The 243793-nt window shown below is 42.9% G+C and overlaps 6 protein-coding genes, 4 long non-coding RNA genes and 1 pseudogene across 59 annotated transcripts; 5 read left to right on the top strand and 6 right to left on the bottom strand.

Moving 5' to 3' along the window:
• Positions 1 to 11137: 11137 nt before the first annotated feature.
• NSL1 (NSL1 component of MIS12 kinetochore complex) lies at positions 11138 to 46838 on the bottom strand. Of its 3 annotated transcripts, none has more exons than XM_086342315.1 (6): positions 46623 to 46838; positions 40172 to 40250; positions 30283 to 30413; positions 28724 to 28778; positions 15153 to 15220; positions 11138 to 12628 (listed from the first exon to the last, which is right to left on the bottom strand). In XM_086342315.1, exons 1-6 carry the CDS (start codon positions 46836 to 46838, stop codon positions 12350 to 12352), a joined length of 828 nt encoding a protein of 275 aa, XP_086198441.1. In that variant the 3' UTR covers positions 11138 to 12349. The 3 variants fall into 3 exon arrangements, with proteins under 3 accessions (XP_086198441.1, XP_086198440.1, XP_086198442.1); XM_086342314.1 differs by having other exon boundaries at positions 46406 to 46657; XM_086342316.1 differs by lacking the exon at positions 11138 to 12628 and adding an exon at positions 13517 to 14983 and having other exon boundaries at positions 46406 to 46657.
• On the top strand, positions 46746 to 61478 carry TATDN3 (TatD DNase domain containing 3). Of its 28 annotated transcripts, XM_086342336.1 has the most exons (11): positions 46746 to 46862; positions 48457 to 48489; positions 49693 to 49766; positions 49970 to 50054; positions 52288 to 52350; positions 53276 to 53385; positions 53557 to 53612; positions 54863 to 54975; positions 55435 to 55437; positions 57468 to 57566; positions 60534 to 61478. In XM_086342336.1, exons 1-11 carry the CDS (start codon positions 46797 to 46799, stop codon positions 60675 to 60677), a joined length of 846 nt encoding a protein of 281 aa, XP_086198462.1. In that variant the 5' UTR covers positions 46746 to 46796; the 3' UTR covers positions 60678 to 61478. The 28 variants fall into 28 exon arrangements, 19 of the variants coding, with proteins under 19 accessions (XP_086198462.1, XP_086198451.1, XP_086198455.1 ...); XR_015142649.1 differs by lacking the exon at positions 55435 to 55437 and having other exon boundaries at positions 53276 to 53389; positions 57489 to 57566; XR_015142646.1 differs by lacking the exon at positions 55435 to 55437 and having other exon boundaries at positions 53276 to 53353; positions 57486 to 57566.
• A 14705-nt stretch (positions 61479 to 76183) lies between these two features.
• SPATA45 (spermatogenesis associated 45) lies at positions 76184 to 111204 on the bottom strand. 2 transcript variants are annotated; one of them, XM_086342338.1, is made up of 4 exons: positions 111095 to 111183; positions 92749 to 92874; positions 78366 to 78679; positions 76184 to 76446 (listed from the first exon to the last, which is right to left on the bottom strand). In XM_086342338.1, the coding sequence occupies exons 3-4, from the start codon at positions 78637 to 78639 to the stop codon at positions 76427 to 76429; spliced, it is 294 nt and encodes a 97-aa protein (XP_086198464.1). In that variant the 5' UTR covers positions 78640 to 78679; positions 92749 to 92874; positions 111095 to 111183; the 3' UTR covers positions 76184 to 76426. The 2 variants fall into 2 exon arrangements, with proteins under 2 accessions (XP_086198464.1, XP_086198463.1); XM_086342337.1 differs by lacking the exon at positions 92749 to 92874 and having other exon boundaries at positions 111095 to 111204.
• A 37-nt stretch (positions 111205 to 111241) lies between these two features.
• Positions 111242 to 140099, top strand: FLVCR1 (FLVCR choline and heme transporter 1). Of its 9 annotated transcripts, XR_015142640.1 has the most exons (12): positions 111258 to 112269; positions 117368 to 117512; positions 118041 to 118167; positions 123945 to 124085; positions 129384 to 129451; positions 129683 to 129751; positions 130122 to 130225; positions 131878 to 131988; positions 132507 to 132612; positions 132838 to 132949; positions 137150 to 137217; positions 137392 to 139983. XR_015142640.1 is itself a non-coding variant. In XM_086342312.1 (11 exons), exons 1-11 carry the CDS (start codon positions 111529 to 111531, stop codon positions 137464 to 137466), a joined length of 1866 nt encoding a protein of 621 aa, XP_086198438.1. In that variant the 5' UTR covers positions 111258 to 111528; the 3' UTR covers positions 137467 to 140090. The 9 variants fall into 9 exon arrangements, 4 of the variants coding, with proteins under 4 accessions (XP_086198436.1, XP_086198438.1, XP_086198439.1 ...); XR_015142641.1 differs by lacking the exon at positions 118041 to 118167 and having other exon boundaries at positions 111257 to 112269; positions 137392 to 140099; XR_015142642.1 differs by lacking the exon at positions 129683 to 129751 and having other exon boundaries at positions 117933 to 118167; positions 137392 to 140099.
• LOC147356156 (uncharacterized) lies at positions 133013 to 136008 on the bottom strand. Its single transcript, XR_015142654.1, has 2 exons — positions 135872 to 136008; positions 133013 to 133146 (listed from the first exon to the last, which is right to left on the bottom strand). It is a non-coding gene; the product is annotated as an uncharacterized LOC147356156 (long non-coding RNA).
• A 14860-nt stretch (positions 140100 to 154959) lies between the features above and the next one.
• LOC147356157 (large ribosomal subunit protein eL29 pseudogene) lies at positions 154960 to 155416 on the top strand (annotated as a pseudogene).
• Positions 155417 to 162498: 7082 nt separating this feature from the next.
• LOC147356158 (uncharacterized) lies at positions 162499 to 166548 on the bottom strand. Its single transcript, XR_015142656.1, has 3 exons — positions 165505 to 166548; positions 164571 to 164827; positions 162499 to 162657 (listed from the first exon to the last, which is right to left on the bottom strand). It is a non-coding gene; the product is annotated as an uncharacterized LOC147356158 (long non-coding RNA).
• A 5900-nt stretch (positions 166549 to 172448) lies between these two features.
• On the bottom strand, positions 172449 to 174649 carry LOC147356159 (uncharacterized). Its single transcript, XR_015142658.1, has 3 exons — positions 174399 to 174649; positions 173453 to 173531; positions 172449 to 173044 (listed from the first exon to the last, which is right to left on the bottom strand). It is a non-coding gene; the product is annotated as an uncharacterized LOC147356159 (long non-coding RNA).
• A 592-nt stretch (positions 174650 to 175241) lies between these two features.
• On the top strand, positions 175242 to 216220 carry VASH2 (vasohibin 2). Of its 2 annotated transcripts, none has more exons than XM_086342353.1 (8): positions 175242 to 175370; positions 176007 to 176445; positions 184794 to 184882; positions 189276 to 189332; positions 190369 to 191159; positions 197794 to 198186; positions 200237 to 200352; positions 213176 to 216220. In XM_086342353.1, exons 5-8 carry the CDS (start codon positions 191115 to 191117, stop codon positions 213243 to 213245), a joined length of 624 nt encoding a protein of 207 aa, XP_086198479.1. In that variant the 5' UTR covers positions 175242 to 175370; positions 176007 to 176445; positions 184794 to 184882; positions 189276 to 189332; positions 190369 to 191114; the 3' UTR covers positions 213246 to 216220. The 2 variants fall into 2 exon arrangements, with proteins under 2 accessions (XP_086198479.1, XP_086198478.1); XM_086342352.1 differs by having other exon boundaries at positions 190369 to 190443; positions 197805 to 198186.
• A 257-nt stretch (positions 216221 to 216477) lies between these two features.
• On the bottom strand, positions 216478 to 234881 carry ANGEL2 (angel homolog 2). 11 transcript variants are annotated; one of them, XM_086342344.1, is made up of 10 exons: positions 234487 to 234699; positions 232020 to 232345; positions 230294 to 230548; positions 226675 to 226931; positions 225819 to 225888; positions 224035 to 224456; positions 223010 to 223136; positions 222547 to 222604; positions 220493 to 220656; positions 216478 to 218886 (listed from the first exon to the last, which is right to left on the bottom strand). In XM_086342344.1, the coding sequence occupies exons 3-10, from the start codon at positions 230298 to 230300 to the stop codon at positions 218735 to 218737; spliced, it is 1257 nt and encodes a 418-aa protein (XP_086198470.1). In that variant the 5' UTR covers positions 230301 to 230548; positions 232020 to 232345; positions 234487 to 234699; the 3' UTR covers positions 216478 to 218734. The 11 variants fall into 11 exon arrangements, with proteins under 11 accessions (XP_086198470.1, XP_086198472.1, XP_086198471.1 ...); XM_086342346.1 differs by having other exon boundaries at positions 234528 to 234667; XM_086342345.1 differs by lacking the exon at positions 234487 to 234699 and adding an exon at positions 234315 to 234408.
• A 174-nt stretch (positions 234882 to 235055) lies between these two features.
• LOC147356162 (uncharacterized) lies at positions 235056 to 239399 on the top strand. Its single transcript, XR_015142657.1, has 3 exons — positions 235056 to 235358; positions 238036 to 238199; positions 238912 to 239399. It is a non-coding gene; the product is annotated as an uncharacterized LOC147356162 (long non-coding RNA).
• The last annotated feature ends 4394 nt before the right edge of the window (positions 239400 to 243793 follow it).

A 243793-nucleotide genomic window follows, 5' to 3' on the forward strand; every position in this document is an offset into this window, starting at 1 on the left:
AAAAGTGATTTTAAAATATTGTTTGGAATGTGATTGGGAAAGCTCACAAGGCTCTGGAAATGGAATGTGTGGGACCTGGCCCCGAGGTGTCCTACAAACTGGTCAGATGTTATTAATATTACTCTACCCACCATTCATTTTCTAATGTCCACACACACCCTCAAAAGATCAGAGGTTGGCAGACATATGTAGAGTATGATAAATCAAGAGAGAATGCATACCCATACTTATTTGAACCTTCTTCCCACCACGTTCTTTTCAACAGGGGAGGAAATGAAGCAAGATATACAAGTCAAAGCCTCCTTTCTACTCTTCTTTCCCACCTTCTCCTATGGTGGAGATGCTTAGGTGTTAAATGACTCAAAAGAAAAGGAGATTCAAATATAGGAACAGGGGACTTCCCCGGCGGTCCAGTGGTTAAGCACGTCCCCTTGCAATGCAGGGGACGCAGGTTCCATCCCTGGAGGGGGAACTAAGATCCCACGTGCCTCAGGGCAACTAGGTTCACACGTTACAACTAAAGAGTCCGTACACCCCAACGAAAAGGACCCTGCATGCCGCCACTAAGACCCCACACAGCCAAACAAATACATTAAATAAATATTTCTTCTTTAAATGTAGGAACAAAGGAAGTCTAACCCGGGAAAAGTCACTGTACCAGCTGGTGCTGCAAAGGGCAGGGATGGGAGAGCCCAGGGCTATTGGTATGATGTAGGCAGCAAGAGCCCTGAAGGGGTAGGGTAACCCCGGTTGCTTCTTGGAGGAACTAAACCTCAGAAGAGTCAGAAGGAACCAAAAGAATGAAATGTCCAAGTCTCAGATACTTACGGACTGGTGAAGGGGAGTCCCATCCAGGTAATGCAAGGCGCAGAGATGGGCAGTTAGCTCCAGTGCCATCATGGCAGATGTGGGCCACAGCACTACATATGTGGGCCACAGAGGAGTCCTAAAAATCCATGACTAGGTATGAGCCCAAAGCCATGGGAACCATTCTCTGAAATGAAGCTAGTCCAAGTGATAATACAGACAGCCTGAGCCTTCACTAGTGCAATATCAGCTGCAGCAAAGGACCCAGAGGAGCCAGGTTTTCTTACCCAGGCCACCTGGAAGTCAAAGGACTGTAGCCAAAGGAAAAGAGGACCAGAGGGCAAATATATCTGCTAAATTAAAAGACACTTGTTCCTTGGAAGGAAAGCCATGACAAACCTAGTCAGCGTATTAAAAAGCAGAGACCCAGGTCCATATAGTCACAACTATGGTTTTCCCAGTGCTCATGTATGGATGTGAGAGTTGGACCACAAAGAAGGCTGAGCGCCGAAGAATTGATGCTTTCGAACTGTGGTGTTGGAGAAGACTCTTGAGAGTCCCTTGGACTGCAAGGAGATCCAACCAGTCCATCCTAAAGGAGATCAGTCCTGAATATTCACTGGAAGGACTGATGCTGAAGCTGAAGCTCCATTACTTTGGCCACCTGATTCAAAGAACCAATTCACTGGAAAAGACCCTGATGCTGGGAAAGACTGAGGGCAGGAGGAGAATGGGCAACAGAGGATGAGATGGTTGGATGGCATCACCGACTCAATGGACGTGAGTCTGGGCAACCTTTGGGAGACAATGAAGGACGGGACACCGGGCATGCTGCAGTCCATGGGGTCACAGAGCATCAGACACGACTGAGCGGCTGGACAGCAAGCACCAGGGAGTGAGTCTGAGGGGTGTGAATGCCTTCCTCTGCTCTGGCACTCCCAGGGATACAGGGACCACACTTCAACAGTAGTAGCATGAAGACTCCAGAGTTCAAATTCAGAGGAGTTTCCCTGTGACTTGCCCTCAGGACTTTAAATTCCCCAGCCACCCACTGACTCCCCACCATACTCCTCTGCCTCCTGCGATAGTAAGACTATCTTTTAAAGTCATTTAAAAAAGAATATGAATACCACAAGTTATTAATGCCTGTGATTGTGATCTAGAGAAACTGACAAGTTAGAAATTTGCAGTGTGAAATCACTCATTCACTCAGCTAATAGTAGTAGAGGGCAACAGGCTACAAACAACTTAGAGATACAGCAATGAATTATAGGAGGACTCCTTGAACTTGAGGCTTCAAATGAATATAGTATTAATTTCCCCAAATCATTTCATGTAAAATACCCAGTAACCTTTTAGTGGTTATCTAGAAAGATTGTTTTTTTCTTCATTTTTGTACATAGAGACTTGATAATAGAATCTATTTGCAAAACAAATGGTCAGGGGAGAAAAAAAAAAAAAAAACTTCAAAGAAACCAAAACTAAAACTCTCAGCTAAAAACAGAATCTTATCTGAAATATACTGACATAATGGAACTGAAACAACTGAAAGAAACCCCTGAAGTACAATTTATTTCTTAATTTTCAATAATATGAAGAAGAGAAGATAGTGGCGAAGATAACTCATATTCACTTGCATTTGTGTTGCAGTTTTAAAATCATTTAAAAATCAAATATATTTTATGCAAGTATTAAATGCACATAATTTAAAGAATCAAATCTGCAAAACTTATACCAAAAAATATCAGTCCCTCGGCCCATTTTTCCAACCTAGATTCATCCACAAAGGTAACCGCTTTCCATTCTCTTAGCTGCGTTCTTCTGGCATTTACTGAATAATATCCATCTTGTATCTCTGGAGTCAGCTATTTCAGACACTTTGCATTTACTTTCAGTTGTGGCAAAGACTTCACTCTCCAACATTCCCACTTCGTGGTTGATATCCTGATGGTCAGAGTGGAAACTGTCTGAGTTGTTTCAATACTGCAAAGTACTCCTGGTATACTGGTTGGTACAGGAGTTTTCTCAGCATCCCATCCTTGTCACCCCGGATGCTCCAGTTCCTGTCCTGGGAAACCCTGGACTTCCCAGGACCCAGCAGCTGCGGGGGCCTCCAGAGTCCCTACGCTGGTGCTTTGACCACTGTCTGTTCTGACGTCCAGTACTTGTGCTGTACTTGTTATTAATTTCTAATCCTCTTGCCCTCCCAATATAATTGTCTCAATTGTTTACTTAATTCAGATTTGGGGTGCTCATTATTATGTCTTTGTAAGTGTCACTGTATAGCCAACTATGATTACATTTCTTTCCTTGTACATTTTTCTGCTTTTATTGTGGTGGATAATTTCCTGGTATTTTGACATGTTTCTTTGAACATCCAAATACTATAAAATATCTCCTCTATATAATTTTCCAAGCTGTCAGTTATATTTTCTCCTCCCAGTAGTGTCTCTTTTGGAGTCTTATGTGTTCATATTCCAACCTAACCTGACTGCACTTTTCTTCACATCTACTGAACTGGGTCCTGTGGAATTGAATTTGCCGCTATCTTGGAGCCTCTCTTTCCTAGACCCATGGGCTTTTTTGGTTATTCTTTGTAGTGCAGCACATGCTCTAGAAGTGTCCCGAAAAAAGATGCTTTGGAGATAATTTTTTTAAAAGATTTTGCATGTCTGAGAATGGTTTTTGGCTAACCTCACACTTGATTATTTGACTGGGTATGGATCCCTAGGTTTCAAATCATTTATACCAAGAATTTCCAAATTGTATTGCTTCAAGGACTTTTATTTAGTGATTTGATGCCATTCCAATTCCCTTTTCTTTATAGTTTTTTCCTCTCGTGGAAGCTTTTAGGAATTTCTCTTTATCCAGCATTTCTCAGTAATCTCCCATGGTAGAGATGAGTTTTTTTTTTTTTAATTCCTTGGGTTGAATACTCAGGTTTTATCTTCTGGAGTCTTGGGATGTGAAAATGGTGTTTTTTTGTTGTTGTTGTTTTTGCATTATTCTTCTTTCTTTACTGTCTTTTAAAATTGAGATATACTTCACAAGCCATACAATTCACCCACTTAAAGTGTACAGTTCAATGGGTTTTAGTATATTCACCAAAAAACCATCACCACGATCAATTTTAGAACATTGTCATCACCCCTGAGAGGAACCTCATACCCATTAGTGATCTCTCCCCATTCTTCCTACCCTCTCAATCTAGTCCTGGGCAACCACTAATCTATTTTCTGTTTCTACAGATTTGCCCGTTATGCCATTTCATATAAATGGGATCATACCAAAGACAATCTTATAAGTGACTTATCACTTAGCATGTTTTCAAATTTCATCCACGTTGTAACATGTACCGTACCTCTTATTGCCAAATAATATTCCATCAAGTGGATATACCACGTTTTATTTATTCATTTTTCAGTTGATAGACATTTGATTTGCTACTATAAACATTCATTCACACGTTATTACATAGACATGCCTTTCATTCTCTTAGGTTTTGACCTCAGAACTGAACTGCTGCATCATATGGTAACTGTATCATCTCTTTGATAATTTTAACTCCTTGGTTTTCTCTGCCCTTTCTTTCTGGAATGGCTATCAATTATCATACCATTCAGGTATGACCTAAATCAAATTCCTTATGATTATACAGTGGAAGTGAGAAATAGATTTAAGGGCCTAGATCTGATAGATAGAGTGCCTGATGAACTATGGACAGAGGTCCGTGATATTGTACAGGAGACAGGGATCAAGACCATCCCCATGGAAAAGAAATGCAAAAAAGCAAAATGGCTGTCTGGGGAGGCCTTACAAATAGCTGTGAAAAGAAGAGAAGCGAAAAGTAAAGGAGAAAAGGAAAGATATAAGCATCTGAATGCAGAGTTCCAAAGAATAGCAAGGAGAGATAAGAAAGCCTTCCTCACCAATCAATGCAAAGAAATAGAGGAAAACAACAGAATGGGAAAGACTAGAGATCTCTTCAAGAAAATTAGAGACACCAAGAGAATATTTCATGCAAAGATGGGCTTGATAAAGGACAGAAATGGTATGGACCTAACAGAAGCAGAAGATATTAAGAAGAGGTGGCAAGAATACACAGAAGAACTGTACAAAAAAGAGCTTCACGACCAAGATAATCACGATGGTGTGATCACTGACCTAGAGCCAGACATCCTGGAATGTGAAGTCAAGTGGGCCTTAGAAAGCATCACTACGAACAAAGCCAGTGGAGGTGATGGAATTCCAGTTGAGCTATTTCAAATCCTGAAAGATGATGCTGTGAAAGTGCTCAGTATGCCAGCAAATTTGGAAAACTCAGCAGTGGCCACAGGACTGGAAAAGGTCAGTTTTCATTCCAATCCCAAAGAAAGGCAATGCCAAAGAATGCTCAATCTACCACACAATTGCACTCATCTCACATGCTAGTAAAGTAATGCTCAAAATTTTCCAAGCCAGGCTTCAGCAATACAAGAATCGTGAACTTCCAGATGTTCAATCTGGTTTTAGAAAAGGCAGAGGAACCAGAGATCAAGTTGCAAACACCCACTGGATCATGGAAAAAGCAAGAGTTCCAGAAAAACATCTATTTCTGCTTTATTGACTATGCCAAAGCCTTTGACTGTGTGGATCACAATAAACTGTGGAAAATTTTGAAAGAGATAGGGATACCAGACCACCTGATCTGCCTTTTGAGAAACCTATATGCAGGTCAGGAACCAACAGTTAGAACTGGACATGGAACAACAGACTGGTTCCAAATAGGAAAAAGAGTATATCAAGGCTGTATATTGTCACCCTGCTTATTTAACTTCTATGCAGAGTACATCATGAGAAATGCTGGGCTGGAAGAAGCACAAGCTGGAATCAAGATTGCTGGGAGAAATATCAATAACCTCAGATATGCAGATGACACCACCCTTATGGCAGAAAGTGAAGAGGAACTAAAAAGCCTCTTGATGAAGGTGAAAGAGGAGAGTGAAAAAGTTGGCTTAAAGCTCAACATTCAGAAAACGAAGATCATGGCATCTGGTCCCATCACTTCATGGCAAATAGATGGGGAAACAGTGGAAACAGTGTCAGACTATTTTTTTGGGCTCCAAAATCACTGCAGATGATGACTGCAGCCATGAAATTAAAAGATGCTTACTCCTTGGAAGGAAAGTTATGACCAACCTAGATAGCATATTCAAAAGCAGACATTACTTTGCCAGCAAAGGTCCATCTAGTCAAGGCTATGGTTTTTCCAGTAGTCATGTATGGACGTGAGAGTTGGACTGTGAAGAAAGCTGAGCGCCAAAGAATTGATGCTTTTGAAAACAAACAAACAAACAAACAAGAATTGATGCTTTTGAAGTGTGGTGTTGGAGAAGACTCTTGAGAGTCCCTTGGACTGCAAGGAGATCCAACCAGTCCATCCTAAAGGAGATCAGTCCTGAGTGTTCTTTGAAAGGACTGATGCTAAAGCTGAAACTCCAATACTTTGGCCACCTCATGCGAAGAGCTGACTCATTGGAAAAGGCTCTGATGCTGGGAGGGATTGGGGGCAGGAGGAGAAGGGGACGACAGAGGATGAGATGGCTTGATGGCATCACCTACTCAATGGACATGAGTTTGAGTGAACTCCGGGAGTTGCTGATGGACAGGGAGGCCTGGCATGCTGCAATTCATGGGGTCGCAGAGTCAGACACGACTGAGTGACTGAACTGGACGAACCGATCAACTAGACATTGGCTCTCTGAATTTATTCTCTTTATTCTTACTTTTTCTTCCTAATTTGCTATCTCCTAGTCTTTTTGTTTTACTTTTGGGAAATACTCATATTATCTTACAGCCCTCATCCTGAATTTATTTCACCATTTACACTTCAACTTTTAACTTTTGAGAACTCTGTTGTTTACTAAATTCTTTACTGGAATTTTCTTAATGGAAGCAGTCTCTTCTCATCTCTGGGAAAGCAGTAATTATTTTGTAACTCTGCCATGTATTTGTCTGGGTTTGTTTGTTTGTTTGTTTGGGGATCCTAATTTCCCTTTGGTTTTTGTGTTCTTGTTTTCAGTTAACCAGTATGCACTGAGAAACCACCTTGTGCCCGCAGGCACTAGCTTTGGTACATCAGAACAAATGTTCCTGCCTCCGTGGGACCTACAGTCTTTTGGTCTCTGCATGTGGAGGCTTCCTTCACATGTCCGGTGAATTTCCACTTGTGTGCTTATTATTTTTTTAAATAAAACTTACATAAAATAAAATGAAGACATTTAAAGTGCATAGCTCAATGAAACTTTACGTATGTATACAGCAATACAAGCACCACTGAGATCAATGTACAGAACATTTCCATCACCCAAAAAGCTTGCCTGTGCTCATTCCCAGTTAGTGTCTCCTCTCTCCCCACAGGCAACCACCATAGATGCATTTCGCCTCTTCTGTAATTTCCACAAATGGCATGTACTCTTTCGAGCCTGGCTCCTTTCATTCAATATAATGTCTTTGGGATTTATCCATATTACAGTTGAGTCCCCTACATACGAACTTTCAAGGATGCAAACGTGTGTCCCATCAATGTCGAGTATGAGTGAAATTGAAGTTCACCCTCCACCTCTGCTGTTGTGGACCCTTCAGCTCCACCGTCTCCCACCTCTTCTCCCCCCTCCAGTTAGGGACTCTTCTTGCCTGTTCACTCGATGCCAGTCCCTATATGCCAGCCGTTATACTGTATGACTGGACTTTTCTAGGTACTGGAAGACTTAAAATGTTTTTTGTTTATTATGTATTTTTGGTATGAAAATATTATAAACCTACTACAGAATAGTACTTTATAACCAATTGCCTTAGTTGGGTACCAGGCTAACCTTGTTGGTCTTATGAACATATTGGACTTTCAAACGTGCTCTCAGAAGGGAACTTGTTCATGTGTAGGGGACTTACTGTACAAGTATCAGTAATTTCAGTTTAAAATCCCTGTGTATTTCATTATGTGTATATGCCACAACTTGTTTTTTGACTATTGATGGATATTTGGGTTGCTTCCTGTTCTTTTTCCACACTGCAGGTTGCGGGATCTTAGTTCCCCAACCAGGAATCAAACCCGGGTCCTGGCAGTGAAAAGTGTCAAGTCACAACCGCTGAACTGCAAGGGAACTCTATTCATTTCAGAGAGTAAAATATATACAAAAATGTTTCTGGAAGCCCTGTGTGGATGGGTCTTAAGAGACGAAATGACTCCACAGTAGAGCAATTGGACTGGTCAGCTGGAAATGTGGCTTGGGACCTGCAAATATCATTGTTTGGAGCTCTTTTCTCTGGGGGTTTTTCAGTTTCTCTAAAGAAGGCCCAGCTAAGATGTGTGAGGCTGCCAGTATTCTGGACCTTCAAGACTTACCATTCCAGTACGGAACTTCACTTTGCCCATTTTTTGTTCTGGGTTTCACTCTTCTCTCCAGGTCTTTATTTCAGTTTTTCAGAAGACAAACTCCTTTGGCATAATTACCAACAGTGAGTGAAGGGGATAAGTCACCACCTCATTTTCAGGCTCCTCCATCTCACCTGTCTCTGTGGTGTCCTCCATTCAACTGTCAAGTGATTCTGGGGGTGGGGGTGGGGCGGAATTGGGTTTCCCTTATCAATGTATCACTCTGCAGACAATTAGGTTTGATATCCCTCTGACTTGTTAATCCATTTCTCTTTCCTCCATACACTTTCCTTCTTCATCTGCTATGGTTTGGGGCAACCTACCTCCTGCTTTCCTCAAAAGATGAATCTGTTTCTTTCTTGTTCTTGCTATTTTGGGGTAAATGCCACAAAAGAGGGACCACAGATTCAATGGATTTTCCACTTCCTTGCCCCTCCTGTGTTGACACTAATGGCGCCTCACCACCAATTCTAAGGAGGACAAAATTCTTAAAAGTTGCTCCTGCTTCTCTCTTCAGGTTCGCCTGTAGTAAGCCTCTTTAGACAAGACCCACACAGAGAGACTTACCTGGGGGTCCTCCCGTGCACAGTGCTCCCTCTCAGCCACCTGCCCTGTTGAATTCTCTCACACTGCCGGAAATCTTCCTCCCTCAAGACTGCTCAAATGTCGCCTCCTCCACAAAGACTTCCATGGCTTCTCACCAAAGTTCCCCCACATACATCTATGATTTGCTGCATTGCATGATCATTGTTCTCCTCACTGGAATATGAGACTCTTGAAGTTTTATCCCTTGAGTGTTTTCACTTCCTTTTTTGACAAACCAAGTAATAATAACGCTTGTGGAATGCTCACTATGTATACTATGTGCCAAGTACTAAAGACTTTATATTATGAACTCACTTCTCATAACAACACTATAAGGTGGGTATTATTGTCATCCCCATGTTATATATGAGAACACTGTGATACAGAGGTATCCTGCTCAATTCTATATAGTAACAGTAGAACAGATATCTGAATCCAGGCGATCTGGCTCAGAAACTATGCTCTGAACCTGACTTTTGAACTAAGTAGTGACTACCAGGTATCTGTTGAGTGGCTTAGTAAATAAATGAAGGTATATAGGGGAAAACGAAGGCCTTCAACAGAAGTCAGACAAGCTCAGTTTTACAGACAGCTGCATTCTGAAGCGAAGTAAAAGTCTGATTTCATTGACTTTGTTCTCTACGCAGCCCAAGCCATGAAGGCCCAAGGAAAGAGGTAGAGGGAAAGATTTCTGTTGTCCAGTGTTATGGACCAAACGTTTGAGTCCCCTCAAAATCCGTATGTTGAAGCTCTAAAGTGAAAGTCGCTCAGTCATATCCGATTCTTTGCGACCCCATGGACGAATTCTCCAGGCCAGAATACTGGAGTGGGCAGCCGTTCCCTTTTCCAGGGGATCTTCCCAATCCAGGGACTGAACCCAGGTCTCCTGCATTGCAGGTGGATTCTTTACTGTCTGAACCACCAGGGAAGCCCATAATCCTGCCCCAAGTGTGGCTGTATTTGGAGACAGGACCTCTAAGGAAGTAATTAAGGTTAAATAAGGTCATAGGTGTAGCTTTCTAACAGGATTAATGTTCTTAAAAGAAAAGACACCAATACCGCCCCAACCACCAATGCATGCATGAAGGAACAGAAACTGAATTTGCCTTGATCGTGGGCTTCAAATCTCCAGAACCGTGAGAAATTAAATTTCTGTTGTTTAAGTCACCCAGTCTGTGGTATTCTGTTACAGCAACTCAAGCTGACTAATACAGTTTCTAATGCCTGATGTTTGGAAAACACAGATATTCCTTCAGTGTTTTCAGAAACCAGCTGCTTTAAATGTTCTCTGTCCCTTGAAACTGGATTTGACCTTCCTGTGTTTTGCTTCTTTGTCTGACTTTGGTTTTTGTTGAAAGGAAATTTAAAACTCCATCCAATCTGGCCTTCTTTTTACCATAGGTATGTCACTATTTGATTTTCTATTTTTTCCTTCAATATTTCTTGCAACTACAGACTTTTTGACTTTTCATCACCTTAGCTAGCTAGTTCTCAGTCTATGCAGAAATTCAATTTCTCTTTTTTTAAAACTATTTGGCTGCACCAGGTCTTAGTTGCAGCATGCTGGATCTTTTTAGTTTCAGCATGTGGGATCTAGCTCCCTGACCAGGGATCAAACCCCAGCCCCCTATACTGGGAGTACTTGAGTCTTAGCCACTGGACCACCAGGGAAGTCCCTCCATTTCTCTTCTTAAAAATACTTATCGAGAATAAATTACTGATATCAGCCATGTTTACCTTAGTTAATAATGCTAATATATTTTCTTTCCTAATGGTATTTCATTTGGAACTCTGCTATAACTGTGGAGTAACACTTAGAGCCCTCTAAAAGATTTCAAGTTTCAGCTGTTTGTCTGAGGGCTTTAAAAAGAACAAACTTTTTAATTATAAAAATTTCCAGACCCAGGAGTAGAAAGATTATAGTTTCACACAGATCCAACATTATCAAGATTTTTGCCATACTCACTTCATCTATTCCTCTCCTTTTTTCTTGGCTCACATATTGCAAACCTAAAACATCAAGTTATTAGACTCTATGTATCTCAATATGAATTTCTTAAAAAGAAGATTTTTTAACAAAAACACAATTCAGTTATCTAATCTAGGAGAATTAACAATAATGCTTTTGTTTGCATGCTTTTGAGTGAAACTATTCATAGACTTTTGTACTGATATTATGAAAAAGCACAACATTAGTATAGCAATATTCTGTAGACTCCAGTTTTACAGAGAAATTTAGTTATGTGCAAGGTGTTGACCTACCATCCAACCAAAGCTGAGCTCCAGAAGGCCTGAGACAAGTCTTAAAAATACACAGGATCAAGGCTGCAGTCTTTGTACATTATTTTAATAAAAACACACTATTGCATACAAATATACAGATCTCAAGTTTTAACACTCAAATTCAGAATGCAATAAAGTAGCTTTGTAAGTTTTCTTCACTGAGACAGACTTTCTTATTCATGATTATTAACATATAATGAACAAGAGAAGTACATTATTTTCCAACCTCGTGATTAGTAAATTCCTCTGTAAAGGAATGAAGGTATATAATCGTTTGTAAGAAAACAGCTGGCAAACTAGATGGCCCTGGCTACATTGTATTAATGTGAATAAGTGAAACAATAAGAGCTAGAGAAACTCTACTTAAATGTTTAGAAGTATAGGCAATACTGCTTTCTCAGACTTCTTTCTACCAATCATTATATACTTGATATGTAAACATTCTCAAATGTAAAATAGTTCAATATGATTGCATCTGTATTTCTTCCACAGTGACGTTTGTTTAATGTATTAATCTGATATATATTTTTGAACTGGATTCATCTACAAAAAATAATGAGAAATCCTGAAAAGAAATTATTAGTTCCAAGTCAACTTATGTTTAAAAGTTAATCTATGAAAGCAAAAGTGTGGGTAAGAAACGCCAGCTACATGGCAAGTTTTATTTCTAAGAGAAATTCTTACACAAATAATCATCTTCTTTGTCTTACAAAACAAAACCAAAAAAATTCTAAAATTAATCCCACAAATTCAAATTAGTGGAACTTAGTGTAACAAAGTCAAAGCCAGTCTTGTCATCTGCATGTTAATTTGATAAATCAAACTGCCTTGGGGGAAGGAATCCAAGAAAACAACTGTATCTGCTACTGTGCAGAAATGATGATGACTTTCAGCCCTTAAATAAAGATAACTGTTACAGCTCTTTTTTAAACAAAGACGTATATCTGGGAAATGCAGTGGAATATGTTACTTCTGAAATTCCACAAAAGCTGTAAGGCAGCCAAGTGCTGATGGTATTTAAGGACAGTAAAAGTTTGCACTCTTAATGACTATTGACAGGCTTTATGCCAATATTCAAACAATATGCTTTTCATGGACTACAGATGAAAATATTGTATCACACCCCAATATAGCGTTACTATATTTGTATTAAGGAATCACTAGTTATCTGCTGTTTAAACAAAGTCCTGTCCAGGCATTAGGCTGTAATCTAAATGTTGACAGTGCCTTACTTCACCTCTTAAGATGAATAAAAAGGGCTTATGTATCAAGATTAATTCTCTTTCGCCGCAACGGATACCATTTTCTCTGGGGGCAGTCTTTAGTTCGCTTTCTTCTCAGTACCAAGTCAGTAGCTGTCCTAGTAGAAGTCTCTGCTGGTGTGGTTTCTATTTGTGCTATAAAGCTCTCGGGTTTAACATCTGGTTTCCTACAGCAACTGGAAAAGACTTCCTGGTGGACTCTCTGGAGCTGGATAATAGGCTGCATCTTTAACACTTGGGAAAATCCATCTCCTTGTTCAATTAATGCAGGTAAGGACTTAAAAAACAAACAACAGTAATACTTAACATTAATCTCAGGCTGAAACACAAACACACAGAGATAAGTACAATACTCAAGTCTTTAAACTGTTCAGGTCAAGCCTTTTTCTAAAACCTTATTTTTAAGTCACAGATAATCGATATTACTTTAAAATACCAATTTTAGCCGAGGAATTTTAACAAAAAGCTAAAGCTAAAAAGATGTATTCTATTCCTATTTTATAATGCCTGGTAGTAAAATAAAACTCTAGTAAAACAGGAGGTAACAGGGACTTCCCTGGCAGTTCAGTGGTTAAGAGTTTGTCCTTCCAATGCAGGAGGTGCAGGTTCAATCCCTAGTAGGGGAACTAAGATCCCATATGCCTCACAGCAAGGTGAAAAGATTAAAACACACACACACACACACACACACCCACCCACCCACCCACCCACACACCCACAGAGGAGGTAACAGAATTTCAGAGTTAAAAAATCTAATGTCTGGAATTCTGTATTTTAGGATAGTACAATTTTAGAAATCTTAGAGGAGGGATCAGCACATTTTTCCTATAAAGGCCCATAGAATAAACATTTTAGGCTGTGAGGGCCTTTACATTTGTCACAATTATTCAACTCTCCTGTTCTAGTGTTAAGAGGCCACACATGCATACATGCTCAGTCACATCCCACTCTTTGCCACCCCTTGGACTGAAGCCCACCAGGTTCCTCTGTCCATGGAATTTTCTAGCCAAAAATACTGGAATGAGTTGCCATTTCCTACTCTAGGGATCTTCAGAACCAGGGATTGAACCCATGTCTCCTGCATTGGCAGGCAGATTCTTTACCACCATGCCACCTGGGAAGCCCCAAAGAGACCATAGACAATAAGCAGACGAAAGTACACGGCTCCGTTCCAAAACAATTTTATTTACAAAAACAGGTGGCAGGCCAGGTTTTAGCCTGGCCCACCCCAGTTTGCCAATGTCTGATTAAGAGCATGCTGGGAGAGAAGTGTGAGTACCAGAAAATCATGGGATCAATACACATCACAAAAGAAGGTTATAGAAACAGAGGAGATCTTGAAGGAGTTTAAAAATAATTTTCATGTACTAGAAATCCAAATGTTTTTGTTTGGGCAGAATACATGTCAAGAACATAGACACTTTTATTATTATAATATTAAAACTCCAAGTTGGATATGCAGTTGATGGAAGAAACTTTCACATACTGAGGTGTGCGGAAGTCACTCTGGTTTATACATGATCTAGTTTGAACCGTGTGCTAACTCCAACAGCCTGTCTTACGGCCTGTCAAGCATACCCGTACCTCTGCTTTCACCATGAAAGAAAAGAATGTGCTCATCACCCAGTTACACAAAGGGCGAAGGCACGACCCACTGCAGTCACCCAAGACAGCGAGCCCCGAGGGGAACTCAGGAAGGGAAAGCCAAGATGAAGCATTCTGTGCTTTGGATACACAGGCTCCCAGATAGTTAAGATGCACATTTAAGGACATATTTCAATGACCCCAGATTCCTGCACCTTCCCATACACAGAAAAAAACACTAAAATCATTAACTTGAGACATCTGTTCTTCGCGCTTAGCAGTAATTTTTTACCAAGTCGCAATCTTGACAACATTTTTTTCCCCAGCCAAAAAATTCATATAGACTGGCTCCTCCCCTACCCCTTTGGAGCAGTCCCATCAAAGCTACTGAGAAGCTCTTTCCTGGGCTATAGCCCTTGGTTTGACTCTAATAAACCTCTTCTGCTATTCTTATTATATATTATTTACTGATTATTTGCATCAATACAGTATAATACAGTGGTTAAGAGTACATGGTCTGGAGCTAAACATCCAGGGTTTAAATCCTGGCACAATTATCTGTTTGGGCAATCTACTTAGCCCCTCTAGTTTCCTTATCCGTAAAACAAGGAAGTAGCAGTACTTCTCTCAGAGGGAAAGAGTAAGGATAAAATGAGGTGACACAATATAGGTGAAACAGACGGGGCCTAATTCACAAATGCTGACTAAATGTTAGTGTTATTATCCAAAATTGTTTGATGGATTCCTAACTCTCAGAACTCAAAAAATATAGCCAACCTTTAAAGAAAGTTAAGTTAAAGTGTTAATCGTTCAGTCGTGTCCGACTCTTTACAACCCCATGGACTACAGCCTGCCAGGCTCCTCCGTCCATGGAATTCTCCAAGCAAAAATACTGCAGTAGCTAGCCATTCCCTTCTCCAGGGGATCTTCCCGATGCAGGGATGGAACCCAGGTCTCCTGCGTTGCAGGCAGATTCTTTATCATTTGGGTCACCAGGGAAGCCCAACCTTTAAAGAAGCCAGGTATAACACTGGCACACGGTAGGTACCTAAAAAATGGTAATTATTCTGAATGTTACAGTCATTTAATAACTTCATTAAAGATCTATTTAAAAGACTACTGAGAATTCCTATTACAACAGACTAAGACACATATGAATGCTAAAAGCAAATACCTAGCTACACATGTTATTCACTTATAATTTAGTAGGTAGTTACCTTCATGGCTTCACTGATCTCCTTAGCTACGGCTCCTCCTCTGCATCTCAAGTTTTCCAACCGAGGGGCTGCAAAGAAACCACCAAACAATATTTTAGGCTTTTTAATCTAATACCAAGTCATAAAAGACAAGCAGGTGATATCTGGACAATAATCTGTGAGGACTCTTCACCTTTATTTAACAAGAAAATCAGAGGTTATTCTATATAGAAAACAGAAGATCAGTGAAATAACATACTCTATTTATTTGAATATGATAAGAAGGGAGGAAATAATCTTAAAAGAGTGTGGATAATATACCAATACAAAGTACAGGATGTTGAAATGGTGAATATTAGGAAGCACAATGTATCTACAAATGAGATGGCCTTATTAAAAGTGTTACATCAAAATAATTCCCTACATTAAAACATTGGAAAGTGTAGGGATTAAATTCAATAGAAAATATTATCTCCCACTTTGAAATTCCACCATAATTCAGATTAGATTCAGTAGTTCAGTAATTACATCCACTTAAAAAGAATTCAGAGATCATACAGTCATACTGTTGAAAGGCGATGGGGAACATAGAATGGATAAGACAAAAACAGAAATATGAGAACTATGGAGAAAACGGCGTTTCCCAGGTGGCACAGTGGTAAAGAATCCAACTGCAGATGCAAGAGACGTGGGTTCAATTCCTGGGTCAGGAAGATCCCCTGGAGGAGACAATGGTAACCAACTCCAGTATTCTTGCCAAAGAATCCCATGGACAGAGGAGCCTGGCAAGCTACAGTCCATGGGGCTGCAAAAAGTCAGACACGACTCAGTGACTCAACAGACAGAAGATATGTGGTTGACCTTTGTGGATAGATTCAGAGTAAGAATCAGTGAAGTCTCTCAGTCGTGTCCGACTCTTTGTGACCCCATGGACAGTAGCCTGCACCAGGCTCCTCCGTCCATATGATTTTCTAGGCAAGAGTACTGGAGAGGGTTGCCATTTCCTTCTCCAGGGAATCTTCTCGACCTACGGATCAAACCCAGGTCTCCCACATTGTAGACAGAACGCTTTACTGCCTGAGCCACCAGGGAGTAAGAATAAAGACAAGCAATCTAATTAAAAATTTAATATTCACATAATTTCTTATCACTGTAAAAAAGTTTTTAATATACAGTGTGGCAATAATAGGAAGTATTTAAAAATAATTTTTATTAATAAAAATGAGATTCCTACATTTTGTGTGTGTGCTTCTGTTAATTTAGTAACATTTGGTCCTATTAAAAAGACAAATCTTCCATTACATATTTCCCATTAGCTTTGTTCTACACACTGTACCAAAATCCTTTGCAAGTAAAACTGTTGTTGAAAATTTCTAAGTAATTCATCTTTTGAAAAAAGGGAGTATGAAAGTTGTAAGTGGATCTAAAACATTTCATAATCAGATTGATAAAATGCAACTCTAGTTGCAATGACTTTTTAGTTCAATTTACCTTTCCTGCATATGTAAATTAACAGAGATAGAAAGAATATTTGAAGAAATATGATGATTAAGTCAGAATGGTGGCTACCTCTGAGAGCAGCAGAATATTGACCAGTAAGGAATATAAGGAAACTTTTTGGGGTACAGAGTGTCTGTAAAATTGGGAAGCAGAATAAATATGTGTTAGTTACATTTGCAAATAATATAGTCAATATCTTCTTTTTTAACTTCAAGTTACCTTTTCAAGTAAAATTTAAAGCAATGGATCTAACTGTTAAAATGTAAAAAATGAAATAAATAGGATATTTTCCTGATGTTTCCAGATTTTTGGACAGTGTGACTATATTTACTGTACATATGAAAACATAATGGGCACATTATTTGAAAAGGTACTATTTAAAAATAGGTTTATCCTATGTTAAAGAAGTTGTGGTACATATACACAATGGAATATTACTCAGCCATAAAAAAGAACACATTAGAGTCAATTCTAATGAGATGGATGAACCTAGAGCCTATTATACAGAGTGAATAAGTCAGAAAGAGAAAGATAAATATCGCATATTAATGTATACATATGGAATCTAGAAAAATGATACTACTGAAGAATTTATCTGCAGGGCAGCAGTGGAGAAACAGACAGAGAATAGACCTATGTACATGGGGAGAGGGGAGGAAAGGGTAAGAGGTATAGAGAAAGTAACATGGAAACTTACATAACCATATGTAAATAGATAGTGGGAATTTGCTGTATGTCTCAGGAAACTCAAACGGGGGCTCTGTATCAACCTAGAGGGGTGGAATGGGGAGGGAGATGGGAGGGAGGTTCAAGAGGGAGGGGATATATATATATACTGATGGCTGATTCAGGTTGAGGTTTGACAGAAAATGACAAAATTCTGTAAGCAATTATCCTTCAATTAAAAAATGAATAAATTTTAAAAAATAAATATATTTAAAAAACCATAAACACAGGTTTATCCTATGTTTCCCAACTCTGCAGACAGTATCTAGATCCAAGCAGCAGTTACATACTTTAATATGTATATATGTGTACAAGTTCATCAAGCTGTGCACTGTATATTATAGCTCAATATATACAAACATACACATAATATTGAACAAAATCTCTTTCTCAACATTTACTCTAGAAAAGTTGTATTCAGTTCAATCACTCAGCACGTAGTAACACATGCAACTTGACAAAAAATTTTCTTCTGCAAACACACGCTGATGGACAATAGCTGTTTTCCATCTGTTGCACAAGCAATAACAATGTAAAAAGTGCCAAGTAGTTTGGGATTGCATGTAAAATGGAGTTAGGTCCCAGGCTTGGATAACTACGAACAGATTTTCATACATGAATGTTTGGTGCTGGACTTAACTACGTTTAGTATTCTCGGCCCCTGACTATAAAACACCAGCTATGCCCTCCCAATAGTGCTATAAGTAAAAATTTCCCCCTATTTTTCAAAGGACGGCTAGGGGGCAGTACGGCCCCCGCAGTGAGAACCATAGTGTTCCTATTTTTCAGAATTTTCTTGGGAACAAGAACCTTATTCTCTTAGTCTTGGACTCCCTCCTGCTGAACACAGTGCCTGACTTGTAGAGTAGGTGCTTGAAAAGTATGATGGATGAAGGCTATGACAAAGTTTGCCATGGAGGCACAAAGGTGAGGTCAATCCAACAAGGGAATTGAAAGGCAAGTAAAAACTTCATAGATGTTATAAGAGCTATGTTATAACATAGATGTTATAGACTAAGAAGATTTCATACTGGGTGGCTGGGGGTGAGTGGAAATAGGAGGTGGGTGGTAGAGGATGTGCTATACCAAAACAAGAGAATAAATCAAGAAAGAAGAAAACACAGGAACCAGGAAACATGATCCAAAACAGAAGTAAAGGAAATTCCCAGGATGATGAGGAAAGAAACTGATGGAATGAAAGCTCTTCAGCAGGTCTAAATAGCAAACAGTCCAGATTTGAACAGGAAGACAAAAGGCTCCCAGAGGAAAACCTCCAAGAAAAAAGGAAAGGGTTTTAAAAGTGGATTTGATGCAAGTGTTTACTATATTGAGAGGAATTTTACTGTTCTATTGAAGTGTTTGGGAAAGAATCAGTGAAAGAAACATCAGCAAACAAAGCAAACAGAAAAATAAAGCATTCCAAAGTGGGGGGTAATAAGATGTTCAAGAAAGAAAATACACTCATTGTCTGATTACCTGACTCATACTGAAGAACATTTACATAGTCATAACAATATCAATGCTTAATACTACTGATGATTTTTGACAAAAATGAAAGTGAAGCTAATGGGTGTAGATTATTCTTTTGACAAACTTGGCTATGAAAATGAGAGTTCAGGTAAAAGAAACAAAAGGAAAGGAAGTTTTCCCTACACGTGATCTTCTGATAGTGCATTTCTGTAGTATTATGGGCTGTCATACAATGCCAATCAGCCCTATGTATTAACTTTAGCAACTCTGTGATGGAAGCAGGTTTCATCAGCCTCTTTTTTTTTCAGATGGGAAAAAAGAAGCTGTGAGAGCTGAGAAATGTATATGAACTAAATGAATAACTGAATAAACACTAAATAGAGTTAGAAACTCACAGCACACACTCTTCTATATTCTATACGTAACTTTCCAAACTACCACTTTGCCAGGAATTATACTATACTCATATGAATGTAAGTTAACAAACGGTCAAAAATTCTGCTACAATAAAAATCTCTTAAGATAAAAATGAAAATAAATTATGCCTAGCAAAGAATTTTAAAAAGTCTAGAGTTAAATTTGTTTCAACTATTAACATTTAAGTACTGTTTTGTTTTTAGTTAAGTAAATGAAATTCCTTCTTTGAAAACTAAGGAGCATCAATAATTTTAGGAATAAAACTAAACACACAAATATTTAAAAAAACCCAAAGAGGGGGGAAAAATAAACACAAAAATATGATCACTAAAAATGAAATACGTCATCTGTAAATGTATCAGAAAAGCATTCACCAACATTAACATCTACTCAGGAATTCAAAATACACAAACTTTTCAATTCCTCACTTAAGATTATTTTAAATGGATGCTCCACTTGTGTAACTAGTAAGAGCTTACAGGCACTCCTGATAAACAAACATCGGACTTAGGAATGTCTCACGTCCAGATGCCGGGTCCCTGCCACGCAGGAGATGGATGGGCTTCCTGCAGAAGCATTCTCAACGGCTCTCTCCATCACCTAATGGGAACACCTTCATGGCACCATTATTCATTGTCTCACCACAAACAAAGGTATCACTGAACCCAAATGATTACCTCCAAATTCTATGTAAATGTCACGCAGTAGAACTAATGTGCATCTGAAGTGTGATTCTCCTAATATTTTTCATCATAAATGTGTAGTATTTCAGCTACACTATGTTACATGGGGCTTCCCTGGTGGCTTAGCGGTAAAGAATTCTGCAATGCAGGAGACACGGGTTCAATCCCTGGGTTGGGAAGATTCCTCAGAGGAGGGCATGGCAACCCACTCCAGTATTCTTGCCTGGAGAATCCCATGGACAGAGGGCCCTGGTGGGCTAGAGTCCATAGGGTCGCAAAGAGTCGGACACAGCTGAGTGACCAAGCACATGTAGGTTTACATAGGTCTTTAAAGGGTAGCCAGAAAGTTATTTATTTATAATACCATTTGCACATTTTTTCAGGGGAGAAATACAGTTCAAATTTCAAAGTTCAGATTAAGTATAAATGTCTGAAATGTAACCATTTGTAAGTGGGTGACTACCTGTAAATATTCTAACAATGGCTTAAGCAAGCTGTCATTATTAGGAAAAAAGAGGAACTGTCTCTAAGTCCTTTGCCTGTAGGGTCAGCAAAAGAACTATCATAAAGTCTACTACAGAGAAGCTTAAAATAGATCTTTGTCATCACTACATGTTTAGTGAAGGACAGGAAATAATAAAAAGGGAGCCTCGTCAATTAATTTCAAATAACTTTTTTTTAAAGTTGATGATATGGAAAGAATGATTAGTTTCACGAATAGGATCACAAAAGGTTATAAATGACAAATGAAAACTCATCCTATTGGTAGGTAGTTAATTAGAAGACTGCTGCAAAGATATATATATAAAAGTTTGCTCTTAAAAATGTGGAAGTTAGGCACCCTTGAGTACACTGCCTTCCCTAGTCACTTGCTTTCTAAAACACAGGGAAATGAAAAAGTGGAAATGAAAGATTGAGTAATCAACCTTGTTTTGCTTTTAGGTCATTGCACTGACTAAACTAGGAAACATGAAATTCCAAAAGCCTGCACAAATTCAGAAATTCAGCAAGAAAAAAAAAAGCATTAACTGAGTGTTTCCTTTCCATTTCCACTGTATTTTATGAACATGTATGAGCAAGCATGCATAATATAGGATGTTTGGCTTATACTAGTTTCTAAAAAGGGTAACTAAAGGCATGAATAAGAACCATGAGTTAAAAAGTAGCATCCCTGGTGAAAAGGAAACCAAAAACTAAGCAGTGATTTATGACTTTCCGGAAGATAACACTTTGCCATAATTTTAACTCATCTGTTTAACACACGTGCTAGGATCCTTGGCATCTACTCACACCTGCACCTCACCAGCTCCTTCAGTACTCAAGAACTGCATCTGTCTTAAGGTACCACATATTTTCAAACTCTTAGCTTGTGTTATCTGGTCTCAGTCAAGACTCTAACCTTCTCCTGTAATGCTCTTCCCCTCTATTCCTTCCACTACAGCTCAGTAGTCTCTTGTTCTATGAATATTCAAGCTCATTCTTAGGAACCTTGTTCTAGCTCTTCTAACTGAAAAGTTCTTCCTCTTGATTGTCACAAGATAAATTCCTTCTTGTTACTTCCTCAGAAAAGTGTTTCCCATCACCTAAACACATCACCCTAGCACTGATGTTATTTATTTTTCTATTTGTTGCTACTTTCCTTCTCCCACTAGAACGTAAGCTCCACAGAGCAAGGACCCTGTCTGTATCGTTCACCATTACATCCTCCACAGTGAGAACAGTTCTGGCATACCGTAGACATTCAATAAATATGCTGAATGCATGGGTGAATAATAGTCATGAGGTAAGTATTTACTGAGCATGATGCTATATGCTGGTTTCATATAATGCAAACAAAAATGCAAAGTAAAAAACTCATGAAGCTTTCAGTTTTGTGAGAAACCATAAAGAAACAAACAAGCACATGTCATAACAAATGATATTATGGAAATAAACAAGTATTATGACAGAGAACTGGGGAGAGATTACTTTTACCAGGGTGAGTAGGAAAGATCTCTCTGTGGAGGTAGCATTTAAATGAGAAAAACTGAGAAGATGTCAACCTTAGAAGTGACTGGGGGAAGTAAACTCATACACTTAGGATCATTTTATCTATGACAAAGGAGGCAAAAAAATACACACTAAATAAAAGACAGTCTCTTCAACAAGTAGTGCTGGGAAAACTGGACAGCTCTACATGTAAAAGAATTAAATTAGAACATTCTCTAACACCATATACAAAAGCAAACTTTGCTAAAATGGATTAAAAATCTAAATGTAAGACTGGATACTATGAAACTCCCAGAGAAAAACAGGCAGAACACTCTGACACAAACCACAGCAGTATTTTTTTTGGATTTGTCTCCTAGAGTGATGGAAACAAAAACAAAAATCAATAAATGGGACGTAATTAAACTTAAAAGCTTTTGCACAGCAAAGGAGACCATCAGCAAAACAAAAAGACAACCTGAGGAAAAAATACTTGCAAACTATGTGACTGACAGGATTAATTTCCAAAATACACCATCAGCTCATATAGCTCAATAAATAAATAAATGGGCAGAATACCTAAATAGATATTCCTCCAAAGAAGACATACAGAAGGCCACCAGGCACATGAAAAGATGCTTAACACTGCTAATTATTCAAGAAATGCAAATCAAAACTACTATAAGGTATTACCTCATACCAGTCAGAATGGCCATCATCAAAAAGGCTACAAATGATAAACCCTGGAGAAGGGGTGGAGAAAAGGGAATCCTTCTACACTACTAATGGAAATGTAAATTGGTGCACCCACTATGGAGAATGGTATGGCAGTTCCTTGGGGATTCCCTGATAGCTCAGTTGGTAAAGAATCCGCCTGCAGTGCAGGAGACTCTGGTTCAATTCCTGGGTCGGGAAGATCCCCTGGAGAAGGGATAGGATACCCACTCCAGTATTCTTAGGCTTCCCTTGTGGCTCAGGTTGCAATGAATACACCTGCAATGAGGGAGACCTGGGTTCGATCCCTGGGTTGGGAAGATCCCCTGGAGAAGGGAAAGGCTACCCACTCCATTATTCTGGCCTGGAGAATTCCATGGACTGTATACTCATGGGGTTGTAAAGAGTTGGACACGACTGAGCAACTTTCACAGCAATTCTTTTAAAAACTAAAAACAGATCTCTCAGCAATTCCACTCCTGGGCATTTATCTGGAGAAAACTGTAATTCGAAAAGACATATAGCCAACACTATGTTCACAGCAGGACTATTTACAATAGCCAGTCAAGACATGGAAACAAACTAGGTGTTTACTGACAAATGAGTCAACAAAGATGATGTGGTACATACACACAATGGGACACTTCTCACCACAACAAAGAACGAGATGCCACTTGCAGCAACACTGATGGACCTAGAGATTATCATACTAAGTGAAGTCAGACAGAGACAAGTATCGCACAGTATTGCTTATATGCGGAGTCTTAAAAAATGATATAAATGAACTTACTGACAAAAGAGAAACAGACTCACAGCCATAGGAAACAAATTTATGGTTACCCAAGTGTAAGAGGGGTAAATCAGGAGTCTGAGATTAAAATATACACACTACTGTATATAAAATGGATAACCAACAAGGACCTCCTTACTATATATTAATAGCATAGGGAACTCTACTCAATATCTTGTAATAACCTACAATGGAAAAGAAACTAAAAAACAAATACCCACACACATAGCTGAACCACTTTGCTGAAAGAGAGGGTCTACAGAGGGCCAGAACAAAAAGGAAAGCTTTTGAAATGAATCTGGAAGGGCCAGGTCACATAAAGGAATGGTGAGAAGGTCGAAGTCTATTATTCTTTAAAATTGGAAGACTTTAGGATTTTAAGCAGAGAGGAATGAAAGTTGATTTGTGTTTTTAAGAGTATCCTAAATTTCTAGTCAAGCTGGTCTTGGAAGTTCATAAACTCCCCACTTTTGTCCAAAGTACCACTGGATAAATATAGAAAAATTTTAAAGACAAATTCAAAGCATGTACAAAGTAAATTTCTATGAACCAGAAAAAAGTAGAGGAGAAAAGCTGTTAAGTCAGGCTAAAGTTACAGATCCAATGGAGGGCAGACGGAAGATAGGCAGTAAGTAACCAGGAATTTGCTCCCCACAAGATAAAAAGGTATCAACATGCACCAGAGGGGCAGGGAATGGGGAGAGCTGGCCTCATACATGAAACCAAGGGTTCAAATGGAGTTTTCCTACCCTGAAAATGAGGCTGGGGGAAAAAAAACCAAACTGAGCTACTGAGCTGCAGCATACTTAAAGCTACACTAGATGATGGGAGAAAATGCCTCAAAGCCAGGGCCTATATTAAGCTGCCTGCTGACTTAGTGACTAGATCCACTATCACCAATATTACAGTGGAACAGGGGCCCTCCCAGTGTCAATTTAAGATGTGGTTCTTGCCTGGGACTGTTCAAGGGCCAGACAGAAGGCAACCACAAAACTACTAGACAGGAAGAGGGGAAAGCAGCAATAAGAAAGTAAGCACATGAAAAACTTGGTCAGGAAACACTTGCTAAGCAAAATTCTTAAATATATGAAGAAATCACAGCCATGAAAGACAGCCAATATAACCAATGTCAAGGAGAGGAATTTGCTGCAGATAAAATAAAAATAGAGCAATCTGAAAATGATTTTAAGGTTTCAGTTCAGTTCAGTCACGTCCAGTTCTTTGTGACCCCATGAATTGCAGCACGCCAGGCCTCCCTGTCCATCACCAACTCCTGGAGTTCACTCAAACTCATGTGCATCGAGTCGGTGATGCCATCCAGCCATCTCATCCTCTGTCGTCCCCTTTTCCTCCTGCCCCCAATCCCTCCCAGCATCAGGGTCTTTTCCAATGAGTCAACTCTTCACATGAGGTGGCCAAAGTATTGGAGTTTCAGCCTCAGCATCAGTTCTTCCAAAAAACACCCAGGACTGGACTCCTTTAGGATGGACTGGTTGGATCTCCTTGCTGTCCAAAGGACTCTCAAGAGTCTTCTCCAACACCACAATTCAAAAGCATCAATTCTTCGGCACTCAGCATTTTTCACAGTCCAACTCTCACATCCATACATGACCACTGGAAAACCACAGCCTTGACTAGATGGACCTTTGCTGGCAAAGTAGTATCTCTGCTTTTGAATATGCTATCCAGGTTGGTCATAACTTTCCTTCCAAGGAGTAAGCATCTTTTAATTTCATGGCTGCAATCACCATCTGCAGTGATTTTGGAGCCCCCCAACAAAAAGAGTCTGACACTGTTTCCCCATCTATTTGCCATGAAGTGATGGGACCAGATGCCATGATCTTCGTTTTCTGAATGTTGAGCTTTAAGCCAACTTTTTCACTTTCTTCTTTCACTTTCATCAAGAGGCTCTTTAGTTCCCTTTCACTTTCTGCCATAAGGGTGGTGTCATCTGCATATCTGAGGTTATTGATATTTCTCCCAGCAATCTTGATTCCAGCTTGTGCTTCTTCCAGCCCAGCGTTTCTCATGATGTATTCTGCATATAAGTTACATAAGCAGGGTGACAATATACAGCCTTGATGTACTCCTTTTCCTGTTTGGAACCAGTCTGTTGTTCCATGTCCAGTTCTAACTGTTGCTTCCTGACCTGCATATAGGTTTCTCAAGAGGCAGGTCAGGTGCTCTGGTATTCCCATTTCTTTCAGAATTTTCCACAGTTTGTTATGATCCACACAGTCAAAGGCTTTAGCATAGTCAATAAGGCAGAAATAGATGTTTTTCTGGAACTCTCTTGCTTTTTCTATGATCCAATGGATGTTGGCAATTTGATCTCTGGTTCCTCTGCCTTTTCTAAAACCAGCTTGAACATCTGGAAGTTCACAGTTCACATATTGCTGAAGCCTGGCTTGGAGAATTTTGAGCATTACTTTACTAGCATGTGAGATGAGTGCAGTTGTGTGGTAGTTTGAGCATTCTTTGGCATTGCCTAAAGGTTTAAGATCCTCCAATAGCTAAAGAAAGGCTTCCCAGGTGCTACTAGTAAAGAACCCACCTGCCAATGCAGGAAACTTAAGAGACATGGTTCCAATCCCAGGGTCAAGAAGATCTCCTGGAGGAGAGCATGACAACCCACTCCAGTATTCTTGCCTGGAGAATTTCATGGACAGAGGGGCCTGGTGAGCTACAGTCCAGAGAGTCACAAAAAGTCAGAAACAACTGAAGCAACTTAGCATGCATGCAATAGTAAAGGAAATCATAACAGACATTATAACAAGAATAGTACAAAACAAGAATAGTACAAAAACAGAAGAAATGATAAGCAAAGTTGAAAGATTAAGTTAAAGATTTTCTAGAAGATGAGAGTCCTCAGACAAATTATACATGGAGTTGTGAGTGGAAGATGAGAAGAGGAAGCAAGCAAAACAAATTAAAAAATCCTCCCTATCCAAAACCAAAAAAAAAAAAAGTGTATACTCTCTTTAAATAAAATTGTGTGCATGTGTACAAAAGCATAAAAAAATTACCAGTAAGAAGCACAGAGATGAACCATATGTTACATAGTTGAATGAAAAAAAAAAAAAAGAATAAAATATATTGTATATATATTAACAACTCAAAACTCCCTATGTCTATCTGCCCACATACAAATGTACTGATAAAGATCTAAGATTAGACATATCAAGCAGTTACAGTAATTGTCTATTTGAAGGTGTGTGACATCAGATATTTAGAAAAGGCAGAGGAACCAGAGATCAAATTGCAAACATCCTCTGGATCATTGAAAAAGCAAGAGAGTTGCAGAAAAACATCTATTTCTGCTTTATTGACTATGCCAAAGCCTTTGACTGTGTGGATCACAATAAACTGTGGAAATTTCTGAAAGAGATGGGAATACCAGACCACCTGACCTGCCTCTTAAGGAACCTGTATGCAGGTCAGGAAGCAACAGTTAGAATTGGACATGGAACAACAGACTGGTTCCTAATAGGAAAAGGAGTACATCAAGGCTGTATATTGTCACCCTGCTTATGTAACTTATATGCAGAATACATCATGAGAAATGCTGAGCTGGATAAAGCACAAGCTGGAATCAAGATTGCCAGGAGAAATATCAATAACCTCAAATATGCAGATGATACCACTATTATGGCAGAAAGTGAAGCACTAAAGAGCCTCTTGATGAAAGTGAAAGAGGTGAAAAAGTTGGCTTAAAGCTCAACATTCAGAAAACTAAGATCATGGCATCTGGTCCTATCACTTCTTGGCAGATAGATGGGGAAACAGTGGAAACAGTGAGAGACTTTATTTTGAGGGGCTCCAAAATCACTGCAGATGGTGACTGCAGCCATGAAATTAAAAGATGCTTGCTCCTTAGAAGGAAAGTTATGGCCAACCTAGACATAATATTAAAAAGCAGAGACATTACTTTACCGACAAAGGTCCATCTAGTCAAAGCTATGGTTTTTCCAGTAGTTATGACTGCATGTGAGATATGGACCATAAAGAAAGCTGAGCACTGAAGAATTGATGCTCTTGAACTGTGGTACTGGAGAAGATTCTTGAGAATCCCTTGGACTGCAAGGAGATCCAACCAGTCCATCCTAAAGGAAATCAGTCCTGAATATTCACTGGACGGACTGATGCTGAAGCTGAAGCTCCAAAACTCTGGCCACCTGATGCGAAGAACTGACTCATTGGAAAAGACCCTGATGCTGGGAAAGACTGAAGGCAGGAGGAGATGGGGACGACAGAGGATGAGATGGTTGGATGGCATCACTGACTCGATGGACATAAGTTTAAGCAAGCTCTGGGAATTGGTAATGGACAGGGAAGCCTGGCATGCTGCAGTCCATGGGGTCGCAAAGATTCAGACACAACTGAGTGAATGAACTGAACCAAACCAAACCGATAACAAAGTAAGTGTTACTAGGTTAATGTTTATTGTCAAACGCAGTGACTGTGATAATTTTAGCCAACTTCAGCCTGCATTTGCTTCCCCCTCTCAGTTTATCCCATTGGCTTGGGACACTTTGAAAGGGCAGGGGACATGTTAGAAGGTAAATCAGAATTCAACAAGGGTGAGGTATTCAAAGCCATAAGTATAGAAATCCCATACAAATAAATCAAGATCTTAACTGTTTTTACAAAGACTTCAAAATTGGTACTTTAGAGAGCCAAAGGCAAATTCCAAAATGTCTCTTAGGAAAATTGTTACACATTTTTCAAGGTAAGAATAGAGTTATTTAAAAATATGCATGATCCACATTTTTAGCAATGTTAGTTCTGTTGCTGGATTTACAAAGTTTATATTCTTTTTATTTCTTTGTGTTTTACAAGATGCACTTAAGTGGAAAACAGAACTGAATTCAAAGGTGTAACAAGTGTACATATCTCTTAAGTTCAATATTATATTTTTATTGGATTTTATTCTGTAAATGATGAAAAACCAATGATGGTTATCACAAGAAGAAAAGATACTATGAGTGCTTTAATAGTCACTTTGGCTGTAATGCAAAGAATGGATAATATAATAGTATTAAAGATGGGAGGGTATTATAGGAGAAGGTAGATGGAGAAGGTGTAATACTCTAGGTTAGGAGACTGCTTAACGGAAGTCCAGATTCCTGGGTCCTGACCCTGGAAATTCTGAGATGGTAGGTTTAGAGCTAGTTCTCATAAACCTAAGTGAGAAAAAGACCTGACTGGGAGTGAGAGCATCAAAGGGAAGATACCCCTGATGCTAAATCCTTTAAAGGAGTATCAGGAACTCCTAAAGTTACAAGCTCATGCTTCATTTTTACCACAAATGAATACTGGCTCACCTGGATCAGGGTCATATTTTAGGTCCAACAGATGTACAACAGGGTGGTACTGCTTCTAAACATAAAATAAAACAGATTTAAATTAACAACTAGGTGACTTACAGAAACATTTTCTTTGGCTAATATAAATAAATATTAGTTAGCAGTATCATTCTTTTGCCAAAAAAAACCCAAAACAAAACAAACGTCCAAATTAGATCCTGTAGGGAAGGGAGGAGAAAAGAACAGATCAAATTAAGCCTGATTTATACCTTTTAGAGTACTGCCACCTACTGCATACACTAAGAAGCAGCAACATAAAGAAGCATACAAGCAAATTAAAGGCATAGTGACAGAATCTTAAACTATAAGGTAGTTTTCAAACTATTAACGGACTGTTTTTCAAAAGTTCATTTTAAGACAAGTGGTTAGAACTTGAACTCATATTCACACAGAAATCTGTTTTTAAAAGTGTCAGCATACTAATGCCTACCTGTGATACACTGGGACTGCAGTAGCAGAACTCTAAGGACAGGATCCATAATTCAGGCAAAAAGGAAGTGGAAAATGTCCTTTCTCATGCCCAAAGCAGCAGGAGCCAAAAAAGTTTTTTGTTTGTTTGTTTTAAAGCTGTCTTTAGTATCCTCACCCCATTCATTTTTGCATCAATTTTTAAACTTCCACAGCAACACCCCATCTAGGTCAGCAAACTTTCTTTTATGTAATACTGACTACAGGTTTTTTGATGGAGAGGGTGGGAGCAGGGAGGAAGGGTAGTAATAGGGAGAAAGATACTGGAAAATAAATACATTTTGAATGTTTTTCCTGAGGAAACTTTAAAAGTAGATGAGGGAGATAGGAGCGGGGTATTTCTTGGAGAACTGACATTTCTATGGAAGAAATAAGAAAAATTTTGCTTATAACTATTTTTTCTCATAGAATGATAAGTAAAATATTTTAGATAAAGCACCTGCTTCACTCTCTGAAGCAATTCCTGAAAACTAAGCAACTGGAAAATTTATATGTGAGTATGCTAATTTCAAAAAGTAAGGACAAACCGTTAAGCAAAACTGAAAGCCACATTTATGTCTCACTCCATAGGCAATGCCATTCCAGCAAACCTCCTTCTGCCTCGTCATAATTTTTGGAGCAAAAGAAATTACACACAATTCATAAAGCAAATTTTGGCATTATAAACAGGTAGTCTCAATCTTCATCCCCAAAATACATAGCAAAGACAAGAGTCTCCCAAAATACGTAACTATATACAAATAATGTGCCAAATACAAATCACAAATAGAAGAGGCTTAAAAAATAAATTTCTTTCTCCTTCCTGGACTCAGAATTAAGTTATTGTCAGTCTTCCATCTTCAAATCCTACTTTATTATCAACAGTATTGAAAACCTAGAGTGACTTAGAAAGGGGAAGTTTTATAATAGACAAGCAGTAGTAATTCAGGCATGAAAAACAAAGAAACCGAAATATCATTTATCTCCACTTGATCTTATACTTTAACTTTTTTACTGTAGTAAAACAGACATTACATAAAATTTACTATTTTAAAGGTAAATCATCTTACCAGAATCTCTTGTTGTGCCTTTATGATTTTGATGACATATTCAAGGATCTTTCTGGGATACTGCTTACGTTTTGTGGCTAAATCAACTATGATTTCATCAAACTGGTCTTCAAGGACTTTGATATCAGAATCTATTTCAAGTGAAAAAATAATATAAAAAATTCCTTAAAACACAGTTTATATTCTATATGAAAATGTAACATAAATAAACAAAATTTAGAAAACACAAAATTTAAGGAAAACAAAAATGGCAAGTTAATGGATGCCTCACTTTGGTGACTGATTCATCTATTCATTTAAAAGTCAATTATTTATTGAGCCCCTGTGGGAATCCAAGCCCAAATCAGAGAAATACAAAGATGATTAAAAAAAAAAAAGACAAAATGAGGAAAAACTTACAGGACAAAGGAATTAGAAGAAAAGTTATCAAATAAAGTGTATAAAGCAAATGAACTAATCTCTAATATAAAGCATAGCATACTGACTGGCATTAAGACGAAATCCAACAATCTAATGCCTAAAGAAGACACACAAAAATATATGTGGGCGAAAATCTACAGAATAATTTAAAGCATGCAGTATCTGTGCAAATATAAAAATAAAAAAATGTAGAGTTTTCTATTATGGCAAAAAACTAAGACAAATTAATAATGTTATGATTATGTTAAATAAATTTTCATGAAGTCATATTAAATAAGAGACTATCTAACAATATTACATGTGTCAGTTCCAACCAATATAGTAATAATATATTCTGAAGAACTACTGATTAGAAATGAAAAGTATAGTTGTACCTGGAAGCCTTATCAGTTTATAATGTCAAGCTTAGTAAATATGAAATTAAAGATAAATACTAGTTTAAAATCTGTATCAAATAACAAATGACGTAAAACTAACCCTGTAATAGAAAATTTTAATGACAAGACAGAAAAATAACTTTAAAAAAAAAGAGAGAGAAATACAAAGATGAATATAACGCAACCCCTGTTCTCTAAAAGCACATGGTTCACTGGAAGAAACTACGGATAACTGCAAAACAACTTCACAAAAGCAGTGGAGGTGTGAACAAAATGCTACCAGGACAAAGGACAACCTGAACAGTACTATGCCTTGGGAATCTGAGACTTTAAAGAGAAAGTAACATTTGAATTGGATCTTGAAATACTGATATAAGTGTAAATAAATTGCATTAAAAAAAGGTAGGGAAAAATAATATGGAGAAGCACATGAAGCAGAGAAAACAGCATCAGCAAGATCAAGAGTCTTTAGGAAAAAGTTCTAAATGGCTGCAGGATAAAGTATAAGGAAAGAAGGATGATAATATAATGAAAGAACCACACTGAAAGCATTTAACATTTGATTTTAGTATTTCTTTGATTTGGCTAAAGCTATCTTATCAGCTGCTTTCCTGTGTTTTAAAATACAGTAGACCCTTGAACAATGTGGGAGTTATGGGCACCAACCCTTCACACCATCAAAAATCCAAACATAACTTTATAGTTTCCACATCTGTGTATTCAACCAACTACAAATCATGTAGTACTGTAGTATATATATGGTGAAAAAAAATTCCTATATAAGTGGATCCTTGCAGTTCAAATCTATGTTGTTCAAAAGTCAACTGTACTGATTCTCAAACTCCTAGAGAATGAATAATCACCTGGAGAACTTGTCAGAACTAAAAAACAGCTATACTGAGGTAAAACTGTCATACAGTGAACTGCACATATTTAAAATACACAATTTGGTAAGTTCTGACATGTGTATACCCTTGAAACCACCACCACAGTCAAGATAATGAATATAATCCTCACCCTAAAAGTTTCCTTATGTTCCCCTGTAATGTCCCCCTCCAGCTCCTTCCAAACTGCTCTCTATCCCAGGCAACCACTCACCAAATTTTCATCACTATATTCTAGTTTTCATTTCCTAGAATTTTATATAAGTGAAGTCATATAGTACACATTCTTTTGTAAGAAGGGGAGAAATTTTGATTCTCAACAGAGGTCTCTGGAATGAGGCCCAGAAATTAAGCACCTCAGATGAAATGAATGCAGGGAACACATTAACCTTATTTTGAAAATTATTTTCTATTTTTACTTATTTATTTGGCTGTATTGGATGGCATGGGGGCTCTCCAGTTGTGGCTTAGTTACCCCAGGGCATGTGGGATCTAAGTTTCTGACCAGGGAAGGAACCCTGGTCCCCTGCATTGCAAGCCGCATTCTTATCACTGGACCACCAGGGAAGTCCCTGGAAATTATTTTTTTAAAGTAGCAAACATTAAATAGTCAAAAATACTAAAAAGCTATGTCCTCGGCTTAACTGATTTTGCATCCTGTGTGTTCTGCTATGTCAAAGTCTATGGCAGAAATAGATCTATTTATCTTACTGAGTAGAGAGCTTCATTATGGAGACGTCTGAAACATGTTAAATACATACTGGGGAACATTTTGAGACACTACTGACATACATCAGCATAAACGTACATATCATGTAAAGATTAATGAGGTCACGTATGACCTTTCATTCATCAAAAAAATATTCACTAAGTCCAACTAAATTACTTCTTCTGAGAGCATTATGAGATATAGTCATTATTACTTTGAATATTCATTTAAATGAGCAGCCTTCCCTATATTTTAATTCATTATTTTAAAAGTTCAATCACTAGCCTGAAAGGAATATTGTTACTATTTCACAATCAGCTATCAAAAACAAGTCTCCCAGGTAAATCTTCTGTGTAGAGAAAATGGTTTCTTAGCGCCACCTAATGATAAAGCTAAAAACTGAAATGTATAAATTTAGTTCAGTGTCCAACTCTTTGTGACCCCATGGACCGCAGCACGTCAGGCCTCCCTGTCCATCACCAACTCCCAGAGTTTACTCAGACTCACGTCCATCGAGTCGGTGATGCCATCCAACTATCTCATCCTCTGTCATCCCCTTCTCCTCCTGCCTTCAGTCTTTCTCAGCACATCAAGTTCTTTCCCAAAGAGTCAGTTCTTTGCATCAGGTGGCCAAAGTATTGGAGTTTCAGCTTCACCATCAGTCCTTCCAATGAATATTCAAGACTGATTTCCTTTAGGATGGACTGGTTGGATCTCCTTGCAGTCCAAGGGACTCTTGAGTCTTCTCCAACACCACAGTTCAAAAGCATCAATTCTTCAGCACTCAGCTTTCTTTATAGTCCACCTCTCACATCCATACATGACTACTGGAAAAACCATAGCCTTGACTAGACAGACCTTTGTGGGCAAAGTAATGTCTCTGCTTTTTAATATTCTGTCTAGGTTGGTCATAACTTTTCTTCCAAGGAGCAAGTGTCTTTTAATTTCATGGCTGCAGTCACCATCTGCAGTGATTTTGGAGCCCCCAAAAATAAAGTCTGACACTGTTTCCATTGTTTCCCCATCTATTTGCCATAAAGTGATGGGATCGGATGCCGTGATCTTAGTTTTCTGAATATTGAGTTTTAACCAACTTTTTCACTCTCCTCTTTCACTTTCATCAAGAGGCTCTTTAGTTCTTCTTCACTTTCTGCCATAAGGGTGGTGTCACCTGCATATCTGAGGTTATTGATATTTCTCCTGGCAATCTTGATTCCAGCTTGTGCTTCTTCCAGCCCAGCATTTCTTATGATGTACTCTGCATGTAAGTTAAATATGCAGGGTGACAATATACAGCCTTGACATACTCCTTTCCTGATTTGGAACCAGACTGTTGCTGTCCAGTTCTAACTGTTGCTTCCTGACCTGCATACAGGTTTCTCAAGAGTCAGGTCAGGTGGTCTGGTATTCCCATCTCTTGAAGAATTTTTCAGTTTGTTGTGATCCCCAGAGTCAAAGGCTTTGGTATAGTCAACAAAGCAGAAATAGATGTTTTTTCTGGAACTCTCTTGCTTTTTCGATGATCCAACAGATGTTGGCAATTTGATCTCTGGTTCCTCTGTGTTTCTGAATCCAGCTTGAACATCTGGAAGTTCATGGTTCATGTACTGCTGAAGCCTGGTTTGGAGAATTTTGAGCATTACTTTGCTAGTGTGTGAGATGCATGCAATTGTGCAGTAGTTTGAGCATTCTTTGGCACTGCCTTTCTTTGGGATTGGAATGAAAACTGATCTTTTCCAGTGCTGTGGCCACTGCTGAGTTTTCCAAATTTGCTGACATAAATTTAAGCAGGGAAGAATTTGTCATTACTCTGGCATCCCCATTGGCTCAGGGGTAAGGAATTCACCTCAATGCAGGAGACGTGGGTTCAATCCCTGGGTCAGGAAGATCCCCTGGAGAAGGAAATGGCAACCCACTCCAGTATTCTTGCCTGGGAAATCCCATGGACAGAGGAACCTGGCAGGCTACAGTCTATGCTGCTGCTGCTGCTGCTAAGTCACTTCAGTCGTGTCCGACTCTGTGCGACCCCATAGACGGCAGCCCACTAGGCTCCTCTGTCCCTGGGATTCTCCAGGCGAGAACACTGGAGCAGGTTGCCATTTCCTTCTCCAATGCATGAAAGTGAAAAGTGAAAGTAAAGTTGCTCAGTCGTGCCCAACTCTTAGCAACCCTATGGACTGCAGCCTACCAGGCTCCTCCATCCATGGGATTTTCCAGGCAATAGTACTGGAGTGGGGTGCCACTGCCTTCTCCGGCTACAGTTTATAGGGTCATAAAAAGTTGGATACGACTTAGCGACTAAACAAATACGTACTGGGTTGGCCAAAAGGTTTGTTTGTTTTTTCCCGTAACTAGCTCTAGTAGTGCTTAATTGTCTTAAATTTCATTAACAATTTTGTTAAGAGTGTACTGTGACAGCTGTCATATCAGGGTGTATTTTAAAAAAAAGCTTATCAATTGGTGAATTTTTGAGTAGCCATTTTAATATTGATCATATTAGAAGAAAGCAACATTTTCAGCATATTATGCTTTATTATTTCAAGAAACATAAAAATACACCTGAAACACAAAAGAAAATTTTGTGCAGTGTATAGAGAAGATGCTGTGACCAACTGAACATGTCAAAAGTAGTTTGTGAAGTTTCATGCTGGAGTTTTCTAAAGGGACAATGCTCCATGGGTAGGTAGACCAACTGAAGTTATGAGCGATCAAATTGAGACATTAATCGAGAACAGTCAACATTACACCATGCAGAAGATAGTCAACATACTCAAAATATCCAAATCTAGCACTGAAAATCATTTGCACAGCCTGGTTATGTTCATCACTTGATGTTTAGGTTTCGCATAAGTTAAGCGAAAAAAACCTTCTTGAGCATATTTCCATATGTGATTCTCTAATGAAACATAATGAAAAATGTCCTGTTTTAAAGCAAATGTGACAGGAGATGAAAAGTGGATATTGTACAATAGTGTGGAACAGAAGAGATTATGAGGCAAGTGAAATGAACCACCACAAATCACACCAAAGGTTGGTCTTCATCCAAAGGTTATGTTGTATATATAGTGGGACTCAAAGGGAGTCCTCTATTATGAGCTCCTTCCAGAAAACCAAGCAATTCATTCCAACAAGTGCTGCTTCCAAGCAATAGGTGAAAAGTGTCTGGAATCAGTCAACAGAAAACACATCATCTTCCATCAAGATAACCCAAGACCACATGCTTCTTTGATGACCCGACAAAAACCATTACAGCCTGGCTGGGAAGTCCTGATTTCATTCACTATATTCACCAGACACTGCACCTTCAAGTGCCCATTTCAGTCTTTACAAAATTCTCTTAATGGAAAAAATTTCTGTTTCCTGGAAGACTGTAAAAGGAACCTGAACAGTTCTTTGCTTAAAAAGATAAAAAGTTTTGGGAAGATGGAATTATGAAGTTGCCTGAAAAATGGCAGAAGGTAGTGGAACAAAACAATGAATATGTTGTTCAGTGAAGTTCTTGATGAAAATGAAAGACTGTCTTATTTTTTACTTAAAAAACCAAAGGAACCTTTGGCCAACCATATACTATGTGCCAAGCCAAGTACTGAAAATATAGTGATGAGAAAAATATATATATTCCCTGCTCTCAAGGAACTTACTTTTTAATTCTTTTTTAAAAAATGTATTTATTTATTTGGCTACACCAGGGCACAGCTGCAGCATGTGTGATCTTTGATCTTCATTCGGGCACGGGGGATAGCCCTCTCAGAGTAGAGGGGCAAGGAGAAAGTTGGTCTCACTTGTATATTCATTCTTTCATTTGTTCACTCATATGCACAATAATCTCAGTGAACAAAACACAAAAGCCTCTGCCCTTGTGAAACTTACTAATTGATTCTATGTATTAGATCAAATACAAACCCTATTAATTCTATCTTCTGAACATCTCTCGAACCCATCTTTCTTTTCTCTTTCTTAGGGTGGTCTTCACCGTCTTTGGCTGTGTTACTGCAATAACTTCCTAAGGTCTGAGAGGTTCTCCCTTGAATTTCTCCCTTCTCCAATCTGTCCCGGACACAGTCAGCAGTTAGATTCTAAAACACACACTTTTTCTTGTTACAGTAGTGCACCCTTATCTGTGGTTTCACTTTCTGCAGTTTCAGTTACCCATGGTCAACCACAGTCTGAAAATATTAAATGAAAAATTTCAGAAATAAACAATTCCTAAGTATTAAATTGTGTGCCATTCTGAGTAGCATGATGAAATCTCAGGCTGTCCTGCTCCATCCCACCCAAGACATGAACCATCCCTTTGTCCAGTTTATCCTGCCCATCAGTCATTTGGCAGCCACCCTGATTATCAGATCCACTGTTGCAGTATCTCTGTGTCTGTGTTCAACCAACCCTATTTTACTTAATAATGGCCCCAAAGCACAAGAGTTGTGATGCTGGCAATTTAAACAGGGCAAAGAAGGGCTTCCCTGGTGGCTCAGTGGTAAAGAATCTGCCGGCCAATGCAGGTGACACAGATTTGATCCCTTGTCTGGGAAGATCCCACATGCTGCGGAGCAACTAAGCCCACAGCTAATTGAGCCTGTGCTCTAGAGCCCACGAGCCGCAGCTACTGAAGCCTGAGCCCTGAGCCCATGCTCTGCAACAAGGGAAGCCACCTCAAGGAGAAGCCCACACACCACAACTAGAGAGCAGCCCCTGCTCGCCACATCCATTAACAGAGAAAAACCCGTGGAGCATCAGAGACCCAACACAGCCAAAAACGATAAATGAATTTTTTAAAAAATAAAATACACCAAAGAGAAGCTGTAAGGTGCTTCCATTAAGTGAAAAGGCAGAAGTCTGCAACTTAATAAGGAAAAATATTGTAGGCTGAGATTGCTAAGATCTACGATAAGAATAAATCTTCTATCCATGAAATTGTGAAGAAGAAAAAAGAAATTTGTGTTAGCTTTGTTGTCATTCCTCAAACTGCAAAGGTTACAGCCACAGTGCATGGTAAGTCTTTAGTTCAGACAGAAAAGGCATTAAATTTATACAGTAAGATATTCTGAGAGTGAGGGAAAGAGACCACATTCACATAACTTTCATTACAGAATATTATTATAATCGTTCTATTTTATTATTAGTTATTGTTGTTAATCTCATTAAGCTTAATTTCTAAACTAAACTTTATCATAATTATATATAGGATGGATAAACAACAAAGGCCTACTAGCACTGGGAACTGTACTCAATATTCTGTGACAAACTATAATGGAAAAGAATATAATACATGTATATTATTGAGTCACTTTGCTGTACAGAAGAAGAGCAACATTGTAAACCATACTTCAATACAATTTTTTTTTAAATAGTATACACAGGGTTTGGTACTATCTGAGATTTTAGGCATCAACTGGACAATCTGGATACATCCCCTTAAGGTAAGAGGGGACTATGGGGAGGTGGTTTAGGGGCATTACATATACTGTGCACTTTACTTACATTATTATTACATCAGTTCCACCTCAGATCATCAGAGGTTGGGGACCCCTGATCTACAGGATAAAGTACATATTCCTCAGCATACTCTACTGGGCTTTATGGGATTTGGTCCCAACTTGGCCTCATCTATCTCAATTCACTTCTGACATTTTCCAAACATATCACTCCTTTGTGCCTTTAGGGCTTCCCTGATAGCTCAGCTGCAATGCAGACTCCACCTGCAGTGCAGGAGACCCCAGTTTGATTCCTGAGTTGGGAAGATCCGCTGGAGAAGGGACAGGCTACCCACTCCAGTATTCTGGCCTGGAGAATTCCAAGGACTGTATAGTCCATGGGGTGGCAAAGAGTTGGGCATGATTGAGCGACTTTCACTTTGTGCCTTGGACATGCTTTTTTCTTTGCTTCAAACGTCCTTCCAACCTCCTTTCTGTCTATACTTTTATTTATTAAATGCATTTAATAGCAACCTACTCTGTTATGTCTTCTCCCACTTTCTGAGGAGTAATGCGTTTTTGTCTATTTCCTTCCTTTAATGATGAGTTCCTAAATGCTAAGAGTCATATCTTTTCATTTATTTCCTGGAACTTGGTATGGTGTCTGACATTTATTAAGTGCCCATGAAAGAAGGTAAAACTGCAGTATTCTCAACTATTTCCCCTCAGAGTTATAAGGGGGGGAAAGGGACAGAGAACATCCAGGTTTCAGCCATCCACTCATGCTGTCAACCTGTCAGAAAATACACATGTTGATCTATAAACTGATGAATCATACACTAAAGGCAGTCTGGACCGAACAACATAGCAGTTCCAAACTGACTTCACAGAACAACAGTCACATAAACACCCAGTAAAGGCTGTCTAGTTTGAAAATACTCCTAGGTGATTCTGATATGCTGCCTTTCCCCACTAATTGGCAATCACTCTGATAACAGTTGAAAAATCTGATGTTGTTTTTTCCATTTTAACATGTAAACCACAAAGTGAACTCTGGGTGTCTTTGAAGAGGTAATTATAATGATGCCAAGGAGTAGAGAGTAAAGTCTTCTGAGCAAAGAATTATCTTAATGCTGAGAAGAAAAACTATAGCCATAGAGAATTACTTGACAGGGCTTGGAATAAGCTCAAAGGTTTAAGTGGTTAATCTTAACAGCTAGCAGAGACATCAGTCTACACTGGTCAGATCGCTGCACTATCACTGTGGCAACCAATAAGGTCGCCTGACAGTCCTCCTGTCAGGACAGCCCTTTTCCTGGACATTGCTGGAGAATTCAGTCTCTCTTCCCACGCTGATCATTCTTTTTCTACTACATTTTTTTCCTTCCTACACTGACCATTTTCTATTAAAACTTGAATTTCTTTAAATATGTCACCTTTATTAGGTAGGGTGCAATCTAGTCTGCCTGGACCAGCAAAATATTCTGTCTTTTTAAGGAGGTTTCTGCAAATATTAAACTCATTCTTTATATGGTACTTACACAGTCTAACTTCACATTTCTAAGAGTATTTCACTATCTACTCAAAGGATCAATTATAAAAATATAATTTGATTTATAAAGTATTAAGCATAGGAATATGCTTAATTCTGTGGGCCTGCTTCTTCATCTCACGATAGTTCTCTGGTATTGTATTTTCCAATAAGCTACTGACAAGGGTACTTTTGAAGACTGATCAGATGAAAGTCTTGTGGGAATGCCAGATAGCATATATAAAGGATCATGGTAACCACTATGTTTTTTGCCTCAGTGTATGACCTTAATAGTATTCTAGATTAATTTTCTCTTTTCTTCCAGTAAAGGAACTCTGCCAGTAAAGAGGTGACATTGAAAACAGGTAGGAATTCCCTGGTAGTCCAATGGTTAGGACTTCAAGCTTCCACTACAGGGGGCATGGGCTTGATCCCTGGTTGGGGAACTAAGATCCTAGAAGGAATCTTCCATGTGACATGGCAGGAAATAAAATGGAATGGCTACAAAAATAACTCAGAAATGAATGACAGAGGGACAAAGTGAAGTCACATACCCATAAAGCAATCGTCTGAAGCTTCCTGCCATGCTTGCCCATTAATGCTGACATTCTCTTGCACAGCCGATTCGAAAGTCTGCAATAAAGTCACAAAAATCAAGTCACTGAAAATAACTTTAAATACTGAATTCAAACATTTGGACAATTCAGATTTGTGATAGAGAATATAAAAAAAGTAGACGACTAGATTACTAGTATGCTTATGCTTTTCAATGAAGTGATATTCCATTTGAATCACTTATTCTACCTACATTTTAGTTCCAACAGCCATTAAGAGAATGAGAAAATGTGATGAAAAGTTTTACAATATTGGTGCAAACAAAAAGAATTTACTTACTAAATGAAAGGAAAGTGAAAGTGAAGTCGCTCAGTCGTGTCCAACTCTTTGTGACCCCATGGACTGTAGCCTACCAGGCTACTCTGTCCATGGGATTTTCCAGGCAGTAGTACTGGAGTGGATTGCCACTTCCTTCGCCAGGGGATCTTCCCAACCCAGGGATCGAACTCGGGTCTCCCGCATTGTAGACAGATGCTTTACCATCTGAGCCACCAGGGAAGTAAATGAAAGGAAAACAAGCTAACAAATTGGGCTCAAATGAATCTCAAGGTATAAGTAATACATTTGCTGCTGAATGAGGGTCAGTGTTAACAAGTGGGAAAATACACAGGCTTAAAACAAAGTGAAATTAATTTCTACTTTACAACGGACTGTATTTTGGGGGAAGGGGGGACTGCGTTGGGTCTTAGTTGCAGCACACGGGATTTTCATTGCATCACTGGGGATCTTTCACTACAGTAAATGGATTTACACACACTCTCTAGTTGTGGCACTTGGGATCAGTGTTTCAGTGCTTGGGCTTAGTTACTCTACAGCATGTGAGTTCTTCCCGCACTGGGGGTTGAACCCACATCCCTTGCACTGCAAGGCAGAGTCTTAACCACTGGACCAACCACCAGGAAAGTCCTAGGACTCTTTTTTTTTTTTTGAGATATACTTTGAAGTATGTAATGATAAAATGACATGAGAGATGCAATTTGCTTTAAAATAAGAAGTATAACATATTTTTGATAACTGCTAAATTTGGTGATGGACATATGGATGTTCACTGTGCTAGGCTATTTTTTGTAACTTTAAAAATGTTCGTAATACATTAAAAAGTAAAAAACTAAAGAAATTTGATGGTATCATCCAAATTTTAAACACACATTCCTTATAGCCCAACAATTTCACGTCTATCAATATAACCTAAAGGACCATTCTCATAAAAACATAAAGAAGATAAACTGAACATGCTTATTTCAGTTCTGTTTGAAATTATGAAATATTGAGGGAAAAATATCTAAATTCAAAATTAGGAGAATGGCTAAATATACAATATACCCATATCATACAATACTAAAAGAATGAAGTACATCTCTATATAACATTAACAAATAATAAAGACATATTCGGTTTTTTAAACAAAAAGCAGGATGTTAACAATTCATCAGCATGACACTATTAGTATTAAAAAAAAAAAAAGGAACACTTTTTAAAACAGAGAGATAGCTTTAAAGCCAAAAAAGAGAAGGATTATATCCTCCAAAATAGTAAGTTATTTCCAAGAAGGAAGAAGGATAGTGGAGAGGAATTCAAAGATTTTTGCTTTATGCTATTTTTCATAAAGAGAATACATTTTATATAATTAAAAATAAGCTTAAAATTATCCTTCAATTTAAAAATAAATTTTTAAGAAAGGAAAAAATAAGCTTAAATCAAATGATGACTGATAATTATGAGTTAGAGTATGTATTCTATACTTTAAAGATTTTTATAAAGTAAAATCCTTACTCTATCCAGTTGTATTCAAGAATTATCCAAATTGTCTTTTTAATATTCATTGTACAGTTGTATCCATTTTTTTAAATGTTACTTTATTAAGTATTAGAGAAATGCAAATCAAAACTAAAGTGAGGTATCACCGCACACCAGTCAGAATGGCCATCATTAAGAAATCTACAAAACAATAAATTCTGCAGAGAATGTACTACACTGTTGGTGGGAATGCAATATAGACACTGTGGAGAACAATACGGAGGCTCCTTAAAAAACTAGGAATAAAACTACCGTATGACCCAGCAACCCCACGACTGGGCACATGCTCTGAGTAAACCATAATTTGTACCTCAGTATTCACTGCAGCACTATTTACAATAGACAGGACATGGAAACAACCTAGGCGTCCATCAACAGACGAAAGGATAAAGAAGTTACAGTACGTATATACGATGGAATATTACTCAGCCATAAAACCAAACAAATTTGAGTCAACTGAACTGAGGTGGATGAACCTAGCGCCTGTTATACAAGTGAAGTGAGTCAGAAATGAAAAATAAATATCATATATTAATACATATATATGGAACGTTCCCTGGTGGCTCAGAGGTTAAAGACTCTGCCTGGAATGCGGGAGACTGGGGTTCGATCCCTGGGTCCAGAAGATCCCCTGGAGAAGGAAATGGCAACCCACTCCAGTACTCTTGCCTGGAGAATCCCATGGAGGGAGGAGCCTGGTAGGCTACACTCCATGGGGTCGCAAAGAGTCGGACATGACTGAGCGACTTCACGTTCGTATGGAATCTAGAAAAATGGTGCTGATGAATCTATCTGCAGGGCAGGAATGGAGACACACGTAGAGAATGGACATGTGGACACAGCAAGGGAAGGAGAGGGTGGGATGAACTGAGAGAGCAGCACTGACACACACACCCTCCCACATGTACAGCAGATGGCTGGCTTAGAATCGACCTGGCCAGTGCAGGGAACGTGGGTTCAATCCCCAGTCTGGGAAGATCTCACATGCCCTGGAAGCTGCTATATAACCCACAGAGTTCAGCCTGGTGCTCTGTGACTTCCGAGAGGGGTGGGAAGGCAGGGGTGTGGTATGGTGGGGTAGAGGGGTGGGAGAGAGATTCGAGAGGGAGGGGCTATATGTATACTTATGGCTGATTCACGTTGTTGTACAGCAAAAACCAACACCACATTGTTAGGCAATTATCCTCCAATTAAAAAAAAAATTGTGGTAGCTGAATAATGGCCCCCAGAGATGTCTGCATTCTAGTCCCCAGGACCTGTGAATATGTCATCTCATACAGAAAAAAGGGGGGATTTTGCTGGTTGTGATAAATAAAGGATCATGAGATGTGAAGAGTGTGCTTGATTATTCAGGTGGGCCCAATGTAATCACAAGGGTCCATACCAAAAAAAAAAAAAGGGCAGGAGTGTCAAAATCAGAGGGAAGGGATGTGTGAGCAGAAGTCAGAGCTCTGAAGATGAAGGAAGGAGCCATGAGTGCAGCCTCCAGGAGCTGGGAAAGGCAAGGGCAGGGATACACCCTAGAGCCGCCAGAAGAACTGCAGCCCTGCCAGCACCAACTTCAGGACTTCTGCCCTCCACAACTGTCAGATAATACCTTTGCATCACTGTAAGCCACTCAGTGTGGTAACTTGTTACATCAACAATAGGAAATGAATACGCTGTCCACACCCTCTATCTCTGTTGTTTTTGGATTGTTATTTTCAATCTCTGTCCCCAGCCCACTACCCACACCCATTATAAATAAATTAAAATATTAAAAGAAAAAAATACACAGGACTTTCCTAGTGGTCCAGTGGATAAGAATCCGCCTGCCAATTCAGGGGACACAGATTTGATTCCTGGTCTGGGAAGATTCCACATGCTGTGGGGTGACTAAGCCGGTGTACCTCGAGTCTGTGTTCTGCAACAAGAGAAGCCACTGCCACAAGAAACCCGCCTGCCTCTAGAAAGCCTGAGCACAGCAATGAAGACTCAGTGCAGCCAAAATTAACTAATTAATTTTTGAAAGCCTTAAATAAAAAGTCTACAGATTATAAATGCTACCCTCTTTCATGATTGGTGGGAATGTAAACTGATACACGCACTATGGCAAACAGTATGGAATTTCCTCAAAAAATTAAGAGTTGCCATATGATCTGCATCCTACTCCTGGGCATATCTATCTGGAGAAAAGTACTAAATAAAATTTGAGAAGATATGCAGGACTTCCCTGGTGGTCCAGTGGTTAAAAATCTGCCCACCATGCAAAGGGACATGACTTCAATCCCTGGTCTGGGAAGATCCCACATGCCATGAGGCAACTACAACTAAGTCCATGCACCACAGCTACTGAGCTTAGGCTCTCAAATCGAGGAACTTCGACTACTGAGCCCACATACCACAACTACTGGAGCCCGCATGCCCTAGAGCCAGTGCTCCACAGCAAGGGAAGTCACCACAAAGAGAGCTCCGAGCATAGCAACTAAAGAGCAGCCCCCACTAGCCGCAAGTAGAGAAAGTCCTCGCGCAGCGACGAAGATCCAGCCAAATACAAAAATAAATAACTGAAAAAAAAAAAAAAGATGCGCATCCCAGTGTTCACTGCAGCACTATTTACAATAGCCAAGACATGGAAACAACCTAAATGTCCATCGACAGATGAAGCATAAAGACGCGGCACATACACAATGGAATACTCCTCAACCGCAAAAAAGATGGAATAAAGCCATTTGCCACACATGGATGGACTTGGAGATTATCACATTAAAGTGAAGAAAGTCCGACAGACAAAGATATATGATATCATTTATATGCAGAATCTAAAATATGACACAGAAGAACGTGTCTATGAAACAAAGTCACAGACATAGAGAAGAGACTTGTGTGTACAAAGCAGGAGGTGGGTGGGAGAAGGATGGATTAGAAGTTTAAGATTAGCAGATGCAAACTTTTACGTGTAAAATGGATGAACAACAAAGTCCTGATGTACATCACAGAGAACTACATTCAATATTCTGTGATAAACCATAATGGAAAAGAAAGTATACATATGTATAACTGAATCATTTTGTTATACAGTAGAAATTAACACAACATTGTAAATCAACTACACTTCAATAAAATAAATTTTTAAAAAACTATCACAAAAAATGTTACTATATTATGCAGTTTTAGATAGAGATGTCAACATTCCTGAAGCCTCCACCTTTTATCTGTTTTCTTAATTAAAACACAAGTGAATTCCCTTGGTAGTTTAAGTCTTCACATCTTTTATCTTCTAATTTACTTTCTCATCCATTAATAAAGTATAATCGGTTAAGCAAGTTCCTCTTTTCCTGTAAGGAGAACTAATGTTCTAAGTACCTTAGCACTTCCTGGAAAGGGGTAAATGCTAAGATCATTACACAAGAAACAAGTCTTCTCCTGTGAAACTACTACTAAAAACGTCCTCAGGTATGTCTCTATCCTTCCCTTGCTAGCAAGGGGGGAATGATATAAAAGTCAGTGTATATAATACTGGAACAGAGAATCACAACCCAGGGAGTGTTCCAACATTCTTCATCCACTTAACTTTATTTCGTTTGCATTGTGGTCAGTAAAACTGTACTGCATTACAAACATTTTGACATTTTCCCCTGTATATAAATAGGTTGTGTGCTTTCTTCAGACTGGCACAAATCCCTCAATTTGTGTCTTCCCCCACGCCACCCCCCCCCAAAAAAAAAACAACTCATCTTCTACAGAGCTTTGCAAAATACTTGAGAAAGGAAGGGGAAACTGATTATAAGGGTGGGTGTGATCTTAGTGAAGTTTATAATGGGAAGCTTCCTTACCTACTTTAGACTCGTAGAGAAAATGTTTTCGCTCTCTTTACAAGATATTCTAAGAACAAGCAAAAAGACCAAAAGCTAGCCTGGTGACTGACTTCCCGGATTCTCCTTTCTGAGTCTCTGTCTACGCCGTCCAACAGGGGACAATCTAGCTACTTTGTGGCTGTTGAAGCCTTAAAATGTAGCTAGTGGAAAAGGACATCAGGTTTAAGACAGATGTGAAAAGCTTGGTATGAACCAAAGAATGTAAACTAGCTGTTCCTTTTTTTTTTAATTATTACAAGTTAAAATGGTATCTTGGACACGGTTAAATAAATATCATTAATTTCACCTATTTTCTTCCTTTTAATTTCAAGTGACATACATGGCTCGCCTTGAATTTTTCGGTCGGACAGCACTGGCCTAACTAACAACACCCAGCTGCCTCCAGCATCTATCTCGTTCCCTCGCGTTCCCGGGCACCGTTAAACTCTGCCAAAACCGGCCGTGGGCTCCTCCTGCCCACTAAGACCGGGGTGTGGAGAAAGCGGGTGAAAAGACAAGAGATGGCTACTGGGCCCGTACCCACTGCGCATCTCGCAGCGCGGGCTCCCGAATCTCCTCAGGCAGCGCGTCCCCGAGCTTTTGCACGAAGCTGCTGCACAGTTCTAGCATTTCCGTCACGGCCCGCTTCGAGGTGCAGCGCACACGGAAGTCTTTTCGGTAGGTGGCAGGGACCGAGGCCCTGTCTTCTGTCCCGGCCACTCTCCCCACGTCCCCCGAAGGGGAGCGAGCCACCGACCTGAGGGCCCGCTCCATACTTCCAACTTGAACTCTGGGCGGGAATTCTGAGGGCGGAAGGGCGGGTTTCCCGGGAGGAAGGAGCACACGTCCGGCCGGAAACTGAGCCCACCGCGGCACTAGCGTTCCGGCTGTGGCTCCGCCGGCGAGTCCAGGGGTTTCGGTGGCTGCTGTGATGGGGGCGGTGGGCGTAGGGCTGGTGGACTGTCACTGCCATCTCTCCGCCCCGGACTTTGACCACGTACGTGAGGGCGAGGTCGGGCCCGTGCGAGCGGGGCGGGCCCCGTCCTTTACCCTTCGAGTTATCCTCCCTTGGGGCGAAGTTCCACGCGTAATGTCAACGTGTTTTACCTGCTACATTGGAAACCAGAGGCTCGTATTAGAGAAAGAAGAGGCGGTTCTGTTTTGGGGGTAAACCTCTCAAGAGGTGACGCTTAAGTTGCGGAAGAAGGACAAAGCGGTGGGTGCATGGTGGTGAGGAAAGCAGGCGGGTTGCAGGCCCCTCGACAGGACAATATTTGGCCAAGATATCTAAAGCCTGGGTGGCGTCCAATGAGCTAAAAAAAGAGAAGCATAAAATCGGACTCAAGAAGTTTGCATAGGATAGGTGAGGCACGAATTCACATTTCATTAGAATCACAATGAAAGTGACAAGTGAAAGTGAAGTCGCTCAGTTGCGTCCGACTCTTTGCGACCCCATGGACTGTAGCCTACCAGGCTTCTCTGTCCATGGAATTTTCCAGGCAAGAATACTGGAATGGGTTGCCATTTCCTTCTCCAGGAGATATTCCCGACCCAGGGATTGAAGCCGGGTCTCCCACATTGTAGGCAGACGCTTTACCGTCTGAGCCATCAGAATCACAATGGGGATCCTGTAAAACTGTTGGTTGGGTGGGTGGGTGGGTGGTTGAAGGAGAGAGACATGATCTGATAATCCATTTAAAAACCTTTCTGCCGATGTGTGGTAAATGGATAGAGAAGAACAAGGGTTAGAAGTTAGAAAACCGGTTTGGAGGCTTTTGCAGTATTGAGACTGAAGATGATCCAGGTTGCAGGGGAGTTGTAAGCGAGAGAAGCAGATGGATTCAAGTTATATTTTGGAGATCGATTCTTAAGTACATACTGAGAGGAACTGGATGTGCAGAGAGAGGGAGAGGAAGAACTTGAGGATGCTGGAGAGAGATGGTGGTGCTGTTTACTGAGATGAGGGAAAACATTGGAGAAGGCAGGCAGAAGGAACAGATTTGTTGGGGAGAAAATAGTTATGCTTGGCACATGTTGAAACCTGATGTCCATCCAAGTGAAAATGTCATATGGTCATTTAAAAATTTGAATCTTGGGTTCAGAAGAGAATTACAGGCTGGAGATAAAAACTGGGGACTCACTAGCATAATGAGTATAGTAATGAGATCACTTAACGGGAAGTACACAAAGAGAAGCCTATGGTCCTGAAATCAGAGGAGAAAGAGCCAGTCGAGGAGACTTGATAAGTAGCCAACAGCTAGAGAGAAATATTTGCAGAAGCCAAGAGTAGAAAATATTTGGGGAAGGAAAGAGTAGAAAAGTGAGGAGTTTCTAATGCTGCTGAAGGGTAGAGTGGGAAAGAGAAGTGTCTTTTATATTTGACAATAACAGTTTCTGTTCCAGTAGAGTGGGAACATAAGCCAGAATTTACTGAGAGAGTAAATGGAAGGTGCGTCAGCTAGGCTCTTCTCACCACCCTGTTCCTGGCCATCATTGTCAGTCTTAATGTGCCTCAACTGCATTGGTATACACAAGCAAAGGATAGTTACTTATCCATCTAAAATGATCATGATTACTTATGTTTATTTTAGGATCTGGATGATGTGCTGAAGAAAGCCAAGGAAGTAAGCCAATAGCTATATTTGCTCTTTTTTGGTTGTTTTTATTTTCCTGCTAATTTTTATCTAAGATAGTTTGAAATTTTGGTATAATATGTTGATGTTGCTTCAGTAAAACATACATTAACAATAAGCAGCATCTATTGTTTGCTATGTGCCAGACAATGAACTTAAACCCGTTCTGTACATTATCTCATTTAATGTTTCTCAACAACCTTCTAAGGAAGCTACTATTTTATAGGCAGCCGTTACCTGTTTTATAGATGAGGAGGCTAAGGCCTAGATTGACTTGTCCAAAGATGTGTCACTAGTAAAGTGATACAGACAAGATAGTCTGAATCCAGAACACATGCCCACAGACACCAGGCATGCCAGCTGTATAGAACAGGTTGGTCCGTCTGTCAGTTCTTGCTGCTGCTGCTGCTGCTAAGTCGTTTCAGTCGTGTCTGACTCTGTGCCATCCCATAGATGGAAGCCAACCAGGCTCCCCCATCCCTGGGATTCTCCAGGCAAAAGTACTGGAGTAGGTTGCCATTTCCTTCTCCAATGCATGAAAGTGAAAAGTGAAAGTAAAGTTGCTCAGCCGTGTCCGACTCTTAACAACCCATGGACCGCAGCCTACCAGACTCCTCTGCCCATGGGATTTTCCAGGCAAGAGTACTGGAGTGGGGTGCCATTGCATTCTCCGCTGTTAGTTCTTAAATTAGCATTATTCTGAAGATCTTGGGAAAATTATAAAAGTTTTCTGAAACATTTTGGTTTGTTTGGAGGAAAATTGTTAATTTGGGGAAGCATTTATGAAATTCATTACAACTAGCATTTTGTGGTCTTCCTTGAAACTTATAGAAATGGTTGCCATTTTTATATATAGCCATCTTTCACTATTGCAGTTTAATTAGGAGTGTGGTATTTGGAGTAACACAGGCCTAATGATCTTGGACAGGTTATATGACTCCATCCAAATGTCTCTTGATCCATACCATGGATTACAGCAATGCCTATGTCAAAAGGGTGTGCAGATTAAATGGGGTAATATTTATACTCACTGAATATATGTCCAAAACGTAGTAGCTAATTAGTGATAGCCATTATATTGATGGAGTGTGAGTGAGCAAGGCTAACTAAAAGCACAGAAAACTTTAAATTTTTATTTAGTTGTATTGGATGTATATTGAGGCTATAACTAAATTCTATTCATTTTTGTTTCAGGCCAATGTCATGGCTCTTGTGGTGGTTGCTGAACATTCAGGAGAATTTGAAAAGATTATGCAGCTTTCACAAAGGTGCTACTTCTCATAAAGAAATAGAAAAGGATGCATTTATGGTGTCATGTTTATAATATCAAAGATCATCCATTTTTAAAGAGAATGAGTAGGAAAAAAATTACATTAACAGCCTTAAAAAAATTATTTCCTACTTGTTCTTCAGAGTAACATTGTCTCCTAGTGTAATAATCCTGCTTTCTTAATTCATTCTACATTTTTAGGTATAATGGGTTTGTCCTGCCATGCTTGGGTGTTCATCCAGTTCAAGGAGTTTCACCAGAAGACCAAAGAAGTGTCACATTAAAGGTAATAGTCTTATAAAACAGGAGCCATAAAAAATGGTATTACCCTTTGACTCAGTAATCTTCCTCTTTCTGATTTTTATTCTAAAGCAATAATCCAAAAGAAAAAAATTCTATCTTCTTTCACAAAGAGGTTTATTACAGCATTATTTGTAATAGAGAAAAAGAGGGAACAGCCTAGCAGTTCAAAAATAAATAGTTAACTTATACAGTGTTAAATATGATGCTACAAGGTTAAATATAATTTTATAGAAAATGTGGGTTATAAGGTATATGTGCATGAGTGCTAAGTCATTTCAATTGTGTTCAGCTACTTGTGACCTTATGGACTATAGCGCACCAGGCTCCTCTGTCCATGGGATTCTCCAAGCAAGAATCCTGGAGTGAGTTGCCATACCTTCCTCCAGGGGATCTTCCCCACCCAGGGATTGGACCCGCATCTTCTGCATCTCCTGCATTTTGGGCAGATTCTTTACCCATTGAGCCATACATTGGCTCCTGTCCCTACTTAACCCACTTCAGTCATTTCTGTTACAAGCCTGACCCCTGTTCTAAAGGTTCTAAAGACTAAATATTTTCTTTAATTAAAAAAAATTCTAATTATTTTAAATCAGTCAGAATAAATCTCTCCTCCCTCCCCTTTGCCCTTCCTTTCCTTCTCTCTACCTCATTTTTGAACAGCATAGTGGAAACATCATGAGCTTTGAAGTCAGAGAGACTTGGCCTGCTGCCTTCTGCGATCTATGGCACTTAACTTTGCCAGGTCTCAGTTTCCTCGTTTGTAAATGGTGCATAATTATTTGCAGTATTCCCAGTCATAGAGTATAAAGGTATAGAATATTTAAAACCCCACAATAGAACCACTAGCTCTTAAGGAACTTAAGACCTTATGGAGGAAGTAGGAATAGAGCTAAAGTCAGAAATAGACCTATGAATGTCCTTTGAAGTATTTTTACATCTATTAAAATGATAAAGACCACATATATTTATACACATTAGTGATATGAAGTAGTATTTCTATTAACAATTTACTATCCTTGACTTGCCAGAAACTTCCAAATTATTTCACAGGGAATTGAAATAATCTCATTGTAAGTTTGTTTTCCTTGTTTTTATAGATAATACATATACCCAGAAAGATTTTTTCCCTATATCTGGTCTTCATCCAAATGTGTAATTTCTTTGTCTTAAGGTTTTCTAAGTGTGCTACGTTTGCTGGGTAATCTCTCCAACTTCTGCAGTCCTTTGAGGTCCCAGAGACACAGATTAGAACATTTGATTCAGAAGATCCTTTCCTGACACTGACCTACTCAGCTATTGTCAGACACCTTCTCTGGTAACTAGGGTTATGTACTCTTAGCTCCTCTTGACAATGTTAATTCTTCTTCATTGAGTCTACTGGAATTATAAGGCCTGGATTTATCCTCCCCCATCTTCTTTTCTCTCTCTTCAGGCGTAATTATAACATCTTCTCCTGTTCCTCGACCATCCGTTTTTACCTCCCTTTTCTTAATTCTCCTTTTTCTGATTATTCTCACTAGAAGTACTTTGAATTTACATACTCCGAAATCCTCAAAGTAATTTAAAATACGTAGAAGCAAGTTTTCCATATATTTGTTTTTCTCTTACCTTACAAGGAAACCCTTGCAGGGGAAATTCTCTTTCAGTGGAAACAGTGATATGGAAACTAGCAGTACACAGTTACTTCAGTAGTTGACAAACAGCCATATGCGTGAAATTTAGTATTTATATTGTTGAAACTTTAGGACAAAAATAGGGTACGCAGAACTATAAAGATGAAATCAGTGAAAATAGTGCAAAAGATGTTTGGGATTATCACTATTAAAATTCACAAGTCATTCGTTTGTACCCTAAGAGGAGAATATAATAATGCGCTCCCAGACTCCCCAAGGTGAGTGGCTTTGTTCTTTCTTGCTCAGCTATTCGAGGAAATCCAAATGCCTCCTAAACAGAAGGAAGTGTTGAAGTGGGAATCTTCGTAAGAAGTAATGTTCTTATAACTAACTGGGTATAGGACATTTCTGCTCAAATTTCCAGCTAGAATTACTCACCATTATAGAAGGATTACCATTCCTAGTTCCTCAACTGGGTAAAGGATTTGTATGTAAAGGACCCAGCATAGCATAGTGCCTGGCATATAATAGGTGTTGATACAAAAGCTATGAAATTCCTCTCTCCTTCTGTTTGAATGAATTTACTCTTTTTTTTCATCCCAGGATTTGGATGTAGCTTTGCCCATTATCGAGAATTATAAGGATCAGTTATTGGCAATTGGAGAGGTAAATATCCACTAGCTGATCAAGTGATTTCTAATCCAGACCTCCATGTGATATATGAAAGCAGTCCTTAATTCAGTGTTGGTGATTATAACAAACGCAGATAATTATGTTCACCCTGCTCAACTGAATAACTCATCAGTACTTCCTCAGTAAGCAAAAGCACTTAGGGATAAAACAATAGAACGCCTCCCCATGGGCTTGCTAATGGAAGAAGACTGCTTTATTAACATTTCAATATACTTTGATTTTTTTCCTTTTGCTTAAATAAGGCCATCTCTCTGATTAGTTGAAATAGTATGTACAAGCATACTTTAAATATTAATAGGTTAGTTTATAATAAAAAACTTAATAATTTAAAGTTGTGAAGCATTTTATCACTTGGTAATTCCACTTGTAAAGATAAAAGATAGGAATAACACATTCAGAATATAGCATATAGCAGTGCATGCCAAAATAGTATCAAGGGAAGCAGTCGTTTATAATCATTACTGTCCAGCGTGGGGACCACATGCAGCTGTTGAGCACTGAACTGTGACTGGCCCAAACTGATGTGTGCTATCAGGATAAAATGCACAGAGGATTTCAAAGTCTCAGTACCTCAAAGAAAGAATGTAAAATAACTCAGTAATTTTACATTGATTATGTGTTAAGATAATAATGTGAATGACTGTAATAATATTGATAATGATTTAGGAATAGTGACTTAAAGTATATTATTAAAGTTAATTTCACTTGTTTCTTGTTAGTGTTTTTAATGTGGCTACTGGAAACTATAAAGTTGTGTATGTGACTTGTGTGTATGACTCGCATTATATTTCTCTTGGACAGTACTGCTGTCCAAGATCATCATCCAAAGATGATGAACATCTGCCTTTTGGGATTCATTAAACCATAAACGTGATTCTGTTTTATTTTTCTGTTATAGGTTGGACTGGATTTCTCCCCCAGATTTGCTGGCACTGATGAACAGAAGGAAGAGCAAAGACAAGTCCTAATCAGACAGGTCCAATTAGCCAAAAGACTAAATTTGCCTTTGTAGGTTAATTATCATCTTTCTATATTAATAGTTTTAAAGCACATTATTGATAAATAATGATTCTCCTGAAATGGAGCTCTACTTTTCTTTTTCTCTTAACTACTTTAATAGATCAAAAATAATATGTTCGTAGTAAATACTTAAAAGAAGGTTTTTTTGTTGTTAAACAGAAATGTTCACTCACGCTCAGCTGGAAGACCTACCATCAGCCTCTTAAATGAGCAAGGTATGTAGGTTCCTGAGAAAAATGTGCCTAATGTTTTGACAATTCTAGTCCATGTTCTCATAGAAAAAGACATCTTATTTGTTTTCTTAAAGGGAAGGGAAGGGGTCAAGCGTAGTGATGGAAATCAATTAAGATGGTTTTGCAAGTGAGCCTACTAATTATAAGGTTTTCAGTGTGATTGTAATGTCCATCAGACCAGGATAAAGCGAATGAAAAATTAGATCAAGTAAAATAAATAAGTTTTTTTTTTAAATTGGATCAAGTAGTCTTTAGTGCCTTCATTTAAAAATTAGCAGCTCAAATTTTTTCATCAGCTTAACCAGCTGATTAATGAGAAAGAGGAAAACACAAAGCAGAGAAGGGTGATCACATTGGCTTACTCTTTTGCCTGTTTTATAGCTGCTGCTTCAGAAAATGGTATTATTCAGATGGTGGCCATCATACATAAAATGCCCTGTCATCTTCACCAGTTGTTCCTAAAGGAAAAATACTTCTCATAGGATTATTTTTCAAATTTTTTAGTTGCCATCCACAGTAAGAAATGCAATTTATTTTGAAACTCGGTATATACTCATGTAGAAACTGACAGAAGTTTAAGAAGCAGTACATCTGTGTGTGTGCGTGTGTGTGATTATATTGACTGGCACACCCTGGCCAGTCATGACCCACTAAGTTGTTTCCGTAACTCACAGTTGTAACCCACTAAATGTCACACCTGCCATTTGAAAAAACAATATTAAATAGTGAGGTAAACATAATTGCCTACAACTTGAAAGCGTTGTGGTTCTCAGTGGTGAGTACTGAATCCCTTGGGATCACTGAGAGCATGATTTTTATGGAGGCTGAGTAGCCTTGCTTTGAGAACTGGAAGTAGTTTTTGGGAAACCTGCTCTGACTGTTGAATTTGTGAACTATTCAATTCCTCATTTCCACTAGCATCCTTCTCAAGGACAGTTTGACCATTTAAAAACCTGTTAGGAACAATAATTTGACACTGCACAAATTTCAAGAAGGTTTGGAATGGGAAGTTTAAATAATTGTTTAAAATTTGTTTCAATTGTATATAATTTATTCTGCAGATTAAGAATTTATTTTTATTCTACTGGTTGAACACTGCGTTTATCTACCCTTTAGAAACCTCAGAACCTTCTAGTGACCAACATTTACTTACAATCTGTGTTGTTCAATTTGATTAGTGGGAAAACCTTTCATTAAGGAAATAAAATGAACTCTGATTTACTTTTTGAGAGGTGCTGACAAAGTGTTGCTGCATGCATTTGACGGTCGGCCATCTGTAGCCATGGAAGGGGTAAAAGCTGGGTACTTCTTCTCAATTCCTCCTTCTATCATAAGAAGCGGGCAGGTAAAATCTTTCATTAAACTTCCTCTATGCTTTGTGACCTAACACTTTAAAATATGAACTTGCACTTCACTCTCGTGAACTTTTCCTGTTCAGTACTTTTTACGTTACTGTACTGTTGTGTACTGTTCTGGTTTCATTACAAAAATTAATCTTAGGTCCCTACCTCATACTTACATCAAGAGTAACTCATAAATGGATCAGAGACCTAAATGTAAGAGCTGAGATTACAAAACTTTTAGAAGAAAACAGATCCAAATCTTGATGACCATAGATTAGGTAGTGGTTTTCTTTGCCATGACACCAAAAGCACTAACAGCCAAAGAAAAAAAATAGATAAATTGGATCCACACACAAAAAAACTGGGCAGCTCATGCTCAAAAGATCTGAACTCCCCGATAGCTTTCAGAAAAGCATTTTTAAAGGCTGTATGAGGGAGGAGGCTGCAGGGCGTGTGATCAGCTTGTACTCAGTGCTCGAATGGGTTGACATCAAGATACAGTTTTAAGCATCATCAGTCAATCTGATTTCAAATGGTCTGAGATCTACATGCTTGAGGTCAGCAGTTTTCATCTGGTGACGGTCTGCTTCCTGTAAAAACAACTTAGGAATGTGTGTCAGACCTCTGCATGTATCTTTCAGGGAACTGGAAATTTGGTGAGTCTCCTATATGACTGATTTGTACCAGTTTTCCAACCCAACAGCTATTCATTACTTCTATATCTTCACGTTTCCTTAACTTTTAAACCAGCCTTTTAAGACTCAGGGGAGGCAGTAGTCCAAAATTATTATTTTATTTACCAATTTAGCATTTTAGTTTTGTTTTTTAATTTTTATTGAAGTTGATCCAAGATTATTTTTATTTTTCCTACTTTTATCATTCATGGAGAAATTTCTTAGTAGTACTTTTTAGCAGTGGTATCATTTCCTTTTCAAAACTAAAATGCTATTATTCTTTCTAAGTTTAAAGATAATATTTGTGCATTATAGAAAATTGAGACACTTCAGAAAAAGACAAATTTCCGGTCAACCCAACCCATCCTACCACTGAGACAATCATTGTTAACATCTGATTCATATAAAATATGAAGATATCATATTCTTTTTGTTTTGAGTTAGTTTCATGGATATTTTTTGTATCTATAAACATAGACCTATTTCTTCTTTAAAATAATTACGTACTATTTCACAATATGGATGCACCGTAATCTAGTTAAGGTTATGTTGTGTCTAGTTTTCACTGTTAACAAACAGCACTTCAGTGAATAGCGTTGTGCATCACAGTTGTTCACATAACTCTTGCAGTTACTGTGTATAAATGGAACCATTAAGAAAAAGGGTATGTATTTTTAAATATGTGGTTAAATCATCACATTTCCTTTGAGGAAGTTTATACCAGTTTAATTTTTGTCTGCCAGCAGTGCATGAGCATACATATTCCTGTGCTTTTGAAATTTTACTCTTTCTTTTTTGGCTGTGCTGGGTCCTCGTTGCTGTGCTGGCTTTTTTCTCGTTGTGAGCGGGGGACTTCTCTTTGCTACAGTGTGTGGGCTTCCCCTCGCAGTGGCTTGTCTTGTTGGGGAGCACAGGCTTTAGGGTGTGCGGGCTCAACGGTTGCAGTTCCCAGGCCCTGGAGCGCAGGCTCCTAGCTGCAGTGCTCGGGCTGAGTTGCTCCTCAGCATGTGGGATCCTACCGGACCAGGGATCGAACCATGTCTTCTGCGTTGGCAGGTGGTTCTTTACCACTGAGCCACCAAGGAAGCCCTGAAATTTTACTCTTAAAATAATTTATTTTATCATTGTTCTACTCTGCATCATCTATCTCCTTTCCATTTTTTATCTTAAAAAGTACAGTGGCAACAAGAGAATTGCTCTTGGTGTAAAACTCACTGAGTTAATTGAAGTCTTTATAATCCAGGCAAAATCATAAACAGAATATAAAACCATCTGTTTCCTAATATAAAATTCAAAATATGCACATGAACTTAAATTTATAAACATAAAACCTTGACTGACTCAAAGTGAATAGCAGGAAGAAACCCAGAGTATGGTAGTGGTGGAGAAACAATAGAAAACGATAGAAATCTCTCTGTGGATCTTTCAGTGAGCATGTGGTATCAGATGTTTGGTTTCTTGCTGGATGTACCTCATTTTTCGCTCTTGGTTGCTGCTCTTTTGAGTTCCTAGAGGCTTCAGATAATTTTTGGCAAAGAACGTTTTTTTTTTTCTGGCCACACTGCAGTGCTTGTGAGATCTTAGTTCTCCATCCGGGGATCAAACCTGGGCCCCCTGCAGTGGAAGCACAGAGTTCTAACTGGACCAGAGAATTCCCAAAAATGTTTCTTTTTAAATCTGTTAGTGTAGAATGATGAGAACATAGTGGACATTTATAAGTTGAATATTCAGGTATGAATTTTAAATTCCTGCCGAGTAGAATGCAGGTAGGTTTAATGCTCCTTATTTAATCTTTACTTCTCGTGTTTTAAACTTACTAGCTTTCTCTTTTCTCTAAGAAGCAGAAACTTGTGAAACAGTTGCCTTTAACTTCAATTTGTTTAGAAACGGATTCCCCTGCACTGGGACCAGAAAAACAGGTAAACGATTTTCCTATTTCTACATTATTTAGTGTATCTTTCATTTGAAATATTTTCAATTTAGCTGTGTTTCTCCTTACAGTGTAAATACAATGGAATCTTACTTTAGTGCTAGGTTGAAAGATTATATTGACTTAAATTTCATCAGGTCTTTTCCAAATATGGCTGTAGTGCCCCAAAGAATATGATTTGCTATGGGTCACAACCTAGTTTATGTGATATTGAAATCCAGACCAGTATAGTAGAAAAGCTTAGTGTCTACACCTGAAACTACCACAACATTGTTAATCAACTGTACTCCAATAAAAAAAAAAAAAAAAACCCAGTGTCTAGAGTCAGAAAGACCTGGATTCAGATCTGGTGTGTGATGGTACCCACTAGCTGTGTGACTTTGGTCAAGTTTCTTAATCTCTCTGAAACTATTTCTCATTTGTAAAATGTGGGTAAAATAATAGTAAAATACTTTGAAGTATTACAGTGGGGATTAAATGAAGTAATGTATATGAAAGTGCTTTGTGTGTCTGATATATAGTAGATGCTCAATAAATGTTCATTTTTCTGTTTTGAATTAGCATGCTGAAATTAGCCTCAATGTCTTGCAGTACATGTATGTATTGATATAGTCATAGATATATTTATGAAATTTCTGCTGTACATTTTGTTATTATAGGCCATAAAGAATCATACTTTAAATATTGCTAAGAATTCCCTGGTGGTCCAGTGGTTAGGACTTGGTGCTTTCACTGCCAAGGCCCAGGTTCAATTCCTGATCTAGGAACTAAGATCCCGCAAGCCTCGCAGCACAGCCTAAATAAATAAATAAATATTGCTACCATTATAAGTTATATTTACCTGAGGGGAAGACACAGTATCTGCTTTATTTGCTTATACAGTGCCTGTTGCAGTCACTTAGCACTAAATAACTTCCTGAGTGCCCCTGACTGCCCATCAGAGCTGTCTCCATGCCTCCCAGGTTCAGAGGATTGGCGCTTGAGAGTCAGGAGTTTGGAAACAGTAGTGATGAAATTGGTAACAAACTATGATTATTTGTGATTACATTATGATTATTGCTAAATAATGTCCAATTAGTTACATAATTTTATAAATCAGCTCTTATAAAAATACAGAAAAGGAATGAGAAAACAGGATCGTAACTGCAGATATTTTTTGTTTGAGTGTAAAGTAAAATAGTACAAAACTGCCTTCCTGACTAGTCGAAATAGGAGAAAAGGACCTAACTTTTTTACCCTAAAAATGAGTTTCAAATGCTATTGTAATTCAATTTCATATTTGTATTTTGATGATTTGATCAAAATTGTGTTTTTGGCATAATACCACGCACACAGTAGGTACTCAAAAATATTTATTGAATAAATGAATTTTAAAAGGGAATATGTTTTTTGTTGAGTAAAATGTGTTTATCTTAGACAAATAGAAAACACAGAAAATAATAAGAAAATAGAACCATCTACCACTGAAAGGTTACCACTATAGTATACTGGTTAAAAGTATATACTCTGATGTCAGATTGCTCAGGTTGAAACCTCAGTTGGGCTGTTTACTAGCTGTTTAGGATCCCTTCTTATCTGTAAAAAAGGATGGTAATAATAATACCACCTATCTCCTAGAGTTATTTTGAGGATTAAATGAGAAATTCCATGAAAAACTTAGAACAAAACCTTGCCTACGATAAGCACTAAATAAATGCAGGTTCTTATGTCCTTCCACACTTTTTTATATTCATATATGTACACATAATATGTTTTTCATAAAAACAGAATTAACCTTAACACATCATCTCATGACTTGCTTTTATGTGGTGAACATATGTGTTCGTCAGTAAATAAACACTTTTCCTCATCCTGGTTAATAACTGTATAAATTGTAGCGCATGAGTATATTTAACCGGATATTGCCATGTAGGTTGTTTGTTTCCAACATGGTACAGTTAACTCTTGAATAGCGAAGTGGTTAGGGGTACTGACACCTTCTCCACCCCTGCGCCACACCATGGAAAGTCCGCATCTATCTGCCCTCCGTGTCTTCAGTTTTACATCCCTGGATCCAGCCCTCATTCACATGGTTCTGCATTCACAGATTCAACCCAAGTTTGGATTGTGCGGTACTGTAATTTTTACTGAAAAAAATCTGTGTATAAGTGGACCCACACAGTTCAAACCATGTTGTTAACAGTATAACGAATGTCCCTGAACCTAAATCTGGGTGCACATTTTTCATTGTTTTCTTAGTAGCCTACATTCTCAAGGTTATTTTTTTTGCTCTTAACAGTTGTCGTATTCCTCTGAACATTATCATCCTGAGTAAATAATAACAACAGTAATATATTTCATCATATCTAAATGACTGAAGATGTACCACTATTTTGTGACCCTTAAGGAAAAAAACACTACCAATTATACTTTCACATGCCATTGAATGTCAGTAAAATATTTATCAGTTTCAGAGACGTTAAGATAGGGGAGAAATGCGTCTTAGAATCAGTAAAATATGGGTGCATAACCTATTTAGTCTTCAGACACACGATGGCATTACTTGAATCAAACTGCACTGCAGCCTGTGGGGTGTAGTGGCCACGCAGCAGAGCCCAGTCTTTACAAGCACTTGCTTGAGGAGCAGACCAAGGGGCAGTTAGTGCGTCGGTCAGGTCACCAAGTGTCCACTATGCAGACTGCTTCATGAGCTAGGTTCTGGGACCTCAGTTGTTAATTCCCTGCCCTAGGGTTTTGTGAGCCCTGTGTTTCAAGAGCAGCATAGACTCCATCAGTGTTGTAGCCTTAGCTTTCAGGCTGAAGTTCAGGGCCTTCTCCCCACCCCCTTTAAAAAAAAAAAGGAAAGAACCCATCAGTTGTTTTAGCCTACTCATTTTCATCTCTTTTATCCACAGTCTCCAAGGATTGCTTCTGTCAAGTGTCACGTTTGATTCCGTGTCTCTTTTTTCTGTTTCAGGTACGGAACGAGCCCCGGAACATTTCCATTTCAGCAGAATATATTGCCCAGGTGAAAGGGGTCTCAGTGGAAGAAGTTATAGAAGTGACAACACAGAACGCGTTGAAACTGTTTCCCAAGCTTCAGCGGCTGCTCCCCAAATAGCCTCTGAACAAAACCACCTGCAGAGGGCAGTGTTTGAGAAAAATAAGTGTCCTGACAAGTCTCAACTGCAGAAGCCACTGGAGAAGTATCAAGATAGAGATTATAATTAGAGACAAGTTTCTCTCAGAAGTAAAACTGTGCTTAGATCCTGAAACCCTAGGTTCAAATTCTACCTTGCACTGCTTTTCAGTTAATGAACTCATAGCAGGAGATTGGGAACACTGCTGCCTCTTACTTTGCCCGTTAAGAGCAACCACCAAATGAACTGAAACCGTTTCTTCTGGCGAGGGTGGCTCCCACAGATAAGAAATACGTGCTACTGTGATGGCATGGGACAGGCCACAGTTGGATTCTTTACCACCTCTTTGACTTCTTACAGGATTTATCCAGTGACAGAAGAGTATCTAGTTTCTTATCCTGTCAAAAGTCCTATCTTCTCTGGGTTTGTAAAACTGAACTTTGCATTTTGAATTCTCTCTCTCTTTAAGAGAAAAATGATCATGGTTTTTATGTTGATCTTAGATTCTGACTTGGGAAGCCAGTGGTTTGTACAATCATCATTAAACACCAAGCCCCAAAGTTTAGTTAATAATTGATTTTAAGTTCCAGTCTGAATTTTGTCACAGGTTTAAAATGTAAATAGCTTCATTAAAAATGTATCCGACATTTTTGCATACAGTAATATTTTACATTCTTAAGTTTTGAAAATCTCAGGAGAGAAGAGAGTCTTGTACCTAGTGGTGATGGTAGCACAACAATATGAATGCACTTAATGCCAATAAATTGTACTGGTAAACATTATTAAGATGGTAAATTTTGTTACGTGTACTTTACTACAATTTTTTTAAAAAAAATCTTAAATGTAGTTTACAAGGTATTGTGATTAATACCAAAACCTGAGTATTTAATTTTGTTAAATTTTATAAGCAGGAAATTTTATAAGCAGGAAAAAGTACCTGCCAGAGAAACAACTTCCTAAAAATCGAAGTGATTTTTACATAATCTTCAATATTTTGAAATGAATTCATTTATGGAGGAGTGGGGGTAGAGGGTCCCCAATCAAGTTAGACCATCTAAGAAGCAGAACAGGACCTCTTATGAGATATTCAGCCACTTATCATCATGATGACAGATGAAATTCCCACATTTAGTGGGAGGTTGTATTAAAACTAGATGTCTGAGTTCTCTTTTAACTCTATCTCTTTCGCCCGTTTCCTACCGCCATCTGCTCACAATCCCTTTATCAGACGTCTTCTCACCTTTAAATCCTCTAAGATCCAACTTACAGGACTTTAGCCTACACAGCCACCCCAGCCAGACATGATCTTTGCCCTCTAAACTGTGTAGCCATTTTCTTCATTTATTCATCAGTTTCTTTCTTTTGTTGTTCAAATAGTTAACTGAGCTCTTCCTACAGGTTGCCCACTAGTCTTAGGTCTGTAGGCTGGAGACAAAGACGGTACAGTTCTTGCCTTCAGCTCTCAGTTTAATAAAGAAGATCAACAAGTGGACAAATTGCAAAGCAATGTGAATAGTACTATAATAAAAGAAAAATGAAATGCTATGAAAACCAGCCTGATGACATTTAACACGTGACTCCTTTTTCCTAGGGTTACTTTGTTTTTCACCTCCAGAGATTGTAAACCTTTTGACGGCAAACTACTTTTTTTGGTTTTGCATCTTCTACGTGTCCTGAAGTAGTAATTAGAAGGGAGCCTGGGTCAGACCTCTCTGCTGACCTTGGAGAGCCTCCCAGAGAGGCAGGAGGCAACTGGAGCTCATTTTGGGGACACAGGAACTGCAGCAGCAGATTTTAGAGAGCTGCTTCTACCTGGTGGTCACTGGTACTGGCAAGTGCCAGTTTGGAATCCTCCTTCAAGTTTATTAGCACCAGGACCTGGTCCTGCCTACCAGCCTGTCAGCCCCAGTACCAGGACACCTCAGCTCTGAGAACCAGCTGGGGGGAGACAGAGCCCCACCCACCAGAAGGCCTGCTGTCTTAAGACCCCTGGAACCCACAGTTACCCTGGGACCCAGCCCTGCCCACCAGGACACCAACACCAGCCTCATCCACTGGTGGACAAGCACCAGCCTCATGATCACCTGGGCTGAAGCCCAGCCCTGTCCATCAGCAAACCATCTTACCAACCATGAGACCCCCCAGGGCCCTGCAGCCAGAGATCCCGGGACACAGCTCCGCTCAGCACTGGGCCAGCACCAGACCCAGGACCTGGCTTCACTCACCAGCAGGCAGACACAAGACCCTGGACCCCTGCAATCCCATAACCTGCCATGGCAGGATCCAGCCCACGCACTGCAGGCTGACACCAGCTCAGAGACATCTTGGGACCCCTCAGTCAGCCACTCCAAGATTTAGTCCCACTCACCAGCAGGTCAGCACCAGCTTTGGAACACGCTGGAACTCACAAGCAGGCATGTGGGTGGGTGGAAGCAGCCCCACCCACCAGCAGGCTGACACTAGATTGGGGAACCCCAGCCCCACCCCCAGCAATCCCAGAACCTGGCTTCACTGACCAGTGGGCCGATGCTAGCCCTGAGATCCCCCAGGACTCTGCAGCGAGCACCTCAGGGCCTGGTCCTGCTCACTAACGCCTAGTAGCCGCTACACAAGGCAGGGCTTGGCAGCCAACCAGACCAGGGGCCAGCCACACCTTACGGTAGCTTCCACAGTACTCAACTTCCCAGGACAGAAGGACGCACACAGTCCACATAGGGGGCACCCCTAGAGCACATAGCTCTGGTGACCAGAAGGGATTGAGCAGCAGCTATGAAAGGCCAATTTTCCAAAGTTAGAAAATGTAACCAATATACCAAATACACAGAAAAACAAACAGAGAGTTAGGCAAAAGGAGGTAACAGAGGAATATGTTCCAAAGGAGATGGAACATATTTCATCTTTCATCCAAAGATGAAACCCCGACAGAGCCAAGTGAAGTGGAGATGGGCAATCTACCTGATGAAAAGTTCAAGGTAATGATCATAAAGATGTTCAAAGAACTCAGGAGAGGATTGTAGGAACAGAAAGAGAGATTCAAGGTTTTTAACAAAGAGTTAGAAAATGTAACAAAGAATCAAACAGAGATGAAGAATACAATAACTGAGATGAAAATGCATTAGAAAGAATCAACAGTAGATTAAATGATATGGAGAAATGAATGAGTGAGCTAGAAGACAGAGTGGAAATCCCTGACACTGATCAGAAAAACAAATGAAATGAGGACAGTTTAAGAGACCACTGGGACCACATCAGGTGTACTAACAGTCACATTACAGGGCCCAGAGTGAGAAGAGAGGGAGTAAAGGTCATATTTGAAGACATAATAGCTAAAAACTTGCCTAACTTGAGAAAAGAAACACATAGCCAGGTCCAAGAAGCACAGAGTCTCAAACAAGATCAACCCAAACAGGACCACACTAAAACACACTGTGATTAAAATGACAAAAATTAAAAACAAAATATTAAAAGCAGCAAGGAAAAATCTACAAGTTGCATAATACAAGGGAATTCCCATAAAGATACCGGCTGACTTTTTACCAGAAACGTTTGATCCCTGGTTTGGGAAGATCCCCTCAAGAAGGGAATGGCTACCCACTCCAGTATTCTCGCCTGGAGAATCCCACGGACAGAGGAGCCTGGTAGGCTACAGTCCATGGGGTTGCGAAGAATCAGACATGACTGAGTAACTAACACTTCTGGAGGCCAGAAGGGAGTGGCATGATATATTCAAAAGAATGAAAGGGAAAATCGTATAACCAAGAAGACTCTACCTGGCAAGTGTTTCATTCAGATTTAATAGATCAAAAATTTTGCAGACAAGTGAAAGCTGAAAGAGTTCAGAAACACCAAAGCAGCTTTACAAGAAATGCTAAAGGGACTTCTCTAAGTGAAAAGAAAAGGCCTATAACTAGGAACACGAAATTTACAAGAGGAAAAAGCTCATTGGTAAAGGCAAGTATGCAGTAACCGTGGTAAATCAACCATGTATAAAGGACGACTAGAAGACAGAAGTAATAAAATTATCTATATATACAACAGTTAGTGAAGTGAAAGTGAAGTCGCTCAGTCGTGTTCGACTCTTTGCGACCCATGGACTGTAGACCACCAAGCTCCTCTGTCCATGGGATTCTCCAGGCAAGAATACTGTTGTGGGTTGCCATTGCCTCCTCCAACACAACAGTTAAGGGATACACAAAACAAAAAGATATAAAATATGATGTCAAAAACAGTAAACGTTGGGGGAGTGGCATTACAATTCTGGGTTGTAAAAATGAATTTGAACTTAAGAAATCCACAAATTACAACAATCACATTGACAGATTGCTATATATAAACCTTATCATAACCACAAACCAAAAATCTGTAATAGACACACAGCAAAAAAGAGAAAGAAAAACAGATAATAAAAAATAAGTAAAATAAAAAAGAAAATATTAAGAAAAGAGAAAGGAATCCAAACATAACACTAAAGGTAGTCATCAAGACACAAAGGAAGAAAGACTGCATAATTTCACTCTTATGTGGAATCTAAAAAAAAAAAATTAACAGACATAATAAAACAGAAACAGTTCTAGATACAGAGAACAAACAGGGGGTTTCCAGAAGGAAGGGGGTTGAGGGAGGAAAAAAATAAATTAGAGATATTGAAAGGTACAACTTCTAATTGCAAAATAAATGAGTCACGGGTATGAGATGTACAGTGTGGGGAATATAGTCAGTAACTATGTAATATCTTTGTATTGTGCCATATCATAACTAGACATCATGGTGAGCAGTTTGGAATGGATAGACGTCACTGTGTGTAAAAGGAACCAACATAGTGTTGGAGGTCAATTATACTTTAAAAACAAACAAACTCATAAAAAGAGATTGTATTTGTGCCCAGAGGTGGGTGTGGGGGAAGGCCGAAGTACAAAGTTCCAGTTGTAAGACCACTAAATACTAGGGATGTAAGGTACAAATGATAAATTTAATTAACACTATTGTGTGTTATTGGAGAAGGCAATGGCACCCCACTCCAGTACTCTTTCCTGGAAAATCCCATGGACGGAGGAGCCTGGTAGGCTGCAGTCCATGGGGTCGCTAAGAGTCAGACACGACTGAGCGACTTCACTTTCACTTTTCACTTTCATACACTGGAGAAGGAAATGGAAACCCACTCCAGTGTTCTTGCCTGGAGAATCCCAGGGATGGGGGAGCCTGGTGGGCTGCCGTCTCTGGGGTCGCTCAGAGTCGGACACGACTGAAGTGACTTAGCAGCAGCAGCGGCATTGTGTGTTATATACATGGTAGTCTTTTAGTAAATCCTAAAAGTTCTCATCACAAGAAAAAATGTTTTTCTATTTAATTTGTGTCTATGAGATGATGGATGTTCACTGAACTTACTGTGATAATCTTTTCACAATGTATGTAGCTCATTATGCTGTAACCTTCAACTTAGTGCTGTATGTCAATGGTATCTCAATAAAGCTGGAAGAAAATGAATAAATAAATAAGAGGAACGGAGGCAGTAAGTCCAACCGATGGCAGTTGAGAAGTCAATATTTTATCTTTCAATCTACTCTTTGAAATGGCTATTGAATATTAAATACCTCTTCAGTGGCTTAATTTTTAAAAATATGCTTATTTTTCTCCTCTAATCTATAAATGCATTAAGTGCTACTCAAAGATTTTTTAATGTTAAATCTTTTGAAAAATAGGAGTAAACTCTCTTGGTCTGGAAAGGCAAATCTTTGCTTTATCCAGGAGTTGTTCCCCAGTTGAAAGATAAAAAGAGCTTTTGCCCTCTATATATATGGTGACCTGCCATACTGGAGGAAACATTTCTTATTCCAGCTGTCATCTTTTTTTCTTCTAGTAAGAAACAGATAGAATAGCATCTTTCTTTAAATCAGGAAACTATCAGTCCTTTTCTTTCATTTTGATGCAACCAAGAGTCCGCATTATTGTCTGGAGCTCAGTCTCGCTCCTGCTCACCCGTCTGTCATAGTCCTCCTCTTTACTTGTGCTGTTGCATGTTTTCTTCCCCTCTCTCAGATCCCTCTTCTAAACTAAACATAAAGAAGAGTCTTGTATTTGCATGGTTGAGCTACAGTCACACTTCAAAGTTTAATTCTTGCTTTGCCCTTTCTTGCCCTTTTCATGCTTTTGATTGAATACTTCAAAGCAGCTTATTGTGAACTCACATTTCATTTACAAAATCTGAGTAACGACTGGTTCTATGCTTTTTAGAGCTTAGCTTTTCATGAATATGCAAATCTAACTGTCTTTTTTATTTTATTTATTTATTTAAATTTTTGACCATGCCATATGGCTTGCAAGATCTCAGTTCGCCATCAGGGACTGAACCTGAGCCAAGGCAGTGAAAGCCCAGAATCCTAACCATGGGCCACCAGGGAACTCCCTCAACTGTCCTTTTAAAACTATGACAAAATTTGTGCTAAGACTACAAAGTCAGTCAAAAATAGAGAATGGGAAAAGACTAGATAATTCAGGGATTATCAACGTTACAAGTTTAAACATGGAATGACTTCCATTCCAGTTCTTTTTTTCAAATATCACAAGAAAAACATCCTAATACTCCTTATCCCCCTTGTTGTTTAGTCTCTAAGCTGCCTCCAACTCTTCTGTGACCCCATGGACTGTAGTCTGCCAGGCTCCTCTGTCCATGGGATTTCCCAGGCAAGAATACTGGAGTGGGTTGCCATTTCCTTCTCCATGGGATTTTCCCGACTGAGAGGTCAAACCCATGTCTCCTGCACTGACAGGTGGATTCTTTACCACTGAGCCACCTGAGAAGCCCCTTTATCCCCCTTATCTTTGCCTAATTCCAAAACAAGCATATCTTTAAAAACAACGACAACAACAAAAAAAAGATGACTTCTTTGGTGAGCATCTCAGATCAAGTAATTCATGACTAACCTGAGTGGTATTTATACCTTGGGTGTTAAAAACGGTGTAAATTACTTCTCATTTCCCAGTTCAGTTACCTAATGTATTAGAGAACCATGCATAGCATGTAAGGACAGTAAGTGTTAGAAGTCCAATATCCGCAGTACAGGAATCTTCTGTGGATTACTTCTGAAGTCCAAGTAACTTAAATAAATTGTATAAATTCTTGCAGCTACTGTGTGACACATTTAGAATTAAAATCCCCTGACTTCAATTTTAGCACTTTCTTTCAAGTATCACAAAGCGTCTAGATCTGATGATGTCTGTTAGTTTGTGGCAACCCCATGGACTGTAGTCCACCAGGCTCCTCTGAACATGGGATTCTCCAGGCAAGAGTACTGGAGTGGGTTGCCATTCCCTCCTCCAGGGGTTCTTCCCAACCCAGGGATCAAGCCCACATTTCTTGCATCTCCTGCACTGGCAGGTAGGGGTTCTTAAGGTTAGCCATTATTATATATATATTTTTTGTATCCACCTTCAAATTTGGTCTTTTCATAGACACTAGTAAAACAGCTGTTTATAATGAGAGTTCTGTAAAAACTTACCAATTTAGAAGTTTCTCCAGTTTAAAGGATCCATTGTCTGGCCACTGACGAGCCGTATGTTAGCAACTCAAACCATAAAATTCAAGATGTGTCCCCACAAGAGAGTACAAAGGATGCGGCCTTCACAAGAGCCAGAAAGTTTGCTCGTCAAAATAGTTTAAGTAAAGACCTTCATTGTATCTGTTCAGTCGCTCAGTCGTGTCTGACTCTTTGCGACCACATTGTACAGACAGGCGCAACAAAGGCTGAGATGACAAAGCCCCTTATGGTCGGGGGCCATTTGTGACAAATTTGCTGGCACAGCCAAACCAAACAGCTGCTCAGAATCCCAGGCTGTTTGGCTGCCAAATGTATATCATATGTATATATTCTGAATGGCAGAGATCAAGCTCTCAAAGCGCAATAAAAATGCCTAAAATCAGGCAGAAAAATTTACATTTCAAAGGATCGGGGAGAGAAACGCAAGTTTCTCCTGGAAGGCCTTTTGTTTCTTTAAGGTCAAAATTCTGAAAATGTGTTTTATCCAATTGGCTTTCTCTAACAAGTTTTGGACAGAGTCCATTTTCAGGGTGAGATTTCCTTTAATTCTCAATTAAGCAATAACTTGTAAGTATAAATTCTGTATGTATATAAACCGTAGTAGTAGTAGTATTAGTCGTTCAGTTGTATCCCGCTCTTTGCGATCCCATAGACTGTAGCCTGCCACGCTCCTTTGTCCATGGGATTCTCCAGGCAAGAATAGTGGAGTGGACTGCCATTCCCTTCTACAGAGGATCTTCCTGACCCAGGGATAGAACCGGATCTCCTGCATTTGCAGGCAGATTCTGGGAAGACCCTATATAAACCAGCAGTTCAGTTCAGTCGCTCAGTCTGTCCGACTCTTTGCAATCCCGTGGACTGCAGCATGCCAGGCCTCCCTGTCCATCACCAACTCCCGGATTTTACTTAAACTCATATCCATCGAGTCGGTGATACCATCCAACCATCTCATTCTCTGTTGTCCCTTTCTCCTCCTGCCTTCAATCTTTCCCAGCATCAGGGTCTTTTCAAATGAGTCAGTTCTTTGCATCAGGTGGTCAGAGTATTAGAGTTTCAGCTTCAGCATCAGTCCTTCCAATGAATATTCAGGACTGATTTCCTTTAGGATGGACTGGTTGGATCTCCTTGCCATCCAAGGGACTCTCAAGAGTTTTCTCTAACATCTTCTTCAAAAGCATCAATTCTTCAGTGCTCAGCTTTCTTGATAGCCCAGCTCTCACAGTCATAAGTGACTACTGGAAAAATCATAGCTTTGACTAGACGGACCTTGGTTGACAAACCGTACTGGGGTATTATTAATAGTTTGGAGGTTGGCAACCTTTCACTCCTTTTTCTGTTATTTTGAAAGTTTTGTTGCCTATTCAGATATCAGTTTGCCCAGCTAAAACTGCTAATGACGATTTTAAGGTGAACCAATGCACTGCTTGTGAAGTTACCTTCTCTAGGTGTCGCTCTAGAGTCATCTCCACTCTGGTTTCTCAGTTCCTCCCTCTGGCAGTCTAAAACCACTGTGGTTGCTTGGATCACTGAGTGGCCAGCTCTCATATGTAGTCCCTGAATGAGGAAGTTTCCCCACTCCCCTTTTTTTTTCCCCCACACTGCTTGGCTTGCGGTATCTTAGTTCTCTGTCAGGGGATTGAACCCAGGCCTTTGGCAGTAAGAGGGCCGAGTCCTAACCAGTGGATGACCAGGGAATTCCCACATTTTTTAACTTAAATGAGTAAGCTTCCTATGGGATCATTACATAGCATATGAGGATATACCTACACCAGTCTTGTAAGTTTCTCAGTTGCCTGAGGAAGCCATTGCTGGCTGCAAGGAGATGTTTTCTTCTTCTTTGGAGCTGAAAGCGCTCATGCGATATTCTCACTTTCATTCTGACAAACTCTATTAAAATAGCCGATTCAGGGAAGAGTGACAGGCCAGTCTCTTACCAAGTCACTCAGCCGAATGAGTTTTATTTTTACTCAGTAAAATTGCCCCAGTGTTTTTCAACACAAGTAACGAAAGTATCTTTTTTTGAAACCAAGTTCAAGGAAATCATGTAGCATTTGTCTTTTCATGTGGGTTTTTTTCTTTTATTGATGTGGTGTGTCACAGTGACTGATTTTCATATGTTATAACATTCTTGTTACCCTGGAATTAATCCAACTTTATCATGGTGTGTGGTCTTCTTTATTGTTGGGCTCAGTTTACTAGTATTTTGTTTAGGAGTTTTACATCTCTATTGCGCCTGTAATTTTCTTCTGTTGTAGGTGTCTTTGTCTGGTTTTCCCTCAGGGTTGACCGAAGGGCAGCTGTAATGTGACAGGTTGATGGCTGCAACATTTTTTGTTTATTGTTACGGCAGGAAACATTTTTTCATTAACAAAGGAAAATGGGTGAGGAAGGGAAGGCGTCCCGAGGAAGATGGTATTTATTGATTGGCTGCATGGCATGCAAGAACTTGGTTCCTTGACCAAGGATCAAAGCCCACCACAGTGGAGGTGCAGTCTTAGTCACTGGACCACCAGGGAAGTCCCTGAAGGAGGTAGTATTTAACTACAGTAGTTCCCCCCTATCTACAGGGACAATGTACGAGACCCCATTGGATACTAAAACTGAGGACAGCATGCTGCTGCTGCTGCTAAGTCGCTTCAGTCGTGTCCGACTCTTAGCGACCCCATGGACTGCAGCCTACCAGGCTTCTCCATCCCTGGGATTCTCCAGGCAAGAACACTGGAGTGGCTTGCCATTTCCTCCTCCAATGCATGAAAGTGAAAAGTGAAAGTGAAGTCGCTCAGTCGTGTCCGACTCTTAGCGACCCCATGGACTGCAGCCTACCAGGCTTCTCCATCCCTGGGATTCTCCAGGCAAGAACACTGGAGTGGGTTGCCATTTCCTTCTCCAGTGCATGAAAGTGGAAAGTGAAAGTCAAGTCGCTCAGTCGTGTCCGACTCTTAGCGACCCCATGGACTGCAGCCTACCAGGCTCCTCCGTCCATGGGATTTTCCGGGCAACAGTACTGGAGTAGGGTGCCATTGTCTTCTCCTGAGGATAGCATAGAACCTTATATATACAATCTTCCTTATACATATCAGGGGAGCAAAATTTGCCACCCCAAAATGTCTCTTTGGCACACGAGTTAGGGGAAACACACTAACTGAAACGGTCCACCCTGGCCAGGCACCATACGACCGTTCGTGTGAGTGACTTTAGAACAGGAGGCCTTAGGAAGGAACATGGAACCACAAGTCACCATCAATCAGGAGAGTTCGGGAAAGATCAAAGGAGATGCCATGTGTCCTTCCACCTCCTAGAATCCTCCTCGCTGGCATCCATCTCAGTCAAGCAATGCATGTGCGGCCAGGAAGCTCCGAGTCAGAAAGATTGGTCAGAGACAACCTGGAAACTCATCCCGTCACCATAAAACCTGAGACTGTGAGCCACGTTACAGAGCAGTTCTCCTGGGTTCCCTCACCCTCCTGCCTTCCACCGGGTGACCTTTCCCAATAACGTCTCTTACTTTGCCAGCACATGTATCTCCTTGGACAATTCGTTTCTGAGTGTTAGACAAGAGCCCCTTTTCCAGCCCTGAAAGGGGTCCCCCTTCCTGCAACACATAGATTAATTCAAACTGAAAACAATCAATTTCCAGAGGACTCAAGTCCATTTGTCCTACCTGCCTAAAAGAATTTAGATAGAGGACACTTTTTCTCATCTTCATGTGAATTGCCTTCCTCCCAGTTGAAGTCCCAAACCGCTACCCCCCACATCCTCTTTAGTCTTTAGCTGAAGATGGTATTTAAGGTAAGGGTTTCAGCCATTCTGGAAAGTTACTGAAGTTTCCTGGTCATGTATACATGCTATTAAACTTTATTTGATTTTCTCCTGCTAATCTATCTCATGTCAGTTCTTAGGCCATCCAGAAAAGCCTAGAAGGGCAGAGTAAATTTTCTTCCTCCTTGACACGTACATACCTATGATAAAGTTTAATTTATAAATTAGGCACAGTAAGAGATTAACAATAGCTAATAATAAAATAGAACAATTATAACAGTATACTGTAATAAAAGTTATGTGAATGTGGACTCTCTCAAAATGTCTTATTGTACAAATTTAATACTTTTTCAACTTATCACATACTGTGGCTGTAATTTTCACAGTTTGAGGTGTGACAGCAAAGGTAGCACAATTTTTTTCCTTTTTCACAATTTCACAGATAGAAGATTCAATCTTACTGTAGATCTTAGCAACCCCAGCAAAGGATTTTTTTCTTTTCCTTATTAAGTCTAGAACTTTCACCTTTTCACTTAACGGAAGCACTTCTTGTGCTCTGGGGCCGTTATTAAATAAGGGTTACTTAAATATAAGCACTGCGATACTGAGATAGTTGGTCTGTTAGTTAAGTCAGCTACCAAGAGACCACTGGGCAGCATACGCTGGACAAAGGGATGAATGGTTCATGTCCAGGCAGGATGGAGCAAGACAGCATGAGGTTTCATCATGCTATTCAGAACAGTGCACATTTTTAAATGCATTATTAATTGCTTATTTCTGGAATTTTCTGTTTAATATTTTCAGGTTATGGTTGACCACAAGTAACTGAAACTACGGATAGTGAAACTGTGGGTTGGGGTGGGGGGCACTACTGTAAAGTTAAAGAGGCCAAGGGAACAGAATGTGTGGAAGGCGGGTGGTAACAGAATAAGGCAGAAAACCACAAGTAGCTGGAGAGGAGGTAGTGAGGACTGAAATGAGGTTAGAAAAGTTAAGTATATTGTACACAACCAGACACTCATTTACTATTTGTTTATCTCCTATGATTCATCTTCAGTTCAGTTCAGTTACTTGGTCATGTCCGACTCTTTGTGATCCAATGGACTGCAGCACGCCAGGCTTCCTTGTCTTTCACCATCTCCTGGAGTTTGCTCAAACTCATGTCCATCGAGTCAGTGATGCCATCCAACCATCTCATCCTCTGTCATCCACCTTCAATCCTTCCCAGAATCAGGGTCTTTTCCAAGGAGTCAGTTCTTCTCATTGGATGGCCAAAGTAATGGAGTTTCAGCTTCAGCATCAGTCCTTCCAATGAATATTCAGGACTGATTTCGTTTAGGATTTACTAGTTTGATCTCCTTGCAGTCCAAGGGACTCTCAAGAGTCTTCTCCAGCACCACAGTTCAAAAGCATCAATTCTTCAGTGCTCAGTTTTCTTTATGGTCCAACTCTCACATCCATACGTGACTACTGGAAAAATCTTAGGTTGAACCAAAAATAGATTGGCTCTGTATTTCTAGCCTTTACTTGGGCTGCCAGGTGTTGGGAGATCATTCCCCATACACAGGTCTCTCACATTTCCGCAGTTTTGTGCCAGAGGCACCGTTCCAGACTATCTCTTCAAGGGTGTTTGTATTACCATGGGTCTTGATAGACAGAGATCACATCCCCACTGAATCAAAGGGAGGGTTTATTTCCTGTCCAGTATAATAAAGAGAATGTCTTCCACCAGGCAAAGACTGGCTCTCTTGAACTTAGTGGTCTTTAGCTGTGAGGCAGATCCTTTCTGTGCGTGTCAGCTATCTGAACAGCTCCATATTGTTCTGTGGATTTTAGGAAAGGGAAGATGGAGGGGAGGGCAAGAGGAATCAACAGGTATGTTAGGTTTGTGCTACTTGCTGGGCTCCAGATAACAAGTCCTTTGCCTCAGAACTAGGAGTCTTATGTCTTCTGTCAATGCCCATGAAACTGTGGCAGGCTAACCCTTCACAGCTCCTGACACCAGGTGTTTGCCTTCTTGAAAAGCAAAAGCTTAGGTTTGGGTCTGTTTTCTTTTTTTACATGCCCTCAGATCTGATGGATCTTATTCATACTATGCCCTGGTGCAGTGTTAGCTGAGGTAGGGTTGTAGGCCAGTTGCCTGGTTCATCTCCCTTCAATAATAAAATCCTTTGGCTAATGAATCTGAGCTCCCTATGGAGGCAAAGGGCAGCCAAATAAAAGGTGGATATTTCACTAATATAAAGACAAATGCCAAGAAACAGCTGTGTTCCAGGCCAGGCAGTGCTCAGCTTGCCATATGAAATAGGCTCTTAATAGAAATCAAATAGCAATTAACTCAAACTACTATAAGGAACATAAGCCAGGATAAAATTTGAAAATTAGTCTGCTATCCAAGCATCAGTAAAAGATAGGCGACCCTAGCCAAATAGGATTTGACCACGAGATGATTCAAGCAATGCCCACTTGGCATGGGCAATGATACACAGACCACCTGTCTCCTGAGAAACCTGTATGCAGTTAAATCCAGACAAGGAACAACTGACTGGTTCAAAATTGGGAAAGGAGTACCACAAGGGTGTATATTGTTGCCCTCCTTATTTAACCCATATGCAGAGTGCATCATACGAAATGCTAGGCTGGATGAATTAAAAAATGAAATGAAGATTGCTGGGAGAAATATCAAGAACCTCAGATATATACCATTCTAATGGCAGACACTGAAAGGAAACTAAAGAGCCTCTTGATGAGGGCAAAAGAAGAGAATGAAAAAGCTGGCTTAAATCTCAACATTGAAAAAACTAAGATCATGGCATCTGGTCCCCTCACTTCATGGAAAAATAGAAGGGGAAAAAGCAGAAGCAGTGACAAATTTTATTTTCTTGGGCTCCAGAATCACTGTGGACAGTGACTTGCAGCCATGAAATTAAGAGACACTTGCTCCTTGGGGGGAAAGCTATGATAAACCTAGGCAGCATATTAAAAAGCAGAGGCATCATTTTGCTGACAAAAATCTGAACAGGCCAAGCTATGGCTTTCCAGGAGTCATGTACAGATGTGAGAGTTGGACCATAAAGAAGGCTGCGTGCCGAAGAATTGAGCTTTTGAACTGTGGTGCTGGAGAAGACTCTTAGAATCCCCTTGGAATCAAACCTAAAGGAAATCAACCCTGAATATTCATTGGAAGGACTGATGCTAAAGCTGAAGCTCCAATACTTTGGCTACCTGATGAGAAGAGATGACTCACTGGAAAAGATTCTGATGATGGGAAAGATTGAGGGCAGGAGTAGAAGGGGTTGACAGCGACTGAGATGGTTGGATAATATCACCAACTCAATGGACATGAATCTGAGCAAACCCCAGGAGATAGTAAAGGACAGGGAAGCCTGGAGTTGTGCAGTCCATGGGGTTGAAGAGTCAGACATGACTTAGCAGAAACTGAACAACTGCAATGATATACAACAAAAGCCTCTATAGGAATCTCCTATTACCTTCTCAAGTATGTACTTATTCAAATTACGAAAATCATTGCTCTAACAGAGTAAGGTAATATAAGTAATCAATAGAAGCAAATGTAAACTTTGGGAAACTTTAGCCTTCAACTTGATTTGTGTGGTTGGTCAACACATTCCACTGATTTACAAAAACAGTATAAACTCTGGGTGTGGGAAGAAGGATAAATTAGGGGCTGGAATTAACATATACACACTACTATTTATACTATGTATAAATATAAATAGATAACCAACAAGGACCTTCTGTATAACACAGTGAATTATACTCAATATTACATAATAACCTGTAAGGGAAAAGAATCTGAGAAAAGTGTGTGTGTGTGTGTGTGTGTGTATATATATATGTATATTTTATACATATATGTTTCAGTTGCTGTGCTGTACATCTGAAACTTATATAATATTATAAATCAGATATGTTGTTTGTTGTTTAGTCACTAAGTCGTGTCCGACATTTTCTCCGTCCCATGGACTGTAACCTGCCAGGCTCTCCTCTGTCCAGGGGATTTCCCAGACAAGAATACTGGAGTGGGTTGCCATTTCCTTCTAAATTAAAAAAACAAAAAAAAAAACCCTTTTTTTTTAAGAATTAATAAAACACTTGTAACTCTAAAAAAACGAATATAAACTATTTGAACATTTTAAATTAGTAAAGAGAAGATTGCTATGAAGTGAACATTTAGGTCATCCATCTCTGAAAGTATCTTTAATAACTCAAATCCTCTCTTCAAAACGTTTAAGTCTAAATGATGGAAGGCAGTGAAGATGTAATACGTTTTGTGTGGCTCAATGGTTTCTTGATGATCTAATGAATAGTTTTCTTTGGCTTCACTTATAATTAATATTTGTAAATAATTTAGACAGATATTGAAGAAGGATCAAAGAGATTGTGTTTCTATGTGTCTTTGTAGATGGACACATCTATCCAAATATGGCATTATCTGAAAAACAAAAGAATAAGTATCTATTACATATCTTATTATACATTTCATAGTTCCAGAATAACCCTGAAGGCAGAGAGAAGTACTGTTTCATAGATACAAGGAGTAAGGTTTAGAGACACTAAGTGACTAAAAGCATGAGCCTACTCAATGACAGAAGCAGAACGTGAACCCGAGTGCAGTGGGCTGAATGTTTGTGCTCCTCCAAATTCTTATGCTGAAACCCTAATCCCAACGGAATGGTCTTTGGAGGTGGGGCCTTTGGGAGGTAATTAAGTCATGAGAGTGGAGTCCTCATGAAAGGGATTCGTGCCTTTATAGGAAGAGCCCCCAAAACTAGCCAGCTGTTTCCATTGTGTAACAGTACGGCAAGAAATAGCTCTCTGAAAACTAGGAAGAGGGAACTCCAAGAACCCAATCATGCTGGCACCCTGATCTCCGACTTCCAGCCTCCAGAGCTGTGAGGAATAAAGTTAGTTGTTTAAGCCACTCAGTCTACAGTATTTGTTACAGCAGCCCAGACTGAGTAAGATACCAAGTCTTCCATTTTTAAGTCCTGGTTAAGTAAGACTCTCCCTCTTTTGACTGACATATCTCCAAACGAAAAATTAAAGAGAGAGCTTCAAAATACCTGTGAGTCTGTTTCTGCTCATTTGAGTTTTATTTTAGATTTCACACATAAGTGATGGCATATGGTATTTGTCTTTCTCTTTCTGACTTACTTTACTTAGTATAGTAATCTCTATGACCACCCATGTTGCTGCAAATGGTATTATTTCACTCTTTTTTGTGGTTGAGACTGTGTGGGTTTTCTTAGAATTGTGGTGGTTCAGTCACTAAGTCGTGTCTGACTCTTGAGATGCCGTGGACTGTAGCTAGCAAAGTGCCTCTGTCCACGGGATTTTCCTGGCAAGAACACTAGAGTGGGTTGCCATTTCCTTCTCCAGGGGATCTTCCTGACCCGGGGATAGAACCCTGATCTCCTGCGTTGCTGGCGGATTCTTTACCAACTGAGCTACCAGGGAAGCGGAATACTTCCTCCTTGTAAAATAGTTATTTTTTGAGCAAAGTTAAAATATGACTGTTACAGATCAACTTTAAAACACAACAGAGAATCTCAGGTTTCCAGGCCACACTCTAACACCCTCTCTGCCCTGCTTATGAAAGCGGTGGGTCAGGTGTATAGTCATAGCCTTGTCATCAAAGAAGTTACATTTCCAATATGGCAATTATTTTGTTTGTGACCTAACTTAATCATTTGTTGGTTATGTTTAACATAAATTATACTTTTTATTTTTTTCAAAATAAATGGAAAAAAAAAACTTGTCTTGACTTAGAAACAAGTATTTAACAATTAAAGTATTTACCAGCAGTTCTTCTTCCTCCTCCCCGCAAAATAATACCACCAACACCACACGCCACCTCACCCCAAACTTCCTCCACATTTTATTATTGTGTCTCAGGTCTTTTTGTCTGATATTTGTCATCAAAATCATTTCCACTGTATCTCAATTTTGCATATAACACTTTTGCAGACGTAACAGAAACTGATGGACAAGGAGGCCTCTGGATCCTTCTCCAAATATGGTTCTTAGGCCATCAGGCTCAGTGTCACCTCTGCCTGCCTGAGAATGCATATTCCAGGACCCAAACTAGAGCCTATTGAATGAGCCGGTGAGGAGATGATCCCTCAAATCCTGTAAACACGAGGAAACGAGGATCTCTGGTCTATAGTAGATCTTACCAGCCTAGTTTACATCAACTAGCCTAGTTTACTGATGCATTTAACTTCAAACAGATTGCCTTTTAACTATCCCAGAGCAATATGTATGAACCTCTTTCAATCCTAGAAATAACTCCTAAGTCTACTTATGCGTTCCTCCTGTCAACTGGGTAGGAATCCTACCGCAGCATCTTACTTTTTGGTGGAAAGTGCCTTTTCTCCTTGTGAACGAAGAGACTCAGTTTGACCCAGGAGCTCCTGTCACTGTCAGGAACAGGTTTTTTGACCTGGTCGTGAGTAAGGGACTTGTAGGCACCATGGAAATGCCTCTTTTGAACTCTCAATAAGCTGACTTGATTGCTTCTTTCCACCAGGCAGTTGGATTCTCGCCTTTCATTTATCTCCTCCAGGAGACGTTTGTCTGTTTTAAGTTTTTTAATTATTTCACTGTTTCTGTTTACAGATGCCATTATGCTGACAAACTATAATCATCAAGTGGGTCTTGCTGTCCTGCAAACAAATGCAGAAAAAAAAAATACTATCAATTGCTCGCTTGACTTCAAACCCAATATTCACAATCAGGTGTTCGCCAGCATCTCCAGTTACTTTATCAAGTGATTACCTCATGTCAGGTACTTCTCCTCCTACAGATACCACCACCACTGTGCCCCTCCCCCAACCTCCCTACATCTCTTACTACTGCTTTCTAAGGTCTTCATATTTCCTGAGGAGAAAGGAAAGACCAGAGAAAGAGGATACAGTGAAAGAATATATTTTGGTTTTTAAAGCGATACTATGCATTGATTTTTGCTTTTAGGAACTTTCATTGCTTATTCTGAATGTTAGGTAGTTAGAATAGGGAAAAGGAGTCCAAAATGGCGGTGGCTAAAAGACAAGAAAGAGAAAAGCCCGTGAAAATAGAAGGAAGGTCAAAGAAAGGTCCGAGGACCGGAATGAGGACTTCAGGTAGAAAAGCACTCCTTGCTGAGCCCAATTTGCATAGGGCAGGCCCAGGGGGAAGAAAACATATAAAAGGAGGAGCCAAGCACTCTCTCGCGCTCTCTGCCACCCACCCCACCCCACCCCACCCCACCCCACGCGATGGCACGCTCCTCCACTCTCTTCTCTTCTTCGAGAATGGTTTCTCCTGCTATCTTTTAAATAAAATAGATCTGTAACACTGATTTGTCTAAGAGCTATGACAGGGTTTGTTCAAGACTGGAGAGCTGTGACGCGCTGACGGCTTTAATGTCCATCGCTCCAAATCATTGTTGTGACGAGACAAGAACCGAGAAGCATACAGTTGCCAGACGTGATTATGAAGATAATATGAATTTATTATAGGAAATGAAGAAAACACAGCAAAGTATAAGGTAGAAAAGCTAAAATCACTTGTAATCCAGAGACAGCCAAATTAACATTTTGGATGTTTCTTTCCTAATAAATATCCAAAGATATTTCATTATAAAAAGTACGAGGGGTTCCCTGGCTGTCTAGTGGTCAGAACTCTGAGATTCCACTGGCGAGGCTGTGTTGATCCCTGCTAAGGGAAGTAAGATCCCTCAGGCTTAGTGCTACAGCCCTAAAATTAAAAAAAAAAAACAAATACAGAAGACATCAAACTGGTCATACTAAAACACAAATTTTAAACATTTGTTTTTAACTATTTAGGAAGAGTTTGCTTGTTAGGCCAGTAAATTTATCTTTTCATGGATTTGAAGCACTTAAAAATCAGATATGCTAAATTTACAAAGGAAATTTAAAATATTTAAAGGATTTGTATTAACTAAGTTTGTAAATATACCTCTTGAGGTGTTTAGTCTTTTCAACTTGGCTTAACTGAATATTAATTCCAGAAAAAATAAGAATGATTATTCTTTATATAAAAATAACTCAGTTTAGGGAATTTTCTGGCAATCCAGAGGTTGGCACTTCATGCTTTTACAGCCGGGGGCAGTGGTCTTTCAGTCTCCTGTTGGGGGACTAAGATCCCACAAGCCATGTGGCATAGCCAAATTAAAAAAAAAAAAAAAACCCACAATTTATAAATAGAATACAACTCATGTTGAAACCAACATTTTCATTTTAGAAAATCAGTATTATGAGCCCTAAAGTCCTACCAACCCAAATGTCCATCAACAGCTGAGTGGATAAATAAATCATGGTATATCCACACAATGGATACTATGCAGTAAGAAAAAAAAAAAAGATAGTACTATTGATACACATAATAACATGGCTGACTCTCAGAATAATTGGGTTGAGTGAAGAAAAGTCATACCAAAAAAAAATGGTATTGTATGATTCTACTCATACAAAATTCTATGAAATATTAACTACTCTACAGTGACTGAAAGCAGAGAAGTGGTTGTCTGGAAATGAGGAGGCGTTAAGAACAATGGCAGCAAGCAGGATTGTAAAGTAGTACACTGTGTGAGTAAGGTTTTAGTGGTGATTAATACATTTGTTATCTTGATTGTGGTGATGGTTTCATGTTTTTGCATATATCAAAGCTAATCAAATAGTACATAGATCATCCTTGACTTAGGGTGGGGTTTCAAACTGATAAACCCATTGTTTATTGAAAATGTCTTAAGGTGAAAATGCATTTAATACACCTAACATAGGAAACATGATAGCTTAGCCTTGCCTACTTTAACCTGCTAAGATCATGTACATTGGCTTTCAGTTGGGCAAAATCATCTAACACTTATTATAAAACTTATTTTATAATAAAGTGCTGATTATCAAATGTAAGTTAATTGAACATTATACTGAAAGTGAAAAACCGAATGGTTGTAATTATATCAGTCATTTTCACTTTTGATCACATGGCTGACTGGGAGCTGGGAGTATTGTCCCACGAGTCACTAGCCTGGGAAAAGATCAAAGTTCAAAATTTGAAGTATTTAAGATATGGATTCTACTGGATATATATTGCTTTTGCACCATCATAGTGTTGAAAAATTGCACACCAAATCATTGTAAGTTAGAGGCCGTCTGCACTTTAACCATGCAGTTTATTGTATGTCAATTATATCACAATAAAGCTGTGGAATAAAATTGGGATTAGCACTGAGCACATTGCATAAAGCAAGTGGTTAATAAACACTTGTTGAATGAATAAAAAGTATATTATTTATCAGATAATTTATATTCACTTAACATTAACATTGTGAGAACTTTTCATATCACTACATGTGTCATTCGTAATAAAAAAGGTACTCTCTGATGACAGTAGTCTATCATATGGATTTATAATAATTAATTGATTAGTCCCTTTATTGTTAGACTTTTAGATTATTTACCCTTTAACACTTTCAAGTGACAAAAATCTTGCAAACATATATTATTTTAGGAAACCCACAAGACATCAGTTTTCCATTCCTAAATACACAAAAGGATAAGAGGTATAGTTTCAGAGTTCTCTGGGCTAACAAATCTTACAAGAAAAAAGTTACTTGAAGAAAATAGTTGCTCGGAACAAAAGGAAATGCTTTAATGGAGAATGAAATTCCTGACTTTTTTTCCTCCCTCTGTCCAGAGCCATGAGGAAGACTCAGATATTCTGAAAAATTATAAAGAATTGTCTCAGGAAGTTATTGCCACAATAATGATGCAAAACTCAGAGGCATGCAACAATAAACATTTATTCTCATGCTCATTAGTGGATTGTTTAGATCCAGGTGAATTTGGTTGGGACTGCCTCCCAGCTGAGGGTGAAGGTCCCACAATTCTAGGACTAAGAGAAATAAGTAAAGCTATTTTTCTCTAAGCCAATATCTCAGATGGGACCTAACTCTCCTACACTCATTTCATTTCTGGGAATTTTAAGAACATAAATCCTTTTTTAAGAACATGAGAAGAAAAGCTTTTTTACTAAATGACAATTGTATTGCACCATCTCTGGCACATACAGCCTTTCTGTTTTATGTTTCTCTTTCCTGTCTCCCTTGGAAAATCCTTGATTTCAGGCATCATATTATTTACAATAATATGGAGTTGGAGCTCAGTATAATGTAGGAGCTCAATAAAAAGCAGGTGACTTTCCTAAAAGTATAAATCCAGTAATGTTAGCTCACAAATCTTTTATAGATGTACAACCCACCAAGAAATGATCCCTTGGTTTACAAGTAAGCAGTTCTTTAAGCAAGATGTCAGTTGCAGAAGTGAACAGGGAAGAAAGAAGATACCTTTTTCAACATTGGATCTAGCAAGTTTAAACTGAAGGGATATAAAATATTTTATGCACTCAATTAACACTAAATAATTAAATTGGCCTCAATCTTGCTAACTCCATTTCGATCACCTGTTAATTTTTTTCCAAAGTAGTAAAAACAAGAAGATATGAATGAAATAAATCTACAAATAGCTCCCATATCTCATTTTTGTCATTAATTTCAAGTTACTTTTACTAGAGATACTAATTTATTGGAAATTAAACTCCTTGAATTTTGTGTCCTTTACTGCTTTTACTGTTTATCATCCTCTCTGCAGGATGTTCAAATGAAAAACAAGTGGGGACATGACTAAAGGAAGTAGAAAACAAGGTAATTGTCTCGTGTACTTTTGAGCTAATTTATATTTTGTTAAAACTCATTATATAGATTTACTGCAAATGAAATGTAGATGTCTTAGTCACAAATTCACTAAGAAGATCACAGAATTCAAACTTTTTTACTAATAGACTAATTTATTTGATATCACTGTACATTCTCACCCTAGTGTTTTATTATTTTTAAATTAATTTTTATTGGAGTATAGTTTCTTTACAATGTGTTAGTTTCTACTGTACAGCAAAATGAATCAGCTGTACATATACATCTATCCCCTCCCTTTTGGACTTCCTTCCCATTCAAGTCACCACAGTGCATTAGGAAATAATCATTGAAGTCCAGGAAGCACAGAGTCCCAAGGAGAAACATGCCAAGACACATATTAATCAAACTAACAAAAATTAAATACAAAGAAAAATTATTAAAAGCAGCATAGGAAAATAAAACTCTTATTACAGATCACATGAACACAGGAGCCAACTAAAATTAGACACAGCAAGAGTCTTATGGTAACAGCATGGAATCTGAAGTCAAAAAGGTTTGACTCCTGTTCAAGCTATGCCAATTATGTGGCCTCAGTTAAGTTACCTTCTCTGGCCCTCAGTTACCTTATATGTTTAATGGAAATAATATCCAAATCACAGAGAACCATAAGGATTAAATGAGCTAATACATTATCAAGAACTTAATATAACCAAAACTCAATAAATGGTAACGTTAAAATATTAGTCACTGTAAAAACATTTTTGTTCAATTGGATAAATAAATAGTATTTTTGTCCCCTCAGTTATTAATCTGTTTATTTGCTATGTGATCAGGTTCAGCTACATAATTGTGGTGGCCAGAGCAAAATGATAAGGCAAGGGCCCTTGTTGAGAAATCACTGAGAATTTTAAGATGGTGGCAGAAGAGCATTAAACCAAGTGGGCTCCTTCTTAGGTGCTTGTGTGATGGCAGAGAGAGGTCACGTGTCTATGAAACTGGCTATATGTGTGACATAGGAACAAGTCAATTCCTATGCTTAAATCACCTAGTTTTAGTGTCTTAAATGGAGGTAAATAATGTGCCTAACCTATGAATTTTTAAAGGCATGTATTTTTAAGCATGCATATACAGTCAGTTCAGTCGCTCAGTCATGTCCGACTCTTTGTGACTCCATGGACTGCAGCACGCCAGGCTTCCCTGTCCATCACCAACTCCCAGGGCTTATTCAAACTCATGTCCATCGAGTCAGTGATGCCATCCATCTCATTCTCTGTTGTCCCCTTCTTGTTAAAGGTTGTTGCTGAACCACGCAAAGACACCAGGATTCTTGGCCTCAAGAGAAGAATTCAGTCCGGGGCCAGAGACAAGGCTTGATCGCTCAGAGCTTTTGTGTAATAAAGTTTTATTAAACTATAAAGGAGATAGAGAAAGCTTCTGACATAGGCATCAGAAGGGGGCAGAAAGAGTACCGCTTGCTAGTGTTAGCTACCGGGGTCCAGCCCCGGTTGGATCCAGGGATTCCCTCGGGAGGACGGCGTTGGTGAAAGGATAGATAAAAAGAGAAAGAGGGGCTTGAACTAACTGGTTTACGCAGAAAGCCAATAAAACCTGTTGACATCAGATTTGCACTGACCACAGAGGCCACAGGCGCCCTCTCAAAAAGCAGAAAGTGCCCCACCTTAGGCACCTTTTCGAGTGGGTCTTAGAAGCCCGGGCAAATAAGTGGTTTCAGAGGGCCCCCGCGCTCCAAATTAGTCATCCTGAAGGAAGAACAGAGAAGAAAAGGAGAGAAAAGGAAACAAGAAAGAACGACATAGGGAGACCAAGCTTAATGAGCAAGGCCCGCAACTTTATTTTCCAAAGTAGCTTTTATACCTTAAGTTATGCATAGAGGATAATAGCGGGTGTAGAGTCATGCAAGGTCAGCAGTCCTTGACTCTGATCGAAGCCAGGCTTTCTTTTTGCAAACTTATCATATGCAAAGGCTTTAGGTGATTTACGTCATCTTCTGGCCAGGAGGCCTGTTAACATTTTATGACCCTTTCTCCTGAATAATGGTTAGTCAATCAGAAAACTTATTTTCTCTAAAGGTGATTATTCTAAAGTCAGGCGCCACCCTCCGAAAGCATTAGATAAAGTTGCATTCCCATAGGGCAAAAGGGCGGTGGGCTATAACAAGAAAAGAATTAACTTAAGGGTCCAAGGTTACAAACATTAAAGCTACTACTTACATTTCTATATACCAACTATATTAATCAATACACTCCCAGGGACACAGTAGGTAAGGGATATGGAAACCTGGCAGCAAGCATTAGCTCAACAAAGAAATCATCTACTAGTTCTATTCTAACAATTTTAACTCTCTGAGAAGCTCTGCATTGTTAGAATATCTTAAGCTTCCCGTGCCTCTCACGGTTGGGAGGCTGTGAACAATCACAAGCATAGCTGCAGGAGTCTGAACAAACCTGTCAGGCAAGCTAGAAAGTCATCAGAGGAGTTTGAATTGAAACACTCCTATTATGCCCAGGAGACTTATTAACTAGAGCTCTAAGTTGATTTTCTTCAGAGAAAGGTGGTCGGGGATAGCACCCTGTGAATGTCAGAGGAGTTGGTAAAAGTCATAAAATAGTAAAACAGACAGATTCTGGTTTTGGGGTAGACACTCAGGCAGGTCCGGGGGGGCCCTTGAGCCCTGATTCACCTTGCCCGTCAGGGGTCTCCCGCATGAACTTGTCATGGGTGGGAACTCCCATGCTGGCTCCATTGCAGTTAGCAATGGAGTTATATACTCTCCAATGAATCCAAAGAATGTCTGGAGGTTGTAAAGACCTCACCAGGCCTACTCCCATAACTTACATTTTAAAATAACAGGATTAACCAGAAGGTTTAATCCAGAGACTGTCCTCAGGCAGGATACATTATTGTTATATAAACCTAAGGAATGTAGAGGGAAAAAAAAGTTTGTCCTTTCTTCCTCTTTGACAATTCCAGACCCCTCTTCTCCTTGGGGACTCCTAGACTTCTTATCAACCTGCCTAGGAAATGACTCTCTCATCCTCCTGTCTTCAAATCTTTCCCAGCATCAGGGTCTTTTCAAATGAGTCAGTTCGTCGTATCAGGTAGCCAAAGTATTGGAGTTTCAGCTTCAGCATCAGTCCTTCCAATGAATATTCAGGACTGATTTCCTTTAGGATGGACTGGTTGGATCTCCTTGCAATCCAAGGCATTCAAGAGTCTTCTCCAACACCACAGTTCAAAAGCATCAATTCTTTCATGCTCAGCTTTCTTTACAGTCCAAATCTCACATCCATACATGACTACTGAAAAAACCACAGCTTTGACTAGATGGACCTGTGTGGGCAAAGTAATGTCTCTGCTTTTTAATATGCTGTCTAGGTTGGTCATAGCTTTTCTTCCAAGAGCAACTGTCATTTAATTTCCTGGCTGCAGTCACCATCTACAGTGATTTTGGAGCCCAAGAACATAAAGTCTCTCACTGTTTCCATTGTTTCCCCATCTATTTGCCATGAAGTGATGGGACCAGATGCTGTGAATGTTTTCTGAATGTTGAGTTTTAAGCCAACTTTTTCACTCTCCTCTTTCACTTTCATCAAGAGGCTCTTTAGTTCTTCTTTGCTTTCTGCCATAAGGGTGGTGTCATATGCATATCTGAGGTTATTGATATTTCTCCCAGCAATCTTGATTCCAGCTTGTGCTTCATCCAGCCCAGCATTTCTCATGATGTACTCATAAGTTAAATAAGCAGGGTGACAATATACAGCCTTGACGTACTCCTTTCCTGATTTGGAACAAGTCTGTTGTTCCATGTCCAGTTCTAACTGTTGCTTCTTGACCTGAATACAGATTTCTCAGGAGGCAGGTCAGGTCGTCTGGTATTCCCAAATCTTGAAGAATTTTCCAGTTTGTTGTGATCCACACAGTCAAAGGCTTTGGCATAGTCAATAAAGCAGACGTATATGCTTTTCTGGAACTCTTGCTTTTTCGATGATCCAATGGATGTTGGCAATTTGATCTCTGGTTCCTCTGCCTTTTCTAGATCCAGCTTGAACATCTGGAAGTTCACGGTTCACATATTGCTGAAGCCTGGCTTGGAGAATTTTTAGTATTACTTTGCTAGCGTGTGAGATGAGTGCAATTGTGCAATAGTTTGAGCATTCTTTGGCTTTGCCTTTCTTTGGGATCAGAATGAAAACTGACCTTTTCTAGTCCTGTGGCCACTGTTGAGTTTTCCAAATTTGTTGGCATATTGAGTGCAGCATCATCTTTTAGAATTTGATATAGCTCAACTGGAATTCCATCACCTCCACTAGCTTTGTTAGTAGTGATGCTTCTAAGGTACACTTGACTTCACATTCGAGGATGCCTGGCTCTAGGTGAGTGATCACACCATCGTGATTATCTGGATCATGAAGATCTTTTTTGTATAGTTCTTCTGTGTATTCTTGCCACCTCTTCCTAATATCTTCTACTTCTGTTAGCTCCATACCATTTGTCCTTTATTGCACCCAGTTTTGCATGAAATGTTCCCTTGTTATCTCCAATTTTCTCGAAGAGATCTCTAGTCTTTCCCATTCTATTGTTTTCCTCTATTTCTTTGCATTGATCACTGAGGAAGGCTTTCTTATCTCTCCTTGCTAGTCTTTGGAACTCTGCATTCAAATGGGTATATCTTTCCTTTTTTTCTTTGCCTTTAGCTTCTCTTTTTCTCAGCTATTTGCAAGGCCTTCTCAGACAACCATTTTGCCTTTTTGCGCTTCTTTTTCTTGGGGATGGTTTTGATCACTGCTTCCTGTACAATGTCACAAACTTCTGTCCATAGTTCTTCAGGCACTCTATCAGATCTAATCCCTTGAATCTGTTTGTCACTTTCACTGTATAATATTACACTTTCACTGTATAAGGGATCTGATTTAGGTCATACCTAAATCATGCATATACAGTGGATCCTCTGTAGTCCTGCTCTAGGGACCCTCTAGGTCCCACTCATGGACTCCGTATTTGAAAATTTACCTACTCACTAAAATTTGCTATCCAATAATCAATACTGTAGCACTCTCACAGTCATCCCCAAACACACACTTAGCAGTGAAAACCTGGGTCTCCTTAATCTGCACCACAGCTCGCTCTCTGCCTTCTTGTTTCAGCTATCATAAGTGTGCCGTTTTCCTCATATTTTTAGGGTCACATGCGGTGTTTCTTGCATTTTGGTGCTTTGCATTGATTTCACTGTGTAAAATGCCCATCAAGTTTCATGCTAAAGTACCATCTGCTGTTCCTAGACGGCAAGAAGGCTGTGATGTGCCTTATGTGTGTTAGATCAACCTTGCTTAAGAATGAATTATAGTGTTGTCAACTGTGAGTTCAACATCAATGAATCAACAACATATTTTGTGTCTCTAAATTGAAACACTCTAATAAAAACTATACATTGGTTGGTTGACAAAAATGCTGTGACCAGAGGCTGTGGTCACAGAGCCTCTGTATTTCCTCTAAGAGCCATGGCTCAGTATTTGCTAATTCAATGTTCAGGGCACTTTATAGAATATAACTACCAAAATACCAAGAATCAAATATATATATATTGAAAGCATATTACTATTTCTACAGGTATATTGGACTTCCCAAGTGGCTCAGTGGTAAAGAATCCGCCTGCCAATACAGGAGATGTGGGTTCAATCCCTGGGTCAGGAAGATCCCCTAAGAGAAGGAAATGGTAACCCACTCCAGTAGTCTTGCCTGGAAAAATCCCATGGACAGAGGAGCCTGGCTGGCTACAGTCCACGGGGTTGCATGGGGTCGTGTCTGACTTAGTGACTAAACAACAACAACAGGTATTATAAATTACCTTCAACATACAGCAACTCAGAGCCTATTTGAAGTCCACTGGTGTGGCTCAGCCTACTGATATGTTACCCTGGCAATGGAATATTACAATTTGTGCCATTCTGGCTTTGTTCTAGTCATAGAATCCTAGTTAAGAGAAGTTTTAAAGTCAGAGAGACCATTTAGTTATCAGACATATGTCCTTGAATAAATTACTCTATCTCTCTTAATATCAGTTTCTCCATCTGTAAAATAGGACAAAGATATCTATATCATGAAGCTGTGTTTGTGTGTATGTGGTCGAAAGAGAGAGGAGCTGGAACTGTTAAAAATCAAAAACAAAAACCCTAAATGGCATCACTTGTGCTAAAGCCCATGATGCCAAACCTACATTTAATGCCTAATATAATTGCAGCTTCCACCCCTACCAGAAATGCAATTTTAATCAACTTGTCTGGAATTTTCAATAAAGTGAACTGCCACGGGAGTCCTCTCCATCACCCAGAGGAAGAAAAGATAACCTTTGCTTTTCTCTCCCCTCATTCCCCTGATCTAAAGCAACTTTTTTTTTCCTTTTGCTAATAGCTCCCTTTCCCACCTTCCTTCCTATAAAAGCCTTCCATTTTGTACAACTCCCCAAGTGCCCTTCTAGTTGCTAGATGGAATGCCTCCCAGTTCGTGAATTGCCTAATAAAGCCAATTTCATTTGCAAATTTGTTTGGCTAAATTTTGTGTTTTTTTTTTTTTAACAGAGTTAAATGAGATATGCATATAAAGCTCTTTTCAGTGTGCCTAGCATCAATTTATTATATGCACTGACATTTCTTGAGCACCTACTTTGGGTCTGTTGCTGTTCTGTGCACTGAGGGCAAATAGGTACCTGCCCCCAAGTAGCTTCAGGTCTAATGGTTTGTGGTAGATGAGATCAGATCAGATCAGTCGCTCAGTCATGTCCGACTCTTTGTGACCCCATGAATCGCAGCACGCCAGGCTTCCCTGTCCATCACCAACTCCCGGAGTTCACTCAGACTCACGTCCATTGAGTCAGTGATGCCATCCAACCATCTCATCCTCTGTCGTCCCCTTCTCCTCTTGCTCCCAATCCCTCCCAGCATCAGAGTCTTTTCCAATGAATCAACTCTTTGCATGAGGTGGCCAAAGTACTGGAGTTTCAGCTTTAGCATCATTCCTTCCAAAGAAATCCCAGGGCTGATCTCCTTCAGAATGGACTGGTTGGATGTCCTTGCAGTCCAAGGTTTGTGGTAAGTACTTAGTAAATTGTTGCTATTTTTTTTTATTGATTTTATTAAAACTTCCTGTTTCACTTGGGTAATTATTTTATTTGTATGCTTTTTTCTCAGATGAGGAAGTCTCCAGCTTCTTAAAAATAAAAAAAAACCTTCAGAAATACATTTCAGAAATACAAAAGTCAAAATTTCTTTTTTTTTCTGTTTTTTTTTTAATTGAAGTATAGTTGATTCACAGTATTGTGCCAATCTCTGCTGTACAGCAAAGTGACTCAGTTATATACACACATTCTTTATGGTTTATTACAGGGTATTGAACATAATTCCTGTGCTATACATTAAGACCTTGTTGTTTATCCATTCGAAAGGCAGAAGTTTGTATCTACCAACTCCACCCTCCCAGTCCATCCCTCTCCCTCAGTCCCAATCCCTTTGGCCACCACAAGTCTGATCTCCGTGAGTCTGCTGCTGTTTTGTAAATAGGTTCTTTTGTGCCGTGTTTTAGAGCCCACGTATAGGTGTATCATATGGTATTTATCTTTCTGACTTTCTCCACTTAGTATGATAATCTCCAGTTGCATTCATGTTGCTGCAAATAGCATTATTTTGTTCTTTTTTGTGGCCAGCAGTATTCCATTGTGTATATGTGCCACATCTTCTTTATCCGTCCGTCAGTGGACATTTAAGGTGTTTCTGTGTCCGTCCGTCAGTGGACATTTAAGGTGTTTCTGTGTTTTGGTTATTGTGAGTAGAGCTGCTATGAACGTAGTTGTGCATTGTCAGGAAGCATTTAACAGGAGGCTTCCTGTCGATCTGTCAGGAATCCTCTGTTCCTTATTAATTCCTGAATATTCAGGAATTTGGAGGAGAGGCAAGCCTCTCCCAGGGCTGAGGGCTCCAGGCATTTCCTTCGTTAGTTTTTCAATACGGTGATAAGTACCCTCTTCCTCCTTGTGAACCATAAGGTAAAAGTGATTGTTTACAACTCTCTCTCTAATATGGATCGCCTATGTATTGTAAGTCTGGAATTTTAATCTTTATCTTTGTCGAGAATAACTACCTTGTAAGACAATATATATGCCCACACCATGTTGATTAAAACACCTTTGCTCCATCAGAGCTTTGGTCCCCGTGTCTTGCTTTCTTTCTCTCTCTCTCTCTAAGGCTGATTTTCTGGAGCACAGAGACCCATCTTGCTCACTCTCCTGCCCAGGCTTCTAAGACCCTCTCGAGAAGGCACACTGTGCTTTCAACCCCCTCGAGAGGGCACCAGGTATCTTCGTGAGCGACGCAAGCCCTGTGTCAAAGGATTTTATTGGTTTTCTGCGTAAACCAAGGAATATCAGCCTCTCTTTCTCTCTCCTTTACTTTCTTACCATTGACTCTGGGCCACCAGGTTCCGGTCCATTAAAGGACCTCAACAGTGCATGTATCTTTCTGAATTGTGGTTTTGTCCAGGTATATTCCTAGGAGTGGGATTGCTGGATTATACGGTAATTCTATTTAGTTTTCTGAAGAACCTCTGCACTGTTTTCTGCAGTGGCAGCACTGGCAGTATAGGAGGGTTCCCTTTTCTCTACACCCTTTCCAGCACTTGTTACTTGCAGGCCAAAAGCTATCATTTCTTCACCCGTTTACAGAAATTAGTGATAGAAGAAAGACTGGTGTTGAAGAAACCAGTTCACAATGCTAGAGAAATTAATTACTTAAAGAACTATATCAAGGGTCAGCAAAAGAAACTAAATCACCTAACTCTAATGAGATTAGAGTACAAAAATCATTAAGACCAACACAGGGCAGTTGCTAAAGATAAGAAAGTGTTTTTTTTTTTTTTTCATTTTTTTTAAAACAAAGCTCCCAGATATGCAAAAGACTTAAGAGATCTCACCAGTTGGGCACAATCCAGGTACCTGAGGGTAGGGGCTATATTCAAATCCTCCGTTCTCAGACTGCAATCTGGAGGAAGATTTCTATGTCTTTGAACTTCAGCTTCCTTAGCTGTTAAGTGGGGTGGATGTCAGTATTGTGATGATTAAACAACAGACGAAAGGACTTATAAACTATAACGTACAATCCAAGCATCATGAGTTCTTCTAAAATGTACAATAGATTAGATTTTTAATTCATAAAGTTACGTATGCTGTGCCCAAGAGTAACATTCTATCTACAACACAGTTATTTGTAACATAAGAAACCCAAGTGGGGACTTCCCTGATGGTACAGTGGATAGGAATCCCCCTGCCAATGCAGGGGACATGGGTTCCATCCCAGGTCTGGGAAGGTCACACATGCCCCAGGGCAACTGAAGCCCACGTGGGTAACTTCTGAACCCCACACGCCCTAGTCTGTGCTCCTGCAACAGGAGAAGCCACCACAATGAGAAGCTCATGCACCACAACAAAAAAATAGCAACCCCCCCCACCTCTCCTCCCCGGCTCATCTCAACTAGAGAAACCCTGCGCATATCAACGAGGACCCAGCACAACCAAGAAATAAATAATTTTTTTTTTAAAAGGAAAGAAACCCAATTGAAATAATTTTTTTTTCCGCTGTACCACGTGATATGTGGATTCTTCGTTCCCCAGCCAGGGATCGAACTTGCATCCCCTGCATTGGAAGGCAGGTTCTTAACCACTGGGTCACCAGGGAAGTCCCTGAAATAATTCTTAAGCCAACACATTTTCTTTGCTCAAAGATTACTCTCCCAGCAAGTTTCAGGCTATATTCTAGAGTATCCCATTTTTATTTTCTTAGACTTGCTAGGGTTTGCTGCCCTCTTTGGCAACCCACTCCAGTACTCTTGCCTGGAAAATCCCATGGATGGAGGGGCCTGGTGGGCTGCAGTCCATGGGGTCGCTAGGAGTCGGACACGACTGAGCGACTTCACTTTCACTTTTCACTTTCATGCATTGGAGAAGGAAATGGCAACCCACTCCAGTGTTCTTACCTGGAGAATCCCAGGGAGGGGGAGCCTGGTGGGCTGCCGTCTATGGGGTCGCACAGAGTCGGACACGACTGAAGCGACTTAGCAGCAGCAGCAGCTGCCCTCTTTAAATTATCAAACTAAATAAACCTGGAAGGAAATAATCAAGAAAAACAGTGTTTATTTGAGATCAAAGAATTGCAATTTGGGACACACAGTTTCAGGCAGCAACACAAACAGTATCATGTGGGGAGTAAAAGTCAGTGGCTTTTAAAGGAAAAAGGAGGAGGTTTGTATTAGTGATTTTTCCCTCTAGTGGTTTGCTGAGGCTATTACCAGAGGGCGGTAAAAGTGCATTACCATGACGTTTCAGGTCCTCTTGCAGAGTCCTTTGAGTATTTGTGGTTTGACTCAGTTTACGGTGTGTCTGGGTAAGGATGTGCATAAGATCCACCTCCTTAATGGCCTCTTGACTCCATTTAAAAACCCCTTGACATAAGTAAAGAGTGGGACACGACTGAGTGACTGAACTGAACTGAACTGATATAAGTAAATGCATTTTATTTCACATTTCATATTTTCCCCTTTTCATCCAGATTTGTCTCTGAAAGCATCACTGACTTCTAGACCTGCTTTGTCTCACATCACTGGGATGAACTTCTCCCAGAAAATTAGATTTCATGCCAGGGGGAATTTTTAATTTCTGCTGGCTATTTCAGAGAGTCAGTGTCATAAGGATTAGGCCACATCTGACCAATAGGGAAGTACTCAGGAAAAGACTTGGGCAATTTCATCACCCAGAAACTTCATTGTTACTTGAATGTTCAAGTGAATAAACCTTCAGTTCAGTTGTTCAGTCATGTCCGACTCTTTGCAACACCATGGACTGCAGCACGCTAGGCCTCCCTGTCCATCACCAACTCCAAGCTTGCTCAAATTCCACTGAGTTGGTGATGCCATGCAACCATCTCATCCTCTATCATCCCTGTCTCCTCCTGCCCTCAATCTTTCCCAGCATCAGGGTCTTTTCCAATGAGTCAGTTCTTCACATCAGGTGGCCAAAGTATTTGAGCTTCAGCTTCAGCATCAGTCCTTCCAATAATTGATTTCCTTTAGTATTGACTGGTTGGATCTCCTTGCAGCCCAAGGCACTCTCAAGAGTCTTCTCTAACACCACATTTCAAAAGCATAAATTCTTTGGCACTCAGCTTTCTTTATGGTCCAACTTTCACATCCATACATGACTACTGGAAAAACCATAGCTTTGACTAAGATGGACCTTTGTTGGCAAAGTAATGTCTCTGTTTTTTAATATGCTGTCTAGCTTGGTCATAGCTTTTCTTCCAAGGAGCAAGCGTCATCTAATTTCATGGCTGCAGTCACCTTCTGCAGTGATTTTGGAGTCCAAGAAAACAGTGTCTCACTGTTTCCATCGTTTCCGCATCTATTTGCCGTAAAGTGATAGGACCAGATGCCATTAGCCTTACTATCATTTCAATCCATGGAGAGACCACAGTCTTGGTATTTGTAGAAGCTTTGCAGCAGGTCTGAGTGAGGAGCAGCGTAAGTCTAACTACAAGCACACATAGCAAAATTCTAATAATCATAAATAATATTTGAAGTCCTGATCTTATCTAAGTGCCCAGAGCTGAAGACAGCCAGCTGAAAACGTTGATAGGGAACAGAGAAGCTTTGTGCTATTTTTCTAACGTTTCAAGTTCTACTTCAGATTCACCAGAAAGTTTGTGTGTGTGTGTCTGTATGTTTTTAATATTTATTTATTTGGCTGCACCAGGTCTTAGGTGTGGCCCTTGGGATCTTTACTTGAGGCATGTGAACTCTTAGTCATGGCTGTGGGACCTAGTTCCCTGACCAGGGATCAAACCCGGGCCTTCTGCATTGGGAGCATAGTGTCTTAGCCACTGGACTATCAGGGAAGTTCCGAAATTCACTGCAAGTGTTAATCTAGGTGCAGCAGGAGGTGTTGGCTAGGGCATTCTATCAACGGCTGCCCCATGCTGCAAGGAGATAGTGAAGCCCTATTTGATTATCTAATACAACTCTCACTGGGGAGCCAGGGATTCCCATTGTTGTTGGGCCAAACCTCAAGTGGTAGATTTTGTTAATTTAGCCGTGGTCCAACAGGTCTGTATGGACGGCACCAGTTCAAGGAACAAATCCTTTTACATGGCAATCAATGGAGAGTATGCGAGGGTATAAAAAGCGGGCAGCCGAGTCTCATCTCGACCAATGAGATTTTGGCTGGATTTCTTTCTCTAACAAGAACTTGAAGTTAAGTGAAATGCTATCGTATAAAAAGGCATTATCCTGTCACATACCAGCTGTGTAAACATTCATAAGTCCATGGTTCTCCTTTGTAATCACAAACAAAGGTGGACCTTGAAGGAGAACATAGTCTCCAGTCAAGAGTGTGATTATTCACGTTTCCATTGACAGGTTATGAACTTAGGGATATGTTCTAGCCATGGGTCATGCAGCCATTAAAGCCTATTAAGGGGCTAGCCAACAACCATCTGGCCCCGGTGCAGCAAAATGCTTAACACAGACTTGTGAGGTCACATTTCTTACAAATTTTGGTCAGCCATTTGCTTCTCGACAGAGGTAAAAGAAAAAAGAAGATCCAAGCAGGTGAAATGTTAGAGGAACAGGACTTGAGAGAAATGTTTTGTAACAGTGTCAAACAGAAACAGAGTAGAGACCATGATCTTATCATTTTACCCTGTAGACAACTTTTACCTCGATAGAGGTAAAAGAAAAAAGAAGATCCAAGCAGGTGAAATGTTAGAGGAACAGGACTTGAGAGAAATGTTTTGTAACAGTGTCAAACAGAAACAGAGTAGAGACCATGATCTTATCGTTTTACCCTGTAGACAACTTTAAGGGCTAAGTGCTTAAAATCTACCAGACCAAGGAGAAATTGGTGATGAGGTGTATAACTAGGCTTCCCTGGTGGCTAGGATGGTGAAGAATCTGCCTGCAAAGCAAGAGACCCAGGTTCAACTCCTGTGTTGGGAAGATCCCCTGGAGAAGAGAATGGCAACCCATTCCAGCATTCTTGCCTGGAGAATTCCATGGACCGAGGAGCCTGATGGGATGCAGGCCATTGTGTCCGACTGTGTTGGATACGACCGAGAGACTAACTTTTCACTTTAGTGTGTGTGTATGTACCAGCCTGATTCTGAATATTGGGGAAGCTGTGAGCATCAGAGATTATCTGCTTCACTTTCTAGTTAATTTCCAACATGATTAAGTGACTAACACACATAAGTAGACTGTCCTTAAATCTGGAAGATTGAGGTCATGGAAACATATCCCACCCTCAGAGAGAAGTCCTCCAGCCTCTATAGTTTGAGAATAGATCACTAGAAGAATATCTCCCCATTTGCCAGAAAAGTGCCCTCGAGGAAGGTAAAAAAATTCAACTAACATTAAACAAATTCCAACAAAATGCTGACCGGTCATCATCTTGGACATAGTAAAGTCACTAAGTGATATTCTGAGACCACCAGCCAACTGAATAGGCCTTCTTTACCAAGGATATTGAAGTAGTATAATTAAACTCAGTAAATTTATCAGTACAGTAGAGCAGCTCTTTTATGAAAAGGCTCAGTAATGAGGTTAGAGTAGTGTGTATGTCCCTGGAGAAGGAAGTGGCAACCCACTCCAGTATTCTTGGCTGAAGAATTCCATGAACAGAGGAGCCCGGTGGGCTATAGTCTATGGCATCACAAAGAGTCGGACATGACTGAGAGACTAACTTTTCACTTTAGTATGTGTGTATATATCAGCCTGCTTCTGAATATTGGGAAAGCTGTGAGCATCAGACAATATCTGCTTCACTTTCTAGTTAATTTTCATTTTATTTCTCCAGTCACTTCACAAGTCCAGTTGGGCACTGGAGCCTTTGTAAGATGAGAAACACGGGAATTCCCAGTGGTTAGGACTCCATGCTTCCAATGCTGGGGCCCGGGTTCAATACCTGGTTGGTGAACTGGGATTCCCACAAGGTGTGTGGTGCACCCAAAAAGAAGAGAAACATGAATCCAAAAATTTGCACCTTCCAGCGTTGTAGGACAAGACTTAGTTGAAAGTGCCTGTTATGGTTCTTTTCATCTAGGATATAAAGAATCTTTAAAAAAATTTTTTTTAATTAAAAAAATAATCTTTTTGAAGATGTTATTTCCAGTAGATGAAACCACCTGCTTATAGAATACGATGTGTGTAGTCTCGTCTCTGAGGAGCACCCTGTGGACAGATTGTGCTATGAGGGCATGTTTTTTATCTAAGGCTCTGATTAGTCCATGGCAATAATGAAGCATGTCTCCTTTAATTAGTTGAATATATCAAGAGCAGAGAGAGACAATGATTTCAAGTGGTGACAGACTGCTTCCCAAAGGAAGTATAGAGTAGGCCAGACCCCACAGACTTGCTTCATAATATGGCCAGTGGAATGTATTCCCTGGTCACCATGCAGTTCTGAGAGCACAGCCCACGTAGGTGTAACCTTTTCTCTTTTTAAAAAAAATATGTATTCATGTATTTTTGGTTGCCCTGCGTCTTTGTTGCTGCACTTTGGCTTTCTCCAGCTTCAGAAAGCGAAGCAGGGGCTCTCTCTAGCTGGGAATGGGCTTCTCGTGGCGGTGGCTTCTCTTGTTGTGGAGCAGGGCTCTGGGCGTGTGGGCTTCGGTAGTTATGGAGCACCGGGCTTGTTGCTCCGAGGCAGTGGACTCTGTCCAGACCAGGGATCGAACCCATGTTCTCTACATTGGCAGGTGGATTCTTATCACTGTACCACTGGAGAAGTGCCTAACCTTTTCTAACAATATTTCTACATTCTTCAATCTAATGAGGAAACATACATATCATAACAAGCACAAATTCATAGCCTTGGGAAGGAGACAACTGAATTAAATCCATTTGCCATATCTTAAAAGGCCCTTTGTGGTGGTGGTGGTTTAGTTGCTAAGTAGTGTCCGACTCTTGCCACTCTACAGACCACCAGGCTCCTCTCTCCATGGGATTTCCCAGGCAAGAATATTGGAGTGGTTGCCATTTCCTACTCCAGAGGATCTTCCAGACCCAGAATCAAACCCATGAACCTACATCTCCTGCATTTCAGGCAGATTCTTTAACCCTGAGCCACTGGGGAGCAAATCAAAATATCCAGGGACAGTTTGGATAGTTTTCCTGGTTTTTTTAAGGATGAAGAGCACAAGCTAACTGTGCCTCCTTAGAGGCCTTAAAAATATCTCCTGGATCTTCCCTGGTGATGCAGTAGATAAGAATCTGCCTCCCAATGCAGGGGACACAATTTTAATCTTTGGTCCAGGAAGACCCCCATATGCCGCAGAGCAATTAAGCCTGCTCATCACAGCTAAAGAGCCTGTGCTCTAGAGCCCGAGTGCTGTAACTACTGAAGCCCACGTGCCTAGAGCCTGTGCTCTGCATTAAGAGAAGCCACAGAAGTGAGAAGCCCTCCCACTGCAACAAAGAGTAGCTCCTGCCTGCCAAAATTAGAGAAAGTCCACACAGAAAGCAACAACGACATGGCACACCCAACAGTAAATAAATAAAACAATCAATTAATCAAAAAAAAAATTCCCCAACAGTATTGTCTCATTTATCACAGCCCAGTGGATCATCTGATGAGTCATTGCCATCAGGAGTCTTTACATGGACTCTGGCAAGACAGGTCTTCTTTGAGGGTGGCAGAATCTCTATCCTCTTCCTTGGATTTCTTCATAGGGAAAATGGATGTAAAACAAGGGCTGGTGCAGGGACTGTGGGGTCTTGTGTCTTATATTCCCTTGTGATTGAAGTGAAGCGAAGAGAAAGTTGCTCAGTCGTGTCCAACTCTTTGCAACCCCATGGACTATACAGTCCATGGAATTCTCCAGGCCAGAATACTGGAGTGGGTAGCCGTTCCCTTCTCCAGGGGATCTTCCCAACCCAGGGATCTAACCCCGGTCTCCTGCATTGCAGGCGGGTTCTTTACCAGCTGAGCCTCGAGGGAAATTCCTGCCCAGGCCTCAGGAGTTAAAGGATATTGATTAATGTTTGGAAGAAGTTTACCAGGATCAATTTGAATTTGAATTGGGGGAGCTGGATGAATCCACGCAATGTCAGTTATAGACTTTGCCCAGCATTTCTCAGGGACTTCTTTGAAGAGTTTTAACTTTCTGTTCTTTCAAGCTTGTCCTAAAGGGCAAAAACTGCTAATAATAGAACTGAGGAGCTGGAATGCCATGAGTTGTCCAGGGAGCTGAATCAATCTCGAGAATAATCTCCCATTTTGAGAAAAAGAGATGACAATGTGATATTGTTGCAGTAAAAAGGAAGAAAAGAGGAATGAGGCTTTTTTCTTTCCCTTTCCTGACAACAAAGAAGATAAAGAGAATAGTGAGCAGGCCTGAACACTCATAGTTTTTTTTTAACTGCTCCTAACTGCATATCTGGAACTAAGTTTGCTTTTCTGCCCTCTAACTGCAGGATCTACACTTTGCACCTATTTCCCTTTGACTCTAGGCTAAATACATCTTGTATCTGGTGTTTACCCTTACAACACCCTTCGCCTTGTAGTTACATATCAAAAAGAAGGCCTCAGAACTACTGAAGTGCCAGACTCACAGGATTACTGATGCCAGTCTATGACTGTCTTTGTAAAGGGCAGGAGGAAGAAATCAAGATCCAAACACTTTTTTTCCTCATCACCGACTCCTGACTGCGAGCCCTCGTCTTATATAAGCCCCTAGACTCCTTGTGGAGGCAGGAGATGGGGAGGAACAGTTCCTGCCGCACGAGCCTACTGTGTTTCCCCTCTCCACCAGCTGAGAAATAAAGCCACCTTTCTATTTCCTCCAAACTCTGCTTCTGCACTTTTTATTCGGCTTCAGTGAGCAGAAAAAGCCAAGATTTTGCCCAGCAACAATATTTCTCTAAAAAGGTCTCTTTCTGGGAAGTTGACAGGAGCAGAACTGACCAGACGTAAGGAATGATTGTCCTGGAGGGAGCCCAATTGGAAAGGGAAGGGAGTGGACTTGTAAACTATGGAGGGTTTTCAGGATATTCTCATCATTTGAATTATCTCAGTGCTCGGAGGAAAGGGTTGTTTGAGATTGGTGGGGTTGAGCACAGAAAGTGTGACTCCAGGGTCAGTGAAGACAAGAAGGAGCTCACTTCTAATCATAAGTGAATTGTCGCCCAGTTTGTTCTTGGAGCAAGCACAGTCCATAAGAAGAACTAAAGGCTTAACTTGGGACGATTGTTTAAAGTGTTTTAGTTTAAGGCAATCCTTTTTCCAATGGTCAGGCTTCTGATTCAAATGGCAGACATTTTTAGAGTTTGAAGGCTTTTGATTTAGTTTGTTGAAGCCTCTGGGAGGAGTCTGATAGCTGTTGAACCAGTAAATTTATGATTTTAGTGGTCTTTAGTTTATTTGAATTGTGAATGAAAAAAGTGAAAATGTTAGTTGCTTAGTCGTGTCCAACTCTTTGAGACCCCATGGAGCCCGCCAGGTTCCTCTATGGAATGCTCCAGGCAAGAATCCTGGAGTGTGTAGCCATTTCCTTCTCCAGGAGATCTTCCTGACCCAAGAATAGAATATTAGTCTCCCGCATTGCAGGTAGAGTCCAATAGGTTTGACAAATTAACCAAATCAGGAGTTGCCATGATTTCTCAATTAAGTCAGGCTCACTTTGCCCGAATTGAGATCGTCACCTGGGCCATATATCAACATGGAGTTAAAGACTCTATTATCTAAAGAGTCTAACAATTTCAAGTCTGTTGTAATATCATGCACAGGTTTGTTAGTCCTTGAGTGCATGCTTTGATTTTATTCCAATCAACAGGTTTTAGGTTGGCCTGAGAAATGGTTTTATATAAAATTTTTCTATTTCTTGGGCTTTAGGGCTATCAGCTGGCAGGATACATTGCAGATCCTTTAAAGGAGGATTCCAGCCAGCTTTAGCCATCCAGTGTTGGGCCTGACCCCCCAACAAAACTAATAAAAGATCAGGAAACAAAGGCTCATAGGTTTGAATGACAATGTTAAATTCCTTTGTAAAATGGTGAGGGTCTGCAGTTACATCAGAAAGTTCTTTGACTATAGCTAGCAACTCTTAGTCCAAAGTATATAACGTACATTTTAAAAGGTGCCCTCATCACTAGGCTTCGATTTAAATGTACGGATTTTCTATTCATTTTTCAGCTGCGCTACACAGCTTGCGGGATCTTAGTTCTCTGCCCAGGGATGCAACCCGTGCCCCCTGCAATGGAAGCGGGGAGTCCTAACCACTGGACTGCCAGGGAATTCCCTAAACGTTGAGTTTGAATTGGTTGAATGAAAGAGATTGGGGGTGGAGGCTGAAGAAGGGGGCCTCGAGGTTTGAGGGGTTAGCTGGGAGTTCAGCAAGGGAAGGAGGGAGATGGGGGTAGATGCAGAGGACAGATTTGAGCAGGAACGGATGACAGAATTATAAGTCTTTTGTAATTGTGAAATCTTTTCAGAAAGTTTAGAATTTGTATCTTGGAAGGAAGTTGTTTTGCTGTATCTCACTGTTCGTTGAACCCAGGGTAGGCAAGGCACGAGCAGGGAAGCAGGTAAAAACCTCAAGGAGCTGTAGATATTTATTCTCTTCTGACTGCTAGAGCAGCCATTGCACCAGAACGTCGTATTCTCTCCTCTCGAGGTTGACCCAGCAGACGCAGCCATAATGTACCCTCAAGGGCTTGTAAGGTGGAGCTTATATACACAGAACAAACCCGGCCCGTGGCCAAGCGGGTTCATTGTGATACGCATGCGCGGTGCTACAAATGAGCTCAGCCATTACATAATCATTTACCAAACATGGGGCGAGAGCGAGAGGCTGTTGGGTGAGAGCCTGACCACCGCCATCTTGGCTAGCTTGGTCTTTCCCTACGGATTGGGTTTCCCTGATAGCTCAGTTGGTAGAGAATCTGCCTGCAACGCAGGAGACCCCTATTCCATTCCTGGGTCGGGAAGACCCCCTGGAGAAGAGAGAGGCTACCCACTTCAGTATTCTGGCCTGGAGAACTCAAACAGACCTCAAAGAGTCAGATACCGAGGGACTCTCACTTAACAGATTGGGGATCAAAGAATTGCAGTTAACGTCACATAGATTCTGGTAGCAACCCAAACAGTGTCCTGCTGGGAAGTAAAAGTCAGGAGCTTTTAAAGGCAAAGAAAGGAGGTTCGTATTACAAAGAATTTTAAGTGGAATTGGAGGCAGAATTTAGGCTAAACAGGTTTGGGTGCAAAGGCTAGCACTAGAGGGAGGGGAAAGCTCAACTCAGGATTGTGACAGGTTTCAGGTGTTCTTGCAGAGTCCTGTGAATATTTGTGGTTTGGCCCAGTTCAAAAAGTCATAGTTCCATCTATGTGTAAGGTTCACCTTGTTAATGGCCTCCAGGCTCCATTTTAAAGCACCTTGCTATCAGTGAATTCATTTTCTTTCACATGAGAAATGGAATATTTCCTGCCATATCAGTAAACAAGGATGTCACAGTCATCGGCAATTGCAGTCCTCCACGGTGAGCTAGTCATCCTGGAAGGAACTCAGGAAGGAGAGTAATACCTGCCATCTAGCACCCATTAGACTGCAGCCATTCCCTACAGTGAGCCCTGAGGAACTCAGGATGTGAAAAACACTAGGTACTGGCCCCAGATAGCTGAGGTGCATGTCAAAGGAATGGCTTCAATGAGCCCAGACTCTTGCATTCCCATACACAGAAATGAGCTAAATTCCTTAACCTGGGTTATCTGGTTTTCTTTAATTTACAAAAAATATGCCCTTTGTTGCAAAACATCTATATAACCTGGCTCTCCCCCAACACACACACACACCTCCCTATCCCCTCTCCCCGCCTTACCGCCCCCCATCCCCCCACCTCACTGCCTTCTCAGAGTCACTCTCTCAGGATCACTTAAGATGCTACCTCTAAAAATTTCCACCAAATAAAACGTAACTTTCAGGTTGCGGTATTTTTTCAGTTGATACACATTTCACAAAACCTTACCAAGGTCATTCCCACCCTAAGGTTATAGGATACAATACTAGGCATGTGGCCAACTATGTAAAATTAAACTGTTTTAGTTACATTTCAGAAGGGGGAGAGGACATGATTTATCATGTAATACAGGTTAAATTTTAAAATCGAGGTTCACATGACCCCCTCCTTGGTTTTGATTAACTTGCTGGAGCAGCTCGCAGAACAAAGGCACACAGTCTACTTACTATTTACTGGTTTACTACCAAAGAATAAGATAAAGGATACAGATGAACATCAAGATGGAGTAGATGCACAGGGCAGGGTATGTGGGGAAGGATATGGATTTTCCATGCTTTCTCAGGAGCACCACTCTTCACACCTTCAGGTGTTTGCCTGGTGTTAAAGAAACTCTCCTAATCCAGTACTTTGGGATTTTGTATGGAGGCTCCAAAATCACTGCAGATGGTGATTGCAGCCATGAAATTAAAAGACGCTTACTCCTCGGAAGGAAAGTTATGATCAACCTAGACAGCATATTAAAAAGCAGAGACATTACTTTGTCAACAAAGCTCTGTCTAGTCAAGGCTATGGTTTATCCAGTAGCCATGTATAGATGTGAGAGTTGGTCTATAAAGAATTGATGCTTTTGAACTGTGGTGTTGGAGAAGATTCTTGAGAGTCCCTTGGACTGCAAGGAGATCCAATCACCCCATCCTAAAGGAGATCAGTCCTGGGTGTTCATTGGAGGGACTGATGCTGAAGCTGAAACTCCAATACTTTGGCCACCTCATGCAAAGAACTGACTCATTAGAAAAGACCCTGATGCTGGGAAAGATTGAGGGCAGGAGGAGAAGGGGACGACAGAGGATAAGATGCTTGGATGGCATCACTGACTCAATGGACATGGGTTTGGGTGGACTACAGGAGTTGGTGATGAATGGGGAGGCCTGGCGTGCTGCAGTTCATGGGGTCACAAAGAGTCGGACCCGACTGAATGACTGAACTGAACTGAACTGATGGAGGCTTTCTCATATAGGCATGGTTGATCATTCATTTCATTTCTAGCCCCTCTCTCCTGTCTGGAGAATAGATGAGGCTGAAAAGTCCAAGCTTCTAATCATGGCTTGGTCTTTCTGGTGACCAGCCCTGCGAGGGGCCCACCAAGAGTTGCCTCATTAAAAGCGACTGGTTACACTGTTGTTACCCAGGAAATTCCAAAGGATTTATCAACTCTGTGTTAGGAACCAGGGTCAAGGACCGAATATTAAAACAAAGATGTTCCTAGTGCTCTTACCACTTAGGAAATTATAAGAATTTTAGGAGATCTGTGTCAAGAACAGTGTGTGTGGGGCAGGGTGGTGACAGAGACTGGGTGACAGATATGTATTTTATGATCCCACAGCTATAAAACAGTTTCTTTGCAAGCAGTATTTTACTGCTTAAGGAAACTTGTTTTAACCAAAAGTTTCGGACTTACTAGGTTTGTAAGTAGTGTTTAAAATGCTTTGAATGATCTGTCTTGTTAGACTTTTAGCATTGGTACATGGGTAGATGTCGTATTTGCCACTTTCATTGTGTGAATACTCCCATTATGGTCAATTTCAAGCTACTTACATGATGTCACTGAAGCTGAAGTAGAAATCTGATATTAGCAACTTTAACAAATCATGTATTGATTTAAACCCAAGTAACCACATTTTGTTTTCCTGAGCACAAAATCCTCCCTTACCAGTAAAAAACAAAGAAATTCAAATGAATACAGCTGGAGTAGGGGAGCAGTCAGTCAGAGATAAATGTGTGAATGGAAAACTTTAAATTTGTTTTTCTGAATCTCACCATCTTTAAAACCAACATGCCAACTAGAAATCTGATAAATCCATTCAGGTAAAGGAAATAGGAACAAGATGTAACATGGACAATTTACTGTGATTTGACATTGATTATATTTAAATCACTCAGGCAAATTTTAAGCAAGATAGGAAAGGCAGGAGCAAATTTAGCAAATCTGTGGGAGGTTTTAGGGCAGGATGTTCTTCCCACAGCAGCACTGAATTCCTAGCACACCTACGCAAAAAAAGGTACATGTAGTTTCCACCATCCTTCCATGGCACTACAATGGTATGCATGAATTACTTGGCTGATGCTCTCAAGAGCATCAACAATGTCAAAAAGAGACCCAAATGCCAAATTCTTATCAGGCATTGCTTCAAAGTCATTGCTCGGTTTCTAACTGATGCTGAAGTATGGTTACATTGGTCAATTTGAAATCACTGGTGATCACAGAGCTGGGAAAATTGTGAACCTTATGGGTGGTTAAACAAATGTGGAGTGATCAGTCCTAGATTTGGTGTGCAACTCAAAGATCTAGAAATATGGCAGAATAATCTGCTCTAACCTGTGTTTGGTTTCATTGTACACTAAGTCCCTTACATACAAACAAGTTCCATTTCGAGAGCACGTTCATAAGTCTAATTTGTTTATAAGTCAAACAAATCAGCCTAAGTACCCAGTTAACACAGTCAGCTATATAGTACTGTACTGTAACAGATATATAATACTTTTCATACCAATAATGCATAAAAACAAACACAAAAAATGAAGAAAACATTTTTAATCTTATGGTACAGTACCTTGAAAAATACAGTAGTACAGTTAGCATTCAGGGGCTGGCACTGAGCAAGAAGAGTTACTGACTGGAGGAGGGAGTAGAGATGGGAGATGGTAAAATTGAAGGATTATCAGCAATAGGAGGTGGAGGGCAAGCTGCAATTTCATGCATGCCTGATGCTGCTGGAACACCCGCTTGCCTCTTCGAAAGTTCACAGCTTGATGTTTCATATGTAGGGGACCTACAGTGCTGATGGACTCAACTGGTATCATGGATGAAGAAGAAGAAAGATGAAAACACACAGAAGGGAAAATCCTAGGATTCTTTTTCTAGGAATGTAGCGTATACATACAGATAAATCACTTCAATGGCAGCGGTGGGGGTTGGGGAGGGGACTGGATACATTTCAATGGGGTAAAGTACATCTGGGAGGATTCTAATTTCCAGCTTTCTCCACCTCTCTATTCCCAACCTAACCTTTCCACAGAGTAGAACAGCATTGCCTTGGCTGCTCAGGGAAACAGACATGGTAATAGTGGTGCCAACTGAAAACAATGCTGCTAAAATCTACCCCCGCTCCATGACACGTGGATTTGACATCTAGTGACTTTGTTCTGGCTTGTAACATACCCTCTTAGTCTTCAGGAAACCTTTGCTCAGGAACAGCCACATCACTCTTAATAGTATCTTGGACCTTGGATCCTGGGTATCATTCAGATCTCACATGGCTGAACTATTACATATTCGGATCTGTCTCAGACTTGCCATTCCACATCTATAAAGTAGCTCAGTCTCCTCTTGCCTCCCAACCAAGTGATGGTCTCAGTACTGTCCTCTCTGGCAGAGGTGAAGGTTCCTGTTATGTTATATATCCAAACATGTGATATTGTATAAAGTATGAGTCATACCTAAACTGGTTAATAAGTACTTACCAATGAAACCTCAAGAGAGAGGAGGCAAGGGTTAAGACATTAGAATGATAATACAGAGAGACACTACTGAGTTTTCTCCTTTCTGTACTTCATTTGTTACTTTCTGGAACTTTGTTGAAAGAGAATATGAATTTTGTCAAATCCTTTCATAGGAAATATCTTACTTTTCATAAATCAAAGAAATTTCAAGTCAGAAGAAATCTTAAATCTCACATAGCTCACGTTTCCTTGGAGTTTGGGCATTCTATCCATGACATACCTAGTCCAACACAGATTGCCTCTAACTCTTGTCTAGATATGTCACATGTTGTCTAGATATGTCAACTCTTGTCTAGATATGTCAACGGTTGGCTCCCTCCTATGAGGTAAGTGTAATTAGTATATGCCACTGCGTGCTACCCTTTGGGGACATCCGCAGATCATCTTCCAGGGAGGAGGTCTACCACCATAAATTCAGTCTAAAGATCCTGTTATACAGAGTGAAATCAGTCAGAAAGAGAAAACAAATATTGTACATTAACCCATATATACAGAATCTAGAAAAATGGTACTGATGCACCAGTACCAATGATACTGATGAATGTCTGCAGGGCAGACACAGAGAACGGACTTGTAGACACAGCAGGGGAAGGAGAGGGTGGGACGAATTGCAAGCGCAGCACTGAAACAGATGTATTACCTTAGGTAAAGCAGCTAGCTAGTGGGATGCTGCTGTATAACACAAGGAGCTCAAAACATGCTCTATAACAACCTAGAGGGGTGAGATGGCATGGGGCGGGTGGGAGGTTCAAGAGGGAGGGCACGTATGTATACTTACGGCTGATTCACGTTGTTGTGTGGCAGAAACCAATACAACATTGTAAAGCAATTATCCTCCGAGTATAAAAACAATAATAATTAAAAAAAAGACTTCACCTTCTAATATAAGGGGTATGGGTTTGACCCCTGATTGGGGTGCTAAGATCCCACATGCCTCACCACCAAAAAACAGAACATAAAACACAAGTAATATTGTAACTAATTCAATAAAGACTTTAAAAATGGTCCATGTTAAAAAAAAAAGACAAGATGGGATGAAATCTAAGAATACATGAAAATGAGATATGACTTTGAGGAGATACGAGTTGATAATAATGGCTCTGGACAACATTTTACTGAGTATTACTATATATCAGGGGTCAAGACACATTGAAGTTCTTTATATTTATTACCCATTTATTTCTCACAACAATCTTATGAAGAATATTGTCCCCCCCCCCTTCCCCTGTGGAAACTGAGGCACAGAGTAACTAATCCAGTCATGCAATTAGTAAGTCAAATAGCTAGGGTTTGAGTCCAGTTCATTTGGCTCTGGAGCCTGGGCCCTTAAGTGTGTGCCCATGTTAAGTTGCTTCAGTCATGTCCGATTCTTTGCAACCCTATGGACTGTAGCCTGCCAGGCTCCTCTGTCCATGGGGTTCTCCAGGCAAGAATATCAGTCGGTTGCCATGCCTTCCTCCAGGGGATCCTCCCGACCCAGGGATCGAACCCACGTCTGTCACGTCTCCTGCACTGACAGGCAGGTTCTTTACCCCTAGCACCACCTGGGAAACCTATAGTAGACTACCTCAATACTAAGAATACCTAAATCATGTGCCAGGTGTTCTTTACTCACTTAATCCTCCTGTTAATGGTCTTATAAGGCATGTGCTATTACAGATCAGCTCAGTAACTTGCCCAAGTTCACACAGTTAAGCGAGTACTAAAGTTGGAATTCAACTCCAGGTAGCCAGGCTCGAGGTCAGATACTCTTCTCTACTATTCTAAATCCTCTTGCTGCTATGCTCCATGATGATGACAGGGTCAGATACAGAACTTCGTTAAGTGCAGGGAAGGCAAAAGATAAGGTGGGCAAGAATAAGACAGGCTCAAGTTGGTGATAGTGTGGAGGGCAATTTTTTATTTTGTTGGCCAGGATGCATGGCATGTAGAATCTTAGTTCCCCAGCCAGGGATCAAACCTGTGCTCCCTGCAGTGGAACCATGGTGTCTTAACCACTGGATTGCCAGGGAATTCCACCATGGAGGGAAATTAGATACCATGCTAACTGGTGTCCAGGACACTCAGAGGACTCCCAATCCCATTCCTTCTTGCTAAGGACCATAGGAAAGACAAGTTATTTTTAAACAGATGGAGCCTCAACAATCAGAGAGAGGGGTCTCCCTGCAGGGCATTCAGGAAGCTCTTCTGTGCTGAAAGGAGAGTTATCTTTCCAATCTGGCAGAAGACAATCTCCAACCTTCACTGAATAATGGGGAAATGCGGCCCTAATGTACTTTGCTACTTTTTGATTTCAGGAAGGGGGTGCCTAAATGTTTACTGTGAACATGTGGATTGGAGGTACTACTGGGGCAAGTAAAGAAAGGTCCATTTAAAATTCTACCCATTGCTGGTAATCATTTTGAAATGTATAGAAATATGGAAACACTATATTGTGCACCTGGAATTAACATGTTGTAGGTCATTATACTTAAAAAAAAAAAAAAGGATCTAAAATTAAATTCTATACACAGATTCACTTCCTGAACAGTTGGTTTTTTGTTTTTTTGGTGAACTATGTAGGTTTCCTAGTACATAAAGGTATTTTAAAAGCCTCAGAATAATGAACAGTAAGTTGTCCTGAATATCATGCAATGCAATTAGTTCATTTCTCAGAAATCCATATAGACTTCTTAACAGAATGAAGTCCTTTGGATTTAGTTATTTGTTTGTTCACTCAGGGACATCACTAAGTTATCTAAAATAATATCTAAATCAATGTTTAGAAAATCATGTTTGTAGAAGAAATTTGCAAGTTTTTTTTAAAAAAGAGATTCACTTACAAAGTAAGCAATTATTTAAAATATACAAAGCTTGTTAGTTGCAATCATTCAGTAAATATTTATTGAAAACCTATTGCTAGGTACTGTTTCAAGTTCTCAGTATACAGCAACAGCAGCAATGCAACAAAACTTTCAGCCCTGCCTTCAAAGAACTTACATTTTAGTGGGGAAGGAGGAAATAACCAAAAAAAGAAAAGAAAAGTAAAATATAGGACATTTTAGAGTGTGCTAAGCATTAAGGAGAAAAATAAAGCAGGGGAAGCAGTTAGGGTGGTATGTGCAATTTACATAGGATGACTAAGGAAGACATTAAAATTTCCTAAGGTTTAGGATTATGTAGTTTTCATCTTCACTGATAAGTATCTGATAATAAGTTTATATGCTACCAATATAATGATGTTCAGTTCAGTTCAGTCCCTCAGTCATGTCCGACTCTCTGCGACCCCATGAATCGCAGCACGCCAGGCCTCCCTATCCATCACCAACTCCCGGAGTTTACCCAAACTCATGTCTATCGAGTCGGTGATGCCATCCACCCATCTCATCCTCTGTCGTCCCCTTCTCCTCCTGCCCCCAATCCCTCCCAGCATCAGGGTCTTTTCCAGTGAGTCAACTCTTCGCACGAGGTGGCCAAAGTATTGGAGTTTCAGCTTCAGCATCAGTCCTTCCAATGAACACCCAGGACTGATCTCCTTTAGGTTAAGTAGCAATAAAGTGTATCAGGTTTTAGCATTCTAGGTAGCAAGACTTTTTAATATTAAGTCCATTGTGAAATACCCCTAGTTTCAATTTCACTTTAATAATGAATATGTGTCTAGAAAAATGGTCCATAGCTAGCTAGTGGGAAGCTGCTGTATAGCAGAGGGAGCTCAGCTTGGTGCTCTGTGATGACCTAGAGGGGTGAGATGGGGAGCTGCCGGGGAGGCTCAAAACAGAGGGGATATATACATATATATTGCTGCAATCCATGGGGTCGAAAAGGGTCAGACACAACTGAGTGACTGAACAACAACAAACAGGTGATTCACATTGTTGTATAGCAGAAAGAAACACAACACTGTAAAGCAATCCTACTCCAATTAAAATACATAAATAAAAAATGTGAAAGTCGTTTGGACCACTTCAACTCTTTCTGATCCCATGGATTGTAGCCCGCCAAGCTCTCTGTCCATGGAATTCTCCAGGCAAGAATACTGGAGTTGATAGCCATTCCCTTCTTCAGGGGCTCTTCCTGACCCAAGGATCAACCCCAGGTCTCCCTCATCCCAGGCAGATTCTTTACTAGGGAAGCCATTTGGAGTCTTTTCTTTTTTTCTTCAAATTTAGTTTCCCAAGAAGTAGCAGGGCTGAGATTTTCTGTTGTCCAAAAAGACTTACAAGGCCACGTGCGCTCTTGAGAGCAGGGAATATGTCTGCTTTTTATTTTTTTATTCCCCAGAGTCCATGACGGTATGAGGCACATTCCTTTCAAAGCAAGTTTGGTGCCTGGAAGCCAAAGAGTGAGTTCAGTTAACCACTAACTGAAAGTGTGGGTTTACGGGAAACCGTTAAGCAACTGGGCCTGCTCAGACACAACACATCCCCAGGAAATTCCAATTTCACAAGGGCAGATTTCTTAAGAAATCTATTTACTTGGAACAGAATGCTTTCTTGCGTTTTTCCAATGTCGAGATAGCACCAATTCATGAAACCTGGTCCAGTGTGCTCTACAGGCAGGGTCTGATATCGACAGACAGCTGCACTGGGCCAAGGAGGCCAAGTTCGTCCTCCGCCACTATCAAACTTGGCTCTAGGGGAGCCCCTGTAAGCGGAAAGACTGATGACCGCCTGTCTCTGCTCTGTTTCTCCTACCCCCTCGCTTCCCTCCCTAGTTACTCGATCCAAGCGTCGCCTCTCGCCCGCCCGTTCGCCCATCCCCGAGTCTGAGGACTTCTGCCTACCGCATCCTTCCAAGTGGCGATCACCCAGCCGCGCGACCGCCAGCGTGACCCTCCTCCTCCGCCACCCGGCAAGACGTGCCTCGCCCCGCCCCTCCGGACGCGCCCTGATTGGCTCCCGCGGGCGAGGGCGCCCGCTGATTGGCCCGAGGGCGCGATGACGCTGCGCTCACCTACCCGGCCTGGTAGCCGTGGGGACGCCCGCCGGGGCCGCGCGTGGGGTCCAGGACCTCGCTTGCTGACTCTGGCGGCACGGCTTTGCCGCTCTCGGTTCACACCCAGGCTCCCCCAGCTGGGGAGACCGTCGCAGGAGCGCCGACCGAGGGGTAGGGGTTTTGGGGGTGGTTGCCGGGAGGGCCTTGGGGCGCAAGCTGGGGTAGGGGTATAGGGCGGGGAGGAGAGCGGGGGCGCCCGGCGGCTCCGGGGCGCCCGGGGACATGGCGCGGCCGGACGATGAGGAGGGGACCGCGATGGCGAGCGGACACCCGCCGGCGAACGGATACCTCCCAGTCCCGGGGGACGCGCCGGCCGGAAAGGTGAGCGCGGAGACGCAGAACGGGCCCACGGCCGGCTGTCTGGCCTTGAACGGGGTTTCTCGGGACAGCCCCAAGGCCACCGCCTCGGGAACCCCGGACGGGCCGAAGACTCCGCTGGCCCCGGAGGAGGAGACCCAGGCCCGGCTGCTGCCCAAGGACCCGGGCGAGGAGACCCCGGGGGGCGAGGGCACGCTGGTGCCCCGGATCGCGCTCTCCCCGAGGCGCTTTGTGGTGCTGCTTATTTTCAGCGCCTACTCCCTGGTGAACGCCTTCCAGTGGATCCAGTACAGCATCATCAGCAATGTCTTCGAGGGCTTCTACAACGTCTCCTCGCTGCACATAGACTGGCTGTCCATGGTGTACATGCTGGCCTACGTGCCCCTCATCTTCCCAGCCACCTGGCTGCTGGATACCAGAGGCCTGCGGCTCACCGCCCTGCTGGGCTCCGGCCTCAACTGCCTGGGCGCCTGGATCAAGTGCGGCAGCGTGCAGCAGCATCTCTTCTGGGTCACCATGCTGGGCCAGTGCCTGTGCTCCGTGGCCCAGGTGTTCATCCTCGGCTTGCCCTCCCACATCGCTTCAGTGTGGTTTGGGCCCAAGGAGGTGTCCACAGCTTGCGCCACCGCCGTGCTAGGGAATCAGGTGAGGCTGGGTGATAGGTGAAAATCGAATCCTGAAGGACCAGATAAAACGGTTTAGGCCGCAGGGTCTAGGAATATGGATGAACCCTTAGGAGGCATTTTATAAAGGAAGGAGAGGAGATGAGTAGTCACAAAATAAGAAGCAGTCTTGGATGAAAGAGGGGTTTTGGTTTATTTGTGGAAACAGAACTTTCAAAACCAGTTTTAAATGACTACCTTGTCATCTCTGAGAATTATCTGTAATTAATGGTATATGCCCATAAACGCATAACACTTGTGAGTGCTGCAGTGAATGAGACTGAGGTAGGTATTATTTTTGTAGGAAGGTGTTGGATTCAAAGAAGTTTGTTCTTAGTTTGAGTGGTCAATGTGAACAACTTCTGTTTAATTTTATGTATTAGCAGTCAGTGGAGTGCCTGGTACATAGCAGACGTTTATAAACGATTGCCAAATGTTCTATTGATAAGGACCTCACAGCATTACTGTGTCCAGTTACCAACTTTTAATGGTGAGAAAATGCAAGACAAATCACAGATCATGGAATCCATTGTAAAAAGGTGGCTTATTTTGCCCAGTCTCCATTAAGGTGTTTCCTAGACTTTACCAACACCATAGGTTCAACTTCCATTAGCATTCCAGTAGCATTATTAGGTAAAATATGTGTGTGTGTGTGTGTGTGTGCGCACATGTGTGTGTGTGTGTTATTTGCAAAATGGTTCTTTTAATATTTAAAATTTAAATTTTGCATATGAAGTCCTATGATAGTTGATGTAAATTATATTGAGTGTTCAGCTTGAGAAGAATCAAGTTAAAAAACTATAACAAAAACATCACCTCTCTCTGTTCATATATCACTACATGTAGCTATGTAACCCACTCCAGTACTCTTGCCTGGAGAATCCCATGGACAGAGTAGCCTGGCAGGCTACAGTCCGTAGGGTTGCACAGAGTCGGGCACGACTGAAGTGGCTAAGCAGCAGTAGCAGCTATGCAACAAAAGATTGTTACTCTCTTCTGATCTGACACTTGTTTCAAGATCAGAGTAAAATCTATTTAAAATCAATGTATAGAGAAACTCTAAATGTAGGCCTACTGCTTTTATTTATTTCCTTTAAAAGTAGAGAAGAAGGGATAGTTTGAAATTTAGTTGTAAAAAAAAAACACAAAGAAATTTAGTTGTATATTCAAAATAATTTGTGACATATTTTAGTTGGTTGCTTCTGCATGTTTGGATAGGAACTGTTTCTTTAAAATATTTTTCATTTACAAAATCATGTTCAAGATTAATACTTCATTGAGCATGATAGAAATACCAACTCCTTACCTACGAATTATCTATTTCATGAATAGTAAATAGAAATGTTTTCTCATAGGTAGATTTCCCTCTGACAATTAGCCTCGCTCTGGGACTTCCTCCTACATTCTCCCTAAGTGTTCTCATCCTTTCTTGTCTCTAGTAGCTGTGCACTTGCTCATGACTCCCAGCTGTGCATCTTTAGCCTGTTTATAGAGTGATCATTCATAATAATAATCAACATTATTGAACATTCACGAAGCCTGGTACCATACTAAGTACATTACACACACTGTATCATTTAATTTAATGTAATAAGATAGGAACTATTAGTCTTCTCCTTTTATGTATACAGAAGCTGAGACTTGGAGGGCTAAAATTATTTTCCAAAAGCCACACACCTCATTAGTGGTAGCATTCACACTTAGGTCTGTCTGATTCCTGAATCCTGTTTTTTTCTATCCATCTACAGTACCAAGTCTCTAACCTGAGAGAAACCTGTTTTAAGAAAACATTTTTAAAAATTTTTAGTGCTTCAGCCAAATTGCACAGCTCATGGGATCTTAGTTCCCCAACCAGAGATTGCCCCAGCAGTGAAAGCATGGAGCCATAACACTGGGCCATCAGGGAATTCCCAAGAGAACCTTTTTTATGTATTTATTTGGCTAGTCTTAGCTCTGACATGTGGGATCTAGTTTCCTGACCAGGGATGGAACCTGCACCCTCTGTGTTGGAAGCTTGGAATCAACTACTGAACCACCAGGGACTTTGTAAAACACAGATCAGATCATGTCATAACTGCTTTGAACTCTCCAGTGGTTTTCCATAGTAATTAAAATCTAAATTCTTTACTCTGACAAAACTTTACTAATATGTTTTTGGTTGCTTAAACACTAAGCTTGCATTTTGCATAAGGGCCTTTGCAAAAGCATTCTTTCTGCCTGGAAGGTTCTTCCTCATAGGATCACATTGTTACAACCTTAATATCACTCTGCTCTCAGTTTAAATTCATTTTAAATATCATTCAGTGGCGTTTCTTGAGGATCTCATTTAAAGTTGCCCAGTCAATCTATTATTACACCGTGTTCTTTAATCCTGTGTAGTGCTTATCAGTGTCTAATATGTTTATGAAAGTGTTAGTCGCTCTGTCATGTCCAACTCTTTGTGACTGTATGGACTGTAGCCTGCCAGGCTCTTCTGTCCATGGAATTCTCCAGGCGAGAATACTCAAGTGGGTTGCCATTTCCTTCTCCATGGTATCTTCCTGACCCAGGGATCAAACCCAGATCTCCCGCATTGCAGGCAGATTCTTTACCATCTGGGCCATAGAAATTGTTAATTATTGCTCATCTCCCATCCCCACCATTAGATGCTCGATTTAATTAAGTAGGCACATAGTCTGAATGTACAACATTTACTATAGTGCCTGGCACATTATAGTTTCTCCATAAGAATTTATTCAATAAATTAATGAGCTTCAGACTCATATAGATACTGGTCAGCCAGATATTTCCACTTGACTCTCCCACATGACCCCACCAATCAAAATTTGCCTTGTCTTCTAGCTCATTGCTTTCCATTTCTGTGGTCGCAGCTTAGCCTTGGCCACCTGCAGCCTCGCCTAGAGCTTTGCTAACTGATTTTCCTATCTGCTTTCCTCTCTCTAATTGTCCATTTGCATCCAGTGTGGTCTTTTAACGTGCAAATCTGTCCTGGGCACTCGCTTGCCCTGCCTGCATTGTCTTCCATTGCCCTTAGGGGAAGAAAGTCAAACTCTATTAAGGACAAAGTGAGACTTCTGGTTCCGCCTTCTGCCAGTTAGTTGCTCAGCGTCACCTGTCTGCAGCTCCCATTTCTCACATACCGCCCCCGCCCCGCTTCCTCTGCTCTGAGGGCAATTGTGCACTGCTTACAGTTTGTCAGGGCTTCCCTGGTGGCTGAGACAGGAAAGAATTTGCCTGCAGTGCAGGAGACCTGGGTTAGATCAGATTCTCACAAGGTCATGCTGTCTGTTTCCTGTGTGCGTGATGTCCTTGACTGGGAACATTTCTTGTTCGATTGGCAAGCTCTAACTTCCTATCCGGATCTTTGCCCCTTCAGAAATTTTTCCGGAACCCCAAGTCTATATAAGATGCTCCTCCAAAGTACTGTCTTAACTAAGGTGACCATATGTTCCAACTGGCCTAGAATAGTTCAGATATACACCTGTTGTCCAGCACAACTGCTCGTGGAGTCCCCTTCACTCCAACTAGTATTCTTGCTTGGATAATCAATTACACAATCCTCACAGTCTTGACAGCCTCTCATCACAGTACTGCACTTACGACACTCGTAATTACCCGTTAAATTGTCTCTATCCAGCTTTTTATAGGGAGAAAGTGAAATATTTGGTAAATGTTACTATCTCTGCCTCAGGCTCCTTTTTGAAACCTATCTTGGACCCTTCTTCTCATGTCCAAAGAATCGGATCTCTCGCTCTGTTGAATCTCCTTTAATATCTTGGTTTTATTTCTCTTGTGATTATCATAGCCCAATTTTATTTTACTGAGGTGAAATTCACATAAAATTAATCACTTTAAAGTGTACATCTCTGTGGCATTTAGTCCATTCACAATGTTGTTACAACCATCGCCTCTAGTTCCGAAACATTTTCATCTGCCCTCAAAGAAGACCCAGTTCCACTAAGCAGTCACTCCTCATTTCCCCCTCTCTCTAGCCCCTGGCAACCACTAATCTGCTTTTTCCCTATGGATTTCCCTAGTCTAATTAAAATCATACAGTATGTGACCTTTTGTGTCTGGCTTCTTTTAGCATGTTTTCAAAGTTCATCCATGCTACAGCAACTGTTGGTATTTCATTCTCTAAATAATATTTCATTGAATGATATACCACATTTTGTTTATTCATTCATTGATGGACAGTTTGGTTGTTTCCACCTTTTGGCTATTGCAAATAGGACTGCTTTGGATATTCATGTGCCATATTCAATACCTGTTTTCAGTTTGGGGGGTATATACCTAAGAGAGGAATTAGGTTATATTCTATATACTATACCTATATAGTATAATTACTATATAGGTTATATAGTAATTCTATGTTTAACTTTTTAAGCAACTGCCAAATTGTTTACCTTGGTAACTGCGCTGTTTACAATCTTACTAACATTGTACAAGAGTTCCAGTTTCTTCACATCATAACGTTTCTTATTTTCTGTTTTTTTTTTTTTTAAATTATAGCCATTCTAGTGGGTATAGTTTTGATTTGTGTTTCCCCAATAACTAATAATATTGAGCATTTTTTCATGTGCTTGTTGGGCACTTGTATATCTTCTTTGGAGAAAAGTCTGTTCAGGTTCTTTGCCCATTTTTGAATTGGGATGTTTGTCTTTTTTGTTATTGGGTTGTAAGAGTTCTCTATGTGTTCTGCATAGTAGAGCCTTATCAAATATATGCTTTACAAATATTTTTTCCCATTCTGCAGGTTGTCTTTTCTCAGCATTTTGTGTGTGTGTGCATGTGTATTTTTATTATCTTTTCTGATTTAAGTAGCCAAAGGGTAAGGAGTGTAGCTTACACAACTTTATAGCAGCATCATTTGAGTGATTGGAGCTTAGTAAATGTTTATTGAATAGGGAAGACGTTTGTCAGCGATTTTCCTTCAATAGTAGAATGGTAAAAGCACATTAGAACATGGTTCTTTAGAGCTTACGAAAGCACCGTACACATACTGGTGTTTTTTTTAATGTTGTATTAATTACTTTTTTCCCTTATAATAAGAAGAATTAACAGAACTGTTTATTTTACAGCTTGGAACTGCAGTTGGCTTTTTGCTGCCACCAGTTTTAGTGCCCAACACACAGAATAACACACAACTGCTGGCTCGTAATATCAGCACCATGTTTTATGGAACATCAGCTGTCGCCACACTTTTATTTATTTTAACAGTAATTGGTAAGTGAGTTACTTTCCCTAAAGCTTAACTAGATAGGTGCATGACAAACATAGGAAAATAAAAATAAATGACCCTGAAAACTTGTACTGATGATATCTCAAGTGCTATTTGCATATTTCATTCTCGCTGTTCACTTTCTTGATTAGATTATGAATGCTGCAACCCTAGGGGTATGCTGTGGTTCATTACATCTGTCTTAATATTGTACAGGGTTGGAAGACTAATTTCATCTCATTTATCTCCCTACTAATTTTTCTTTCCTGATAACTTGGTTTCAAGCATATTACCTGTCTTCTCTTTGCATATCCATCTATACGGTCTGCATCTTAGACACTAACCTCTCCAGGAACAAGTTCTTGTCATGCTTTGCAATGATGCACATAGGCCATCACCTTCCTTTGAATGATAAATCCTTCCAGGGATCCCCAATTTAACAACTGGATCTGACATGTTGGCCAGAGAATGACCCTGGGCAGCAGCCAGCCGTTCAGCAGAATTTCAAACTGTGGCAACTGTCTGCTTGTCAGGCCACTCCAGCAGAGCTCTCTTGCCACCACTCGTCCCCGAGTCCTCCTGTCCGGGCCTGTCTCTTGAAGCAGTCAGTCAGGATCAGCTGCAAGCAGCCATCATCAGTTTGGAAGACGGTTTGGGAAGGTCTGCTTTTTAAAGTTTGTTTTTCATGGGAAACAGTTTTGATTTCAGGGAAAAGAGTAGGTGAGGCTTACTTAAAGTAATACAGCTGCTAGCATGGCTTTTGGGCACTCAGTATATCGTAAATGGATTTGAAGAAGAAAGGAACTGTAAAGTTGAAAGGCTGTCTTTTAATCGTTACAATTTATAGTTAAATTTCATTATAGCTGGAGTTTTAAATTTTATATATTAATTTTTACCATGGTTATAATAGTAATGAAAACCATAAGTTTTATGATCACCAGATTAAAAAATCCTCAGTTTTCAGAGAAAATTTATGTTTTAATAGAGATCGCCTTTAGAGATGAACTGCTGGACCCAGGGAGAGGAAACTCAGACCACGTACTTAATTTCCCTTAAAATAATGAACAAAATATTCTCTTGGTAGCATTTAAAGTATTCTGACATGTCCAGGCTACCTATGGTTGGTTTTTATGTTCCAGTTAGAAAGTGGCATGTTTGCTGTGTGCTGACTACTGAAAAAGGACAAATTATGCCTTGTAGTCTTTTGGCAGTCTAACAAAATTTTAAAAGACATCTATATTTTTTAAAAAACAGATACCTGTATCTACTTTTCTGGTATCCATATTTGATTTGCTAGATGAAATATGAAATACAGTTTATATATATTTTGCATAAATGGATCTTCCATTAGCAATAGGAATTATTAAAATATAAAATCCTCTTTCCTTTGATTGCTATGTATCTTTGCCTAAATTCTGGTTTTCCTTTTTTATTGTCCTCAGTTGCTTATTTCTTTGGAAGAAGTGAGAGTAATAGATTGTATATAAGATATCTCTAGATATAAAATCATATATATGACACATATGTATTTAAACATATATATATGAGATGCTACAAACACAAGATTTTTATTTGTCAAAGGAGTGGGACAAAAAATAATAATAGGTGTGACCATTGGCATATCACCCTGTGTTATTTAAGAAATTAAAAGAGAGCTATTCATGTATATAATTACTTATTTATATACTTATGGCTTATGAATAGACAGTGGAAGTGGGAGGGGAGAATGGGAAAAAATGGAAGGGAAATGTAATAGGAAAAAAAAGCTCATTGTCAAGTTTTGTTTGGTGACCTTTAATCTTATGATACTAAACATAGTATATAAAAGCAAGATAATATTGAGTTGTATTATGCAAGTGTAGTTTAAAATTGTGACATTTAAATTTAAAATGTACCTGTTTTCCTTATTACTAAATAATTTCTGTTGAGGAAAATCTGGATTACTTTAAAAACCTCAATTCAGTCGCCCAGTCGCATCCGATTCTTTGCAACCCCATGAATTGCCTCACACCAGGCCTCCCTGTCCATCACCATCTCCTGGAGTTCACTCAGACTCATATCCATCGAGTCAGTGATGCCATCCAGCCATCTCATCCTCTGTCATCCCCTTCTCCTCCTGCCCCCAATCCCTCCCATCATCAGAGTCTTTTCCAATGAGTCAGCTCTTCACATGAGGTGGCCAAAGTACTGGAGTTTCAGCTTTAGCATCATTCCTCCCAAAGAACACCCAGGGTTGATCTCCGTTAGAATGGACTGGTTGGATCTCCTTGCAGTCCAAGGGACTCTCAAGAGTCTTCTCTAACACCACAGTTTAAAAACCTACTTTCTTAAAATTCCTCAATTATTGAGGCAATCCTACTTCCTTCTAAATTCTACCCATAAATACTTTGGAAACCAATCAAATATTCTAAAATAATTTAGTTTTGCTGATGCTTTTCAGTAATGTGACATATACCAAATTGGTATTGAGCATTCTTCCTAAAATACTAACTTGAGGATTCATGCCATGTAATCCTCTTACCCTTTGTAAGTGTAATCCATCTAGCATTTCTAAGAATTAATCCCAACTTCCACTGAATTTCATACTAATACCCCATTTTTATTGGGAGAACACTATTATAGTCTCTAACATTTGATTTATATGCCTTAAATATGTTTAAAAGCATACTAAATGGTATATTTCATTTAATGTTTGCAGCCCTATAGGGGCAGTACTATGTTATCATTTCTATTTTATAGATGAGGAAACTGGGTCACAGAATTTAAGTAACTTTAACTAACCCATGGTCACAGTAAGTAAATGCTAAGGACAAAAATTTGAGTTTAGGCAGTCTAATTCCATTAATAAAATGTTACTTATGCAAACATATTTTAATTTTTACTTAGTCCAATTTTTTGTTTCAATTCAGATTCCTGTTGTGTAAGTGATAATGCCATTCTATTTGAAAGTTGTTCTTATGCAGATTAACTCTATCACTTAAGTATGTCAGTTAAAATCCTTATCATCCTGATTCACTGAAATGAATAGATGACAGAAATCAAAAGTTAACGGCAGTCAAAATATTTACTGTTAAAGTTTTAAAAAATATATAACATATATGCCTAATTTTACTTTTATTCTTATATTCAAGATATTTATATATTGGTTGCTATTATAAACTTCTAATAGAAATATATTTTATGTAGTCTATCAGAATTTCAAGTCCTGAGAAAAGTCTCTGGTTTTATTTTATTTTTAAAAATTATTTATTTATGGCCACACTGAGCAGCATGCAGTATCTTAGTTCCCTAACCAGGGATCGAACCATTGCCCTCTGCAGTGGACATGCCAAGTCCTAACCACTGGACTGCCAGGGAGTTCCCTGAAAATTCTGATTTTTAAAAATAAATATTCCTCAAAAGGACAGTGCTCAATAATTACAAAATTATTTTACATATTTTATATCATGTAATCCTCATACCAGCTTGTTGTTATTATCTCCATTTTATGGATGAGAAATCTATCTTAGCTGAGAAGCAGGAATTGATTTCTTCAGAGTCATATTATAAGTTGAGGCAGAGCCAGGATTAAAACCTGTGTTTGTCTTATAATAAGTTAATATGTGTGATGTCTGCTTGAATCACACAGGTACAAATAATGAAATCAAAAGATAATATAATCTTATTTCAAAAAATAGAAGCGGTCCTAAATACAGTAGATTTGTTACTTATTCATCAGGAGAAAAAGTTTGAATGTGTTGCCCGAAAACCCTTTGGCTACTTTCCATGCCTATTGCCAAGGGTGGAGAATAACTGTTTTATTAGTTAATTATTTTATTTGCACAACTTTTTGGTGGGGAGAAAGTAGAAGTCTATTTTTCAAAGGAGAAAGAAAAAGGCATATTTTATCTTTTGAAAGGAGCAGTGCAGCGTACAAAGGGTGACGGATCAATAGTTTTTTGATTCTTCTTTTTCTTCATAGACTGAAGCCTGACTTTACTTTCATGCACTGGAGAAGGCAGTGGCAACCCACTCCAGTGTTCTTGCTGGAGAATCCCAGGGACAGGGGAGCCTGGTGGGCTGCTGTCTTTGGGGTCGCACAGAGTCGGACACGACTGAAGCAACTTAGCAGCAGCAGCAGTAGATAAAGGCTTGATTTTGTCCAGGAGAGCAGGCAACTTCCTGAAACTAAGAGATAACCCTTGTGTTGAGAAAACAAGTCTAATGGAATTATAGACTACCAGAACTTGTTTTCATTTTGCATTTGAGTTCAAATCTGAGCCATTTAGACTTATTCTACCACAGTAAATAAAAAATCTTAGAGACTTAAGACTCACTGAACACCCATGACTACATCATAGGCATAATTTTTACATTCTGAAATGTTATTTTAAACCGTGTGAGTTCTGTTTTACCAATATTAATAAAAAGAGTTATCTCCTGTCTTAACTAGGATGCAGTCTTTCAGGAAAGGACAGCAGACATCTTCAGCAGTGCAGGGAGCAGATAGGGTGAAAAGAGGAGGAGGGATTGCAGCTACTTAAACGCTTTATGTCTACCAATCCTCCAATGTAAGGGGTACTAAAAAGTAAATATTTATGAGTTATGTCGACTCTTGAATTAGTTGTAAGACCTATAATAATAGAAGTCTTTTAGCTTGATGTTTTCTTTGTATCATAATTAATCCATGGTTTGATGAGCAAAGAACTGTAATTTTTAAATTTTTTAGCAGCGGATAGAATTAGAGAATTAAAATATTGTATACAAATTTAAGAACAGTTTCTTTCTCTTGCAGTAATTTTCAAACTTGGCTGGGTGTTGAGTTTTGTGTTTAATACAGAGTCTAAGGTTCTGTTCTAGACATCCTGATTCATTGAGCCTTAGGTAGACTCTCAAAATCTGTATTTTTAAAAAATTTCTACGTGATTACAATTGACAGCCAAGTCCATCAGATCTAACCCACTGTCAAACTGCACAGCAGGCCTTCTTTGTTGGAAGAAAGGAATAGTCACTATTTAAAGAGAAAGAGGAAGTTCTAATATTTTAGAAAATATTACTTCATTCTCAATCCATCAGTGGCATCTAAGATGAAAAAGTTCTAGAGATCTTCTGTATAACAGTATGCCTGTAGTTAACAGTACTTATTATACACTTAAAAGTTTGCTAAGAGGGCAGATTTCAAGTTAAATATTCTTGTATCAGTAAAAAAAATACCAGTGGCAAGTAACATTGGTGGAAATTGAGACATGATTATGTGAAAACTATATAACCATGTTGATGCCTGCCAACATCATTGAGTGCCAACATCAGACCATTTTAGATTCAGTGAAATACAGCATTTCCCTTCTATTTTAATTTAAAATTTTGAGTCAATACCAAAACTAGATTTTAATTTCTGCTGTACCAGTCTTAGCAGATCAGCTCTTCTAGCAAAAAGTCTTGATTCCCAGCTAGCAAAACCCTACAGAAATCTCTCCTTTGCCATCTGTTGCAGGAAGTTGGTAGATCCTCCGTTGCTTAGCAAAAGGGCAGTCTCTAAATGTCTGGCTGAGCAGGTTGTGTGATCTAACTCCATAGAAATGAGCAGTACTAGAACTTAAGGTCTCAGAAACCATGTGTCATACTTTTATGTCTCTCAGCTCTACCCCTGGATTTTCCATATGCAGCCAAGGTGGGTCAGCAAGCAGGGCCTAGCTCTGCTCCAATGAATCCTCTTGGACCCTTTCAGTTCTAGAAATGATAAACTTCTTATCAGGTTTCAGGAGAAAAGAGGTACTAACTCAAGCCAGTCCTCTAAAAGTTCAATAAGATATTGGCTTACTCATATCTAACCTTATCTCTCATTACAAATTGAACCAAATTTAGAAATAGAATACTTAACATAATAAAAATTAATCTTTCTTAACTAAAACTGGAATAATCCCTGGGCAAAGTTTAACATAGTATTATTGATGATTTTGTAGTTCACTTATGTGAATTGGCCAAATCTCTGAGTTTTAGTCAGTCTCAGAGGGTTGAGACGGAGAAGGCAATGGCACCCCACTCCAGTACTCTTGCCTGGAAAGTCTCATGGACCAAGGAGCCTGGTGGGCTGCAGTCCATGGGGTCGCTAAGAGTCAGACACGACTGAGCGACTTCACTTTCACTTTTCACTTTCATGCATTGGAGAAGGAAATGGCGGCCCACTCCAGTGTTTTTGCCTGGAGAATCCCAGGGACGGGGGAGCCTGGTGGGCTGCCGTCTATGGGGTCGCACAGAGTCGGACACGACTGAAGTGACTTAGCAGCAGTAGCAGAGGGTTGAGATGATAATACCAAACTATTCTTCACTTAGAAATTAGTGAAAATGAAAAGCCTTACCACAAAAGATTTTTACTACCTCTTTAAACTTAAACTAAATTTAGTCTGCTCACTAAGGAAGACGCATATATTGAATTTCCTTTTCATGTATGTTTCCAGCATTCAAAGAAAAACCTCAATATCCACCAAGCCAGGCTCAAGCAGTTCTCCAAGACAGTCCACCCGGAGAGTACTCCTATGTGAAATCAATAAGGAACCTATTTAAAAACATTCCTTTTGTCCTTTTATTGATCAGTTATGGTAAGTGGTTTTCTTTTATTTTTGTTGATGTCTGTGTAAACCTTTGAGCATTGCAGATTCTTTTCCTTTAGTGGTTTGAGTTTTAATTAATGAGATAATGAAATAGGTTTATTAACTCTATAATAATAGCATAGTCATAAACTTAAATTTTGAACTGAAAGCAAAAACTTCAGAATGAGCTTTTTAACATGTTTTTAAAACAACAAAAACAAGTTATAGCTATTAAAGACAGAAGCACTTTCTTCTTTCATGAGTTCTCCCAGGGTATTTTTAGGTCCTTAATGAATTACAGTTCTGACTGCCATAAGGAAAATGTCATCAATAATTCCTGTCTTTGACCTTATGCAAGCTGTCATCTAACTGGAGTATTCTATCAAAATCTCATCCTTCTAGATCTTTCAGCATAGCAGACAGATACTCCTCCTAACACTGTAGCTTTGACTGTAGGCACCAACACATTTGTTCTGACTGTTTATTCCTTATTTCTTATATTAACACTGTTTGTTAGCCAGTACCCCCTATTTCTGTCTTACTTGCCTTCGGATGTCACTGTGATTGTCTTTATATTTTCAGGCATGTGGGGGGTGCACTAGAGGACAATTCACACAGTAGCTGAGGAGGAAGCATTGACAAAATATGGTGCCCATTGGTTAAAGACTCTTAGTCATCTGTGAGAAAAATAAACTTTCTGAACCTGACGAAATTTGTCTACAAAAACCCTGTAGCAAACATCTTTCCAAAGACAGAAGCTCAGAAGCATTATTACCCTTGAGAATCAATAAGAAGTATCCCTTAGAACAAGGATGCTTATTGTCACCACTTCTGCTCAGCATCCAACTGAAAGTCCTGGCTGGTCCAGTAATACAGGAACAATTAAAAGCACGTGAATTGGAAAGAAAAAAGGTGATTTATTCACAGATAACATGACTACGTATATCAGAGGTCAGCAAACTGTCTTATGAGCCAAATCTGGCCATTGCCTATTTTTATAAATAATATTTTATTTACTTACATTTTTTCTACTATGGCTGCTTTTGATCTACGAGAGCAGCACCAAGTAGCCGCATCAGAGACTATACAGCCTGCAAAGCTAAAAGTATTTACTGTCTGTCCTGTTACAGAAAGTGTTTGCTAACCCCATGGTCTACAAACGAATGCAAGAGAACCTACATTCTCTGTTAGAATTAACGATATTAAATACCTAACAATGTGAAAATATCAACTGCATTCCTATAAAAAGATAACTTTTTATAATAGCGGCCAGAGGTATAAGATGCCTGGGAATAAATCTACTAAAAAGAACTGTATGGAAATCAACTATGCTAGTGCTCGTGCTCTGGAGAAGGCGATGGCACCCCACTCCAGTACTCTTGCCTGGAAAATCCCATGGACGGAGGGGCCTAGTGGGCTGCAGTCCATGGGGTCACTAGGAGTTGGACACGACTGAGCGACTTCACTTTCACTTTTCACTTTCATGCATTGGAGAAGGAAATGGCAACCCACTCCAGTGTTCTTGCCTGGAGAATCCCAGGGAGGGGGAGCCTGGTGGGCTGCCATCTATGGGGTCGCACAGAGTTGGACACGACTGAAGCGACTTAGCAGCAGCAGCAGCAGTGCTCGTGCTCAGTCGCTCAGTCGTGTCCAACTCTGCAACCCCATGGACTGTAGTCCGCCAGACTCCTCCGTCCATAGGATTCTCCAGGCAAGAATACTGGAGTGGGTTGCCATGCCCTCCTCCAGAGGATCTTCCCAACCCAGGGATCGAACCTGAGTTTCCTGTGTCTCCTGCATTGGCAGGTGGGTTCTTTACCAGTGAGCCACCTGGGAAGCCCCCAAATCAGCTATACTTAAAAGACGAACTTTATAAATTGTAAAACACTGAAAGATGTAAGAGAAGGACTAAATTAAGTGGAGGGATAGACCATGTTTATGGAGGACTCAACATTGTAATAATGCCAGTTAACCTTACAGGACCACTGGGTTAACAAATGCCAGTTGTAGATTTGGGTTGATGGAAAGGTCAGACACATAGAGAGGCTCTGGAAACTGAACAGAGTTTACTTGTTGAAGGAGTTAGCAAGAATGAGTTGGGAAACACTGTAGAGAGTTCAGATATTCCCTAGAACGGTTGGAGAAGCTTGTTGACTTGATGTTGATCGCCAAAGGGGTCATAATTTCTAAATGAGTAAGGGTCATATCCCACGTTTTAGAAGTGTACTTGTCTGCTCCATCCATGCCTAGTATTATGTAGAAAAGATTGGGGCAGACTTGCACATAGGATAGTCTGGCTAGGTACCACACTCCTAGGACAGGTTTTCAGTGGCCAAAACTCAAGAAACCAAGAAGACTGAGAAACTTTTTTTTTTTTTGGCGTTGGGCTCTTTGGAGAAACTTAGCATCACTTATATCCCAGCTGTAGCCACTTGCTATCTGAAACTCAGACAAGTGTCTCACTCCAGATTCAGGTAGCAATACTTGTTGCTATTGTAATTCTTTATCCAGACTCTGGCTGTCCTCACTGAGTCTGGAGGAGTGAGGCCACCGTAGGGTACTGTGCAGCAGAGTTCACTCAAGCCTCCGCACAGGCCTCTTGTTTTCCTTGGCCTCCTCAGCCTAACCTGACTCTCTGCATTCCTGAACTCAACGGGAAGTGCGTAACAAAGGCTCGCCACCCAGGGGTTTTTGATAAGATCTCTGGACAAAGGCCTCATCTAGCAGTCTCCAACTTAAAACTGGGCTTGAAATGGAACTTGGCTAATTCTAAGATTCCGGTGAAAGAAGTAAGGGCCAAGAGCAACAAAGATAGTTTTGATAAAGAATAAGGTGAGGAACTAATTCTCAGATATCAAGGTTTCTAGAGCTGTGGTAATGAGATGCCATGTATTAGTAAGGGATAGACGGTTAGTTAGACAGTCTCAAAGAGCTGGACACGACTGAGCGACTGAACTGAACTGAGACATCACTGGAACACAATAGAACCCAGGGGCCTACCCCTGTGTATCAGTTGGCATAGGCTAGGTTAGCAATGAAACCCCACCCCAAACAAAAAATCTTAATGGCCTACCACATCACATGGCACAGCCTGCCGATGCCGCATGTCCAGTGTGAACAGCCAGCGAATTACTCGGAGATCCAGGCTGATCTCAAAACGCGCTCCCACGGTTACTAAGAAAAGGAGAACTAGCACTTTTGTTCACTTTTACAGTCATATGGCCGTGCCACTAAGAGCCTGCAAGAGGAAAAGCTAGAATATTTGCAAACAACAGAAGACCCCCTGGAGAAGGAAACGCAGTCCACTCCAGTATTCTTGCCTGGGAAATCCCACGGACAGAGGAGCCTGGCAGGCTATAGTCTATGGGCTATAGGCTATAGTCGTGGGGTCACAAAAGAGTCAGACACAACTTAGCGGCTGAACAAGAACAACGTGATGACTAGAGCATTATGCATATATGAAAACTTGACATTTGTAGACGAGAAACTACGTAGTAAATTGTCTTGGGACAATCGATTATCCATAGAGGAGAAATAATGTGAAGTTAGAACATGAATTGTGGATTAAAGACCAAAGGGTAAAAATCAGAACTTTAACGTTTTTTTTGTTTTTATTTTTTGGCTGTGAGGGCTGGCAGGTGGGATCTAAGTTTCCTAAACCAGTTTCCAAACCCACTCCTGCAGTCAAAATGTAGAGTCTTAAACACAGGGAAGTCGCCAGAACTTTAATGTTTTAGAAGCAAATATAGGAAACCATCTTTAGTATTCTTAAAAGAATTTTCTGATGCAAAAAAAAAAAGCCCTAAATTTAAAAATTGATAAATATGATTAAATTATTTTGTAGAAAGACATGACATAAACCATGAGAAAATATCTGCAATGCAATGCATATAACCAACAAAGGCTTTGCACCTACAATATAAGATTGACTCCTGCTAATCACTAAGAAAAGAGCAAACCATCCAGGAAAATCAGAGACATTTATATGTTTGTGTGTATATGTTGCTCATATATGATGCTCTGCCTTATTAGGAATCGAGGAAATGCAGATCAAAACCAGAGTGAGATACAATATCACACACATTTAAATTGGCAAAAAAAAAAATTTTAAATCTGACGAAGACAAATTTATCAAGAACTTAGAGTAAAGGAACTCTGTTGGTAGTATAAATGGGAACAACCATTTTGAAGAGCAATTGGGCTATATCCAGAAAGTAGAAGTTTTACTTCTAGATTTTTGCTTAGAGAAACCCTTATATACATAAGAACAAAAGCAATATTTATTGCAATATTGTTTTAAATAGTGAAAAACTGGAAAAAGCCTTAAAGTATCTATTGACTTAGGACAAGAGATAGTTAAATTGAAGTTTATTCGCATAGTGGAGTATTATACACCAGAGAAAACTGATGAGGTAGAACTAAAAGTATCAACATGGATAAACCTCAAAACCATGATACTGAGTGATATGAGCAAATTGCAGATGGATACAATGCCATATTATTCATATAAAATTTAAATACAGGCAGAATAATTCTGTTGTTTATTGATATACATATGTTGTAATATCTGCAGTGATAAATATGAAGGTCAGGGTAGGGATTACCTCTGAGGAAGAATAGGATTAAGGAAGATCTGCAAAAATGAATCTGAAGCAAAGATAGCAAAATGTTAACGTTTGTAAGACTGATGAGTAAGGGTATTTGTTACAGTCTCTGTACTATTTTGTATGCTTGAACTATTTAATAATAGAAAAATAATAAGTTTAAATTTCAGCTAGGTTACGAGACTTAGACTTAACGTGATACAACATACATGAAGAAACTCCGTTATCCAAACCTAGTTATATGCTTCCTGATAACCATCTGTTTTTAACTTTCCCTTCTAAAGTAGTCTTTAGTTGACGTCGTCTTCCTAATTTCCTCGTCCGTCTTTGACGCAGGGGCGAGATGGCTGCAACAGGGGTTCTGGCCTAACGCTTTAGCATTCGTTAACTTGCCCAGGTGCTCAGGAAACAATCAGTTGCTTGATTGCTGTTACACAGTGTTATGCACGGGATTTCTGGCCCGTATGTCTGAATCTAAATAATAGTAAATGATGTAATGACAGAATTCTACAATCGTACTCTCTCCTAAGCTTAGGTGTTAACGCTGCTCAGTCTGCATCTTGAAAGGGAATAGCGAGAGGTCTCAATTTTTTCTGTCAACTGTCTAAGAAGACATTGTATTTTCACAGTCGTCCCAGAGTGCTCCATATCACTTTATAAACTAGTACATGGCACATTGATAGTTTTCTCTTTATTATTGTAGGTATCATGACTGGAGCATTTTATTCAGTCTCAACATTATTAAATCAAATGATACTGACACATTATGAGGTAAGCTTCTGTCAATACTGTGTTGCATGCCTGGCCAGGAACTTTTCTTCAGCAACATAATTCCTGTGAGCATGATCATGAGACCTAAAGATGTATGAATTTGTTGCTATAAAAGATTTATACTTGTTTCAATTGAGATTACGTTTAATTCAATTTATAAAACAACATAGAAACCAGAAGTCATTATTGTTTTGACAATACCTCTGTTTTTTTCTTTATTCTTTTTTAAAGGGATAGTGTGACTGGTTATATGAGACAAGACCAAAAAAATGTAAAAGAAACCAACACAAATATAAAGAAGTAAATATCAAGCCCTGATCTCTCTTTCCTTTTGAAAAGAGAAAGCACTTCTATGTAAAAGCTATCAGATTAACTTTCTTTTCAAACACCTATGAATTACTTAAGAATTCTAACAAAAATCATTGTCCTTCTAACCATGGAGGATCAAGAAAAATTTCCTTTTTGATTTCTCCCATATGTCAGGTTTTGCTTTGTTTTTTTGCTTTAATGTAGAATGTCCATTCACCCTAATACACGTACTGAATTCTTCGTGTTATATTGTATGCTTAATTGTATCTGCTTATTTCCCTTGACATGAGAAGGCATGGGAATGTGAAGGATCTTTTTGAATTTGAGGTGTCTGATGAACTTCTTTTGAAAAAATTTTAAGGGAGAAGAAGTGAATGCTGGAAGGATTGGGCTAACACTAGTAGTAGCTGGAATGGTGGGATCTATTCTTTGTGGCTTATGGCTGGATTATACCAAAACCTACAAGTAAGTGAAGCAGGCAGATGTGTGGTGTACAACCCAAGGTATTTTGGTTTTAAAGGAACCTTTACTTTTCATTCTAAGAAACTTAAAAAGTGTTATTATTACTAAAAGACTTACATTCTAGACACTCTTAGGTTCCCTTCACTTCTGAATGTTTCAGTGGTCTCTGTATTATCTTATTGGTCATATTTATTTTAACTTTGAGAACTTGGATACCTTATGAACTCTCCTCTCCTCTAATAATACTCAATGTATACCACTCCAGAAGAGATCAGTTCTATTTTAAAAGGAGCCCTTTCTGAGAAACATTTGACTTTTGATAGAGACTTTTATATTGCTGTTTTCTCATGTTGTGAACTTAAAAACAAATAAAAAGTTTTCTCCTATCAAAAAATTATTGGTGAGCATAAGGCATTTTAATAAAAAGTTCTTGGCTAAAATGCCCTAAAACTGTAATAACACTTGACTATAATACTGTAATAGATAATATGAAGATTTTATATTAATTGTGTATCTATATGGAACCAGAAAAATGCTAATACAAAAGAAAAAGTGAGTAATACCAACTGGGAGACTGAGAAAGGGGCTTTCCGAGGCAGCATCTTTTGCACTGGGCCTTAAAAGAACAGCTACATCTAAAAAAAAAAGTAGAAGAATAGCTGCATTTCTTAACAGACAGAAATTTCTCATGTGTTTGGGAGAAATGAATGAATGGAACTGTGAATGAATGAAATAATGGAACTGTGTCCTCTACACCTTTCAAGGCCTAAGATACATTTGATAGATCTAATCTGTTTGATACTTGGTATCATTATCTAAGCTCTTTCAAAATACCTCTGATCTTAAAATGCTCCAAATAATTCTCACATGATTTAAAATAGCACTTACTGGGGCTTCATTGTAATGTAATGGTAGCTTAGAATGAAACCCATTAAATTTGTAGATGAAGAGAGTATGTGTAAAGGATTTATATTTATCAATAGTCTTTGGTCCGTTTTATAATTAGGAAACGGCTTGGCGTACAGATGTTCTTTGTTGCCCTGGCTTTCTTCTCAGGGTAACTGCCGTTCACGCACCAAGCTCTGGTCATGTGCATCACTCTTAGCTAAGAATCGTGGGAAGCAATATTTGATCCCTATCCTTAGAACCTTTGCAGTCTAATTGGGAAAAATTAAGGTGTTCATGCATGTAAAGTTAAATAATCATATAACAGACTAAAATAGATGTCACGTGTCAGTCATGTACATAGAAAATGATTAGGGAGTTTGAAAAAAAGGAGAATCTTGTAAGCTGCAGTGGTTAGGAAAAGTATTATGGAAGAGGCAGAATTTGATCTGAATCTTGAAATACAGATAGGGCAGCATCCATATCCCGTTTGGTGCCATAAAAATGGTTTTTACCCTTATGGGTATTCCTTTGTCTGAGCATTAGATATAAGGTGACTTTTGTTGTTGGCTGCAAACTGAAACTTTTGAAACTTCAGTTTAGTCTTTCAAGTCCATGCCTGGTGGAACCATTTTCCATAGATAAGAAAGGGTAAGTCTTGAAATCTGAAGAATTTATTACCATATGGACAGAGCAGAATTAGCCACATGATTTTTATGTGCCTAAGAAAATCAGACAGAACACTAACAATTCTGTTGTTTTTGTTTTAGACACACTACTCTGACTGTTTACATTCTGTCTTTTGTTGGAATGGTTATCTTTACTTTCACACTGAACCTTGGACACATTATCATCGTCTTTGTTACTGGAGGGTTGCTTGGGTAAGCATCGCACGTGTTAAAGGGAATGAGAGTGTGCTGTTAGAATTCTGAAGCATTACTGCTGTGGCTTTTCATTTTTTACAGTTCATCCAAAAGTCCTTTAATATTTTAAACTTTAAAAAAGATCCCTCTTGTGCACATAAATGTATAATTCTTTAGAACTATAAAAAATAATTCAAATTTTTTGCTATGCTGTAGGTGAAAAATGGATGAGCCTTACTTAACCTGAAGTCTCTTTACTTGGCTAGAAAGACAACTGACTTAGAAAACTAGGAGTATATTTTTCTCTGGAAAAAAATTAGAAATTGTTTTGCTTCCTAGTTCACGGTTTTGCTTGGCAGTTCTCCTGTCCTTGGGTTAATTGGTGAATCATAATAGTGCCTTCCTTTCACACACCAACCTCAAAACTTTCACTTATCTGATAATTATAACAAGTCTGAGAAGTAAAGCAGTTGCATCAACAGGAGATATTGTCCTTCCAATGATTTCTTCTGTGATTTTGAATTTATTTTCTGTAGTTTCTTCATGACTGGTTACCTCCCCTTGGGTTTCGAATTTGCTGTTGAAATCACTTACCCTGAGTCTGAAGGGACTTCGTCCGGTCTTCTTAATGCTGCCGCACAGGTGAACCTCTGATTTCTCTTAAATCTGAGACCATTAGTTTATCAAATATTCTAATGAATAATGAATTTGACTGTAGCTTTTGTTTTTAAAAATTCCACCTTTCAATGCATGTTTCTAGAAGCCAAATCATATGAATAAAATAGTTAAGAAAAGTTCTGGGGGAAATACTGTATTTGTTTTTAAAAGCAATCTTAATAATAAAATATTTCTCTTATTTGATTTTAGATATTTGGAATCTTATTCACACTGGCCCAAGGAAAGCTTACATCAGCATATGGCCCTAGAATGGGGAACGTTTTCCTCTGTGTCTGGATGTTTGGCGGCATCATTTTAACAGGTAGGTTCGGCGCACGCCTGCCGGAAGTGCTTGTGTCACATCGTCTTCGTATGTTTAATTTCATTTCTGTTGCTTCTCAAGGCTTGGCAGAACTCAAGGAAAAAAAAATGAAATAAGAGGCAGGATATTGTTTGCCTTCAGGAATATGAATCTGTGGATTCATTTTTGAGGTTTCAAATTCAATACAGTTACCACGCCTGGAAAACAAACCGTTGTAGCAAGTGTTAGCAAAGACTTGGGATGGACACAACTGGCCTCAGGTTCAGCTTCTGCTGCTCGTTAGGTGTGTGATTGTAGACAAGCTACTCCACCTCTCTCATTTTCCTTTTCTTAATTATATTAACAGGATATTAAAAGCTTGCTTTTAGGGCTTGCTATGAGGACTAACTGAGATGGTTGATGAGAAGCTGCTGGCAGGGTCTGGCACCTAGGGCCTGTCTGATCATGCAGGCTGCCGTTGCAGCCCAGGCTCCCCGGGCTCAGCCCCACCTCCCCACATGTGCTCCCCCTGGGTTCCACGCCCGGTTGGGGAACTAAGATTTGACAAGCTAAGGGGCATGGCCCAAAGGAACAGAAGCGAGATGTGTATCAGGGCTTCCAGGCCCATGTTGGCCTCTACTGCTATTTGACTTTATTAGTTTCTTTCTGCATTCCTTGTCTACATGAGAGACAGAGGCGATGGAGACGCAGAGAGGGATTGTTTTTTTTTTTTTTTTGATCTCCTATAACTTAATTCAAGGATAGAATCTAACAGAAAGATGTGAATCAAGGCTTCTTTTTATATTTGTTGAACACCTGGTCATCCTTTTTGAAACCCCCAGTATGAGCTCTTAGCAGTGATAAGCACATACTTTGGAAATATGCAGCCACTTAAGGTCACTGACATTTATTCATTACACTCTAGGGACTGAGTGCACTGTTTCCTCAAAGGAGAAATCCTACCAAGGAAGCGTTTTCCCCTATTCTCTTCAGTTAGTAAAACGAAACACATAAAACTGAATGTTTTGTGACTGAACGTATGTAACGTGGTAGATAAACTGCCTTAACTACTGAGCTGTCATAAGTAATTCCATATTGATTCTCAATTTCCAGGAGAGGAACACATAGGTATCAAATAGAGTGTTACTGTTGCACCAAAAAAGGCAACAGTTTTGTGTTCTCTATTCAGTTTATCTTATAGTAAGATTCATAAGTGTTAATTCAAACAGGTCAGGTACAGAAAATTAAGAAGTGTAAAAAAAGATCTTTAAAATCAGTTTTACATTGACAGTTTTGTCATTTAAAAATGCTAATTAATGTCTCTCATGTGTTGAGTGTTTTACTAGAGAGTGTATGATGGATTTGTATCCAGTAGTCATTTGTACAGACAGAGGAAAGAGGGCTGAGAGATTGCTGAGGTGTGCTGAAGGTGATACCTTTTCTTTTTTATATTTTTTTCTGAGACTTGTTGGCAGGTCTTATTTTGACAGAGGAATTACCATTTAAATGCAGTGCATTCTGCTTTTCTAGTGTTAATTGTTCTCTGTGAAGCAGTATGCTTCACATATATATCCGCTCCTTAGCGGAGAAATGGTGATACAGGGACAGAATTCAGAGATATTTTAGAATCAAACCAGTACGCCTCAACGGTTTGAAAGGATACGAAAAATGGGGGTTGGGAAGGGGGAAGCGGGCGACTTGCTTGGGCAATTGAATGGATGGTGGCTTTCCTGGTAGCTCAGACTGTAAAGAATCTGTCTGCCAAGGCTGGAGACCTAGGTTCGATTCTTGGGTGGGAAAGATCCCCTGGAGAAGGGAATGGCAACCCGCTGCAGTATTCTTGCCTGGAGAATCCCATGAACAGAGAAGCCTGGTATAGGCTATAGTCCATGGGGTCACAAAGAATCAGACATGACAGAGTGACTGACACTTTCACTTTCTCTGGTCCTGCATATTGAAACTGAAAATACAAAAAGGACAGGTGTGGTGGGAAGATGGCAAGTTCTGTTCTGGACAGGTCGAGTATAAAATCCCGTGGGACATTCAGGTCCAAGGATAAATATATGATTAGACATATTGGTCTGAAATGTAAAAAAGATCAGGTCTGGAGGTGCAGCACCCCACTCCAGTACTCTTGCCTGGAAAATCCCATGGGCAGAGGAGCCTGGTGGGCTGCCATCTGTGAGGTCGCACAGAGTCGGACACGACTGAAGTGACTTAGCAGAAGCAGCAGCAGCACTGTTAATGTGGTAGTTAAAGCCACAGACTACACAAAGAGTGTAAAATAAGAAAAGGGACAAATTGGTGGGTAGTTAAATAATCTAATTGGTCATAAAGCAAAGTCAAAATGAAAGGTAAAAGTAAAATCAGTCTTAAAAGTTAGACTACTTCTTCTTTAGAACTTTTTCTGTTACGGATAGCAACATTTTAGAAATTCAGACATTTACACAAAGATACTTGGATATATATAAAATGGCCTTTCTGACTGCATTTAAATGATTTTAAAGAAACTGCTTATGTAACAAGCTCCCAATTACAAGCAGCTTGATATTAGAACATCCTCTTGGGCTTCCCTGTGGTCCAGTGGGTAAGAATCCGCCTGTCAATGCAGGAGACATGGATTCCACCCCTGATTTGGAAAGATCTTACATGCCGCAGAGCAACTAAGCCCACGCACAACTACTGAGCCTGTGCTCTAGAGCCCATGACATGCGACTACGGAGCTGCGCGCCGCAACTACCGAAGCCCGCGTGCCCCAGAGCCCATGCTCTGCATCAAGAGAAGCCAGCTCAACGAGAAGCTCGCACGCCACAACAGAGACTTGCCCCCGCTTTGCTACAACTAGAGAAAGCCTGTGCACAGCAATGAAGATTTGGAGCAGCCAAAACTAAATAAATAAATCACTCTCTAAACTGCACCATTTCTCACATATTCAGGCCTTACCATCTCCAGCAGGATGAGAGCCTCCTGACCGGCTTTGCTGCCTCTAGCCTTGTTGCCGATCACACCCCCCACACAGCTGCCAAACGGAGCTCCTCCCCAGTCACTCACGGCGTCGTCCTGCCAACCCAGCCTCCTCTTGCTGTCTCCCGTCTCCCTCTTGTGCTTGATGCTCCGCTGATCAGACGACCACGGGTGCTGAGAATAGACCCCACTCTTCCTGTCCTGACCTCTCGGCGTGTACCGGCTTCCGCCTGCCTGGATGCCTTCTGCTCGGCGTGTACCGGCTTCCGCCTGCCTGGATGCCTTCTGCTCGGCGTGTACCGGCTTCCGCCTGCCTGGATGCCTTCTGCTCGGCGTGTACCGGCTTCCGCCTGCCTGGAGTGCCTTCTGCTCGGCGTGTACCGGCTTCCGCCTGCCTGGATGCCTTCTGCTCGGCGTGTACCGGCTTCCGCCTGCCTGGATGCCTTCTGCTCGGCGTGTACCGGCTTCCGCCTGCCTGGATGCCTTCTGCTCGGCGTGTACCGGCTTCCGCCTGCCTGGATGCCTTCTGCTCGGCGTGTACCGGCTTCCGCCTGCCTGGATGCCTTCTGCTCTCCTCTTGTCTGCTTGACAAGTTCCCACTCATTTTTTCAAGTTTCAGTTCAAACGTGTCTCCTCTGATAAGCCTTTCCTTATTTCCTTCGGCTGACACAGACATTTTCCCCCCATGCTTCCACCGTATCCTGTCCGTGCCTGCATTACTGGAGTTGTTGCACAATGTTAAAATTGTTTGCATGTCAGTGTTTCCCATAGATTGTTGTTGTTTCGTCACTCAGTTGTGTCTGACTCGTTTGCAACCCCATGGACTGTAGCCCACCAGGCTCTGCTGTCATGGGATTTCCCAGGCAAGAATACTGGAACGGGTGCCATTCCTTTCTCCAGGGGATCTTCCCGACCCAGGGATCAAACCCACGTCTCCTGATTGCAGGCAGATTCTTTACCATCTGAGCCACCATAGAAGCCCTTCCCTAGATTAGAGGGTCCTTTAGGGGAAGAATCGCACTTTTCGTCTTTGTGTCTTGGTTCTTAGCATCCTGTATTTGTTCACCAATGAATGACTTGCTAATTAAGTTAATGACTTAGGTAGTGTTCTTTTTTCAGGCTACAAGAATGTTATGGAATATTATGGTACTATAGTGTGCTACATTTGACAATATCAAAAAAGATTTTGCACTGCTTAGAAAAAAGTATATTTATACATACTCTGTGGTAACTTCATTGATCCTTCTCTATTTGCAGCATTAATCAAGTCTGATCTGAAAAGACACAATATAAATAAAGGAATTACAAATGGCGATATTAAAGCTGTAAGTAGTGAATATTTTTATGATTATACTATTGAGAAATGTGTGCATAGAGTAAGTGTAAACCCATCTATGTAATCAGCTTGTTTTTTAATTCCTGAGTCAACTGTGGATCTGTCATAATGACATATGCCAGATACGTAATGTAAATTTTTTATCTTCTTATTCTTTCTACAGGTACCAGTTGATAGCCCCACAGATCAAGAGTCAAAAACTGTCCTGATGTCCAAACAGTCAGAGTCAGCAATTTGACGTGAAAGGAAAAGTAACATCATGTGATAATTGAATAGTAAAGCCTGGTTTATAGGTTATGGAGAATGGACACTTACTTGAAAATTATTATGTGACTCCTAAATGCAGTTACTGTTTTTTTATTTAATTGTTAATTTAAAGTACTTTTGCTGACATTTTAACATAGAAAGTAGAAGCTTAGGAGGCTTTCTAAAATGATAATATGGAGGTCCATGCCCTTCAAATTGCATAGGAGTACATGCAATTTGTTTATTTAAATATGCTATCCAGTGGAACCAAGTGAACAGTATATTCCTAATTATCTCCCTTTCCATCCCTGATAGCTCAGTTGGTAAAGAATCCACCTGCAATGCAGGAGACCCTGGTTTGATTCCTGATCAGGAAGATCTGCTGGAGAAGGGATAGGCTACCCACTCCAATATCCTTGGGCTTCCCTTGTGGCTCAGCTGGTAAAGAATCTGCCTGCCATGCGGGAGACCTGGGTTTGATCCCTGGGTTGGAAGATCCCCTGGAGAAGGGAAAGCCTACCCACTCCAGTACTCTGACCTGGAGAATTCCATGGACTGTCCATGGAGTCGCAAAGAGTCAGACACGACTGAGCGACTTTCACTTCACTTCACTTGGCATTGTTCATACCAGCTGTCTAAGCCCCTCAGTGTGAAACAGTATACCAATACGATACTTTTAACCCACCAACGGACACTATTGGGATGAGACTTTCAGATGACCTCTATGATTTTTCCCATTTCTTACCATTCTCATTAGAAGCTGCTTTGTTACAGGTACTGTCCGTGGCCATAAAAACTCTTCAGTGTGTAGACGGAACTCATACCTTTGGTCTTAGGCTTGTATTCTCGTTAAGCGAAAAAGCCCAGACACAGACTCGTTGCCCTGAGTTGGTCTCTGTGCTGCCTTCCCGGTCATTGTAAGAAAGTTAACACTATATTTACTATATTTTTTCACTCCAACTTGAAATTGAGTAGTTTTGTATCCATTGCCTTTTTTACTTTTTTTTTTCGCCCTTCAGTATATAGCTTTCTGCTCAGAACATTTCACCTTGTGTTTTCTGGGCTTTTTCACGGTGTCTTGTATCACACCTTATACTTTGGCCTTGACGATTCCTGAGATAAGGAAATCTCTAATAACTTCAGGGAGACCGGGTGTTCCCAATTAGGGGGGACCCCTTGAAATGCTGTCTGTTCTGATTCTGCAACATGGTTTCTTCAGACGATTCTCCTCTGAGGAGTCCTGTGCCCACGTCTGTGCTCCCTCAGTGCGCTGGGCACGTGGACTCCTTTCTTCACCAGGAATGTGCACAGGCTCCGACCTGCTGGAACAGCCTGCTGTTTTCTGTGCTCAGGGTAAGGAAAACAGGACCAAATGCGTTTCCACAGTGCCTACCACTGCGTTTTGTTTACAGTGAGAATCTCAATGTTGTTCACGTCCTGGCTCTCCAAGCTGATAGGGAACATCTTTAGAGTAATGACATTGAAACAGCCGTGATACTTGTATTATGTCCACATAAACACAAAAAACCAATCAGGTATTCCCTTGAATACCCTTGAAGTGAATTAGCAATTAGCTATGTGCATTGCTTAATATTAAAATTATAGCAATCTCCATAACCAAACGACAGGAAATTATGTGGAATCTTACCCTGGAGAGCGTGTTACCAGAAGAACTTATTCAGGTCTGTGTCCTGGTGGATCTGTTTCTAGCTTCCCTGTAAATCTCCAGGCAGCATTTTCCTCATCTGTATGTAATGAATGTAAAATCTGATCTCAAAGATCATTTTTTGAATCTTAAATGCACTCATCAGGGGATAGACCAAATCACTGTAGCACAGGAACTTAAATCTAGCTGGAGGAAAATTCCCTGGACAATTGAATAAACAACTGTGGTTGTTACCTTGTAGATACAGGGAATTTAATGTCTGTTTTCAGCCTTTTTGTTCAGTTGGTAATAGCTCAGGCAGATGATGCTGTATCATTAACTTCCCTAGATAATCACATCACAGATTTTATGGCCAAAAATATATTTTAAGGTCCCTCCTTTAAATGATTGTTTTTATTTTTAAACTGTCAATGTTGTTTCAAATAATCATGTCCTTGTCAAGTTCCTGAGGTTTTGAACAAATTACAGATAAAAGTTGGAATATTTTATTCCTGAAAAGTGTATATACATATGTCATGTGTATTTGTCCTAGTTGATTAGAAAAAGAATGAAATATTACGTGGCAGAACACAAAATGAATTGATAAGTTTTTTGTATTTTTAGTTAAATTTGTAATATGTCAGACAAGAATATCATACGATTCTATGTTGTATCTTTGAAAAATGGAGTTGGGTAACTCACTTGTGTACATTTTAATTGAGTGATTTGAGAAAGAAACTGGATGCTTTCAAAAGTATTTTGAAATGTTCCAAATACAGCTTTTGCCTTTTGTGAATGTTGGAGAAATATCTTTAAAAATGTGTTTTAAAAATATGTGTAAACTAATAGAGTATTGCCAGAGAATGCCTGTCTGTCTTAAGTCATTTTTTATGTTCTAATTTCTGCTCTTTGTACTGTTTAGCTATATGCTTGTTCTTCAGTATTTCAGACCTCAGATAAATTTATTTTTTTAATGTTAATTTTGTATGGCTTTTTTTTTTAATTCGATACTTCAGTACACTTGGGGAATAGAAAAAAGGTTATAAGATTTCAGAATGGCCCAAGAGAGAAGTGGTTTGTGGATTACCAGGTAATAAATCTCACCTGGGTCAGGGTCAGGGTCAGGGTCAGAGCTGAGCCCCAGAGGAACCAGGGCTCAGTCTCCCCACAACTTGCTTTGGTGTCTGCCCCTCACTGGCCAGTCTGGCGGCCCCGCCGTGAGCCATCATGGACACTCCACCTAAGCTCCAGACTGTTCTCTGCCTTTTTTATCCTGCTAGGATGTGCCTGTGTGAGACCTTATAGCCTAGAAATAAAAACAATTTACAAGTTTCTTCACTGAAAATACATGTTCATGCTTCATAACATTAAATGAGATAATACATGAAAAGCATTTAGAATTAAGGTTGATACAGTCAACACTCAAAAAGTTGGGTATTATTTTAATGCATTAATGACTGGTAACTAGCAGCAATTGCTACTTACATGTATTTAGATTTGAAGAGAGGCATTCAGGTGACTTACATCAAAAGAATACCAGTGAGGGAAATCTGAGGTCCTGTGGAGGGTCAACAGAGAAGATAATTGGGGAGCAGGGCAGCAGAGCCTGTTCTATTGAAATCAGACCAGGCACAGGGCTGCCCACTCCAAATCCTCCCAAAACTAGTCTTATGTTCTAATAAATAGGTTGCTATCTGTTAAAGAAATTGTAATGAAGACTAGAAGCCAGATAAAAGATTAGTCTACAGCAGAGACTCCCAAAGCTTTTTCTTTATTGTTTGGCTGTGATGGGTCTTAGATGCGGCATGTGGGATCTAGTTCCCGGACCAGGGCTCGAACCTGAGTCCCCTGCGCTGGGAGTGCAGCAGCTTAGCCACTGGACCACCAGGGAAGTCCCTCCCTAAGGTTTTGATCTCAGAATTCTTACGTAAAAATCCTTGAGGATCCCAAAGAACTTCCGTTTTATGAGTTATATGTCAATATGAATCATATTAGAAACAAAACCAAAGCTATTCATTTAAAAATAACTATCTTGACATAAATTTCATTATTATGAAAATAACCTTTCTAAAATAAAACAAAGGTAGTGAGACAAGTGACTCGTTAATGTTTAAAGAGTACAAAACTCTCTAGTGTTACAGAAGATAGCTGGATTCTTAGATTCTTCATTCAAACTGTAAAGATTCCCTATTTTGATATGTTTGAAGAAAAGCCTCGCACATGTAGGGACTTGGAAAGGGAAAAGTATTTCACTAGTCTTTTCAGATAATTGTGGCTATTCCTAGCATTTTACTAGCCTTTTCAGATAATTGTGGATACTCCTTAATACTTTACCAAAATCTGAATTGGTAGTGTCTTAAAGGTTGCTGCTGCTGCTGCTGCTGCTAAGTCGCTTCGGTTGTGTCCGACTCTGTGCGACCCCATAGACGGCAGCCCACCAGGCTCCCCCGTCCCTGGGATTCTCCAGGCAAGAACACTGGAGTGGGTTGCCATTTCCTTCTCCAATGCAGGAAAGTGAAAAGTGAAGTCGCTTAGTCATGTCCAACTCTTCGTGACCCCATGACTATAGCCTACCAGGCTCCTCCGTCAATGGGATTTTCCAGGCAAGAGTACTAGAGTGGGGTGCCATTGCCTTCTCTGGTCTTAAAGGTTCAGTTCAGTTCAGTTCAGTCACTCAGTCGTGTCTGACTCTTTGCGACCCCATGAATCGCAGCACGCCAGGCCTCCCTGTCCATCACCAACTCCCGGAGTTCACTCAGACTCTCATCCATCGAGTCACTGATGCCATCCAGCCATCTCGTCCTCTGTCGTCCCCTTCTCCTGCCCCCAATCTCTCCCAGCATCAGAGTCTTTTCCAATGAGTCAACTCTTCGCATGAGGTAGCCAAAGTACTGGAGTTTCAGGTTAGTTGCTGTGAAATCTGAAACCAGAGTTCCTACTTTGTTACATTAAAATCTAATGCTCTCTCTTGTTCTATAAAAATATTTCATAATATTATGCATTTGGAAAATAGGATTTCACTGAAGTATGCAGCTTTTCCAAATATTAATATATTTCATCATATGCCAGACAAGTCACCTCTGATCTCATTAGAAAGCCTTTCAAGTATTGGGAAGCAGTCAAGCCCATATATGTATTCTAAATCTTGTTTTGGCAGATGCAGGATTTCCAAAATGCTAATTTTATTTTGAAAGCTTGGTTCTCATCACTGGGTAAAAAATTCTGCCAGTTGTTTCTTGAAGTGACTCACTTCGTGGTTTCTTGAGAAAGTTCGTGCCAAATGCCCAAGTCTGGGTAACCGTAATTTATGTCAGTCATTATTTCAAGTGAAAATGATGGTCTGTGAAAATCAGGCTGTAGTTCAGCTTGTGACTCAAATAATTGTACGTAGGCTTTTCCTCTAAACAGCCCTCATACTTTGGTGTGTGGCAGTGTGTTATGCATACTTCCTGTGTCATCACAAAATATTAAAAAGTCATATACCCGAGGACTGGGATACAATAGCTGTTATTCCTTCACCAAGGACATTCTTAGGTAAAACTGACTTTTTTAAAAACTGCAAATGCGTGGTAGTGAAAAATCCAGTGGCCACCAGTAATATGGGTTGATGTCACAGCCCTTTTGGGGCTAAGATGCCAGCAGTTAGATATATATCACCACATTTGCAAATGTCACCCAGTAAAAACATGTAAATAACTTCTTTGTATTATTTATTATAAGAGTTTTGACATGGATTCCCTGTAAAGGTCTTAGGGACTCCCGAGTTTGTTTCCATCAATCACACTGTGAGAATCACTGTTCTAGAGAAGAGTGTCTTTCAATCAACGATTGACAATGTGAGAAGAAAGAGTGGATATGGGGGGAGGGTGGGATGAGCTGGGAGGTTGGAATTGACATATATACCCTACTGTGTGTAAAACAGATAGTGGGAGGCTGCTGTGTAACACCAGGAGCTCATTTTGGCGCCCTGTGATGACCTGGAAGGGTGGGATGGGGGGAAGGGGAGGAGGTCCCAGCGGGAGGGGATATATGTATACATATTGCTGATTCACTTTGTTTTACAGCAGAAACTAAGGCAACATTGTAAAGCAGTTATTATTTGTTTAATTGCTAAGTCGTATCCAACTCGTTTGCGACCCCATGGACTGTGGCCCACCAGGCTCCTCTGTCCATGGGATTCTCCAGGCAAGAATACTGGAGTGGGTTGCCATTTCCTTCTGCAGGGGATCTTCCTGACCCAGGGATCGAACCCACATCTCCTGCATTGGCAGCTGGATTCTTTACCACTGAATGACCAGGGAAGCCCAAAGCAATTATACTTCCCAATTTTTTTTTTTAAAAAAAAAGAAGGGCAGAAAGTAAGAGGGGGTCAAGGATCAGAGGTCTCTGATGAGCAGGCAGAAGAAAGGAGACTCCTTGGAGACAGAAAAACCCATGAGAAAGAAAGGCAGAACTGGGTATTTTTATCAGTTGACCTGTAGTAAGTAGGGCCCTTTTCTTGGTGATGTATTTGGCTTCATCGAGCCTTAGTTTGGCATGCTGGGTCTCTCGCTGCAAACCCGGCCTCTCTAGTTGTGACACACAGGCTTACTTTCCCCACAGCACATGGGATCCTAGTTCCCCGACCAGGGATCAAACCCGTGTCTCCTGCGTTGCCCAGCAGGTTCTTAATCACCGGGGAAATTGTTAAGCCCTTTCTTAGACCCTATTGAGAAACACCAAAATTACATTTAGATTTTCAGTAAAACGAAAGACTTCCATTCAGAAAAAAGTACCATTCTCATATTCCACTGCAGGCAAAGTTACACAGGTAAGGGGCACATTTCTGAAATCAGCTCTTCTATAACCTGCCTGCCTAACCTCAGCTTCTGGGACCAAGATGCCTGTCCCCACCCACTCTTTACAGGTGGAACCAGTCATTCATTCTTGTAGGTGAATATTGCCCTGAAGTAACTTGGAGCGGCCTTGACACCGTCCTGAGCATGGATAGTCTCATGACTTCTCACAGGAGATAAAATACCTTTGGGTCCCTAAAGAGAGAGAAGGTTCAAGGTGCATTGACCTCGTCTTACATCTGTACTGAGATCCATGGATGTCCTGTGAGTAGGTTTGAATCAGAAGGAGGAGGACATGGGCCTGGAGGCCCTAAAGCCTTGAGAAATTAAGGGAATGGGTTCAGTAGAGAGGGGGAAATGACTCATAAGGTTAAGTCTATGAACTTCACGCCCCATTGAGACAAATGACAGGTCGGGCTTATGTCTAGTCCTGTCCCATGTATTCATTTGCACTTTTCCCTTCATTGATATTGTTTTAAAAGCCCATGATGAAATGGTGACTGGAAAGGGAACTGTCCAAAGCCGGAAGACACTTGATTTCCGGTTGCAGCCTCTAGGTTTTGTTTGACACATGCTGCTTAAGCAGACATCTCTTCCTCGGGAAAACATCTGCTTCCTCCAGGGACTGAAAGGGCCCCAATCCCCTGAGATTAATGGACAGAGTACATTTTCATAGAGCTTCATAAGAGTAAAACTGACATGAGTGACAATGATCTCTTTTTCAGTCAAAAGCCCACTCCTTCAAAACATTAGTTCAGTCGCTCAGTTGTGTCTGACTCTTTGCGACCCCATGGGCTGCAGCATGCCAGGCTTCCCTGTCCATCACCAAACATATTTGACCCTTCAGACATATTTTGACCCAAAACCAAGAGAGGTGAATTGCAGATCATCAGCTGGGGTGGGATTTTGGATGGACAAAGCTTCCCCATTACACAATCAGCAGCTCAGTATTAGAGGAGTCCCTGAGCACACTACGCCTGGGCATAGAGTCAGCACCTCCAAACCTATGCAGTGCTTGCTACTATTAATGCATGACACTTTTTTTGTATAGTTAGACCATATTTTAAAATTTTTTATTTATTTTTGGCTGTGATGGGTCTTCGTTGCTGCACTAGCTTTTTCTGGTTGCGTAGAGGAGGGGCTACTCTTGGTTGCAGTGCGCAGGCTTCTCATTGAAGCGACTTCTCTTGTTCCAGAACACAGGCTCCAGGTTCCTGGGCTTGAGTAGTTGTAGCACACAGACTTAGTTGCTCCGAGGCCTGTGGGATCTCCCCAGACAGGGATCAAACCTGTGTTCCCTGCATTGGCAGGTAGATTCTTAACCACCAGACTACCAGGGATGTCTAGACTATATTACTGCTGTGCATTATTTTATTGTCTCTGCAGTACTGTGAGCCCTTTGAAAGCACCCGTTGTGGTATGTTGGATTAAAACACGAGCAGCCTTTGGGAGCCTAAAGTCTTAGGCATGATGAAACCCAACCGCCCATAGTCTTGCGGCAGTAATAGAAACCCTCTGAATTTCTGTTTCTTCCTTTACAAGATGGGACAATAGTTCCTTGCTTGGAGGCTTGTGGTGAGGATTAAATTTATGTAGAAGGTCGCTTCTGAGCGAATGAGACCCATTATTATTCTCATTGACAGTATAAATAGGGACAAATAAGGACAGTATAAATAGAGATAACCCTTGAGAAGCAGTTGAGGGGGAACTGAGGTCTAAGTGTTTGGATTTCATGTTATAGCAGCTGCCAGTAAAATTATTGATGTCCAAAGGATTTAGATATTAATACTTCTGTGTGCAAGTGGGTGCCGTCCTGGACATTGTGACCAGCACGTGAAACTCGAGAATTCCGGAGAGATACAGATCTGAGCAAACGCGATAGGGGTCAACGCACTTTGGCACCAAAGAACGAAACTGAGATGTTCTTGTGGGCAGGAAAAAAAAACGATTTTTATGTGTATTGCACAACCCACAACAAAGGAGATTAAATCACAAACGAGGAAGGAAGCTGCTGACAAGTCCACTGCCCGTCCACAGCTCTTCATTTCTCCTTGTTCCCTTTCCATTCACATGCACGAGTAATTGCCCACAGACGTAAAGCAGTTTGCATACTCAATATCATAAGCACTTCCCATATCACTACATGGCCTTTGTAACCATTTTATTTTTTTTCCAGTTTTATTGACATATAATTGACATATAACATTGTATTTAAGGTGAACAACATAACGATTTGATTTCTATATTGTTAAATGATTACCACAGTAAGTTTAGTTAACATATATCACCTCACATAGTTACATGTTTTTTTCCTTGTGATGAGACCTTGTAAAATCTACTCTCTTAGCAACTTTCAAATAACCATTATTTTAAATCATTGTGTAATATTCCAATAAGGCTGATACACTATAATTTACCTAATGGGTCCTTACTCGTGGCCATTCATTTGTTCACTTAGCATATACAGAGCATTTACAATTGTGTCAGAGTTCACACCAGGAACTGGAAATATAAAGCAGTGTCCTGCCCTCAAAATGCTCACAGACAGGAAAATCACCAGGTCCACAGCACTTGATCTAGACCGTCCATGCGCAATTGGCAACAGACCCCCGAGGAGGCGGCACCCTGCCCCGCGTGGTACTCTCAGCTCTTACCGCGGGGAGCACACAGGGCTTTCCCTTCTTTGGAAGGGAGGAGGATTGTGATACTTGCCTTTGAGGCCCCGGTTTCATCGTTTTATGCCCCAGTGCCTCTGCGCCCAGCCCAGCACTCCCTCACCTTCACCTTCTGGTTTGTCAAAACCCTCTCAACTCCCTCCATGTCAATGAGACATGAAGCCCTGAAGTGTAATCCTGGGTTATATTTGCATTTTAAATAGTTAAGCCTCAAACAGTCTCCGTTGTCTGAGAAGACAGACTGGGCGAGGCTTTGCTCCTTGTGTCTCTGAAGTCACTTTGCTTTAGGCTCGTGTCTCTTTTACCTCCGAGTAAGTCGATCTTTTCCTTGACCCTGAGAGCCTGGCTGCCAGACCAGCACCGGGCACAGGGCAGCGAGGGCCGGCTCTGCCCCAAACTGGGGAGAGCACGCCCTCTGCTGGTCATCTCATAAACTGCTTAAATTCAGTTCCGCTCAGTATCCGACTCTCTGCGACCCCATGAACTGTAGCGCGCGAGGCCTCCCTGTCCATCACCAACTCCAAGAGTTCACTCAAATTCATGTCCATTGAGTCAGTGATGCCATCCAACCATCTCATCCTCTGTCGTCCCCTTCTCCTCCTGCCCTCAATCTTTCCCAGCATCAGGGTCTTTTCCAATGAGTCAGTTTTTTGCATCAGATGGCAAAAGTATTGGAGTTTCAGTTTCAGCATCCTTCTAATGAATTTTCAGGACTGATTTCCTTTAAGATGGACTGGTTGGATCTCTTTGCAGTCCAAGGGACTCTCAGGAGTCTCCTCCAACAGCACAGTTCAAAAGCATCAATTCTTTGGTGCTCAGCTTTCTTTATAGTTCAACTCTCACATCCATACATGCATGACTACTGGAAAAACCATAGCTTTGACTAGATGGACCTCTGTTGGCAAAGTAATCTCTTTGCTTTTTAATATGCTGTCTAGGCTGTACTGTTTCAGACTCACTGCCAAAATTTCACTGGGGATGGCTGTGTGTGTTTGTGGGATGGGGCATAGGATGTGTTGGTTTTTTTCAGCCATATCCAAGCCAGCAAGCGCTACTTAACCCAAACACACACACACACGCACACACTTGAGTGTGTGTCCCGCCACTCCCAGCTCTGGGCAGCACCTAACAGGGCAACAGCAATCTCTCATCTGTCTAGTGATGCTTACAAACCAAATAATGGGATGGTTGGTGAATGTCCTGACTCCTCTTAACTGCCCTGGACGATTTCTGTAAAATGGAGCCCAGCTCAGTGATTCTTCCTGGAGGCTGCTCCCGTGGCCCTCAGGGTCCCTCGGGCCACGCTGTTCCAGACTCAGCCCGGTGTCCCAACAGCAGGCTTCCTTCCACTGACCCCTCACAGCTCGGCAGTGGACTCTCACTCTTCTCCACTCCTACCGACCAAATATCAAGAAATAGTGGCCTGTGCAGCACAAAACTATTTTTTTTATGTTGGGCAAAAGGATTTGCACGCAGTGTTAGTCTCTGAACCAGGTTACCAGAGGACTCGTGGAAACATACTCTCCAAGTTGGGATAAACGCTTGTCTGCACCTGGAAGATGAGCCTCCTTCAACAGGGGACTTTCCTCAGTGTTTCTCCTGGTCACATGTTTCGCAGGTAGGCTCCCAAACCCTTTTCACCTGCCGGCACACCTAGAAAAGGATCCTCTTTGTACAACACCCTGGGGCAGATGACCTTTTAGAACTAACACCCAAAAAAAGATGTCCTTTTCATTATAGGGGACTGGAATGCAAAAGTAGGAAGTCAAGAAACACCTGGAGTAACAGGCAAATTTGGCTGTGGAATATGGAATGAAGCAGGGCAAAGGCTAATAGAGTTTTGCTAAAAGAACGCACTGGTCATAGCAAACACCCTCTTCCAACAACACAAGAGAAGACTCTACACATGGACATCACCAGATGGTCAACACCGAAATCAGATTGATTATATTCTTTGCAGCCAAAGATGGAGAAGCTCTATACAGTCAGTGAAAACAAAACCGGGAGCTGACTGTGGTTCAGGTCATGAACTCCTTATTGCAAAATTCAGACTGAAATTGAAGAAAGTAGGGAAAACCACTAGACCATTCAGGTATGACCTAAATCAAATCCCTTATGATTATACAGTGGAAGTGAGAAATAGATTTAAGGGCCTAGATCTGACAGATAGAGTACCTGATGAACTATGGACGGAGGTTCGTGACATTGTACAGGAGACAGGGATCAAGACCATCCCCGTGGAAAAGAAATGCAAAAAAGCAAAATGGCTGTCTGAGGAGGCCTTACAAATAGCTGTGAAAAGAAGAGAAGCAAAAAGCAAAGGAGAAAAGGAAAGATATAAGCATCTGAATGCAGAATCCCAAATACCAAGGAGAGATAAGAAAGCCTTCCTCAGTGATCAGTGCAAGGAAATAGAGGAAAACAACAGAATGGGAAAGACTAGAGATCTCTTCAAGAAACTTAGAGATACCAAGGGAACATTTCATGCAAAGATGGGCTCAATAAAGGACAGAAATGGTGTGGAACTAACAGAAGCAGAAGATATTAAGAAGAGGTGGCAGGAATACACAGAAGAACTGTACAAAAAAGATCTTCACGACCCAGATAATCACAATAGTGTGATCACTGACCTAGAGCCAGACATCCTGGAATGGGAAATCAAGTGGGCCTTAGAAAGCATCACTACGAACAAAGCTAGTGGAGGTGATGGAATTCCAGTTGAGCTATTTCAAATCCTGAAAGATGATGCTGTGAAAGTGCTGCACTCAGTATGCCAGCAAAGTTGGAAAACTCAGCAGTGGCCACAGGACTGGAAAAGGTCAGTTTTCATTCCAATCCCAAAGAAAGGCAATGCCAAAGAATGCTCAAACTACCGCACAATTGCACTCATCTCACACGCTAGTAAAGTAATGCTCAAAATTCTCCAAGCCAGGCTTCGGCAATACGTGAATAATGAACTTCCAGATGTTCAAGCTGGTTTTAGAAAAGGCAGAGGAACCAGAGATCAAATTGCCAACATCCGCTGGATCATCGAAAAAGCAAGAGAGTTCCAGAAAAACATCTGTTTCTGCTTTATTGACTATGCCAAAGCCATTGACTGTGTGGATCACAATAAACTGTGGAAAATTCTGAAGGAGATGGGAATACCAGACCACCTGACCTGCCTCTTGAGAAACCTATATGCAGGTCAGGAAACAATAGTTAGAACTGGACGTGAAACAACAAACTGGTTCCAAATAGGAAGAGGAGTACGTCAAGGCTGTATATTGTCACCCTGCTTATTTAAATTATATGCAGAATACATCATGAGAAATGCTGGGCTGGAAGAAGCAAAAGCTGGAATCAAGAATACTGGGAGAAATATCAATAAGCTCAGATGACACCACCCTTATGGCAGAAAGTGAAGAGGAACTCAAAAGCCTCTTGATGAAAGTGAAAGAGAAGAGTAAAAAAGTTGGCTTAAAGCTCAACATTCAGAAAACGAAGATCATGGCATCTGGTCCCATCACTTCATGGGAAATAGATGGGGAAACAGTGGAAAGAGTGTCAGACTTTATTTTGGGGGGCTCCAAAATCACTGCAGATGGTGATTAAAGCCATGAAATAAAAAGACGCTTACTCCTTGGAAGGAAAGTTATGACCAACCTATACAGCATATTCAAAATCAGAGACATTATTTTGCCAACAAAGGTCCGTCTAGTCAAGGCTATGGTTTTTCCAGTGGTCATGTATGGATGTGAGAGTTGGACTGTGAATAAAGCTGAGCACCGAAGAACTGATGCTTTTGAACTGTGGTGTTGGAGAAGACTCTTGAGAGTCCCTTGGACTGCAAGGAGATCCAACCAGTCCATCCTAAAGGAGACCAGTCCTGGGTGTTCGTTGGAAGGACTGATGCTGAAGCTGAAACTCCAATACTTTGGCTACTTCATGCAAAGAGTTGACTCACTGGAAAAGACCCTGATGCTGGGAGGGATTGGGGGCAGGAGGAGAAGGGGACGACAGAGGATGAGATGGCTGGATGGCATCAACAACTCGATGGACATGAGTTTGGGTAAACTTCGGGAGCTGATGATGGACAGGGAGGCCTGGCGTGCTGCGATTCATGGGGTTGCAAAGAGTTGGACACGACTGAGCGACTGAACTGAACTGAACCGGGGCAGATGGGTGGAGCTGCTCTGAAGTCCCCAGGCCCCAGGCCCCGCCTCCCACAACAGGGCTCACTCTCCCAGCAGGCCTGATCCAGACACTCAGCATCTCGGGCTTGCCTCCAAATCCCCTGGGGAGGGTCCTTGGTAAACCCCAGCATGCTGTGCCCCACCCCAGAGGTTCTGATTCTGCAGGTGTGAGGTGGGGCCCGAGGACTGGTGTCCCTCACAAGCTCCCAGATGATGCACCGCAGCAGGTCTGGGACCCATACTTTGAGAGCTCCCACCCTATAGAAGCTGCCTCTGATCTCCCTTCCCTGGGTGGGCTGAGCACACAGTAACTTTTTAGGGGGTTCTCCCCAGGCTCAGCTCCCCACCAACCCCGTACCTGCTCTCTAGGTTGCCCCAGAAACCCTTCCTCCAGCCTGGCTGGAAACAGGACCTGGCTGTTTCTTTCATGAGCCAGAGGGGAGGCTTCTGTCTTTTCCCTGTGAAGAGGAGCAGGGTAGAGATTGAGTTTCTTAACCGTCTGGATGGCTCTGAGCCCAGCAGGTGCATTTGTGGCCATGGAGGGGAGGCACGCAGATGGCACCGCTGGCCCATCTCCAGCCTGCGCAGGACACACGGCATCGGGCACCTGTGCAGAAACAACCTGAGCACCCATGGGAGACATGGGGCGGGCCAGGCGGTCCCTGGAGAGAGTCAGCGGTCGCTCTTCCCTATCAGATGTTTATCTTCCTCCCTCCCCCTTGCTTTTGGCCCGCTTCAGAGAACAGGGTGGATCTGAGACGGAGGCAGCGGACTTTGCTCCTAGGAAAGGAGGGTTGGGAAAACCAGCCTCTAGGAAAGCAGCGTTCTCCCTGGTGAAGACGGCATCGATGTGTATCTGGTTCCGGCAGCATCCTGATCACCATGAATCGAGGATGGCAAGCAACACGCCTACCTGTTTTGGAGAAAAGGTAGCAAAGGAGAGAAGAGACTCTGTCCCAGAGTCTGGGCACAAAATCCAGCACTTTCAACAGGCCAAACTCCTGGGCTTGATGCTAAGGCCTCCTGAGCAAGTAAAGGAGGGAAAAAGGGACTTTCCTGGCAGTCCAGGGGTTAAGACTCCACACTTCCACTGCAGGCAAGCACGACGTGACTAGGAAATTTAAAAAAAAAAAATGAAAGGAGGGAAAGAGATGTTTGTGGACTTACTTTTTACGTTCTAGGAGTTACCTGGTGATCCCGGCATGGCCACGCGGGTCAGACTCACATAAGACAACCCCTTCCCGGAATCACGTATTCACTTCTAGAACTACCAAGTATGGGTTCACCCAACCCTTCCTCTTCCTGTTTATGTTTTGTCTGTAATATTCATAAACACAATGAATTGTATGATTAGGACTTCCATTTTTTTCTTCTTCTTTAAATTACCTTTTAAAATTCAAGATCTTCTCTGGGTTTCTGTCTCACAGGTTAATTATAGGGTTGATTCATTTATTCGTTCAACAAACATTAAACAGTAATTTCGGGCCAGGGTTGCAGAGCCAAGCGAGACCTGCTGCCGGGTCTGGTAGTCTGGTGAGGACAGACGTATGGAGAATTTAAACGGTGAGAAAGTGCTGAGGAGGGGACCTGGGCCGAGTGCTGAGGCACATTAGCGAGTATGAACTCTGTGGGTGGGGCTGGGGAAGGCTCTGAGCTGAGCTGCTGTTGGAGCTGCGTCTGGCAGGAGCATCTCCAGGCCCCTGTGGGACCTCCCCCGAGTTTTCTGTCTTCTCCAAACAAGAGCTTAGCAAAAGCTGCCCTGGGCAAAAGCTCTGCCCTTAGCAAATGCATTTGAAACCCTACTTCCCCAGTGCTGTTTTTATTCTTGAGTTTCCTTCCGCACTAGCTCAGCTGACTTTCCCAAAAGGAATATGTGGCTGGTATATTTGGTGTGTTCCTGTCACTTCATCGCCTCCTAGGAACAAGTGAGCACTTTAAAATTGGGAAAGATTCTCCTGAATTTGAAGGGTTTACAGGAACTCTAGCTGGGCAGGGGACCAGATCCCATGAAACACCCTTTCCAAAACTCAAATTCAGTTTGTACAACAATAAGCAGGGATGCTTGCAATGAAAAAAACAAAACCAAATGAAAAGAAACCTCACAGGTTGTTCCAGTTCACTCCCAGAAATTGATTCTTTAGACCCAGGATGCTGTCATGAAATTTTTCAGAAGCGACCCACCTGTTCGTGCTGGTGGGTTGCTTGTGAAAGCAACTGGCCATCTTTGCCTCTGCAGGTTCTTACCGCTTATTTGGAGGCCTACTTGGGCTGCTGCTAAGTGAAGAGATTCCTCCAGTAAACAAGGTTCGGGGGGTGGGGAAGGGGGCTTGGAGGATCCAACCAAGCCTCTGGCTTAAGAAGGAGCCAGAGAACCACTTGGGGCATCGTCCACAGCTGGGAAAAAGCTCACTGAAGGCCTCACTGCAGAAGGGTCCACAGGAACATCACTGATCCATTAGCAAGCAATGCTGGTCAGGCTCCCGACTGAAAGGCTAAGGTCCTTCTAGAGGAGGAGACAATAACATACCCCATCTGCTGAGAGCATTACAGTTCCCAAAGGGCTTCACTGCATGATCTCATCTGACCATCACGGTCACCACATGTGAGAAACAGGTTTTGATTCCTGTAACCCTGGCAGCACCAAGAGATGCTGGGTGAGACTTCAGCATCACCCTGGCCGGCTCCCCGTTCCCCAACCCACCCCCAACAAGCCTATCATCTAAGCAAAACGGTGTACACGTGCTTGCTGACAATATCTCAGCATCTCCTTTCTTAGGGCCCCAAGAGCCTCCTATAATAAACTCTGAAGCCTCACTGATCACAGACATTTTGCAGAGGGGTAAACTCAGGCTCAGCCTTGCCAAAAGTTGTGTAGCTAGAAAAAAATGGAGCTGGGACTAGGACAGATTCGCAAGGCAGGCCTCTCCCTTGACTCATATGAGCTGCCTCCTTGGCAAAAAGTGAAGTCACTCAGTCGTGTCCGACTCTTTGCGACCCCATGGACTGTAGCCTACCAGGCTTCTCAGTCCATAGGATTTTCCAGGCAAGAGTACTGGAGTGGGGTGCCATTGCCTTCTCCAGGGGATCTTCCCATCCCAGGGATCAAACCCGGGCCTCCCACATTGTAGGCAGATGCTTTACCCTCTGAGCCACCAGGGAAGAGGGTCAGAAAACCCAAGCAGGGAGAGGCAGGCACAACCTCAGCCTCAGACTCTGACTGAGGGATGACCTAGAGGGAGGGACATCCCTAAGGCATTGGCACAGATGGTCAGCCTGGTGGGCATCATGGGCTGGCTTTCTTAGCCCTGGCACCAATCTGCTGCTGGCACTCTTGCCTTCAGCACCCATGAGACAGTTGCCTGGACTGCTCTTGGGCATCGGGCCCCCTGTAAACTCTCACTAGTGTGCTCAAGGCAGCCCCCTTGCTATGTACGCTCCATCCTCTGAGACTCGCAGCGAGGATCTGGGTCAGTGACGGAAGTCAGGCATAGAGAGGTGGACACTCTGGGCTGCTAATTATGACAATGATCATAAGCCACACTTCTTGTTCTCTTCAGTCGCTCAATCGTGTCTGACTCTGCAACCCCATGGACTGTGGCACATCAAGTTCCTCTGTCCTTCACCATCTCCCAGAGCTTGCTCAAACTCATGTCCATTGAGTCGGTGATGCTGTCTAACCATCTCATCCTCTGCTGCCCTCTTCTCCTTTTGCCTTCGATCTTTCCCAGCATCAGGATCTTTTCCATTAGGTCAAGTCTGCATCAGGTGGCCAAAGTATTGGAGCTTCAGCTTCAGCAACAGTCCTTCCAATGATTAGTCAGGGCTGACTTCCTCAAGGAGAAAATCAGTCACATTGTTGATTCCCAAACCTGGAGATCTGGGGATCTTTTGCCATAAAGTTGAACAAGCCACGCCTACTTGCTCCTGAGTCAGATACCCGGAGGGAGCTGGAGGTTCATATACGTTAGGCTCTTTGATAACACTTGTATGTTGAATAAAGTTTGAAGTTTAAACCCACACATGCTTCTCCTGTGTTTATCTTAGTGATGGTTATGTAGTTGAGAGTCTGCAGCAGAAAATGTATCTCAAAAAGCTACCTTGGTTCTTTCTCGTCTGGTACCAGGCGCTTCAGGATCTGCTGTCCCCAATGCAAACATGGCCAAGTCCGAGAACCACACCATGCACAACCAGTCCTGAAAATGGCCCAGAAACGGCATCAAGAAATCCCAATCACAAGAATATGAGTCTCCTAAGGCGGTGGACCCCAAGTTCCTGAGGATCATGCACTTTGCCAAGAAACACAACAAGAAGGGCCTGAAGAAGATGCCGACAACGCCAAGGCTGAGGCTGTCAAGGCCCTCGTGAAGCCCAAGGAAATCAAGCCCCAGATCCCAATGGGCGGCAGCCGCAAGCTCAGCCAACTTGCCTACACCGCTCAGCCCAAGCTCAGGAAACGTGCCCGTGCCCGCTCATCAAGGGTCTCAGGTTCTGCCGGCCAAAGTCCCAGGCCAAGGCTTCAACCAAGGCCTGGGCACCTACAGCTGCAGCTCTGGCTCCCAAGGGTGCCCAGGCACCAAAGCTCTGGAGTAGAGACCTTCATCTGCCAGTATGAGGACAGAAGGGCCGATGTGACCCCTGGGCTGCTGTCTGCATAGTGCCGGTGCCCTCATTTGGGATCTGAACAAATAAATCTGAGACAGGATCTGTCAAAAACACAACAAAAAGCTACCTTGGTTTCCAGTGACCTGTAGCGTGAGGTGTCTGTGGCCTACCCGATGGACCCAGGAGACAGCAGGGCATCTGGGCACGACATCAACCACCCCAGGCTCGGCTCAGGTCCACTTGGCTGGCCACCTGCATGTGGGGCTCGAGGTGGCTGGGTTGCTCCATGTGGCACAAGGGGCCCCGTCTGGCCCTCCCCTGGCAGAGCTGAGCTAGTGCTCTTCCTTCTGTTCCACTCCCCCATCTCGGACTCTGCTCTGCACCCATTGCTGGGGTTTGGAGGGGGGGGCGTCGCTGGGAGCCCTGCGAGGGTGGAGACAGGCACCTTCTGGATGTTGCTTTGCCCTGGGATGGAGAGGCTCTCCCTCTGACCTGGGAACACAGGCCCGCGTCCCTGGTTTCTGAGTTGGCTGGAGCATCCTCCGTTGAGCCATCAAAGAGGACCCTGAGAGCTGAGGGCAGGGCAGCTAGGCAAGGATGCTCTCTCGCTGTGGGATCCCATGGGTTTCTGGATTTGAGACTGCCTGGCATGATAACCAGCCCAGAAGTGTTCTGCAGTGGGGAAGCGGCTGCTGGGAGAGATGGACAGAGCACACAGAGGCTTTGGTTTTAGATCTCACTAGCTGACTACCTGGAGGCAGGTTACTCACCTCTCTGAGCCGAGTCATGCTGGGAATTCGGAGTCAGTGGGTTAAATGAGGCGGAGATGGCGGGTTCCCCACACAGCACAGGACGCCCTACCGATGCGGGTTCCTGCGCCTTCCCCTTCTGTTAGAGTCTGTGTCTCTAGCGCACAGTCAGGAAAGCCAGATGTCAGGACCAAAGGCACAGCCTTCCCAGCAAGCTGGCCACCTCCCCGGGACCCCCACAGCTGCCAGCTCCTTCCTTAAAAAACACTAAATCAGAGCTAGTGCCCTGGAGCACTGTCAGGGGCAAGGCAAACAGCAAGAGGTCTTTCTCTGGACATTCGCTCCTGGGTAAGCTCAGGCGGCAGCCCCATCTCTACAGTGCTGGTCACACAGGCTGCAGGGGGCTGAGCCCTGAGGGGTCATCTCTTGTCCTCTCTCCCGGCTCCCCAAGCTCCTGGCAGAGACCCAGAGAGGGCCAAACCAGGTGAGCAGCCTTGCTCAGAGGGTCTGGATAGAGCTGTGTGCTCGCCCAGGGACGAGGCAGCTCTGCTTCTCCTGGAACCCTCTGAACTTGACAGCAGCTTTTGGCCCCTGGCCGCTGATGGGGTCACCGTCTGAACACCGAGGCCTCTTCCAGCCCACTCTGCCAGGTCCCCATGAAATGTAAACACAGGTGGGCTTGCCCTTCTGGAAACAGACTTTGGGGTTGGCTCTGAGCTGGACTCTAAATCTTTAAAACTGTCCATGAGGCAGCCTTGGGTGAACAGCCTGTGCGGCCTGTGGATTCCCCAGTGTTTTGCATTATTGTTTCCTCACTGATGGATCATATGAGTGGTACTGCCTCCTCAGTCCCGAGGCTGTCCCCCTTGTTCACTCTGCGGTCACTGGGTGGCAGAGTGAGGCACCGTCCTGTTGGTGCCCTCCAGCTGGAGCTCCATCCCTTCATGGCAAATAGATGGGGAAACAATGGAAACAGTGAGAGACTTTATTTCCTTGGGCTCCGAAATCACTGCAGATGGTGACTGCAGCCAGGAAATTAAAAGACACTTGCTCCTTGGAAGAAAAGCTATGACCAACCCAGACAGCATAATAAAAAGCAGAGACGGTACTTTACCGACAAAGGTCTGTATAGTCGAAGCTATCATTTTTCCAGCAGTCATATATGGATGTGAGAGTTGGACCATAAAGAAAGCTGAGTGCTGAAGAATTGATAACTTTTGAACTGTGGTGCTGGAGAAGACTGTTGAGTATCCCTTGGAATGCAAGGAGATCAAACCAGTCAATCCTAAAGGAAATCAGTCCTGAATACTCATTGGAAGGACTGATGCTGAAGCTCAAGCTCCAATACTTTGGCCACCTGATGTGAAGAACGGACTCATTGGAAAAGACCCTGATGCTGGGAAAGACTGAAGGCAGGAGGAGAAGGGGACAACAGAGGATGAGATGGTTGGATGGCATCGCCTACTCAATGGACATGCATTTGAGTAAACTCCTGGAGTTGGTAATGGACAGGGAGGCCTGGCATGCTGCAGTCCATGGGGTCGCAAAGAGTCAGACATGACTGGGAGACTAAACTGAACTGAACTCATCAGGGGCTCCACGGATACAGCCCAGATTCTCAGACTTGAAGAATCACCCAAGGACTTGTTCAACTGCTTTTGTCCTGCCTCTTACTAGCTGTGTGCATCTGGCAGGTTACTAACCTCTCTGAACCGATTTTCTGATTCAGCAGTCCAAGGTGGGGGTAAGAATTTGTATTTCTATCAAGTTTCCAGGTGATATGACAGCTACTGTTCAGGGGAAAGTGTCAGGGGCTAAAAGTCCCTCCCTGGCTCCTGGGAGTCCAGTGGCCTGGGATCAAACACTCTCATCTCGTAAAAAGTAGGTAAAGGTGACCATGCACAGAATTCCTTCAGGAAGGCTCCGGTGCTGGCATTTCCCACCCCATCCCCCTCCCAACATCCTTTGTCACTGTCCCTAGAGTGTATCTCCACTGAAGCACTCAGTGGCCAAACAGTCAACATGTTTGCAACCACAGAAGCCCAACACTGAGTAGACGCCATTGAAGAGAGAACAGAGATTGGAGGAAAGTAACAGGAGAAGGTGACAGAGAACAGAAACAGAGCCGTGCACACACGCACTGGTCCCAGTGAGACCCCAGATGGGATGACGCCCCCCTGTACTGGGGTTTGAGACGGGAGACAATCCAAGAGGCCCCTCCTGCCCTTCTTCACTGCACCTTTCCCAGGCTCCTTGTGGCATGTGACTGGGTTCTGGCTCAAGGCACCCCAGGGCTTTGACAACCCCATGGCACACAAGCTGAGAGAGACAGAGAGAAATGTACAGAGAAACACAGAACAAGGGAAAGAGAATATAACTTGGGAGCTTTTTGTATCAGGGTGGGAATGGCATCACTTCCACCGACATTCCCCTGGTAAGAACCCTGTCGCATGCCACAGGGAGCCTGCAAAAGGTGCTGTGAACAAGTGCAGAAAGCGGCTCGAGGATTTTCTCCCATCTCAAAAGTGCAAGTGTTAGTCGCTCAGTTATGTCCCATCGACTCTTTGAGACCCCGGCATGGACTGTAGCCCACCAGGCTCCCCTGTCCATGGAATTCTCGAGGCAAGAATATTGGAGTGAGTTGCCATTTCCTTCTCCAGGGGAACTTCCTGATCCAGGGATTTAACCCAGGTCTCCTGCATTGCAGGCAGATTCTTTACTGTCTGAGCACCAAGGAAGCCCCAGTCCTTCATGGCTGCATGGAGCAGAGCACCCCCTTCCCCACACCCATTAAGACTTTATGAGGGAACAATGAACTCCCACTGAATTAATCTGCTGAAATCTCGGACTCGATCTATCTACCTGCAAGAGAATGTAGCATTCCCCAACCAATGTATCAGACACAAATGGAAAGAGAGAAAGACAGTAGATGCTCCCACAACGTACAATCTTGCAGGTCACTCCGTTAGTTTGATCAGAACGAGCTCATTTAACATCTTGGGCTCTAGGACGGTAACAATTACCACCTGTGGAGTGTGCTCAGGGGCCACACTGCTTTCCTTTCAGGAATTCATTTTATTCCTTGTAAGAATGTGAGAGGTGGTACGACTGTAATCCCTGTTTTGAAGATGCAGATCTGAGGTGAGCGGCCGGCGTGCCGTTAAGTACTCTACCCAAGGTCATGCAGTGATCACCTCTGGGAAGAGGCAGTGGCAAGATCTGACTCCAGGCTGCCTGTCTGTAGCCCACATGCTCTAAACTACACCAAACCCTCCCTGAAGACTCAAGGCCCAGTCCTTGGCTGTGGGGAGCTTAAACTGAGTTGGGAAGACATCGTGGTGTATACTTGAGAGTATGGATTTTGGGTGGAGGAAAAGAATTTGTCTAACCCTAAGATGGCTTGCTAAATGCAAATGTGATGACTCCACAGTTGAAGGAGGAGGTTGGGAGTAAAGGGAGATGGGATTAACGCAACAGGAACAGATCCCGGTAACCTTAGGAGTTTGATGAAACTGTGACAGTCTGGAGAACTCTGTGTGAATGTCAGATTCCCCAACTTCCCTTCCCCTCCTGCTCTCCACGCCATCCTGCATCCTCCTCTTCAGCTTCGTGATTTCAGGTCTTTTCCAAGAGCTGAACTGTTGTATCCTTCACTGTTGTATCCCCAGCCCCAGAAACAGGGCTAGGCCTAGAGTACATGCTCAGTATTTGTGGGATGAATTGATGGGGAGAAATATAGCTGGTGGGGGCTTGGCAGCAAGAGTTTGTTCACTTGGAGCCTCAAATCTGTGAACGTTATGGGCTGTGGAATCTCAAGAGGCCGTCTGGTCCATGCCTTGCTTCCGCTGGTGACTGCCTGCCAATCATCCAGTCTCTTCTCTCCTTAAAGACCTAATATATGACAGCAGGGCTGACAGAGGCTTTTAGAGACCACATAGTCCAGGTGATCTCCATCTTGGATCTGTACAGTCCTCCAGTTTATGGGATACCAACGCCTGGACCCGCTCTTGGAAAGATTCTGATTTGATTGGTCTGGGCTGTTGCCCAGATATCAGAATTTTTAGTGGCTCCCTAGGTGCTCTTCATGTGCTGCTGAGGCTTAGAACTAGAGGTCTAATCCAATCCCTTTGTTTTATAGACCAAGCCTCAGAGAAGGGAAGGGGGATGCCCAGGATTATTCAGCCAGCTCTTGAAGGGATGATCCCCAAGTCCAGTGAGCACGCTTCTCTACTCCAAAGGCCTCCCCATCATCTCTTCTGAAAACGTAGTTTTTGATCTCCTGCTTTTGGGGGCTGAAAGTGATTCCTAAGGTTAGAATCTTTAAACCTTTCCTTGATCTGCCCAGAGTGGATTCAGCTTTAACCCAGAGTCTCAATCCAGTCCCAAAGCAGTTTCACCCAGGTCCTCCTTCTTGTTCTGTATGGGCCTCCCTGTACGACCACATGCCAGTTCTTCAGCTTCTTGGGGAGGTCTCCCCACATGCCTTGGGAGCATCTCTGATCCACACGCCTTCCCCGCTCAGTCCCTTTCTGGCTTTCTTTCCTCCACTCAGCTGCCTTTGACCCACTTATTCTTCTCCAGGCTAAAGTCCTCCCTGAGCACCCCTTGCCCACTGAGCTGTCCCCAGCAGGAAAGACCTGGCAGACAGTGGGTCTTGCCTCCTTTTGCATTTCTCCTCCTTGATGACTCCCCTCTGGCTCTGCAAAGGGAAAACTGGCCCCAGAAAACTGCCTCTGTCCTCCTCCCAGCTAGCACACAGCTAACTTGAGTCATGCCCTTGGAATACACATAATCGGATCTCATTTGTTAAAATAATAAAACAAAACAAAACAAAAAACCCCAGCAGTGCAAAACACATGCTGATAAAGGCTTTGGTGAAAGATGATACAAAGTAGACTGACTGTTCCTTAATCAGGAGCTCAGTAAACACCCTTTTCCTGGGAGAGCCTCCCAGAGGGTATTCTGGGCAGCCCGGAGAGTTTTTAACCCTCATTAGCTCCAACTAAAAATGGACCCACTGGAATTTTTACAGGCAGCTATTAAGCAGGAGTAGAACTCACAGGGCATTATTATGAACATGGTTACTAATTATGCCTCCCAAGCCGGGGATAGGGGGTGGGGGTGGGGGTGGGGGGGCAGCTGGGGGCAGAGGATGCTGTTGGGTTCCTGCCTTCCAGGGGGTGAAATTACTGCTCTGTCATCCTTGACGATTTCTCCATCTCCCAGCCAGGCCTCTGGGCTGTCCAGGTCACCCTCTGGTGAACTTGGCCGATAGTTTCTCTTTCAAGAATGTTACAGCCAACCAAGCCATCCGCGCGCCGCAGGTAAGGAGTTCACACACCCATCATTGAGATGTCTGATGACGGTCAGCAAGTGCTGAGCCCAGCAGGGGCTCGACACACAGCTAACTCCTCCTCTGCCAGTTGCTTCCTCCTGCCGGGTCTTATTTAATCCTTCCACAACTCCTGCGAGGTGGCTGTCGTTGAACCAATTTTCAGAAGAGCAAACGGGTTCAAGGTTGCATGGCTCAGCTGAGTCTGCACAGTATTCTTTGCACGGACTGTACCTGGAAACCCTTCTGGATCATGATATGGTGATCATTTTCCTGAAGGCAGGGGACTTAGAGACGCCACAGGAACATCTCAAAAGGCAGAGAACCATGGCCAAGGAGAGAGGAAGGAGGAGAAGGGTTAAAACAAAAATCATCTACTCCAGAGGGGACACTATATATCAGACATGGCCCGTAGCCATGTTTTAATTGGCCTACACACTCTTATATGATGGAATTTGTTGCTGATATTTGAAAAACCAGAGCATTTCCCCCAAAGAGCCAGACTTCCAAGTTGTCTCTTTTACTTTTTTTGGCATGCCAGGTCGTAGCTGCAGCATGCTCGATCTAGTTTCCTGATCAGGGATCGAACCCAGGCCCCCTGCAGGGACAGGCGGATTCTTAACCACTGGACTACCAGGGAAGTCCCCCAAGCTTGTCCTGAAAAACTGTAATCATTTGGCCAACCATTGGTGGAGGCAGACTAGGGCTTCCCTCCTCTTTAAAGAGGACAGTACTCTCCAGCGTGCCACCGTACCCACTCGGCCAGCGTCACCCATTTCTGTTCCTTGCCTGACACACTGACAATTGAGTTTATGGTCCCTGATCTATTTCCACCGACCCCCTCCCTGTAAGACAAACAGGACCCAGTGAGGTGACAAGATCAAAGGCACATGGGGTGACCTAAGACAACCACTTAGCTTCCCTAGGCTGCAGTTTCCTCACCTATAAGATGGGAATGTTGATAGTGCTTGTCTTAACGTGGGCTGCTGGAACAACATACCACAGTCTGGATGGCTGAAACAATAGACATTTATTTGCTTAGAGTTCTGGAGTGCGGAAAGTCCATGATCCAGGTGCCAGTAAATTTAGTTTCTGGGGAGAGCTCTCTTCCTGGCTTGAGGCGGTCACCTTCTTGCGATGTCCTCACATGGCCATTCCTCAGTACATACTCTGTAGGGAAGGGCAAGCTATCTGGTGCCTCTTCTTGTGAGGATACTGACCCTATTGGGTCAGGGCCCCAGCCTACAATCTCACTTAACCTTAATCCTTTCCGTAGGGACCCCATCTCCAAATATGGCCATATAGTTAGGGCTTCAGCATACAAATTTGAGGGGGGACACAAGTCATCCTCAACATTCAAAAAACTAAGATCATGGCTCAGTGACAGATCTTATTTTCTCAGGCTCCAAAATCACTGCAGATGGTGATTGCAGCCACAAAATTACAAGACACTTGCTCCTTGGAAGGAAAGCTACGACAAACCTAGACAGTAGATTAAAAAGCAGAGGCATCATTTTGCTGACCAAAGTCCGTTTAGTCAAAGCTATGGCTTTCCCAGAGTTGGACCATAAAGAAGGCTGAATGCCGAAGAATTGATGCTTTTGTGTTGTGGTGCTGGAGAAGACTCTTGAGAGTCCCTTGGAGCAAGGAGATCAAATCAGTCAATCCTAAAATAAATCAACACTCAATATACATTGGAAGGACTGATGCTGAAGCTGAAGCTCCAATAATTTGGTCACCTGGTTCGAAGAGCCAACTCATTGGAAAGCTTTACACTGATGCTTGGAAAGACTGAAGGCAAAAGGAGAAGGGGGCAACAGAGGAAGAGATGGTTGGATGGCATCATTGACTCAACGGACATGAATTTCAGCAAACTCTGGGAGAGAGTGAAGGACAGGGAGGCCTGGCGTTTTGCAGTCCATGGCGTCACAAAGAGTCAGACATGACTGAGTGACTGAACAACAACAACAGTTCAGTCCATCAGTTCAGTTCAGTCGCTCAGTCATGTCTGACTCTTTGTGACTCCATGAACCACAACATGCCAGGCCTCCCTGTCCATCACCAACTCCTAGAGTCCACCCAAACTCATGTCCATTGAGTCGGTGATGCCGTCCAACTAACTCATCCTCTGTCGTCCCCTTCTCCTCCTGCCCTCAATCTTTCCCAGCATCAGGGTCTTTTCCAATGAGTCAAATCTTCGCATCAGGTGGCCAAAGTAATGGAGTTTCAGCTTTAGTATCAGTCCTTCCAATGAACACCTAGGGCTGATCTCCTTTAGAATGGACTGGTTGGACCTCCTTGCAGTCCAAGGGACTCTCAAGAGTCTTCTCCAACACCACAGTTCAAAAGCATCAATTCTTCGGTGCTCAGCTTTCTTTATAGTCCAACTCTCACACCCATTCATGACTACTGGAAAAACCATAGCCTTGACTAGATGGACCTTTGTTGACAAAGTAATGTCTCTGCTTTTTAATATGCTGTCTAGGTTAGTCATAACTTTCCTTCCAAGGAGTAAGCATCTTTTAATTTCATGGTTGCAATCACCGTCTTCAGCCCATAATGGTGCCCATTTCCTAGGGTTGCTGTGTGAGGCTGGACTGAGTCCATGTGGGAAAAGCACTCAGCGTCTGGCGCATCATATGTTCTCAGTAAATGTCAGCAATAACATGTGACAATAACAGTGAGGGCGTAGGCTCCCTCTTTAGCTTTTTGTAGCACTTCCTCTGCCAAGAGAGATGCTTGTCATGGTCTCTCAACTGCTCCCCAGACAATTGTCTATCATAAGGTCGAGGAAAGTGTTAGCATTAAGGAAGGAAGACATGTTGGCACGTGTCTAATGCTGACTCTTTCCTCAGGTTAGACACCAGGGAGCCTCCAGGGAGACTGACAACAGGAGACCCCGTGGTCGTCTCCTCTGGGAAAACTGAACACCCCGCTGTAAAACTGGGCTCACACTCCCTCTTCAGTATTCCAGCCTCTTCAGAGGCTGGGCAGACAGTCAGCCTCTCAATGTGGTTAGCTCGTGGCCCAGATACACAAATGCCTGGATTTCCTTCTTGTGTAGAGTCCTTGTCCCATCTTACCTGTCTTTCCTTTTCATCTCCGGGTGTGGGACATTCCCTGGAAGGCACCGGGCCTGTGTCCGGGCCCTGGAGATCCAGGTGTACTGGTCAACTCGATCTGCTCCACAGTCTACTCTCTGCTCTGCGCTGTGCCGGAGGCTGTCCTTGGTGGACTGGGCTCCCGTCTCCTGCCCTCATCTGCTCCTTCAGGCCTCAGGCAGGTAACAGCTTCTGGGTTCTGCACCATCCCTAATGGTCCCGTCATCTCCCCTCTGCCTCTGTCAAAAAATATCTTTCACTTAAAAACCAGTTCGAGAGTCCCACCTGTCTTCTGCTTGATCCCTGACTCATATAGAATGAACCTGACCTGTACAAAGATTTTCAGGGCACAGTAGAGAGGTCTGAACCCAGAAAAACTGCTCAGTGGCAGGGTGGTGAGTCAGGCACTCATTCTGCTCAAGGATGAGTTTCCTGCTCCAATTCCATGACTATTTCACATACACACCCTGTGGCAGTCACCAAACACCTAGAGGTGGCTGCCTGCCTCAGATGGGATGCTGCAGGCAGCTGAGATTGGCAGATAGAGTGCCCTTTGTATCACTTGGGTTCCTGGACCTTCAGAAACTCCCAGGGTAGGTCCTGTACGACCCAGATCATGCGTCTCCATAGCAACTGCCTTAGGTCTCATTCATTAGCTGGGGCAGGCCTGGGTCACCGCACTTACCTATTCATTTGGGAAACAGATGCTATTTTATTAAACTGCTTCTTTTTGTCTTCCTATAGTGCCCAAGAGCCAAAAGGGGCTTCCTCACATAACCCCAGTGTCCCAAGGCATCTGAGCGATGGCTCCTCTTTGCATGAATCTCAGGAAACCCATAGAGACCAAATTCAAGTATTTGCAAGATGGCTGCTGTTAGAGACTGTATTTTATTTACCTGTCTATTTATCTACTTACTTATGGCTGCACTGGGTCTTCATCGCGGTACACGGGCTTCTCATTGCCGTGGCTTCTTGTTGTGGTTCGCGAGTTCTAGAACACAGGCTTAGCAGTTGTGGCATGCAGGCTTAGCTGCTGCATCGTGGCATGTGGTATCTTCCCAGACTAGGGATTGACCCATGTCGCCTTCACTGGCAAGTGGGTTCCTCACCACTGGACCACCAAGGAAGTCCCAAGAGACTTGATTTTTCTGTCCGTCCAAAATTCATATGTCAAATTCTCAATTCCCAGTGCAATGGTTTTAGGAGATGGGACCTTGGGCAGTGATTAGGTCATAAGGGTGGGGCCCTCATGAATGGGATTAGTGTTCTTGTAAAAGAGGCCCTGCAGAGCTCCCGTGTCCCCTCCACCAGGCGAGGGCACACTGAGAAGCTGGCTGTGCAGGAACCAGGAAGTGGGTCCTCACCAGTGTCTGGGCTCTGCCAGCACCGTGATCTTGGACTTCCCAGCCTCTGGAACGGTGAGAAATCAATGTTTGTTGTATGTAAGTCATGCAGTCTGCAGTCTTTTTGTGAAGGGGCGGGCCCAGGGCCTCTGACTGCACTGTCAGGAGTGACAGGAGGTTTCTTCTCTGAAGGCTGCCATTGTCATTTCACAGCAGACGATCCTCGTCCTCTCTGGGAAAAAAAGTAGCTGAAACCCAAGAAAGTCTTAAATTTCTGCTCCCTCTAGCCAAATGTCCTCAGAGCACCTCAGAACCCTACACCTGGCAGGAAGAACCATTGTCCAGGGCCCGCTGCTGCCCGTGGGTCGTTCAGGCCCCAGTGGGGTCCTCTCCCTGGGGCCTCCCTGGTCTGAGTCCCTTTGCTTTCATTTCTCCTCTGTGCTCCCCCTTCTCCCGTGATCCCTCTCCAGGGCTTTGGTTAGAAAAACTAATGAACCTGAAATTCAAGGGACTTCTCTAGGAGGCAAAAGTTTGAAACATCAGGACAGTAAAACTTTTTGATCATAAGAACATCTGGGTCTTGACTGTGACGACCATTTAAATCCACATTCTTCTTGCTATTAAAAAAAAAAATAGAAAAAAAGAGTTGGATTAAGAGAATCTTCTAGTTCTGCCACTTATTAATTGTATCATCTTATGCAAGTTGCCTAACCTTCTAAACCCCAGTTACTTCCTTTGTAAAATGGGAATAATAATACCTGCCTTACAGGCTTAGTATAATAGACGGTTGTTATGTTTTCAGGAGTTAGTGCCCCCTTCACCTTTTAAAAACTTTTCACTTGGAAATAATTTCAAACTCACAGAAAAGTGGCAGGAATAAGAATAGTGCAAACACTGTCTGCATACTCTTTACCATTAACATTTCACTTTAAATCTTTTATTATTTTCTTCTACACACGCACACAGAGTGAGGTATTTTCCTGAACCCCTTGGGAGTAAGTTACACATTGAATAGCCCTTTCCCCTGGTATACCTCATATTTTCTTTTTTAAAATAAATTATTTATTTCTTTACTTATTTCTTTATTTTTATTTAAAAAATTTTTGCTCGCACTTGGTCTTTGTTGCTGCTCTCAGGCTTTCTCCAGGTGTCGTGAGCGGGGTCTACTCTTCGTCACAGTGCCCAGGCTTCTCTCTGTGCTGGCTTCTCTCCTTGTGGAGCACAGGCTTTAGGCACACACGCTTCGGTAGTTTCGGCTCACAGGGTTAGTCGCTCTGTGGCATGTGGAATCTTCCTGGACCAGGGGTCAAAGCCACATCCCCTGCATTGGCAGGGGATTTTTATCCACTGTACCACCAGGGAAGTCCCCTAAGGTACATTTTCTAAGAAAAGGAATCAGGATATTCTCTCACATCACTATAGTACAATTACTAACTTCCATAAAGCTGACAAAGACACAATACTTTTATCTAATTGAACATCTAGACTCCAGCTTTGTCAATTGAACCACTAATGTCATTTACACCATTTTTTCCCTCTTAGGTCAGGATCTAGTTTATGATCAGATATCACATTTAGCCATCATGTTTTTTTAGTTTAACTCTTTTTTTTTTTTTTTTTTGGCCTTGCCATGTGGCCTGTGGGATGACCACCAGAGAAGTTCCTAGTCTTTCCTTAATTTGGAACATGTCCACAGGTTTCCTTTGTCTTTTATTACATTGACAGTTCTAAAAATATAGTTTTTTGAATGGAAGTTTCCTTATTTGGGATTGGTATGATGTTTCTTCATAATTAGATTCATGTTAAGGATGCTAGTCAGACTGTTGTATAGGGGATGTTGTGTTCTCTGGATATCACATTTGGAGGCACGTGAATGGCACCCCACTCCAGTACCCCACTCCTGGAAAATCCCATGGATGGAGGAGCCTGGTAGGCTGCAGTCCATGGGGTCGCTAGGAGTTGGACACAACTGAGCGACTTCACTTTCACTTTTCACTTTCATGCATTGGAGAAGGAAATGGCAACCCACTCCAGTGTTCTTGCCTGGAGAATCCCAGGGACGGGGAAGCCTGGTGGGCTGCCGTCTCTGGGGTCGCACAGAGTCAGGCACGACTGAAATGGCTTAGCAGCAGTAGCAGATGTTCATCAGCCCATAACTGGTGATAATAACTTTGATCACCTGGTCAAGGTACTGTGTTACTCCATTGAATAGTTACCATTCTTCCCCTTGAAACTTACAAGCAATTTGAAGTAAGACACTTAAGATCATGCAGATATCCTGCTCCTCACTGAAATGTCCCCTAGCATGCATTTATGACTCTTGCCTGAAAAAAGTCTACTATGAGGATTGCAAAGTGATGATTTTCTAACTCTGGTATTCCATTCACCTTTACATTCTACTGTAAACAAGATTCTTCCTTTCTACACCACTTATTTATGTATTTATTTATAATCAATATAGCCTTGTGGGTTTCTATTTTTCCACCAGCTGTCTATCTGGTTACCCTGGGGAGGGCTGCTGTATTGCAGGCTCAGTATCAGTCTTCGCTGTTGGCCGGCTGAACTCCCTCAACAATGGCAAGAGCTGTGGACCAGATCTGGTGTCAATTTAGAAATGAGGTAAGGGTGTATGATTTTTCACTATGGTGACTGAAGTTGGCCTTCTGCTCATAGCTCTCTGTTCTTTCTAATTATGCAAATCAAGTAATACTTTAATTGGCTGCCCACCTATCACTCCTGGTAGGGTGACCATGGGTATCAGTTCGACTGGGGTGGTTCTAGTGTACACTTATTTCCCCCACGTAATCATTACTAGCACACTTTTCACTCTTGAAAGTGGCTCAATTTAGACAATATGTGTGTGTGTGCATGCTAAGTCACTTCAGTCGTGTCCAACTCTTTGTGACCCCATGGACTGCAGCCCACCAGGCTCCTCTGTCCATGGGATTCTCCAGGCAAGAATACTAGAGTGGGTTGCCATGCCTTCCTCCAGGGAATCTTCCCAACCCAGGGCAACTGTGTCTCATGTCTCCTGCATTGGCAGGTGGGTTCTTTACCACTAGTGCCATCTGGGAAGCCCAATTTTGACAATGAATACCCTCCCTTTAGGAACACCATGATTTATTATCCAAACACCAGGGGTTCCTGCAGATAAAGTCACACTGGTCTTCCTGCCTCCTTGCTGTCCATTGTGGTAAGTATCCCACCTTGTCCTTTATGATCATGTGCTCCCACCAGGGCTTTGCAGTTCTGTGATTTTTATCATCTCCACTAAAATCATGGAGCTCAGTCCCACAGCAGCTTCCCCCGTACCATCAACCTTGAACTACAAGGTCAGTCATGTCATGCTCACAAAAACAAAACAAAACAAAACAAAACAGACTTCCTTACTAGCACACTCTTTATTGCTTTAGTGGAGTGTGTCCTCTGGGCCAGCCCAGGGAACTAGTCATGTGGTGGATTCTTGAGCCGTATATGATAAACTCTTCTAATAGTCCCTCCTTCCTGAATCTTCTGACCCCTTCCTCAACACTGCACATGGAAATCTGGCTTCTCCACTTTGCTTACTGTAGGCCATTTTTGAGACCAGGCTTCAAAAAGCCACCCTAGCAAACTCTCCGGGCAAGCTCCAAGCATCCTTACTAAAATATTAAATCTCGAGTTCTATGTGAATATCCCCAAATTAGTAAATTCTTCCAATTGAGCTTCCTGCTTCACCCCCACCTGCAAACAGAACATCTTCCAGATCCACTCCCACATGCTTCTACAGTTCCTGCCAGTGCACACCAGCCAAGTCCCACAAGATTTGTGGCAAGCATGCTCTTTCTCCCTGGAGCAGGACTTCTTCCAAGTGTGGGCTGTGCGACAGCCTGACTCTGGGTTTTGGCAGAGGCAGTAAGTGGCGGGGCCAGGTCTTGAGAAGAAGCCTTCTTTGGGCAGGAACATTCAGGAGATCTGAAGGGTCAAGAAACTCATCCACCCCTATCCCCGGTCTCAGGGTCCCAGTCTTTCCCTATCAGGGCTCTGCTTTGACGTGGATGCCTATCAAGGCCATGCATTTAGTCTATTTTTGCAGTTCTGCTACCCTTGTGATCAAACTGGTTCATCCTAAAGGAAATCTACAATGAACATTCATTGGAAAGGCTCATGCTGAAGCTGAAGCTCCAATACTTTGGCCACCTGCTGTCAAGAGCTGACTCATTGGAAAAGACCCTGATGCTGGGAAAGATTGAAGGCAATAGGAGAAGAGGGTGACAGAGGATGAGATGGTTAGAGAGCATTACCGACTCAATGGACATGCATTTGAGCAATCTCCGGGAGACAGTGAAGGACAGAGGGGCCTGGTGTGCTGCAGTCCATGGGGCTGCAAAGAGTTGGACATGACTCAGCGACTGAACAGCCACAGCCACTTGTATTCCCAATGTTTCCCTCTCCATCAATTCAACCCAGTTAAATACGTGAAAGCTGTGATGCTATTGCATATCAAAGCTACTGCTATCTCTCTTGTCACCAGCAAAGGACTCTATTGACTTCATACAGCGAGGAGACACAACCCAAAAATCCATCCTGAGGACTCGCTTTCTAGAACCACTTGTAAAACCGGTTGTCTTAGCTCTGTTACTCTAGAAAACAGGATCTGAAAGCAGAGATGAAATCTGATTGAGAAGGCAGCAAGAGTGAGTGAAAAGGGAAACGAGGTGGGCTAGGAAGAGAAGCAGTGCAGGACGGTCTGTTCTCTTGCAGGTAGGTGCTTCACCACCCTCTGCAAAGAGCCGTGGCAGGTGCTTTAGGAAGTACGTCTGCTCAGCCATATGGGATGTCTCCAGACAGTGTTAGAAAATCACGACTCAGAACAGTCCATAGGAGGCAGGAAGGAAAGATAATGTATTTGCCCAGCTCCCTCTCATTTCCTCTTTCTATCAGTCAAATGTCCCTCGTGCAGGCCGCAGGCTCAGTCACTTCAGTCGTGTCCGACTCTTTGCGACTCCATGGACTGCAACCCGCCAGGCTACTCTGTCCATGGGGATCCTCCAGGTAGGAACACTGGAGTGGGTTGCAATTTCCTTCTCCAGGGGAATCTTCCCAACCAAGGGATCGAACCGTGTCTCTTATGTCTCCTGCGTTGGCAGGCAGGTTCTTTACCACTAGCACCATCTGGGAAGCCCCAAAATGTTCCCCAGAGGGAATTAATTCCCTTAGATTCCCCATTGAGGGCTGCTTAAAAGCCACATCCTTCAGTGTGACATTTCATCTGATGCAGAAGTAGTAGACGGCTCAGAGACTCCAGACACGCGGTCAGCCAGCCTGGCTGTACAGCAGCAGCCAAGGGGGACCTGATGGGCAAGCGACTGTCTGTCCCAGATGGCTGAACTGCACAGATTTGGCTGGCTGTGAAGGGAGCTGTGGAGGCAGGGAAAAAAGGCAACATCTAGCCAGTGTGATTAGGCTCATAAGATGCATCTCATACATCCATCAAGAGGCTATAAATATCAACAGGTGGTGGAGCTAGACGTATCATCATCAGGTTAGGATTTTGTCTTATTTATCTTAGAGACCCTAGCAACTGGCACTTGAAAAGAAGATACCATTTGAACTCAGTTTTTATGGTTCCAAACCATAAATTAAAACTACTACATGTCTCTGCTATGCCAGTTGTTATGCTGGTGAACAAATAGGACTATGCTCTCAGAGGTTGAGCAGCTGGTCATCATGTGTCAAGTTGGCCTTGCCCCACTGTGTGCATATGTGGCTATGTCACTCTTACTAACCACCTGAGCCCTGGCTGCCAAAGGAGGAAAGGAGGCGATAAATTAGCCGTTTGGGATTAACATATATACGGTACTATACATGGGCTTCCCTGGTAGCTCAGCTAGTAAAGAATCCGCCTGCAATGCAGGAGACCCTGGTTTGATTCCTGGGTCAGGAAGATCCTCTGGAGCAGGGATAGGCTACCCAGTCCAGTATTCTTAGGTTTCCTTGATGGTTCAGACAGTAAAGAATCCTCCTGCAATGCAGGAGACCTGGGTTCAATCCCTAGGTTGGGAAGATCCCCTGGAGGAGGGCATGGCAACCCACTCCAATATTCTTACCTGTAAAATTCCATGGACAGAGGAGGCTGGTGGGCTATAGTCCACAGTGTTGCAAAGAGTCAGACATGACTGAGTGACTAAACACAGCAGAGTACTATATATAAAAGAGATAACCAACAAGGACCTACTGTATAGCATAAGGAACTATACTCAGTATTTTGTAACAACCTATATGGCAAAAGAATCTGAAAAATACATATATTATAAATAAAAGTATATTATATATAAAAGAATATATATATATATAGCTTAATCACTTTTCTGTACACCTGAAACTAACACAACATTGTAAATCAACTATACTTCAATTAAAAAATTAAAAACAAACAAACAAAAAAAACCCCCTAAAACCCATAATCTGTCTGGCCTGGGTTCACTTGAGTGTTATATAACACGAAATACACAAAGAAATGGAGAACAGAGTCGGCTGGTCCACACAATGAGTACAGTTCTCAGATGCAAAAGGATTCTGAACAAAAGGGCCCTTCTGACCTCCAGTCCTTTCAGCGGGACAGCGCAGCTCACATCAGAAGCTGTCTTACCACCTCTTTGGAAAATTAACCAAATCTCATAGCTGTCTTCTTAGACCGTTTCACTTGACTCCCCACTGCACCCATCCCCTGGGATGGAGGATGGATAGTAGGAATACTGGAGATGAAAAACAAAAGCGTTTCCTTCAACTGTGGGGGAGTCCTGAGGTGCCTAGGCCAGGAAGATGATCGATGACCCTCTCTGGTCCCTAGGATCTTGATCCGGGTGAAGCAGGATCCAGGCCCTGGGTTGACATGGACCTTGTAGTTGTTTGAATTTGGCCTGAGTGGGGACACTGGAGATTGATGCCAAGGACACTTGCCAGACACTCTGTGATGTTCACTAACGGGTCTGATCACTTGAGCTTAGGAAGCTCCCTTTTCTCCTGAGGGCTTGTGAGGCCATATTCTCTACTCTGCATACAGATCTGCATCTTGAAACCCTAGTCTCCTGGACTTGAAACCCCAGGGGAAGCGAGGAGAAAGAGACGGATCTGAAAGAGAGTGAGAAAAGGGAGGAAGGCTGTTTGAGGTGAGAATACAGCTCATTCCTCTGAGGCATGTTTTCTCCTAATCAGGAAATGAAAACCAAGGCAATTATGTATTGAGAGGATAACTCTCTTTCCATTCCCTATTTTTTCCAGGTGTGCTTGTACTTGAATTACTCAGATAATTTCCTGAATGTTATTATTAGGTCCATTTCCTCTATCTGGACCTGAGTTACTCTCACTGTGGAATCTATAAAGTCCAGGGCCTGGGCTCTGTCGGTGATGCTGCAGGACTGGTTAGGAATCCAGGTCTCTACCTCACCTTTCTTCTGAGCCAGGAGCTACACTCCAGCACCCACCCCTCAGCACACCGTTCTCTGAAAGCGGAGTTCCAGTTCCACAGGAGCGACTAACCCGTAGCATCCAGAAACAGATCTGTCATCAGTGGTTTTAGATGATTGCTTCTTTTTCCTCTTCATTAAAAAAAAATTATCTGTTTTAATTGAAGGATAATTGTTTTACAGTGTTGTGTTGGATTCGGCCTTATGTCAACATGAATCAGCCATAAGTATACATGTCCCTTCTCTCTTGAATCTCCCTCCCACCTCCCACCTCCCACCCCATCCCAGCCCTCTAGGTTGTCACAGAGCCCAGGTTTGAGTTCCCCAAGTCGTAGAGTAAATTCCCACTGCCTATCTATTTTACATACAGCAGTGTATATGTTTCCATGCTACTCTCTCCATTCCCCCGCCCCGGCAATAAGTCTATTCTCTATGTCTGCAGATGACTGCATTTTTAATTTGAGGTTAACCTAGCATTGCTGTCACAGCTGCTTTAACTCCTCAAAGCTGGCAGGCTGGCCTGGAGTTTAAAGAGAAAGGCTTTACAGCCAAGTTCTGAAGTCTCCATAAGCGAGGAAGTCAGAGGATCACAGAATCTTAGAGCCAGAACAGACCTTGGAGAGTGAGCGATCTGCTCTTCTCAGATAGAGGCCGAGGCACAAAACAGGCAATGGCTTGTCCTGGGTCACACAGCTTAGCCAACTGATAAACCTGGCCTTAGGGCTAGCCCTCAGGTGAGGACTCTGGTGCTCTTCCCCTCTCACCTTGCTCTTCTTTTTAAAAAGAAGATGTCTTTAAGACAAAGGTCTTTCCCTGGGGAGTGTGGGAGGGCCTCCACTTCACCCTGGCTCTGAAGCATCTCTCCCTCCTCTCCTAAATCAGTAGCTGTGACAACAATGTGAACCTCGATGACCACTCCTTCGCATATTATCTTGGGTGTAAAGGGACTTTATTTGTCTCTCTGGACTAATGTCTCACAAGGAAAGATGCTGAAGCTGAAGCTCCAATACTTCGATCACCTGATGCGAAAAGCCGACTCGTTGGAAAAGATCCTGATCCTGGGAAAGACTGAGGCAAAAGGAGAAGGGGACGACAGAAGATGAGATAGTTGGATGGCATCACCGACTCGATGGACATGCATTTGAGCAAAGTCCTGGAGTTGGTGATGGACAGTGAAGCCTGGTGTGCTGCAGTCCACAGGGTCACAAAGAGTCGGACACGATTGAGCGACTGAACAACAATAATGTCAGAGGATCTATGGCTCTGTCACCTAGTGGGTTTTGGGTAATTCGTAATGTGGGGTTAAAAAAAAGTGTGTGTGTGTATATATATATATATATATATATATACATACATACACACACATTAGCATTGTTCCATCATGTGAACAGCCCTGCCTGAACCACCCATCACCGCTTGGTAGCGGCAGGTGAGTGTGTCCAGTGTTCCTCAGGGAATGTGTCTTACCACAAGCCCTCGTCTACCTCGGGGTCACTTCTTGGGTGGCTTTACTCTCAGGGTCACTTCTTGGGTGGCTTTACTTTTCCTCTGCTTCCCACAGTTGCAACTCCCGCAGTACCACGACCCTTGGGGAAACTCTGTCCTAAGTCCCAGGGACCCACGCTCCCGCCCCCGCGGGGGTCCCAGGACAAGACGGCAATCGCATTTCGCGCGGCCGCCCGGGGCCCCCTCCTCCTCTTCGCTCCCGCCCAGGAGCCTCCGGAGCCAATCAGAGCGCGGCGGAGCCCCGGGTTGTGAGAGTCCCGCGCTCGGGCCCCGCCCCTCTTTGTTGCGGCGGCCAATGGACGCAGTCAGAACATCGGCGGCTGCCCGGGTGACTCGGTTATCTGTCACAGAATAACATTCGAGAATGGGACATGGAATGAGACGACGGCCGCAGCACCCCCAAGCCCAGGCCCAGGCCCAGAAGCAGCCCCCGCCTTCCCCGCCGCCCGGAGAGGCTCCGCAGCCATGAGGCAGACTGTCCCGAGGTAAGGTTCCGGAGCTGCTGTGCGCCCTTTCCCGCGCCCCGCCTGCAGCCAGTCCCCCGCCCCGCCCGGGGTGCCCGGCGCTGGAACTCGGGGAAGCAGGCGGGTGGAGCCACTGCCCCTGCAGCCGGGGGCCGGGGGCCGCCCCTAGCGCTCCCGGCTTCGGGAGGGCTTCCTGGAAGAAACGCGGCGGTCTTTGCAAGCCGAGGCTAACGCTTGCGCCCTCGCGGCAGCCCCGGGCGCTCACGTGCCGGCACGTTCTGGCTCAGCTCTCGGGCACATTTGGCGACCCAGGAACGTGCGGAGCCTTGCGGGGACCTCCGGTTCCTTCCTGCGGCGTGTCTTTCTTCTTCTCCCTTCCCCGTCCACTCCGCAACCTCCACGCTCCTTGTATTTCCCTCTCATGGTTTAGGTGGGTGTGAAGCTTTGTGGCAATATCCAAGTCGCCTTGCTAGGTAATTCCAGGGCTGGAAGCTGGTGTGCAATTCCCTGGCTGGGGGTGGGCTCTGTCCGCGCGCAGTGCGGAGCGGACAGTGAAGTGGGGATCCAGCAAAGCCCCACTGCCTTGGCCACGGCCCCCTCCGTGGTCTCTCTGGGTGTCCACTTACCGTGGTGTGTGCTGTCTCTCACTGATTTCAGGCACGGCCCGTAAGCAGAGCTCCGGCCGCCGCTCCCCCTTGGTGCGTCCTGCCGCAGCGAGAGGCATGGAGAAGGCCGCCCCTGCCGGGCGCTGATCCCCGCGCTGCGCCCGCGAGCACACGCCCCCTGCGCAGCCCTCCGCGTCCCCCGCCCCGGCCCCACCATGACCGGCTCCGCGGCCGACACTCACCGCCGCCCCCACCCCAAAGGCGCCAAAGGCACCCGATCCCGGAGCAGCCACGCGCGGCCCGTGAGCCTCGCTACCAGCGGGGGCTCGGAGGAGGAGGACAAAGACGGCGGGGTGCTGTTTCACGTTAACAAGAGCGGCTTCCCCATCGACAGCCACACCTGGGAGCGCATGTGGCTGCACGTGGCCAAAGTGCACCCCAAGGGGGGAGAGATGGTGGGCGCCATCAGGAACGCCACCTTCTTGGCAAAGGTTAGTAGCTACGAAGGAGGGGTGGGCTGGGCAGGGATGGGACCATTTTACCTGTACGTAGCGTAGCGAATAGAGGCAGTTTCCATTTTCCTGGTCCTGCTGCAAACTCCCTTCCCCGCCTAATTCTTCCCGCCGGCTCCCACCCCCTTTGCTTAATGGAGATGTTTGTCTTGGATGTCTTAGCAATGCGAGAGAAAAGGAAGAGGGGTTACTGTCCTGGGACTGTGTGGTCGACTTGTGCCAAGGCTTCTTTGAATCTGGAGCCAAATTCTGTTATTTACTTACCCTCTGTACATCCTCCTTCAGAGAAAACTGAAGCCACCAGGTAGCACCAGTGTGCCAAGAATGCATAGACTCCCTAGGCATCGCGCCCCTCTCACCCTCTCTGGAGTCTCTTGGTCCTCCTCTGTGTTCCCCTCGAAAATGATGTATTAGACTGTGAATGAATTTACAACCAACCAGTCAGACTTCTCATCGTGAATCATTCCTAGACTTTTTGCCAATTTTTTTTTTAAATGACAATGACTTTCACCTCTGAAACTTGCAAAAGAGTCAACCCTCTCTTTTCCCAGCTTATCTGGGCTCTGAGAAAAAAGAAAAAAGTGTTTTAACCATGACTTAAAAGGGACTTTCCAGTACCCATGATGAATGAATCTCACAGGATAGAGAAAGAGACTTAGGAATGAAACTGTTTCTACCTTGGAGAGAAGCCAGTGAGCCAGTTGAATTTGGTGGCCAAGGATAATGTTAATAAAATGGAGGGACATGTGCAGGGGTCTCTATGTGAAACATCAGAATGCAAACTCAAGGAGGAATGACGCAGAGCCTGGGGGATGTAGCATGGCAGATGGTTTCCCGTGCACCCTGGGGACTCTGGTATGGCTGAGAAGATTCCTGGGCAGGTCTAGGAATGCCAGACCCGAGACCTGGAAAGCCATCTGGTCGAGTCCCCAACCTGGAGCATCTGGTTACTTGAGCCTCTGAGCCTGCAGGCCAGAAAGCTGTGTGTGCCCTTGGGGAAAGTGGCAGAGCCTCTCAGCTTCCTGTGGCAGTTGGTTACAGTGTTTTATTACCCTGCTGGTCAAGGAGATCTTTCATTTTGCTCAAAGAGAATCTTGCCTGCTTTCGTGTCAGCTGTAATTACCCTTGCTGAGTCCTTCTGGAGGACTCAGAACCTGAAAACAACTCTGGTACCGAAGTACAGTTCTGACTTCAGAGTTGGTCCTTACTTAAGTGAGCCTTTCTCATTTAGCACCCTCAGCACCCACCCTGCTTCTAACTGTGACTTCATCCTTCTCCTGACATTGTGGGTGGGGACCCCCTTTCTCTATAGGAATCAGAGAATGTCAGCGTTGGTAGAGATTAATCCCTGCCTCTCAGCAAAAACCCTCCCTTTTTTTGAAGACTTCCTGGGATTGGAGGGCTCGCTACCTCACAGAGCAGCTTCCAGGCCTGGCCAGATTTTGCTTACTAGGGAACTCTTAAACTGGGAACAGAAGTCCGTCCCCACCCTTCCTCCCCAGTTACGTGTCATCAACAGTTCTTCTGGTCAAGAAGCAAAGGGGAGCACACATGGCCTTCCTATGCTACTCACAGCTCCCTTGAATGTTATGAGATGGTTCTCTTGGAGTGAGGGAAGGACTTGGAGTCAAAAATCAAGCTACTGAATCCTAGTCCTGGTTGTGCTACCTCTAGCTTCGTGACCTAGATCACTCATTTAAAAACCTCCCACCTTCCTTTTCTCATCTGTAAAATGGGAGTAGATCAGGTAGGGTGTAAAGTTCTTTCCAAGTCTCAAATCCTATGGGGTTATGACCCGTTAATCTTCAGGTTTCCGGTGATGTGTGCGATACCAGAGGGACACTGGACTATTCTGCATCTTCCTTTAATCGTCTTTGTCCACAGGTAGTTCCTTTCATCTTTTCTTTTTTATGTATCATAGTTCCCAGATCAACTCACTTTCCTTGTCCTCTTTCTAGGACAGTTGCTACTTTGTCATCAGTCAGTCCCGGAAAGCAAGCACAATATGAAACACAATATGCTGAATGTTGTCTGAGCAGCTTAGAACATACACCACTACTTCCGGAGACCTGTACTTTGATACTTCCATTATTGAGGCTGAATTCTGGGTTCTTAAAAAAGACTGTTCTTTCTTTTCTTTTCTTTTTGTTTTAATATAGTGGCCATATCATATTGTACTTTCACAGTAATACTAAGGTCATATGAGGGCTTCTGCCAAGCCAGGACAACCCCAGCCTGAACGTGGGCATCGGCTTTTTGAATCTAAATAAAGAACTTCACTTTTCTCTCCTACGTTGTATCATGATGCTTGCTTCTCCATCCTCAGCCCCGCTGTAGCATCCCCTCTCTCCTGGTTCTGACCTCCCCCAAACTCTGACTCTGCACAGGCCCTGGGATGGAAACAGCTTTTTCTTTTTTAAAAATTTGTATTGGCATATAGTTTCTTGACAATGTTGTGTTGTAAATCAGCTACATGTATACATATATCCCCTTTTCAGATTTCCTTCCCATTTAGGTCACCACAGAGCACTGAGCTGAGGGAATAGCTTCGAAAACTCCCACTTCCAGGAACTTCTGATTCGAAGGCTATACCTGCACTCCGCTCAGCAGAGTTTCTCCTCTGGGGCCAAGTCCTTTTCTCTTTTAATCAAATCAATGTCTTGCTGAGGAATTTGTACAGAAGCAGGGGGTAGGGGGAAGTGGTGGTAGAAAAGTTGGAGAGTTTCAGGGAGATTAACCTTTTGGTGGGCTTCCCAGTTGGCTCAGCAGTAAATAACCCACCTGCCAATGCAGGAGCTGTGGGTTCAATCCCTGAGTTGGGAAGATCCTCTAGGGAAGGAAGTGGCAACATTCTCTAGTATTCTTGCCTGGGAAATCCCTTGAGGAGCCTGGCAGGCTACAGTCCATGGGGTTGTAAAAGAGTCAGACATGACTTAGTGACTAAACAACAAACCTTTTTTTTTTTTTTTGACAATTGAATATGGAATATGGATTAAGAAAAGAAGTGAGCAGGGTAAAGTGTCAAAGACCTAAAAGGAGGACTGAATGACACTTCCTTTGACCACAGGCATTCTGTTAGTAAGTTCTGTCCAGAGATCCAGGTGCCCCCACTGGGGAAGGGGGGACAGGTGTCTCCTGCTCTGCGATCCTCCTTCTAAATGTGTGACTGCGGGCCTCTGCCCTACTGGTTACTGGCTCTGAAGTTCCAGCTGACTAGGTGAAAGCCAGGGTTTTTTAGGGATAGTGCAAGAAAGCAGCACGAGTTAGTTGGCTGATAATCAAGGTTGGGAAGGAGAAGCAGAGAAGATGGCTGGCTCAGAAAAAATCAGCTGAGCCAACTAGGAGTCAGCGCCTCCTGCTTCTTGACTGCCTGGAGCCCAACTCTCCTGGGGCAGACAAGCAGATGGATTCAGTGGGAAACATCAAGCCGTTTCTTGCAGACGCCACGTTTTTGTAACTCATCCTCACGTTGATCCCAAATTGTGACATAATTCACATTTAGTGGACTCCGCTTGGCCTGAGTGAAGAAGGGTGAGGGCTGTGGAGCCAGGCTTTGCTGCAGTCAGGGCTCCTCCTGTCGCCTGCTGGCACACATGGGCAGCTCACTTTGTCCCCTGTCCTGCGTTCCAAACCATCAGTCCCCACTTCCTGCTCAGCCTGAGGATGTGACCCCTGACCTTCATACCAGGTTACCATCAGCAGATTTCTGGGGCCCAGCCCGGGCTCAAGAGTGATATTCCGTGCTCCCCTCCAGCTTGCCAGAGAAGATTCTTCTGCCTGGAACCTGCACAGTGTATGGTACATTGCCAGGGCAGGGATGGCAAAAGGCTGTGCTTTCTCTCTGTACTTTCTTGTCAAAGACTCGTGGTGCCCGGGGCTCTCGCTGCCTCCTGGCTCCTTTCCTGGCTCCTCCTTCTCGCCACATGGTGATGTATGGGGATGACACACACTGGTGTCTGTCCACATCCTTGCTCCTTGGATGCTTCTGACAGGTCATTGCGTTTGGCAAGGATGGAGTGAAAGAGAGCCTGTCCACAAAAGCTGGCCTGTGGTTTGTTTCCTTTTTCTTCTTGAACAACAGTCTTCCTGTCCACCCACTTCCCCCACCCCCTGACCATAGGCACAGTGCCTACGGTGGTAGGAGCTCTTAGAGGGCGTGGTTTAGATTTGTGCCCTCTAGATTCAGCCTTCTTCAGCTGGGATGTGGCTTGAGAAAGTTGGATGCAGTTGGCAGGAGGGACTTGATAAATCTAGGTTGACGTCTCAGGTGAATCGGGGCAGGAAAATAACAGGAGAGACTCTCAGGACCCCAGTCAAGGATGAGAAGAAAAAGGAGTGTTCCCCGGGCTTTTCATGAAAAGGCTGTACCAGTTAATTTTCCCATCATGCCACAGGAGAGCATCCTACCAGGACTGGGTATCCACACGTCAAGATATCTCTCTTTATTGGAGAGGCAAAAAATGATATTCTGCAGTGGCTTTAATTTTTCATTCTTAAATTGTGCACTGGAACATTTAAAAAATATTTATTCACTATTTGCATTTCTTTGTGAACTGTCTTTTCATGGTCATTTAAAAAATTGTGGGAACATATTATTTACCATTTTAAGTGTACAGTTCACATTATACTTACAATTAAGTACATGAATTACTTACATTAGTTACATGTAAGTTCACATGTACTTACAATTAACTTCACGAATGAAGGATATTAACTCATGTAATTCACACTGTAAGTAGGTTCACATTGTTGTACAACCGCTACCACCTTCCGTCTACAGAAGTTTTTCTTCTTCCTCGGCTAAAACTCTGTACCCATTAAACACTGAGTTCTTATTTTTCCCTCCCTCAGCCCCTGGCAACCACACTTCTATTACTCCTTGGCTCTATGAATTCGACAGCCATAGTAACCTCATATAAGAGAGATCATTCGGTGTTTGTCCTTTCGTGACTGGATTATTCCATTTAGCATCATGTCTTTGAAGTTCTGGCTTATATAGCAAGTGTCAGAATGTCCCTTCCTTTTAAGGCTGCATAGGAATGCGTGGCCTGTGTAGTGCATTGTGTTCACCCATTATCTGTTGATGGACACTTGGGTGTCCATCTGGGCCATTTTCTTTTTTTGCAAATACAAATGTGCCTGTTTTTATTGTAAGCTTACCTATATTATCTTCCTGACCATATACTTTAAAGAGACTATTTTTTTTAATTTATTTTTTTATTGAAGGATAATTGTTTTACAGAATCTCTTTCTTTTTAAAAATATTCACGTATTTATTTAGGCTGCACCAGGCCTTAACTGTGGCACTTGGGATCTTCAGTCTTTTGTTGGGGCTTGCTGGCTCTTTAACTGTGGCATGTGATGTCTAGTTCCCTGACCAGGGATGGAACCCAGGCCCCCTGCCTTGGGGGCACAGAGTCTTAGCCATTGGATCCCCAGGGAAGTCCCTGGGGCCATTTTCTCTTCATGAAAGCCCAGAGAGTTATATTAACTTCTTCGAAGTGTGAACTCTTCATGAATTACAGACAGTAATGCATGGCCCCCACGTATCCACAGGGGGACATGGACGTTTTCATTCTCTTACTTCACGCTGAGAAGGCATCTCTGTGATGCTCCTGAGTTGAGCCTCCAGGGGCTCAAACTCTGCTGATTCTGTTTTCCAGTTCCTGAAAAGTGGACACCATTCAGACTCCTCACCCCCCGTCCAGACCCCTGAAAACACACCGTTGATGAATAATGATTAGCACAGCTAACACTTAAAGAGCCCCATGCGCCGAGCCCCAAGTTGCCTGCTTTTTACATTAGGTCATATAATCCTCACCGCCAGCCTGGAAGGTCTGAAGTAGATGGTATTCTTTCTTATTTTATCAAGAGGGACCTGGAGGCTTAGCGGTGGGGGCAGCTTGCCCAGGGTCCACAGCAGTTAGGTGAGAAAGCAGGGACTCATAATTACCCTGCAAGGAGCCTGCCTGGTTTGCCGTCCGTTGGCCTGTGGGGGCATGGGCGGCCGGAGGCTGACCCAGCCTGAACCCCCCGCCAGCTGTCCCAGACGGCAGGGTGGGCTGCAGCCAGATGACCTCATCCCCTCGGCAGTCCCCAGCTGGGGTTTGGGGAATGTGGCCGAGGCTCCTGCACTCGCTCTCAGCTGGGGCTGAGGTAAGCGGGCAGCTGTTTTGAAAAGCCCTTGGGCGCCACTGGGCTTGCTATTCTGAGGACCAGCTGCCCCCTGACTCCCACCCCCGGCATCCGGCCCTTGCGGGCTCCATCAGGCTTGGGGGCATTGAAATCACTTGGTGGTCAGCCCCAAAAGCTGACTCAGAACCAAGTGGCTCTGGCTTCCTCAGGGCTTTGGGCGAGGGACGTCCCTCTGGGGATCCCTCAGGTGGCCGGTGACTCTGTGGGGCGTTTTCCCGTGCTTGCCAGCTTTTCTACTAACTAGGTACCAACCCCGCTTTCTGCCCATGGCTTCATGAACTGTGCCACTGCCCTTTTGGTGCCTGTCCCACCTCCCGCTTTGTACCTGGCCCAGAGCTCAAAACACAGGAGGCGCAACAGAAATGGTTGTCCGCGTCTCCCCTGCTTCCTCACTTTTATATGAAAGCTCTGGCACCTTCTTACACAGAATTCCGGGTGTGGGTAGATCTGTGGATGTTACTGCAAAAAAAAAAAAAAACCAGGGACAAGCTTCCCCGTGTTTGCTAGGGCAGAAACACAAGGACACGCTTCGTATTTTGACCCCCAGGGGGTTGTGGGGAGGACCATGTAAACAAATGTTCAGATGGGAACATTTTGCTCCCAAAAATGACTCTCCATGACAGGAATGTGATTTGAGTTGATATGTTGTAAGCAAAATGTTTGCAGAACAGCTGTGTGAGCGTGTGCACTCCCAGTCTCACATTTTCTTTTTCTCTCTCTCTCTCTCTCACACACACACACACACACACACTGCACCTTGGCTGTGAAATAGGATGTGTGGCTAATTCTGTTTTAAATAAAAGCAGTGGAAGGTGTAGAAGTTCGAAGAACCTCCTGCTTCAGGCCCAGAGGCCCTGCGCCCTCCAGCTTGGATGTAGGGCCTGAGCCTGCAGAGCTGGGGGCAGAACCAGGGACCTTCGTGGGCCGTGTCTGGCTTTGGTGCCCACAGGCTGTCCAGCTCTGCCCCCAAGTCTCTTCACCAGTGGCTTCCCCTCTATTTCACCAGTGGCTTCCCCTCTATCAGCTAAGCACTCCGTCCCCAGGGTCTCCCTTTACCTGTTTTCTTCGAGAGTGGAACTAATCTGACCCGTGGCCCCTTCTGCTCCTCCCTAAGCGACGCAGGCCTCCTCTCCCTCCTGCCGGAGCTGCCAGCCCGCATGGGCTGGCAGGCCCTGTCCCTGCGTCTCCCCACCAGAGGCCAAGGTTAGAAGGAAAGTAAAGGAGAAACTGCCCCCTTTCTTCCCAGGAGTGACTGGATTAGAAGCACTTGCTTATTTTCACTCTTGGCCTGGTTGGCAGGGTGGCTCAGAGCTGAGCGCCGTCTCAGCTCTAAGTTCCTAAGAAGAGGCACTTACCTCCCACTTGCCTGTCCTGGGTGCTTTTGCTCCCTTCTCTTCCCAGCGGAGGGTAAGACCTTCAGACACTCAGTGTTGACCTAGAGGCAGATTAGGAAGTGCAGGGGAGACTGGCCGCCAGGAGGGGTCAAAAGGTAAGACGGCTCCTGAGTTGGAAGGGATGCCCATCCCTGGGAAGAGTCGAGACAAGAGGGGCATCCTTACGAATCCGCTCGGGGCTAGATTCAGGGAAGGGGTGCCACAGGCAGTGCAGGGGGTGGTGTGGAGGAGAAACGCTAGGTGCAGAGCCATGTTGCCTCCCTTTGGGGCACCATCATCTTATATTCAGAGGTGCCCTGGCGAAGAACACAGGTTACCCCAGCCACGCAGAAAAGTGTCGTCGTGCAGTCGAAGTGTGAGGATTAATGGAGCACCTTGAAACATTCCAGCCTGGGAGGGGAGGGTGGGACACTACAGGGCATAGCCCTTGGCCTCAAGAAGAGCGGAGGCTCCCGCAGGGAGACGGGCCGTGTTCACGCAACACGCAGAGAGCCGTAGGGAGCCCTTGCGACGACCCAGGGCAGGCTGTGTGCCAAGGGAACACAGAGGACGTCGGCAGGGGACTGACTGGTCTGGGGAGACCTTATCCTGGAGGCACCAGTTGAATGGGTGCCGGGGGCAGGGTGGCCAGCTGAGCTTGGGAGCAGCTCTGCAGTGGTCCTGACCCTTGGTCCACCCTGAGGCACTGGGCTCCACAGCATCTCCTTGATACGACCATCTCTGTCTATTTCTCTGCAGCCTTCAATACCCCAGGTTCCAAACTACAGGCTGTCAATGACGATCCCAGACTGGCTCCAGGCGATCCAGAACTACATGAAGACACTACAGTATCCTTCCGACCGGGGTCAGAGGAGACGACCCAGCCAAGGGGATGGGCATGGTGATTAGTCTGATGACCTGTCTGTCCGCAGATGGTCAGCAAATGCGGTGTGAGGTTGATGAGGCCAGGGACGGAGGGACGCCGTGATGTGAGAGCCTAGGGGTGACACTGGAGGGCCATCGCTGTGATGCTCAGACCCTCTCCCTTTAAGCTCAGACCCTCTCCCTTTAAGCTCAGACCCTCTCCCTTTAAGCAGGGTGTGGGGCAGCCGGCAAGGGGCGGCCAGGGGCGGGCACTGCTCCTCCTTCTCTCTCCCTCCTCCCTCTCAGTCATCCTTGGCTCCTTCCATCTTTCTTCCTATGCCAGCTTCCTTTTCTCTCTTCCCTCTAGTCTTCTGCTTCCTTTTCTTTCCTCTCTCTTTTTGGCCTGATGCTGACCACGCATCATCAGCAAGAAGCCCATCCGGTGCTGCCTTTCGCACCTGGTACTCTTGCTCTGCATGAGTGAGTGTGGCTCTGGGCTGGGGTCCCCTCCACTTCGCGTGAGTTTGAAGAAGAGCCAAGTTGCCTTGTAGTTCCCAGCTGGGTGCAGACCAGCCAGCCGTGGCTCTCTTTTCTCCTCTGATCTAAGGAGTGTCTGCAGTCAGGATTAGATCAGTTCTGAGCACCTGCGTGAGCTACGGTATAAGAACCAAGGGGGCGGGTCAGATGGTCCCCTTGCCGCGGCTGGTGCTTTATCCGGGATAGGGGTCAGACGGGAGCCGGGCTGAGAGCGATGTCAGTGAGAGGGAGGGGCTGTCTGCCTGAGTGAGTCAGGGAGCATCTTGGCTCAGCCAGCGTTGGGCTCCCTGCCGCCATCCTGGCCCCCAGCACATGGTCCATGAGGTCAGGCCTCGGCTCACCTCTGTCCTTCCTCCCTAAAGACAGAGAGCTTAGCAGAGAGGATTTCACGGGGCACTGCACACATGTCCCGCCTGCCCCGCAAGAGGCCTCCCCTCTCTGCTACGGGCAAGAAGCTGTCCTGTGGACTTATGTGTTTGCCCTGAAGGGAAGGGCGCTAGCAGATGAGAACGGCCCCTTGGTTGGGTGACCCCTCTCAGTTCCTTTACAGACTGTGACCTCCCTGCGTGGTATTTTCCCAGTAGAATCCTAAAGTAATATTAGGGATTAGAAGATAGCACCAGCCTCCAAGGCTCAGGCTGACAGCCCAAGCCCAGGGATGGCCGTCTGATTCAGTGCTGATCACCGAATTGGGAACTCGCGTGGGGAGCTCCCTTTGGCCCAAAAGCATAAACTCTTGTCAGAGTCCACCTGGAGCCCCAAGAGCTGAGCTTTCCTGGATGTGACTGACTCCTCACAGAACATTCCAGAAGGTGATGGAAATTAGAACTTAGAATTGCCCACCCCACTTCTACTTGGGGCTTCCCTGACAGGTAAAGAATCTGCCTGCAATGCAGGAGACACAGGACACTTGGATTTGATCCCTGAGTTGGGAAGGTCCCCCGGAGGAGGAAATGGCAACCCACTCCAGTATTCTTGCCTGGGAAATCCCATGAACAGAGGAGCATGGTGGGCCACAGTCCTTGGGGTCACAAAGAGTCAGACACGACTGAGCCACTAAGCAGGTCCCTTCTACTTAGGAGAGGGTCTTCACAAGGATCATCTGGCTGGAGATTAAAGAGGATAAGCCTGGGGAGAAATGCATTTTGGGGGCCCGTTTGCATGTGCTTGACATATAACTGCTCTTTCTCCCATAAACCCTGCAGCACACTCTCAGTCCTGAAGGATCTGCTTTTTCATTTTTCTCTTCACTGACCCGTTGTGATGGTCGCTGACCTGGATCAGTGACTGCAGAGAGGGCCAGAGAAGCGAAAACATGCCCCGTGCTGCCGGGATCAGGTTCCGGGTCACCTTGCCGTTGGAGTGTCCTCCCTGTTCTACCCTCTGACAAGCCTTTTATTTTGCAGTTCCACGGGCCTTCCTAGTGCTTTGTCCTGGACTCAAGGACTGGTGCTAGGGCCTGGGGACCGCTTGGGGCCAGCCCTGACTGTGCAGGGTCTCAGCTGGGGATGCAAAAGGGTGAATCCTGCCTTCCCTTCTGTCAGCCTCACAGCCTTGGCCAACAGGAGTGCTGGCCTTGCACAGGATTCTGGGAAGTGAAGTCTCTAGTCCTGAGCTCTGTTGTGTGGGGTGCAGCCTTCTGAGGGTGAGGGTGAGGTCTCTCTCTGAAGGAAGCCGTTTTTTGGAGGTTCTCCTCCCCAGCCCACTTTCAGGGCTGATAACTGTAAGGGACTGAGAAAGGATGGTCAGGTAATTTTTTCTTAATTATTTTTTTATTATAGATTTGTCTCACTCTATGCACTAGATGTATAAATTAGATATAAGCACGGAGAGAAATCTGGGCATATAAATAGAACTTTTGCCTGTTGCATTCTACTTTTACATTCTTCCCTGGTGGCTAAAAAAAGGTAAAGAAAGTGAAAAAGTGAAAGTCGCTCAGTCATGTCCAACTCTTTGCGACCCCATGAACTTTATAGTCCATGGGATTCTCCAGGCCAGAATACTGGAGTGGGTTGCTGTTCTCTTCTCCAGGGGATCTTCCTGACCCTGGGATCAAACTCTGGTCTCCCGCATTGCAGGCAGATTCTTTATTGTCTGAACCACCAGGGAAGCCCAGAAGGTAAAGAATCTGCCCGCAATGCAGGAGACCCGGGTTGATCCCTGGGTTGGAAGATCCCCTGGAGAAGGGAACAGCAACCCGCTCCAGTATTGTTGCCTGGAGAATTCCATGGACAGAGGAGTCTGGCTGGTTACAGTCCATGGGGTTGCAAAGAGTTGGACACGGCTAAGCGACTAACACTTTAAATATACCAGGACTGTTTGAACGAAATCTTTGGTAAAGTGAAAAACCATTTCACAACGAGACTGTGGAGCCCTTTATCTTCTTGTTACCTCCAGGGTTTTGTGTATTATATTTTTAAAAGCTGAGGGGGCCTTTATTGTTACGGGTTATTCTTATGGCTCATGCTGGTAATTTCCCAACAGTTGAGCCTCTTAAAACCATCACCTGCCTCCCCCTACCCCCCATCAGTCCCAGATGGGGTGACTGAATAACATCCGGGGCCAAGACCATGGCCTGAAATCAGAATCGCCAGAGGTGGAGCCCAGAACCTGCTTATCACAGACTCTCCAGGAGGTTGTTAAACACGCTCTTGTCCTAGGGGCCAAGCACGTCTTTGCCAAGACAGGAATCCCAGCCCTTCTTGGGAGGGTGTGCAATGCCTTGAGGTGATCATTGCCTCCCTCTGCAGCTGCCTGTACCATTGTAGGGGCACGCATCTAACCTCATACTCCGCTCCTGGGCTACGGGTTCAGGCTTCATTGGCACCTTCCCAATACGTACTTTTTTCTGTAGGATTTTGTTGGAGGCAAAAAAGAGAAACAGAAATTAACTTTTCTTTAGGTTCAGAAAAAATCAAGATCCAGTATCAAGAGAGCCTGCTATGAGAGAATCTCTGGTCCCCTTCCAAATGAGCTCATGTGGGCTTGCAGATCTCTGAAACCTTGTGGGCAACCAGCTAAACCCCTGTGGGGTAATGGTGTCAGTCTCCTCAGATTTAATAATCCATGCCAGTGTCAGTCAGACGGGACATGGAAGAGATGTCTCCCCAGAAAACCCTGCTGCAGTCAGTTTGCTCTTGAGAAACTCTGCTGCCATCTACCTGGCCTCCATGCCTCACCCTTCCATCCATCCAGCCATCCAGCCATCAACCTACCCTTCTGTCTGCAGCCAGCCAGCCAACCTTTCATTCATCCATCCACCTATCCTGTCTTCTGGTTTTTAGTATTTATTTTATGATTTATTTGTCTGTGCCTGTTCTTAGTTTTGGCCACAGGATCTTTGGTTGTGGCATGTTGGATCTAAGAATATCCAGGCAAGTCCCACCTAACCACTCTTCTGTCAACCCCATTCTTCTTGCCTTCCTTGCATCCACCCACTTATGCATCCATCCGTCCACCCAGCCATTCACTTATCCCTCATATTTAATACGTTTTGCTAACTGGAATATGTTGGACTTGTGCCATGCTTTAGGGTGATACAAAGATGGTAGAGAAACAGTCCCAACTCTCAAAGAGATTGTAGTTTAGTAGGTGAATTAAGACATGTAGTCAACAAAACACAGAGAATATTGAAAAGAGCTAGTCTGAAGTTCCAGGGTGCTTTGGGGCCTCCAGGGCAGGTCAGTGAGGAGGAAGATGCTGTTGGTGATATTCTGGCTGCTGGACACCTAGAAAGCCCTGACTCCCTCATCCCTTCGAGACATCAAACATAGCTTCCTCTGTTGGATTACTGGGACCTTTGGAGTTTTCTGTCACTTTCCCTTTACATACTTCACACAGATACAATCATACAGGGACCCAGTTCTTTGAAATTAGGAAGATGAGACCGCTGAGTGGGTAAGTGGTGCATGGTCTATGGACCAGGAGACTGTGCTTCTGTCTAAGAGCTGTCATCTTTCTCTCCCACTCTTGGTCCTTGATCCCAGTGCTCAAACATTCTGGTCCATAAGGGGTGAGGGTGGGGCTGCCCCAGGACCAGGGTGGAGGTGAGACTGAGGTGTCAGCCACTCTGGACAGCCAAGCTCAGTGGTGGAGACTAACTCAGGGATGGGGGAGGCATATGAAATTTGTTTTATGTGGCCTTTTTTACTTGCTCCCTTGTAACATCCCTTGTCCTGGGTTAGTGGGAGGGTACTGTGGATTAGGGGCACTAACCTCACAAAGGGTTTCCCAGGTGGCGCTGGTGGTAAAGAACCCGCCTACCAATGCAGGAGACCCGGGTTCAATCCCTGGTTTGGCAAGATCCCCTGAAAGAGGGTATGACAACCCACTCCAGTATTCTTGCCTGGAGAATCCCCATGGACAGAGAGAAGAGCCTGGTGGGTTACAGTCCTTGGGATCACAAAGAGTCGGACATGACTGAAGTGACTTAGCATGCATGCACACAACCTCCCAAAACTACCTCTTGGAGAGAGGAGTGGAGAATTTAGGAATTTTAGTTCTGCCAAGTACTTTTCCAGCCTCGTGCAAGGCCACTTTGGAGAAGGCAATGGCACCCTACTCCAGTACTCTTGGCTGGAAAATCCATGGACAGAGGAGCCTGGTAGGCTGCAGTCCATGGGGTCGCTAAGAGTCGGACAAGACTGAGCGACTTCACTTTCACTTTTCACTTTCATGCATTGGAGAAGGAAATGGCAACCCACTCCAGTGTTCTTGCCTGGAGAATCCCAGGGACGGGGAAGCCTGGTGGGCTGCTGTCTCTGGGGTCGCACAGAGTCGGACATGACTGAAGCTACTTAGCAGCAAGGCCACTTCTCCCCTTTCCCTCCGTATTCCTGCATGCTGGGCCTAGCGTGGAGACTTGTGGGCTGACACACAGACCAACTGCATAATTAAAGGAACCTGAGATCCTTCCTTGTGCTCTACCCTACAGGTTAATGGAAACAGCGAAAGAAATGACTCGGGAGTCCCTGCCTATCAAATGCCTTGAAGCTGTCATCCTGGGCATGTATCCTTTAAGGGATGTGAGTTTAAATGTGCTCTGTAGATGGTAGCATCACTCTGGGCTGGTTGTGCCTTTCACATCCTAGGTCCTCAGAGATGATGCTGGTCATCTGCGTGGAGGAAACTGTCAAGCTCCGCTGGTGGTTCTCTTGAACTTTCACCATCTGGACTTGAACCAAATCAGAGCTCGGCTGCTTGGCCATCTTCAGTGTAACCTGTGAGCTGAAGCCTGCTTCGAGGCTGGCTCCCAGGCCAGACCGCGTTAGTCGCGAGGAGAAGTCTAGCTTCGGGGGGACTAGCGAGAGCATGTGTCATTATTTTTTTTGCATTTACCTGGCATTGCAACAGGAAGGACACGCCCATGGGATTACTCAAACCCATCTGCAGGAAGATTCTCAGCGTGGACTGTGGAGGGGCAGTCCACCATGCGGACTGCCTGGTGGCAGTGTCCTGACCCTACAGGACATAAGGCTGAAACCAGGGTCTGGACACTTCACACTTTCCATTCTGTTTTCCCCTAGGCGCCTGGCTCCTCAGCCGGAGGGGAAATACGATCCAGGATAACCGTGATGACCCTTGACTTCTTAGTGGTGGCAGCAGTAGAACGTGATCTGGTAGAAAAGCAGAGAAATTCCCCATCCCGGGACGGACGGCTTGGGTGAACTGGCCAAGGGAATGCAGCCAGACATGAGCTCGAGAGGTGGCCCCAGGTTAGGACAGGTAGGTCCTTGAGTGCCGTGCTGAGAAGGGTGACTTTTTCCAAAGACAGTGAGCAGCCCTGCCGAAATCTCTGGAGCAGAGACAGAACATGATGAGCGTGCACTCTGGAGAGACAGTTCTTGGGGCAGATAGAAGGGCAGCCGGGGAAGGTGAGACTGCATCTGCGAAGCCAGTGAGGAACCGTTCTCTCAGGGGGATGGCGGTGCTTGAACTGTGATCTTGGCCATGGGGATGGCTTTGAGGGGACAGTTTCAGAAGATCTCAGGGACTGAGAATTAGCCGGCGTTGATGCAGAAGGAAGTCCACGAGTACAGGTTTCTGGATGAGTCGACCATCTGTGGAAGATGGACTGGAGGAAGGTGAGAGACTCGGGCGCAGACCTGAACTCAGACGGAGCCGTGAAGGTCGAGGAGGGGAGTTGGACATGTCCTCAGCCCCACGCGGGGACTCATATGTGCGGAGCTAGAGGAGAGAGGCCATGACTCTGCATTTCTGGTTTGGCAAATTGAGTGATCGGATAGTAATGCCACCGTCCACGGGGAGGACTGACACAGGAGGGTCAGAGTTACGGGGAGGTGAGTTCCGATTTGGACGTGTTGAATTTGAGGTGCCTGTGGGGCATCGGGTCGTGTATTAGACTGTGGCGCTCAGGAGGAGGGTCCTCGCTGGAAATAGAAACTTGCGGGCGGTGGGCGTTAGGGGTGGCCATGGTTTCAAGGATGACATCCCAGGGTTTTCTGCTCTAGTTGGACACAAGGAGCCGTGACAGAGACTGAGGAGGGCAGTTAAGAGAAGTGGAAAGGAAACCAGGAGAGAGAGGAGACTCAGAAGTCAGCAGGAGGCTTCGGACTGGGGACGGGTCTGGTCTGTTTTCCTGGCCCCCCTGGACATCTTCATGGGGAAAGGAACTTTGCCCCTCTAGTCTGCAGACCGCTGTCTGGCCGGATCTGAAACACGACTGTCCACAGGTGCCCAGGCTCGCGCCTGAAGAATGGGAACTTGAGTCTCGAGGAGGCCCTTGCCCACCCCTGCAAGTCATACCTCCCCGCTGCTCCCCACCCGGGAGATGGACACGTCTGGGAGCCCAGCAGGCAGGCAGGGGTGGGGTGTGGGGAACAGCAGATGGCTCCAGGCCCCACCCTTTGGAGGCAGGAGTCCACACAGCTGTTGGGCAGAGCCTCCTCTAAGTTTAATGGGCGAACAGTTGTCAGGGATTTGCTGGTGGTGGGTGAAGGAGCCCCTCGCCATGGGCGCCAGCTGCATCCAGACCCTCTGCTGGTGGAGGTCGCCAGGCCCCTGGACGGAGGTCATCTGGCGTCACACGACAGTCCTGTATGTGGCAGTCTTGTCGCCGTGCAGTTGCATCAGTCCAAGTGGAAATTAGCTTAGGTTCCTGGAGTTGCTTAAACCCTTGGGGTTGCGGGGCTGTACCTGTGGCCAGCCCCAGGCCTGTCCAGATCAGATGCAGCCTGTTCTGGCCCTCTTTTGTTCTTACCGTTGTGTCATTTCGGAGAAGTGGAGGGAGGGTGGAGAAATACTGCCGAACTCAGGGAAATTTGACTCCTGCATAGACAAGAGACACAGAGCTGGATTCTAAAAGCGACGGCCTCTTTGTCTTTGCTCCGTCAGCATCCCTGTGGCCTGCTTTCCTCCCAGGCACAGCCAAGGGCGAACTCCGGTCATCCGTCTGCCTCCCACAGGTCCTTCCGCAGGTCCTGGGGGATGAGGGGTGCGTTGACGACTCTGAAACAGGTTGACTTGGCTGCTTCTTGGAACCCTGTGTCCATCAGCTTGTCCTTATTTTCTCTTGTTTGACGTGAGCGCGGAGTTCAGGATTCATTCGTGAAGGGCCACTTCTTTTGATCTTGGTTTTGTGATCGTGCTGGAGAGAGAGAGCCTTGGGGGTCATGGCACTTCTTTGGGGGGGCCCCATTGGCCCTGGTGGGGCTTAATCCTGGAGCTCAAGTGCTAGGGTTTCTCCAGTAATAGCTGTATTACCAGAGGCAGGGTAGGCATCGCCCCAGCAGGCTGGGTGCTGGGCCGAACCTCCCTGGGCTGGGGGCACTGCTGCTCTCTTCCCAGTTAAAGCCCAGGCTACTTCCCAGTCCTCATCCACACCTTCTAGTCCCCTCCCTCTCGGTTCACAGAGACTCCAGGTCCCATTGATTGCCGGAGTGATGGAGCAATTCTGAGCGAGTGATGACTCGTCACAGGATGGGCTAGTGGTCCCTCCGGTCACTCCCCACTCTCTCTCCTCCCCTTGACTGACTCTGCTTGTCCCATAGGAATCCTGGTGTGGTCACACCGAGGCCCCTTCTCTGCTCTCCCTGAGGTGGCTGGGATTCCTCTCTCTCAGCACGGATCGCATGGGGGTGGGTTTTTTCAGTTTTACTGAGATAAAATTGACTTAGAGCACTGTGTAAGTTTAAGACGTACACTGTAATGACTTGACATATATATTGCAAATGCAGGGTTTCTAAGCATTGTAGTGACATATTCATAACTTCAGTTCAGTCGCTCAGTTGTGTCTGACTCTTTGCGACCTCATGGACTGCAGCAGGCCAGGCTTCCCTGTCCATCACCAACTCCCGGAGCTTGCTCAAACTCATGTTCATCGAGTCGGTGATGCCATCCAGCCACCTCATCCTCTGTCGTCCCCTTGTCCTCCTGCCCTCAGTCTTTCCCAGCATCAGGGTCTTTTCTAATGTGTCAGCCCTTCCCAACCGGTGGCCAAAGTATTGGAGCTTCAGCTTCAGCATCAGTCCTTCCGGTGAATATTCAGGACTGATTTCCTTTAGGATGGACTGGTTTACATTTACCATTTTTAACTTTACCGTTCAGTAGTGTGGAGGACATTCATGCTGTTATACGGCCATCACCACTGTCCATCCCCACCACCGGCTCTTCCCAACTGAAATGCTAAGCCCATTAAACAGGGTCCCCAGCCCCTAACAACCACCGTCCTACTTTATGTCTCTATTAGAGTTTGACTCTTCCAGATACCTCATAAAGTTGAATCATACAGTATTTGTCCTTTTCTGACTGGTTTATTTCACATACACTAATTTCCTCAAGTTTCTTTCCTGTTGTAGCGTATGCTAGAATGTCCTTCCTTTTTAAGGGTGAGCTATTCCATCGTATGTACATACCGCACATCGTTTATCCATTCACCGCTTGAGTAGAGCCTTTGGTTATCTCCACTTTTGGGCTCTTGTGAAGAACGCTGCTGTGACATTGGTGTGCGAGTATCTGTTGGAGCCCTCGCTTTTGGTTCTCTTGGGTGTGTACCCCAAGTACGGTTGCGGGGTCATACGGTAATTCTGTGTTTAATGTGCTTGAGGAACTGCCGTGCTGATGGTATTGTGTCCTTTTTTTCCCCCTCGGCCACACCATGTAGCATGGGGATCTTCCCCAGCTGGGGATCAAACCCTTGCCCCTGGAAGGAGAAGCATGGAGTCTTAGCCACTGCTCCACCAGGGAAGCCCCCGTGTTGTGTCCATGTTGAGTCTGTCTCTCTGTCAGACTTTCAGGGAAGAGCTGTGTACTTCATCCTTGACTCCGCAGCCCTACCTAGCAGTCTGGCTGGGATAGGAAGTAGTGTTTGTTACACTGACTTAACTGAGGAGTGCCCTTGTTCCAGCCCCAGAGAACTCGCCCCAGAAAGCAGGGAAGGATTTATGTAAGAGGACCCAGAAGGATGTGATTTCACTCCCTTACTGCCAGTTAACCTCACGTGATAAAGTGAAGAGAAAGCAGGTAACCATTTTTATAGAGAGGAGCCATCTGTGATTAAATTGAGGTCAGATGACAAGACTTCTTCTTTTTAAGGGTACCTGGATTAGCCCTATACCCTGTGCAGTCCTTTTTTTAAAAAAATTACTTTAATTTGAAAAATTTTAATATAATTTTAAAGGCTACTTTCCATTTACAGTTATTACAGAATATTGGCTCCATTCCCAGTGCTGTACAATACATTCTTGAGCCGGTCTTACACCTGACAGCTTGTTCCTCCCCACTTCCCATCCCTATGTTGTCCCTTCCCCCTACTGGTATCTACTAGTTTCTTCTCTGTACCTGTGAGTCTGGCTTCTTTTTTGTTCTGTATACAGGTATGTTGTGGTTTTTGGATTCCACATGTAAGTGAGTGATATCCAGTGTTTATCTTTCTCTGTCGAGTTCAGTCCTTTTAAGCGTAAGATGTATCCTCACAACGTAAGGTTCATCCTTTCAGCAAGCATTAACTAGACACTTCTGTGTGCTCGGCCTGTGGGAGGCCCAGGATGCAAAGTATAGCTCCTGCCCTCGTAAGATACAAACACACACACACAGTGCTGGGCGAATAAGCGCCAAGTGCGCTGGGAGCTCTTGCAGGGGATGCGGGGACTTCACCCACACTGAGGAAGGTCAGGGAAGGTATCACAACCAGGCAGTGAGGCTCTTCCAGTCAGGGTGTGGCCTGTGTGAAAGCAAGAAAGTCCATAGCATCCTTACCACTCATGATTCTTGGGAGACCCAAAAGATCTCTGCCAGGTTTAAATCCCTTGTGCTATAAGGCTGACCTGCAGGAAGCCAAAAAAGTTATACTGAAATAGGGACATGAGGTCGTGTACAGTGGGTGTAGTGGTTTCTTTTTGAAAGTTTCGTAGGTCACTTTGGTCTCAGCTTTGAAATGTGTTTGTTGTTGTTCAGTCACTAAGTCATGTCTGATGCTGCGACGCCATGGACTGTAGCCCACCAGGCTCCTCTGTCCTCCACTGTCTCCCAGAGTTTGCTCAAATTCATGTCCGTTGAGTCGGTGATACTATAATCATCTCATCCTCCGCTCCCCACTTCTCCTTTTGCCTTTAATCTTTCCCAGCATCTGAGTCTTTTCCAATGAGTCAGATGTAGTCTAAAGGTCATTTAAGATTTTCAGTTATATTTGACCTCATATTCTGGGGGAATACATGTGCTGAGGGCAGTGGGCATAGATCTGTGGATTCTTTATGGTCTCAGGGTGTATCCTGCAAAAATGTCACGGGTCGGGAATTCCCTGGCGGTCCAGGGGTTAGGACTCTGTGCTTCCGCTGCCAAGGGCGCTGGTTCAGTTCCTAGTTGGGGAACTAAGATCCTGCAAGCTGTGCAGCCACAAAAAACCAAGTTATCACGGATCAGCTGTGGGTCAGCGTGTGGGGGAGATGAGACAGTACAGAGGATGGTGAGCAGGGGCTGAATCATGGTAGGCTTTGGGAGGGATTTGGACTAAGTCCTGGAGAAGTGAGAGACACTGAAAACCTAAGTAAAAGAATGAGATGTGCTGCATTTTGGCTTCAATAGATCATTCTGGCCGCCGTGTAGAAAGTGAATTGGAGCAGAGATAAGAAACGGTGAAGACAAGTTCCCAGAGAGTAGAGAACTGAACCCGCTTAGCAAGTATTAATACTTACCGTGCACAAGCCAGCTTCCTAGGTGGCACCACTGGTAAAGAACCCGCCTGCCAGTGCAGGTAGATGTAACAGACACGGGTTTGATCCCTGGGTTGGGAAGATCCCCTGGAAGAGGGCACGGCAACCCACTCCAGTATTCTTGCCTGGAGAATCCCATGGACAGAGGAGCCAAGCAGGCTACGGTCCGTGGGGTGGCAAAGAGTCGGACATGACTGAAGCGACTTAGCGTGCATGCATGCACCAAGCCACCATGTTAAGAGCCTGGCTTGTTACTTACTTTAGCAAAGCCTGGTGACACCAGCAGTTTTCAGCAGAGTGTATCTGGATTTTTAGTGTCTCTCTTCAGAAGAGCTGGATCTGTGAGTCACCATAGCCACACCAGGACCATCCAGAGACTCGGATATAGACCTGAGGAGGTGGTGCCTCTCGTTCAGTGTTGCAGCGTTTGGAGTCTGTGGGGCAGTTACTTGAAGTTGTGCGCTGTGGAGTTGCTGAGCCCAAACTGAGTTAGCAGAGACTGGATGGCTCGACCCCAGTGAGCCAGTCCGTGGAGAGGGCTGAGCTGTGTCACCAAGTGGTCTGGGGACTGAGGGGAGCCCGGGGGTCGGGTGTTGCAGGCAGCTGTCCGGTGGTACCCAAGGCTGCTGGCATGGGTGTGCCAGGGCCAGTGAGAGGAGCAGGCGAGGTGCAGGTGTGGCGCATCCTGACACCATCCTGTCCCTTCCCTTTCCGTCAGCTGGTCTGTGTCTTTTCCGTCGCCACTGCCTTGCCTTGACTCTGGTCATCATTTCTCCCCGCACTGTCGCAGAGGCCTTCGATTCCTGGTCTGCCCCACATACCCAAGTCAGAATTAATGACTGAGAACATCATTCCAGTGGCATAAACTGACTTTTAATAGCTCGTCATGCCCCGTAGAGCACCAGGTAAAGAAAAAGTACCTTGTGATGGTTGAGCTTCTATTATTTAATTACTAAAGAAGAAAGGAGGTCTTCACTCTTGGTCCCGTAAAATTTGGTTTGGTGTGCAGCAGATAGCAGGTATCTCAAAGATAGGGAGTGAATCTTTTATAAGAGGATTGATCTGGAAAGATGAGGTCTGGGTTTGCTCAGAGGCAGAGGAGTGGATCCCCTGGCCCTGTGGTCCACTTCCCCTTCCTGGGAGTGCAAGGTCTGGTATCTTCAAGGCCTCTTTTCTCTTCCTTGACTCAGATTGTCTTAAGATACTTAACGAATGGACAGCCTTCCATCGAGCGATTCCCCATCAGCTTTAAAACCTACTTCTCAGGAAATTACTTTCACCACGTTGTGCTGGGGATTTACTGCAATGGCCGCTATGGCTCGCTGGGCATGAGCCGAAGGGCTGAGCTGATGGACAAGCCATTGACCTTTCGGACTCTGAGTGACCTCATCTTTGACTTCGAAGACTCCTACAAGAAGTATCTTCACACAGTCAAGAAGGTCAAGATTGGACTGTATGTCCCCCATGAGCCTCATAGCTTCCAGCCCATCGAGTGGAAGCAGCTGGTCCTCAATGTCTCAAAAATGTTGAGGGCTGACATAAGGAAGGAGCTGGAGAAATATGCCAGGGACATGAGGATGAAGGTCAGTGCAAGGAAGGCAGATAAGAGATGCAAGACCCTTCTTTCATTTTCCCTCTCTCTGTCTCTCTCTCTCTCTTGCCATGTGCCCTGTGTTTCTGAGATGGCCAACAGTTTCTCGAGGTTATCTTGTTTATTAGCCACCTTTTAAATAATTTTGGGGACTTCCATGACAGTCCAGTGGTTAAGACTTCAAGCTTCCACTGCAGAGAGCACAAGTTCAATTGCTGGTCAGGGAACTAAAATTCCACATGCCACGTGGTGTGGCCAAAAAATAATAATAATAAAAAATTTGTAAAGGATTTTGTAAGGCAATTTCAGAGAAAAAGAGAGTGAGCCCAGCAGTCAGGCAAGAAAAGGAAATTTATTAGAGGGAAAAGAGAAGGTGACTGGCTCTTAAGGAGAACCAGCATTCTCCCTTTCTGATGGAGTCCTCCTTATACCCCACCAGTGAAAAATTCTCTGAAGGGGTGGTCGCATAGCCGGAGGTCTGGAACCTGGTGGTCTCGTAGCTTTGATAAGATAGGCGCCCGTGAGATAACAGGATGCCATTTGGGCAATTTGGTCAGTCTCACAGATCACTGTGATTTATTCTTTGTTTGCCAGGTCGACATAACGAGCCGTCTAATCAATGAGACCCCAAGTGGGCCCTATCAGATCTGATTTTTGACATGGACACTTTAAGTTTCTTTGCATTTACTACTTTAAAAACCAGAGCTAAAGTCCATGTGGGTGTTGCAGCTGAAGCAAAGTCATGTTTTATACTGAGTCATGTTTTATCTCTGGTTTGCTTTGTGAGTTGTAAAGCCCTTGGCATAAAATTCTGACCTGGTGTCATAGTAGCAAACAAAGGAGCACACGTCCTGCCGTAGTTTTCATAAACGACTGCATCACTGCCAAGGGGACAGGATGCCTGCTTGTCCTTCCCCTCCAGGGCTTGTGGAGTCACTGAGGGCTGTGTTTACACCGAGGCCCACAGGAGAAAGTGATTATGCCGAATTTAGGCTTGGTTGTGGTTAGCACCTGGAGACTTGTCATCTTCACTTGGTAGCACTTGGAATGGGGATTTTTTTTTTTTCTACCCACACCATGAACTTGTGGGATCTTAGTTCCCTGACCAGGGATTGAAAGGCCCACTGCAGTGGAAGTGTGGGGTCCTGACCACTGGACCACCCGGGAATTCCCTGGAATGCAGATTCTTGATCCTTTGAACCCACTCTGCATGCGTGTGGGCTTCCTGGGTGGTACTGGCGACTAAGAACCTGCCTGCCAATGCAGGAGATGTCAGAGATGCAAGAGAAGAGGGTTCGATCCCTGGAGGAGGGCACGGCAACCCACTCCAGTATTCTTGCCTGGAGAATCCCATGGACATAGGAGCCTGGTGGGCTACCGTCCATAGGGTCGCAAAGAGTCAGACACGACTGAAGTGACTTAGCACGCATGCATATGTGCGTGTGTGTGGGGGGGAAGGATCCAGGGAAGAACAAACTGGCTTCTGGGGCAACATGGATGGGACTTTGTCTTCCCAAGAGGGGAATTTACTGAACAACCAAACAGCCCCAGGAGGCTGAGGCACTGGGCTGTCAGTTAAGGGGGAGGGGGCACAGGGTCATCATGCCATCCTCTGAGCAGTGGCCCCTCTGCTTCCTGTGGTGACCTTGTGACATCAGGTCAGAATTTTATGCCCAAGGGCTTTGCAACTCACAAAGCAAACCAGAGATAAAACATGACTCCGTATAATCTGATAAATTATACAGCAGGGTGACCCACTCATCCTGGTTTTTCTTTTTTTAACTTTTTTATAATTTCATTATTTATTTCTTTATTTTTGATCATGCTGAGTCTTGGTTGCTGCACTCCAGCTTTCTCTAGTTGCAGCAAGGTGCCTCATGAGAGAGGCACCTGGGTGGCTCAGCCCTCCTCCCGGAAGTCTTCCAGCCCAGGGCCTTGGGCAGCATGGGATGACAAGGGGCGGGGCTGAGATGCTGGGCTTTAGGAAGGCACGGGGAGGGTCCGTGGGGAGCCAGCGCAGTGACTCCTCCTATCTCTTCCAGATCCTGAAACCTGCAAGTGCCCACTCTCCAACCCAAGTGAGAAGCCGGGGGAAATCCCTGTCCCCCCGCAGAAGGCAGGCGAGCCCCCCGAGACGGCTCGGCAGGCGAGACAAGTCGTGAGTAGTATCCTTCCCTCCCCCCACCACTCCCCAGTTCAAGGCCCAGCACATACACTCGTGGGGTTGTCCTGGGCTTGGCATTCGAACCAAATGGTGATCTCCATGAGATGGGCCTCTTGCGTGGGGGACATCTCTGACGGCAAAGGTCCCCCATGCACGTCACCCCCCCCCAGTGCTCTTACCCTCCTGACGGTCAGATGTAGACACGGCTGGAGAGATAAGCCCCAGACGCTGCGAGGTGGAGAAGAACCTGGAAGGAGCCCTGGCCTTAGAGTTAGGAAGCCTGGGTCTGGAGTCAGCTCAGCTGCTTAGGGAGCTGTGGGGCCTTAGACGTGTTGTGCAACCTTTCTGGGCTCACGTTCTCTCACCCCCAAAATGAGACCTTTAGAAGGGATGAACTTGCCTGTTACTAGAACCTTAGCCCTCTGTGCCTGGTAGAAAGTGCAGTTGCCCTCCGTGGATGGTGGCATCAGAAACAGCGCTTGGCTTCTCCTCTCTCCTTGGCTGGCTGTACCCTCCTATGTTTTAGCCTTGAAGCTGGTGACTCCTCGCCTCCTTCTTAGATCAAAGTGATCCACTTAAGATATGACAGTTGGAGATGCTGAGGCTGCCCAAAGTAGCCAGTGGTAATCCCCCGGCAAATACGTGGGCCATAAATACACTGGGGGAAAAAAAATACTGCCTTGATGAATACCAGTGGCCTGCTGTGTCTGTCACACGGGTTCTCACCATGCAGGGGGCCCAGGGGTGCAGGGCAGAGGGGCCCCGGCGCGTCCGCGCGTTCGCCTTGCAGCCTGGGCAAGTGCTCGGGGGCGTCTGAGTTCCCTTGTGCGTCAAAGAGGATCAGAATCTTTTCTTGCCTATCTCACAAGGTGCTGTAAGCTCAGGTTAGAAGATGTGTAAGAGCGATCTGTGGATGGTGAGCTGTGTACACAGCATGTTGTTATTGTCACAGCATTCCTGTAGTGGGAGGAGAGAGTGTTTCACAGTTTTCCTTTTCAGAGGAAGGAACCAGGGCACAGAAGATCTTGTGCTGTGTCGTGTAGTTAGCCAGCGACAGAACTGGGGCTAGAACCCAGGCCTCCTGACTCTGGGAAGGTGGTGGGGGAGGACAGGACAGGATGAAGTATTGTCATTTCCAGGGAAGATTTCCCGTTCATCTCTGTTCCGCCTCCCACTGCCAGTCCCAGGCTTCTGCACCAACAGCCAGGAAGGTCTTGGGACTGGAGCCCAGGGTTTGAAAGGGGAGGAATGACCAACTGGGAGGGTTGGGTGGTCCTATAACTGAAGGTCAGAGTGGTTTCTTTTTTCTTTTTCTAAAAAGTTTTAATTGGAGGATAATTGCTTTACAATATTGTGTTGGCTACTGCCATGCAACAACATGAATCAGCCATAAGTATATGTGCCCTTCTTCTTGAACCTTCCCCCTCACCCCACTCCCACCCCATCCCACCCCTCTGGGTTGTGCGACACGTTGAACTCCCTGTGTTATGCAGTAACTCCCTGTGGTTTCAACATAGGTTTGTCCTTTTAGGGAGCAGGGTGGCTTTAGACCTGTCGTACATGGCCTCTGACCCTATTCCTGCCCCTAATGCTGGGCAGCACCCTTGATCCTGATGCTCACCTGTCTGTCCTCTCTGATTCAAGCAGCCATTCATTACTGTCACTGAACAAAGCAGCTGTGGTCTCAGAGGACTATGGACCTGGAAGCCCTTCCCAGAGGGTCATTGGGCAGAGTGTAAGGGGCCCCGCCCGAAATGGGAATCTATTTGGTGAGCCCTGGAGTCGGGGAGGGTAGCCTTTAATCTGCTTGGTTATGCTTACTGCCTGCGGAGGCCTGAGTCCTCTCCTGAGGAGCTCTCAACTCTTCAGCAAACGTTGCATGGTCCATAAAGCCTTGCTCTCCCCTCGAGACTCTGGTATCCAGGGCCCAGGAAACCCTAGGCATTGTGTCTGATTGGATTTTTGCACAGGATGGCCATCGTTGGTTTTTAAGGCAATTCCTGTTGGGGTCATTTTACTTGGATCCACAGGAGCTTTGCAGTCCAAGGCAGATTATGTTTTTAACTGCAAAAAGTTACTGTGATTGCCCAGGGATGGTAAAGCCTGTACGATATTAGAAGCTGGTTATAGAAACAAAAGTTGGAATGACAAGCGGCTGGTGATGGTCATGGTGTTGGTGCTGGTTTGAGTGGAGGAAGAAGGGAGTTTGAATTTGGACCGTGGGCTTTGAGGTGCTTCTTAGACATAGGAGGTGGGGGTTAGGGGGAATGTCATAGAAGTTGCTGAAAATGCACATGTGGAGTTCAAGGGTGTTGGGGAATAGAGATCCTGCTTTTAGAGCCATCTACTCGGAAGGGACAGTTGAAACAACAGCTGGATCAGTTTGCCAGGAAAGAAAGGAGAAAGAGAGCGGAAAAGAAGAAATCATGTCAGGGTCCTGAGTGTGCGAGAAGTGCCAGCATAGGAGATGAGGAAGAAATAGAGAGTGGGAGAAAGGGCCAGCATGAAGGCATCCGCCTGTGCGCACTGAGGATAGTGCGGAAGGGCTTAGGGGCGCTGAGGAGGCGGAAGGTGACACCATGTATCATGTGGCTCTGATGCTGCTGTGAGGGAGCCCGAGTCATCTGGTGCGAGTGGGGAAGAGGCTTATCAGTACAGGGTGGAAAATGGGCACACGGGGCCTGGCTGAGGAGAGATGGAAGCGTCGTATAACCCTGTTCGCAAGGGCCTCCCTGGGCTCAGACAGTAAAGAATCTGCTTGCAATGCAGGAGACCCCGGTTCTATCCTTGGGTCGGGAAGATCCCATGGAGAAGGGAATGGCTACCTCACTCCCAGTATCCTTGTCTGGAGAATTCCATGGACAGGCTCCTCTGTCCATGGGGTTGCAAGGACTCGGACATGAGTGAGCGACTTTCACTTTAACGCTTGAGCACTAGGAGGAGGGCTTGTTAACACAGATTGCCTGGCCCCTCCCCCAGTGGTTCTGATGCAGCAGATCTGGGCCGGTGCCTGAGAAGGGGCCCTTCTAACGAGTCCCCGGTGATCCTGGTGCTGCTGGTCTAGGGATGCCACCTGGACAGCCAGCGTCTGGTCAGTTATTGTGGGAGAACCAATTTGGGGCTTGACCTTCAAAAAATAAGAAAACATCAAGTCTCGAAGGTCCTGGGTCTGCTGAGAGGGGCAGATGAGGCCATCGAGCGTGGATCAGGGACTCAGCCCTGCCTAGTCCTGCCTGGGCCCCTGGGTAATGAGGTTGCTGTTGTGAAGTCAGAGGGTGTGGCCCTGGCGTGGCCCTGTGGTTGGGCCCCACTGAAGTCACCCTGGAAGGAACCCGATGGGTCCTTCTCCTGGGGGCCAGAGAGAGAAGTCCCGACCTCAGTCATCGCCCAGGCCATGCCCCTGCCCTCATCTCCGGCCACTCTGTCACGCAGCCAAGGCAAGCGAGCATGCCGGTGCCTGCAGCGGACAGCTGTGGATGTGCACGGATGTGAGTGCACAGCCACCCTCCAGTGTCAGGGCCCCCTGCCCTCCCCTAACTGCCCTCCCGAGGCGTGGGAGTGGGCCTGGGAATGGGGAGGAAGACTGGGGAGAGGGCAGTAGTCACTGAGAGATCAGGAAGGAAGACCTGCGGGGAAGTGTGGTTCAAGTCCATCATCCCCCCTTCATTCCCTGAACTGGTCCTAGCTCCAGCCAGGCAGGCCCAGGAGCACAGAGGTGATGGCTCTTGATTCAGTGTAAATGTAGACTTTTCCAAAACGATGAAGAGGGGCTGCAACCAGGCCCCGGATCCACTGAGACTCATGACCCCTCCTGGCACCCCTTCTCCTGGGCCAGGCCCTGACTCCCAGGGGTCTTCATAAACTCTTCCCTAGGGCCAGAATTTGGGGAGTGGTGGTTCTGGCCCACAGCAGGATCAGGTGGCCTTGGTTTCCTGACCAGCCAGGGAGCCCAGGCGGCTTGTGGATTCCCGTGGACACTCTGATGTGAGCAAGTCCAGTAAGACCATGGTGATTCTTGGTGGTGGAAGCTCCCGCTGCTGCTTTTCTCTGCCCCCAGGGATTGGAGGCCAGGAGAGGATCTGGGGGGCAAGTGTCTTGGCTAGAGTTTCACAGTGGAGGGGGCATTACGAGGGCTTCCCACGTAGTGCTGGTGGTAAAGAACCTGCCTGCCCGCGCAGGAGACTTGAGAGAGAGACACGGGTTTGATCCTTAGGTCGGGAAGATCTCCTGGAGGAGGGCACGTCAACCCACTCCAGTATTCTTGCCAGGAGAATCCTATGGACAGAGGAACCTGGCGGGCTACCATCCATGGAGTCTCAAAGAGTCGGACACGACTGAAGCGACTTAGCACACATGCACAGAGACGTTACAAGGATGGCAGCGTCTCTTCCACGGTTCCTCCTTAATCCTGACTTCCGGATTGCAGGGCGGGATGAGGAATGACAGGGGCCCCCATGCAAGAAGAGAGGGAAGAGAGATGCAGGAGATGAGAGTAACATGAAGGCTGCGGGAGGTGGGGACCACGAGATGCACCGAGCACCAAGCTCCTCCCTCCCTCTCCAGATCCCAGCTTCCGTCACTGCAACAGACTGGGGCCCAGGACAGCCTGGTTCCTAGAGGTGTGTCTGGAGAAAAGCAGCTTCCTAGCCTCTACCCATGGCCTTCCCCAAGCAGGCTTTTCTCCAGGTAATCTGGCTTTGGGGCGAGGAAACGAGAAAGTGACAAATGTAGTTAAGATCCAGCAACTCCATCAAACTCCAGACCTCTTAGCGTGTAGCATGATCGGGACCAGGAAGGGTTTGGTGACTGTTCAGTTCAGTTCAGTTCAGTCGCTCAGTCGTGTCCGACTCCTTGCGACCCTATGAATCGCAGCACGCCAGGCCTCCCTGTCTATCACCAACTCCTGGAGTTCACTCAACTCATGTCCATCGAGTCGGTGATGCCATCCAGCCATCTCATCCTCTGTCGTCCCCTTCTCCTCCTGCCCCCAATCCCTCCCAGCATCAGGGTCTTTTCCAGTGAGTCAACTCTTTGCATGAGGTGGCCAAAGTATTGGAGTTTCAGCTTTAGTATCAGTCCTTCCAATGAACACCCAGGACTGATCTCCTTTAGGATCATCCATACATGACCACTGGAAAAACCATAGCCTTGACTAGACGGACCTTTGTTGGCAAAGTAATGTCTCAGCTGGTGATTCTTACTATGTTGTTATTTCAGCATTACTTAAGGCCGCCAAGTCATTTCTAAATGTGGCGGGTGCCGCCGTGAAGCTGGGGAGTGGCCTCAAGAGGGGAGAGTTACCATAACAGCCAAGAGGCTCCTCAGCTGTGGGGTCCCAGCCCCTGTCTGTGCGTGTGGATAATTTTAGTGGTTTTATGTCCCCCAGTCCCCCCCTAACTTGCAGCTGGGGCTCCTACCAGCTCTGCATTCCTCGCCATTTTTGCACTTGTCTGAATAATCCTTCTCGAAAGGAGCATAAGTGTCACTGGGTTGTCAAGACAGTCAGCTGAGTGGGAGGGCAGACGGCAGTGACTGTTGGTGTCCGCTGAGACAGAGCTCCTACAAGAGAGAAACAGGGACTCCCACCCCCACCCTTCTGCCCAATAGCCCTTCCACCTCCTCTCTGCTCCTCTGGGACTGTTTAAAGAACCTTCCACACTGAACAGTCAGGTTGTTTCCTGTGGTTTGTAAACAGATAGAGCTTGCTATGTAGGTGGAAAAGGCCTTCTGTGAACTTAAAACCAGCTCCTTGAGGACAGTGGGCCTCAGGCTCACTGAGATTCTCAACAGGGGCCAGGGCGCCCCCGGGGGAGAAGGGTTAGAAGTGCAGCGGAAGGGGAGGGTTTATAATGATGCTGCTGCCCATGAGTGCCTGGGGGCCCAGAGGGTGAATGTCCTGCCAAGCTCAGGACCATTTCCGCCCCCCAATAAAAAACCAATCCACCACTGACAACCCCGAATGCCCCATGGAGTCCTCTCCATCTCTGACAGTCCCCAGGTCTCGACTTCCTGATCCATGGCCTGAACCTGAGAGAGAGGTGGTGAGTGGACAGTGGTTTTCTGGCTGGGCTATGTGTGTTCCCATGAAGGCAGCTCCTGCCAATTCGAGTGACCCCGAGAACATTCTGAACTGGGGCAAGAGTCGTCCATGGGAACACCTTCTCTCCCCGTCTGGCTTCTTTGCTCCCTCGGTCTCTTCCCCTCTCTTCTTTGCTGCTCATGACTTTTTCTTCCCTTTGTCTTCCTCTTTGATTTCCATTCTTTGTCATCCATCTCGAGGGCGGTCCGCGGCTCCGCTGGGCTCTGCTCGCCCGTGGAGACCCTCAGGGTCACAAAGGTTCCTCAGCCCAGTGAGGTCTCCTTGCACTGCTGGGCCACAGACGAGGGAACTCCTGCCCCGTTCAGTCGCCAGGCTCATGAAGGCGCCTCCAGGCGACGGGGCTGGGGGGCCCTAAGTCATTTCTAAGTGAAGTCATAATGAAGTCAGAGAGCAGTGATTCGGGTCCTTGGTCTAACCACATGGAAGATATTTTGAATGGGCCCCAAGAAGTCGTTCTCTTTAGATCCCAAGTGAGGAAATCTCCCTGGGCAGGGGTGGGTGGGGGGGTTGTGGTTGGAAAGGGGGAAATTTCCTTCACATGGAATGTAGAGGAGACACAGAGAGGGAGAGAGAACTAGGAAGGTTATGGAGGGAGAAGTCAAACCTCCTGAATGAGGTGGGGTTTCTTCCCTGGTGCCCAGAGAAGGAAGTTTCCAACTCAGAGGCCCACCCTGCTTCATCCCCTGGGGGATTTCCTGGTGGTCCAGGGTGCCCGGAGATGCTTGAACAAACCAAAATGAAGTGACGGGCCTTATCAAGAAAGACCACCTCTGGCAAAGTGAGCCAGGAGCCTCCAGAGCTGATGATTGAAGATAGTCACACAGGGCTGGGGTTCCTCTGGGGCTCTCCGCTGCAGTAAGGAGAGGTGAGAGCCGGGAAGCCATGCCTGGGACTCTCAGCGGCCTTGGCTCCTGATCTCCGGCCAGAGCCTCCTGCCTGGGGAGGGCTTGAAAGAACAGGGAGCTGGAGCTCTCTCCAGAGCCACATCCCTCTTGGCTCAGGCTTGTCTGGTCACAAGCAGCCTCAGCTGTCTCCCCGTCAGCTGCCAGCAGTGGTGCCTGTGGTCCTGGGAAGTGAGGAATGTCAGAAGCAGGGTGGGCTTTGAATGAAGGTGACAGGTGGGAGGGAGCCCCCCTCAGTGTTCCTCCCTGAGGCGTGCAGGCCATGAGTCCTAGATCGAGTCTGGCCTGGCCTGACTCCTGCCCAGCTAGACAGGAGCGGAGGGCCTTGGGTCTCCCTGAACTTGTGAATGCTGGGCTGATGCCACCCCTGATTTAATCTGTTCCACCCCCTTAACATGGAGGAGAAAACGGCAACCCACTCCAGTCCTCGTGCCTGGAAAATCACACGAACAGAGAAAGCTGGCAGGCTGTAGTCCCTGGGGTCGCAAAAGAGCTGGACACGACTGAGCACGCGCGCGCGCGCGCACACACACACACACACACACACACACACACACACACACACACCCTTAACACCAAGGACTGAAAGATTTAACATTGCACTGTTGCGATACATCCATTTATAGAGTCCAGAGACTGTGGAGAGTACAGCTAAACTTGTCCTTGTGAATGTGCAGTGTGTGAGGGTGTCACCTGTGAACACGGGCCTGTGCACGTGTATGAGGGGTTGTGATCTCAAGGGAGGCAGGAACAAGAAGCCTGAGCAGCCTGACTGGGGGCCTGTGTGTCCCCGTCAGGGAGCCCGGAACTGGGCTTAGCTGGGCCGTGTCCCTGAGGTGTCTCACACCTGCAGGGGAGAAGGAAGAGGGGTGCATTTCCATTAGAAGAGGAAGAACGGATTTTGGCTCTACTGACCAGCCATCTTTTTTGGTAACCCCAAGACCTGCAAGGCGCATGGCACAGTCTAAGTGTGTTGGTTTCTCAGTTGTGTCTGACTCTGCCACCCCATGGACTGTGGCTGCCAGGCTCCTCTGTCCATGGGATTCTCCAGGCAAGAATACGGTGTGGGTTGCCATTCCCTTCTCCAGAGATCTTCCCAAGCCAGGGAGTGAACCTGGGTCTTCTGCTTTGCAGGCAGATTCTTTACCATCTGAACCACCAGGGAAGCCCAAGTGTCACTTAGTAAATTCTTGTGAATGAGTAAGTGGTGCCCAAGTTCCAGGAGCCCTGCTGGCCGACTGCCCTTCAGGCCGCCTGACCCATCCTGCCCAGTGACAGCTTGGGGGCTGGGGGTGCGAGGAGAGGAGACGCCTCAGACAAATCCCTTGTCCCAGGGACAGGGAGGGACCTGGGTGGTTCAGGGGGAACCCTCTAGGCTTTTTCTCCACTTACTGCCTCTTTCCTGAAGTCCGGTCTCACACACACACACCAACTCGTTCAGCCCCAGGTTGGGCTGTCGCCCCCCTTGCATCCCCAGTGTTCTCCATCGCTTTCTGATTCCGAGGCTTCTTGTGGCTTCCCTGTTGCCAATGTCCAGTCTAGCCGAGCTCTTCCTTGGCCCTGAGGCTGCCCCAGGTGGCGCACATAGGAGATGGTTCACTGTCTAGGTGCAGTTAGCCCGTACTAGGGTATGTGGTGAATATCAGTGGCACCTCCCACAAAACACTTTCTCTATGGAACCGTGAGCCTGTCCTCCCCAGGCCCCCTCCCGCTCTGCAGAGCTCCGCTGAGCTGGCTCCGGGACCAGGCCATCAGGCAGTTAGCCTGGTTCACGCTTGGATACATTGACATGACAACAGTGAGGCTGGGACAGTCCATTTTTGTGCGGAGAGAAGTGCCCCCTCCTTCCTTCCACAAAGTGCATCAAAGGAAACCTGAAGTCCCTACCCCACGTCCCCTAAAATAGAAGGCGCCCGAGAGCTTTTCAGAGGGAAAGGCTTCCTTGTTTGGACTAGGGAAGGATTTGGAGAAATACATTGTTCTAAAATAATAACCCTGGATCCGATGTGCAAGGTTCTGGGCAAGTGCAGACCCAGCTGAATCATCGTCCTGAGGCTTGTGTTTCTTAAAAATAACCCCCCTTGCAATATTCTAATTATAGCTGGGGGAGCACTTGGAAGGGCCTCTCCACAATAGCTCCCCCAGCTTTGGCCCTGAGACGAGCTGGCGAGGACTGAGCCGTTATTTCTGGCTGGGCTCCCAGGCAGGTGGCATGCTGCGATAACCCACTTCTGCCCTTCGCCAGGCCAGGAAATTCAGCCAGTGTTGCCATGAAAGAAGAGGGTTTCACCTTGCAGACAGTTCGCCAGGAATCTCAGTTGAACTCATTTTCTGCCAGTGTTGTTGTTCAGTCACTCAGCTGTGTCCAACTCTCTGCGACCCCATGGACAGTACACGCCAGGCCTCCCGGTCCTTCACCAACTCCCAGAGTTTACTCAAACTCACGTCCATTGAGTCGGTGATGCCATCCAACAATCTCATTCTCTGTCGTCCCCTTCTCCTCCCACCTTCAATCTTTCCCAGCATCAGGGTCTTTTCCAATGAGTCAGTTCTTCGCATCAGGTGGCCAGAGTATTGGAGCTTCAGCTTCAGCATCCATCCTTCCAATGAATATCCAGGGTTGATTTCATTTAGGACTGACTGGTTTGATCTCCTTGGAATCCAAGGGACTCTCAAGAGTCTTCTCGAGCACCACAGTTCTGCCAGTGTTAGCCTTTTTCCCTCCGCCCCTGTGTTCTGGGCTGTTGTGGGAGGCATGAGGGTGGGGATACAGAGGAAGGAGACAACTTAGTCCCTTTCCTTTGGAAGGCCCCATGCTGTCTGTTGTCGCAGAACCAAATTCAGGCAGGTTCCCCAAGTGACCTTCAAAGATAAGGTAAAGCCTCTCCTATATACAGAAAAGCAAAAAAACGTCTTCCAGTCAATTCTTAGAATGTTTGTTCATGGTAGCTTGAATTCTGGCTTAGGACTTTGTTAAAAATATCCCATCACAAACATACCACAATGAAATCCTATCAGCCATTTACACGTTAGTAGGAACTAGACTGGCTTCCCTGGTGGCTCAACACTAAAAAGTCTTCCTGCAATGTAGGAGATAAGAGTTCGATCCCTGGGTCGGGAAGATCCCCTGGAGATGGAAATGGCAACCCACTCGTGTTCTTGCCTGGGAAATCCCTGGGACAGAGGAGCCTGGCAGGCTACAGTCCATGGGGTCATAAAGAATAGGACCTAACTTAGATTAAAAACAACAAAGGAGCTAGACCAGAGTTTATTGAGAGGTACAGGATATTCAACAGTGGGGATTCGCAGATGAATTTACTTGATCCCTTCTCTACAGTTGTTTGCAGACTCTGAGGCAGACTCAAGAATTATGAACCTTTGGGATTCTTTAACCTAGTGGACCCCAACCTTTTTGGCACCAGGGAAGTTTCATGGAAGACAGTTTTTCCATGGACTGGGGTGAGGTGGGGATGGTTCAGGCGGTAATGTGAGTGGTGGGGAGCAGCAGATGGTTCCCTGCTGTGTGGCCTGGCTCCTGACAGGAGCTGGGGACCTGCTCCAACGATGTACAGAAGGAAATGGTAGAGCATGTGGAGCAAGGGGTGGTGCATTGTGGGGGCAGTCTAGTCAGAAAATACTTCACAGGGGAAGTGGCATCTGGCTTGGTTAGGGTTCTTGAAGGGATGAGAAGAGACATGCGGGAGGCATTCCAGAAGCCAAGATGCAGAGACAGGAGTGGCCTGACGTCTTCCTCAGATGCTTGGGAGGATGCTCTGTGTGGGGACCAGGAGACTGAGGGTCAGGGTCATTGCATCTTGGTCAAGGTCATCTGCTTTTGATTCTGGAGGAGAATTCTGGTTTCCACCTCTTGCTAACCACGCGACTTTGAGCACGTTTCCTAACTTTCAGGGCCTCTCTTTCTTCCTCTGTCAGATGGATGGTAACAGTATCAGCGCTGTAAGGCCATGGTGGGAATGAATTCACCCATGTAAGCCCCTTAGAACAATGCTTGGTACAGAGTAGGTGCCTAATAAATAAAAGCTATTTATAAAGTGGTGGTTCCTCAGCACCTGGGGGCGTGGGGAACTGGCAGAAGTGCTAAGAAAAGGTTTAGAAAAAGGAGGCCAAAGGGCCCCAAGGCAAAGTGCATCTATTTTTAAGGATGCTGAGAGCAGAACGTGGGAAAGATAAGGGGAGGTTTCAGGAACAGAGAAACTTGAAAAGTGAAAATTCTCTTCCTTGTGGCTGAGAGGCTTCAAGAGGAAGCCAAGAGAGTGGCCAAGAAGTGGCTTCAGAGCAGCTGGCGTCCGAGTGACTCGTGCTTGTGGCCCGTCGCTGCAGTGACCCCAGGAAGCCCTCGTTTCGGGGTCAGTGGGTGGGGTTCGTTCATTCCTTGACCTTCCTTGTCGCCTGTCCTGCCGCGGACTTTGCAGCAGGTGCTGTTGGTCACAGAAATGAGGGAGAGAAAATAGGCGAGTGTGGGTTTATCTGAGCCCGAGAAACGCTAGGAAGCTAGGGTCTTACTAGCTTTCGTCTCACATACGAAGAGCAGCACATTTAGAATTTCAGGAGGAGACGTGTGACTTGGTGTCGAGGAATATGCCAGGATAGGGAGAAAGCTTGTGCAGGAAAGACTCGGAAAAGTGGGGTGAGCTGATTGGTAAGTGCTGCGAGGACCGTGGACCAAGGGGTTCTCTCGTTAAAGCACGAGGAACTGCTTAGCCTTGGGAGGCGGTGGGAGATCTCAGAGCCGCCACGGCTCAGGGCCCAGGTGGTATGCGAGGTCCCAGGGGAGAAGACGGACTCTTAGAGATGGGTTTCTGGACTTCATTTTGGGTGCGGCTGCTTCTCTCAAAGGATTCTGGAGCGCGTGCTTAAACCGCTCTTATTCCACATACTAATAGCTCAACACCATTACTAGCATCATGTCTGAATTAGCTGCTAACTGGTGAGTTAATGGCTTCCCTGATGACTCAGATGGTAAAGAATCTGCCTGCAATGCAGGAGACCCAGGTTCGATCCCTGAGTTGGAAAGATCCCCTGGAGGAGGGAATAGCTACCCACTCATTTTAAAAATGGAGAAAAAAATTGTGAGATAAACCCTGAGAATGCTTAGGCATGATCTTATGTCGGGAATTCTCCTACGAAGTAGCTTTAATGAAGACAGATGATGCACTTCTGAAGGACTTCTTTCCCCAGCTTGAAGTACTTTCTCATATGCCTCCCGTAAATGCTTGAGTGCAGTATCACACTGCAAAGTACATGAGAAAACGTATTACATTTAGGGAAGCGAGGCGATTTGCCTTGGAATGATTTCCCACATGGACATGCTTTTTCAGATGAATTCTGAAAGATTCATCCTAAATTTATACCCTCAAGCCTGGACTAGAGATGGAGAATGTCTAAGAGAACCTGAGTCACCCCAGACATCTGGGAGGCGCTGGGCTTCCCCATGGCACCGAGGAAGCCAAGGTTTCTAGGAGAATTTGGTTCAGGTGCTTGGTTCTGTTGTAGTTGAACTTCAGATTCTTGCAAGGGTTACAGATACGTGTCAGAAGTTACAGTGTGACCAAATTCAGGCTTGAAGTTAAACAAACTCATTCAGCAACCTATACATTTTGTTTTGAACTCTACCTTGAAAACCTATTAAAAGGCTCCTTAAAACCTATAAAGGCAGACTTCAGAACAAGAAGTAGAGCTGGGGGCTAGGACTGGCATGTGGTGGGGGGTGGGGTGGGGTAGAGGGCCCTGACAACAATGCTAAATGATCTTTCTGTACCCCCTCCCCTCCACCCCATCTTTCTTTTACCCGCAGGCCTGCACTGCCTGAGAAGGTGGCTGACGTCAGCACTCTGAACGAAGTGGGCTATCAGATCCGGATTTAGGCCAGCCGTACCGCAGCAACAGGGCTTCTATGGTGCTTCTCTCTGCACTTTACCCAGCATCTTCAGGAGAACTGCAACTATTTATTGAGAACTGGTGAATTTTATTTTTAAGGATTCACTTGGAAGTAGACTCTGAGTGGCTGGTAACAAAAAAAAAAATTCATGAAGGGACAACCATGAAAAGGCTGTGATAGACCCCACTGGGGTTGGACTGTCCTCACTCCAGACAGAAAGGCTAAGACCATAACTGTAGTTTTTTATATTTTCCCATTTACCTACTTTCTTTTACTTGCTTTGAACATTATGCCTCTCTAGTAGTCCATGTTCATGAAGCCTTCCCCCCTCCCACTTTTGATACAGTAAGGTAACTCAATCAGTATTAATGTCTTTTTCAGCAATAACAGAGGCAAAGATTGGTGGGGTTTTTTTTAAGCAGTCAATATTACCTCAGCATCTTGACATCAGATATGCAAACATAATGGTGGGTTGTTTTTTAAGTCTATTTGTATTGTTTCCCCAGTATTTCCCATGGGGATCTCCACAAGGTTTGCAATTTTTTTCCTGGTGCACATGTGATGAGATTTTAGGTATTATATGCAAGTGTTTTACTTAAAGAGCACTGAAATTCTTCTGGCAATATGGGAAATCATTTTCAGGATCTTGGGAGTTACTACTTTCTTAATCTTTCTTACAGCATTCACTGACAGCAGCTTTTGTTCTTTCAAAACAAAACAAAAAAGCACGTTCAGAAGCTAGTCTGTGTTCTGTCACTAACATTTAAACTTTGCAGACTCCAGTGAAAAGCACATGAGGTCATGTATGGTTACACAAATTTAGCAGTATTGCGATTACCTCTGACAATAACACCCTCAGACAGAGGCCGAGAGAATCAGGTTTTGAGAACTAGATAACCTTGCTGTTCACATTTCACCTCAGTTTTAAACTCTGAGTCAGGCCTTGGTTCTGAAGGACTCACTGTTGGTAGGTAGGTAATGTCTTATATTAAGACCAAATACGGCATGATGTGATTCTTTTCCAGTACCGTTTTTAGGTACCACTTCATGATGTTTAGGAACTGGTATTGGAAAATGCAGTGAATTGGAGAAGCAGAACCTTTGTTTTTTAAGTGGAAAAGACTTCGGGTACTGTGTTACAGCTTATAGCGTGATGTTCTCCATGGAGCAGGGGATGAGTATCTGGCCTGCATATGGCAGTTAAAGTGTAACTTCTGCTGCAGACCACACAGAATAACTTGCATACCAAGTCTGTGTGTTATCAAGAGTACAGCTTCTACTTCACTTGTTTGATCTTAGCAACCATGCCAACTTATGCAACCAAAAAGCATATTTTAAGTGAAGTTTGTTAGTCAACAAAAGTGTTATTTCAGTCTTGGGGCCTCCCCCTCTGGCTTTCTTTACCTGAAGGTGATTTTAGGAGTAAAAAAAAAAAAAGAATCTGCTCATTTCAGATTCTTTACCTCTGAGGCGACACGGGAAGGAAAAAGACTCTATCCTTCAGCCAGACTCTATCCTTCAGCCGTGTGCAGCTGAGCTCACTCCCTAACCCTATATCCTAAGAATCGGTATTAATGGAAAGTACTATCCTTGAAAAAAGAAGTCGAATGTCCTTTACATGAAAAAGCACCAAGTAAGTCCAATCTACATCTCAGATTAAAACCGTTAAACACATTCAGGACTTAACCACTTTTAAGAATAGTACTACCAGTAGAATTGAAAATGAGTTATTTTAATCTTCTCAAGACAAACCCATTTGCAGCCTCCTGGCCACATGTACTTAGATGTTTGGAGTAGTCCGTGAATCATTTCATTTTCATCCTAAAATACAGACTGCTCTCTAGATGAAATAAAATCATGTTTATCAATCTGAAAGTTTATTATATCCAATAAGTAGACTACTTATAGTATTGATATACTGCAGTCATTCTAAGGGCTTGGAATAGGATTTTCCAAATATTAAGTACTGTCCAGTCTAAAATATGGAGTGTCAATATTTGCATATCCTTGTCTCCCACAGAGCGGGGGAAGGAATTAGGAATACAACCTGTTTCTAATATGCTGACGTCTAAGCCTTAAAACTGCCAACTGGCTTGAAGATTCAATTAGTAACCTGATTTCTTCCACACTCACTTCTTGATTTTAAGATTCATTTCCCCAAAGCAAGAGTTAGTCAACAGAAACATGAAAATAAGTTAAAATGTTCTTAGTTGTTACTCTATTTTTATTGCCTATGGAATATGTTAGTTTCTAAAAGACACAAGAAAAGTACCAAACTCTTACATTCTAGTGAATTGATAATAAGGTAAGAAAAAAAAAAGACACGATTTACCCCACAGAATTGATTTTAAATCTGGTTATAATTCAAAAGATAAAAATCATGAAATGATTTGAAATCTAGTTTTTAAAAAGTTAATGCAAGAGAAATTTTATGCTTAAGCCATTGTGATAATACATGCAAAGTTTAAATGAATGACAGAAATCTTGATTCTAGACTACATGTTGTGCTGTTTTACATTTTTATTTCAGAAAGTGATATTTAGTATTTTCTATACACTCTGAAATCATGAGCATTTCACTTTTTCTAAGTCAATTATTTCATAAGGATTTTATTAATAGATATTGGTAAATAGAACTTTGGAGATCTTAATTCCGTATTCTTACTATACCCGAGGCTTTTGTAAGCTCTAGTTTTATGTACAACCTTGTACAGTTTTTTTGACATACAATTCAGAATCTTGTTTATTCTCTTGGACTTTGTTCTGGCCAATACATTTTTTTTAGATCTCTTAAGAAAAACTGTGATTGTTTTAGTGGGTATTTTTCTAAGTAAATGAAAACTTGTATAATGGTATTTTAGAGAATGCCAGATAAGTGCATGTTTCAATTTAATGTTTTTCTCATCACTTGTATGTTTATACACAGCATGGGACTTTCAATAAAATCATCCTGGAAACTCAAGGATTGTTTTCCTTCTAAAAATATAAATGGTGTGACTTTTTTTCTTATCCCTCTTATTATATACTTGTTCTAGTAAACTAATTTATCACTCTCACCCTTGTCTTCTTCCACAGTTTTCAGGTTCTGTATTAAATTTATCACTCTATTTTGGTGTATCTTAATTCACTTATTGGCCTCCTTATATTTTGGCATCACCCAAGGCAACAAGTGAGTTTCACAGCTGACTTCATCTACCACAAAACCTTCAGGCACAAATGTACTAGTATGATAATTTATTAGGCAACTTACAGGGACAAAGTGCACATGGCTTGACAAAGTGAATGTTTTTCCAACCCTCTGAATTCTGGATCTCTAACTTAAAGACAATTTCAAACACACCTACTGATATCAAAAGCTAGAGTAAAACCAAAATTTCATTACTGCAATTCTGCAATATATCCCTTTCCATTTAAAACCTGGATAGCACAGCAGGTGAGACAGGGAGATTTGGTTTCAGCAGTTAACCAAATTTAATTGCTTTTGGCAGGTAAATACAAGGCTCCAACAGTTACTAACTCTTCTGATCAAACAAAGTAAAGACAAGTGGACAGTTAATTTTAGTGGAGCTTTTAAAGCCTGTGACAAAGTTACAAAGGACTCCTTGGCCTCCAGTACATATAATAATACTTCATTCTATAAGGTAAAGCAGAAAGCAATTTTATGGGATTAACTCAAAGTGAAACACATGAAAAGGGCCTAAAATCACAATATATTAATCAGGGTACAAAAAATTAAGTTTTCAGAGGTTTTCAGAGATGTTTGTTTATCAAGAATACCTATATATAAAGTTAGTTGTTAATAAATTCATACAACACAACATAGTTATCCATGAATCTTCATTTTTCTTAAATTCATACAACACAACATAGTTATCCATGAATCTTCATTTTTCTTTCCCTAATACTAAAAGGGATAAATATACTATCTGCTGTTATCATTTGCTGATGACAATATCTGCTAATCAGAACATGTAATACTTTGAAAACTGTTACTACAAAATGTGGGAAATCCTATGGTTAATACTGTTAAGTTTAAAAGAAAAAGTGACACAATAAACAGAAGTATTTCTGTAACACTGTAACTTTTACTAGGGAAATCCTTATAACCCACATGCTTTTGGGGGGTATTTATCTGGTTTATTTATTTTTTTAATAATTGTAGTAAATAACTTCAGTAGAAAAAGTCCGAGCTTATAAAGTAACTACTGCTGCTAATTTAAAATGAAGCATTCTATTCAGAAAACCCATTGTAAAAAACTTTTGTAATTCAGTATAATATAAAATTACTTAGTAAAAATGGACATAGTTCTTTGATCCCAATTCTAGAAAAGAGTAAATTTTCACTTAGGTTTTAAAATGTTTGATTCAAACACTCATTAAGAGCCAACTGCAGGATTTTTCAGACCCACTCTTAACCGCTTTATAAAAAAGACCAGCACCATCTCACACTACTGAATCATGATAAAAAAAAGATAAAAACCCAAAACATTACAGAAATGACAACAGTTAAACCACAACAAAACAGTTATCATCAACTATTAAAGAGTGTTAGGTCTCCAAGTTAACATCTCCCCTCTAGAGTTCTGCTGGCTTCCTCTTATTTCTGAGGCAAATAAAAAGAATCTTATAGCTGCCACTTTGTTCCAAATACAAGTTTCCTAATAAAGTAAATTTCTACAGGATTGGTTCAGTAAAGTAAAATCTTTCCTTCAATCCAGAATCTTTTCTTGAAACTAAATTTAAAAAAAAATTACTAGGGAAACTCAAGGCATGACCCCCGCCTCTTGACTCTCTCAGGCATCCTGTGCAGTCCACTACAGGATGGAGAGTGGGCTTGTCCAAAACACCTCATCCTGCTAGTTATGGTGACCTACATCTTCCCAATAAAATGCAGGCACCTTACATGGCTCAGGATGGTAATAAAATGGATTCAGCAATTTGTATAGTTCTAAAAAGCACTGTCAAGCCCCATCAAAGACAAACTAAAATGGTTAGATACTTGGGAACAACCCAATGATTTCTGAGATGAATGAGTTAAGACTCAACAGACATGATACTTGTGATGAAATCAGGCCTTCTGGAAGGGAATGAGTTGTGGTCTGCAAGAACTCAAAGATATTTTGGATCCACTGTAAAGCTTGCTAAAAACACGAAATTCTTTCCTAAGAGGACTAAAGAAGTTGCGCCATATTTAAAAATCACTGTCAACTTTACTGGGATTTAGAATAAATATTTACAACTTTTTTTGCAATAAACAGCATTTAGATCTCACTTGTCAGGAAAATATTTTTTCATTATTAAAAAAGAAAAGTGTAAACGTGTTTCTTCTGTTACCTGTTTCAAACATTTAACATAAACCTCTTCAGAAATTTCATAGCGTAAAAATAAATAAACATGCAAACTCTTAAGAACAACTTTACATTCTTTGGGGAAAAAAAAACCAAACGGGAAAGCAAAGTATATATGTAATCAAGAGTCAGAGTTCAAGTCTGAATTTAGCCAATAAAGGCAAATGATCTGAAGAGTTATTTTCATTTGGAAGTCCATTAACAGTCCATAAGTCTTGTTCTGTAAGAAGTGACAGTCTGGCTAGAAGTTTCAAGCCACCAACCAAAGCAACTTCAGCTCCTACATTAAAAAAGCACATACATATTTAGTGAAATAACAGGTTGTACATTGACCCCAGAAGTCTTTAAAAAAAATGATATGTAACTTGACACTGCCTTGGAAGTCTAATATGAAACAGTTTAAAATCTGGTTAGTTTTTATTGAGTTATAACCTAATTATAACACTCAAACAGCAGTCTCAGATGTTTGTTTTCCTATTTCAGATTTTTTTTTTCAATTTCAAGTTCTACAAATAATCTTTAGAAGAAAATATCAATGTAACACATAAGAATGTTAAGAGTAATTTGAGATTGACAACTACCTAAGAAATTCACCCATCAACTTTTCTATAATTGTATAAAACCGAAAGACTAAGCCACATCTAAGTAGGACATTTATTAAGTGACTGCAGAATAAATTAGTATAATTTGGTCCCAGAGAGTTAGTACCCACAGAAGTGGAGTAAAAGGCTCTTGATGTTAACATTGGAGATGCTGGTCCACGGCACACTCCCGCCATCTAGTGGAGATATATATATATATATATATATATATATATATATATATATAATGACAACTACCAGAACTAAATTATAAATTCAAAGCAACAAGGTTATTTTGTAGAGTTCATCTAGTGGAGAGGAATTGGACATCTCCTGAGTGTTACTAGTAAGGTTATTTTTGGATAGAAAGAAAAAAACAGAAGGGAAAATTGGGAAAGAAAAGTAGCATTGAAAAAAAAAAAAAAGGAAGAGAAAAAAGGAAAATCAGAAAAGACGAAATAGCTGCCCACATTTAGGATCAATTTTCTGAATACTTTTTTGACTCCTGGTTCCCTGGTGTAAAGAATCTGCCTGCAATGCAGGAGACCCAGGTTCACTCCCTGGGTTGGGAAGATCCCCTGGAAAAGGGAACAACAACCCACTCCAGTATTCTTGCCTGGAGAATGCCATGGACGGAAGAGCCTGATGGACTAGTCCATGGGGCTGGTGAAGAGTCAGACACGACTGAGCAACTCCACTTTCACTACTATTAAACCTCCCTTTCTCCTCCACAGTAAATCCTTTGACCAATAGTTAATACCTTGTTGTCAATGAATCATACAAGGAAAAGTGTTTTATTACCTGTGCTTTTTGAAAACACACTGTTCAGACTTCTCTTTCCAGAAAGAGACAATATCCCAGGGTCAACATGACAAAACCGTCAGCTGTTGCAGGACAAGCAAGGCCCTCCAGTGAAGGCGGCACCCCTTAGTAAAATTTAAGTACAAAGCTGTGTGATGCTGCCGCCGCAAGAACAGTAGACTTGTGGTGGATAAAACCAAAAGGCAATATAAAAAGATCTATAAAGGAACTCAGAAGCTGGCTGGGATTGGAGGCTAGAGCTGAGGATGTAATTCACAGGGAATAATTTGCTCTGAGGTATTTCACTGCCTCCATCTTCTGCAAGTGATAAACTGATTTACTCGGGTATAGTACCAATCTGCCAAATATATTACCAATTTAAAAATACTTTTAATTTCTAAATTGAGAACTTCTCATACAGATGTTTGGCTTTCTCAGCTTCAGCCCTGAAGTTTTTAGTTACTGTGTTCTCAAGCAGAATTTAAGATTACACGCATTCTTTACCTGGCTGCTCAGCAACACCTTCCTTTTCAGCAGAATAGAAAATATAATCCACCGTTACAGCACTTCGGGAATGGCAGGTGGTCACTTCTGGGATTCCAGTGTCAGGAAGATAATGTGAATAAACAGATGACAAGCTGAAATGGTGCTGTAAATTTGAAGATAACCTAAATTGAAGGAGAAAAAAGAGTAGCGTCCATCAAGTTTTTAATGATTTTTATAATTCCTCCTACTTAAAGCACCTTTTCACTTAAATTTCCAGACAAAACCAGACATTAGGACAATATTTATTTAAACAGACCATATCACAATTTCACATTTCTTTATTCATGCAGTGATATCCAAAATCCATTAACAGGTATAATATGTGGGGTGGGTGGGGGAGCTCAATAATTAACATACTAATGTGATTTTTTAAATTAATTGTAACATATTTGATAGCCTCCACTTACTAATGAACACATATTCTAAAACAATTTGTAAGTTTTTTGCTGCTTCTAAGAATATTAATGTGGCCTTTAGGAATACTATTTAGAACTTACAGACTTTTGATATCAGAGGGGCCATATTTTTCCATGGTTATCCTTGCTATGGTATGTGAGATAATTTTGTACTGCATCTTAAAACAGCTTCTATATAATGGCTTACATTTACCCCATTCTTTAAATACACATGATGTTTCAGGCAAAAGGTTTAAAAATCATCTCCCATTAACACATCATGAATTTTAAGGATATTTTATGTCATGAAACAAAACAAAATTTAAAAGAAATTTTTTGTTTATCCAACACACATTTATCAAACATCTCCTAAGTCCAAGGCACTATCTCTTCTTAAGCGCTAAGAATACACTGATAAAGATGCCCTGATTTTAAAGAGCTCATAGGTCAATAAGTACAGATAATTGCTTCAAATTGCTCTACTGCCAAGTTTTAGAAACTTTTTATGTCTGAGGACTTATATTTACAATATTATTAAATGTAAAACAGGCCTACTGCCAACTGTTCTTACTACTAACATTTTAGTTTACAGATACAAGTATGCATATAAAGGCACTATTTTAAAGATATAAGTAGCTTTTCTTACACCCTATTTTTATAAAAAGATTTTAGAATTACTCAAAACTAAGTATTTGCTAGTAAGAGTAGCCTTTTTAATTATCTCACTCAGGGAAGTTTCTACTGTGAAAGGTTTAAAATTTTTTAATAAATTTTAATTTAAAAAAATTGCTCCTTTCTTTCTAGTTCTTATAGATATTTTCCCAAAACAAGATATACAAAATATAATAAGACTGAGAAGAAGTCAGATAAAAATGAGAGGTGATTCTGAAATTTAAATGTTAAAAGTCAAAACTATAGAAGAGTCAGACTACGAAATAATCAAGACATTTTGAGAATCTCCTAAGACACAAATGTCCTATTGTATTAAATATATGTTTTTCAATCACAGCCCTAAGCATCCATGATTCTTTAATAAAAAGAAACCCAGGCATCTTTACCTAGCTACCTATGAAGACCTTTCCCTGTAGTTTAAGAGATAAGTTCAGGTAATTATCTTTTCTACAGCCATATTCTTTTTTTGGATCAATTCTCCTATAGATTTATTTTTGAGATTCAGTAAGCAGTTAAAGGAGGCTAAAGATCCTCTTGAAATCTGAAAGATATTTTTCTGTGATCTTCACCTTTGTTTAAATACATAATAGCAATAAATGTTAGTGGGTTCAGGTCCATGGACAAATTGTTTCTATAAACAATGCTTAAGCACCTACTGTATGTCAAACACTGAGTTTTACATGCTTTGTCTCATCTAGTCCTCACATCAACCCAGATTATAAAGAAACTGAACCTTTTAAAAATGTTAAATTTCTTGCTTAAAATCACACAATTAAAGAGCAGCAAAGTTAGTGTTAGAACTCAGGTCTATTTGACTTAAGAGCCAGCGTTCTTCACCAGCACAGAGTATCATCAGCTTTATTTTTTAACCAAGTGATTTTTGAGAAATGATTTCTTTACTCAACTAGAGTCAGCAAATGTCTACTGTTGCTTTCCAGAACTCACTTTTCAGCTGTTACTAGGACCTCTGTTTTGTCCAGCTCTGGTTGTGTCAGGTCACCATCTGTAAGGGCAGAGAGAAGCTTATTAATACTCTCAGTGTCTTGTTTTGTTCTATTTTGCCGTAGAGTACTTTTACTCTAGGAACAGTATTTAAGGCATATCTAGTTTAGATAGATGCCTAGTTAAATGGTTCATCCCAGAATACGTATTATGCAAATACTAATTAGCAAAAATAAAACACAAACATGTTCAAAGCAACATGCAAGTAATTCATGCAAAAGTAATTTTGGAAGTTGATTTTCAAAAAGGTAATCAGAGTTCTTAAAAAAAAAAAAAGTGAACAACCCTATGCTTTTATATATGAATATTCATCTCTGAGATGTTATCCCTTTAAAAATTTAGTTTTATGCCTTCAAAGGGAACACTATTATCAAGAAGACTGCCAAAATGGATTGCAAACACTTACCTGGCTTTTCTACTTTTGGTACCTGCTGTACCTCATACACACAGTTCTGTGAGATACCTAGGTTTGGGGGCCAAATTGGAATAGATAAAATTCTTTGTCCCCGTGAAGACTGTTCCTGGCCAGATACCTAAACAAAATTTCAACAGGTATCTTAGGTAAATAGATTTTAAATTATGTACTGAAAAGTTTATTTCTTAAATAAAAGGAAATCCAAGAATAGTAAGTATTATCCTTTATTCATTATATCATTTGTGCTTGTAAAATTTTGCTCAAATACAGTTCAGAAAACATTATTACTTACATAAAAATGGTAATCTTTTCCTATGCATGTTTTTCTCAAATTTGGAAATCTAAATGATCTATAGCTTTGGACTAATACTGCTCCTCCTTTTTTTTACTACCTGCATTATAGTTCCTGTTATATAAAATACTAAGAAAGATCAACTCTCATAAAATTGTAAACTATCATCCAAAACTCAGTGGCAAGGGCTTACTTTGGTCAAATGTACTAAAGAGGAAATAATCTGAACTAAGCAGAACAGAACAATAAAAATAAAAACATGGGATAAATTATACTCAGCTAAAGAACTGAAATATGTATCCTTATGGAAAGGAAAACTTATATAATAAGCAAATATTAAATTACTGTTTCTCCAACTCTCTTGCCCACACCCGGCATTCAAAACGCTTCTCTGCACCTGTGAGTAGTTCCTTATTTGTGAAGTACTCATGTCTGTCAATGGTTTTATTTTCCTTCTTCGCCCCCATTCTGAATTTTTTGTTGGCTCCTACTTCCTCCAAGCAGAATATTGTCACAAATAGATGGAAAAGTGAATTAAATCCAGTGAATGTAATTACTTATGAGTAGCTATGGATCATCATTGCAGCTTGATAAAGTGAGGGTACTGGTTCATCTGAGGTTTTCAAACAGCTCTGGGATGACTTTACAAGGTAAAGCTCTGTCCTCACTTTACAATGTAGACAGAGACTTACACCCACCTCCTAATAAGAAGGAATGCACTTACCTTTCCTATGGCGAGTCCTTCATAATTCAATTTTCCTTCCTTAATAAAACTATAGAGTGGAGAACCAGGAACAGAATTGAAGTCCCCACACATAACAATGGGGCAGAAGCTGCCGTCTTTCTGATGGGCAACACTGGAAATCTCTGCCAGAAGCATTGCCAGTTGGGTCAGTTTAATGTCACCTCGCCTTGGGTTATACAACAGATGTGTGTTAGCTACACAGATGGCAGGGGAGGCAGCGCTTGGAATCTTGGGTTGCAAGAGCAGCACTAATCCAACATTGTCTCTGTCCAACAGAGGAACATCACGGCGGTAGAATTCCACTGGGTTCACTGATAAGAGTGAAAATTTGGAATGTTTGAAGCAAATGGCACAGCCATCAGGTTTCCTTCCTGTCCGCATCTTGTATTCACAGTGATAACCTGTAAGAAAGAAAAAAATTTTTAACAAAAATGACTGTTTTTTTAATATATATACGAAAGTAATAGAACTGTTTTGCCACACTTGCAAAAAATAATAAATATGGCAAAACAAAATTCTAATTTTTGGACAATGTTTGTCGCTCAGTGAAGTTGCTCAGTTGTGTCCGACTCTTTGCAACCCCATGGACTGTAGCCCACCAGGCTCCTCTGTCCATGGGATTTTCCAGGCAAGAATACTGAAGTGGGTTGCCATTTCCTTCTCCAGGGGATCTTCCCAACCCAGGAATCGAACCCGGGTCTCCCGCATTGCAGGCAGACGCTTTACCGTCTGAGCCGCCAGGGTTAGTGTATTAGTAAGGTAGGATGTTAAAAAGTGTTAGAATCAAAAAAGTCTACTTCTGGGTCAAATAGATTTTTTTTTACCGGCAGACTGCAGTGTTACATACATGTGTTATCACACTCTCATTTCCATCCTAACAAAAGTCAGAGTCAAGGCAAAAACAGCGACCTTATAGTAACCTGTGCCCTCTCTCCCAACCCCAGATCTCTTACCTTTTTGCCTCTAACTCTTTCCTGCTTGATCCACTCCACACACAGCAGTTTCTCTTGCCTCAAGGCACTACAACCTTCTTAGCCATCTCCACTACCTGGAATGCTCCAGCCACCACTTGTTCCCTCACCTCCTTTGGGTCTTTACTCAAAAGTTGCTCTCTCTGGTCATTTTGTTTAAAACTGAAAGCTGACCCATTTCCCCCTTCCTGTGTTTTTCTCCAGAAAACTCTCATTACCTGAGGTACTATTTACTTGTTTGTGCAGTCTATTCTTGGCCTTTCTCCACTAGAATGTATGCTCCGCAAGCACAGAGACCTGTTACCTGTTTTGCTCACTGCTGTATCCCCATTGCCTTCAACAGTGCATGGTGTACAGCAGACACTCAAAAAAATACGTGCTGAATGAATGAATGCAACGTAGGCAGCATTTCTCAAAGAGATGACCTGTTTCTAAAGGTATTCATTCAATTAGGCACCGTGGACATAGGTGTTATAAAATGATGAACTAGATACAATGGTCCCCAATCTCATGGAACTCAGAATCCTAGGAGTCTGGTAGTAGGCAAAGAGACTCCTAGAAAGGCAGCTATGAAGAGATTTTTGCACACTTTTCCATTTATATTAAAATATGTATCAACACAAAAGTACCCATTTGAAATACTTCAATCTTTTCTTGACCTCTTAAAATGAGTATTAAGCTGTTTTTCAAAATTAAGATTTTTAGTCCAAATACACCACACACCTTTGTTAGCAAGCTATGCTTTAATAACTCACTAAGTAAATCTGGCTAAAATAAAAGTTACATATGTACCCAATGATTCCAAACTTGGCCTGATCTCGGTTCCATAATGATCTTCTTGAACTTCTTGCAAACAAAGTACCTTAGAAGAAAAAATGGCTTGAATTAAAACAAAAAAATACAAATATGAATTTTCTGGTGCTTTTGTTTTAAAAATAGGTTTCTAAAATTCTAAAAACCTAATGAAACCTGAAATAATTTTTTCTTTTATAAATCTATCAAATCAATGTCTCCAAATTTGATCAGTCCCCAAAACCATGACCTTTACTCACATGAATCCCTCTTATTATCCAAAACTGGTATTTCTCAAAGGAAATATTTATAATTTATATGCTGGAAATTTTTCCTGAATTTACAAGTTCATTCATACTAAATCCTTCTAGTCTTTTGAATATTATCATCAAAATTAATTTTTGCATGAATTATTAAAATTTTCAATCAAAGGGAAGTATTTACTGAATACTTAATATGGTACCAGTCCCTGTCTCAAAACTGATTGATACTTAAAGCTTTTTGAATCTTTTCTGAAAAGTTATATAATCATTTATATCAACAACCATTAGCAAGTTATGCCTCCAAAGTTATAATACCCTATTCAAAGCTGTTTCATCATCTTAGCTATTAAAAAAAATTTTTTTTTAGCCACACTGTGGCTTGTGGGATCTTAGTTCCCCGACTAGGAATGGAACTCGAGCCTTGGGCAGTGTTAAGCACAGAGTTCTAGCTGCTGGACTGCTAGGGAATTCACCTGTAACTATATAGGCCTTCCCTTCTTACTTCACAAACAAAAGGGATAAAAAACCATTTAGTTCAGAAATGAATCCAACTTTTCCTTAGGTGAAGAATTCTGATGATATTTTACACTTACATCTGCATCAAAGTGTTTAATTTCTTTCAGAATATTGGGAAACCTAAAACTCCAGTGTAATACTGGCCGCCGGCAGTGTTTATAAAGGTGTGAATTGTCTTCCAGTAAATCCTGTGAAAGTATATTATAGGACATCACTGAAAACTCAAACTTGTTCTCACTGTCTTCACATATGGGGTCAACATTTTCGTCTCCTAGGATCTTCGTGTTTTCTTTATTATGGTTACATATATATTCCCAATGCCGTTGTATTGTGCCTGTTAAAATATATTAGACAAAATACAAAGAATTAATAAAAAACAGATCATATATTTTCCTGCACGTAAGTATTTTTTGCCTTTTAAAAATTCTTATAAGCGATGAACAGAATGTTTTCCCCTAGAAAATGGTACTGTAGCACCTCATGACTAGAAGTGGTCATCAAATTGTTTACAAAGACCGTGGAATGATACACTGCCTGATCCAAGAGGCACAAAACATGTTTAAGAGGGTTCAGGAAGTCATTCTGGAGGCTCTGAGCGTGTGTCAACAAAGCTAAGACTACACAGGTCATGGCTTCTCACTTCCCCATGATTATGGCATGGATTTGCCAGACATGCTCAGCAACTTCATAGCCAGGACAATATACTTGTATGGCACAGCTGGTCTTTCAACAAGATAATTTCATATTGTATTTTATCACCTACTAGTATGACAAGATCATCAAATGCTTAACTATGTTCCTGAGACAATTCATCTGAGAAATCTGGTTTAGACGTGAATGAAGGGTATATAATGACAGTAAATGGAAGCAGTATTTACAGAAGACTGCTAATGAAATAAACAAAAGAAATATTTTTAATGCACGCCAAAGCAAAAATTAAATGTAACATAGCTATACAATGCTAGTAAATGCTAATCCTGATTGACAAACCTAGCATGCAACAATCAGGAATGTGTGACAGTTTATATTCTGCAAAGACACCGTGTACACTGAAAAAGTATTGAGAACAGGAGGAAATAGCAAGAGATTCTGAAATTATAAGCAGTCTTTGATTTAGACATGATTACTTAAAAAAATACATACACACACACGTATGTATCTATAGATACATAAACACAGTACCATATATATGTATAAAGACTCATACACAACACACATACTCCTTCGATCTTCCTCTCCCCATCAATAAAGAGGATACTCTTACTGTCATGAAAGTCATAAAGACAAATGTGGAACTTTTTAGAGAATCTATAAGCTTAAAAGAAGGGAAAACAAGAAATAGGATGAATTTGGGAAACAAAAAGATTTGAAGATGGACTTTCAAGCACAATTACATGATATGAGAAAATCTCAGCCCTAGAATATCTCCCTTTTCCTGTAAGGCTTTCATTTCACTGATTCAGAATCCCTAAATTTCTCCAATTAAAAATTAAATAAAAAATAAATTGAGGAAGAGTATTCTAAACATGGGGGGGAAAGACTACAAGGAAATATACCACTATTTTTAAGAGTAATTATCTCTGATATGAAGGACTGTGAAAGATTTTTCCAAATCTTCTGTAATTATATATTTACAGAGTATCAACACATTCTAGAGGGGTGGGGGAACTAGCTGCAGGCAGTCAAAAGGTACAAACTTTCAGTTATAAAATAAATAAGTAACAGGGATGTGATGTACAACATGGTAAATTTAATTAACACTGTAGCATGTTCTATATGAAGGTTGTTAAGAGAGTAAATTCTAAAAGCTCACATTACATACAAAATATTTATTTCCCCTTTCTTTTGTGTCTCTTTGGGATGATGAAGTTCACAAAACTTATTGTGGTAATCCTTCCATGGTGTAGTAAGGTAAATCATTATGCTGTTCACCTTAAACTTAGACTGTGCTGGTAATGTCAGTTATATCTCAAAAAAGGTGAAAGAAAAAAAGTATCAGTACACTCTAGAAATGTCAATGAAGTAAAAATTTTAAGTGACTTTAATCAGATTTCATCCCTCAAAATCTAAAAGCTGATATCTGCTGCACTGAAGGAATAGGAATTCTGACCAGAGGACAGAAGAGGAAGGCAATTTTTATGAATAGCGAGGTCTGAGTGGAACAGGGGAGTTGGAATTATGATACCAAAGGTACTAGGAGCCTGAGGAGAAAGGTAAAAACTGATGAAGGAAAGAAAACCAAAGTAACAAAAGCATTCAACTATCACATAATTTAGCTCAGTGCTTGTCCTATGCCCAGGAAAGAGAAGGAAACTATCCCTTATCCTTCACTGAATATGGAGAATCCTACTCCTAAAGGCCTTTATTTTGGGGGGCTTCAAAATCACTGCAGATGGTGACTGCAGCCATGAAATTAAAAGACGCTAACTCATTAGAAAGAAAGTTATGACCAACCTAGATAGCATATTCAAAAGCAGAGACATTACTTTGTCAACAAAGGTCCGTCTAGTCAAGGCTTTGGTTTTTCCAGTAGTCATGTATACATGACTAGCTATGACTAGTCATAGCTCACACAAAATGTTAGCTATGGATGTGAGAATTGGACTAGAAAGAAAGTTGAGCACAGAAGAATTGATGCTTTTGAACTATGGTGTTGGAGAAGACTCTTGAGAGTCCCTTGGAATGCAAGGAGATCCAACCAGTCCATCCTAAAGGAGATCAGTCCTGGGTGTTCATTGGAAAGACTGATGTTGAAGCTGAAACTCCAATACTTTGGCTTCCTGATGCAAAGAGCTGACTCAATGGAAAAGACCCTGATGCTGGGAAAGATTGAGGGCAGAAGGAGAAGGGGACGACAGAGGATGGATGAGATGGTTGGATGGCATCACTGATTCAATGGACATGAGTTTGGGTGAACTCTGGGAGTTGGTGATGGACAGGGAGGCCTGGCGTGCTGCAGTCCATGGTGTCACAAACAGTTGGACACGACTGAGCAACTGAACTGAACCCCTAAAGGCCAGAACTAAAGCTACTGATACTGACTCTGCACAGCTACTCTGAAATTTATAACATAGTTTCTATGAGGAAAACAGAAGTGATTCTTAAGAACTGATTATCGAGAACATAATTCCCTCATAAATTAGGGACTGTCTATGGTTTTAGTCACAAATCATTAAATCTTTTTATGTAAATGAGATGGAGAGGGTTCTAGTCATACAACAAAATGTTAGCTATCATCACAAACTTACAGCACTACCCTGGTGGGACCGCTGCATTAAATTCATTCATGCTTTCTTATAAAATATGTATATGTAATGGCATATAAAAGCATAAGATTTGTATAGTCCTGGCAATTAAGAGTTTAAACCAACTCTTTCGGCAATTCCACTTTTTAAAATAACCAAGACCACAAGATGATCAAATCAATACAGTAGCTTTCAGACTTCTACAGTCTGTATAACTCTTTGGTATTATTTTTCATGTCCTGACCATTAACCCCTGGTAGGCTGGGACTGGGGCTGGGATGATGGGGTAAACACATTTCATTCTGACCACATTTGCTTTGAATAAACATACAGAAATTTGTTCGAATGCTAGGGTTCCATAGAAGACAATTTGAAAACTACTGAGAGAGTGGACAGTCTCTGGCTTTCACAGACTTCACAACATAAATTCACACTACAAAAGTTTATATACCTTCCATGTCAGGAGGAACAAGGTGGTCACAGCAGAGAAGACAGATGAGTCAAAAAAAGCAAGCAATTAGGCCTGATTGGGTTTCTAGGGTGCCTAATTAAAAGGTCATAATTGGGTCACACAAATCCTTCAAATACCACTTTATAGTGACAGGCAAGTTAGCAATGCTGTTCTCTTGATTGAAAAGTAGTATTAGTGAAATATCAGAAGTCACAAATATGGCTTAACGAAGAGCATTTTCCTTATTCACAAAACCTAGGAAGAACGGACATATAGAGAGTCAGGTTGCAATCAAAGTTTATCGGTCTGTAAATGTAATTCCCCATCCATTTAAGGGAAAACAACACCACCAGGATTTTCTGAGTACCTACTATGAAGCCAACAATGTGTTAGGCACGTTGAATATGTCTCACTCCATCCTCCACAGGCTTTCAAAGCAGGCATTATTTCACACTAGGAAACCAAGGAGCAGAGAGGTTTGTAACCTGTCCAGACTCACACAGTTAGTGGTGGAGCAGAATGAGAGCAGGAGCGTTTCCTAAGCCCATGCCTGGGGTCACTAGGCCACCTCTCTACCTGAGAGCCCACCAGATTTACAAGAGGCCAAACAGAAGAGGAGTGTGTCAACCTGATGAACAATGAATACGTGAACGAGCAGCCATCTCACGTCCTCATACAGCCTCAGATGATGGGTTGTTTTTAGGAACCTAATTTTAATGATTCTAAATGTACCTTGCAATCACTCAAATACTTGTTTACAGATACACTGATGGTTAAGCGCTATACAAATAGATTTCCACTTCTTCTGAGTAATTAGAATTTCTACTTAAATGTGTAGTAGAAGTCCTACTTAGAAGAGTTCTAACTAATCTAGCTCTTACTCCCAGGTGAGACTCCCTCTGAACGCCTTTCTTTGACAAACATGTCCGCTCCCTGCAAATTAACACCCACACAGCCTATTTCCAAGTATCTTCAGAGGAATGATCTTCATCGACAACTGTAGCTCAGTAAGAATGACAATTCCAAATTTACTTAGACTACTCGTGTATCCTTTTGGAGGGGGGCAGGGCTGGAAGCACAGAGAGTCTGGTGAATTGTTGAGAGTAAAAAGAACAGGAGAAAAATAGAAATAACCAAGATAGCTAGAAAAAACTGTCTCAAAGTTGAATAAGATGTGGTTAAAAGATAAACTTCCCAAAGACTCTTGATTATGTCTAAAGACCCATCATGAAAAATATAAATTTAATAAGCTAAAATTTGATTCTGTAAGAAAATATTTTTCACCTATGATTGTTTCTATTTAAGGAAATTTTTTTGTCTTATAATGCTAACATTAAAAATGAAAACATAATGTTTTTTAATATATCTGTGGAATCTCAAGAATACATGTTATCAATTTCTAAGAAATCTAAGAACTGTTGTTTCAAAAACAGTGAATTTTAAAATTATTCTTAATGTTTCCATCTGGTTCTCCATTGTTTTCCAACTTTATATGAAGAGTAACTTTCATTTTTACTGCCAGAAATACACAATTAATTGAAGATTTTTTTTAAGACTTAATTAAAAAAAAATAATTTCTGTTTTCCTAACAGAAAAGTACTGGTTAAAAATAAACACCAAACACCTCTAAAACCTGCAGGAGGTTTTCTTAAGGATTAAATATGAAAAGTTTCAATTACGCTATGGCTTATGTCTATTTCTGCACCAAGATAAATGTCACCTTTACCTTGGTGTTTTCTTCGTTTTGATGAAGGCTCATCTCCCTCAGAGTTCATGATGTAACTAGAGAGATGAAACAAGGAAGTCTGGCTCAGGCTGTCAGGTCTCCAGTTCCAGTACTGAAACGGAGCTCTAGACTCAAACAAACCAGGTGGTCTCCAATTTAGTGAGAAATGCCTACTACTGAAGTACGGGTAAGGGGCGCGAGAGTAATGTCCAGGCCACCTCATACAACTAGAAATGTGTCTGTTCCAGCAACACTTTTGCAGATTCTCCCACGGTGTAGTCCAGTCTCTGCCCAGACTCTTCTGGTGGTGGGGTAACATGGGGTATCTAAAAGAAATAAATACACTCCTTGAGGCACCACTTTTTGTTCAGCTATATAGCACACAGAATCTAAATCTGTTTCCTCAAGGGAAGGTAATGTCTAATATTTAAAATCTGACTTCTCAATCTGAAGGATTTCACTGCTCGTGGCAATACCTCAAAACGCTCCCTCAACTATGAATGGTATTCTAAACACTTAACAGAGAATCCACCAGCCTCCCCAAGTACCAGCTAAACTTCTAAAAGTCCACACAATTCAGCTGAGAGATAAACCAATCACCAAACTGTATTGAGTAGCTTTCTAGCATCTAATAAAACCTAATGGACAAATAAAACCCACAGCACACATAATACTTAAATGTAGAACACATAAGCTGACTATAATAAAAGTGAATCTCTCTAACCTGGGTTTGGAGTAAAAATATGTTTCTGAACAACTTTTTTATACCAAAGTTTTATTTTCCAAACATCTTTATAGCTAAGAAAACAAAAGCCTATCACTACTTCATGAAACTACCTACCTCTCCTGGTAATCAGTACATAATTTATTTTTCCATGCTACTTTTTTCTCTTTTAAGCTTGCTCCTCCTTGAGGGAAATGAAAAAGACTAGAAATTCACCAACACTCCAAACCCAACAGCACCAATTATCTGATACCAATTATATGATAGGCTGTATCATGAAAAATGTCTCTGAAATAGTGTTATCATTATTTTGAATAGATATATTGCTCGCAGGCTCTCTTATGAAACAATGCAACTCAAGCACTAAAACGCTATTCTGGCAAATAGCTACAATTCTGAGAGACTCCTCCTGTCCTCCAGAATTCATTAAAGCTGTATTTCCAAGTCAGTGTCAATAATGTCCACTTTCATCACCAAGGGAATTTTGTTTAAATTGTATTTACTGTTATTTGACCTTTATATATTTGTTTCAACAGCATTTACATTTTTATATAAATTTATTGAGCAGTTTACCCTTTCTCAAATTGCTCTCTAACCTCAACATAATTGTAAACTTTTAAAGACATGACATGGGTAAGTCTATCCTGTTTTGTGACAAGTCTGAAAGCCATAGAGATTTGGAGAAAAGCCATAGACCTTCTACCCCAATAAGCTACCGTATTCTAATATAATACTTGTACTACAAAACGTATTCGCTGTATTTGTAGTTACTTATACAGACTTTTTATTTTCTCTTAAATTGATGGGCTCCTTTGGGGCCAGAGCACCCTAATTCCTTTTAATCTGGGTCTCTTCCCAAGTGCCTAGCACAGTGCGTGGCACACAGCTGGTACTCAGGAAACGCTGCCTACGGAACAGCAAAGTCCCCAAACTACAGGAGTCAAAACCTGATCCCCGTAACTGATGTAAAAACTAAGAGGGTGCTGTATTTCCCACGTGTGATAATACACCAGTCAGTTTCATATGGTACACAATTAAATAATACCAAGCATTTATTTTAAAGTGTATTAGAAAAAAAAATCAGTATATAAAAGCCAGCAACTCGTGGATACTACTTAGAAAGGCGCTAATGTGGGCAGCACCTCTTGAAGTGCTTTTTATTCGATAAGTCGATTTCACAAGTAAATTATCTGGTAATATCGATGTGGAACGAGAATTTGGTAATCATCGTAAAAGGTTGGGATCCCAGAGTCGGGGAGGGGAAAAGTTTGCGAGGCATCCACACACCAACAGAGCAGCCCCCGGGCGTGTGCACAAGGCGCGCGCCTCCCTCGGGGTCAGGCCGCCCCGAACCCATGGCGAACGGCGGCCTCGCTAACTGACCCGCAGCTGCCCGCCCGGGGCTCTGCGGGGCTGGGGCAGGAGGCCGGGGACCCGGAGGCTCGGGCTGGGTTACGGGAAGTGAGCCGGGGCTCCGAGGCCAGCCCGGCCCGGGGAAGCACGAGCCCGGCCCTCGGCCGACGCGTTCGGCGCCTCGGGCCCGCGCTGTGCGGGCCGCGCGCCGGGTTTACCTATCCCTCAGGGTCTCCAGAGGTCTGTCCCGGCGGCATCGCGGCCCGGACCCTCTTCCTCTTCCAACCCCGACACCCCAGCCCGCCCCGCCCCGGTTCCCCTGGGCCGCTCGCTCCCGCCCCCGGGCCGCCCGCCCCTCCCTCTTCCCTCCCGCCACCCAGCCCTACTGACCGGCCTCTGCCCACCACACAGCGGCCGTAGCCCCTCCTCACACAGCGCCACGCTTCCATCTTTACACTCCGCGGCCTTCCAGTTCCCGGCTCCCGGTCACAACGTCCACCTCCACGGCCGATTTGGCGGCGTCAAGCACCGGGGGCTCCCCATCACTAGACGCGGGGCCGCGAGGCCCGACTGCAAAGCATGCCGGGAAGTTCGATCTTGCCCGCCGCCAAGTCCCCATCTTGCGCTGCAAAAGTCAGCGAATTGTCTCGGCGCCAAATTGTGTTCAAGAGGCATGCGCTGAGACTGTGAAGCCGGCGCAGCCATTTGTGAGTAGGGCGAAACAGCCGATTTAGGTCTTAAAGAGACAGGAAATTAACTAAGAGCTGAACAGCTTGATTAAAGATGATGGGAAGGTTCACTGCAGTTGGGTTTCCCAGGTGGCGCTAATAGTGAAGAAACACACCCCACCCCTGCCAATGCCGGAGACTGAAGAGACGTCGGTTAGATCCCTGGGTGGGGAAGATCCCCTGGAGGAGGGCATGGCAACCGACTCCAATATTCTTGCCTGGAGAAACCCAGGGACAGAGGAGCCTCGCGGGCTGCAGTCAGTAGGGTCTCACAGAGTCGGACACGACTGAAGCGACTTAGCAAGCAAGCACTGCTGCTGCTGCTAAGTCACTTCAGTCGTGTCCGACTCTGTGCGACCCCATAGACGGCAGCCCAACAGGCTCTCCCGTCCCTGGGATTCTCCAGGCAAGAACACTGGAGTAGGTTGCCATTTCCTTCTCCAATGCATGAAAGTGAAAAGTCAAAGCACCGCAGTTACTGTTAAAAAGGAAAGAAGAAAAAAAAAAAAAACCGGTTATTTGTATCCGCTCAAGGTAGGGAAAAACTTCTCTGGGTTCTCACAGAATTGTGATACCACAGATTTTTTTCAATTAATTTTTCGGGACCACGTCTGCAGAGCTCACTTTTAAATGCCCACCTCTGTTCAGTGCAGATTGCAGGGGCAGTGCCCTGCTTTTGCTCCTGGCTCTTCAGGAGTGGCAGTTGGGTTTTTTGTGGTCTCTTTTTTGTTTTTGATAATTATCCCCAACCGTGCTGTGCTTAGTCGCTTAGTGGTGTGGGACTCTGCGACCCCATGGACCGCCAGGTTCCTCCGTCCATGGGATTCTCCAGGCAAGAATACTGGCGTGGATTGCTGTGCCCTCCGCCAAGGAATCTTCCCCACCAGGGCTTGAACTCAGGTCTCCCACATTGCGGCGGATTCTTTACCAGCTGAGCTACCAGGGAAGCCCATGAATACTGGCGTGGGTAGCCTATCCCTTCTCCAGGGTATCTTTCCAACCCAGAAATGGAACTGGAGTCTCCCGCATTGCCGGGGGATTTTTTATCAGCTGAGCTACCAGGGACGCCCTTTCCCCAACTGTGCATGCACACGATTGTTTTTAGTCCTTTATAGTTTCTTTGTTTTTTGGTGCTCAAGGAGATGTTTACCAGGTGCAAGCATTGCAGCAAAGGATCTCAGGTCTCAGGTCCCAGACTGTCTCAAAGTTACTGCCAACACTGAATTAAGGACTACTAAACCATTGTTCCTAAGGGAAATACAGAGTTAGGTTCCCCTCAAACACTGATCACAACATGTTAGTCACTAAACCAATATATAACCTTGTTTTATTTATGTTTGTTTACTGCTACTGCTAAGCCGCTTCAGTCGTGTCCGACTCTGTGCAACCCCATAGACAGCAGCCCACCAGGCTCCACCGTCCCTGGGATTCTCCAGGCAAGAATAGTGGAGTGGGTTGCCATTTCCTTCTCCAATGCATGAAAGTGAAAAGTGAAAGTGAAGTCGCTCAGTCGTGTCCGACTCTTAGCAACCCCATGGACTGGAGCCTACCAGGCTCCTCCGTCCATGGGATTTTCCAGGCAAGAGTACTGGAGTGGGCTGTCATTGTCTTGAATAATGATGATCAAATACATTTCCATTTTATACTGTCCTACTTCTAACTGTAGTCTCAGTTTGGCAGTTTATTAAATTTATTGACTGATAGTTTCTTGTATGTCTTATCTCTATAATGAGGTTGTAAGTACCTTGTGAGCAAGGACTATGACTCATTATTTTCAAAATACACCCTACCCGGTGCTATGATAATTACACAATAGATTGTGGATAGTATTCTTTTGAATGAATGGTTAATACTGGACCAGAAATAAAGGCTTACGAATTAACAGAACCTTTTCTCTCGAATACACTCTATAACCTCTGGTTTGTGATTTGTAAGGAGGAATGTAGCACTTTAAGCAACATCCCTGGGGACTCCTCTGGAGCTATTCTTTGACGGGAAAATAAATCAGCCGGTGTTGTTGTTGTTTAGTCTCTCATTTGCATCCTACTCTTTGTGACCCCATGGACTGTAGCCCACCAGGTTCCCCCGTCCATGGGATTTCCCAGGCAAGACTACTGGAGTAGGTTGCCATTTCCTTCTCCAGGGGATCTTTCCAATCCAGGGATCAGACCCAAGTCTCCTGCATTGGCAAGTGAGCCAGTAGGTCTCACAAGAAAAGAAAAGAAGCAACAGAGATTAATGAATATCCTTTCAATGGAGCTGGAATTTGGAGGATTATCTGATCCTAAAAGATAGTCATGTTTACCTTGAATTAAACTATTTTAGAATTTTGAAGATATTAACTTGTAGAGAACTGATGGTAATGCAAATAATTGTTGCCTGTGAACATGTCAACAAATTCTATCCAATGGAGGGAAAACTCTCCTCTGTAGATAAACCAGTTTTGCATCCATTTGTAAATTCAATATTCCTGTTCTGTAAAATGTTTACTTTTTGGATTCTCCTTGAACAAATTGTAACATATCTTTGGTTCCCTTATTAATAAGTTAAATAAAATCGTTTTATATTGAGACTATCTGGGACCTGGGACCTTTTGCTGCAGTGCTTGTACCTGGGCAAACAAAATACAAAGAAACTCTGAGGGACTAAAAATAACTGTGTGCATGGGTACTTGGGACAAATTATGAACAAAAGACACAAAAAGACCAAAACCCCCAGCAAAAGAAGGGTGCTGGGAGCAAAAGCAGGGTACTGTGCTTACACTCTGTATAGAGCACTACCAAGCGGGTGGACAGACCGACTAAGCCACCCCTCTGGCCCAACCCCTGGACCCATCCCTGTGCTTGTTTAGTTGCCCAGTCCTGTCCAACTCTTTGCAACCCCATGGACTGCAGGCAACCAGGCTCCTCTGTCCGTGGGGATTCTCCAAGCAAGAATACTGGAGAGGGTTGCCATGCCCTCCTCCAGGGGATCTTCCCAATCCAGGGATTGAACCCAGGTCTCTCACATTGCAGGCACATTCTTTACCATTTGAGCCACCAGGGAAGCCCATCCCTACTCTTACCCTATATAAGGAACCAACTCACTCTGCCTCAAGGAGTGAGGAAGGGAAACTGTTGCTTGTTCTTACTCCCTCCTCTAGCAGCAAGATTCCCAATAAACCCTTGCTTGAATTTCTTGTGTGACTTTTTATCAATTTCTTTTGATTAAGGAAGCCAAGATGGAGAAGGCGATGGCACCCCACTCCAGTACTCTTGCCTGGAAAATCCCATGGATGGAGGAGCCTGGTAGGCTGTAGTCCATGGGGTCGCATAGAGTCGGACACAACTGAAGTGACTTAGCAGCAGCAGCAGGGAGGCCAAGAACCCTGGCAAGGTAACAATATGATTTCATATTTTGTGTGTGTGTGTGAATTATCCTTTAAAAAGTCTGCTGTTCCAAATGAGATGCCCAATGAATTCATCTGATGAGCAAATGAACTTCACCATCAGAGAAGTACACTTCATGGATACCTAAATCCAGGAATTTATTTTCTTGTTCCCAGAAATGAATCTGAAGCATAATAGAATTCTTTAGGTCCTCTGTTTTCCTCCCAGAAATATTCTCCTCCATCAGTTTGTTAAGAGTTTTTATGTGATCAGTAAATTATTCCCCTCTTGTGGCAGCAAGATCAAGAATTTGGTTGTACGGTGGGCTCTGTAAAAGGATTAATGATTTATAGAGATCTATTATCTGTTGTGGACAAGGCAATGGCACCCCACTCCAGTACTCTTGCCTGGAAAATCCCATGGATGGAGGAGCCTGGTAGGCTGCAGTCCATGGGGTCACGAAGAGTCGGACACGACTGAGCGACTTCACTTTCACTTTTCGATTTCATGCATTGGAGAAGGAAATGGCACCCCACTCCCGTACTCTTGCCTGGAGAATCCCAGGGACAGGGGAGCCTGGTGGGCTGCCATCTATGGGATCGCACAGAGTCGGACACGACTGAAGCGACTTAGCAGCAGCAGCAGCAGCATTATCTGTTGAGTGAGAGACAGAGAATGTTTGGTTTCTTAGTTTGGTTTTTCTTTTTGTCTATTTTGAGCTCAAGAAATCTGCCTGGGCTTCCTTGACGGTCCAGTGGTTGAGAATCCACCTGGCAGTGCGAGGGACACAGGAGGAAGATTTGATTCCTGATCTAGAAGGGCCCACATGCCGAGGGGCAGCTAAATCCGTGTACCACAACTACTGGGCCCGTGCCCTGAAGCCCGTGAGCCACAGCTACTCAAGCCCGAGCGCCCAGAGCCTGCGCTCCTGAGCAAGAGAAGCCACTGCGACGAGAAGCTAGTGCACCACAGCTACGGTGTAGCCCCCGTTCTCGGCAACTAGAGAGAGGCCAAGCGCAGCAGTGAAGACCCAGCACACCCAAAAGTAAATAAATATATTTTTTTAAAAGAAGATTCTCTCTCTACTGGGTAGAATAGCTCTTTGATATCTAAACTAGTGAGGTTTTACGTTTCACACTTCTGTGTTTACTCTTGACCCATAGCTGAAATTGTAGAATTTAAGCCATAAACGCTCCATATGCCTGTGTGTCTATGTGTCTGTTATTTCTAAAGACCTTTATTTCGCATTATGTGAGAGTGAGATATTTTACATCTGAATGGTACTAATATATTAAATTATAAAGCTTATTAAAGGAGCTCTGTTCTGAATCGTTTAAGAGGTACATAAATTTTCACTTCCCTAAGTTATCTGAAAACAAAGAAATAGACATATGTCGGATTTTTTTTTTTTTTTGGCTGCATTGAGAGGCTTGCAGGATCTTCGTTCCCCCAACTGGGACCTGGGACCCTTTGCTGCAATGCTGCAAAACTTGCACTTGGACACATGCCTCCTAGAGTAACAGAATACAAAGAAACTGTGTGGGACTAAAAATAATTGTGTGTATGCCCAGTTGGGGCAAATTCTAGGCCAAAAGATATGAAGACAAACAAACAAAAAAACCCAACTGCCATTTCTGAAGAGCCAAACAGTGTCAGACTTTATTTTTGGGGGGCTCCAAAATCACTGCAGATGGTGATTGCAGCCATGAAATTAAAAGACGCTTACTCCTTGAAAGGAAGTTATGACCAACCTAGACAGCATATTAAAAAGCAGAGACATTACTTTGCCAACAAAGGTCCATCTAGTCAAGGTTATGGTTTTTCCAGTAGTCATGTATGGATGTGAGAGTTGGACTACAAAGAAAGCTAAGCACGGAAGAATTAATGCTTTTGAACTGTGGTGTTGGAGAAGACTCTTGAGAGTCTCTTGGACTGCAAGGAGATCCAACCAGTCCATTCTAAAGGAGATCAGTCCTGGGTGTTCTTTGGAAGGACTGATGCTAAAGCTGAAACTCCAATACTTTGGCCACTTCATGCGAAGAATTGACTCATTGGAAAATCCCTCTGATGCTGGGAGGGATTGGGTGCAGGAGGAGAAGAGGACGACAGAGGCTGAGATAGCTGGATGGCATCACTGACTCGATGGACATGAGTTTGAGTGAACTCCGGGAGTTGGTGATGGACAGAGAGGCCTGGCGTGCTGCGATTCATGGGGTCACAAAGAGTCGGACACGACTGAGCGACTGAACTGAACTGAACTGAAGAGCAAAAAACCAGGTGTTAGGAACAAAAGTAGCGTACTGTGCATGCCCCCTACACACATCACCACAAAGGGATGGGCAAACTACTTGAGCCACCCTTCAGTCCAACCCCTGGACACACACACCCCAGCCCTCCCTCCCTGGGGAGCAAGCAAGGAAACCTGTAACTTGTTTTCCCTCCCTCCTGCAGCCCCAGTAAAGCCTTGCCTGGCATCTAGTCAATTTCTATTGTCCGGGGAAGGCCAAGATCCTTAGCTGTGACATGACCAGGGGTCCAACCCTTGCCTCTTGCAGTGGAAGCTTGAAGTCCTAACCACCAGACTGCTAGGAACTTCCCAAAATACTTTAAATATGGTATACTTAAAAGAAATATATATATTTTTCTTGCAAAAAGTAACTCAGAAATGTGTTAAGAATCCAAGTTCAAATAATTAAGATCAGTCTCTAAGTGAACAAGTCATTGCATTTTTGAAGTAGTTTTTTTTGAAGTAATAAGAAATGGGTGGGGTGAGACACTGATTGAGATCTCAAAATACCATCTCATCATAATTGCATAGATAGCCAGGGGCTGAGGCAGTGAAGAATGGTCAGGGATACCTCAACATTCAAGTTAAGAACCCACCTGCCAGTGAAGGAGATGTAAGTGATGTGGGTTCAATCCCTGAGTTGGGAGGATCCCCTAAAAGAGGGCGTGGCAGCCCACTCAGTATTCTTGTCTGGAGAATCCCATGGACAGAGGAGCCTGGCAGGCTACAGTCCACAGGGTCGAAAAGAGTCAGACAGGACTGAAGCTACTTAGCACGTGGTACCTGGCACTAAAGGGAAACCAAATATTTCACACAAGCATATGGAGATTCATCTGGTACTAAGGGGACTGCTTAAAAGCTCAGGAACTTGCATCAATTAGGCAGAGGCGTGAGGAGATAATATGGCAATAAAGAGTGAGTTAAACGACTCTCAGAGGCTCTGATATTTTAAAGAAAAGTGCTTCAGAGCCCACATTTCTACGGTATGGGGACTCTCAAGAATTCTGTGCCCACTGGAAAGAACAATTCTTTAAAGACAGATGGGTGAGGTTTTGCTTGTTTATTTGTTTTTTCTGTATGGAGTTCATTTATTTATTTTTGTCCACGCATAGCACCCCTTGTGGGATATTAGTTCCCTGACCAGGGATTGAACCTGCACCTCTCCACAGTGAAAGCACAGAATCCATTTGGCCAGGGGATTCCCTGGATGGGTGAGTTTTTGATTTTCTGAGTTTAATCTTGATCCATGGAAGTTGTTACTGCTGCCAGAAACTAAAGGAGGTAAGACTGCCTTTCTCTTCCATGGAACTTCCAGGGCTGATTATGGAGCAAGGAGGAGGAGGGTGGAGAGGTGCAGTGGCATGAAGTCAGAGACTGACTCTCTTCCAGAAAAAGTCACTGGCGGAAGCATTTAGCAGTGTGACACAGGTACAGAGAAATTCACTGGGGAGTTAAGGGTTTTCCAACTAGAAATAGAGATGACTAGAGCCGTGGAAATGTGGTCAGAGATAAAATAACACTCAAAAGTATGAATTTTGTAATGCCATTTGCAGCAACATGAATCAACCTAGAGACTGTCATACTCAGTGAAGTAAGTCAGACGGAGGAAGAAATACCATGTGATATTGCTTATATGTGGAATCTTAAAAACCGGTACAAATGAACTTGTTTACAAAACAGAAGTAGAGTCACAGATGTAAAGCAAGTTTATAGTTACCAGGAGGGAAGAGGGAAGAGGGATAAATTGGAAGATTGAGACTGATACATGTACATTTCTATATATAAAACAGACAACTGATAAGGACCTACTCTACAGCACAGGAAACTCCACTCAGTACTCCGTAGTGACCTGTATGGAAAAAATATGAAAAGGAGCAGACATATATATGTATAACGGATTGTGCACAGCAGAAACTAACACATTGTACATTAACTATACTCCAATACAAGTTTTAAAAAAATATTAATTTTGAACAATAGCAAAAGACCTAGAATTATCTGAAGATTGTTTTCGAATCCCTGAGCAGAGGCTTGACAATTTCGGCTGTCTAGTCTGAAATGTCCAGACTGGATCAGTATACAAGCAGGATTGTATGGATTATGATAGAAGAAAAATCTAAAATAGATTGGAAGAGAAAGATTACATGTCTGGAGAACGTTTTCACAAGTTTCCAGAGGACAGGAGGAATCTGAAATTAATACCATATTGGTCAAGGGGTGCAAACTTTCAGTTATAAAATGAAAAAGTTCTGAGACCTAAAGTACACAGCATAGTGACTATAGTTAATGAAAATGAGTACCTGAAATTTGCTAAGATAAGTATTTTCACCATATGCACACAAAATGGTAATTAAGTGAAGAGATGGATAGTATATGTTAATTACCTTGTGATAGTCATTTCAAAATGTTTATATACACCAAAACTTGTTTTATACCTTAATATATACAGTTTTTATTTGTCAATCATACCTCAGTAATAGGGGGCGTTGAGGAAGAAGTTAATGACATACCAAGAGCAGAGCATTTGTAGTTTGTTAAGTTCCAATTTAAATAATTTTTCCAGATATTATTATTGTTACATCTCTACACCAGTTGGACTCCAATGACATTTGCAGTTAAGATTCATTCACTCTTTCATTTATTCATTTATCCCAATACCCAGCTTAAGAAATAATGTATTAAAAATGTAGTTGAAGCCTCTTGGCGCTTCATCCACAACTCCCTCATCTCCCCAGATGTAACTCCTGTCCTGATTTTCATGCTTTTCATTCCCATATATGCTGTTATATTTTTCTATATATGTAAGTATTACAAACATATAATGTTTTATAAAACATATTAAAACTATATATAAATGGCATACTCTGTATCATTATGCAACTTGTTTTTTAATGTCAATATAATATTTTAAGATTTACCCATATTTATACCTTTTTCTACCCACTCCAGTGTTCTTGCCTGGAGAATCCCAGGGACGGGGGAGCCTGGTGGGCTGCCGTCTGTGGGGTTGCACAGAGTCGGACACGACTGAAGCGACTTAGCAGCAGCGGCGGCATACTTTTTTCTGATGCATTTATTCTTCAATACTGTACAGTATTCCAAATACAAGTCACAGTTTATTTTTCTTTCATTCTACTGGTACACATTTATGTTGTTTACCATTTTTGCTATCATGACTAATACTACAGTTACTAATAAATGTTCTTGTACGTCTCCCTGTTTGCATCTATGATGTTTCTTTATGTGTTCCTGGGATAGAATTGTTCCGATGATAGGAAACATAAAATTGTTCCATCTGTACTACATATTGCCAA

Source organism: Bos grunniens, chromosome 16, assembly GCF_055505025.1.
Source record: "Bos grunniens cultivar Pamir isolate PY7600 chromosome 16, Bosgru_T2T1.0, whole genome shotgun sequence".
Classification (NCBI taxonomy): Eukaryota; Metazoa; Chordata; class Mammalia; order Artiodactyla; family Bovidae; genus Bos; species Bos grunniens.

Bases quoted from the DNA above. Each gene is read 5' to 3' on its own strand.
- NSL1 (XM_086342314.1), bottom strand. From the start codon at position 46,639: ATGGAGCGGGCCCTCAGGTCGGTGGCTCGCTCCCCTTCGGGGGACGTG. The intron at 40,251-46,405 runs GTACGGGCCCAG...ACTTTATTGCAG, and splicing joins CGCTGCGAGATGCGCAGTGG to ACTTTCGAATCGGCTGTGCA. The intron at 12,629-15,152 runs GTAACTACCTAC...TTGTTTTTTAAG, and splicing joins AGATCAGTGAAGCCATGAAG to TCCTTACCTGCATTAATTGA.
- TATDN3 (XM_086342336.1), top strand. From the start codon at position 46,797: ATGGGGGCGGTGGGCGTAGGGCTGGTGGACTGTCACTGCCATCTCTCC. The intron at 50,055-52,287 runs GTAATAGTCTTA...TTTTCATCCCAG, and splicing joins AAAGAAGTGTCACATTAAAG to GATTTGGATGTAGCTTTGCC. The intron at 53,613-54,862 runs GTATGTAGGTTC...ACTTTTTGAGAG, and splicing joins CAGCCTCTTAAATGAGCAAG to GTGCTGACAAAGTGTTGCTG.
- SPATA45 (XM_086342337.1), bottom strand. From the start codon at position 78,639: ATGGCATCTGTAAACAGAAACAGTGAAATAATTAAAAAACTTAAAACA. The intron at 76,447-78,365 runs GTAAGATGCTGC...TTTGTTTTTCAG, and splicing joins AAGGCACTTTCCACCAAAAA to ATAATGCCATATTTGGATAG.
- FLVCR1 (XM_086342312.1), top strand. From the start codon at position 111,529: ATGGCGCGGCCGGACGATGAGGAGGGGACCGCGATGGCGAGCGGACAC. The intron at 112,270-117,367 runs GTGAGGCTGGGT...TTTATTTTACAG, and splicing joins CCGCCGTGCTAGGGAATCAG to CTTGGAACTGCAGTTGGCTT. The intron at 129,452-130,121 runs GTAAGCTTCTGT...AAAAATTTTAAG, and splicing joins TGATACTGACACATTATGAG to GGAGAAGAAGTGAATGCTGG.
- VASH2 (XM_086342352.1), top strand. From the start codon at position 176,170: ATGACCGGCTCCGCGGCCGACACTCACCGCCGCCCCCACCCCAAAGGC. The intron at 189,333-190,368 runs GTAAGTGGTGCA...TCTACCCTACAG, and splicing joins AAGATGAGACCGCTGAGTGG to GTTAATGGAAACAGCGAAAG. The intron at 200,353-213,175 runs GTGAGTAGTATC...TTTTACCCGCAG, and splicing joins CTCGGCAGGCGAGACAAGTC to GCCTGCACTGCCTGAGAAGG.
- ANGEL2 (XM_086342343.1), bottom strand. From the start codon at position 234,545: ATGGAAGCGTGGCGCTGTGTGAGGAGGGGCTACGGCCGCTGTGTGGTG. The intron at 223,137-224,034 runs GTAAGTGCATTC...AATTTTGTTTAG, and splicing joins AAGGACTCGCCATAGGAAAG to GTATCTGGCCAGGAACAGTC. The intron at 218,887-220,492 runs GTAAAGAATGCG...TTTTTAATGTAG, and splicing joins AGGTGTTGCTGAGCAGCCAG to GAGCTGAAGTTGCTTTGGTT.